At 38.4% G+C, this 288,358-nt stretch overlaps 1 protein-coding gene and 1 pseudogene across 1 annotated transcript; both read right to left on the bottom strand.

Annotated features, from left to right (window-relative positions):
- Nucleotides 1-82,738: 82,738 nt before the first annotated feature.
- On the bottom strand, nt 82,739-84,437 carry LOC149217952 (patatin-like protein 2; annotated as a pseudogene).
- A 60,551-nt stretch (nt 84,438-144,988) lies between these two features.
- On the bottom strand, nt 144,989-288,111 carry LOC149217951 (Inosine triphosphate pyrophosphatase family protein). The gene is made up of 8 exons (XM_089391454.1): nt 287,777-288,111; nt 230,225-230,289; nt 229,862-229,925; nt 229,718-229,727; nt 229,162-229,193; nt 228,929-229,041; nt 145,443-145,519; nt 144,989-145,321 (listed from the first exon to the last, which is right to left on the bottom strand). Exons 1-8 carry the CDS (start codon nt 287,922-287,924, stop codon nt 145,213-145,215), a joined length of 618 nt encoding a protein of 205 aa, XP_089247580.1. The 5' UTR covers nt 287,925-288,111; the 3' UTR covers nt 144,989-145,212.
- Nucleotides 288,112-288,358: the final 247 nt, after the last annotated feature.

Genomic DNA, 288,358 nt, shown 5'->3' with positions numbered 1-288,358 from the left:
AGGATTTCTCCTCCGCTCTGGTTGCAAAACTTGGATGGCAGCTCATTACTTCATCTAGTCTCTGGACTAAGGTGACTATCTCTAAATACATTACCCCATTATAGATTATGGACAAGATTAGAAGGCCCCAAAGACTCACTAAAGGGATATCGATCATACGGGAGGCCGTGATTAAAGCACTGGATCCCATCAGAGCTAGTCTTACCTGGAAAATTCAATTAGGTTTGGCAGTAAGGGTGGGCATTGACCCTTGGATTGGCTGTGGGAATATGCATAGGCTACCAAATGATCTCATAAATCATCTTCATGCAGCAAACATATCCCATCTGAACCATATTGCAGATGTTGACCATACTACCTTCCTCCAACAGGCTTGGAAATCGGCCCACAGGCTGAACATTCCACATCAATGGATTCAGTATTGGAACGACTATATTCAGGCTCTTACTGAAGCTCACATCCGAATAACCGAGGGAGAAGATGAGATTATCTGGGCTTTCTCCAAATCTGGGAGATATACTCTTAAGGAAGGATATCTTGTTCTGACCGAAGACCGTAGACCGCATGCACCCGAAGCTTGGTGGAAAAGTCTCTGGAAGCTCAAAGCCCCACCAAGAAGTAGGCTACTCATGTGGACCATTCTAAGAAACAAAATACCCACGGGAGACAACCTCCTCAAGCGATCACAACACGACCCATTTTGGTGTTGTCTCTACAAATGCTGCAATGAATCTGTCTCACATTTATTTTTGGAATGTTCTGTGGCAAAGAATCTCTGGAATACTATTTTACCTTCGGCTGCTCCTCACAATACTTGGGAGGGCGCATCTATCCTTGAGGCATGGATGAACTGGTGCACCTCTGCCTCCCCTACCAGGCTACATAATATCCCTCTTCTTGTCTGTTGGGCCCTTTGGATCGCCCGGAACAGACTCACCTTCTGGAATGACTCCCCTCACTGGCCCTCCATTTCTACCTGCGTGCTGGCTGATTACTCCCTCATCCCCGAAGATGCACCACCCCCTCGACCGCAACATTATACCTGAGACGATTGATTATCAGAGGCTGTGGGCTTACTTTGATGGCGCTGCATAGGGGAATGGGTGTGGCGGGGGCACCATCCTTAATATTAATGCACATCACTCTTACAGTATTATTATGGGATTCAATAAAGGAACTAATAACTATGCCAAATTATTTGCAGCAAAATTCCTCATTCAATTTGCATTGGAGAAAAACTGTAGAGATCTAAAGATATTTGGGGATTCAAAAGTTGTTTGTGATTGGCTAAATAAATCTTCTAGATGCAATGCTTATACTTTGAGTCATATTCTGGATGAGGCATTGAGATTGATTACATCATTTGACTCTTTTACATGCCATCATATTTACAGGGAGCGGAACACAGCTGCTAACAGGCTATCCAAAGAGGCTACGAACAGGGATCCGTACAATTGGTTGATCCGGGAATAGCGTGATGGTGCACATTACCAATTTTACCATCGGCCATTTATGGATATCGCTGTATAAATTTAATTTCTGCTGATCTCATAGGAAGAACAGACTTCATATATATGTCATCTGTAAATATTCATAGTTTCTTTTTTGACATTTTATCTACACTCACAAAGTGCCAGATTAATATATAGAACTCCTATTCAGTATATTTACAGCCATTGATACCTCCCTGTGTGGACACAAGGTATCAATGTTTTGATCACATATGTCCCTGAACATAATTTTGTTGAAGATAGGCAGTGCCTCTCTATTTGAATATGCTTAAATGCATTTACAAAATGTAATTTCCTTTTAATAGAAATTACGATTTTTCCTATGGGAAAAAAAAAAAGAATATGGGCGATAAAATTCTAAGTGACGAGGATCAAGTCTATTTTAATATTAGCCATTGATTAGGGACTTAATATCGACCATTGATTCATCAACAGGAAAAGTATAAGAGGCGGCTTGAGGGTCGTTTGGAGATACACTTGAGAGATCAAAGAGTTCGATTTTTCTGGGGCAATGTTTGCTGAGAAAATTGAACAAGTGATCTGTTGCAGCAGAGGGGCATTGATAGTTGAGGTCGGAGGATATTCTCTGGGACCTTGAATGCACAACATAGAGAGGTAGAGAGACGTCAGAGGAGGCAATGCAAACCCTATGAACTTGACGCTGGGCCAGGAAGGGCCCACACATTTCCAGCAAAAGGGAAGAGCCACCCTCCAACAAAGATCCGAATTCATCTTGGGGAGCAGTAGAATCAATTGGAAAGGTTGACGTCAGAGCTTCAAGAGACAAAGGAGGCAACATAGTGATGATGCAGTGTCCCATTGTGCTCCACGCAGCTACTGCGTAGGGGAAAAACAATTGTAGCCAAGGATGATCAGTGTACTTGCCGGAATGGAGAGATTTTTGTCGGGTGAAGTGAGGTAATCTCACTTAGGTTTATGCTAGTATATTTTTATCTCTGTAATTGGATAGTTGAGAGGGAATCCAGAGTGTATGATGAGCACCAGTATTGCAGCAAGGATGCTACAACTCCTGGGGCTACCAACTTTAATTCATCAACCTGTGGTTCGTACAAACTTGGAGGTGACCGTGTTGTATACAGAAATAGATGTAACGGTCTACTCTTGTTACTGTTCAACTGGGGTGATAGACCACCAACTGGAGAAGGGGAAATTATCCTAAATGAAAGAAAAGGATTGTTTCCTATTTTAAGGGATGAAATACTGAATTGGAAGATGCTTGTAAAGTGACATGAAGTCCTCTATCTACTCATTGACACATTTTTCTTGAAAAAGAAACCTATCTTAACCCTATTTATCACATGTGATGATTTAAATTAACAGCATGGAATCTGATCTAAGGAGTATTATAACCACTGCATGCATGTGCTAATTAAGAAATAAAAAGAACTATTTTTCCTTATCTTTTCATTTTATGAATGAAAATGCTAATCTTCACTTGTTCTTTTGCAGGGGAGACATGTATGGAGGAAGAGGGTTAGAATGTTCTTAATGGTATGGAGGTCAAGTAGAGGCCTAATCCCATCTTCAGTGATGATTTTTCTAAATTCAGGCTCAAAACATGTTGTTACAAGATTTCCTACAGGAAAACTACACGATGTCCTAGTTCTCCTACAGGATCCCCTGTTTTGCAACAGGAAACAGGCCAAAAGCTTAGGGCATGGTTTAGAAGGTGGAATGAAGTGTGGGAAAGGTAGATAATGGGAGAATAAGGCGTAGAGGAGGTGAACATTATCTAGGGCTCAATCAAGTGCTTCAAGATGGTTTGATTTTCTCAATGGAAATGACAATTTTTGCTTATAAAACAAGAATTCAGATTGAGGTTTTAGTGGATTTTGGCAACATGGGTGGATAAGGCTTGGATGAGGCAAATGAGATGAGGTCACCCTAAAATATAGAAGTTCCTGCAACAACATACATTCTTGTATGCATCTATGCACAAATTCATCTATACATGGGAAATATTTATTAAATGGAAGAAAACAGAGTTATTACCATCTAATGGCTAAGTTCATGAATGGAAGTGCTTTGAAACTAATGAAAAAATTAAGAGATCAAAAATTACAATTGCAACTCATCCTAAGAAACTTAAAGACAATGACCTACTCATCAAGAAACCCTAGATTATGCAGCAAAGCAAGAAATCTGTTTTTGGCTGTATGAAAGTGTCCCTCAAGTCAACAACTTCACTATACCAAATTTTTTGGAATGTCTTTTTTCACTATGGTACCACTGTTCTAACTATCCACAAATGGAAGAAAACTAATTAATCATACCAATACTTGCAAATTATCAACACCAAAATTAGTTCAACAGCGAACTATGAATGGAATCTAAGCATACAAATACAAAACGAGGAATCTCTATTGCTAGGGTTGGGCCCTAACCAAGAGCTTCAACCCTCTAATTCAACTTAGTGTTGGATCAAGGGAAAACTTCTCATTTGCATTAAATTGTCAAAAATACACAAGAGTGATCAGTCACAATGTCTCCACTCGAAAATTCCTCTTGCCTACAATAAAAAAAGGTCAAATCCTAATGAGTTTCTAGGCCTTCTTATTTATACAACTGAAGTTACCAACAACTTCCTTAAATTTAGGGAGGCTCGGCTCCCAAAATCAAGATCAACTAGTCTTCAAATATCACTGGCTTGGCTGCCAATGATCTTAATGGCTCGACTACTTGCAATTCTGAGATGATGAGATTTTATGGAGGAATCTTCGAGTGAGTGAGGAGTTAAGGAGGGAGATACCATCTCCTAAAATCCCTCTTGCTTGTCTCCTTCAAGTTCCTGCACTTTAATTAGCCAAAATTTTCTCCAAAACCTGCAATCAATGCACATTAGACCACTAGACATGACATCTCATCTTTACCCTTCTCATTAAGCAAAATATAACAAAACATGTAAAGAATTATGAGAAAATTTGATTTTAGTAAGTTGGAGGGTTGCATTAAGGTCTATATAATTTACCCATTGATGAGCCTCATCATCACCCCCCTACTGAAAGTGTTTCTCATCCTCTAAGCAACTCAATATATGTCCATGTCTTTCATTGCTTTGGTGGCCTCCCTAACATCCCAAGCCTCTGCTGTAGTCTTCTCCTCTTGTGGATAAAATACTACATGCTTCTCTATCTCCTCCCATTGCTTTCTTTCTTCCTTTTCCTTTCTCCCTTCTAACATACCGAAGAGCAATGGTGGACTAAGTTTCAAGCCAATCCAATTGACTTTGAGTCTTTGCAATGCTTTCTTATACATTGGGGTCCTTTCTAGTGCATCCCTCATTCTGTCAGGAGAATGATACTTCCTGATCTTTAGGATGTAAGGCAAGGTGTTTCATATCCTTTGGTAGGTTTGTTGGCTTTCATCCCATAGCAATGTCCAAGTGTCCTCAAAATGAGTGACTGCTTACTCTTGTGTAGCTAGGTATCTTGGTGCAAGCTAGGGATCATTGGAAATGAGGTTGTGGGTGCTAATGTCAACCATGGAATTGACTTGTTCTTCTCTGATAAAAAGGGGTTTTTTTCTTCTCTTGCCAATACCCTTTTTACTTTTGTAGCCCTGACCTCCTCATGATTCATCCATGATGCCAAGGACATCCGTTGTAAGTTCCCTAGCTTTGGATTAGGGTCCCACACATTCAAATATGTTAGGGCCAAGTTATGTAGGTAAAATTCAGATATCTTGGCTCTGTCCTCTAGGGTGCTTTGGTCACAGAGGTCAATGAACTACCTATAGTTTTGGAAAGGCATAGTTCCTCATTGTGCAAGGGTTTTTATCTGAAACTGCAGCCATTGTTCTTTGAGGTATAAGGCATATGATTTTGCTAGCATCCTACATTGGAGTGCCTCCATGGAGAGACTTTCCATAGTTTCCAATTGGCTCTCCTTCTCTTGTAGTTGCCTCCTTAGCCATGTGTTCTCAGCCTCTAGTTGATATTTCATCACTCTTTCCCTATCTCTTATTCTACTCAACTCTCTGCCCATTTCTAGCAACTTTTCTTCCATATGGCCTACATCCTCTACACTTTTTGATTTAGCAATTTTCATCCAACGATGTGTCCTTGCTCTCTCCTTTTCAAGTTGAAAGAATAAAGGGGTGGAAATTTTTTGTGACATTACTCTACCCCCCTCAATGAATCTGTAATAGGAGCTGAGGTTTGGTTGTGGGCTAGGTTCCTTTAGCTCCTGGGACTCTCCCTTTACTGTTTCTTGAGTATTTGCTGCCTCTTTTCCTTCCCTTTTCCCTTGCAGTCCTTCCTTATCTTGTTTTTGTGTTTCTTGTAGTTTTGACAAGGTTTCATGTAGGACTGTTTTTGCTTCCTGTAGGCCTGCTTGTGTTTCCTGTAGGAGACCTTTTCCTTTTTCAAAATGGGTCAAAGGTTATTTAACTTGTTTTGCTGAGGTTGACCTGGTGACATGCCTCCTAACATAGGTGATTTTTGACCTTGGGGAAGCTTGCTGTGATGTGCCTTATTCACCTCTCTTTCTTAGAGGGACTAACTTATCTTGTTATTTTAGTGAGTCCTCTATGATAATGGGAATCTTGGTAGGGGTTTGAGGTCTCCCTTGTTTTATCCTGGTGCTCTTCCTTGTTCTAAAGTATAGGGGAGTCTGCCTCTGCCTCTTTCCTTTTGATTTGATAGGTGTACTTAGAGAAGTTAAGGCAGCAATTGCCTCCTTCTTTGTGGGCTCTGGAGACACCCTTGGAGATTCCTCTTCTTCCTTGCTCTGTATTTTAGGACTTGGTTCATCCTTTTGTGCTTCTTCCCTGTTGTATTTTTCATCCTTTGTTTCATCTAGTTTTGCCTCCTCTTCTTCAGGCTCTTCTTCCTCTTCTTCATGTTCTTCTTCTTCAGGTTCATGTTCCTCTTCTTCATGTTCTTCTTCTTCTTCTTTATCACTAGAAGTAGGGTCTCTGTCATACTCAATGGCTTGAATTTCATCTTCTTCATTCATGTCTGCAAATGTTGACCACATAATAGGGATTCTCAAGTTTTTTAGGGCATCTTCTAGTATGAGTTTGATCAATCCATGATGTGCCAGCTGTTGATGCTTTCCTTCTTGTACTTTGATGCTCATGTCTATCATTGATTGTAACAAAAAGTAAGGCACACTAAGTCTTCTATGAGGAGGTAACTCTTCTCCAAATCTCAGCTCATGGAGGAGTCTAAATTGGTACCCATAGACTATACTGAGTCTACCCTCACAAGAAATATACTTGATGATGTGATAGATTACTTCATTCCAAGGATATGAAATGCTTTCCCTTCTAATCCCATTTTTATCTTCAATTGGTTCTTCTCCTTCCAATAAAAAGCTCTTCTTGGAAAGAGTGCTGCTAGTTTTGTCCTCTTTTCTCCATTGCAACCCTAGAGGAAGTGTAGTGATCCTGCTAATGCTCTCAGGGGTAATTGTTACTGACAAACCCCTCACTACAATAGTGGCACTAGCTCTAGCTAGAGGTATGAGTGACATTGCAAATTCCCTAGCTATATCATCATCATATCCCCTAAGTAGCTTGAAGAATCCCAGCCATTGAGGCCTTGTAAAGATTTCTACCACAGGAGGATGTTGGTATATTCTAGTTGTTCTGGTGGGATCCCTTTTGTTGAAACCCCTGTCATCTCTTCTCTCTGTTAATCTATTTGTATGAGGTTTGTGTGGCTATAGCTTAAGAGCTTCTCTAGGTGATGAGGGTTTAGAGTTTACTCTACACAATCTTCCACAAAATTCTGTCTATCTCTATGCACACTATAAATACTTAAAAGAAATGACAATTTCTTTCCTTTTCCTCTTTACAAATGAAAGCACAGAGGATATGGAACCTACCTTTCTCTACAATGCTTTGGTGATGAGAATTCTTGAATTGCTGGCCCTAGGAACCCACTTACAACATTTTTGACAATCCTCCCTGTTTCCTATAGTTTTCCTGTATTTCCTGTAGGTGCTCATTATTTCCTATAGTTTCTCTGTGTTTCTTGTAGGTGCTCACTGTAGGTAGGCCGAGACTAACTTTTCCTTTCGATGGCTCCTCGAGGTTATCTCAACTCTCAAACTCTCAAAATGAACAATACTTTGCATGAAAGTCAGGGAATATTTCTATTTATGGTTGATTTCGTTGATTGATGTGCTGGTTGGCTGAGTACGTATTTCTCCTTTTGGACCATTGGTCCCACTACTAGTTAACATGCCACCCTTCCTCGTAATCATCACCCACTTCTGTTCATCATAACTTGACCACCTTTATGATTTATTCCCCTTGATGTGACCTTGCCACGTGTCCAGTTGACTAACACTTTACTTTTTGTTATCAGACTGAAGGTGGCCAAGTTAACTGGCCACCTTCGCTTATAAAATCAACTTTCTACATATTCCTATAGTTTTAATCATATTCATACTATTGGAAATAATACTGAGAGGGGGGGGGGGGGTGAATCAGTATTAGCAAATCAATAACTTTTTCATTTCCATAATCAAATTCATATACGCTACTTCAGTGAACCTGCGTGTATATGCATCTTGGTCAAGGTGAACCTGTGTATACCTCTCTTTCTTCATTCTTTGTAGTCTGATCTGTAATTCTTTGTTGTTAACTTGTTGTAGTATGATCTTTCATTTGAATGAGTTGCCATCAAGGACAACACCTGTATCATAATGCCAACAATATCCCCCTTTGGACTTGATGACAACAACAACACCAAGTCACTCTCCCCCTTTGACATCAAGGGCAAAGGGTGGACCAAGATATCCTCCCCCATTGATATACATTATGCTGTCCATGCTCCCCCTGAGTACATGCTGAATTATTTGATTGAGCTCCCCCTTTGTACATGCTGAGATGCACTATATCATCCATGCTCCCCCTGAGCATATGCAGAGTCTGCAAAAATATTTTCTAAAAGAATAACATGACTCTATAACTCAACTAAGTGAGTATGACTTTCCTATCACAAATGACTCATACATACATCCATCTCCCAACCAAGTGGGGATATACCGAATTTGACTCATCCTCCCAACCAAGTGGGGATATACCAATTTATACATGACTGAAATGTAGCAATTATTACATCATCCTTCCCATGCAAAGTGGGGATACAAATTACATCATATGACCAAAAAGGATTACAATAGACAAAGACAAATTATTACATCGTGGGTCTTTATATGCCCTTTACATCAAATGATATGCATGAAATTTATAACAAAGACCAAATATCTAAACAATACCATGATAGTCATCAACAACTCTCATATGATCTGCACCATCAACAGCATCAGGATCAACAACCTGTATATTTCCATCATCAAAGGAGTCACCTGAATCAAAACAACTATGTGGATCTGTACCAAGATCTTCTAAGATAATGCCAACAATGCATTATTAGAAGCATATGCTCCCCCTGAACCTGTGCCAACTTATGAGTACCAACACATACCATCATCAAACAGAGCAGATAAGTGACTGAACCATATCAGACTCCTTTTCCTGAGTCTGTCCTGTTGCTTTTTCCTCAGAACACCATATATGCGACTGTGCAACTTCTAACTCGCGTATATACACGACTTCTCTTCATAATAGCTGCGTATGAAAATTGGAATACTAAAGTTTTACACTTTCAGCTTCCCCTAGGTCTGTTATGTCTGCAAACTGAGCTATGCCACATCTTTCTGACAATAATTCCGTCTTCTTCAATACCTTGGATTGTGATGATGTATGATCTTTTTGGTTTGGTGTCCGAAATTTTCTCCTGCATTCCTTTACTTTATGTCCAAACTTGTTACACGCATAACATCTTACATGTTTCATATTCCTTTTATTGCAATCAATAGCTTTGTGACCAAACATATTGCAAGCAAAACAATATCCCTTAAAGTACCTGGAACGTGATGATCTTTCTGTGTGATGGTCTTGAACCATTCTACTTCTGCATCTGGCTGCAACATGTCCAAAATTATGACATATAAAACATTCAACATCATTCATCGAAGGAAATAACCGACTATCACTTCCACAGTTAGGAGTAAAAGATTTTCTTTGAAGAATTTCTTTCCTTGGTTGTTGATGGGGTTGACTTTTTATTTCCTTGTTGAGCATCTCAGATTTTTCATTGGAGTTTCTTACCTTACCTTGTGAGCTAGATTCACCTTCATGAAAACCAAGACCAGTCTTTATAATGGGCGAACGCTGAACTTTGAGGATTTCATCTAACATTTCTGATCCTTTAGCAAATCTAAGATTTAGAGTCTTTGTCTTTTCAAGTTCTTTTCTTAGACTTACTACTTCACATTCTAACACTTCATTGTGTTTGTCCTTTTCAGTGAGTTGATGTGTCACTGTATTTATGACTATATCTTTTTTTGCCAAACTGATTTTAAGTTGACTAATTTATTTAAGGAAATCTTCCTTTTCTAAGGCATTATTTTGATATGCCATGAGTAGTTTAATTTCTTGATCATCTTCATCACTATTGGACAAGCCATCACTATCATCATGAGTATAATAACTTCTATTACCTTCTTCAGACATCTTTCCTTTGTTATGAGGGAATCTAGTAGCGTAATGACCCAGAATTTGATGTGGACCCAACTTGAAGAGATTGCCCCCAATCCAAGTGAATGGGGCGCTTTTCCTTATAATTCTTCTCTTCTCCTTGGAGGAAATATTTGGAGGGAACTGTGCAACTACCAAGTAGTTGGATATGTCAGCAAACCACAGAGAGAGAACTAAAATGGCAAATAAATTCTCATCTGACAGTTGGTCATCAACCATTCCTTCCTCACCTGCAGGCAAAGTCAATCTGGACAAAAAATCTGCAACCACATTTTCTCTGCCGGGCTTATCAATAATAGTTAGATCAAATTGTTGTAACAAAAGTAAACATCTAATAATTCGAGCATTTACATCAGGTTTGTTCATCAAATATTTAATGGCGACATGGTCAATATGTACAAATGTCTGGTAACTGGTAATGTAATGTATAAATCTATTCAATGAATGGACAACAACTAGGAGCTCTTTTTTGGTCACTTTGTAGTTTAACTCAGATTTGGACATATTTTTGCTGATGAAGTAAATGGAATAAGGTACCTTGTCATTTATCTGGCCCAGATCTACTCTTATAGATTTGTAAGAGGCATTAGCATGTATGTGAAAAGGAAGAGCCCAATTTGGGCTTCAGAGAATAGGTGCAGTAGTCAACTTGTCCTTTAGGGTTTATAAGGCCTCTTGGAAACTTTCTGACCATAAAAATTTAGAGTCCTTGGCCAATAGACCCAACTTCATCAAGTAGCTATCGATCCTCTCATACCAAGCTCGGGGTGCTTGCTTAAGTTTATAGAGAGCTTTCTTCAACCTGCATATGTGAGATTCCCGATTATGAATCTCAAACCCCTCGGGTAGTTCCACATAGACTTCCTCTTTAATTAAACCATGCAAGAACATGGTCTTGACATCCATCTGATGTAGGTTCCATCCTTGCAAAGCAACAAGGGCTATGATCGAGTGGATGGTGGTGTATCGGGCAACAGGGGCAAATATATCGTCATAATCTACACCTTCCTTTTGAGAGAAGCCTTGAGCAACAAAGTGAGCCTTATACTTTTCAACACTCCCATCAGCTCCATGCTTTATTTTGTAAAGCCACTTCAAGCTGACAACTGTTTTATCCTAGGGTCTGGGGATCACATCCCAAACATCATTTTTTATAATGGAATCATATTCCTCATTCATAGAATCCTTACATACTTGATGCTTCATGGCTTCTTCAAACGATGAAGGCTCATTTTGAATGATGGTGCTCATAATGGTCAAGTATCCTTGATACTTGGTTGGCTTCTTACTTTCACGGAAAGTCCCTCTGGGGGAAATATGCCCTTCAACATCATCAAATGTTCCCCTAAGGCATGAGGGCCTCTTCCTAGAAGAGGAAGGCTCTTGTGGAGGGGGATCAATGGGATCCATAGGTTCTTCCACATTAGGCATCATCTCATCTTCCTTCTCATCCGACTTCCTGGTGTCAGCTTCTTTAGTTTTCCTTAGAATAGGAATATTGTCAACCTTGCTAAGAGCCATATCTTTGTCAAAGGTGACATCATGACTAATCTCGACTTCCCTTTGACCAACCACATAGATTCTATAGCCCTTATAATTTTCGCTATAGTGCATGAAGATTCCCTTCTTTCTAGATGCACCCAATTTTCTCCTTTTCTCTTTCGGCACATGAAAATATATGGGACTTCCAAAAATTCTAAAATGGGAGAAATCAGGTTTCTTACCAGTGAACATATCTTCGGGAGTCTTGCAATCCAATGATTGATGAGGACTTCGATTTTGAACATATACAGAAATATTCGCAGCTTCGGCCCATAGAAACTTCAGAAGCCTTTGATCATGGAGCATGGCACAAACAACTTCCATAATCGTACGATTCTTCCTTTCTGCCACACCATTTTGCTCAAGAGTGTATGGTGTTGTGGTCTCCCTCTTAATGCCAGCCTCTTTGCAAAAGTTGTGGAACTCATTGGATTCATACTCGGTCCCATTATCAGTCCTTAAGATCCTGATCCTCTTCTCGGTTTGATTCTCGATCAAGACTTTGAAGTGACGGAACTAGGATAACACTTCATCCTTCTTTTTCAAGGAGTATATCTAGGTCTTGTGAGAATAGTCATATGTAAAAGTGGGATAATATAAATGTCCTCCCAAAGAGTTCATAGGCATCATACCAAATATGTCGGAGTGAACCAACTGCAAAATGTCAGAGGTCTTTCTATGGCTTGAGGGGAATGGTCCCCTTTTGAGCTTTCCTTCGGAAAATCCCAAACATACACCTTCATGCTCTATTTTTAACTCGGGCATCCCTGTCACCATTTATCTCACATCGGGTAGATCCTTCTAATGAAGGTGGTAAAACCTCTAGTGCCATAATTCAGACTGAAGAGATGTGTTGCAAGACATGACTCCCAACAGACTTCCTACAAATTGATATAAAGAGTCAACTCGAAAAAAAAGAGTGAAAGCATCTTTAAAATTATTTTTCCACACACATACCTTGCCATCGATGAAGGCCACCTTGTAGCGTTTGTCTTCCATTACCGAAATGGACACCAGGTTCTTCTTGAGATCAGGTACATATAGGACTTCTTGCAAATGAATTGCGTTACCCTGATTTAATTGAAGAGTAACATTCCCTACACCCTTTATGGGATAGGTGGAATTGTCTCCAAGAATAATCTCCAAGTTTGTCTCCTTCTCTATCAGCTTAGAGAGAGCTTCCTTGTAACTAGTGAAGTGCCTTGAGGCACCACTATCAATAAGCCAATTTCCCAACGAGTCTTGAGGAGAGGTAGTAGAGAGGGTCGATATCATATAATATTCATCTTTCTTATTGTTAACAAAATTTTATTCATACCTGGAGTTCCTTTCTTTCTTGGAGGGTTGACCACTTCCTTGATTTCCGACATTCCTCTTTCCTTTGCCATTGAACCTACCATTCCTTTGATTGTGGTTGGAGTTGCCTTGGGAGTGATTTTGATCATCGTCATGAGATGTGTCCTTCCTATTTGGACACTGCCTCACAAGTGGCCAAATTTATTACAAGCGAAGCATCTTCCCTTTCTTCCACCCTTCGATCTGGCCTTTCCTTTGAATTTAGACCCATAATTATTTCTCCTTTTAGCTTGAGAGGAGAAAGAAATGGGGTTGCCTTTGCTTGAAGGCATTTCTTTCTCCACCATCCTTGTCTCTTCTTGAATACATCTTGACATCAATTCCTCAAATCCCGGAATTCGATCGTTGTTGATAAGAGTGGTTCTAAATACATACTATTCAGATGGGAGCCCTCCAAGAGTAGTGATAGTTAGTTCCCTGTCAGCAATGACTTCTCCAATTGGTAGGAGGTCATTTTTGATCTCAGTGATCCTTAATAATTAGGATTGAATATCCTTGTCTTTTCCCTTCTTAATATCCTTCAGCTTATTTTTTAGGAACAAAACTTGATTTTCATCACTAACTTTAAACAAGCTTACCAGTCTATCGTAGATCTCCTTGGAGGTGTTCAGCTCGGAAACGTAGGCCACTAGATGCTTGTCAATAGAATCTCAGATGATCTTCTTTGCTTTGAGTTCACCCTTAGTGTACTTTTTCCTTGTAGTAGCCGATGTATTTTGATGGAGGATTCGTAATTCAGCCTCTCACATAATACAACACTTCCTACTCTTCCAATGTTAGATCAAGAGACATCTTCCATCCGTGATAGTCAGAATTCTCACGGAGCTTGTCATCGACGGGGAAGTGTGATGAAGAACCAATGAAGCCTTTTGACTTTTTCCAACTATCTTCAGTGATTTCTCTTGCTCTTGCTTGGGCTTTGTCTTCACCTCAGCTCCAATACCTTGTTGAACTATGGTATGTTCTATGCTTAGAGAAATTTACTTCAATTTTTCTTATTAACCCAATGTCAATTCTCAGTATAGAAATCACATTAACATATAAGTAAAATTCTGATAGAACATAAATACAATTGACAGAAGACAAGCCAAGACAAGAGAAACAATATGTGGCGGCTAGCCAGGGACAAACCCCAATGCGAGGAAACACTTTGATCAATTTCTTCTATATTCTTCAATAATTCTGCAGAGAGAGAGAGAGATAGTACAATATCACAAATCAGTGATTTACAACAGCAGCGACATAATTCAAATAAGCAAGGTCAAATCTGGTCAAACAACTCACTAATGACCTTAAGACATCCTAGGAGAACTCAACCTCCAATAACAAGTATATGCAGCCCAAAACAACCCTTGGTAAACAATCAAACAACAGTCAATGAAAGTCACAACCTGCAGTCAGCCCTAACCAGTCAACGCTGGTCAACGTATCACCCAAAACAGAATTCTGCAGTCAAGATATGGTCAACGCACTACCCAACAGCTCGGTAAATGGTCAACAGTCCTGTAGCTCGGTCAACATTTTCCCTGAAACAAAAATATGTCCTCTTCTTTGCAAGTGTGAGAGATCAGCTGCTCCTACGCTTGCCCAATCATATTAGGAGAGAGAAGATGATGAGATGAGTGATGATGAAATGAGACACAATGTATCCTTCTTTTATATGCAATGTTGAGGTTTAGCTGGGGGTGTGCCACACAATTTAACTTGCTGGCCATTTGACAAATTGTCAAGAAATACAAATAAATTCATATCTCCATGAATACATGTTAGAATTGTATGATCGTTAGATCGATCCTACACCTCTCGACGAGAGGAATCCAAGAAAAATATTATCTACCATAAATAAGATGACCCACATGTAGTTTGGCCCTAGTATCCAATTTTAACAGTTGTGTTAATGTAACTGTGGAATTTTTGTTTTAATGCAAAGACTATACGCTAGAGTTCTTTCACTTGTGCATTGATTCCTAATTTGAGTTAAATTATTTTATAAAGGAACATGTTGGTTGGCCTGGGCCCACCATCCATCTTGCTACCCTTCCAATTGTAGACATGATTGTGGCTTGGTGAGCTTAGATTGTGATGTGTGTGTAGTCTATTGATACTTTTTTCCAATACTAGATTGTGGTTTTATTTCTTAATAGATGTTTGTATGCATCAAGGATTTCATGAAACATTGGTTTGTTATGGATCTTGATTTATAAACGTGTATACATGGTCTAGACATGCAGATCCAAACTCTATGCATTGATATAGTGGCCAATGTTTCCTAGTTTCACTATGTTTCTTTTATATGAGAATGATCATGACATGAATGAATTTATACACATTTGATGATATATATCTACTCTATCAACACTGTGATTCTATAATATATTGACTCTTTATTGATTTGAAAATGATATCAATTGCCTTATTGATATATGATCTGATCTCTTTTTGAACTAGATTTACATATTTCTAATACATAAGCTTAGTCCATAAGTACATAATGTTGTGTCCCTTGAGTATCCATTTGACATATATCTGTGTAACTTGAAGCTATTATTAGAGTCCGTGGATTATAGTTGATCATTCTCATTTACACTAATAATACTCTGGCATCTTGTAAAAAACAATATGCAATGGTTACATTCTTTCTAGCCTTTGGTTAAGTAATGCTTGGTTCATATGTATATTCAATTATTTGGAACAAATGTAATTTTACCCAATATAATCTGATATAATTGATCAAAATGATCACATAAAACTCAGTCTTTGCATCCTTGAGGGACCAAGATTGAATGTTTCATTTATCTATTCCAATTATGCTTTGCATATTTCCACAATTAGTGTAGATTAGGTAGCCTAGCATGATTGTTTGTATCTAATCATTTAACGCCTCATTGTCTTTCATTTCCATATTTCCCAATGAGGCCCTCAACCCTTTTGTCCCCTAGACAAGTGAGAAAAGTACTAGACTTGCTAGCCTAGAGGGAGATAGATTTAGGAAGATTTACTTATGTTGCTTTAAGGTGTGTGGATTTCACAGATCCATGATTTCCTTTTGTCCTCTGAAAAATTGAGTAGACCATTAGGATTGCTAGCCCAAAAGGAGTCGGGGCAAGGAAACTCATGTTTCTTCTTTCCTTAGGAGTGTGCAAACCACATAGGTCTTTGACTTATTTTGTCCTCTGGACAATTGAACAGTACATTAGGTTAGTCAACCCGAAAGGAGCTATAATCCAAAGACCACAATGGATAATTAGTTAGGGTTTCTTTCTTGTTGTGGGTAATGCTTTTAAGGTTTGTATTAACAATAATAGAGCTTGAAAGTGATGGTTGATATATAGATATTTGATTGCATGTCCTATAGTTCTTGTTCTGGCATAGACTGTGTTGTGCCTCAAAATTTACAAACCCTTGGATTTACATATTAAATGTTGAATATTAATTCATCAAATACTACACTCAACATTTTTTCATCGTTGTTGGGGAGGAGTGAAGGGATAAGAACTTCGAAACTTGAATATTATATTGTTCAAAGCTTCCAAGTGTATAACAAATCTCTCCTTGAATTTGTTTCCTTTTTTCATATTTTGTTTATTTCTTTCAAAATCTTTTATTTACAGGGTTTTGTAAGAACCCACAAACTCTAATCCAGGTGCTAACAGGACCAACTACCTAGCAAGAAAAGAATTCTAGGCAACTTGATAGAATATGCTACTCCAAAAACATTCTCAAATTCTAGTAGTAACTAGAGTCTCTGCTTCTCAAGAAGAGAAAATCTTAGTAGAAATCAAAAGAAGATCTATATATTTTGAATAAATAAAAGAACAAAAGATCCAGGAGTCTTCTTTATAAGGAGATCCAAAATCTTGGCTTGATCACCTCTGTGAATTCACAAAGAAGACTAAATAATCATGGATTAAATTTGATGAGGAGCCATTAGAAGCAGAGATTGAAGAGTTCTCAACAAGTCCATGACTAGATATAGCATGCACTCTAGAGAGAAATAAGGAAGAATTGGATATTTGCATGGCATAACAAAGGAGGATATGCCAACTATTACTAATAAATAATAAGGCCAAGAATACATGGATTTCATTGAAGCTTGATTCCAAACAATCGTCGACACAAATCATGCCTTCATCATTCAACAACTCCTAGCATTGTATCAGTTGAAGCATTTGGTTCTTCTTGCTCTAGTATTTCTTAAAGTATATTTTTTGAGCCTGAAAATGAGTAGAATTGTCATGATGTGATGCACATGATTACATTGGAAATATTCCCACACTTAACGAGAGCTTTTTCTCTCTCTCAAGTAGGGTAAGATAAATACATTTTGACAAATGTTGTATAATCCAACAACATTAGTTTGGTAATAAGAAGGGACTAGCTCTATACATAATCAACATATTGTTGGTGGCATTAGATCCTTTGCATTCTTTCAGAAAGTAGGAACATGCTTAATTGGAATGAGTGGAGATGGTAAGAAGGAAGGTAATATTCCTATCTTTGACCCTTTCTTTTTCCTTTAATTTTAGGTTGCAAATAATTTTTTTAGCTTACTTTGTTCCTTCTTATGCTCATTAAACTATGAGAAGGACTTCTACCAAGTATATGTTTATCCCTTTATTCAATATTGGTAGATTATTTACGGAAAAGGAACCCTCCTAGAGTCTACTTTAAGTTCTCCAGACTCTCTAAAATTGAAAACAACGACGAGCATCAACCATCTTGGGCTTGAGAAAAATCCATAGGATAATGTTTGAGTATTCTTTAAGTTTTTTAGACCCATTAAAACTGAAAACACTGGTGAGCATTAACTGACCTGGGCTCGACAAAAATCCACAAGGAAATGGTTTATTTAATAATGTGGGAACATTTTTTCTCAAACCTCTAGTGGTATTTCCGTGGAAGCCATTTCATAAACCCTCATTTTTTTCATGAACTTGGTAAATATGATCCATGGATAGATTGCGTGAAGGATGAATTCTTGATCTTTTGCAATTCCAAGTCCTTTTGTGGCTTTACATGCACTAAAAACCATTATTTATTTAGTTCTTTGCCATGTTTGCACAAGAACACGCAAATACTTAAGCATGGGGGGAGTGGTTATTGGGACAAATCCATCTCATTTTCAGTTTGTTCTTCTATTCAATTTTGTTCAACTCCCTTCAATAGATCAACTCCAAGATTTTAGGAGTGTATCTTTTTCTAGCTTTTAAAGGAACATGACATTCTAGGATTAACTTTTTCTCCAACATTGCAAGTGCAAAAATTACAATACCTGCACTGATACTCATTTCCAATTCCTACATTTTCACAAAAACACACAAATATCAACATGTGACTCCTTATAGTAAGTATGAGGTATGTACATTCTAAAAACATTTTTGGCTATTAAGGTCACAAGAATAAGTAAGGGTGTGTAATTTTCTAATCTGTTATGTGCTTTTTCATGTCACCTCACACTTCATTTACCTCATTAAACTAATACTATGTTTATTGGTACTATAATACCTTTCATTCATATACCCCTATCCATTATCAATTCACATTTAGGTGTCATGTTTTCATCATTAGCCTACAACAGAAGTTTGCAATGATGAATTGAAGTGATTTTTGCTATTAATTCTAATGACATGGGTCATCCTATTAAAACAAATGGTGAGATATCATTTTAGTGTGACCTATTGTAATCATCAATATGCATTGTCATTTGTTCTAATTATGTTTTTCATTCAAATGAATTCACTATTTGTATTTATGAGTTGAAACTACTTAGGAAATTAGCTCTTGTATACAACTACCCTGTTTATAATTATATTACTTTGTTGTACTTCCAATTCATATTCCTTCGCATTATCCTATTTTGTTGCTTCTTCCTTTGCACTCCCAATTCCTTGTTCCTTTACATTTTCACAATGGGGGTAGATAGGCATGAGCCCTCCTATTTTCAAGTCTTGGAGAATATTCCTAAATATCAGGATTGCAAAGAAAAAATAGAGAAAGCAGGGTGGACCCTGTTCTTCACGAAATTTCACGGGTATAATTATTATGTAGCCATGCAATTCACTATGAGCTTCAATGGAAAAATGTCACGAGTTGGGAATGAAGCTAAAAGTTTCATAAAAGATAGTTTCTAAGGCTATGGTCTTGCCAAGAATTGGAGAATGTTATTTCAAGGGATAGTGGGTGCATCAAAACCTTTGTAATCAATTCTTGAAATCAGAGCATAAGGATCCATATTGGACAAAAGGAATTCATGTGAGCTAGGTGAAGAAAAATTGGTTGAGTTTTTGGTGGTTTTACAGAAGTAGCTTACATGTGAAGGCATGTATGGATTAACCTTCTTGTAGCATACGTGTATGCTGCTTCTCTTTGATGAAAATCAACCTATGAATTGCCCCTACTTTCTATGGATGAGTCTTGTAAAGATAATTATAAATGTCAAGTCAAATGCTAAGAATCTAGAGACTATTTTGTTCCACCATGGGATTATTAGATTGTTTGGAGAATAAAGACTCAGGTAAAATAATCAGACTTGAGAATATTTTCTTTCTTGTGGAGGGTTTGAGATAAATCCTTCTATAGCTAAAGATTATTTAAAGAAAAGGTCAGTTAAGTGAAAGAGATCCATTGCTTGGGTCTAGAAAGGAGATGAAGGGAAACCCTCAGGGAATGATGAAACAAAATAAGAGATATTTATGTAGTTAGAAAATATTCGAAGCAAAGGAAAAATGAAGGTTATGGGAATACAATGTGTGGATTAAGGCACAATTGCTCGCGCTCAAGGGATAATGTTGAAACAAAATGCGGGTCGTATAATTAGCTTTGGGAAGAAAGAGTCAACTAAGCAAGAAACCTCTTCTATAGGAGTAGTTCCTAGGGTTAAAAGAAATAGGAGAACATGATCTGCTAGAAAAACCAACACTAAAAAGAAAAGAGAGGTTCAGCTGGAGATGGAGTTGGATGCACCAACAAGTCTTTTTGGACCAGTTGCTGAGGTGGAACCTAAAGGCAAGGAAAAAGTCATGTATGGGGGAGAATTTGTGATGTCTTTGGAGGAAACAAAGCAAGGAATTTATGAACCTGGGAAACCAATTCTCTTAGGTTACCTTATATAGATTCGAAGGATGATGGCTTAAAGAGAAATAATCAGGATGAAGATATTTTTTCACTGATATTTGGATAGTTCGTCTCAAAAGAAGGTAAAGGGTGGAGAAATAGAGTCTGAAATATTAGATAAGAAAGAAAACCAAGAGATTTCAGAAATCGAGCTAGACTTTGATTTAATAATGGCATTAGTTGATAGATTACTAAGAGAAAAGAAGAAAATAAGAGATTTAGTGACCCATTTCATTTTTTTTTTCTCAAACATGCCAAAAGGTGTTTGAAGAAAATGGAAAAAGTAGAGAAACAAAACAAAAACCTAAAAGCCAAGCTATTGTAGCAAGAAGACAAGAAACAAGAGATAACCTCCTCAATTTTTGACCTTTTAGCTCAGGAAATCTAGGAGGATGGGGAAGCTAGAGAGGAAACTAAACATCTCGAGGATGATGATGTTGACATTATACTAGTCAAGAAGACTAGAGGGAAGAAAACAAAAGGGAAAACTCCTATGAAGCCCTTTTAGTCTAGACAAACAAGGAGTTTGACTTCAAAATTGGCAAGAATAAACGTAGATATAGAAAGTGAGCATGAAGACCTTAAACCCCATAAGAGGGAGCGTACTAAATCTATATGTGGAGAAGTGGTGAAGACTGGGGCATATCAAAAGAAGAAGGGAGGAGGTTTGAAGGATTATGTGCAGGTTGTAAAAAAAACCTGAGAGATAGGAGATCCATAAACAATTTTGAGTAGAGATTACATGAGGACATGCAATGGTTTCAGCATGGGGGAATGTTGGGGTCAGATTTTGTTGTCTTTTTCATACTATAATTACCCCTTTTTTATCACCATTTGCACTAGTTCTTACCAATATTTATCCTATTTACTTGTGATTTTGCATTAAGGGTCTACTTTGTGCACAAAGAGGTAGAATTACTATTCCAAGCTTTTTTTTGATGATTTTTAATAGTTTTAAATGGTTTTGGATGTATTATGTTGATTACTTACTTGTAGGTGGTGTTATCACTCCTCTGGATCTCCAAGGCTGAGGAAGAGTCCAGTTGAGGTAACCACAAACCAACCTTTTGAATTGGTATCTAGCCCTACCAAGCTGGAGAGGGCTCTCTCCACAAAATCACAGCCAAGAGGGCTGAATGAATTAGGGTTTTAGGCTAGTTATGATGTGCAGAAGGATTTGATTATTTGAAATTGGGTTGTTGGATGAGGATTAAGTCAAAGAGACTAAGTGAGGGCCAAATAAGGGTATGATTGCAGACATCTGATGGAGCAAGGTAGGTAGACACTCAAACACTTTAAGCTTCTTGAGTGAGATGGATCAGACTACTGAGGTGCTAGAAAGAGCAAGATGAGCATGTATTCTCTCTAAACTGAAGAAAATGGACAAATTATGAAGATTTCCCCAAAACAGAGCATGTAAGATGTATTTTGCTCATCAACTTGAAAATAAACATATCATAGAAGTGAAATGAAACATGAGAGTACAAAACATTAAAACATATGCAAAATAAGAAGAAACTATGTCAAAATTCCATACCACAGGTATTCCATCAAAATAGCTGCAACTCATTCATTAAATTTTTGCCAAATACTGATTACACTAGTGTCTCTGATCAATACAACAAAATTCAATTGAGTCCAACCTTTGAAAAGTAAAAAGTACAATATATAGGCCTAAAAAAAACTCCTCCCAACCTCAAGGGTCGAATCCATGAGAGGAGGAGCATTTCCACCAAAATCTGAACTGATAGCTAGAGTGTAGGGTGGTCAAACTCAATCATCCCTCACTTTTTGGAAACTGATTCATTACAACACAAAAATAGTTTTCACCTAATGTATTTACCCTAGGTAACTTTAAAAATACATTATTACATTTACATCCATCAATTACATTGGTAAAAACATGATGTTTCAAGGTGAAACTGTCAAAACTAAGAAAATTTACAAACTGATGAAACTTAGAAAATTTGTGTCAAAAGCGCAACACCACTATCCTAAGCGCAACTCCAACTTCAACTCCACTTTTGAGGGGGTTCTCGGTGTCCAAATTGATCCCAGGATAGTGCATTGGAAATCCTCTCCTGTTTAGTTTCCATATCTACCTTTAGTTTCCAAAACGGTCAAGTTTTTACCCTCCAAAACTTGATTCTCCCAATACTGGTAAAAAACGTAGTGCCAACCTCCAAAACAGGGAAGAAACATTATTTTTTGGGTGTTTTTTTGAACCTTTGACTCCTCAGTTGACCCAAAAGAGCTTAGAAAAGTAGTTTTCTTGACTGTATTTGGCCTTTTAAATAAAATTGTGGTAGCCATTTTTCATTTGGAAGCCTATAGGAAAAGTGCAACGCCTAGGGCGCTGCACTTTTGGCAGTGTGACTGGTGCAAAAACTGCCAAAAATGCAAAAAACTCCAAAATTTTCAAAATTTCTCAAAATTCTTCAAAATTTGATCTATGTAAGGCTGATGAGGTATGTTATGCAATGAGTGATGCCTCAGCAAGGATTTCAAGCTTGTACTCCTTCTTTTGCTTGGCTAGGGTTTCAAGTCTTGTTTTGACCTTTTGGAGATTGGTGAAGCCATGAGTTCATTTGTGTTAGTGGGCTCCAACCTTAGGATTCTACCTCCTTTGTGTGGCCTACTATATTCTGTTTCCTCTTCTACTTGTCTATCCTCCTCTTCCACATAGTCTCTGTCTTCCTCCATGGTGTTTGGTTAAGAAACCCTAGGGATAATGTAGGTGGGAATGGGAAGTGGAGATAGGTCTAGGGATATAAAAATTTGAGGAGATGAGATGAGGGATTATGGAGACGTGGGAGGTGATAGGAGGTGAAAATTTCAAGGGATTTTGGAATGATAATTAAATTACAGGTTTATGGTAGAGTCTACCTAGGAATTTTGGAAACCTAGGTCTTAGGGTTTTATGGGAAAAGGGTTTAGTGTAGGTGTAGGGATGGGTTTAATAGTGATGTAGGAAGGTGTTGTAGGGTCTATAGGCAGAAAATTTGGGATAGGTATGGATTTAGGGTTTTAGTACTTTCCCAAGTGCCAATTTTTCTTAGGAACCAAAACACTAAAAAAAATGTTGTTTAGGAGTGCAAAGAGGTGGAAAATTTGTGCGACTTACTTGGTAGAAGAACAAACAAGAATTTTTTGAATTTTTGAGAGAATTTTGAGGCTTTTTGGTGCTCTGGGGGCTCAATGGGAAAAAGTGCAATGCCTTTCTAAGAAGCGCAGCACTTGTGTTAGAAAAGGTAGCGACCACTGCTCTAAGCGCAGCGCCAAGAAATTTTTTTCCTTTAAACCTGCAAAATTGACTTTTTGAACCAAGGGAGTGTGAGCTCGACCTTTGAGAGTGAAAATGAATTTGTTTTTGATGTCTTGGTGGCCTTTATACTTCATGAAATTGATGATTTGGGCCTTGGGACCCACTTTATTCCTTTTGTCATTCACCTTACTCTTGGAAACTATACCTTTACACTTGACTTTTTCTTTGACAAATTGATCACTTGATATACATTGAGAACACTTTGACCTTTGACATTTTGGTCCTTTGGCATTTTGGAACTCTGAATTAGCAGCTTGGAAATCATGTGCTTATTACATTTGAAAGACATAAAATTACATAGTGAAAAATAAAAAATATTACATTTAAAATCAAAATTACATGCTGAAACAAGATTTTTTGTTTACAAATCATCCTCAAATAGTGAAGAGATGTTATTTGATCACTATGAGACTTGTTGACATTGTGCAATGGGAATGGTGTTTTATTGGACCTTGAAAACCCTAGAACCTAATGGTAACCTTGACTGAAACAGAATTGATGGTGTCATGACAGATATGATGACATGATGACTTTGACCTCATGACTGATGTACATTCAACAAGGTATGACAATGTGCCAGCAAGTAATGAAATTTGAGGGAGAGTGATGTTTTTTTTACTAAGGCTACCATCGGTGAGTAAATTTTTGAATGATGACCTAGTGGAATGACAAATTTTTTGAGTGGGACCCTAATATGATATGAAAAGAGGATTTTTTTATCACTGATGACACGATGAAAATAATGACACTAACATTGGCCTTATTGGGGATGGAAGCTCTAAAAGAAGTGTCAAGAACACCGTAGACCAGCATGCCTATCCATTAGGCTATATGGCCAAAAGCTCAATAACTAATGAGCATGACTAAATGCTACGAAATCAACTAGAAATAGATACTGAAAAAGATGCTCATAATGTTGATATTATTCATCACACCTTATCTATTCTAACTGATCCTTAACCTGCTAACTCAAAATGAAGACAAAAAAGGAGATGACCATTCACTGAGATTCTGCTCACATCCTCTGTAAGCATACATAATGATGTACATATAGGCAACTCACAATGAAAACTGAAACCAAGACTTATGCTGACAAATAAAACAACATTCACCTTCTTTGATGCTTGCAAAAGACTGCCCAAGGGGTCTCAAAAATCATGAAGCGTTCCCTCTTGTGGATCAACAAAAGGAAGGAAGATGCTTTCAAATATAATGGCTGATTGTTCTTCTTAATTTGGGTGATCCTTCTTAAATGGAAATGAAACAATGTTGTATTCCATACCATCTAGATCAGAGACAAGATTTGTATGTTCTTGGAGATCTTCAATTGAGGTAGCCAAATCAGCATCAACACAAATATCTACAAGTGGCTTTTCACGTATATCAGAAAAATAATTGTATAGGCTTTGAAAAAATTCTATATCTTGATCATTTGAAGGATACTGAACATGTTCATCAAACTCAATACAACAAACATGTTGTACACTTTTTTTGACCTCAATGGATAAATCATGACTCTCTAGAGTTTCGATACAAGCAAAATCAAAGTTCTGATCTACACATATTTCTTCCTGAATCAAAAACTCAGAAGAGGAAAGGAATGAAGGGCAGCTGGAAAGAACATCTTTATATATATCTTGATCGCTTGAAGATTGGCAATATTGTTGCAAATTATCATCAACTTCGAAAAATGGAATATGAATGTCATCTCTTGAAGAATTGTGCTCAAGTTAGCTGTCATCCAGGGTAGAATCCATGATCTTCTCATGGTGGCGAAAAAGGTTTTCATTCAAAGCATCCAAGAGATCATCATCCATAAACTCTTCATTGCCATAAGCACTTTCCATCTCTTGAATAAAATTCTCAAAGTGATCACAACAATCCTCAATCAAAAACAAAGAAGGATAGGCTTCTCTATACTTATCAAAAAATATTGATTGAAAATCTTTGAGAGAATAAATACAAGCGGGAGGCAAGCTTTCATAACAAAACCATGCTCTTTCTTCTAATGTGACCATGAACATCTTCATTAAACAATCTTCATGAAAATTAATCCTCAGCTTATGCACATGCATATGAAATCTTATTAAATGAAGTGTAGCATCATCGCATTTCCCATCTTTGAATTTTGGCAAGTATGTTTGCCAATCTACCTGAGGCATATGATTTGGAACATGATCTCGATGCATAGGAGCATGCCTTCTGGACTGAGAACTCATTTCGATTTCTAGATCCTGCTACCAGTGGAGTCTTCGGATCAAGTGGGAGTTGCCAGGTGAATGGTTCAACATTCATATGTGTCTGATCACTATTCACCATCAGCGCTCAGATATGATCTTTGTCGTTCTTTCCTAGGGAAGATACAATCTCTCGTTTCCCCGACAACGACGCTAGTATGTTATCACTCCTCTGGATCTCCAAGGCTGAGGAAGAGTCTAGCTGATGTAACCACAAACCAACCTTTTGACTTGGTATCTAGCCCTACCAAGCCGGAGAGGGCTCTCCCCACAAAATCACAGCCAAGAGGGCTGGATGAATTAGGGTTTTAGGCTAGTTATGATGTGCAAAAGGGTTTGATTGTTTGAAATTGTGTTGTTGGATGAGGATTAGGTCAAAGAGACTAGGTGAGGGCCAAATAAGGGTATGATTTCATACATCTGATGGAGTAAGGTAGGTAGACACTCAAACACTTTGAAGTTCCCGAGTGAGATGGATCAGACTGCTGAGGTGCTAGAAAGAGCAAGACGAGCATGTATTCTTTCTAAACTAAAGAAAATGGACAAATTATGAAGATTTCCCCAAAACAGAGCATGTAAGATGTATTTTTCTCATCAACTTGAAAATCAACATATCATAGAAGTGAAATGAAACACGAGTCCAAAACATTCAAACATATGGAACATAAGAAGAAACCATGTCAAAATGCCATACGACAGGTATTCCATCAAAATAGTTGCAACTCATTCATTAACTTTCTGCCAAATACTGATTACACTAGTCTTTTATCAATACAACAACATCCAATTGAGTCCAACCTTTGAAAAGACTGAAAAATACAATATATAGGCCTAAAAAAAAGGTCGAATCCATGAGAGGAGGAGCAGTTCCACCAAAATTTCAACTGATAGCTAGAGTGTGGGGTGGTCAAACTGACTCATCCCTCACTTTTTGGAAACTGATTCATTACATCACAAAAACAGTTTTCACCTAATGTATTTACCTTAGGTAACTTTAAAACAACATTATTACATTTACATCCATCAATTACATTGGTAAAAACATGATTTGTCAAGGTGAAACTGTTAAAACTGAGAAAATTTACAAAATGATGAAACTAATTTGTGTCAAAAGCGCAACGCCACTATCCTAAGTGCAATGCCAACTTCATATCCACTTTTTAGGGGTTTCTCAGTGTCCCAATTGAGTCCAGGATAGCTCATTGGAAAGTATGTCCTGTCTAGTTTCTAGATATACCTTTAGTTTCCAAAATGGTCAAGTTTTTACCCTCCAAAAGTTGATTCTCCCAAGACTGGTCAAAAGCGCAGCATCCAAAATAGGGCAAAAACATGATTGTTTTGGTGTTTTTTGATCCTTTAACTGCCCAGTTGACCCAAAAAAGCTGAGAAAAGTGGTTTTCCTGATTGTATTTGGCCTTCTGAATCCAATGGTGTTGGCCATTTTTCATTTGGAAGACTCTAGGAAAAGCACATCGCCTAGGGCATTGCGCTTTTGGCATTGTGACTGGTGCAAAAACTGCCAAAAATGCAAAAACTCCAAAATTTTCAAAATTGCCCAAAATTCTTCAAAATTTGATCTGTAGAAGGTTGATGAGGTATGTTAGGAAATTAGTGATGCCTCAACAAGGATTTTAAGCTTGTCTCCCTTCTTTTTCGTGGCTAGGGTTTCAAGTCTTGTTTTGACCTTTTGGAGATTGGTGAAGCCATGAGTTCATTTGAGTTAGTGGGATCAAGCCTTAGGATTCTACCTCCTTTGTGTGGCCTCCCCTTTTTCTGTCCTCTTCTACTTGTCTATCCTCCTCTTCTTGTGTATCTTCCTCTTCCACATAGTCTTTGTCTTCCTCCATAGTGTTTGGTTAAGAAACCCTAGGGATAAGGTAGGTGGGAATGGGAAGTGGAAATAGGTCTAGGGAATAGGGATAGGGCTATAAAAATTTGAGGAGATGAGGGGAGGGATTATGGAACCGTGGGAGGTGATAGGAGGTGAAAATGTCAAGGGAGTTGGAAATGATAATTAAATTATAGGTTTATGGTAGAGGTTGCCTAGGAATTTTGGAAACCTAGGTCTTAGGGTTTTATGGGAAAAGGGTTTAGGGACTAGGAAATGATAGTGTAGGGGTAGGGATGGGTTTAATAGTGATGTAGGAAGGTGTTGTAGGGTCTATGGGCAAAAAATTTGGGATAGGGATGGATTTAGGGTTTTATCACTTGCCCAAGTGCCAATTTTGCTTAGGAACCAAAACACTAAAAAAAATGTTGTTTAGGAGTGTAAAGAGGTGCAAAATTTGCGTGACTTACTTGGTAGAAGAGAAAACAATAATTTGTTGAAGTTTTGAGAGAAATTGGAGGCGTTTTGGTGCTCTGGGGGCTCACTGGGCAAAAGTGCAGCGCCTGTGTTAGAAAAGGTAGTGACCACTGCTCTAAGCACAACGCTAAGAAATTTTTCACCTTTAAACCTACAAAATCGAATTTTTGAACCAAGGGAGTGTGAGATCGACCTTTGAGAGTGAAAATGAATTTTTTTTTGATGTCTTGGTGGCCTTTATACTTCATGAAATTGATGATTTGGTCCTTGGGACCCACTTTCTTCCTTTTGTCATTCACCTAAATCTTGGGAATTATAACTTTACACTTGACTTTTTCTTTGACAAATTGATCACTTGATATACATTGAGAACACTTTGACCTTTGAATTTTTGGTCCTTTGACATTTTGGAACTCTGAATTAGTAGCTTGGAAATCATGTGCTTATTACATTTGAAAGACGTAAAATTACATAGTGAAAAATAAAAATTATTACATTTAAAATCATAATTACATGCTGAAACAAGATTTTCTATTTACAAATCATCCTCAAATAGTGACGAGATGTTATTTTATCACTATGAGACTTTCTGACATTATGCAATGGAAATGGTGTTTTATTGGACCTTGAAAACCGTGGGACCTAATGGTAACCTTGACTGACCAGAATTGATGGTGTCATGACTGATATTGACATGATGACTTTGACCTCATGACTGATGTACAATCAGCAAGGTATGAGAATGTGCCAGCAGGTAATGAAATCTAAGGGAGAGTGATGTTTTTTTTACTAAGGCTACCATCGCTGAGTAAATTTTTGAATGATGATCTAGTGGAATGACAAAAATTTCTGAGTGGGACCCTAATATGATATGAAAAGAGGATTTTTTATCACTGATGGCAAGATGCCAGTACTGACACTAACAGATGGCAATCTGAATTGGAGAAGATAGGTAACAATACTGGTACCAACCGGTCTGGTACCTACATCAGCAACCACATGCATCTGGTACCAACATCTACATGCATCCATTATTAACAGATTGTAGGAGCTCGAAATAGTTTGGAGAAATTCCACCCAGATGAGGAGTGTTTAAAATAATTTTTAATGGGTTCCTAAGTCTAAACTTAGGAAAATAAAAATATTAATGGGTATTAATAAGAATATAGGTGAGAAACTTCTAAGTGACGAGGATCAAGTCTGTTTTAATATTTGCCATTGATTAGGGACTTAATCTCAGCCGTTGATTCATCAACAGGAAAATTATAAGAGGAGGCTTGAGGGTCAGTTGGAGATACACATGAGAGATCAAAGAGTTCGATTTTTTTGGGGCAATTTTGCTGAGAAAATTGAACAAGTGATCTATTGCAGTAGAGGGGCATGGATAGTTGAGGTCAGAGGATCTTCTCCAGGACCTCGAATACACAACAGAGAGAGGTAGAGAGACGTCAGAGGAGGCAATGCAAACCCTATGAGCCTGACATTGGGCCAGGAAGGGCCCATGCATTTCCAGCAAAAGGGAAGAGCTACCCTCCAACAGAGATCTGAATTCAGCCTGGGGAGCAGCAAAATCAATTGGAAAGGCTAATGTCATAGCTTCAAGAGACAGAGGAGGCAACACAGTGATGAGGCAGTGTCCCATTGTGCTCCACGCAACTACTGCATGGGGGCACGCAGTTGTAGCCGGGGATGATCAGTCTAGTTGCCAGAACGGAGAGATTTTTTCCAGGTGAAGTGAGGTAATCTCACTTAGGTTTATGCCAGTATATTTGTATCTCTGTAACTGGATAGGTGAAAGGGCATCCAGAGTGTATGATGAGCATTAGTATTGTAGCAAGGATGCTGCAACTCCTAGGGATACCAACTTTACTTCATCAACCTGGGGTTTGTACAAACTTGGAGGTGACAGTGTTGTATACACAAATAGATGTAATGGTCTACTCTTGTCACTGTTCAACTGGGGCGATAGACCACCAACTGGAGAAAGGGAAAATATCCTAAATGAAAGAAAATGAATGTTTCCTATTTGAAGGTATGAAAGACTGAATTGGAATATGCTTGTAAAGTGACATGAAATCCTCTATCTCCTCATTGGCACATTTTTCTTGCAAAAGAAACCTATCTTAACCCTATTTATCACATGTGATCATTTAAATTAACTGAGCATGGAATCTGATCTATGGAGTATTATAACTGCTACATGCATGTGCTAATTAAGAAATAAAAAGAACTCTTTTTCCTTATCTTTTCATTTTATGAATGAAAATGCTAATCTTCACTTGTTCTTTCGCGGGGGAGACATGTATGGAGGAAGAGGGTTAGAATGGTATTAATGGTATGGAGGTCAAGTAGAGGCCTAATCCCATCTTCAGTGATGATTTTTCTAAATTTAGGCTCAAAACATTCTGTTACAAGATTTCCTATAGGAAAACTACAAGATGTCTTGGTTCTCCTACATGATCCCCTGTTTTACTACAGGAAACATGTCGAAAGCTTAGGACGTGGTTTAGAAGGTGGAATGAAGTGTGGGAAAGGTAGATAATGGGAGAATAAGGCATGGAGATAGATAATGGGAGAATAAGTCCTGGAGGGGGTGAACATTATCTAAGTCTCAATCAAGTGCTTTAATATGGTTTGATTTTCTTAATGGAAATGACAATTTTTGCTTTTAAAACAAGAATTCGGATTGAGGTTTTACTGGATTTTGGAAACATGGGTGGATAAGGCTTGGATGAGGCAAATGAGATGAGGTATCCTTGAAATGTAGAAGTTCATAAAACAACGTACATTCTTGTATGCATCTATGCACAAATTCATCTATACATTGGAAAGATTTATTAAATGGAAGAAAACAGAGTTATTACCATCTAATGGCTAAGTTCATGAATGGAAGTGCTTTGAAACTAATGCAATAATTAAGAGATCAAAAATTACAAATGCAACTCATCCTAAGAAACTTAAAGACAATGACCTACTCATCAAGAAACCCTATATTATGCAGCAAAGCAAGAAATCTGTTTTTGGGCTGTATGAAAGTGTCCCTCAAGTCATGATCCCAAAAGAGAGAGATGAGGTGAAAACTACTATCACCAGCTTTTCTGGAATGTCTTCTGTCACTATGGTACCACTGTTCTAACTATCCACAAATGGAAGCAAACTAATTAATCATTGTTACACTAAAAAATGTCACCATGACTATTTGCAGTTAGTATGGCTCCATCCACTGTCATACTATCCTCCTTGGCAAGTCTCATGCCTCTGCTCTTCATGTCAAACTTCAAGAAAGAGAGAAAAGTCATTTAAAGTCAATTATCTCTGGTACGCAGTTTCTCTTAGCCTTACCTGCGTGTACGCAACCCAAGTTCATAATACCTGCGTACTTGTACGCTCTGTATGTAAAGGGGTGGGTGCGTACCCCTGTAAAGGTCAAAAGGCGCGAGTTTCATCTTAAAAAAGTTACTTGTGGTCATTTCTAGAGTCTTCTAGAAACTTGTTTGACGTGTATGAAGCGCCTCCAGATGGTTCATATATCCCTACCAAAGAGGAACTTATCCCATCCAAAGAGGGGAGCTATCCCATCCCTGTAAAGGAGAACTCTTCTGGACCCTGGGAGGGACCTGTACAACACCAAGGCTCAGGTTGTAATGGTTCCTTTTGTTACCTTTTAATACAAATAAGTCCATTCTTCTCAACAATTTGTTATTTATGAGTTGTTTCATATACTCCTTGGTCTATATGTTAAATATGTTTTATTTTATGTGATATTCAGGTGCTATTTAATCGTTTGATTGTTAGTGAATGCAGGTTTCGAAGAGAAGGAGGAGCTCATCCGGATCAACGAAGCTGGACTACTACAACAGCGTTGGGTTACAGGTAGGATCTAAACACTTGATTTCTCATATTGTAAATGCATATTTAGAGAAGGATTGCTCTTCTTTGTCTTGTTTGTCACTAGAAAGTCTTAGGCTTCTAGGGAGGTCGGTTGTGTCCGCACTAACGACTCTTTCCGCATGACAAAATGGCGACTCCGCTAGGGAATCCATGAATGTGTTTGAGTTCTTTTTGATTTGATATTTTGGTCTGAGAAAAATCGCTTGTTTTCTGATTTTTGGCTGTCTAACTGTGTGTTTGGGTGGGTTAGCTTAGAGTCAAATTAGATTTTTATTTTTCTTAGCTTTTCCAGCAGTACGCAGCCTCTGAGTTAGGCACAGTGCGTACTTGTACGCACTGCGTCTTTGTGCACAGGGCGTACCCGCGCCTGTGTCAACAGATCACCTGCGTACCCCTGTCAACTTTGAGAAAATTTCATTTTTTCTCTTTTTGCTCTTTAGATTTTGTTTTAAATTTGTTTTTACTGCCCAGATCCATTGGTTTACTGTCAGAGATCTTCACCTGAACTTGTCCCGTTAGTGTCGAGGGTTTTGGTGGAATTCATAGGGATTTTGCCTTAGGGTTTGATTTTTAACTGGTCCTGTAGTGACTTTGGCGTTAGAGATTGTCAAACTTTGGATCTCCTTGGTTTTGTTCAGTCCTCTTAGGAGTCGGGCCTGTCATAGAAGTCACCCTTGTGAGAGACCTACCTTTGTGTCTTCTCTTTGCGAATCTCGAAAAGTTTGTTGGTTAAAGCTTTGAATTTCATCCTTGAGAAAAAAGAACAAAAAGATTTCGATTTTGTTTTTTGATTAGTTTATGATTCTGCATGAACTGATCCTTAGTTGCATTTTGACTGAGTAAAACATCCGGGAATTATCCTTGTAGGCTTTTGTCCTCATTATTTTTTGCTTTTAGGTAAATTTCCTTTTAATTTGCTTTTGAGTGAATTTGATTTGATTGTCTTAGATTTGTTAAATTTGATTTGATAAATAGTTTTACATGCTTTATTAATATAGAAAAAACACAAAAAATTCTTTTGGAAAAAGTTTGCTTTGGTAACATTTGTAGTCTTTTGGAAGAGAAAGGAAATTTCGTGAAGTAATTAGTGGTCATGAGTTGTATGTTTTGAAAAGATAAAGAGATTGTTTCTTTGATTGTCTTTGCCAAGAAAGTTGTTTCTATAAAATTTGCATTTTCCAACTCTCTTAGCTAGGAGATTCATTGAAAAAGAAAAGTAGTGTAAATCATCTTAGGTGCATCTTTGTAGTGGTTGCGAGTCGAGTCTACACACCACCAGTTTCATCTCCACTACCTTTTGTCTTTAAGAAAAACCATAAAATTAACGCTTAAAGTAAAATCAACTTAGTAATTTTTATTTACTAGGGCTCTGAAACACCAATATAGATCAGGCTAGTGTCTTGGAGTAGGAGAGTAATTAACTCTCCAAGACAACAAAACCAAACAAGTAGCTTATCTTGTGATAGAATAAATCCAATTGTTTCATTTGTACTCTGGGAAAGCTCCTCTTAAAGGAGAAGCACGAGCTCGTGTCCGAACCAGTGAGGGGATCAATCCTCCCTCGTTGGGAACGACGCCAGACACGCACGTATTACAAACGGTAAACCTCGGATTAACCATTGTCGAGGAGCCAGGGGTCACTTGTCGGTAAACCTTGGATTATTGTCAAGGAGCCGGCAAGGGGATTGAGCTTGATACTCTGCCCTTGCGTGCTGTCGGAGTGTAGACTGTTCCCCCAGGTGCATTTGTTGCTGTTGGTAACCTTAGTGACCATTATCTTTAGGATTCTACCGAGGTGACGGTGGAGGGAAGATCCCACTGTACCTGGAGCAGACGTCGGCTAGACTCACTTGGATTTTCCGGGGGGTTCACTTCACTCGAGACGGTTAAAGTGGAGGAACTTGTGCCGGTCTATTCATTAAGCAGGTTGTCGGGGTAACTGTTCCACCCGCCACTTCTGTACTGAATCCGGCGATGTTGGGTTTCATCTCCAACTAGCGTTTTTGGTCCGGAAGGCTACTGTTTGTGCTTGGTTTGACGCCCTAGATTCTTTAGGCGTGTGATTCAAATTTGTTTGGTTCTTTAGAGACTTTAGGCAGTTTGCTTTGAGATTTTACTTTGTTTGCGTGTGCAGTAGTTAAAAGTCTTTAACTGTGGCTGAATTACCGAGACAGTCCCCTGGATCTCGGGGCAAGTCTCCTGAAGTTGTCACCGTGGCCGATTTGTTGAGGAGGTCTCGTAGACTTCGAGGCCAACCTCCCGAAGAGGTTCCGAGTCATTACGAAGGTTTAAAGGTCCTTGTAACTCCTAGTGGCAGTAAAGTAGGTTCACCTGAAGAAGGAGAATCGTCATTGGTAGTCCATTCAGATTACCAAGGTCTAGAAACAGGTTACAATCCTGAAGCAGTTGCAGTTTCCGAGCTTGCTGGTAGTTTTTCATCTACTAGTGACATAGGCGAAGAACCTGAAGTATCTGAACCTGTTACTCCAACTTCTAGTGCACCTGATTCACCTAGGGTAGAAAGAGTCATCACCGAAAATCTTCCTGCTGGTTTGATAGCTATTGAAGAACTTGCTCCAGAGGAAGAATTAGGCGTATCTATCCTTGAAGATCAACCTACTATTGATCTCAGAGAGCGTGAATCTATCTTTTACAGTCCTCCTAGAAGTACTACTTGGTACCTTTCGTTAACCAATTATTTAGACAACTCAGGGATAGGTTTTTCTCCACCTCGAACTCCTTTTCCACCCGAGGTATTTATACTCCTGTAAATATGTCTGGTCAGTCGTCCGTGTTCACTCAATCTCCTGAATCTTTCTTGTACGGTGGTCCTTCTGTTCCTTCTGGGTATCAGTCCCTTTCTGGTACTTTTGCGGGAGCATCTCCTCAACCCATTGAACATGGGTTATTAACTGGAAACAATGGTAATAAGCCGTTGGGCGTAGGAGACATTTACATGATGTCAGGTTCAGTTCCCGGTTCTCCACCTCAAGGTGGCCAATTACCGCCTGGGGGGCAGCCTCAATTAACGCCTGGGGGGCAACCTCAAGGTACGCAAATTGTGTCTGGGGGGCAACCTCAAGGACAGTATGTACCCATAGTACAATACATTCCTCAAGGTCAACCCCAGCCTCAATATGTACCCCAAGGTCAACCTCAGTATCAGTATTTACCTCAAGGGTATCAACTTCAAGGTCAAGGTCAACCCCAGTATCAGTATTTACCCCAAGGTTATCAACCTCAAGGTCAATACTCGAGTCAAGGTTATCAACCACCTCAAGGTCAAGCTTATGTTCAAAGTATGGGAAATGTACCTGTCAATTATCAATCTTACCCTCAACCTGGTTACGGATCTCAGTATCCTCAACCTGTTACGGGTCAATACCCCGGGATGATAGTGTGGGATCCATCACAAGGTCAACAGGTGTTGCAGCCAAGTATACAGTTGTTACCTCAAACTGGACAACCCGTAGTTTCTGGTTCACCCCAGCAACCGCAACCTGCCCAGTCAAATATTCAAACTTCTGTAACTTCGGTAGTTACTCAGCCGCCAATTGCACCTAGTACTCCATCTCAAACGACTGCTGCAACTACCGCAACATCTACCGCACTTACTTCTGGAGTATCGACAGCTCCGGTTTCTACTGTCTCTGCAACCACTCCTCAGACATCTTTACCATTGTCCGGATCTACGATTCAAAGCACGGTTCAGATGCCTGTAGGGCAGCCTGGTTTAAGTACTGTTGTAACAAGTCAACCACAATTCCCTTATCAACAGTACCAGGGACAGTACCAATTCGGTCCTGCTGTCCAACAACCGGTTTACCAGTATCAACCGTATCCTGGGTACACTTATCAGCAACCTCAACAACCCCAGTACGGTCCGGTTAATCCTGGTTTTCCAGGAGGATATAATATCCCGAATGCGATTCCTATTCCTAGTTATCCTGGATATCCTCCTCCTGGAACTGGCATTGTGACCCAGAGTTTTAGAGATCCTAACCGGCAGTTACCGTTTATCGCAACTTTGGATTTACCCGACTTGACACGCCTAACGAACGATCCAATCAATTATCTTCCGTTTTGGCCGCCAATGCCTAATAAGTTGCCCAGTGATATACCCAAGTTCGAAGGTAAGTCTGGAGAGGATCCGTCAAATCACGTGATGACTTACCACCTCTGGTGTGCCTCAAATTCCATCTCGGATGATTCGATCCGCTTACGTCTTTTCCAGCGTACGCTCATTGGTCTCGCGGCCAAGTGGTACATTGAGTTACCACGGTCCTCTTTTTATAATTTCAGCCAGTTAGCTACCTCATTCCTAACTCATTTTCAGTTGCCGGTCAGATACGATAATGGTACTGAGCTATTAACTTCATTAAAACAATCGACGTCCACTTATATTTCCGATCATATCCATGAATGGAGACGTCGAAGGCGTTTAGTGAAAGTTTTTATCCCGGACCAAATCTTAGCTGAATGGTTTGTTAAATCATTATTACCGAAGATTACTGAAGACGTAGCTAAGGCCGGAGTAGTTACTGAGGAGCAAGTCATTGCTCAAGCCCAGTACCTTGACTTAGTTTACACTCAGTCGGGTACGTTGCACGAGAAGATCCCAGATCTTCCTAAGTCGAATCAAATCGCTGCTGCTCCTTCGGGGTCTCATGCTGCTGATGGCATGATTGGTACGGTGAATACTAAAAGTAAGAAGAAATCCTCAAAGAATTCTTCTCCAATAATAACCTTACCAGACTCCCCGACAGGAGAGTCTTCTCCTGAAATTACCGCCGACGTTCACGCTGTAGAGTCATCTACGGCTAAATCAAAAAACGGTGGTAAGAAGAAAGGCAAGAAGAAGGATAAAGCAGATAAGGCTCCAAAGGAGAAAAAAGAGAAGTCAGAATCTAATGACGAAAAGCGCAAACCTCGCTATCCTTGTTTGATTTGTGAAGAAGATCATTTCACAAGAGATTGCCCTCATCGGGCAGAGGTTGTGAAAATCGTTAAAGGTTCCCCAACTCCTGTTGTTTTGAAAGATCCATTTCCAAAGCAGGAGAGTAAAATGATAGGTTCTTCCTCGAGTGCCAGTGAAGAACCCATATTGATGATGTCTCATGTACGGATTGCGACTCGATCGCAAGATTACGGTAGTAAGAGTCCTGTTGATGGCAAAGAAGCAGAATCTTCTCATTCTAATCCATCAACCTCAGCTCCCGGTTCCGATCCACTACAGATCGAGAAACCTAACCCGGACTTGGTAATCAAACCGCCCGCCAAGGGTATACTTCGAAAGTCTGCTTTCAATCCACATGCGAGAGCAGCTCAGAATTATAACATTGTTGAGGATTTAGCTGTTTCACCCTCAGCAATGTCGGCTTTGGAAGTGCTGCAATCATGTCCAGCACAACGAAAATTACTCTTGTCGGCTATAGGAGCTGTTGATATTCAGGACCCGAACCTGATAATCTTTGATCTAGAAAATAGTACACCGCGTCTCCCTCATCAGATGGCTTTCCAGATCCCAGTGATAGTAAAAAACAGGCCTATTCATCGGACTGTAATTGATGAAGGAGCTTCTACGTGTATTATGTCGATTCAGTGTTGGAGATCGCTTGGTTCTCCTTCACTGAACCAATCCCCGACGATTCTTAAGGCCTTTGATGGCCGTGGGTTCCATCCGTTTGGCATTCTACCGGATTTGCCTATAGGGGTTGAAGGAAAAACCGTTAGTTTGGATGTGGAGGTGGTTGATGCCCCTCTAGACTACAACCTTCTTTTGGGTCGCAGTTGGTCTTACGCTATGACAGCGGTCGTGTCATCGGTCTTCAGAGTTATAAAGTTTCCACACAATGGTAAGATTGTGACGATAGACCAGCTAGCTTACTTTTCATCCGACCCAGCCTCTTCAGAGAGTATCCAGCATGTCGGTAAAACGACTATCCCTTACAAGGATGTTGGTGTAGGATTAGTTAAAGATTCCGGTTTACTGGGAACTTTTCCTTTCCCTCCAATCAACGCAGACCCTTCATTTGCTTTCATTCATATGATTACTTCAGACACTATTATTTACGATGATCCTTGGATTGTCCCATCTGAATCTGAGATAGACTCATTCGGTGATGCCATGCCTTTGAGTCCATATGAAATTGCTTATGAAGCCGTGCAGTCTTTTACCGACTCGCGTTCAACCCAAATCGACCAAATGAATGTGGTCCGTGAGGAATCACTTTTCACATCAACCTCAGAACGGATAACGATTCCTGAAGTTGTGTCATCTGACGAACAGCTTCGCGAAGTCCTAAGTGTAGACGATCTACCATGGGAAGATCTTCATCATAGATCTTCGTTTTTACCTGAGGTTGATGACTTTGAAAATGATTTTTCATCAATTTTTACAGCTGAATATGTCAAGGACGCTCAGAATCCCATGAAACATCCTGATTCAGAGTTGAATTTGGGAAACATTTCCCAAACTATTGCCATTGACATTTCAGTCAAAACTGGAATTATTGAGAACATTCATATAGGTGCCTCGTGTACAGATGACAAAATTCAAACATACAAGGTCCTATTTCAAGAATTCCGCGACGTGTTTGCCTGGTCCTATGAGGAAATGCCAGGAATTGATCCCTCCATTGTTGTTCATGAGATTAAGACCTACCCGGACGCTAAACCCGTTCGGCAACGTCTGCGTCAGATACACCCTAGGAAAGCAGCTGCGATTAAAGCAGAAGTCGAAAAGCTGTTGAAAGCAGGTTTCATTTATCCGATCCCGTTAACGGATTGGGTATCGAATATTGTTCCAGTTAACAAAAAACAAGGAACAATAAGAATATGCATCGACTATAGGGATATAAATCGTGCTTGTCCAAAAGACAACTATCCCACACCCTATATCGATCAAATAATTGATGATTGTGCCGGCAGTGAAATATTTTCCTTTATGGACGGTTTTTCCGGTTACAACCAAATCAATATTCTACCTGCCGATCAACCAAAAACGGCTTTCATTTGTCCCTGGGGGACATTTGCTTACTGCAAATTACCTTTTGGACTTAAGAATGCCGGAGCCACTTTCCAACGGGCAATGTCTTACGCGTTTCACGACATCAAACACATTGTGCAACCGTATCTCGATGATTTGCCTGCTCATTCTTTACATCGAGCTGACCACCTTGTCCACTTACGTGCTATTTTTATGAGGTGTCGGCATTATCGAATTCGGTTGAACCCACACAAATGTGTCTTCTGCATAGAAGTGGGACGATTGCTAGGATTTGTCGTTTCAAAAGCCGGTATCCACGTCGATCCCTCGAAGGTCGAAGCTATCATCAAATTGCCTCCTCCTTCGAGTTTGCGCCAACTCCAAAGTTTGCAGGGGAAAGCAAACTTTTTACGTCGATTCATTCCTAACTACGCCGAGGTTACAAAGGGTTTCACCCGGTTGTTGAAACAAAATGCTCAATTCTCTTGGGATGAGATAGCTCAAAAATCTTTTGATGCGCTTAAGCACGCGTTGACCATGCACCGTTGCTGCATCCTCCCAACTACAACCAGGACTACTTTTTGTATCTCGCCGCCTCCCACTCCACCATTGGAATGGTCTTAGTTCAGGAAGACGAATTCGGAACGGAACATGTGATATATTACCTCAGTCGGACGTTGAATCCAACCGAGCTAAAGTACTCGCATGTGGAAAAGTTGGCACTGGCAGCCGTTCAAGCTGTCCAGCGATTTCGTCACTACATTCTTCTCTGTAAAACTACAGTGATTTCGGATTGCAACCCTATGATCTATATTCTCACTAAACAATTGCTAGGGGGCAAGTACTCCAAATGGATTGTTATCCTGCAGGAGTTCGAGAAGTCCAAGTCTAAGAAATCCTTAGTCTTTGCAGAGTTAATGTGTGATTTCCCGCGTGCTGACACAGAAACAGTGGCAGAGGAGCCCATTGCGGACGAATCTTTGTTTCTTATCAGCACTTTAGATCCGTGGTATGGGGATATAATTGTCTATCTCCAGACCCAATCCTTTCGGCCCGAAATCTCAAAGTCGGAGCGTCGGAAAATTCGATTCCAGTCTCAACAATACAAAATCATTGGAGATACTCTTTATCGTCGTGGGGCAGATTTGATTTTTCGACGTTGCTTAACTCATGAGGAAGCTGAGAGGGTTTTGAATGACTGTCACTCTGGAGCGTGTGGCGGTCATATGTCTGGGTATGCCACAGCCCAAAAGATATTGCGCGCTGGCTATTTTTGGTCGTCCTTGTTTAAAGACTGTATTATTGCGGTCCGAAAATGCCACAACTGTCAGGTGTTTGATCGAAAGATGCGCGTGCCACCTGCTCCTCTCCACCCTATAATTGCTGTTGGTCCTTTCGCCAAATGGGGTATCGACTTTATTACTTGTAACCCTCACTCGGCCGGGGGGCATGCGTATATCATCCTTGCGGTTGATTATTTTACTAAGTGGGCTGAGGCGATGCCTACATTCGAGGCAGACGGCAAGACAACAGCAATTTTCGTATTCAATCACATTATTGCTAGGTTTGGTGTCCCACAAGCGATAATCACTAACCATGGGGGCCATTTTCGAAACATTATGATGACAGAACTTACAGGCTAGCTTGGTTTACGTCATGATAGTTCTACTCCTTATTATCCCCAAGCGAATGGTCTGGTTGAGTCTATCAACAAAGTTCTAGTTATCATGATCCGACGGATCATTGGTATTCATCGGTCGAATTGGCACAACATGTTATTTTCAGCACTTTGGGCATACCGAACCTCAGTGAAAACATCAACAGGGTTCACTCCTTTCCAACTAGTTTATGGTTTGGAAGCCGTGCTACCCATTGAATGCGAAATCCCGTCACTGCAAATGGCCATCGAATTACTTCTAGCTACTTCCGAAGAGGAGAAGCATCTGTTATACTTAGCTAAATTAGATGAGACTCGACGTGAAGCTGCTTTAGCAATCGAGACTCACGCGAAACGAATGAAAGCTCAGTATGATCGGAATGTGACCCCTCGAAATTTTTCGGAAGGAGACCTAGTGTTGTTATATGATCAAGCTAATGATAAGTTAGGTGCTGGAAAATTCGTTCCTATGTGGCATGGGCCCTACATTGTCAAGCGCAAGCTAGCAAAAGGGGCCTATGAGCTGGTAGACTTTGACGGGGACTCTTTGGGTAAACCCAGAAATGGACTTTACCTAAAGAGGTATTATGCTTAAATGTCGGGTATGGAGATTTTAGTTAGGTTAGTTTTTTCTTTCTAGCTGGTATGTGTGCTTAGTTTAGACTGTGTGTTTGGTTTAGACAAGTGTGCTTAGTTTAGAGAGTGTGTTTTTCGTCGTTATTCTGGCTTATCTTGGTTTTACTCTTGATATTGCAGATGTCGACGCCTCTCCAAACGTACATTGGATTTGCTGATGGTGCTTGTCGTAGTACACGGAATATCTCTTCCGCAGCTTGGGTTATCTATTCGCCCTCTGACGAGTTAGTTTCTATGCATGGGGTGAGCCTCGGTCAAACAACAAACAACATTGCAGAATATAGTGCAGTGATTGAATTATTATCTGAATCTATTTCATTTGGGATTCGGAGTTTGATAGTGAGGTTAGATTCTGAACTCGTTGTATTACAGCTTAATAGAGTCTATGCCATTAGAAATCCAGTGTTATTAAGATTGTTTTTGAGGGTGCATCTCTTGGAATGTGAATTTGATTACATTGAATATCAGCATATTCCAAGGTCTTTAAACACATTAGCAGATGCAATGGCGTCTCGAATGTTAAATAGACATTTGTAACAATCATAAATGTAAATTTATAAACATTTCATCACACATGTTTAACAAAATAAGCCGATAATAATGATATATATAGATAGGAGTGTGTCAAAAAATATACATCGTCTTCGATCATAGGTTGAAAGACACCTTATGATCGGCAAAAATGATAAATACAAAAACCAAAATGTCACATGTGTCTACAAATGACCATCCAATCACTGGTGGTGCTCTCTATACGACACCACTGCACGGGCTACTCTACACAAAAACCTCCTAAAAGGTCCTGGGACTACGACTACGTAACGCTAAAGTCTGATAGGAATATCGTCTATAGTAGTCTATGGTATACCCGCCGTCAGATGCTCTAGATCCTGCTCCAACTCAGCTAGTGTCTCTGCAGCCGCGTCCTGTGGGGCCGGTGCCGGTGCAGCTGGATGTCTCCTCTCAAAAGCCCGGAGATTGGCCGGACACCGTGGGCCTACATCTGCATTTTGAAAATTTTTGCTGTCAGTTTTGAGACGATGTATAAAAAACAAAACAAAAATAGATAATTTAAAAAACTTGTGAAAAATGAAGTACCTCTGTCGTCCCATTGTTCTCCCTGTGGAAGAACCATGTCCGGATCATTGCGAAAATCCATTCCGGCATAAGGAAAATCCTGAATCGCAAAGACCTGGCTCTCCAACCAGTGAAAGTAACCCGCAGGAAATCGGACAACTCCCGCTCCCTCATCAGGATGCCGGGCCATTACCGAAACCCACCGCGTCAACTTAGGCTCCCGAGGAGGCCCAACTGGAACAGTAAGATGCTGAGGGATCAGCATTGGAACTCTCTCTAGGGCAAAGCTCACAACTAAAGGCCCATATCCAAAGGTCTTCAATTGTCCGTTCTTTGCCCTAGTCAGTTGGCCTTTCATATTGGCCAGCACAGCATCGCACCAGTTGAAAATGGTGCCTCGGAAGCAATCTATAGCCATCCGCATTTGGGAACCAGTGGCTATGTGCAAAGCGGCAGCACCGCAAAGTCTGGTAACTGTAAAGGCAATTACCATAAGTTCAGGTCGGGATATGTATTTGATTTCTATCCCCTTCTCCTGGTTTTGATTGTTGCACCACTCTAGCCGGAGACTAGCAAGGGATTGGCCACCCGGCCTAGTCCCGAATAGAGACAGTTGCTCGCCCCTATTAGGCAAGCCAGTGAGAAAATATATGTCGGAGGGCTCTATCTCGAGCTGGTGTTCTCCGATATAGAAACATTGATCCTGAATGTTCCACCTTTCAACCAGCCACTCTAAGAATGGCACTTGGGCCCTCATGCCAGGTATGGCCCAGTACTTGTAGAGATCGCATGCCTTTAAAGCATCAATGGAAGGTTGATGACCTATTGCGGCCAAATCGACATCTTCGTGTTCTCTTTCGCGCCAATCTAGCATGGTGGATAATCTACACACCAAAAAACATTGATTAGAATTCATTAAATCAAATTTTGATGGTTAGGTTTTGAGTTTGGGTTTTGAAAATCCGCTTTGCGCGGAGTACGCACCCCGCGTTCAGAAAACAGAGCGTGGGTACGCAGCTGTTCTGAAGGTGGGCTGCGTACTCCGACCATTTTCCCATATACGAAAATGTTGGGGTACGCAGGTCACCCATAGGGCACCTGCGTACCCCGAAAAGCGGACCCTAAAACCCCAAACCCTCCAAAAAATCAAACTAAAACTTAAAATGGAATTCTAAACGGATGAAATTGAAGAGGAGGATGTTGTGAAATACCTGAAAGAGACGACGCTCGATTCCGATGGTTGGATTCTCCGCAAAGTCCATGGGAAGTTTCTTGTCAAAAGCCCTTTTCTCACCCTCAACAGTAAAATGGTAAAAATGACATGGTAAAAAGTCTTTTTATAGGTTTTTTGGATAAATGAATGCTAAGTTTGTTTATTTTTCACCATGAAAAGATATTTTTCAATGTATTTTTTGCCCATCTTAAACAGGTATGAGTAATGTGTTGTTTTTGTGCAGGACAAAAGGACTTTAGGGTAAAATCATCATTTTTCATGAACCAAGACATCAGAGTCATCTTTTAAGCCCTTTTCTGACTCCTAAAACATGAAAAGATTGCCGAGCGTTTCTTTTACACTCGTTAAAATGGAATTAAAAGACGGTCCTCTTATAGCCCTTTTCTGACCGTAAAAACAAGAAAAGATTGCCGGATTTTTGTCGTTTCAAATTCGATACTAGAAATAAAACGACATGCCTCTGATTGCTTTTTACTTTTCAGGTCAAAGGCATTAATCATGAAAGTACTCCTTGGTCACAAGATCAAGCGGTTCTCTCAGGTATTATTTTATACTTTTTCGGGCTTGGGAGACACAAATTTACGAAAAAGTTCACCTTGGAGTCTTCTTTAGTTTTTTCAGACTCTCTAAAATTGAAAAACGCCGAGTTTCTCCTATACTAGACTCGTTAAAATTTCACAGTAAAGGACCTGTTCGATTACAAACAGGAACGGACCACTCCTTCTTAGGGTCCGAATCTAAACTAAGTTGGACTCATCCGAAGGATGAGCTTATAATCAAGCATATGTTATCCTCCTCAAGCTTGTAAAAAATAAAGAGGTACTTGCCAGAAATGGTGGGGGAAAAGAGAGAAGAATGAACCTATTTGTTATCCTTTGTTACAGAAGAATCTTACCACCGCTCTTGAACACGACACTTTTCATTCACCTGGGTTGGGAAATCCTTTGCCTTAAAGCTGATAAAACCACTTTGAAAGTCTTCAACCATTTCTGGGTATTAACTTTGGGTCAATCGTCGCCAAGCCATCTGTAGTGTCGTTATGTGTTCAAGAGGTCTCTGCAAATAAACCATTCATATGCAAAATACTTGTCATCCATTTGACCATCCCTGAGTCAGTCCTTACAGCAACATTTCTTCAATTTGAGCAATGATTTTGTGTTGTGGGCTTGCCTGCAACGGGTCGCTTTCTATCGACATCAGCACATTATCTAGAAAGATGACTTAGAAATCGTCAGTACCTTGAAGTCTGCATGCATCAATGGCAGGGTTCTCGCCTTTGACGAGAGTTTACATCATTGACTTTCGATCAAAGGATTCCGTGACGTGTTCGACATCAACCCATTCATTCACATTTCATGGATTGTACTGGGTACTTTGAGAACCATTGACATCACTGGTGGTCTCTCTCACACTTGTTAACAGTTTACATCATCGACTGGTAATCAAGTGGTTTCTACCATGTTCGACATCAACTCATTTATTCGCATGGATAGAATCGTACCAATTCAGGAAGTAGAGATGAAGACCCTGGATCTAGTTTCCACCATCCAGGCTGTGAGGAGTTTTGTATTCATTATATAGTAGACTAACCATAAACAGATGGCTGCGTCCATACTGTGTCTACAAAAGTCTATGATTGTGATGTACTGCAAAATCATTCTTGTATCAGAACAGTAGTTAGATTGTTAGTTAAAATTTTCAATCTGAGTATGGGAATGTCTACCTCAGCGATGATATCATCTTATATATGTATTTTGTGTTGAATATTTGTAGGTTCTGACCGGGCTCTCCGCAAGATACTCCTTGAAATGATAAAGTACTTCACCCTTCCTAGATCATATAAAACCCTAATCTACTACAGGCTTCACACTTTAGGGGGCAATCTGTTACACTAAAAAATGTCACCATGACTATTTGCAGTTAGTATGGCTCCATCCACTGTCATACTATCCTCCTTGGCAAGTCTCATGCCTCTGCTCTTCATGTCAAACTTCAAGAAAGAGAGAAAAGTCATTTAAAGTCAATTATCTCTGGTACGCAGTTTCTCTTAGCCTTACCTACGTGTACGCGACCCAAGTTCATAATACTTGCGTACTTGTACGCTCTGTATGTAAAGGGGTGGGTGCGTACCCCTGTAAAGGTCAAAAGGCACGAGTTTCATCTTAAAAAAGTTACTTGTGGTCATTTCTAGAGTCTTCTAGAAACTTGTTTGACGTGTATGAAGCGCCTCCAGATGGTTCATGTATCCCTACCAAAGAGGAACTTATCCCATCAAGAGGGGAGCTATCCCATCCAAAGAGGGGCTTATCCCATTGATGGTGGACCTGAATAACTTCCTCTAGAGCACTATAAATACAGGCATTGGGCCAAAGGGAGAGGAGGTTGAAAGCTGAACATTCCTAAGGGTAGATGCTGCTGGAATTAGGACTTCCTTGTAGAAGCTTGTGAGGAGAGATTACCATCTTTGCTTGTTTCATTTGGAAGTGGGTGAGCTGATCAGAGTAAAGGAGAACTCTTCTGGACCCTGGGAGGGACCTGCACAACACCAAGGCTCAGGTTGTAATGGTTCCTTTTGTTACCTTTTAATACAAATAAGTCCATTCTTCTCAACAATTTGTTATTTGTGAGTTGTTTCATATACTCCTTGGTCTATATGTTAAATATGTTTTATTTTATGTGATATTCAGGTGCTATTTAATCGTTTGATTGTTAGTGAATGCAGGTTTCGAAGAGAAGGAGGAGCTCATCCGGATCAACGAAGCTGGACTACTACAACAGCGTTGGGTAACAGGTAGGATCTAAACACTTGATTTCTCATATTGTAAATGCATATTTAGAGAAGGATTGCTCTTCTTTGTCTTGTTTGTCACTAGAAAGTCTTAGGCTTCTAGGGAGGTCGGTTGTGTCCGCACTAACGACTCTTTCTGCATGACAATCATACCAATACTTGCAAATTATCAACACCAAAATTAGTTCAACATCTAACTATGAATGGAATCTAAGCATACATATACAAAAAGAGAAACCTCTGCTGCTAGGGTTGGGCCCTAACCCAAGATATTCAGCCCTATGAGTCAAATCAGTGTTGGATCAAGGGAACACTTCTCATTTTCATTAAAATATAAAAAATACACAAGAGTGATTAGTCACGATGTCTCTACTCAAAAATGCCTCTTGGTTACAATAAAACAAAAGTAGAATCTTAATGAGGCTCTAGGCCTTCTTATTTATACAAATGAAGTTACCAATAGCTTCCTTAAATTTAGGGAGGCTCGACTCCCAAACTCGAGATCAATTGGTCTTCAACTATCACTGGCTTGGCTGCCAATGATCTTAATGGCTCGTCTACTTACAACTCCGAGCTGATGATTTGATGGAGGAATCTTCGAGTGAGTGAGGAGTTAAGGAGGGAGATCCCATCTCCCAAAATCCCTCTTTCTTGTCTCCTTCGAGTTCCTGCACTTTAATTAGCCAAAATTATCTCCAAAACCTGCAACCAATGCACATTAGACCACAAGACATGACATCTCATCTTTACCCTTCTCATTAAGAAAAATATAACAAAACATGTAAAGAATTATGAGAAAAGTTGATTTTAGTAAGTTGAAGGGTTGCATTAAGGTCTATATAATTTATCCATTGATGAGCCTCATCATCACCCCCTTACTGAAAGTGTTTCTCATCCTCTAAGCAACTCAATATATGTCTATGTCTTTCATTGCTTTGGTGGCCTCCCTGACATCCCAGGCCTCTACTATAGTCTTCTCCTCTTGTGGATAAAATATTGCATGCTTCTCTATCTCCTCCCACTTCTTTCTTTCTTCTTTTTCCTTTCTCCCTTCTAACATACCGAAGAGAAATGGTGGGCTAAGTTTCAAGCCAATCCAATTGACTTTGAGTCTTTGCAATTATTTCTTATACATTGGGGGTCCTTTCTGGTGCATCCCTCATTATGTCAGGAGAATGATAGTCCCTGATCTTTAGGATGCAGGGCAATGTGTTCCATCTCCTTTGGTAGGCTTGTTGGCTTCATCCCCTAAAAATCCCCAAGTGTCCTCAAAATGAGTAATTGCTTGCTCTTGTGTAGCTAGGTATCTTGTGTAGATAGGTATCTTGTGGGTGCTAATGATAGCCATGGAATTGACTTATTCTTCTTTGATGAAAAGGGGCTTTTTTTCTTCTCTTGCCAATACCCGTTTTACTTCTGTAGCCCTAGCCTCCTCATGATTCATCCATGATGCCAAGGACATCAATTGTAAGTCCCCTAGCTTTGGATTAGGGTCCCACACATTCAAATATGTTAGGGCCAAGTTATGTAGGCAAAATTCAGATATCTTGGCTCTATCCTCTAGGGTGCTTTGGTCATAGAGGTAAATGAACTGCCTATAGTTTTGGAAAGGCATAGTTCCTCATTGTGCAAGGGTTTGTATTTGAAACTGCAGTCATTGTTCTTTGAGGTATAAGGCATATGATTTTGCTGACATCCTGCATTGGAGTGCCCCCATGGAGAGACTTGCCATAGTTTCCAATTGGCTCTCCTTCTCTTGTAGAGTCCTCGTTAGCCATGCGTTCTCATCCTCTAGTTGATATTTCATCACTCTTTCCCTATCTCTTATTCTACTCAACTCTCTGCCCATTTCTAGCAACTTTTCTTCCATATGGCTTACATCCTCTACACTTTTTGATTTAGCAATTTTCATCCAATGATGTGTCCTTGCTCTCTCCTTTCCAAGCTCAAAGAATAGAGGGGTGGAAAATTTTTGTGGTATTACTCTGCCCCCCTTAATGAATCTGTAATACGAGCCAAGGTTTGGTTGTGGGCTAGGTTCCTTCAGCTCCTGGGACTCTCCCTTTACCATTTCTTGAGTATTTTATTCTTATTTTCCTTCCCTTTTTCCTTGTAGTCATTCCTTATCTTGATTTTGTGTTTCTTGTAGTTTTGACAAGGTTTCTTGTAGGACTATTTTTGCTTCATGTAGGCCTGTCTATGTTTCCTGTAGGAGACCTTTCCCTTTTTGAAAAGGGCTCAAAGGTTCTTTAACTTGTTTTACTGAAGTTGACCTGGTGACATGCCTCCTAACATAGGTGATTGTTGACCTTGGGGAAGCTTGCTGTGATGTGCCTTATTCACCTCTCTTTCCTAGAGGGACTAACTTATCTTGTTCTTTTAGTGAGTCCTCTATGATAATGGGAATCTTGGTAGGGGTTTGAGGTCTCCCTTATTTTATGTTGGTGCTTTTTCTTGTTCTGAAGTATATGTGAGTCTACCTTTGCCTCTTTCCTTTTGATTTGATAGGTGCACTTAGAGCAATTAAGGTAGTAGTTGCCTCCTTCTCTATGGGCTCTGGGTACACCCTTGGAGATTCCTCTTCTTCCTTGCTCTATTTTTTAGGACTTGGTTCATCCTTTTGTGCTTCTTCCCTATTGTATTTTTCATCCTTTGTTTCATCTAGTTCTGCCTCCTCTTGTTTAGGCTCTTCTTCCTCTTCTTCATGTTCTTCTTCTTCAAGTTCATGTTCCTCTTCTTCATGTTCTTCTTCTTCTTCTTCTTTATCACTATAAGTATGGTCTGTGTCATAATTAATGGCTTGAATTTCATCTTCTTCATTCATGTATGCAAATGCTGACCACATAATAGGGATTCTCAAGTTGTTTAGGGCATCTTCTAGTACGAGTTTGATCAATCCATGATGTGCCAGTTGTTTATGTTTTCCTTCTTGTACTTTGATGCTCATTTCTATCATTGATTGTAACAAAAAGTAAGGCACACTAAGTCTTCTATGAGGAGGTAACTCTTCTCCAAATCTCATCTCATGGAGGAGTCTAGTTTGGTACCTGTAGACTATACTGAGTCTACCCTCACAAGAAATATACTTAATGATGTGATAGCTTACTTCATTCCAAGGATATGAAATGCTTTCCCTTCTAATCCCATTTTTATCTTCAATTAGTTCTTCTCCTTCCAAGAAAAAGATCTTCTTGGAAAGAGTGCTTCTAGTTTTCTCCACTTTTCTCCATTCAAACCCTAGAGGAAGCGTAGTGATCCTGCTAATGCTCTCAGGGGTAATTGTTACTGACAAACCCCTCACTACAATAGTGGCACTGGCTCTAGCTAGAGGTATGAGTGACATTGCAAATTCCCTAGCTATATCATCATCATATCCCCTAAGTAGCTCGAAGAATCCCAGCCATTGATGCCTTGTAAATATTTCTACCACAGGAGGATGTTGGTGTATTCTGGTTGTTTTGGTGGGCTCCCTTTTGTTGAAACCCCCTGTCATCTCTTCTCTCTGTCAATCTGTTTGTATGAGGTTTGGGTGGCTATAGCTTAAGAGCTTCTCTAGGTGATGAGGGTTTAGAGTTTACTCTACACAATCTTCCACATAATTATATCTATCTCTATGCACACTATAAATACTTAAAAGAAATGAAAATTTCTTTCCTTTTCCTCTTTACAAATGAAAGAACAGAGAATATGGAACCTACCTTTCTCTGCAATGCTTTGGTGATGAGAATTCTTGAATTGCTGGTCCTAGGCACCCACTTACAACATTTTTGACAATCCTCCCTATTTCCTATAGTTTTCCTGTATTTCCTATAGGTGCTCATTGTTTCCTATAGTTTCTCTGTGTTTCCTATAGGTGCTCACTGTAGGTAGGTCGAGGCTAACTTTTCCTTTCGATGGCTCCTCGAGGTTATCTCATCTCTCAAACTATCGAAATAAATAATGCTTTGCATGAAAGTCACAAAATATTTCTATTTATGGTTGATTTCATTGATTGATGTGCTGGCTGGCCGAGTAAGTATTTCTCCTTTTAGACCATTGGTCCCACTACTAGTTAACATGCTACCCTTCCTTGTAATCATCACCCAGTTTTGTTCATCATAACTTGACCACCTTTCTGATTTATTCCCCTTGATGTGACCTTGCCACGTGTCCAGTTGACTAACACTTTACTTTTTTTTATCGGACTGAAGGTGGCCAAGTTAACTGGCCACCTTCGCTTATAAAATCAACTTTCTACATATTCCTATAGTTTTAATCATATTCGTACTTATGAGGGAGTATGGATGAGGTGACATACTTGTGGCTTCCTTTGCCTTGCTAATGCATGTTGGAGGGTGGTTGTATTGTGTTGCTCATGAATCAAGTACATCTTCTTGATTTATTTTTTTGTTGATGGGTTGTCTTCTTGTTGATGCACAGGTGTTGGCTTCCTCTATTGTTGCTGAGCTTTGGAGAAGTTCCATTGTGCCTGCAATTTTTCTTCTCCTTTTTCAATCATGGTGCTGAAGGTTAGGCCTGGAGCCTGCTGCTACTTCAAAATAGGCTTCTACAGGGTTTCCTGTAGTACTACTACAGGAAATCCTGTAGCTGCCCTTTTTTTGAATTTTTGTGTCCTTTCTCTGCTTGGAGGGTGAATAGGTATTGGAATGAGTGGAAGGTGTGACCATGGAGTGGTAGATGAGGTGAGCTGCTGGTGGCATGCCCCTTTGATATTCTTTCCTCTTTTTTCTTTTTTTTTGAAAGACAACCAGGTTGCCTCAAATGAGGTTTTCATCCTGGTTGCCTGCCCTAGGTACCTCAAAAGAGGTTTTCACCTAGAGTTTTTTTTTTTTTTTTTTTTTTAAACACTCTTGGGCTACCTCAAAGAGGTTTTCAACCTAAGAGTGGGCCTCAAGTGGCTCATTGAGATTTTCACTTGGGTCTCTTTATTTATGTTTTATTTTTTATTTTTTCAAAACTTCAACAAACCTCAAGAACTTAGTGAGGTGGAAGCCAAGACTCCTTCAATCACCATTACTGCCTTGCTGATGCTACTAATGAACTCCTTCTTTGACAAAGGCTTTTTGTAGACTTTCAACCTTTACCCATTGACAAGAAAAGAGATACCTTCTTCATCGATGGTTCTTATCTGAACAATGCCATTATCGTGGCACTTTTCTTTCACGTATGGTCCCAACCATCTATTCATCAACTTTCCCTTGAAATATTTGTACCAGGAGTCATAAAATATGGCCCAATCGCCTTCTTGAAACAATTTGTCTTCGATATTTTTGTCATGCAGGATTTTCTTTTGTACTTGAGTCACCTCTATGTGCAAGAGGGCCTGCATCCAGAATTCATCTAACCCATTTAGCTGAAGCAACCTCACTTGTTGTGCCCTTGTAACATCTAGATCCAATTGTGCCGCCATCCTTAAAGTGTTGTACTTAAATTCAATGGAATGCAGAGCCTTATTCCCATAGACCAAATCATAAGGGGTGAAGCCAATGGTGGTCTTCCAAGTTGTATTGTAGACCCAAGTGGCCTCCACTATTCTATCTTCCCAATCCTTCCTTCTGCTGCTAACCACTTTGGTCAGAATGATTTTCAATGCTTTGTTGGTGACTTCTACTTGTCCATTAGCCTGAGGGTGGTAAGGAGTGGACTTTTTGTGCTTGATCTTATGCTATCTCAATAGATTCTCAATCATGTGTGAGGTGAATTGACTGCCCTGACTAGTGACCAACTCTCTAGGGTATTTAAACTTGTAAAACACATTCTCCCTCAAGAACTCAACCACTTTTTCCTCTGTGGCTACCTTGATAGCTTTGGTTTCATCCCACTTTGTTAAGTATTCGATGCACACAATGATGTACTTTTTCTATCTGGATGGAGGATCAATGGGCCCAATGAAATCCATTCCCCACTTGTCAAATGGCTCGAAAGTCACTTGAGGTTGCAAAGGCATTTCATCCTTGGGAGTAGGTTTCCCCATCCTTTGGCACCAATCACACTAGATGGTATACCTTCTTGCATCCTGGTGGAGAGTGGGCTAGTAATAGCTAGCTTGTAGTACCTTGAATGTTGTCCTTTTGGCTACAAAGTGACCTCCACAAGGCCCATCATGATAGGCCAGAAGGATGTCAAAAACTTCCTCCTCCCTGACACATCTTCTCAGAATTTGATCTGGACCCAACTTGAAGAGATTGCCCCCAATCCAAGTGAATGGGGCGCTTTTCCTTATAATTCTTCTCTTCTCCTTGGAGGACATATTTGGAGGGAACTGTGCAACTACTAAGTAGTTGGATATGTCAGAAAACCATAGAGAGAGAACTGAAATGGCGAATAAATTCTCATCTAGCAGCTGGTCATCAACCATTCCTTCCTCACCTGCAAGAAAATTCAATATGGACAAAAAAATCTACAGCTACATTTTCTTTGCTAGGCTTACCAATAATAGTTAGATCAAATTGTTGTAACAAAAGTAACCATCTAATAATTCAAGCATTCACATCAAGTTTGTTCATCAAATATTTAATGGCGACATGGTCAATATGTAGAAATGTCTGGTAACCAGTAATGTAATGTCTAAATTTATTCAATGAATGGACAACAACTAAGAGATCTTTTTCAGTAACTGTGTAGTTTAACTCAGATTTGGATATATTTTTGCTGATGAAGTAAATGGCATAAGGTACCTTGTCATCTATCTAGCCCAGAGCTGCTCCTATAGCTTTGTAAGAGGCATAAGCATGTATGTGAAAAGGAAGAGCCCAATTCGGGCCTTGGAGAATAGGTGCAGTAGTCAACTTGTCCTTTAGGGTTTATAGGGCCTCTTGGCAGCTTTTTGACCATAAAAATTTAGAGTCCTTGGCCAATAGACCCAACAAGTGTGAGGATACCTTGCTAAAGTCTTTTATGAATCTCCTATAGCATCCAGCCAAGCCTAAGAAACTTCTGACATCCCGCTGCTTCTGAGGAGTAGGGACCCTCTTTATGATAACTATCTTATTTGGGTCTACTTGCAGTCCTTCCTGGATGTTTGAAACACTTCTCCTTGATTAACTTGTTGTATATGGGGACATCTTTGATAGCTTGGCGAAGCAGGATTTTGACACAAAAAAATTTCAACTCACCCAGAAGTTCAATCTCTTCTAGGGTGTGCTAGACAGGATGGGTTAATCTCTCAGGAAAAGGAGGTGGATTTGCTTGAGGGACACTTTCCTCTTTTTCCTCTTCACGCTCCTCAGGTGGATATGGAGAAGTACTCTTCCAGACCTGAGGTTAATTTCATGAATTTCCACAGCATAGGCAGGGTTGGATGTTTCTCCATTGTAGACTTGTTGTGCCTGTCTATTGTTCAGGTTCGGATTTGGTTGGGCAGGCATCTAAGGTTGTTTAGGTGGATCAGTGTGTAGGAGTTGTGGTTGAGATGGAGGTGGAGGCAATAGAGTTGGAGCTTGGTTGTATGGGGGCCTCCACCCTTGGGATGGTGCATTCCACTACAGCTGTGGAGGAGCATATGGCTGAAATGGTTGGTTGGTTGATTGGGAATGGTATTGAGGTGCAAAAGACCAGGGATAAGGTATGGACCATGAAGGATGAGTAGGAGGAAGCCAAGGGGGAATGGGTGTATTCTAATTAGGGTTGTAATATGAATAGGATGCCCCTTTCATGCCTTGCTGGTATGGTCGAGGTCCTTGAGGCCTCCTTTGATTGATGTAGCACATTTTTTCATTCACCCCTTCGGTTCCCTAATACACAAATTTTATCTAGGTAGGGAAGGGCACTTGTATGTGGAGTGGTTTTCCTCACATATCGAGCACATTTGTATAAGATTCAATGGACATTCGTTCCTAGGGTGCCTCTTGGTGCATCTAGGGTAGAAGATAACTAAGGCCCTCTTTTCTTCTTCCTGCTTCCTCTTTATCTGCATGGTGTCCATTTACATAGCAAGGGTATGCAACATTTCACTCTTAAATTCTTCTAACATGTTCCCAATTTCACTTTTTATGGATGTGTTGGAAGAGGACGAACTAGCCACAACTTGACTACCCATACCCTTCTTTCTAACTACCCTAGAATGATTCCTGAAAACTGTCTTGATATCATCATAGGGTAGCTAGTATATGTCCCCTCCTGACAACAAGTTTAGGGTTTCTAGGAGATCTTCCCTAATCCCCCTTAAGAAGGACTAGCTTAAGCGATTCAAGATCAAGGGTGCACGTTGCCCTTTTTTAGCTGAGTTGGAATCTTTCCTCATAATCTTCTAAAGATTCATCATGTCCCAAAGTCATTCTAAAAATTTCATCTTTGGTATCTTTGGACCTACAGTAGTCCCTATACTTATTGTTGAAGGCTTGTTGCATCTGAGCCCAAGTGGTGATATTGTTCCCAGGTAAACCCATGAACCAACGCAAGGTTGCATCTTTGAGAGTGGATGTGAACAATTTCAACTTCTAATCATCAAAGGTGTAATAATAAGTCCTGCATATGACAACAAACTCGAACAAAAAAGTATCTGGGTCTTTTGAGGTCAGGCCATGCAAATGAGGAAGATCATAGGGGCTTATTTTTTTCATCCTAGCATCCCCATTAGTTTCTTTGATGGGAAAATCACCCTCAACTCTTTTCTCAGCTCCTTCTTTGTCTCCAATCCCATTTCTATTTTCAGCCATGGTGTAAGTTGGTGGAATGGTCTCTTCTTCTTCCTCGATTAGCTCTTCAAAAATCTCTGGTTGTTTTCCTAATGGGTTCTCTAGCTCACAACCCCTGAAGAAGAGGGAAGGTTGGCTGTTTAATGTGGTGGGGGTATTTGGAAAAAATTTCCCAAAGTTGTCTCTACTCCTACGAGAAATGAAAGGAGTTTTGTTTTTTCTAGGGTTTTTTTTCTTTCTTTTGAAATTCTTGTAGAATGGAAAGAAAACAAAACCAAATTGCAACTACTTGCTGAATGGAACTATTTGCATAATGGAAAGAAAGTAAAACCAAATTGAAACTACTTGTTGAATGGAACTTTTTGCAGAATGGAAAGAAAACAAAACCAAATTGCAATTACTTGTTGAATGGAACTAATTTCAGAATTGGTAGGGGAGACAGGTATGGAGGAAGAGGGTTAGAATGGTGTTATCACTCAGGTTTTTCCCAAAAGTTGTAACAAAGGGAATACTGCCGAGGTAACCACAGACCAATCTTTTAGATACATAATCTATCCAATCTGTATCCAAAGAGGGCTCTCTCTTTATAATTTAGCTTTGTTTTTAAAGGTGTTAGGCTAGTTATGAAGTTCAAGGGTTTTGTTTTGAGTTTGGGTGGTGAGATTCGACAGAATAGTGAGGTAAAACAGAATAGTTCAGTCCATTGGGCATGATGGAGTCAAAGAGGATGGTTTCTAGATTTGGTTTCTTAACAGAGGATGGCTTCACAGAGCAAGGTAGTCAAACAGGGAACAAAATAAAGAGTTGAAAACAGATGGAATGGGCTCAAATGGGTGAAGGGCAGTTAAGAATCCTTCAACATATTGAAAGAGGGAATATGGATGATTATTGATAAGGAGCAGTTAAGAATTCCTAAGCAAATAATCAATATGAAAGAATTAGGAAACAAGAGCAATTAAGAGTTCATTGTTTATTCTAATTCTGAAGAAAACATAGAGAATAATAAAGACTGAAAACAGAGTGCAGTCAATCAAATTATGAAATTAACCTTTTTCTTTATCATTCAGATTATGGAACACAGATGATATAGTAAACCAGAAAACTGTAAAACACAAGATATAGGGGACTTATTGATCCATAGGTTGATTCAAGAATTCTGTGACAAGTCCTCTGCTTCAATTCTTCATCCAGTATGGCCAGACAATAAATGTTTCCAAACAGCTCTTTATTCTAAAAATTCAGTGTTACAACAGAATCTAGGAAATCTACACACCATAGACTACCCCAATGCTCCAATGGAGGGGGTATATATACAACAAAATATGTACAACCTATATCTCATAACAGCTGTGAGATAATATCTTGGTTTAACCTAAAATAGTTTACAAGTAAAATAGAAACAGCTAATTGAAGTAGTGTTGGAGATAGGCCTTTAGGGTTCGGCTTGCAGCTGTCTTCTGTAGTAGCTCTGCGTCGACTGCCTGTCTTAACTGCTACATTTAATTCTGATCTGATAGTCTTTAACTCTTATCTCCTGCCTTTAATTCTGATCTGCTTTGCCTTTAATTCTGATCTGATACACTTTAATGCTTGAACTAATACTCTTTGACTTGTTTTGGTGCTCTTCAATGCTGAACTGACTCCTGCCCACCGTTGTCTGGCAAAATAGAACTGCTAACGTGTCTTCTCACCGCCTTTCCTTTGGCCATTCATGTTTCTGAAGGTCCACTGGCTAGGGTAACAAAATATCCCTGTATATCTCTATTTCTTTCTTCTGTGAGCTCAGAAGTCCCTCGGTTTGCTTTCAACTGTGTTTGAAGAGGAAGAAGCTATAAAATGGCGGGTTGGTTGAGGCCGTGAGCTCATCGATGGAGCTTTTTCCAGTCGGGGCTAGTCTGAAACTAATACATTTGATTTCAGTCAATTTTATACCTGGAGCGCGCGGGGCACTGCATGCAGAAAAACAAAGAAAAACTGACTCTTTCCCTTTTTATTCGACGAAAAGAAGTTTTGGCAGGAATTTTTTATAAGTAGGACAGATGACGTAAGCAGGGGTACGGGACAAATGATGTGGCAGATGATGTCAGCAATGGGCGGAGGACGTCAACAGATGACATCAGCGGGGAGGGTGGTAAGCGGTTTTGCCCACACCGCTTTTGGGTCTGGACGGTTTCGGGCCGGAGGCGAGCGATCAAGTTGGATGAGTGATGCGTGTCCTTGGTACGAGGGAAATACCGCCGGTTCCCCGCGACTTAAACATCGGAGATTAGGGGTGTTGCGAAATGGATGCGGACCGTTGGATGCATGGGCGGAGATCTGACGATGGACGCGCTATGGAGATGGAGGAGAGTTTAATGTATGCGGGCCCGGTGTATTTAAACTGTTTTTAATGGTATTGGGGTTGTTTTGATTGGTTCGGGACTGGTTATTAATTAACCCGGGCGGCTAATTAATCCCTTTATGCACGCGGGGAGGTTATTAATAAATTCCAAATAAATCTATTAATCCCTTGCTTTATACAGTGATCATGGTTATAGTTTAACCAGGGCAGGGATATTTAATATTGTGGGGTTTTTCAATATATTTACATAGTACGGGGAAGGGTATTAATTTACATGGGATTTTTATATAATACATGTTAATTGTTAATATGACTCATGAAATGATAACAAGTGCTAAGTTTTAAAAACAATTGGCTTTTGTAGTTAAACTTAGGCTTAGGATGACAAAAGGGGTTTTGGGGTGATATTATGCATTTTCCCAAGTAAAGTAGGGATTTACTTAAGGCAATGAGTTTATGAAATGGGATGAGTGATTTGTGAGTGATATCAAGCAGATCTTAATATTTGAGGGGGGGAATTAGTAAGTGATTAGGGAAAAGTATGAAGGGGAGTTAGTTATGAAATCTGCCTCGCTTGAGCTGTCTCAAAAATATTTGCCTTGCACTTGTGATGGGAGTGAAAGTTAACACAATGAAAGACAAGATCCATCACAAGTATCATTCTGCAACATCAATCTACCTACCCTGCCTACTTTTCCTAGCATTTTTTCCTTCTTTCTTTGGTTGCACTTAGACTGGCAAACCCTTTTCAACTTTTTTCTTTTCTTTGCATGGTAACCCTACCTAAGTCTACACTTATTACATCCAAGGGCTCATATTTAACTGTTGAGCTCCTTTGCTTCTCTACCTATCTACTTATCTGCCAAGATTAAACAGTTTGGCTAGATTTTTATTCTCTATCTCTAAAACATGAAATTCAAACATGAACTGGCCAGGATTAAGTTGTTTGGCCATTCTTCAATTGTGGCATAAAATTCAACAAGCTGCACACAATGCTTTATTTACAGAAAATGAAAAAGTAGTGGCATTTTGGACTTGCACACTTTCCTGGTCTATTTTTGTTTGGGGTTCATTTCTTTCACTTTTTTGACCATTTTATTCTTTTTGCCCTTCGATTTTTCTTTTAGGGTATACCCTCTTTACATTTTTTTATTTTTTTATTTTTTTGATAATATGGAAAACCTTTGCAACAAGGAAAAGGATGAACATATTACAGAGCTCAACAAGTCAATCATGAAATATGACACCTATTGGTATAGGAGTATAACAGTGGCTCCACTTGGGGATGGATTTCCCTGGTGGAAAGTCAAGAACAGCAGGTCAGATGGCCTTCTGCTTAACTTGGACTGTGTTTTGAAATCTTCCTTTGCTAGTTGCTTTATTTGTATATATGACAGCACACTTGTGAAGCTTAGGGCCTTCTCTTCGGGCTTCAACTGCAGCAAGTTACTATCCAATTCAAATTGTGACACTATTAAGGATATAGTATGTACATTGAGTCAAAATTCATCAAAAGACTGGATCAAAGTAATGTTTCAGTATTCGACCATTTACTGGTCCATCTTCCGTTTCTGTACCATCCAGGCTCTTCAGTAAGCAAGTATTGTTCCCTTGCAATGCATGGATGATAAATGGCCCTTTCCACAGGAAGTCAAACTTCCCATGTTTTCCTTTGTCTTCTCTCCTGGAATCCCACTTTAGAACTTTGTCTCCAATGTAGAAGTCTTCTGCTTTGGTCCTTTTATCAAATATTTTCTTGAGTTTTTTTTGTAACACTTGAGAACTTTGGTGCACTTCTTCTATGGTCTGCTGCAAATGGATGATCTGATTTATTCTCCTTTGAATGTCATTTGGTTCCACCTAAGCTTCTTGCAGTAACTTCATCACAGGAACTCCTAAAGATGAAGGAAACACAACCTCCATGCCATAAACTAACTCATAAGGGCTGGTTCCAATAGATCTCTTTGTAGTAAGTCTGTCTGCCCATAGTGTATGTGTAAGCTTCTTGTGCCAGTTTTTCTTGTTCTCTTCCAACAATTTCTTAATAATATTGATCAAGCTTTTATTGGAGGATTCAGCGAGACCATTACCTTGAGGGTAATAGGCTGTGGAATGGCCTAAAGTGATATGGTATTTGCTACAGAAATTTATCATTTTCTTGGACTTAAAAGCAACATCATTATCGGTTATGATCTTTTCGGGACGGCCAAACCTAGACAGCATGTTAGTTTCTAAGAATCCTATAATCATTGTATCATTGGCTTGTCTAGAAGGAATGGCTTCTATCCATTTGGTGAAATATTCTGTGGCGGTAAGAATCCATTTATGCTGACCAGAAGAGGGAGGATGGATTTCTCCAATGAAATCCAAACCCCATTGTTGAAAGGGTCTTTCAGTTGAAATTGGTCTCAAGGGTAGGGGTAACAGTTTCCTTTTGCCTTCAAAAATTTGGCATTTGTGGCAAGCAGTGACAAACTTCTTTACATCAGCGAACAAGGTTGGCCAGTAAAATCCAGCCCTTAGGATTTTGTCTGCAGTTTATTTCCAATAAAGGTGTCCACCGCAATCCCCTGCATGAAATTCTTTGAGAAATTTGTCAACTTCTTCTTTTATTAAAGAATTCAATAAAATACATTCATGATTTTCCAAAAAAGAGCATTATCTAAAATACATAATTTTGAAGCTTTCATCTTTAAAAACCTTTTCTTTGTTCTGGATAACCCTGGAGGAGCCTGCAGGTTTAATAATACATGAATTATATCAGCATACCAAGGTGATTCTACGAAGGCCTGGCTGATTTGTGGAGTTGCCATCTCCTGTTCATTATCTAGTTCATTAATATCCAGGGCTTGAAATTTTGTTTCAGTCATGAGTTTAGCTAATCCCTGTCCTTTTATAAGCTTTGTAGGTTTTATTTCAATGTCATACTCCAATATTTTAGCTATCCATTTACCTCGTTTGCCTTCAATTTCATCCTGAGTTAGGATATTGACAACAGCATTTGGTACGTAAGCTACTACATGGGAGTACAGTATATAGACTCTAAAGTCTTGAATGGCTTTCACAAGTGCAAGAGCCTATTTTTCCATGATTTTGTAATTCAAAGGTGCATCTCTAAGTGCTTTACTGAAAAAGGCTATGGGTTTTTCACATCCTGGATCATCTTTTTGCAGTAAAACGGCTACTATAGTGTGTTCTGATGCAAATGAGAAAATTATGAAGTCTCTATCGAACTTTGGACTTGTGAGTACTGGTGTTCTGGTCAAAGCCATTTTAATTTCTTCAAATGCTTGTTTGGCTTCTGTTGTCCATTTAACCTTTGAATCCTTTTTTAACATATTGTTCAGCAATCTGATTAATTCAACCAAATTAGATATGAATCTTCTCAAAAAGTTAATCTTCCCTAGGAAAGCTTGGAGTTCTTTGACATTTCTGGGGTGAAGTATTTGCAAAATAGCTTCTATCCTAGCAGGATCAATTCTGATGCCATCTTTGGAGATGATATGGCCTAACAGTTTGCCTTCTTCTAGACCAAACAAAGATTTTTTAGGATTTAATGAAATACCATACTTTCTGCATTTTAGGAACACTTGTCTCAAATGATCTAAATGTTGTTGATCTGATCTAGAAAACACAGTGAGGTCATCTAGATATACAACCAGAAAATCATGAATCTCTTTTGCAAAAGCTATGTCCATTGCTCGTTGAAAGGTTGCCCCTACATTCTTAAGTCCGAATGGCATTTTAACATATTTAAATGTACCCCATGGTGTTGTAAATGCAGTCTTTTCTTGGTCATCAGGATGAACCAGAATCTGATTAAAACCTAAAAACCCATCCAAAAGTGAAATCCTAGAAGTACCTACTACCCTTTGTAAAATGTGATCCATCTTAGGTAAAGGGTAATTGTCTTTCAAAGAAACCTTGTTTACATTTCTTAAGTCAACACATAATCTGATTTCTCCTGTTTTCTTCCTGGTAGGCACTAAATTAGACACCCACTCTGAAAATCTGATTGGAGCAATTATCCCTGCATCATGCATTCGTTTGATTTCTTTTTCAATTAAAGGAAGCAGTACAGGGTTGATTCTTCTGAGCTTTTGTTTGAATGGTTTTTGATTTTCCTTGAGGGGTATTGTATGCTGAATTACAGAGGTGTCATAAGATTTCAGGTCTTCATAGCTCCAGGCAAAAACATCCTGGAATTCTTTGATCAGTTCAACATACTTAAGTTTTTGATCAGGGGGCAAAGATTTGGACAATTTTACCATTTTTGGATTCTCTTCAGTTCCTATGTTGTAGTCTTCAATGTCTGCTTTTGGAGGTTCCATCTGAGGTTTCTTTGGAATATCGTTAAAATCAAAGAGATCTTCCAAAGGAGTTAATCCTTTGGGCAAATGATTGTCTTTCAGATTGATAATTTTAGATTCTCCTTCAATAATCTCATCAACATCTGTTTCTTTAAGATCTTGTATTTCTTCTTTGGTGAATTTCATTGGATGAAGCATTTGAGTTGTATTTTCTGCTGAAATGTCTGTTTCAATCTGATTTGTTGGATCAAATTCACTAACCGTATCTCCATCTTCGTTAGTGCTAGAAAATTCCTCTTCTAGGGTTAAAAAACTATTGATTTTATTATCACTGTCAAACACTTGCTAGTTCTTTACATTATTAGGAATTGTTGGCATGTGCCTTATTTCAGCTGTGAATTGATGATTTGGTTCAGATGGTAATTTACAGGTGCTGGCAAACATTGCTAGGCTATGAGCTTGCAAGTTCTGTTTTCTTGGGATTTTGGCAAGCTGAGTTTCCAGAAATGTGTTGAGGATCTCTATAGTTGTTCCTCTGTATTCTTTCAATCTGGGATCATTTGTCAAGAACTTCCCTTTTATCTGTTGAATGATTAAATCAGAATCTCCTAGGACTGACACTCTAGTCGCTCCCAATTTCTTAACCAGTTTAAGACCTAACAACAGAGCTTCATATTCAGCCATATTATTAGTGCATCTAAAGTTTAACCTGTAGGCATGGCCTTCAGCATGATTGTTTTCAAGGTTGTGCACCCAGACTCCTGCTCCTGCTCCTAATTTGTTCACAGAACCATCAAATTCTAAGTACCACAGGATTTCATGTTTATAATTAGTATCTGGAGTTTCAGGGATCCGTTTAATAGGGAGATCTGTTTTTTCAGTTTCTTCTGGTTTATCTGTTAAACCTTTCATTTCATGCGGGGGACCAATTTCAGCATTGTAAAGGATAAAAGAATCCATATCTGAATGTACTGAGTAGATAGGGAAATTCTGAGGTTTCTCTTGACTACTTACTACATACTTCATTAAGGTTTCTTTGTATAGTCTCTTAGGTTGGCCAAACACTGAAATAGTAGCGTAAGACATGTCTAACTGTAGAGATCCTTGAAGCTTTGCACCCCAAGATCTAGACAATAACATACCATACTTTGGTGGAATATCAACTACTACTATGTCCATTAAGATGGTTTTTGCAGGATATTGGACTAGTGACACACATAAGTCTTTGATTAAACCCAAACATTTGACCTGACTTGAATCAAAAGAGAAAAGGTCTTTATATGACTTGGTGATGTCAAGGTCAAGTTTCTCCATTACAGATTTAGGCATTAAGTTATGGGAAGCACCAGAATCAAACATGGCATTATGAAGTGTTTTATCATGTGTGTTTAAACCCACATAGAAAGGAGGAACCTCTCCCTCTACTGTTTTTCCATTTACTCCAAGGCCAAATATCAGTTCAGACTGGTCATCAAAAACGTTTACTGAATCTTCGCTCACAAACATTTTGAGTGATCTGCTGATTTGACTTCTGTAGACATCATGTTTAGCTAAATCTGATAATGGGACAACTATCTTTAGTTTGCCTATTTCTGTTTCAAGATTGAAAGGTTTTTCGGTCTGAGTTTTTGTATTTTAGACAGCTGAATTTTCTGCGTTTTTCTCCTCTTCAGGACTGGGATTACAGGCTACAATTGTTTCCAAACCAAGTTCTAGAGACTCTTCTTCTTTACCTTTGGCAGGAGTAGTAGTGGAAGGTTGTCTGTTGGGAATTTGATTGTCTGCTATATCTTCAACAATTGGATTATCTAGGTTGGGACCTATTTTAGAAAGAATATGTACAGGGGGGTACTGATCTTACCTTTGTTATGCTGCTTGGTATCTCTCTGTTTACTGGTTTCAGGGACATTTATTCTTCTTCTCCTCAGATTGTATTGTTTGTGGACTTCATAAATGGTTGTATCATATCCCTCCCTAAGGTCAAATGATTCACCTGACTGAGTTTGGAATTGTTTCACAATGTGAGCTTCCTGATCCTCTTGGGTCAAGAAAACTTGTTGTTCATTATTGAGTCCCATCAAATTAATTTGAGTGTCTTCTGTTGGTTCATTAGAAGTTGAGGCTTCAGCATAATTTTCTTGAAATGGGGGCCTAATATTTTGGTCAGGCCCTGTCTTTCCAATGTTAGGATTTTGGTTCTTCCTGAAATTTGGATTTCTCCCAGTATTGCTTGGTTGACCATCCCAAGGGGATTTTCTCTCAATTGTTTCTACTCTGTCTGCAAATCTATCCATTCCTTTAACAATGGCATCTAATTTCTGTTCAAAGGCAAAAGGTTCTTCTTTGAAAGGTGTCCTTCTTTCAGCTCTGGCTCTAGATCGTTTAGATATCAGATTGGTCTCAACACTGACAGCTATACTTTGCATCTCTTCTAAGTTTCAAGGAGCTCTTTCCCTAAGTTGGTATGCCATATCATAATCAAACGCATCAGGGAATTTGATCAAGGCCAAATCTGGAGGAGGTCTAAGATTCTTAGGAATAGCATTGTAAACATTATTGAATCTGGTACAGTAATCTTGAACAGTTTCTTGTGTGCCTCTTCTTAAGTTTTCATATTCTGATAAAATGTGGAGAGGATCTTTCTTCTTTTGCCACCTATTCAAGAAGGTCTGATAAAGAGCTTGTGGGTCATTGATACTATTTGCGGGTAGGGCTCTAAACCAGGTTCTAACATCACTAGTTAAAATTTGTACAAATACTTTCATTCTAACATCATCATCATCAATCTCATAACTTTCAAAATAGTCAATCATTTTCTTGGTATGTTGTTGAGTTGTGTAAGTGCTGGTACCGTCAAAAGAAGGGGTTTTACTTTGATAGTCTTGAGGCATAGCCCCTAGATTGGCAGGTAAGTTTAGGGGAGTATATCGGTTTGCCATGGTGGCAGAAATAGATGTGATTACTAGAGGAGTAGGGATAACAATGGGAATGTGTGTTGTAGATGGAGGAGTGGAAAGGGTAGTTTGAGATGCTGATGGTGAACTTAGAGAAGCTATAATAATCACAGAAAGGTTTGGTGTTCTTTGAGAGGTAAGCTCAGATTGAATGGAGTTCTGCAAATGTTTGTCAAGGTGTGAACTAGCATAATTTCTTTGGCTCTCTTGACTTCTAAGAATCCTAGGAATCAGATTAGGGTTTTCAAACACAGGTGGGGGATTAGGATCAGGATTTGATCTGGTGTAACGAGTCTTTTTTGAAGCCAGTTTATAGCTGTGTTTTTGGTTTTTTCTTGAAATAGATTTAACAATACAACTGTTAACAGTCTCTTCTAGAAGATTTTTTAGATGTAAGAGTTTTGAACTTTCCTAAAGACTTTTTTTAAAAGAGGGACTGATCAGGTATTTGAAACCACATATTCAAAACATAAACTAGGCTGGAGATAGACTGAAGCAGCATTCATTTACTTCTGCAATTACAAAGCAAAAGCAGTTTCAAAGGCTACCTGGCTAACTTCAGGCTCCGTCTATAGCTTATGAAATAAACAATAGTAAGAAACAATTGTTCGAGGTCTCCAACGGAGTCGCCAATGATGTTATCACTCAGGTTTTTCCCAAAAGTTGTAAGAAAGGGAATACTACCAAGGTAACCACAGACCAATCTTTTAGACACAGAATCTAGCCAATCTGTATCCAGAGAGGGCTCTCTCTTTATGATTTAGCTTTGTTTTTAAAGGTGTTAAGCTAGTTATGAAGTTCAAGGGTTTTGTTTTGAGTTTGGGTGGTGAGATTCGATAGAACAGTGAGGTAAAACAAAATATTTCAGTCCATTGGGCATAATGGAGTCAAAGAGGATGGTTTCTGGATTTGGTTTCTTAATAGATAATGGCTTCATAGAGCAAGGTAGTCAAACAGGGAACAAAATAAAGAGTTGAAAACAGATGGAATGGGCTCAAATGGGTGAAGGGCAGTTAAGAATCCTTCAACATATTGAAAGAGGGAATATGGATGATTATTGATAAGGAGCAGTTAAGAATTCCTAAGCAAATAATCAATATGAAAGAATCGGGAAACAGGAGCAATTAAGAGTTCACTGTTTATTCTAATTCTGAAGAAAACACAGAGAATAATAAAGACTGAAAACAGAGTGCAGTCAAGCAAATTCTGAAATTAACCTTTTTCTTTATCATTCAGATTATGAAACACAGATGATATAGTAAACCAGAAAACTGTAAAACACAAGATATAGGGGACTTATTGATCCATAGGTTGATTCAAGAATTCTGTGACAAGTCCTCTGCTTCAATTCTTCATCCAGTATGCCCAGACAATAGATGTTTCCAAACAGCTCTTTATTCCAAAAATTCAGTGTTACAACAGAGTCTAGGAAATCTACACACCATAGACTACCCCAATACTCCAATGGAGGGGGTATATATGCAACAAAATATGTACAACCTATATCTCATAACAGCTGTGAGATAATATCTTGGTTTAACCTAAAATAGTTTACAAGTAAAATAGAAACAGCTAACTGAAGTAGTGCTGGAGGCAGGCCTTTAGGATTCGGCTTGCAGCTGTCTTCTGTAGTAGCTCTGCGCCAACTGCCTGTCTTAAATGCTACATTTAATTTTGATCTTATAGTCTTTAACTGTTATCTCCTGCCTTTAATTCTGATCTTCTTTGCCTTTAATTCTGATCTGATACACTTTAATGCTTGAACTGATACTCTTTGACTTGTTTTGATGCTCTTCAATGTTGAACTGACCCCTGCCCACCGCTGTCTGGCAAAATAAAACTACTAACGTGTCTTCTCACCGCCTTTCCTTTGGCCATTCATGTTTCTAAAGGTCCACTGGCTAGGGTAACAAAATATCCCTGTATATCTCTGTTTCTTTCTTCTGTGAGCTTGGAAGTCCCTCGGTTTGCTTTCAACTGTGTTTGAAGAGGAAGAAGCTATAAAATGGCGGGTTGGTTGAGGCCGCGAGCTCATCGATGGAGCTTTTTCTGGTCGGGGCTGGTCTGAAACTAATCATTTGATTTCGGTCAATTTTATACCTGGAGCGCGCGGGGCGCTGCATGTAGAAGAACAAAGAAAAAATGACTCTTTCCCTTTTTATTCGACGAAAAGAAGTTTTGGCGGGAATTTTTTATAAGTAGGATAGATGACGTAAGCAGGGGTACGGGACAAATGACGTGACGGGTGATGTCAGCACCGGGCGGAGGATGTCAGTAGATGACGTCAGCGGGGAGGGTGGTAAGCGATTTTGCCCGCACCGCTTTTGGGGCTAGGTGGTTTCGGGCCGGAGGTGAGCGATCAAGTTGGATGAGTGACGCGTGTCCTTGGCACGGGGGCGATACCGTCGGTTCCCCGCAACTTAAACATCGACGATTAGGAGTGTTGCGAAATGGATGCAGACCGTTGGATGCATTGGCGGAGATCTGACGGCGGACGCGCTATGGAGATGGCGGAGAGTTTAATGTATGCGGGCCCGGTATATTTAAACTGTTTTTAATGGTATTGGGGCTGTTTTGATTGGTGCGAGACTGGTTATTAATTAACCCGGGCAGCTAATTAATCCCTTTATGCGTGCGGGGAGGTTATTAATAAATTCCAAATAAACCTATTAATCCCTTGCTTTATACAGTGACTATGGTTATAGTTTAACCGAGGCGGGGATATTTAATATTGCGGGGTTTTTCAATATATTTACATAGTACGGGGAAGGGTATTAATTTACATGGGATTTTTATATAATACATGTTAATTGTTAATATGACTCATGAAATGATAACAAGCGCTAAGTTTTAAAAACAATTGGCTTTTGTAGTTAAACTTAGGCTTAGGATGACAAAAGGGGTTTTGGGGTGATATTATGCATTTTCCCAAGTAAAGTAGGGATTTACTTAAGGAAATGAGTTTATGAAATGGGATGAGTGATTTGTGAGTGATATTAAGCAGATCTTAATATTTGAGGGGGGAAATTAGTAATTGATTAGGGAAAAGTATGAAGGGGAGTTAGTTATGAAATCTGCCTCGCTTGAGTTGTCTCAAAAATATCTACTTTGCACTTGTGATGGGAGTGAAAGTTAACACAATGAAAGATAGGATCCATCACAAGTATCATTCTGCAACATCAATCTACCTACCCTGCCTACTTTGCCTAGCATTTTTTCCTTCTTTCTTTGGGTGCACTTAGACTGGCAAACCCTTTTCAACTTTTTTCTTTTCTTTGCATGGTAACCCTACCTAAGTCTGCATTTATTACATCCAAGGGCTCAGATTTAACTGTTGAGCTCATTTGCTTCTCTACCTATCTACTTATCTGCCAAGATTAAACAGTTTGGCCAAATTTTTATTCTCTATCTCTAAAACATGAAATTCAAACATGAACTGGCCAAGATTAAGCTGTTTGGCCATTCATCAATTGTGGCATAAAATTCAACAAGTTGCACACAATGCTTTATTTACAGAAAATGTAAAAGTAGTGGCATTTTGGACTTGCACACTTTCCTGGTCTATTTTTGTTTGGAGTTCATTTCTTTCACTTTTTTGACCATTTTATTCTTTTTACCCTTTGATTTTTCTTTTAGAGTATACCCTCTTTACATTTTTTAAATTTTTTGATTTTTTTGATAATATGGAAAACCTTTGCAACAAGGAAAAGGATGAACATATTATAGAGCTCAACAAGTCAATCATGAAATATGACACCTATTGGTATAGGAGTATAACAAATGGTATTAATGGTATGGAGTTCAAGTAGAGGACTAATCCCAACTTCAATGATGTTTTTGCTAAATCGGGCTCAAAACAAGCTGTTACAGGATTTCCTACAGGAAAACTATAAGATGTCCTAGTTCTCCTACAGGATCCCCTGTTTTACTACAGGAAACAGGCCGAAAGATTAGGAAGTGGTTTAGAAGGTGGAATGAAGTGTGGGAAAGGTAGATAATGGGAGAATAAGGCCTGGAGGGGGTGAACACTATCCAGGGCTCAATCAAGTGCTTCAAGATGGTTGGATTTGCTCAATGGAAATGGAAATTTTTGCTTATAAAACAAGAATTTGGATTGAGGTTTTAGTGGATTTTGGAAACATGGGTGGATAAGGCTTGGATGAGGCAAATGAGATGAGGTCTCCCTGCAATGTAGAAGCTCTTGCAACAACATACATTCTTGTCTGCATCTATGCACAAATTCATCTATACATGGGAAATATTTATTAAATGGAAGAAAACAGAGTTATTACCATCTAATGGCTAAGTTCATGAATGGAAGTGCTTTGAAACCAATGCAAAACTTAAGAGATCAAAAATGAAAATTGCAACTCATCCTAAGAAACTTAAAGACAATGACCTACTCATCAAGAAACCCTAGATTATGCAGCAAAGCAAGAAATCTATTTTTGGGCTGTATTAATGTGTCCCTCAAGTCATGATCCCAAAAGAGAGAGATGAGGTGAAAACTACTATCACCAGCTTTTCTGGAATGTCTTCTGTCACTATTGTACCACTGTTCTAACTATCCACAAATGGAAGCAAACTAATTAATCATACCAATACTTGCAAATTATCAACACCAAATTTAGTTCAACATCTAACTATAAATGGAATCTAAGCATACATATACAAAAAGAGGAACCTCTGCTGCTAGGGTTGGGACCTAACCCAAGAGATTCAGCCCTATGAGTCAACTCAGTGTTGGATCAAGGGAACGCTTCTCATTTTCATTAAAATATAAAAAATACACAAGAGTGATTAGTCACAATGTCTCCACTCAAAAATGCCTCTTGGCTACAATAAAACAAAAGTAGAATCTTAATGAGGCTCTAGGCCTTCTTATTTATACAAATGAAGTTACCAACAACTTCCTTAAATTTAGGGAGGCTCGACTCCCAAACTTGAGATCAACTGGTCTTCAAGTATCACTGGCTTGGCTGCCAATGATCTTAATGGCTTGGCTACTTGCAACTCCGAGCTGATGATTTGATGGAGGAATATTCGAGTGAGTGAGGAGTTAAGGAGGGAGATCCCATCTCCTAAAATGCCTCTTGCTTGTCTCCTTCGATTTCCTGCACTGTAATTAGTCAAAATTTGCTCCAAAACCCGCAATCAATGCACATTAGACCACAAGACATGACACCTCATCTTTACCTTTCTCATTAAGAAAAATATAACAAAACATGTAAAGAATTATGAGAAAAGTTGATTTTAGTAAGCTAGAGGGTTGCATTAAGTTCTATATAATTTACCCATTGATGATCCTCATCAGTGTATTCAGAGCTATTGCTTAATAATAAAACCCTCATAGTTGCTACATTGGTTTTCCTGCATTGGGTTTTTTCGGGGATGTTTGTCCAAAAATAACGGTGTCCCTTATGTATTTGTCCCATTTTATTTTAGTTCATGATTTATATGTATGTGTAGTCTGCAATAGTGTTTTCATCATTGTTTAAATAATTAAATAACTTGTTGAATGTAAAGAACAAGTAGGTGATGATAAACCAGTGATTGCAGTAGGATTTCTGATGTGTAGATTCAGAAATTTAATTTTCACATGGTATCAAAGCATTGCAGATCATAGGAGACTGAAGTGTTGAAAAGTGTGCAACAAGAAATGCTAAATTTAGAACGTGCTAAAAATAGACCTGCTAAAAATAGCCTGTCTAAAAATAGTAGTTTGGCCAGTGACGTCATTGGCCACATTGGGTGAGAGGTGAAACTACTAAAAATAGAAAGTTCTAAAAATAGCATTTCTGGGTCCCTTCCTATTTATAGCAATCCCTAGTCTATCTATAGGAAGTAAAATTAATTTTGGTCTTAACAGCAGTTGGAAATATTAATTAATTAATTCAGTTGAGTTAATTAGTTAAGGAAATTCGAATTTGAAGTCTTTGTGAGCATGCACATGAGTTTTTCCACTGATTGAGAAACTTATCCTTAATTTCCTCCACTGATTGAGGGAATAAGTATGAGTTCTATAATAATAGAATCAATTGACTTAGTTCTAACTAGTCAAGTCCAGTTAGATTATTTTAACAAGTTGTTAAAATAATAAAATATAGTTTGTTAATGCTTGCATGCATGTGACAACTATTATTTTAGATAACTGAGAATTCACTCATGGATAACTGTTGTATGTCAGTTCTGTTAGAGACCCAGTTGAGATCAGATGTGGGATAGTGTACTATCAGATGCTTGGATATTTCTAGTAAGTATTCCTTGCATGGAGAAGGATCTATTATAGAAGATTGGAGGACTTGTGGCCTATATATTGAGGCCTAGGTAGTCCATGATTTTCATCTTCTAATTGAAGATCATCAAAGTACAAAGAGAGCAGGATAGTTATTGAGCTGATTCTTTTTGTATGTTGAAGAGGATTTCCACTTGATTGATAATACAGTGTTGGGGTTTTATGCTAGTGCTTTCCCCAGTGATATATTCTGTGTTATGTGTGATTGATTTCTCTTGATCAGTTATGCATGTTTCTACTTGATGTTGCTCATGAATTCGATTATGCTTCCGCTTAATGTTTTGTAGAAGTAGAAAAAGTATTATGCTTTAGGACATTGCATATATCGATTTGTTCTACAAGTGAAATTTCTACATGATATCAGAGCTATCTAATTTGTAGAAAAAATTCTACATGGTATCAGAGCTAGCTGATTTGTAGAAAAATTCTAAAAAAATTCTACATGGTATCAGAGCAAAGGTGATCAAGCAAGAACAGTATACTGAGAGGAGATTTCAAAGTTTTGAGTTTTGGGCCGAGAGTTTGTAGAGCAGATCTGAAAATTTCTGTACAAAATTTTCATAAATAAATAGTATATTTGGATTCCTTGCGGAAAAATACCCAAAATCAAAAAAAAAAAAAAAAATCGGCTAAATCGGAGTTCAGATGAGGGAGATATCGCTGATTTAAAATCAGCTCCTTTTCTAGAAAATTTTGTGATGACAAGAAAGTGGAAATAGATTGGTGTGCTAGCCAAGAACCTGTATGCACTTGAGGTACAAGATGCGTGCAAAGCCTTGAGCAGCAAGGCAACTGATGGAGACTTGGTGGTTGAGAGAGAGGGTATATTACCTCTCAACATGCAGAGCCAGAAGAAGTCTCAGATGATTGTGGAGGAGCCACGATTGGTGCAACAACTTCAGGAGGTTGTGGAGCAGCCACAATAAGGGAAGCTGAGTGGAGATCGAGTAGAGACATCTACTGATGCAGAGACCTCCAGTAGGGGGAAACTTTGAGCCAGGTGGGCTGAGGGATCACATGCAACCATACCTCCAGGTAGGAGGTGGGGCGATATAGAGTGATCGTCCCAAGGAGGAGGGGCAGGATCCTTGAGGTACCCAACCTCTTGGATAAGACCTTGTTATAGGAGCCCCGATATGGAGTAGCAAGAACTAATTGATTGGGTAGAGACAGATGCGAATGGAGCGGTAAAGAGAGCGACAGTGCAGGGAATCCCAGGACAACGCATAGCTAGCAAGCTACAACAATGCGAGAGGCACAAGTGTTTTGCATAGTGCTAGGTGGCACAAAGAGGTGTGCAATGGTGCGAGATGCATGGAGATGTTGTAGTAGTGCAGATGTCAGAGAGGGAGCACTTGTTAGCAGCAGGTAGAGCTTCAGCATCAGAGTATGTTCCTAGCCCAACAGAGTGGTCAGTTGGGAGTGTTTTTGTTCCAAGTATTGTTGGAGCAAGTGGACCGGGTAGATGTGTTGCATGCAGAACATTCCAGAGTTACAGGATCGAGTTCGAGAGGAAGCCTTTCTTGTTGAGAGGGAGAGTTGAAAAGTGTGCAACAAGAAATGCTAAATTTAGAATGTGCTAAAAATAGACCTGCTAAAAATAGCATGTCTAAAATAGCCTGTCTAAAAATAGCAGTTTAGCCAGTGACGTCATTGGCCACATTGGGTGAGAGGTGAAACTACTAAAAATAGAAAGTTCTAAAAATAGCATTTCTGGGTCCCTTCCTATTTATAGCAATCCCTAGTCTATTTATAGGAAGTAAAATTAATTTTGGTCTTAACAGCAATTGGAAATATTAATTAATTAATTCAGTTGAGTTAATTAGTTAAGGAAATTCGAATTTGAAGTCTTTGTGAGCATGCACATGAGTTTTCCCACTGATTGAGGGAATAAGTATGAGTTCTATAATGAGAGAATCAGTTGACTTAGTTCTAACTAGTCAAGTCCAGTTAGATTATTTTAACAAGTTGTTAAAATAATAAAATATAGTTTGTTAATGCTTGCATGCATGTGACAACTATTATTTTAGATAACTGAGAATTCACTCATGGATAACTGTTGCATGTCAGTTCTGTCAGAGACCCAGTTGAGATCAGATGTGGGATAGTGTACTATCAGATGCTTGGATATTTCTAGTAAGTATTCCTTGCATGGAGAAGGATCTATTATAGGAGATTGGAGGACTTGTGGCCTATATATTGAGGCCTAGGTAGTCCATGATTTTCATCTTCTGATTGAAGATCATCAGAGTACAGAGAGAGCAGGATAGCTATTGAGTTGATTCTTTTTGTATGTTGAAGAGGATTTCCACTTGATTGATAATACAGTGTTGGGATTTTATGCTGGTGCTTTCGCCAGTTATATATTCTGTGTTATGTGAGATTGATTTCTCTTGATCAGTTATGCATGTTTCTACTTGATGTTGCTCATGAATTCGATTATGCTTATGCTTAATGTTTTGTAGAAGTAGAACAAGTATTATGCTTTAGGACATTGAATATATCAGTTTGTTCTACAGGTGAAATTTCTACATGAAGACACCAGCCGAGAGATCTAGAGAATTTGTTTCAAAGAAGAAACTGTCCTGAGTGACACCGTTGTTTCAGAGGCAGAGGAGCAGCTGCAGGAGTGACGCAGAGGCTCACGTAGTGCCTACATCAACATTTCGAGCCTACAAAGGGTGATGCAAAGCCGGAGAGGATCCCACACAGTGGCTGCGTCAGCTCTTTGGGCCAACGCTGAGCCTAAAAGTTTCAAATCATCTAATTGTTGGGGCTATAGGAGCATAGAAGATTCGATTTGAGGAGCTGGTGGGACACTGTTTTTGTTGGTGTTGAATAGTGTCTATGGAGATAGAGCCAAGGTAGAGGTAGTCACTACCTTGACAAATTTCTAGTGAAAGAAATCTAGATCTAGGTTGCAGCAAAAAAGGAGGATTGGAAAGGAGTGATTCGACATTTGTTTGGAGGATTTCCGTGAAGGAAATCAGGATTCAGAGGGAGTCCAGAGGAGCTTGTTCCTTAGAGGGTTTCTTGCACCAAAGAAATCCAGATTCAAGTCTTGCTAGATTGACAGTAGGAGAGGGAGAAGAGAACTAGTCCTATTTTGGCATAGAGATGGCAATGAATGGGTTGAGGGATCAGGATAGATTGGATGGAGCATCCAATTTTATCATCTGGAAGGAAAGGATCTTGGAAATCCTAGACAAACATCGGATCAAGGATTATGCCTTGAAGGTAGTTGTTGTGTCGTTCGACGCTGATCCGATGAAGAAGTACGAGAAGGCCCAGGCTAAGGCCAAGTGCATGATCCTAGATGGGGTCAAAGATCATGTAGTACCACACATTGCTGAGAAGGACACAACAAGGGAGATGTGGGAGGCGCTAACCACCTTGTATCAGGGCTCTTCCGTCCAACGGAAGATGCTATTAGAAAATTAACTGAGACAGTACCAGATGTAGAGGGGAGAAGAGATCGATCCCTACCTTCTCAAGTTGCAAGGGATTCATGACTAGTTGACTTTCGTGGGGTCTACACTAGATCCGAGTTCATGGTCAGGACTCACCTAAATGCAATCACTGAGGACTGGGATGCTTTTGTCCAAAGTATCTTGGGCAGAGAGACTCTCCCCAATTGGGAGGAGATGTGGGTAGATCTTCGAGAAGAAGAGCTTAGGAGGTTGACCAAGACAGGGAATAGCAGCAAAGGAGCTCGGGTCAAGAAGGAGGAGGAGGAGGATGCAACTCTCGCATCATCGGGACAACAAGGGCAACATAAGAGAAAGAAGAAGGACATAACCAAGGTCAAATGCTTCAATTGTGGGGAAGTGGGACATTATGCCACTCAGTGCCCCCGAAAGAAGGGAAAGGGGGAGGCTTCTGACTCAAAGGTTGCTCCAGCAAAAGCTAACAAGGAAGGAAAAGATGATGATTGTGCCATGAGTGCTCATGCACCTCTGGAGAAGAGGTGGGGCAACATGGAGTTGTAGTCGAGAGGACTATATGAGGTGAAGGATCCTTGAGGTGACCAAAATCTTAGATCACATACGACTATGGGAGCCCTTAACGACAATAGCATAATGACAGGTGTCAGTTGGAACAAGGTGTGATGGAGCGAGAGTGGCATTGCTAGAGTGACAAAATCTGAGGCAGCGCAGTGGATGTTGTAGCAGTGCAAGAGGCACAAAGCAGGTTGCAGTAACACAGTAGTAGTAGAGGGTCAACATAGATCAATAGCAGATGCAGCTTCAACATCACGAGGCATCTAAACTGACCAACATGTCAGTTTTTGGGTGAAGTTTTAGTTGCTTACTTCTCAACAACTGAGTTGCAGTGCAACAGTTAGTAGTGGCAATGCTACGGGCAACATGATGCAACATATTGAGAGGGAGTTGTAGTATAGATGTAGCAGTGGTAGTGGTAGAGTCATAGGAAACAGTATAGGAAGCAGCAATGCAATGGATGAAGGGCAGCAGGCCAAGAATCAATAGCATAGAGGACCGATGCCATGGATCAGTGTGATACTTCTGTTGAGAAGTATTGCTAGAGCACATTCCTCGCTAAGAGGGAGTGTTGATTTTGGGTAGCATCAGATGTGCTCTGGCTCCGAAATTTTGTGGAGGGGCTAGAATACATGACATCTCAAGAACCCATAAATTGTTTGGAGAAATTCCACCCGAATGAGGAGTTATTAGAATGATTAATATTTTTAATGGGTTCCTAAGTCTAAACTTAGGAAAATAAAAATATTAATGGGTATTAATAATAATATGGGTGAGAAACTTCTAAGTGACGAGGATCAAGTCTATTTTAATCTTAGCCCTTGATTAGGGACTTAATCTCGGCCGTTGATTCATCAACAAGAAAAGTATAAGAGGAGGCTTGAGAGTCGGTTGGAGATACACTTGAGAGATCAAAGAGTTCGATTTTTCTGGGGTGAGGTTTGTTGAGAAAATTGAAGTGATCTGTTGCAACAGAGGGGCAGGGATAGTTGAGATCAGAGGATCTTCTCCGGACGTTGAATACACAATAGAGAGAGGAATATAGATGCCAATGGAGGCAGCGCAGAACCTGTGAGGTTGACGCTGGGCCAGGAAGGGCCCACACATTTCCAGAAAAAGGCAAGAGCCACCCTCCAGCAGAAATCTGAATTCAGCCTAGGGAGCAGTAGAATCAACCGGAAAGGCTGATGTTAGAGATTCAGGAGGTAGAGGAGGCAGCGCAGTGCTAATGCAGTATCCCAATGTACTCCACGTAGGCCCACGCAGCTACTGCGTAGGGGCAACGCAGTTGTAGCTGGGGACAATCAGTCTAGTTACCGGAACGGAGAGATTTTTGCCGAGTGAAGTGAGATAATCTCACTTAGGTTTATGCCAATATATTTTTATCTCTGTAACTGGATAGCTGAGAGGGAATCCAGAGTGTATTTAGAACTACAGCTTAATAATAAAACCCTCAAAGCTACTGCACCATTTGTCCCGCATTAGGGTTTTCCGGAGACGTTTGTCCAAAAATAACGGTGTCCCTTGTGTATTTGTATCATTTTATTTCAGTTCATGATCTGTATGTATGTGTAGTCTGCAATAGTGTTTTTGTCGTTGTTTAAATAATTAAATAACTTGTTGAATGTAAAGAACAAGTAGGAGATGATAAACCAGTGATTGCAATAGGATTTCTTATGTGTAGATTCATAAATTTTCACAGGGTTTTGGTTTTATTTTACAATAAATATTTGTATGCATTAGGGATTTCATGAAACATTGGTTTGTCATGGATCTTGATTCTTAAATTTGTGTATGTTTGGTCTAGACACATAGATCCAACCTCTATGCATTGATATAATTGCTAGTGTTTACTAGTTTCCATACATTTCTTTTATATGAGAATGATCATGATCTGAATGAATCTATACACATTATGTAATATTGATCTAATTTCTCAGCACTGTTATTTTTTAATATTTTGACTCTGTATTGATTTGAAAATGATATTGATTGCCTTGTTGATATATGATTTGATCTATTTTTGAGCTATATTTACATATTTCTAATACAAAGGTTTAGTACATAAGTACATAACGTTGTGCCATTTGAGTATCCATTCAACATATATCTATGTAACTTTAGATATCGAAGTCTATGGAAATAGTTGATGATTTTCATTTACAATAATAATACTATGATATCTTGTAAAGAAGAATATGCATTGGTTACATTTTTTCTAGCCTTTGGTTAAGTAATGATTGGTTCATATGTATATTTAATGATTTAGAATAGAGGTGATTTTACATTAATATAATCTAATATAATTTATCAAAGTGATCACATAAAAGTTAGTCTTTTCATGCTCGAGGAACTAGGATTGAATGCTTTATTTAACTATTCCAATTATGCTTTGAATCTTTATGCAATTAGTGTAGATTGGGTAGTCTAGCATGATTGTTTGCATCTAGTTATTTAAAGCCTTTTTTCCTTGTGTTTCCATAGTTCCCAATGAGGTCCTCAACCCTTTTGTCCCTTGGACAATTGAGGAAGGTACTAGACCTACCAATCCAGAGGGAGCCATGGTTAGGAAGCTTTGTTTATGTTGCTTTAAGGTGTGTAGATTACAAGGATCCTTGATTTCCTTTTTTCCTTTGGAGAACTGATTAGATCATTAGGCATGCCAGCCCAGATGGAGACAAGACAAGGAAAATCTTGTCTCTTCTTTCCTCAGTAGCGTGCAAACCACATAGGTCTTAAGTTGGGAAATGATACCACCAGATAAAATTAAGGATTCTCACAGGATGGCCACTTTGTCTCAAGTCTATTTATCCCCCAATTCCAAGGTGTCACTATTGAGTTCACTTGAACCAGGATAACAACTATAGAACCCCGATATATTCCCCATATAATACAAGGAGAAGACCTTATTTGTTGCATTTTCCCTTGGAATCCTCTCCATTAATGCTCTTTAATGTGCGCATAATAGTCCAACTACTATACCTTATCTCTAATATGTTTCTCTTTTATTAGCCATATGCATGAATCCTAGCACAACCTGAACTAGAAATTGCTCCCCTAATGATTCTTCTTTAGCTTAGGAAGGAGTCACTCCTCCTTCCATGTAGCCACATGCTTATGAATTCATGATTCACTACTCAACATATACCCATGTCCATGCAAGAATCAACCTAACCACTTCTTCCCCCTCTCTTAGCCACACACATATGTGCTCAACCTCCAAAAACTAACATGCTACTTCTTTGTTAACGTGCTACATCACACAAGAGAAGGAAATTAGGTAAAAAGGGAATAGAAGAAAATTGTATCTAGTGTTGCTAGAGAGGGTGATGATGTTAATCACCCCCAACATAATTTTGAGAAAACTAATAATGTTGTTTATAACTTATAAATAAAAAGATATACTACTAAAGAGAACCCAAAAGATTTACAAAAGGAGATAGATGTTGAGGTTATGGAAGTTAATGATATCAATGAAATAGCTGAAATGCCAATATAGATTCAAAAGAAACTACTTGAAATCCAATATAGTATAGAAAAAATAGCTTTGGAAGACATATTTGTTTTTTAAGAATGAATTAGTCACATTGAATCACGAATGATATAATAAAAATTCTAAAAATTTACAAATTGAAAAAGTAAATTTGAAAAAAAAAAACAAATTATTAATAAAATAATTTTTGAAATTACCATTAAAAAAATTTAACCTTCCAAGCTTTTTGAATTTCATCAAGCGACTAACACACTTGCTTATTCAATTTTAGAATAAGAATTAGAAAATGTGACGATGAAAAAGAGAATAAAGCAATTAGAAATGGCTTTGTTATCCAAAGTTTCATTTGTTGAACCATTAACCACTATTAAAACAATTCATATTTCTAAAGATGCAGCATAAAGTTGTTCAAAAATCAAAGCGACATCAAGCTTATTGACGGGAATTTGACAATTGCAGCTAACAATTTTAATAAAAATGATTGTTGTAATCCCAAAAGTCTGGGAAGTGGTTACTAGTTTATTTAATTTATTTAGAAGGATTAACAATTTCATTGAATATTTGCAAAATGATTGGGAAACTGATGAGATTTTTTATAAACAAGCTTTAATTACCTTTGTCATCCCAGAATAGAATGAAGTAGTTGAAGGCCTGTTGGTTAGAAAGGAGTCACACACTTCAAGAAATTATCTCACCTGATAATACCGAGACAAAAGGAGGGACTTGTTTTATAAATTAATTGATGTGACTAAAGAGTTGGATACCGAGACAAAAGGAGTGACTTGTTCTATAAATTAATTGATGTGACTAAGGAGTTGGAGGGCTCTAATTTGATTATGGATGTGATTTATTATCTCAATAAAAAACGCAAGATAAGTACTAAAGGTCACATGAGGTAATGACTTCAACAACCTTGTGGATGTTACCAAGGACTATATTGAATATGGTTATTTCATTTTGTAAATAAAAATGAAGACTAGTATTGAATATGGTTATTTCATTTTGTAAATAAAAATAAGACTAGTCAACAATACTACATCAAACAAGCCATGAATTAAAGGAAATTAAAGATGAATTATTTGAAATTTGAGTGAAGCATAAGGTTACAATTGTATCATTATGTGACTATATGCGCGTTAGAAAACATAACGATTTCAAGATAATTCGTCAATAGTTTCGACATTTAGGTCTTCAATTAGCATCCATTATTTAAGAGAGGCAACCTTCAACAAGAATAAGGTCTTTTTCTAGCATTGTAAGTAAAGTTTTCATTTTGGTCTTTTCTTCTCTTCATTATTTATTGTTAGTTAGTAATCAATCAAACTTCTCATTTAGAGTCTTTTGAGTGTTAAGGTCAAGTATTGTTAGTTGTTTCTTTTCTCTTCCAAGTCTCTTTTTCTTATTTATATGGTCTATGGGAGCGCCATCCCAATACTTAAATGGATGAATGCATTTTATTTTCTTAGCTATTATGAAATTTAAACATATTTATAATTTTTAAAGGTTCCATAGAGAAGTAGAAAGAGTTCATAGCAAGTGTGATCTTTTGACTTTGAGTTTTAAGCTTAAGATTGCAAGTGTGTAACTCCTTTCATCCCTATGAGTTCAAATGCAATTTTCCTTTAATGTTTTCTGCAAATGTGGTCCATTTTTTTTTCATTTGTACAAATGTGTGATACTTTACTTTCTGTTATGCCAAAAAATGATGTCTGACGAATATCTAACTTTTATTCATGCTTACATGAATGTTGTATAATATCATTGTTAATATTCATTTCATATAATGCCTAGTCTTGTCTTAAGCATTATCAATTTTCATTTTTGTCTCTATTTTATTTATCTAAAATAGGAATACCACTTCTATAAAAAGGAAGGGGAAGCTGTCCCTCAAATTTTACCTTTGACACTTTGACCAATCCCAACGATCAACGCCTTGTCATATATCTCATCCCCCATGATAACCATAAATGAAGGTTTGAATATGATCCCATGCTTCTTCGCCACTAGCCTCAACTCCTTGTGTAATAGCCAATAGAACTCTTAATCAACAAGCATGACAACAACCTAGGATTTTTCAAGTATGGAGGAATCATTTGATTTTTTAGCTGGAAGTCGATGCAATTCAGCACAACCCTCAGCTTGGGGATGGTGAAATGGGCCTTGTAGGTAGTTGGCAAGTTTAGCACTAACAGCATGGTTTGTCAGTTAAACATTCAAACCTGTAGATCAATATACATACACTAAGCTAAATGAATATGGAAACACTTATCATGGTTTCAAGGCTAATGGCGTGCTTAAGGTGCCTACATCTTTTGTATGTAGATCCCACTTATACTGTTGGGTGCCATGGATGACCAATTTGTGCATTAGGTGAACCATAAATACTTGATAGATGAACTAAAGTGACATTAGGGTCATGTAATTTGTAGGACACCTCAGTAGATTGTTGATGTACTTACCCTCCACTTGTTCCATGGTTCCGTACAAAATCCAAAAAAATGTGACGCTTTAGGCCCCGTGCTCTAGTAGTTTGCTCTCTTATATATTGTTTAAAAGTTGTGGTGCCAACATTACCATTCATTTCTTGTAGCCTCCCTAATTTGATCCAAGAGATTCAACAAACAAATATATGTATTTCGAGGATTCCACTCTTATAGGAATAATTTAGGTAAGTTATTCAATTGTGAATGGTGAAGACTACAAATTTGTATCCATTTTCAATATTTTAAAACCATTATTGGAATTTTAAATACATTTCTCTTAGAACAAGGTTGTAAGCATACATTATCAATTGCTTTCAGAGCATGGCTATAGTCATTCGTGATCCATGAATGGATCTTCCTTTTATATTTTAAGTGATAAAGTCATGTCATTAAAATGGAAATAATGAAATTCTAATAAACAAAATTGTGTTGAGATCCCACATTCATTTTGTGTTGAACATCTATAAAATATTGAGAACTAACCTTAAACTTTTTGGTCAAGCATAACCACATGAAAAATAGCACATGAAACCCACTAGCATCTCATTATATTATGTCTTAATGCATTCCCCTAGTGCATCATATGTATGATTTGATGTGATGAAATTGTATTGCCATTAGATGTTGTAAAAAAACATCAAACCTCACTCCATGATTACTTTTTTTTTCTTATACATGAGGCATGAGATTTTACAAATGGTCATTTAACCATTTTCAACCGTTCATCTTGGATGAATTTTGATATTTTTCATCTATACATAGCTCCAATTTTGGTGATAGAGAAGTGAGTGAAGAGCACGAGCAAGAGGGATTTGTGAAGCCAATATTTTTTTAAAAGAAAAAATGTTGGAATATCTATTAAGAGAAGCCAATCTAGGTCCACGTGGTTGTGGGTGTTTTGTGAATGTACATTCATCTTATCATTTCCTATGTTATTGCTAGAAGTAGAGTAGTATACTAAAACAAGTATGGAACCATCTAGGTTATGCCCATCTCATATGGTTCACAACTACCATAACATCTGTAAGATAGCAGAGTCTGTATATGGTATTAAAAAATAAGAACCATGTGGTGGCATGTTACTACATTTTTTGTATACATGAATTATGTGCAGGTAGATTCCTATGTCAATTTGCAAGCTATTAAAATAGCAAAGATTCATGACATAATAAATATTTTAATCATAAAACCTTAGTCTAATTAATAAATGATTTAATTTATTTTCTATTATTTTTGTTCCCAACATAGCGAAGGATTTTTAAAATCAAAGTACCTAGAAAATTTCAAAAAGGTGATTTTATTTATGCATTCAAAACTTCACTAAAACAAATAAGAACTAAGATTCAAAACTTAGGCTAGATAAAGTGCAAAGACTCTCAAGCAAATCAAGGTTCTTCCATATTTAAGGGATGTTGAAGATGAGGCTATGTCAACACATTGTCTAAATGTTTTAGATGAAAAAATTAATAATAATAAAGTTTAGTAATATTAATGAATAAGATGGAAATGAAATTATATATATATCTTGAAAGTATGAATTTGAATTTTTAATTAATTTTATATACACTAAAACAATAAATTGGTCCACAAATAAGAAAAAATGCCTAATATAAGTGTTAAATTTTTCCAAATTAATAAAAATGTAATTAATGAAAGATGCACAAATCTTCAATTTCCAAATTACATGTCCAAGATAACTTAGGTATCAAAGTAAAGGATATATCAATATCATCTCAGAGCAAATTACAACTTAACCTTAACCGTGAGGAAAAAGGAAACTTCTATAAATTTCAAGAATCAAAGTGGTTGCCATTAGCTCGTGACTTTCATTCATGTGAAAGTATTTTGGAAAAGCTGCCAAATAAATACATTCTGTCAAACCAATTCATATGACTTGTTGCTCTGATAACGCTTTATTTAGTGATTTATTCAAATTGACATATTTTTAATAATAATTACAATGTCTTAGTCAATGCATCCCTGTTAGCCTTCTAGTTTTGTCCTGGCATTTTATCATAGTAGTATGTCTCGATATTTACACTTGCAACAAACTTGTTCAAATTATCGCTCCCTATTGCTTTCAGGCCATTTAGATTCTCCTATGCGGATAAATCCAATGAATTTCTATCATCTCCTAAGTGGGGTTCTTGATCACAATGACACATTGTGTTATATATCTTGAATATGGATTTGTTCTAACAAAATCCATCGGTGAATTATATATGGAAGGTGCAAGAAAAGGACTTGGATTCTTAGTATGTATGCATGTTAATGGCTCTAAACAAGAACAATTCCTGAATGTCCACCATATTTGCACTTGATTGCATTAAGATATCAATTAAAGGCACTTTACTATCCTTAGTTAACCATCCAAATAATCCCCATTTTGAAGTGCCTGTGGCCTTGTAACTAGCTATTTTTTGTCCTATTCCAAGAGAAAGAACCAGAAGCTTGCTTAACTCATTCTCTTTCAAATTTAAATAAATACTTGGTTTCCACAGTGGTGGATTCGAATTGCAAGGGATGACTTCTATCAACACATGGTTTACTGCAAGTAACGTTTGCAAGATTATTCTAAATGACAATAAGTTAATTGCACAATGTCTCAGACAAAATTGTTATGCAGTGACTTTCAAAATTGAAATTTAAACAATAGTTACCAATTTTGAGATGGTGATGGAAAAATATATCGGCACGACTTACTGGATCATTAGTTGCAACTTTGTTATCTATTAAATTGAAGTTTCTAGGATTTCCCAGAGAGTCTTGCATTTTGAAGGAATAAGCAGGAAGATATGTTGGAGCTACCGAGGTCCCAATACAAGCATCAGATAAAAATGCATCTTTCAACTCATTTCTCCTAGACTATAAAGAGATTTGGAATATTATATTTGTTAAACTGGAATTGGAGTTAATTTCAAGATTAGAATGCTCAGATCTGATAAATATTACCTTAGAAGATGAGAAGATTATTTGTTGTTGTAAATCTATATAATATATAGGAATTACAATGTTTGTTAGAGTCCCACTTAACCTTCTATCCCTACATACTCTTTTTATGGTGTTGCATAGGAAATCCCTAGAATATTTGGGCCCCGCCAAAGCCCTATATTGTTCCCATAACCATCCAAAAAAATCGCCTATCAATAATTCATTTAAATTGATTCAACTTTCTGCTAGCATATTGAACATAGAGGTTGTAACATTAAAACCCTAAAAATATTGCAAATACTAACTTCTTCGGTGATGGAAAAATGGAAGTACAATTGTCCATATAAAAACTTTTGATATCTTTTGCAGTAAACATTGGACGTTTTTTTTATTTGGAAGAGTTAACCTAGCAACAATTAATCCTCCAGTGCCCGTCCTCATGATCAACTATTCTAATGTCTATATCATCAATTTCATGTCATGAAAATCACCATAAAATTATATTTAGCATAGTTGATAAATATCCTAAAAATAAAAGCTCAACACAAACTTTTAGAACTAGAATTGTTGAGAATCAACTTGAGTATAATATTACCTAAAGCTCTCTTTCTCCAGGAATTGAATGATAGTCACTGGGATGATCCCATTAACCCCTCCGTCGATGATTAAAAGTGTTTTCATTATTTCAATTAAGTACAAACACTCAATGAAGAAAGAATGATAGTAGTGCAACGGAAGAACGTCATAGACTGACGCCATGGTTGCAGATACACACAGTGGAAATAAGAAAACCAAATTTAACTGAGTATTCTTCTCTTCGGAATAACTGAAACATGCAACCTACGAGGCAAATGAAAACATAAAATGACATATTATGAAATTCTTATCAAGCTTGTGTTATTATAATAATAATGGACTAAAATGAAATTATTTGTAAATGACATCCCCGAACATTTAATTTGATATATTTTTTTGAAATAAAGATTATTGCTTTCTTAACCTTGAATTAGATTGTGCATAATGGTTCTAATCTGTGATCCTTTTCATTTCCCTTTATCTTTAGTTTTTATATATGTGAATTGAATGAATAAATTTTCTTTGTTGTATAATTTTTATGGAGAATGTTCAAGATTTTTTATCTTATATGAAAATAAAAATGATTATAAAAATGAATTATATATATAGAAATACACATATTGTCAATATTTGTCATGTTACATGCGGAAATTGAACTTCAGTGGGAGAATTCCATTCCTTCCTCTCAATCACCTGAGATGATCCCAATTGACTATGACTATATAATTCACATGGAAAATGCTTTTATATTTCATACCAGTATACATGTTTTGGCCCTCTAAGGACCATTCATTCTCAACAACAAGGCTCGAACTCATTACATCAAAGTTTATAATATCACTTGTAAAAATTGAATATAGATGAGAAGGATCCCAACCATTCCTACCAATAACTCAAGATAAACCAAATTAACATGTTTCCTTAAATTTATTATTTATTTTTATTAATAATTATAGTTGATTTTTTATATTTGAAATTGTTATTTAATATAGAAATGATAATAATATTTTTAATAAATATCAGATTTAATTTAAAATATTTTTATTTATAAGATACTCTCTTTTGATTTTAAAAATGCCATTGGAAAGATATTAAAATTAAAAAATAATATTCATGAATAATAAATTTAATTAAAAATAATATTTTAAAAAGATAATTTCATTTAAATCTAAATAGTTTTATGTTGGATTTACCTTAGGTAATCCTCAGGTTGATATCATAAGTAGCTTTGTAGTGTGTTTTTGGAAATCTATTTTATCCTCTCTTTTTTTCAGAGAAATATATATGTTTTGGTTTTCGAGGGACTATTTAGACAACAAGACTTCAAACCATTACAAGAAATACTCATTATAAACTTAAAATTTCACATGCAAGAATTGAATCGAGATGGAGATCACACTATTTCTCCCAACCACTTGAACTAAACTCAATTGAATACACAAGCACACATTGTTGAATATAATATAAAATTTTATTAAAATATTAATAATTAAATTTCTATTGAAGATGATGATTAATATCCAATGGGATCGAAATTAATTTATCAAAACTTTAAAAGGTAAGAGATTATTTGGAATTTTAAAGTTTTATTTTTGTACTCAGGAGAACATTAAGAAAAGCAATTCAAGATCACCTTAATTTTGTTAATTTAAGATGTTAGGAATGTTGGTACTATGACAAATATTTTGAAATTGAGATCTAATCTAGGTATATCTTTCAGAGTTTAAGAGAAAGTGTTTTTCTTCTTCAACCCTCTTAGTGTCACCTTTGTCACAAAGGTGATAAACTCTTTCATTCCATGGTGTTTTACTTCAAATATTATGCTAATCAGGAATGCCTTAGCTAGTGACGAAGGCTCGCTACTAATCAAAAGGAAAATAAAAGGGGCTTGGAAAAGCATTGAAATTTGTGTTTATCGTTTCTTTCCAATAGTCCCAAGGGCACTCAAAATGCAGATTAGAGTGAAACATTATGCAAAATTTACCAAAACTAAAAACTAAAAGGATACATTTTGGTGGTGGAAGACCAATTTATTATGAATACTGTGCACTACTATTCAATTTGGTTACCATATATCACATGTAGGCCAAAGTATTCCTTATGCAGGCTATGTGTGGTGGTGTAGGGCATTATGCATGGCTCATGAACACTGAAGGAAATTGGTATGACCTTCAAAATTAAATAGGGATATTCTATATGAACTCTTCAAGTTTTCTCCATGCAAATATGTCGGTAGTAGCAGGAGGTTATAACAATGGCAGACAAGATGTTAAAAACTTGAGACAAATAAAAATTGAGTGTCCTTGTGATGTCCATGGTGCCATTGATTTGTGTGATTATTGAAAGAAAGATTATTGGCAGGGAGAGTTTTGTAGAGGTGTTTCTATGGTGCAACAAGAATTTTAGTTTCTTTAGAATATCTCATTCTTTGCTTTTGTACGTATAAATTAGTTATGTCTAATTGAGAGTTTGTATCGCTAATCTTAGCACAATGCATCTATCATGTTGGAGTGATGTTTAAGACTAGAGATGTGTTGCTTGCCATTTTACCTACATTGCATGTTATATGTCAATATTGTAACATATCAAAATCTAACCTCAAATTTATTTATATATCTTTTAACATATTATCATAATGCCATTGTCGTAACATATCAAAATTTAATGTAACATTTTATTTATATACCTTGTAACATGGTATTAAAGGACCAGAATAAATCACCTTTACCATTCAATATCCAAAATGCAAAGCTCTTTGAAAAGGGAACATTTGTTTACTTCAAAACTAAAAAAAAATGCATGGTTTTCAAACACTACTCTCTAAAATTCTTTCTTTTTGAACATTTTGCATGAATAAAAAAAACTCTTTTACACAACACAATATTTTCTCTTTTGTGGTTTGTCACACAAAAAATTGCTTTCCATGCAATAAATCATGTTAGGACAAAATATTTTCTATGTGAAAGATCTTGTCCATGTGACACATCACATTCTCCAAGCTTTTATGTCCATGACCAACTTTTCATTTTGCATCATGCAAAGGATCTTATCCACACAATATAGTGCATATTGATCAATATTTGAGGAAGGGTGTAACACAGTGCATGTCACACCCAAGGAGAAGGTATGTGATACAAATAATTCAATGGGGAGAGAGGATATTGTAATGCTATACATCACCCCCATCTTTTTATTGCTTTATTTTTTATTTTTATTTATTTTTTATTTATTTTTTTTTTCATTTTCATTTTCATTTTTTTCATTTTCATTTTCATTTTCATTTTCATTTTCTTTTCGTTTTCGTTTTTATTTTTATTTTTATTTTTTTTTTTTTTTTTTTTTTTTCAGAAATTTTTTCTCTACAATAAATCTGTATTTTTATACCATAAAAAAAATGTATTTTTATTATTATAAGATTTTATTTAGTGTTTTTTTTGAGAGTGAGGGGAGGTTTAAAAGCTAAAATTTATTTATTTATTTATTTATTTTGTTTTTACTTTTAAATGTCTTTTGCAATTCTTTTAAAAGAAAATAGTTTCTATCTTTCTCTCTAAATTGTTTTTTTTCCACTTAAAAATTATTTACAGTTTATTCTCTCAATTTAATTATTTCTTAATATAAATTATTAAAAAATAATAACCAATTTTAAAAAATCAAGCAATACCACATTTATATTTAGAGTTGATTTTGTGTTTTTTACTTTATTTTCAAGAGTACTAGATATTAAGGCCATAATTTCAATTAATTTGTAATTTTAACCAAAAAAATAAAAGTGGTGCTACTAGAAGCACCGCTTTTTCGATTTGGGAGTCAAATAAGTTGTAATTTTAACCACCCCATAAAATAAGGGTGCTATGGTAGCATCACTTTTTGACTCAAGGGTAAAAGTAGCCACTAAATGCAACCTTTGAAAAAGCAAGAACTCGGTAATGTTCGAGTTAAGTTGGTAGCTTTGTTGTAACTCCTATTCTTGAGGAGGATTTCTCTAATATCATTTAGCATCAAGTTACTTTGAGGAATATAGGTGAAATACCATTGTCACCCCACAAGATCAAGTCGATCCAAATGTTATCTCAAATCCCTTCAAGTCTTGCCTTGCTTTCATAAAATTAGTGAGCTTTCAAAAACTATAACAGCACTGAAAACCTTTGTGATGAGATTTTTCAATCTTCTCAACTACACATTTAGCAGTACACTTTGCACTATGATAATATTCCTCCCAACGAAAATGGATTGTTGATTTTTGAGCTTCTTGACATATTACTAAACATGAACACCTTCTCTTTTGATTATAGACAACAAAGCATTTGAGAGAAAGTGGTTACTGGTGAAAATTCAACCATGTAAGTTTCACGTTATGTCATCATGGATACAATACAGTTTGAAAATGTTCTTCATGTTCTAGTTGTTAGGCCAATTATTCGTTATATTTATTGCATTAAATAAACCAATAAAAAGTGATTTTTTTGTTCGATTGATTGGTTGAAATGGACATAAATGATGGTTCCATAGTGGCTTCCTTGAGATATTTTGATATATCTGATCATATGTACCAGTTGGAGAAGACTCCTTCCTCAAAGAGAGAAGGGTTTATGATTATTGTAGCTAATGTTGATTACACTAGGAAGTTATGCCATTAGTGCCTCGATCACATCAATTATGGATCTTTGCAAAATATAAGTTTGCTACATATGGTTGATAATATTCCACACAGTACCAACCAATGATCTTTGTGAGGGGTATAGAATGGGGAAACATCATCGATTGTCCTTTCCTAAGGACAAAACAAGGCAAGATTTCTAGCATCTTGCATTAATTTATTGTAATATTTATCTCTTTATGACTACATCTTATACTAGGGGAGCTAAGTACTTCCTCACCTTTATTGATTATTTTTCACATTTTTTTTGGTACACACCATTAAATCTAAGATTAGGTTTTTGGAAATTCCTAGTAATTCAAATCACTTGTTTAAAATCAAAACAACAAGAAGATAAATTGTCTCAACATTTATGGTGGAGATGTATACATAAGCAATGCTTTCCAAACATTTCTCATATCTTAAGGCATCTCTTGGTAGAACATTGTTCCTTACACTGCACAACAAATGGAGCAAAAAAACAAAATAATAGGCCTATCATGGAGATGACTCATTGCATGCTTATGTCCAAGTATATGAAGCCTTCAACATGGGGAGAGGTAGTGGCTTGAATATCCCATGCCATCAATAGAATACCTTCTTGTGATGTCACATTTATGACTCCTAATGATAAAACATATGGAAACAAACAATCTATTTCACATTATTTGTATCCAATGCATAAACCATGCTCCAAATGAAAAGAGAAACACATTAATATCTCTAGACACTTGCTATGTTCTAGTTTGTTACATTGAAACATTTTAAGGACCACCATGATGACTCATAAGGTGGTTAAATACGAAGAGGTTATTTTAAGCAAAGTTCCTACTCATAATCCACCAAGATCTATCAAATCATTACTTCTTTCAAAAAATTCTTCAAATGGATCTAAATATGCTTTCTTTGATCAACATGTAGGTTCTCATCTAGGTGATTCCTACCATGTTTTAATGGAACCTTCTCTTTCACAATATAATGTTGGTCCTCTCTCTTCTTCTATAAGTTCTCTCTCAAATACACCTCGTACAATGTATGGGAAGAGTCCTATTGATATGGATTGGATCATTATATTGTTTTTCATCAATCTCGATGCTTTCAGAGTGGAAAAAGTGGAGGAATCAGCTCACGGGACCATTTTTACTGGTGGGACCTAGTTTGGAAATCTATGGTCTAAAACCTTTTGAGAGCATTAGAGAAATTTTGAGGTCTAAAATGGGCCTCAAAACAAAAATGTACAACCAAAATCAAATTTATAAGAACCAATAGGATTCAAATTCATGATATCAACGATGGGGTATGATTCACCATTTTTAGAGTAAAAAAAAAATAATAATAATAATAATAAAACTACTTTTCCAACTTGTATTTTCAACTTATCTCCCTATGGTTTTACAATTTCGAGCGGAATAATTCATCGATGTAGAATTTAATTCTTCATCCAAGGAGTACCCATATTTCATACTTTTGATGGACCCTCCTATCTGAAAAATGAGAAATACATGAAAAACATGATTGCAAATCATGTTTTCTCATCTATTCCTCATTTTTCTTGTAGCATGGTCTATCAAATTATGAAACATGGATACTAATTTGATGAGGAATTAAATTTTGCATCTAATGAGCGCTCTCGCTCGAAATTTGAGTAAAATTGTAGGGAGATAAGTTGAAAATACGAGCTGAAAAAGTAGTTTTTTCTTTTTGCCTCTAAAATTTGATGGTGTAATAAAATCTTATTTTATTATTTCCACTATTATTTATAATATTCCCTAGGAGGCCCATTTTAGACCTCAAAATTTCTCTAATGATTTTGAGGCATCAAACAACATTTTTTGGGGGTAAAACTTTGTTGCTTTAGCACAACACCTTTTTTCATATTCTACACAAAGGGACCTTTACAACGGTGCAATAATCGCATCAGTTAGAGTCAGTATGAAAAGGTTATGCCATTAAGAAGTTGGCCTTCCTATTATCACCACCATAATTCAAGAGGATGTCACATCAACCCCCATTATTCATGGAAAAGCAGCTAACCACATGATTATGATGAAGAAGACTCTAGAAGATTCCATATTGTAACTTTGGTTAAGAGTTGAGGTAGTCAAACCTAACCACTAGTAGGCTATTAGGTTGTGTTATATCTGAGCCACTGGGAGGAAAAGTGATTCCATTCTTTCGAGTGCATTTGTTCCACATATGAGCAAAAATAACCGAGAGGGATAGAAGATAGGCCACATAGAAAGGATTTGTGCACTGTAGTAGCCCATGGGCCACAGGCCATACTTCTTTGTAGTTGCAACCATTTTTTATTCAGAGAAAGAGAGAAAATTTGCCTCATCTTCTAGTTGTGTTTTCTCTCAAAAGGGTTTCCTAGGTCATATATTGTGTCAAATCGTGGTTTGTGAATTTTTATTTCATTATTCTCTATTTTCTGCATAATTTTAATTTGCATGCACAAACAACCAACAGTAATCTACAGATCAAAAAATCTAAAGAGAAATAAAACCCTAATAGTGTAGATTTCTAATTTTTAAATATAGGTGTATCGGATGTATTGTGACCAACTATTCAGTGGAATATCCACAATAGTTTGTAGATCATATTAGTGTCATAGAAGGAGTCTTTGAGTAGATTGTGGATATTTACAGGGGATCCAAATCGGTTAGGACAAAATTTATAAAACCCTAATCATGGTCGACAAATATGTGAATGACCCTTGTGATATTGCATAGGAGAGTTTTTTGTGATTAGAAGCACAAGTTGTAGATATAAGTCGTAATATGAATCTCCTCATGTCGGCCTTGAGAAATAATCTCAGGCTATTTGGAGAATATGGGGGTTATAATGTAGAGGAAAAATTAGAGGGGAGATCAGACGATCGAGAATAAACATAGAACTAGCCGAAGAAAGGACCCAAAAAATATCAACCAAGTTTAAGTGCCATGAACCATTCACAATCCCTATTCAAAATGGAAGCAAATGTCAATAGCAAGTTGTACCAAGGTGAGATCGACACTCTAAAGCTAAATTGTTGGTTGTAGCAACTAAAAGTTTATTTTAGTGTCCATCATGTTGAGGAAGAACATAAGATTTCATTTGCGCAACTAAAATTAGAGGGCCATGTCGTCACTTGGTGGGAAAGCCACACATAGACCCTAAGGTTGGAGGGATATCCTCCAGTGACTAAGTGGGAGGATTTCAAAACCCTCGTAAAATCACAATTTTACCCTATTAGGTATGTAGAGCACCAGTGGATCCGATGACACTACTTCAAGAAAAAACAAGGGTAGAGTGTATAAGAGCACACCACAGAGTTCAAAAAGATGGCCATAATGTTGGGTATCTTCCCAAAGAGCCCATGTGTACTCTTTAAGTATGTTATGTAAAGTAATATGTATTAATGTTTAGTATGTCATGTAAAGGCACCAAGGCTATATTTAAGCCAGTGCCCTCCAACCATTGTAATCATCATTGAGTTTTCTAATAAAATATGTATGTTTAATAATTGTCAATTACAATATTCAGTTGTGATCACCCCATCTGGTATCAGAGCCACGTTACGTCCTCCATTAATGTTGTTGATCACTCCATTTGTTGCAAGAGCCAACATTTGAGTCACTTCCTCCTACCACTTTTCATGACCTGTTCTGCTCCTCGCACCATCCACGATTGTTCTAACATCTCATGCTTTTGTTGTCTCCAAATACCACCCAACCGAGCTCCGTCTTCCTCCATCCACTGCTGACTGTGCTTGTGCTTTCATCGAGCTCCATTGTCCTCCATCCACTGCTAACTATGCTTGTGCTTTCGTCGAGCTCCATTGTCCTCCATCATAATGCATTCACAATCCCTGCTTCTCCCAGCCATAACCTTTCTTTGCCTGTCCGTTTTGTCTCCCCTGTTACTACGTGTACCAACCAGCCATCATCTAAACCCATAGACGTCGCAATAAACAAAGAGCTCCTACCTTTATTCAATTTTATCCATCGCATCGTATAGCATTCGTACTCCAATTGGTTAAATTCATATATATATGAGAATATATGTGAGTGTGTGTGTGTGTTTTGATTAACTAATCATATAATTCTTAAATATATAATCATATTATATAATTAGAATTATATAAATTAATTAATAAATATATAAAAGTATAAATTAAAAAAAAAGTAGGTTCAAGAAAAGGAATTAAGTTAATTTGGATCACTATACACCACCACACACTCGATCAATTTCATCAATGACGATGAGCATATTTAGTAAAAAAATGATAGAACTTGAGAATACGATCAAAGGAAATGTCGAGGACATTAAGAAGCTCCAGGATACAACAAAAAGTATGAAGAACCAACTCCAGCAAGATTATGATGACCTTCGAAGGGACCACACAACCCTTTCAAATAAGGTTGATCAGAATCACACTCAAGAAATGGGGTTGTTGACCCTGATCTGTCAAAGATTGAATATTCTAGTTGATCTACAACATCAGAATATTGAAGCAACTCAACAACTAGATTCTTCATATACATCAAACCCATCAGACTCACCTCGTATCCCTGAATCTCCACATACATCTTCCATTCTCAATCCAAAAAATAGTAACATGAATTTTCAAAATATGCAGATCTCGACCCAATTTCCCTTCTTCGCTCCATCAGTTGCCACATATCAACGCAGAGGAAAACTCAAACTGTCCAAATTTGACGATAACCAGAAACACGTTGTAGCATGGTGGAATAAGGCAGAAGAATATTTCAATATTTATAGTATTGACAATAACAATGAAAGAATCAAGCATGCATCAATGCAAATGGAAGGCGAAGCATATAATTGGAATATATGGTGGAATAAATCATCACATGCTATCAATTGGAGGAAATTCAGAGATGCCTTCTTTAAAAGGTTCCAAGGTGTCAAAGAAGAAGAGTTCTTCACAACACTCACTAGGCTACAACAAAAAGGAGATGTGGACGAATATACTAGAGAATGAAAAAATTTAGCTACACTAGTACCTGCAATATCATAAAAATGTCTTATTCAATCATACATCACTGGACTTAAAATGTATCTCCATAATGACCTTAGGCTTCACGACATCACATCTCTAGAAGAAGCAAGGAAGAAACAAAACTCACAGAAAAGAAGTTTGAAAGAACATAGCTACCAAAAATTGAAAGTTTATTTGAGATGAAGGTTTCCCCATACTTCTAACATTGAGAATACAAGTTAGGTTCCACCATCACTACGTGAAGGAGGAAAAACTAATATAGAAATGCAAATGATGAAAGAAGTTAAATGAAAGAGTTGTGGCAAAAAATGGGAGTCTAGACACAAGTGTGTTAAAGGAAAGGATACCTAGAACTTGTATAAATGTGAAGCAACCAATGACTTTGATAGTGAAGAATCAAACATAGAAGAATTTGAGTATTCTAAGCATTTTTTAACAAAATCAGATAACATAAATATTCCGCAAGTATCATTATCATCCATGATAGGAATATATCAGTGCCAAACATTAAAGTTAAGAGGACACATCAAAAAAAAAATATAATGGTTCTAATAGATACATGAATCACTCACCATTTTTTGGACTCAAATATTGCGAAAAGGCTCAACATATTCACATATCCAATGCCTAATATGAAAGTGATGGTAGCAAAAGGAAATAAGATTGAAAAAGTACGAAAATTACAAAAGGTCAAATTGCATATTCAGTACTACAATCTAGGATCCCAACTTTACACAGTACCGTAGGAGGTTTGGATCTGGTCCTAGGTATCCAATAGTTGCAAATTGTAGGCACTTACTCTTCCAACCATCAAAAGCAATTCATAAAGTTTATATGGGAAGGGCATAAATATAAGCTATATGTTTGTCAACCACCTCAGAATAAAATTGTATCATACTCCTAGATGATGAATTTGATTTGAAAGGGAGAACCAACTTACATAGTGCAATGTCATCAAATGGAAATGTTGGCTTCAAAATTGATTATCGAAGAACCACCTGAAGTTCAGCAATTAATTCAAAAGCACAAGAAGGTGTTACAAAATCTTCCACTATAGATGTCACCCGAGAGAGAAATTGTAGACATAATTAAAGTCAAATCAGGACTAAATCATGTTAACATCAATCCATATTGATATCCACATAATCAAAAAACTAAAATCGAATATTAGTCCATGATATTTTAAAGTGTGGTATCATCACAAAAAGTATAAGTCCTTACATTGCTCCGATGGTTCTAGTCCCAAAAAAGGATGGGTCATTTATATTATGCATAGATTATAGAGGATTGACCAAGATAATAATTAAAAGCGAGTTCCATATTCCCTTTATAGATGAAATGCTAGATGAACATCATGGATCCAAGTGCTTTTCAAAATTGGACTTGTGATCCGGATACTGCCAAATCAGAATAAGATCTGAAGACATAATGAAGATTTCCTTTTAAGTTCATGAAGGCCATTACGAGTTTAAGGTAATTCCTTTTGGGCTAACCAATGCTCCAGCAATCTTCCAGGCTACCATGAATGAGGTATTCCTACCATATCTAAGGAAGTTAGTGCTAGTTTTATTTAACGATATTCTAGTCTATAGTCAAACATAGAAGGAACATTTACAACATCTGGAACAAGTCACTCAATATCTTAGAAGAACATCAGTTTTACGTGAAGATGTCTAAATTCACTTTTGGGAAATAATAAGTTGAGTACCTTGGACATATAATATCCAAGGAAGGAGTAAAAGTAGATCCTAATAAGATCAAGGCTATAAAAGAATGGCCCAAGCCAACTAACATCACCAAGTTAAGAGGATTCTTAGGGTTGACTAGATACTATCGAAGGCTTATTCAAAACTATGCTCATGTAATTGCACTTTTAACAAACCTTCCAAAGAAAAACACATTTCAATTGGATCATAAGGCATAAAAGTGTTTTGAAGCCTTAAATGAAATTATGTCCAATCCACCTCTATTAGCAAATCCAGACTTTTCAAAGCCCCTTGTAATTGAATGTGACACTTTAGGTTTTGGAATATGAGCATTGCTAATGCAGAGTGTCCATCCAATAGAATTTAAAAACAGGAAGTTCAATAAAAGGGAATTTCTTAAGTCTACATACAACAAGGAAATGCTCGCCATTATGCATGCGATAGCCAAGTAGAGACAATATCTTTTGGGAAGTATTTTTTTAATATGAGCGTACCATAATAGTCTTCAACACCTCCTCCAACAAAATACACTTTCTAAAAAATAGAAAAAATGGATCAAAAAAATTGTTTCCTTTGACGTGGAAATATTACATAAGAAAGGGAAAGAAAACATAGTAATAGATGCTCTATCTAGAAAAGATGAAGAGTCATCATTACTTGCAATCTAGATTGTAGTCCAAGAATGGCTTAACGAAATTCAAAGTGAGTATGAAAAATATCCAGAAACATGTACTATAATCAATAATCCAACTTAGAATTCAAAATTTGAATGGAAAAACGATATTCTTTGGTATAAAGGAAGAATTTACCTAAGCCCAAAATCCAAATTTAAATCCAAAGTTCTTAAGGAGTCTCATGATTCACTATCAACAAGACATGTAGGTTTCTTTAAAACCTACTATAACGCATGCCAATAATTTTTCTGGAAAGGAATGAATAATGATATTCAAAAATATGTAGTAAAGCGTGATCAATACCAGAGAAATAAAAATGAGAACATTATGACCCCCACACTGCTCCATCCATTAAATATTCCAAACCAAAAGTAGGAAGAAATATCAATGGACTTTATCGAAGGGTTGTCTTTGTCAAATGGAAAATAAAAAATCCTCATAGTAGTCAACAGACTCACTAAGTATGCACAATTCATAGAATGAAGAAATCATAGTCAACAAAAAAAAATTGCTGAGATATTTTGCAAGAATGTCCACAAACTACATGGGTTTCCCCAGGTCATTGTTAGCGATAGAGACGGGGAATTTCTCGAAATATTTTTTCAAACATATCGGAACATACCTCAACATGAGTTTAGTATACAATCCTCAAACAAACGGTCAGATAGAAGTTGTCAATAAATCTTTAGAAGCTTACCTTCATTTTTACATAACAAAAAAACAAAATAAGTGGGCTCAATGGTTACAACTCGTCGAATGGTGGTACAATTCCACACTTTAGAAAAAATGACCCCATTTAAAGCTTTGTACAATTATGAGTCTCCTAAATGGAAGGAATTTTCCATTATCAAGACAAAGTTTCCAACAGTTAAACATTAGTTAGAAGAAACCCAAAAGTCTTCCAAGCACTAAAGGAAAATCTAAATATTGCAAGAAATTGTATCAAAAAAAGGTTGATCGAAACAAAACAGAGAGAGAATTTGAGGTTGGAGAATGGGTATTTGTTAAACTTCATCCCTACAAGTAATTGTCCTTAAAACAGAAGGGGAAAAAAATTGTCACCAAAGTTCTATGGATCATTCCAGATGAACGAAAAGATGACGAAGGAAAGATCATTTTAGAACTAGAAGAAATCATCACCACTAAGGAAAATAATTTGCGATCACGAGCAATCAAATAATACCTGATTAAGTGGAAGAACATACTAGAAGAAGAAGCCTCTTAGGAGGCCGAATATTTTTCTCAACAACACCCTTCATTACCTAAGCTTTGAGGACAAAACATTTTTTCGAGAGGAAGGAAATGTTATGCATAAAATTAATATGTATTAATGTTTAAATTAGGAAGGAGCATGATCAAAAGATCTTGCCCCCTCATGTAAATGAAACAAGGTTGTATTTAAGCCAGGTCCCTCCTATCACTGTAATCATCAGTGAGTTTTATAATAAAATATATATGTTTAATAAATGTCAATTACAATATTCAATTGTGATCGCCCCAAAGCATATGGGTGGTCTATAGAGCCATCTGTGAAAGAAAGTGATGTTTTTCAACCCTAGATCGATGGATGAGGCTTGTGTATAGGAATAGTACTTGGAGAACATAGGCCTTGACAAAGGGAAATCAAGTGGATCCGAGCAGAAGGAGCAACAAGACAATTTTGAGAGGAAGAAGAAATGGAAAGGGGGGAAGGATAAAAAATGGTAGCAACAACACACTAGTGCAAGGATCCCAATAACCACTACAACATTTATGACCATACAAAGCAGAAGTGCTGGAAGTTTCATCCAAAGCTTAACCTGAAGAACAAAAGGAAAGAAAATAAGAAGACGAACCTCATGGCCACCGATTTGAGTAACCAAGTTGATACACCTCATATGTGGATGAGAACATTGTTTGTATGTCAGTGCAGAAGGAGGTGAATTTGAGTAGCCTTCAATAATAGGAAGAGAAATAAATGACCAAACTCTTCCATATAAAGATACAGGTTAAGAAGACAAAGATTGATACTCTGTTTGACTCAAGATCACAGGTGAATCTCATTGCAGCAGAGCTGGTCAACAAATTGGGATTGGAATTTTGTGATCATCTAAGCCCATCTCCATTGGGATGGGTAAATAAGGATGCAGAGTTAAAGGTAACAAAATAGTGTAAAATAGATTTTCTATTAGTGTTTATTTTATTGATGAATTAGAACTAGATGTTGTTCCCCTTGATGTACGTGGAGTGGTGTTTGGAAGTCCCTGCATGTACATGCGAGATGCAATATTAATGTAGAGAGCCAACCAATACTAGTTCGTCAAGGATGGAAAATTGTTTAGCATCAAGGTGCATAAATGCAAGTAAATAATTTCACTAGTAAGTGCTAACCAAGCCAAGAAATTGATCAGTTTCAACAAGAAGTATATTTTATTATTTTTAAGATAAAATGAGTCTACATAAGAGTCTGCAAGAGGAAAGGAATCCTTGGAAGGGTGTACTAAGAAATAGAAAAGAAAAAAAAACAATTTGAAGAGTTACTACATGTATATAGGGATGTGTTCTAGGAGACTAAAGGTTTACCACCCAAGAGGGAAGTGGACCATGAGATCTAGCTATTTCCAGATGCCCCATTGCCAAATATTGGGTTGCACGCACAATTTTTAATAGAAGCAATTCAGATGAAGAAACAATTGTAGTTGCTACTAGAACAAGGTGCCACTACAACTGTGAAGGTTCACTCCTATTCATTGAGGATATTTTGAATTTACAAGTCGAAGAATATAATTTGTCAAGCCTACATGAGTTGGCCTACATGAACACCCCTAATAGATGTGACCCTTCACAATAGGGTCAAAACACCATAAATTGGCATAACACCTCCTCACTTCATCATCCAACTCGATGAAGCACAGATAAAGAGATTCAGATCTGAGATCAAAACAAGAAAGATGAGGTAGACAAAGAGTTAGTTTCTTGGAGTTTCTTTGGATTTTTTTGTTTCTTTTTAAAGAATTTGTTTCTGAGTTTTTAGCCTCCACTCAAGGACAAACTTTGTTCTGGTTGGAAAACACCTCAACACAAACCTATACCTTGGAGCATTTATCTTTGTATAATTTCGAGCTTCATTCTAGCTATCTTCTAAGGAATTTTCAGCTTGGTTATGGATATACCCTTGTGATTTTCTTGGTATTTTGGAACATATATTTTCCACAAACTTTGGAAAAAACCACTTTGTAATATGCCTTATTCAAGGTTAGACCTCAATATTTTTAAAGTAATAGACCTCTACTTTCAATGCAAGTGTAGACCTTGTTTTGCTGGGTAAAAACTTGTCCATCTACAGAGATTACCTCGACCTTATTGCAAAAGTAAAGGAACATACATCTTTGGCCCTCTGTGGCTCAATCCTATAACAATCAGAACCAAACTTTGTGGCTTAGCCTTGAGGTATTCTCTGTGATTTTTCTTTGTGGAGCAGACCAATTTTTTTTGGCTATTCTTTGTGAGTAGGTCAAAATTCTCTATGGAAGATGCCAAGATTGACTATCACCAAGTATGTAATCAAAGTTGTGGAAAGAATTCAAAATTATTTGTCATCAAGTCTAGTAAAGCTACCTAAGACTGATGTTGGTGGTCAAGTGAGGAATTATTTTTTAACATGTTCTTGAGCGGACCTACTCAGCCTTGTTGTGAAGAATTTAGAGCAGTTGTTGATCCTTGTGCAAGAAGACTTGTTGAAGCAGTCGAGAGAGTACTTAATTTGATCCTTTGGATTTGTTCTTGAATGTCTTGTTGAAGACTTGAAAACAACGTTGGAGTAAACATACTATGAATATTTGTGGCCCTAATTGAAGCTACCTTTTGAATATTTATTTCTACTCGAAAGCATTAGTGGAGTCAATCCTAGAAGTAACTTGAAGCAATACTGAAGGTTGTTTTGGAACTGCTATAAAGTCCATTTTGAAGCAATATTGAAGGCATTGTTGGAGTTGATATTGTAGCAACCATTAAAGAAACTTGAAGATTCCTTGTGCAGACATAAAGAAACTTTGACACACCTTCAATGAATTGTTGAAGTTGACCTTGTAATGAACTAGGCCTTGAAGTATCTTGGAGGCCATTTGAAGCATTTTCTAAAGCATATCTTGGATCTATTTGTAAGGAGTTGTTAGCGCAGTAGAATTGTTGAAGAAATATTTCAAGACTTGTTCAAGAAACTTTTGGAAGTCTTGAGGAAGCATTGAAGACACCTTGAAGAACTGAAGTGAGTTGAAAGGATTGGAGTCCTTACACAGTGTTGGAGCCTTGTGAAAAATCAGGTTTGATCATGGACTTGAGGATTGGAGTCCTCAAGTAGACCAAGTTGGAGCTTGGATTTATAGTGAGGATTGCAATCCTCACCCAAGGTTCGAGCCTTGGAAATGTTTAAGATTTTATTATACAAGTTGGATCCTGGTTGTTTGTGAGAGGATTAGAGTCCTCATCATCTTTATTAATAAAATTTACTTATTTTTGTACATCTTGTGTTCTAATTTTAATTGGCATAATATAACAATTGTAAAGAAATATTGATTCATCCCCCTCTCATTATTTCCAACAATTCGTATCACAGAAAGTACCTTCAATCAAAACCTAACAGTGGGAAGGTATATCCAATAAACACAAATAAAAAATTCAAGAAGGAAAGGCTCCAAATCTTTTGAATATATGTCCTCCTCAGTCACAAAATCAAAAGTAAATCAGGTTGGTAAAGCTCCCTCGTTCGATGCAACAAACTATGTGGCATGGAGAAATAGAATGGATTTTTTTATGGCTCTTGGTTGTGAAGTATGGGAATCAATTGTTACTGGAGACATAACTACAGATGAGTCAAAGGAATACAATACAAAATCAATGAGTAACATTCTAAGTAGAATGCCAAGTCCTATAAAAGTCAAAATGGAGAAATGCTCATCAACGAAAGAGATTTAGGAGAACCTTCAAGATCTTCATTCAAAAGGAGTTTTACACATGAATTTAGATATAAAATATGGTGGCTAAGAGCACAAAGATAATCAAGAACCAGAGAAGACAACTGATAAAAAAAAAAAATTAAGACACCAAGAGCAAGGATAACCTATAAGATGAAGAAGACTCCCAAGTAAAAAATGAAGAAAACCTCAAAGGAGATCTTGTATTTGTCCTTGAAGAAATATCTAAACTCAAAGAATAAAATAGAGAACTAAAGAACCATATACAAGAAGTTGAATATAAGAACCAAAATATTACAAAGGAATAATTTTCCTCATAAAATACAAGTTAATGAAGCCGAAAAAGAAGGAAAAATCATGGAAACCCAACTAAAAGAAAATGATGAAGAGATTAACAAACTTGAAGCATATATCATCTCCCACAAAGTCCAAGTAAGAGAAGCAAAGAGAATGGCAGAAGTAATGGAGATTCAACTGAGAAAGAAAGAGGAAGATTGTGAGAAGTTAAAAGGGAGATTGTTTATCTAAGGAAATAGGTTGATCAGTTGACTCAAGGACTTGAAGTGTTCTCAAGTCTTGGATGGAATCCTAATTTGTCAAAGATCACCACTTGACAAATCTAGTCTTGGATATGTAGGTGAGCCTTCTAGAAAAAGTGATGCAAACCCTAAAGAACCAAAGAACAAGAATGTGGAGAAGCTTGAAAGTTGTGCTAATACCCCCTAGTTCTAGTAGAAGCAAGGAGAGGAGTCAAAATAACATTGGAAGAACCTTTGCTCCAAGAAGATATGTTGATGCTATCAAAAATGCAATTTGAAATGAATATCATCAAAGAACCTCAAGGCATAAAAAATTTATAAGTGAGGTAAGACAATATTCATCTTCCAGGTATCAAACTATATTTTTTGGTCATTGTTACTCTTGTACAAATTTTGGGCACATGGAAAAATATTGTAGAGCATATACATCTATCAGTTCCCCATAAGTAAAGTTGTAGGAAGATACTCTAATGTGTTCATCAACAGAAATTATGCTCCCTCATTCAAGTCCATAACTGAATGCTTCAAATGCCATAATGTTGGGCATATATCTTGATATTGTAGCTTGAATTGGGTTCCTAGAAAATCCAAAGAGTTACCAACCAAGCATGGAGAAAGAGTCACAAAATTTTGGAGAAGGAAACATGTTGAACCATAAAAGGAACATTTTGATTGTGCCTTGAATGTTCAAGCCATTAATGCTTGTTGTTGAACAAATATTACAAGTCAAGATACTAGATCCTAATTGTAATATTACTGAATTCATTCACAAGGAAATTGATGCACCAATTGAACTTGTTGTTTGTAATATTATCACATTGCTCCAAGATATAAGGGCTTTAACCTATGAAGAAAAGCTTACAAAACTAGGAAATCAGTTGGGTTCCTTACTAGTTCATCCCTCAACAAGCAAGATGCTTCTATTTGCAATATTATTGAACTGCCTTGATCCTGCTTTGACAATAGATATGTTGCAGGTTGCAAAGAGACTTTTTTTTACCAATGAAACCACATGAAGAAAGGTGAGCCTTTGCAGCAAAGATGGATTTCATGTCTTTCTATGGTGGCTACATTTATCATTTGGTAATGTTTGCAACATTTGATTAGTGGAGGAAAGAAAAAAAAAAGGGACAACAAGAGGCATTTTGTGCAAAGAATTGTGTTTTTCATGGAACCATGGTTATGTTGGATGGTATGCAGTTGTGGAATGAGCTTACTCAAAAGGGATTAGTCTCAAAATATTTTCATTCAAGTAGCTTGAATGCCCAACATTAAGGTATTTTTGCATATGGTATGAAAATATGCGTAGACAGGGGTCACTAATCCACACTTATTGTCCAACACCAACCACTGATCACTGGTAACATCATCTGTAAATATGACTGGAACCCTAAAGATTCATTACAATAAATTTTCCTATTCAACAGTGAGAGCAGAGGAGAAAGTTGATATCATGTATCGAAACATCAAGCATGCACTTCCAGCGAACAAGAAAAGAAACTATTATTTTTTGCAATTTCGTTTTCACGATCATATTATGGAAGACACAAAAACAAGGATATCCAACTCTCTGTCGAGGTGATGGATGTGGTTCGAACCTTAGAATGTGAATATTATCAAACAACAATAGTTCATGGTTCTCATTTACATGCCCCACAATCATTTTAGAATATTCTCACATTAGCCCATACACACCATCATATTATACCATGTCAGCAACATTAATGATAATTACCTTCCTTATACCTAAAGATTCCTAGACTTATGATAAACCATCAGATCATGCTCCAACAATGGTTTACTACTTGCAAAAGTATGCTCATCCAGTCTCTGAGCCAACAAAGGAGAAACAAGACATGGCAGCAACTAGATGCATTAATGATCCAACCAGTATGACTAGCTATATGAAAACAAGCCTTGTATGTATGTCACACCTATATAAATTTCTCAGTGAGGATCTTATTGCACAAGGAAGGAAACTTGCAGTAGCTTCTTCTTGTTTAAGAATTTTTTTAAGTATAGAGGAACTTATGGGAGCTCTTGTATATCATGCAAGTCAGCAAAGTCTCTAACCAAAAAATTTATATGCAAGTTTATTTGAGTGTATTGAGCAGGAGAGATCTTGTCAAATATTCTCATGCATACTCAAGAAATATTTAGACTTATTTCTTGGACACTCAAAAGTATATTGCCTCAAAACAAGTTGTTGGTTATTCACATCTACCTTGGAATTTGTTCAAAAGTGGAATGATACAGAGGCACATAAGAATGTGACAAGGAGTTTCGCCCTAGTGCAAGATCATCCAATGTTTATTTGGAAGCATTTGGTGATAATGAAAACACTTTTATATTGATGTCAAAGAGGGAGACTATGAGCACAGGGGGAGTAGCACATAAGGAGATTGTTGTTGTCATCAATAACATTGGAGGAGATTATTTGGAAATTAATTGCTATTAATGTCAAAGGGGCCTCCATTGATCATGTCATATGATCATAGAGGGCCTCAAGCCATTTCCAACAAGCATTTAATTGCTCCCAAACTCCTATTCATTGATGAGATTTTGACTTTACAAGTCAAAGAATCTAATTTGTTAAGCCTATATGAACACCCCCAAGAGATGTGACCCTTCACAATAGGTTCAACCCACTATAAATTGGCATAACACCTCCTTACTTCATCATCCAACTCGGTGAAGCATAGAGAAAGAGATTTGAATCTAAGATAAAAACAAGAAAGTTGGGGTAGATGAGGAGTTAGTTTCTTTGGAGTTTTTTGTTTATTTTTTAAGACATTTTTCTGAGTTTTCGACCTCCACTCAAGGATAGACTTTGGTATGGTTGGAAAACACCTCAATGCAGACCTGTACCTTGGATCAGTTACCTCTATAGAAGTTTTGGCTTCATTTGGGTTATCTTCTGAGGAATTTCAAGCTTGGTTCTAGATGTGCCTCTGTGATTTTTGTGGCATTTTGGAACATAACTTTTCCATAGACTTTGGAACATACCACTTTGTAAAATACCTTATTTCATATTAGACGTCGATCTTTTTGAAGTAACAAACATCTACTTTTATCACAAGCGTATACATTATTTTTCTAGGTAAAAATGTGTCCCTCTACAGAGATTACCTTGATCTTATTGCAAAAGTAAAGGATTATACATCTTTGGACCTTTATGGCTCAGTCTTGTAACAATCATAACCGGAATTTGTGCCACACATTCAAAGGAAAGTAATGAAGATTTGAGGTATATTCTCTGTGATTTTTCTTTGTGGAGTAGACCGAAAATTTTGTGTCTATACTTTGTGAGTAAGCTGAAATTTTGTGTGGAAGAGGCCAAGATTAACTGTGACCAAGTATGTAATCAAAGTTGTGGAAAGAATCCAAAATTATTTTTCATCAAGTCTAGTAAATGTACCTAATATTGATGTTGGTGTTCAAGTGAGGAATTATTTTATAGCAGGTTCTTGAGGAAACCTACTTAGCCTTGTTGTGAAGACTTTGGAGCAGCTGTTGATCATTGTGCAAGTAGAATTTTTGAAGTAGTTAATAGAGGACTTAAGCTGATCCTTTGGGGTTGTTCTTGAATGTCATGTTGAAGACTTGAATAAAATGTTCAAGTAAACATATTGTGAATATTTGTGGCCCTAATTGAAGCTACCCTTTGGATATTTATTTCTGGTACTTGAAAGTATTATTGGAGTCAATATTAGAAGCAACTTGAAGCAATACTGAAGGTTGTTTTGGAACTACTATAAATACCATTTTGAAGCAATATTGAAGGTATTTTTGGAGTTGATATTGTAGCATCCATTGAAGGCACTTGAAGATTCCTCGTGCAGACATGAAAAACCTTGGAGATGCCTTCAATGAATTGTTGAAGTTGACCTTGTAATGAACTAGACCCTGAAGTATATTGGAGGACATTAGAAGCATTTGCTAAAGCAGATTTTGGAGCTATTTGTAAGGAATGTTGGAGCAATAACATTGTTGAATAAATCCTTCAATTCTTGTTGAAGAAGCTTTTGGAAGTTTTATGGAAGCATTCAAGCCACCTTGAAGAACTAAAGTGAGTTGAAAGGATTGGATTCCTTACACAGGTTTGGAGCCTTATGAAAATACAGGTTGGAGCCTAGACTTGAGGATTGGTGTCCTAGAGTAGACCAAGTTGGATTTTGGATTTGTAGTGAGGTTTGGAGTCCTCAACCAAGGTTGGAGCCTTGGAAAAGTTGAATAATTTATTGTACAGGTTGGAGCCTGGTTGTTTGTAAGAGGATTGGAGTCCTCATCATTTTTATTAATAAAATTATTTTATTGTTGTACATCTTGTGTTATGATTTTAATTAGCATAATATAGCAATTGTAAAGAAATGTTTATTCACCCACTCTCTTAGTATTTAAAACGCATCATGAAATGGTTGGTTCCTTCTAATGTTTCTTAGATTAGGAGTTTCGTTGGGGCAACACAATACTTGAGGAAGTTCATAGCCTCATTTTGAGTGATAGCAATGCCACTCCATGCCATAACAGCATGTGGCAATACTTTCCAGTGGGAAAAGGGCCAGTGAGGACATTTGACGAGCTAAAGAAGAAGATTAGTCAAGCACCAATTTTGGAATTACCAAGCTTGTAGCAGCCATTCGAAGTGGAGATAGATGCAAGTGGGCATGCTATGGGAGCAGTCTTGATGCAAGTAGGAATGCATGTATGCTATCATTATAAAGTATTTAATGGGGTAGCTATTAACTACCCTACATACGATAAGGAGTTCTATGCCACGGTGCAAGTTGTGAAAAAGTGGAAGCACTATCTGAGGGGAAAGGAGACAATGATCCACACAGATCACCAACCAATATAGTACTTGTAATCCTAGAGTGATCTACAAGAGACCAAGCATTACAAGTGAATGGGATTTCTACAAAAGAATCATTTAGTGATTAAGTACAAGAAGGGAAACACAAAGAAGTTTGCCAACATGATTTTAAGGCCACCGATGTCAAAGATCACAACTTTGGGAACTTTGATGCACATGGAGTCATTCACTCATGATGCATACATAGAGGCATATTCAAGGGATGAGGAATTCAAGGAGGTGTTTCAGTAGTGGCAAAGTCAGAGACATGTGCACAATGGTGATAACACCAATGACTATCATATTTAGGATGGGTTACTCTACATATTGGATAAGTTGTATTCATAAAGGTGAGAAATTGCAGTTGATTAGAGAGGCTCACACCTCCAAGGTTGTTGAGCACTTTGGTGTAGGCAAGACAGTGGCCAACTTGCATAGGTATGTTTGTACTCATTCGTCCTTGGGAAATAATTTCCATGGAATTTGTGGGAGGTTTATTAACAACCAGAAAGGGACATGAATACATTTTCATGGTAGTTGAAAGGTTCAAAAATATGTGTGCTTTGATGCCCTATAAAAATATAATCAATGTGAAAGAAGAAACAAACTTGTTCTTTGGATAGGTTTGGGTGCACTTTGGGATACCAAGGAGCATTGTTTCAGACATTGAAATGAGAATTCTTAGTGCATTTTGGACTACATTGTGGGAAAATATGGACACCAAGTTGAATAGGTATACAACATTCCATTCACAGACAGATGGGCAGAAAGAAGTAGTCAACAGGATTTTGGTGTTGTTTTTGAGGGGTTATAATCATAAGATCTAAAGATTTGGGATTAAAATCTAGTATATATACAACACTCTTATAACACAGAAGTACACACTTCTACTGGTAAGTCCCCATTTGGAAATTTTTCTGGATATTTGTCGCCTTCACTTTTGGATATTACATATGGGCAGCAAGGAGGATTAAGGGAGGATCTTACAGGGGATGTCTTGAGGGTAGAAAACTTTGTAGAGAATATCATAAATATCTTGTTGTCACTGCAACAATGACCCTCCAAATTTTTTTCCTAACTCAATTTTGGAGCTTACATAAAATGTCGTTCCAAGTTACCTAGTGTCGTCACGTTGTTTTCTTAGATATCCTTATGTTTTCTCTAAGTGTCATGTCTTCCTAAGTCAATTTTTTCTAAGCATTGTCACATTACCTTTAGAAGCGATTGTGTTATCTTTCCCAAAGATAGGTGAAGTCATAGATTTTCTTGGCTTAGTAACTAGCTTTATTTGCCATGTAAAAGAACACAAAATCAAAGAAAGCACTTTCTTTAGCAAAAGCACACTCCAAGATGACGAAGAGTTGCCTCCTATTGAGTGCACTCCTTTGGGATGAACAATTGCGCCCTAGTGGAGTGAACTCCATCATGATCAGCCACTGTGCCCTCACTTGAGCACAGTCCTTCGACATGAAGACTTACGTCCTCTTCGATTCATACATGCACCTTCTTGTTGCATGTGGGTGCACTCCTAGAAAATAGGAGCCCACTTCACTTCTCTTAACTAACTTATCCATCTGTTGAAAAGTGGCAAGAATGCATGAAATGGATTTGCATGTAATCTCTTTATAAACAATCTTGCTAATCATTGTTTCTCACAATCACTCTCATTTGGGTTGAGCACACTTCTTTGGATCAAGGAACTCTTTGTCGATATTCATTCCAAGTAAGTTTTTCATGTTAATTATATTGCTTTCCTTTGATGTTTTTGTTGTCAATCTTTCTTTCCTTCTTGGTGTTTCACTTCTTTTCGGTTTCTTTGTTGTCGTTTTAGTTCATTCTTGCTTCTACAAGTGTCAAATTATTGTCGGAGTTTGTGACGCTTCATATTCCTTAACCCTTCATATTCTAATCATGGTTGCAACAAAATCTATAAAAACTTGTATATATTTCCTCTCAGCATTTCTATCATTCTATCTAGTTGCTCAAATTGTCCTTAAGCCATTCCAACACAGAGTGCACTTCTAGAAGCAAAGGCCACTATCAAATAAAATTGCACCCAAAAAGATAAGTTTTCCTTAAGAGAGCACTCCTTCAGCACAAATAACTATGACCTCCTTGAGCGCATGAGCGCACCCTGAACACATGATTATTTTCACCTTTGTCTCTTCAACATGCACCCTTGCACCCTCCTTTTCCTCTCGAGCGCATGATCACACCTTCAAGGCCTAAATCTTGACCCCTTCGTCCCTTCAGAGTGTGCCCTTGCGCCCTCTTAGCCGCGTTGACCGCATGAGCACACTTCAAACTCACGAATGATCTATTATTGTGCTTCAACAGTGCGCCATGTGCCCTTGATGATCTCTCTCCCTTGCTTGAGCGAATGAGCGCATGTTGAATCCTCAAGTGATCCTTAAATTTCCCTTCATGCTACAATAATGCACCCTCCTTATTTTCATGAAAATTTCTTGCATGTACAAGTAAAAATGTCATATCATTGATAGGATTATACTCTTAGCTACATTTGATGGCTTTTTGGATATGATTTGCTAAGTTATTTCTTGTAATATATAGAATATTTCATGAAGCTAATATTTATCGCTATGAGTGTACTTCCACATACAGGTGTTCAAGCTACTAGTCTCATTACTCTTTCATCATATATTGGAATGATGGCTCCTGCTACATCTCGAGTGACCCCAAAAGAAGATTCAGATGTAAGCATTGAAGATGCAGTATAAGTTACAAATCCTACCATTCTTAATCTCATAGATACATAGTGCTTTATAGACAAATCTATTGAGGTCACATGGAAATACATCAAAGACACATTCATGCAGAAATAGTTCTCTAAAAATTTAGAAGATTTGGAAGTATACATCAACATCAAGTGGTCCAAGATACACAATATTGCATGTAGGTTCCCAATCATTCCTTGTGTAGAGGTCATGGAATGGCTTTTATCACACATGGATGATTCGGATCTAGTGCTTCATAGTGAAAGTGGTGGACAACTTGCCACCTATTATGGAGAAGACATACAAACTTATTACAAGATGCTTAGACCCATATAGTATGCCAATTATATTTTCTACACTAGATGGGTTGATCTCAACACAAATGGCATCATCAAATCTTGGTGTCGAGATCCTGCTAAGTTCTGACACCGTCCATCTGCAATTTACCCAACCACAATTCTCAGGGATGTGTATCACTACCTTATTTCCATGTGTTGTAGGTTGCATGAGCGATAGAATGCTGAAGTATTTGAAGAGAATTGGATATATATGCCCAACAAGGTAGTTACCCGCAACAAAATATTCAATTGGGCAGATATACTTTCTTTTGAGTTGCAGCATCATGTTGGGCATGCTAAAGCATCTCTAAGGTCAAGCCAGGCACCAGAGTTCTATATGTATGCATTTCTGTTGGATGGGATTTGTGCATGGTATGAATTATAAGGAATGTATTGGGATTGGACCCCACAAGATAAGTTCCCAGTTTACTTCCATTACAGGGTGTTGTTAGATTTGAGTTTCAGAGGGGCATATGAAAGATTGGTAGAGCATTTATTCGTAGTCATATTTTAGATGATCTATGAGATCGATCCTCCTTACATGATTGAACATATGAAGGAGTCATTACATGATATCGAAGATTGGATTGTTGTGCCAAAAGGCACATATATCAGATTATTTGGATGCCATATTTCTCCTCATATCATGTCGTGATATTTGACTAACAAGTTGGTCCTGCAAGAAGTAGCTTATCAGTTAGATAAAGGGTTGTTAGGAGTTCTTCATAGAAGGAAGAAACCCAGTTAGGCCCATTTTCCCTTTGAGGATCAAATTGTATGCGCTGAAGAGCCATAAGGTGGAAAATGCAAAAATACAAGAGTTGGACTGCTTGCACTTTGCAGTCAAGGAATTTTATGGATATGATCCTAGGAGAGTGTGCAAGCAGCATTGTGATAGGATTGGTTTTGCTTGGGGATATTCATCAATGACTACTACATAATATGAGAAGGTGAAGAACTAGTACAATGCAGTAAGAAGAACTGTTATGAAACCAGCTCACAAAAAGATAGAAAAGAGAGATCCACGCCTTAGAATTCAGCCTCTTCAAGGGGGCAACCTCCTTTACATTACATAAATGAACAATTCTTGGATGATACAAATGAAAAAACCTCCTTTCTATATATAGGAGTCTAAGGAGTCACAATATAATCCAGCCGACCTAACAATAATAATATAAAGCCACAAAAATAACAATAGAGGGATTCTATGGGGCACAGAAATAACAATATGGGGGTAATAGGGGCACAACAATATAAATAAGGGGTATAACTACAATAGTAATGGGGTAATCACTAGTATTATAGGGACCCAACATGCCCCTCTCCTTCAAAAAAGTGTTGTCCTCAACGCTTGAGTAGTTCTGGATACTTCTGCATAAAATTCTCATCCTCCCATGTGGAATCTTCAGCGGATAAGTTCTTCCACTTGATAAGATACTCTGAAATTGATCGATTTCGTAGCTGTCGAGTTCTTGTTTCTGTGACTGCTTCCGGTTCCAATATAATTTTTCCTTCCTCGTCAAGTTCTGGCAATATTGTTTGAACTGGGAGCTTGTCGCCTATAACCTTCTTTAAACATGAAACATGGAAAACTGGGTGCAATCGAGAAGCTGCAGGAAGCTCCAATTTGTATGCCATAGTACCAATCTTTTGCAACACCTTGTACGGACCATAATACTTTGGTGATAATTTATTATCCTTCTTAGCTTGCTTTAGGGACATTTGCTTATATGGTTGTAGCCGTAGGAATACCCAATCACCTACATCAAAACTTCTTTCACTGCGATGTTGATCTGCCTGTTGTTTCATTCTATTTTGTGCCAACACGAGGTTATCCTTTAAGAGTTGGAGGACTTGTTGTTGATGTTCGATGTGATGTTCCACTGCCTGAACCTTAGAATTTTCTCTTAAATATGATGTGATGGATGGTGGTTGATACCCATAAAGTGCCATAAATGGGGTCATTTTTGTTGCTGTATGGAAGGAAGTGTTATACCACCATTCAGCCAGAGGCAACCATTTGACCCATTGTGTCTGTTTATCAGATACAAAGCAACGAAGATATCCTTCCAAACATTTGTTTACTATCTCAGTTTGCCCATCAGATTGAGGATGATAAGATGAGCTATGAGCTAACTGAGTACCAAGACAAGAAAATAATTCTGTCCAAAAATTTCCAGTGAAAATGGGATCTCTGTCACTTACAATAATCTTTGGGTTTCCATGTAGCTTTTGAACTGTTTCCATAAATGCAGTAGAAACTGTACTGGCTTTAAATGGATGTGATAATGCACAAAAGTGTGCATACTTGGTAAGTCTGTCAACTACCACCATGATGACACTCTTTCCCTCAGACTTGGGTAAACCTGTGATAAAATCCATTGAAACCTCCTCCCAACGTTGGCTTGGAATGGATAAAGGTTGTAATAGACCTGGTGTCTTAATTGTTTCAACTTTATTTTGTTGGCAAACCAAACATTCCGCCACAAACTTTTGAATATCTGATTTAAGGCCATCCCAAAAAAATTCCTTCTTAACCCTGTGGTAAGTTTTTAAAAATCCTGAGTGCCCTCCTAAGGGAGAAGTGTGCAATTCCATAAGAATCTTTTGTTTTAGCTGGGAATTCTTACAGAGGTATAAGCGATCTTTGTACCATAACGAATCATTTTGCCAGCTAAATGTATCAGAAGTACTGGAATCTTGTTGTAGCTTTCGAATAAGTGCCCACACTTCTTCGTCATTCTTCCATTCCTCCCTTGCTTCGTTTATCCAATCTGGTTGGATAATAGAAATGGCACACAACAATGCTTCCACATCCTCATCCTTTCTTGAGAGTGCATCTGCCACCACATTTTGCTTCCCTTTTTTGTAGATGATTTCAAAGTCATAACCCAACATCTTTGTGACCCACTTTTGTTGCTCTTCAGAGGATAATCTTTGTTCTAAAAAGTATTTAAGGCTATCATGATCCGTTTTTACCTTGAAGTGTCTTCCCATTAGGTAGGGTCGCCATTTCTTAAGTGCATGGAGTATTGCCAACATTTCCTTCTCATAAATAGCTTTGCTTAAAAACTTTCCCTTGATTGGACGACTTTCAAAAGCAATGGGTCTTTCATCTTGCATTAGAACAGCACCAATTCCATTTCCTGAAGCATCACATTCCACAATAAAGGTTTTTGTGAAGTCCGGTGTAGCTAAGACCGGTGCTTGGCACATTGCCTCTTTAAGATGTTCAAAGGCCTTTGTTGCTTCCGGAGTCCATGAAAATGAATCTTTCTTCAATAATGTTGTTAGAGGTGCTGCTATTCTCCCATAATTCTTAACAAACTTGCGATAATACCCTGTCAACCCAAGAAATCCTCGCAGATGCTTTATGGATGTGGGGATTTTCCATTCCTTAATGGCTTTAATTTTGCTAGGGTCTACCTTAACTCCTTCATGAGATACAATATGACCCAAATATTCCACCTCCTGGACTCCAAAGAAACATTTGGATCTTTTTGCATATAATTGTTTCTCCTCCAATAGTTGTAGCACCCTGTCAACATGTTCAACATGATCCTTCCAAGACTTGCTGTAGATTAGTATATCATCAAAAAATACTAACACAAATTTTCTAAGGAATGGTTTGAAAATTGAATTCATCAAACCTTGAAATGTTGAAGGTGCATTGGTAAGGCCAAAAGGCATGACCAAAAATTCATAATGACCCTCATGAGTTCTAAATGTTGTTTTCGGAATGTCTTCAATCTTCATTCTGATTTGATGATATCCCGAACGAAGATCCAACTTGGTGAAGTAAATTGATCCATGCAATTCATCCAGTAATTCATCAATGACAGGAATGGGGAACTTATCTTTAATAGTGAGCTTGTTGAGCTCCCTATAATCTGGACACATGCGCCATGATCCATCCTTCTTGTGCACCAATACTACTGGAGCTGAGAAAGAACTTTGACTCGGTTGAATTATACCAGCCTCTAGCATTTCTGCAACCATACGTTCAATTTCACTTTTTTGGACATAGGGATATCTGTACGGCCTGATGTTTGGAGGAACACTTCCTGGAATCAGATGAATAGCATGATCATGATCACGCATAGGTGGGAGACCTTTGGGAGTCTCAAATACCTTGGAATGATTGTCCAGGACTTTTTGGAGATCTGGAGAAATAGATGATTCCAATGTGGAAACATCTAGCGAACATAATTGTGCAATTACACCTCTTTGCTCCTTTTTTAGAAGCTTTGTCATGCCATTAGAGCTGATTATCTTTCCTGGTTTCCCTGCAATACCCCTTAATTCAACTTCCTTTCCTTCCACAGAAAATTTCATGAAAAGTTCTTGAAAATTAAAAGCTATTGTACCCAAGGATTGTAGCCATTGGACTCCTAGTACAACATCAGCACCTCCCATTGGAATGGAAAGCATTGGGCTAGTCAATACATATTCTCCCATGGATAGCTTGATATTATGGCACTTTCCAGAGCAATTTATTGTTCCTCCATTTGCAATCATCACTTGACACTCTGGTGCTGGATATAGGAAGCAATTCAATTCTTTTGCTACCCTACAATGAATAAAATTGTGGGTGCTTCCTGAATCAATCAACACTATTACCTTTTTCTTCTTGATTTGTCCTTCTATCTTGATGGTTTGAGGAGTGGTAATTCCCACCAATGCATTACAAGATATGGTCGGATTTATTTGTTCTTCATCTAGGCTTTGTTCCTGGAGTATATCCTCTTCTTTTGACCTTTCTTGCTCCTTTTCTTCTTCCTCTTCACAATCTATGTAGAATAATTTCTTCTCAGCACACTTATGACCTTTTGTGTATTTGCTATCACAATTGTAACAAAGCCCTTTTGCTCTTTTTTCTTCCAATTGTTGTGGTGTCAACCTTGTAGGTTGTGGAAGACTATGGGCAACAACACTTCCGTCTTTATAGTTGTGAATGGTATGCTTCCTAGTTGCCATAATTTTGCTTTCCATTTTTCTTGCTAACCTGAATGCCTTCTCTAATGAATCAGGTTCCCAAAGGCGAACATCATGTTGGATATTATCCTTTAAAGACCCTATGAACACATCAATCCTATGCTCCTCTGGAATATCTTTTACCCTTATGTTCAATTTTTGGAACTCCTCAATGTGCTCCATTACTGAACCCTTTTGTTTGAGACTTATCAATTGGCTAAAAAAAGTGTTGCTTTTTGTATCTTCATAATGTGCTATCAATTCTTCCGTAAAAATTGCCCAAGTGATAAATTTTTTACGAGAGCAAAGCCATTGATACCATACAAACTGATTTGGTTCCAAATATACAATTGCCATACGTACCTTTTGTGTGTTTTGCACATTATTGAGATCGAAGAATTGCTCCATCTGTAATATCCATGTGGCAGGATCCTTGCCATCAAACTTCCTCATATCGATTTTTGGAATATGGTGGGTCTTCGATCCAACATTAGCGTCTATGGAATCATGATTAACATTTCTTTTGTTCACATCATGAGTTTCCTTTACAACCTTTTCACCATTAGTAAGTATTTCTTGTAGAAAATTTGTCAAATCTGTCTTCAAATCTGCCATGTCTGTCTTCAAATCTGCCATGTCTCTCTTCAAATCTATCTTCGAATCATCCATCTTAGCTTCCATGCCCTTTATCTTAGATTCCACGCCACTTATCTTAGCTTCTGTTAGCTTTTGTAAGCGTGACATTTGTTGCACTTGTTCTTGTAATTTTGATATATCATGTAGCATTTCTTCTTCTTCTTCATGAGTCATGCTAGAGCTTTCAGGTTCCTTACTAGGTGTTTGTGTTTTCTTTCCTCAGGGCATCAGTTACCGATAATAATGCTTTACTATGCCCTTTGAATTCCGTTAAACCAAGCTTACACAAAAATTTAAAAAAAAACTACACACCTTTTTTCACTTTATAGAAGCCTGATATTGAATCTGATGTATCTCTGTAATTTCGGATCATCCAGTTCTAAAATTGCTACCTGTAGTAGCCTTCTACGTCCTCTTTCCAATGCCACAAGTTTGAGCCAAATTGGATTCTCCAAGGAAGAGTTATGTGAAATCTCCCATAGTGACTTTCTTTTAGACTGGTTCAGTAGAGCGAACTTGTACGACGTGCCACGAGTCACTGTTTCAACCTTTGAATCTGAAACACACACACAAGAAACTATAGTCCGTCCTCTTTCTGTACCTTTTTACGAAATTTCAATCCGATCCTCAGAGAGAGAGTTATGACGATTTTCCCTAGGTCACCTGTTTTGAATGTAATTCAGGATTCTGCAAAAAGGCCAACTTCCTCAGATCATATCTCCGAAAATATCGCGCGAAAAGCTCTGAAATTCGGATCCAAGCTTCAGCGCTAATTCTTCTCAAATGGGTTTTTTTTGCGACTTCTGAAACATCACAAAAAAAAAAGTTGTAGCGAAAATTCCACGATGACCTGTTTGGAGCAGCGAAACCCTAGAATCCAAAGCTCTGATACCAAATGTTATGAAACCAGCTCACAAAAAGATAGAAAAGAGAGATCCACGCCTTAGAATTCAGCCTCTTTGAAGGGGCAACCTCCTTTACATTACATAAATGAACGATTCTTGGATGATACAAATGACAAAACCTCCTTTCTATATATAGGAGTCTAAGGAGTCACAATATAATCCAGCCGACCTAACAATAATAATATAAAGCCACAAAAATAACAATAGAGGGATTCTATGGGGCACAGAAATAACAATATGGGGGTAATAGGGGCACAACAATATAAATAAGGGGTATAACTACAATAGTAATGGGGTAATCAATAGTATTATAAGGACCCAACAAGAACACACCCAGGAATTGAAACTAGTTCCCCCCAAATCCCACTAGCTAAAGATATACAGGTGCAGGAGGCACCAAAAACAACACCTCAAGTAAATATTGTAGCTCCCAAGAAAAGGATCAAGCATGATCCAACGACAGAAAGTATCAGAAAATGGAAAGTTGATCCATTGAATAAGGGAGCTATTGAAACTAAATAAGAAAGGAGAGAATTAGAGGCAAATATGCAATAGGAAGAAGAGGAGAAGAGGAAACAAGATGAATTTCTTAGAAAGCAACAGGAAGAAGAGGAAAGAAGGAGAGTATAAGAAGAGAAGCAAAGGCAGTCACAAGAGGAGGAAGTAGCACAAAGGCTGGAGGAAGAAAAATTGACTCAGGAAATAGAGGAATAATTGGAGGAAGATGATACCATCCAACCCATAGATGATGAACCAAGTTCTCTAGCAGAACCTCCTCTTACGGGTGGTCATCTCCCATTTGGTGAAATGGGAATCACACCTCCACCTAAATACATAGCCATAGATGTGTATAATGTCACATCTAGAGACTCCACCATCATAATTAAATATGTCTTGGAGAACAGTTGACTAACACTATTGTTTCCTATAGTTGACTGCACAATGGCTTAGAGTCTCTAGCAGAGAAGCATGAGATGCCTTCAGTGGGATCACTTACAGAGGTAAGAGGTAGGGAAATCATCTTTCAGGAAGTGAGGAAGTACATTGAACGAATCAGGCAGACATCAACACAAGAAGGCTTGGATATCACTAAAGACATTATTCTACAATATGACATCGCACCAACAAAATCTCACATGAAGTTGTCATGGCTATGGAATGGTGTAAAATCAAGATCCAAATATATATTGATAGAAGCATTGGAGGTGAAGATTCGGTTTACAGTGGACTTGCCAGTTCGGACCAAAGTCATTGTCACGAAGTTCAGGGCATGGCATACATACATTACCAATGAGCTCCATGAAGAAGAAATTGACTTATCTTTTTGAAAACATATTTGTCCTATTAGAAGTTTTGTCTCATGTAGCCACCATCTTATATGTATTTTGTATTTTGTAAAATGTGTTATGTAATAAAGTCCAAGAGACACATGTGGAATGTAAGGGGACATGTATAGAATATGAAAGGTTGTATGGAATCCCATAGGTCATAAAAGTTGAAGAGTCATGAGGAAACTCAAAAGTCATTGCCATTTGTTAATATAGCTCTTCATAACTCAAGTAAAGGGCTTGGATTTTGAGATTCTTGCCTTGGATTCTCTTGTATTACATAGGAGATATATCATTCTTTGGAGAATCAAGTTGTGGCTTCATGTTCCACTATTGGATCTAGTGTTCCACCTATGTAACAATGTACCTGGAATATTTCATTTATAATCAGAAGTTACTTGAGACGACACTTATTCATGCATATATCATGGATGTAGTACGACTATTTTTGTTATGTTTGCAGTATATGTTGCCATAATTACATACTAAGACTATTGAACTATTTTGTTGCTTAGATATGAATATTGTTGAATGAGTGTTGTTCTGTTTTCATGATTGTTGTTTATCTTGTGAACTAATTTGCAAGTAAATCAACAGGCCTTTCTCTTTGCTACTAGTGTGTCCCTTAAGATAGTACTATTACTTGCCTAACTGGAGGCTCGTTTCCCCTTACTAGTCGTGGAAGTTTCCCGTGCATTATACATTTGGTGTCACACAAAGCTTACATACTTGCTTCCCCAAGTAGGTGTTTGTGATCTCTTGTGTATTTGTTGTAACCAAGGCGTATATTTAAAACCTTTGCAATTGTTTCCAAACCATGTAGTTGGATGGGACTCCTACACCAAATGGTGTGAGGTCTAATTAGGACCTCACATCAGGTATATCCCCTACATATTGGCAGTATCCAGCATCGTTAACATTTTGGTGCTAGAAGGAGGGCCAAATGGAAATTTGAGCCTGTGAAGTCTGTTTGAATATCTTACCTTTAATGGCTTCATCCTGAATCACAATCCCAAGATGTATTTCTGAGGCCTTAGATATTTCAATCCCCATGAAATTTTTACACAACTTGTCACATTTAAAATTAGATGTCAAGGGTACAACAATCGTCCTTGATTACATAATTGAGTTTGTTCAATTTTCCTTTTTAGGTGGAGTTTATTCTGAAGATATTCTCGCAAGGTTGTTTACCCTTACATTGGATGGTCATTCTAAGTAATGGTTTTATTCTCTACCCACTGCTTCTATCTCATCTTTTAAGAAATTGGTTAATGAGATTTGTCATGTTTTCGACAAGTATGAATATCAATATGTTCTTAATGAAATCAATCAGCTTAGAATGGAATCGAATGAATCTCTTGAATAGTTTGTTGATCGGTTCCTTCATCTTTGCTATGAATTTTCAAACGGGAATGTAGACTGGAAATTCTTGGATGAAAAGTTTTATTTCTTAGTTAGGATTTCAAGAAAATATTTTGAATTAGATTCATCATGTACCCTCATTATAAAGGAATTTCAACATCATGAAGAAGAATTCGATGTCCCTTTTATTCCTTTTCCCCCTCCTTTTGATGTTCCGTATGTTGGACTTGAACTAATCAGTAAGAAGGAAGATCAATTTTCCAATGAGGAATCAATTTTTCTTTCACATATTTCCCTAGATGATGATTTGCCTAAACCTATTAATCAATCATATTTGAATCTTGATAGTCCCCTTGTCAATCTTGCACCCATTAATCAAGTTGAATCCTTGAACAACCATGATCCCGATCATTTCATTTTCTATTAATTGTATGGTGATGATTGTTCAAGTTTCATGGATGAATCTTTGTTCCCATAGGAACATTCATATTTGCAAAAGTTTCAAATGGATTCTATTGCAATTATTGAAAACTCTCTCTCAAGTATAACTTTGGTTGATCAAGAAGATGACATGCTTATTATTGATGATTTTTGTCGTAATCTCGAAAAATCTACCTCATGAGCCTTCGTTGCTTTATGAATCTTGTGATTTGAATGATCACTTTTGTTTAGACAAGCAGCTGATCGTGCTTTCATAGTCAAAATTTCAACATTTTTAGAGTTTAAAGTCAAGTCGAGTGAATAAGACACGTTAGCCTACACTAATGGTTATGTCAGGTTCTTGTCACCCCAACAATATTTGTGATTTTGGTCAGTTTAAGATTTTCTCGCAGAATCTTATCATTAATGTCATCTCATGGGATGTGGATTCTCTCTTGAGGGATTCTCGCTTTTACATGTTCAACTCTTAAACCCTCAAGGTGGAAAATTTAATCATACTTTTGAGTTTCGATTGCTGCATCCCTCTTTATGCAAATCTCTGATCAGTGATGTGGAAACAAAGAGTGATCTTAATGATTGTCAAATCCTTCGATCTGACATCTCTATTGCATCATCCATCAAAAATTCCAACTCGCACGACAACGTAGATTGTGGTCAACTTGTTAATTTTACCCATAATATGGACTTATCTTTGATTAGTATTTCTTGTCAAAATTTTCCTAAAGGTTGTTTCCATGATCCTATTGTAGATTCCCTTGAAGATTCTTATCGATTAGGACCCATGTCTCATGGCATGTTCTTTCATGCGTTCAATCGAGTCTTGTATGGTCATGAGCTTGGTAAATGTTGTTGTTGTGGGGTTTTTCATCCGATAGAGTAATTAATTGTGTCACACTGTTGTGCTTGCACCTTTTAATTTTACTTGTCAGTGCAGATGTTTTGGTTGTTTATATTTTTCACTGCGTTGTATATTACATTGGTTTTACATGCACATGTCTTTCGATTCAAAATTCGGGAGCAACTTATATGGCTGCATTGGAAGTTCCATTTCACTTAACCCGACCTTGTACTTGTTAGCTTAGGGTAGGATAGGTTGCATTTAGTTAGATGCATTGCATTTTTGTTTTGTGTTTTCATTATCCACCCTTTGTTTTCTTGGTTTTGGTAGTCTTTGCATAAAGTTGGTTTGAGCTTCAAGACGATGTGGCTAATATTTTGTGAAAGGAAAGTTGTGGTAACATGCAACCCTTGGCTTATCTGTTACCCTCTTATGTGATTTGGTTTACATCTTTAAAGTCAATGATTTTTGGATGGAAAATACGATCCTTGAGTTGGGAAACCATAAGCGGAACCATGATGGCCAGGATCGCTCGGTTTTGTTTGTTTATAGTGTTTTCTCACCTATCTATTTGAGTAGAGAAAGATAAGGGGGGAACATTTAGCGGGATAACTATCAGAGGTTTATAAACCTATATCTGAAGGAGAAACATCTTCTACTATAAATAATTCGGGATCCCTATTCCACCCCCATTTAAAAAATAATAAGTGCCTAAGCATAATCCTTTAAATAAATAAATAAGGCCTGAAAGAAGAGAAAGGATTCCTGCGCAAGGAGGTGAAGCAAGCAACTTTATCGGGGTACTTTCTAGGCTCGCTAGAAGAAAAGCAACGCTTGTGTTCCTGTAGTGACTCCGTCAGGGTATTATCCAAGCCTACTAGTAGCAAAGAAACACCAGAGATGTAAATTCATACTCTGATTAGTTTTGACCTGTGGTTCTATATTACCCTTTTTCTCATCAAAATGATCTGGCTTGCTTTATGTTGTGTTATGCCGATTAATGGAATAGGGAATACTACATATTTAACCAGGTGGAATGGGGAGTTGAGGTGACTCACTGATTGAATCAATACTTCTTATAAAATTGAGACTTCATGCATAAATGGAACCAAAATATAGAAACTCAGGTTCTCCTAGTGTGTCTCCAAGTGTTGTCGTTGCGACAACGACCCTCAAATTTTTTTTCCTAACTCAACTTTGGAGCCTATGTAAATTGTCATTCCAATCTACCTTGTGTCATCACGTTGTTTTCTTGGCTATATTTATGTTTTCTCTAAGTTCCACATCCTCCTAAGTCAATGTTTTCTAGGCATCATCACCTTACCTTTAGAATAACTTGTGTTATCTTGCCCAAAGATAGGCAAAGTCATATCTTTTATTGGCATAGTAACTAGCTTTATTTTCCATGCAAAAGTACACAAAAGAAAAGAAAGCGCTTTCTTTAGCAAAATCTCACTCCAAGATGACAAATAGTTACCTTCTGTTGAGTGCACTCCTTCAGGTTGAACAACTACGCCCTAGTGGAGCACACTCCTTCATGCTTAGTTAATGCCCCCTCACTTGAGTGCACTCCTTCGACATGAATACTTGCATCCTCTTCGACTCATGCATGTGTTTTCTTATTGCATGTGGGCGCACTCCTAGAAAATAGGAGCCCACTTCCCTTCTATTAACTAACTTATCCATCTGTCGAAAAGTGGTGAGCATGCATGGAATGGATTTTCATGTAATCTCTTTATAATAAATCTTGCTAATCATTCTTTCTCATAATCACTCTCATTTGGGTTGAGCGCACTTCTTTGGATCAAGGAACTCTTTGTCGATCTTCATTCCAAGTAAGTTTTTCATGTCAATTTTATTACTTTCCTTTGATGTTTTTGTTGTCGATATTTATTTCCTTGCTGGCATTTCACTTCTTTTCAGTTTCTTTACTAGCGTTTCAGTTCATTCTTGCTTCTACAAGTGTCAAATTGTTGTCACGGGCTGTGACTCTTCATATTCATTAACCATTCATATTCTAGTCATGGTTATGACAGAATCTATAAAAACTTGTAGATCTTTCCTCTCAACATTTCTATCATTCTATCTTTTGTTGGACTTTTCCTTAAGCCATTCCAAGATAGAGCGCACTTCTAGAAGAAAAGGCCCGACTGTCAAAGAAAATTGTGCCCAAAAAGACAAGTTTTACTCAAGAGTGCACTCCTTCGACACAAAGAATTACGCCCTACTTGAGCGCATGAGAACCCCCTAAACACATGAGTGTTTTCACCTTCATTTATTTAGCATGTTCCCTTGCGCCCTCCTTGTCCTCTTGAGCACGTGAGTGCACCTCGAAGTTCTGAATCCTGGTCCTTTTGTCCCTTCAAAGTGCGCCCTTATACCCTCTTAGCCTCCTTTAGCGCATGAGTTCACCTTGAACTCACGAATGATCTCTCTTCGTGCTTCGACAGTGTGCCTTATTCCCTTGATGATCTCTCTCCCTTGCTTGAGAACATGCGTGCACCTTAAAGCCCCAAGTGATCCTTGAATTTCCTTTCGTGCTCGGAAAATGTGCCTTCCTTGTTTTCATGCATATTTCTTTCCTGTACAAGTAACCATGTCCCAGTGTTGATAGGCTTATACTCTCAGCTACATTTGATGGATTTTTGGATATGATCTGCTAAGTTATTTCTTGTAATAGATAGAAAATTTTGTGAAGCTAATCTTTGTCGTTGTGAGTGTGGTTCCACGTACAAGTGTTCAAGCTACTAGTCTCATTACTCTTTCATCATCTATTAGAATGATGCCTCCTATTGCATGTCAAGTGGCCTCAAAATAAGCCTCAGAAGCAAGCATTAAAGAAGCAGTAGAAGTTACAAAGCCTACCATTCCTATTCTCACATATACATAGTGATTTATAGACAAATCTACTGAGGTCACGTGGAAAGACATCAAAGACACATTCATGTAGAAATAGTTCTCTGAAAATTTGGAAGATTTGGAAGTATACATCAACATCAAGTGGTCCAGGATACACATGATTGCATGCAGGTTCACAATCATTCCTTGTGTAGAGGTAATTGAATGAATTCTATCACAGGTGAATGATTCAAATTTGGTGCTTCATAGTGGAAGTGGTGGACAACTTGCCACCTATTATGGAGAAGAAATGAATACTTATTACAAGATTCTTAGACCCACAGAGTATCCCAATAACAGTTTCTACACTATATGGATTGATATCGACACAAGTGACATCATCAAATCCTTATGTCAAGAGCCTACTAAGTTCTGACACCACCCATATATAGTTTACCCGACCAGGATTCTCAAGGATGTATATCACTACCTTATTTCCATGTTTTGTACGTTGCATGGGAAAAATAACGCTAAAGTATTAGAAGAGAACTAGATATATAGGCTCAACATGGTAGATACCTGCGGAAAAATCTTCAATTAGGCATATATACTTTCTTTTAAGTTACAACGTCATGTTGGGCAAGCTAAAGCATCTCTAAGGCCAAACCAGGCACCAGAGTTCTATATTTATGCATTTCTATTGGATGGGATCTATGCACGATATGAATTCCCAGGAATGTATTGGAATTGGACCCCACAGGAAAAGTTCCCAGTTTACTTCCATTGCATGGTGTTGTCATATTTGAGTTTCAAAGGGGCATACGAAATATTGGCAGAGCATTTCTTTGTGGTAATATTTCAGATGATCTATGAGATCGATCCTCCTTGCATGACTGAACAGATGAATGATCCATTACATGATATTGTGGATTGGTTTGCTGTTTCAGAAGGTACATATATCAAATGCTTTGGATGTCATATTTCTCCTCATATCATGTCACAATATGTGACTAATAAGGTGGTCCTGCAAGAAGTATCTTATCAGTTGGATAAAGGGTTGTCAGGGGTTCTTCATGGAAGGAAGAATGCCCCTTGGCCCACTTTCCCCTTGAGGATCAGATTGTATGAGCTAAAGAGACACAAGGCGAAAAATGCATAAATACAAGAGTTTGACCGCTTGCACTTTACAGTCAAGGACTTTCACATATATGATCCCATGAGAGTGTGCAAGATGCATTGTGACAAGATTAGTTTTGCTTGGGGATATTCATTAATGACTACTACATAAGATGAGAAGGTGAAGAACTGGTACAATGCAGTAAGAAGAACACACCCAGGAATTGAAGCTAGTTCCCCCCAAGTCCCACTAGCTCAAGATATATAGGTGAAGGAGGCACCTTAAACAACTACTCACGTAAATATTGTAGGTCCCAGGGAAAGTATCAAACATGAACCAACAAAAAAAGTAGCATAAAATGGAAATTTGATCCATTGAATAATGGATCTATTCAATTTGAATAGAAAAGGAGAGAATTAGAGGAAAAGATGCAACAGGAAGAAGAGAAGAAGAGGAAACAAGATGAATTGCTCAGAAAGAAACAGTAAGAATAGGAGGAAAAAAGGAGAGTAGAAGAAGAGCAGCTAAGGCGGTCACAGGGGGAGGAAGCAACACAAAGGTTGGAGGAAGAACAATTGACTCGGGAAATAGAGGAATAATTGGAAAAAGATGATACCATCCAACCCATATATGATGAACCAGGTTCTCCGACAGAACCTCCTCTTATAGGTGGCAATCTCCCATTTTGTGAAATGGGAATCAGACCTCCACTTGAAGACAAATTCATGGATGTGTGTAATGTCACATTTGATTAGCTGAAGAAAAGGATCATGCAACAAAGGTGAAGATACTTCCCAAATGATCCTCATAATCTAGTCTATGTATCCATAGAAAAGGTGATAATTACTAACACTAGAAGGAATCCACAACGAATCATGGCATCTAATGTTGCTTTTGCTACAACATCACAAGATAACTCAAAGCATTTATTGAATGTGAATGCATGATTGAGGAAATATTTAGATGCAGTAAAGCAACAAGCAGAACATCTTGCTGCGGAAAACCAACGATTATCTTCCCACAACTTTAATACAATAGAATGGCAGTCATCCATACAAGAGGAATTGGGGCCAATGGAGGATACCATGGCACAATTTTATGATGAAATGATGCTTCTATAGGAAGTAGTGGTGCCCCCTATTGGTATACAGAAGAAAGCATAAGAAGTTCTAAAATTCCAAAAGGTGGAAAACAGAGTTGTTGATCAACTCCAGGAATGGGTTGCCAAATATTCAGATGTTCTGCAACAGTTGGTTAGAAAAGACAAGATTTTTGTTGAAATAGATAGAGTACAACTGAGACTCCATCATCAGAATTATATCCTTCTTGGAGAACAGTCAATTAACACTATTGTTGGCTATAGTCGATTTCACAACGACTTAGAGTCTCTATCAAAAAAGCATGAGATGCCTTCAATGGGATCACTTGGAAAGGTAAGAGGAAAGGAAATCATCATTCAGTAAATGAGGTAGTACATTGAGAAAATCAAGTAGACATCAGCACAATAAGGCTTGGAGATCACTAAATACATCATTTCTACAATATGCCATCACACCAACTAAATCTCACATGAAGTTTCCATGGCTATGGAATAGTGTACAATCAAGCTCCAAATCTATATTGATAGAAGCACTGGAGGTGAAAATGTAGTTTGTAGCAGAATTGTCGATTCAGATCAAAGTCATTGTCACAGAGTTCAGGGCATGGCATACATAAATTACCAATGAGCTCCATGAAGAAGCAACTAACTTGTCTTTTTGAAAATGTCTTTGTCCTATTAGAAGTTTTGTATTGTGTAGCCATTTTCTTATATGTGTTGTCTTTTTTAATACGTGTTGTGCAATAAAGTCCAAGAGACACATGTGGAATGTAAAGGTAATGTATAGAATGTGAAAGGTTGTATGGAAGCCCATAGGTCACAAAAGTTGAAATTCATGAGGAAACTCAAAATTCATTATCATTTGTTATAAATAGTTCCTCATAACTCAAGTAAAGGGATTGGATTCTAAGATTCTTTCCTTGGCTTCTCTTGTATCACATAGGAGATAGATCATTCTTTGGAGAAGCAATTTGTGGCTTCATGTTCCACTACTAGATTTAGTGTTCCACCTATGTAAAAGTGTACTTGGAATATTTCATTTATAATCAGAATCTACTTGAGCCAGCACTTCTTCGTACGTGTATTGTGGATGTAGTAAGACTATTCTTGTTATGTTTGTAGTATATGGTGGCATATTACGTACTAAGACTTATGAACTATTTTGTTTCTTAGATATGGATATTGTTGAATGAGTTTTGTTATGTTTTCATGATTGTTTTTTTATCTTGTGAACTAATTTGCAGGTAAATCAACAAGCCTTTCTCTTCACTCCCGTGTCTCCCTTAGTATAGTACTATTAATTCCCTAACTTGAGGCTTGTCTCCCCTTACCATCCATGGAAGTTTCTTATGCATTCTACATTTGGTGTCACACAAAGATTACATTTGATACCACAAATAGGTGTTTGTGATATCTTGTGTATGTGTTGTAACCAAGGCGTATCTCTAAAACCTTTGTAATGGTGGTCGGACCATATAGATGGATGGGACTCCTACACCAAACGGTGTGAGGTCTAATTAGGACCTCACATTGGGGACATCCCCTACATGTTGGAAGCATCTAGCACCATCAATAGATCCATTTACAAGTACAAGAGACACTTCAAAAGTCACATGAAAAATATAAGGCCATGCATGATCAGCACACAACAGAGAAATCATTTAAGGTGGGAGATAGGGTATGGCTACACTTGAACAAGGAGAGGCAACAAGGTCTTGGTAAGAGAATCAAGGCTCTATGGTGTAATCCCTTCAAGATACTAGAAAAGGTGGGTAATAATTCCTACTAACTCGGTCTACCACCATATATGCACATTTACTCAGTTGTGAATGTAGAGAAATTGAAACTCCATGAACCTTCCATGCTAGATCAGGAAGAGGAACAATTCCTACCTTCACTAGAGGATTGTGCACCAGATGCTCATGCAAAGTTGACAGAACATACAATTTTACAGAAGAGGTCCAGAACTATAAGGGATATGACCTTTAGTAGATTGGGTTGAAAGGACAACTTCCAGGGAAAGCTAAATGGTACACTCGAGAGAAAGTGGAGGAAAAATTTCTTCGCCTCATTCAATAGACTATTTTGGGGACCAAAAGTCTCACAAAATGGGGAGGTGTGATTTGTAATGGATCATTATATTGTTTTTCATCCAACTTGATGCTTTTAGAGTGGAAAAAGTTTAGGAATCAACTCATAGGACCATTTTTACCAACAGGACCCAATTTGGAAAATTAGGGTCTGAAACCTTCCGGGAGCATTTTGAGGCATCAAATAACGTTTTTTAGAGGTAAATATTTTTCGATTTAGTGTTGCAACTTTATTTCATATTATACACACAAAGACCTTTCAAATGTCACAAGAATCTCGTCAATTGAAGTCTATGTGTAAAATTTATGCCACTCAGAAGTTGGCCTTCCTATTTTCATCACCATAATTCGAGAGGATGCCACGTTAGCCCCCATTATTCCTAAAAAAGGGGCTAGACATGTGATTATGATGAATAAGACTCTAGAAGAGTCCATATTGTAAGTTTGGTTAAGAACTGTTGACGTAGTCGAACCTAACCACTAGTAGGCTATCACGTTGTGTTATAACTAGGCCAATAGGGGGAAAAGGGGTTATATTATTTTGAGTGCATTTGTTCCATAGATGAGAAAATATATCCGAAGGATAGGACATAGAGCACACAGAGGTTATTTTTTTACTATAGAATCCCACAGGACATAGGCCATACTTCTTTGTACTCATAACCATTTTCTATTCAGAGAAAGAGAGCAGAGCAACCTCACCTTCCAGCTAGGTTTTCTCCCGAAAGGGTTTCCCAGGTCATATCCTGTGTCAAATCATGTTTTGTGAGTTTTTATTTCATTGTTCTCTATTTTTTGCATAATTTTAATTGGCATGCATACACAATTAACAATGAGCTACATATCCAGAAATATAAAGAGAAATAGAACTCTAATAGTGTAGATTTCAAATTTTGAAATATAGTTGTATCAGATCTATTGTGATGAATTGTCCAATGGAATATCCACGACAGTTTATAGATCACCTATGATTGATGAGGGCCCTATTAATGAAATATCACATCTTCCTTTTTCAATTGTTTTTTCACTTATTCAATATATTGTCATTAATGGCTCATATAATTCTCATGTTGTAAATGACAATAATCTTGCCAATGGCTCATCCAATCCTCATGTTTCATATGGAAATGCTCTTGCTAGTGGCTGATCAAATCCTCATGTTGCAAAGGACTTCTCGCCTATTTTATATACTCTTTAAAATTCAACTCTATTGCTCGGTAATGAATATGGAGACAATTTACAATATTCACCCACACCAATTACTCTCCATTTAGATAGATCAAGTCCTATAACTAAGAGACCTATTGACTCTTGTTAATGTAATAAAGTTTCTCATTGGTCCATCTATGTGCTATCAACGGAAATTTCCTCCACCTCAGGGACCTCTTGCTCAAATTGTTAATTTTTGAAGAAGAATTTGATGCTACATAGTTTCTTGCTGGCCCATTTGAACACTATCAAGAGGAATCTTCTCCACCACAAGCCATTACTTACTTTTAGTTTCCAAATGTCGTCACTGAACTATATAGTTTCCCATATAATCTCTTTAAATCTCAGCTTCAATAGTAATTTGATGATATTAATAGATTTATGAAGTGATGTGGAGTTCAAGAGCGTGAATGGCCCTCCCTCAACATTAAAAGTGCAAGAAAATTCAATAATCTTGTATTGCAATAGCTTCTCTTTGTGGCATGTTGTTCAACTTGGGGGATGTTGGAATCAATTTGTGCAAGTTGTACATATGGCCATGGTGCATTCATATGTATCATTATGTAATTGTAATCATGGTTAAGGCCATATTTTATTTCATTTATTGTATTCTATATTTGTGGTTAAGGTTAACCTAGTAAAAATTGACATGTATAGATTGAATAACACTCTTAGGATGTGTTCCCTTGTTATGTGGGCCCATAACCCATTTTGGGAGGAGGCCTCACTTTAGTGGTGTGTAAATACATAGCTCAAGATGTCATTTGCGTCATATCTTCTTGTGATCTTTGATCCATTATATAAAATGTGATAACACTAAGGACACTTCTATTTAGTATTTTCCTCATGATTAACATTTCCTATTGGGTGCACTTGTGCATTTATATTTTACAACTCACTTGTGCTTGGATTTGCATTGTATATAGTGCACTTGTGAGGATGCCCTTTTAGAATTTTAGTGAGATTTAGTTCAACGATTTTCATGTTGACTCTGGCAAATCTCAACATAAAGATCTCTAAGTGTTTTTGAAGAAGTTCTTGAGAAGGAAGATTGGTACAGAACTATGCAGATATGGATTGATTTTATTCAAAAAAATCAAACTTTAGATCTCACAAATATACCTTAATATAAGAAGGCGATAGAGTGCAAATGGGTTTACAATATTATGTATAAATCAAATAGCACACTCGATGAATACAAGGAAAGATTGGTAGCTAACGATTATATGCAAAAAGATGTTATTGGTTACAAATAAGCCTTCACATTAATAGACAAGATGAACAACAAATGAATTGTGTTAGCTCTTGCAATTCATTGTGGATGAACAATGCACCAAATGGATGTGAAAATCACTTTCTTTTGTAGGTGAATCAATAAAGTTTACATGAGAAGCCATCAATTTTTGTGTAACCTAGAAAGAAACATCTTGTACACAAATTGCAAAAGGCACTATATGCCTTGAAGAAAGTGCTTCAATTACTTAGAGGAGCTTCTCCTAATGAATAAGTAGTTAATGTGAAACTCATCATTATTGTCTCTTTGGGAGCTATGTTCTAGACTCATGTTTGGTGTACATTAAATTTATTTTGGATTCTTATGTTATTTTATGCACTACATTCATGTCAGTTTCCATGAGTGTGAATATTTCAAAAAAATTGTGTTTGACAAGAAAAACTCTACCCCATACAAGTACGTGAATGACAATCAAAGTGGTGGGTTATTTCCAATAATACTTTATTTGAGGCTTTGATATTCATAGGAAGTAATAACCTACTTGAAAAGGGATATGTTGCAAACTTTTGAAATGAAAAACCTTTAGGAGTGACACCAGTACCTTGTCATGATGGAAGTTTGATGAATATACGAGAGCATCTCTATCTCAAATTAAATATCCCAGTAACTTTCTCAAGAAATTTAGAATGCAATATGGTAAAACTATAGACACTTGAATGGATCATGGGATGACATTGACCACACATGATGTAAGATACTTACAAACAAATGGTGGGGAGTTCAATATATCTAACTATAACTTGGTAAGATGTCAATTATCTTGTTGGCATAATGTCAAATATTTGGCAAGGCCATAAATTAGGCAATGAAAGATTGCTTAAAAAATATTTTGATACATAAAAGGAAAACCAAGTTGGCCCTATGGAATTATGGTGATTGCATACAAATATCTCAATAGGGTTAGAGGTGCATATAACATAAAACTCACATCTTTCTATGAGTTCCATGTTGGATTAAGTGTTGATTAGTTAGGGCAATGAGAAACATCAAATTGTTGTTTTGCCTTCAACATGGAGAGTATGACAATGTGTTGAATGTTGCATGTGGAGGATTTTGGCTTAGAACTATCGATGATATTGGAGTTATGTAGGAAAATATGACAACTCTATTATGTGATAACTAAAGAGTAATTTAGTAAGCAAGAAATGCAATACTTCATCCAAGAAGCGAGCACATAAATAGTCAAGTTCATTACTTGAGGCAATTGTGCATTTTCCTAAAGCCATAACAACTTCACCATGACGAGGAAATATGAGTTCAAAAATTTTAGAAACCTTTTAGGTATGAAACAAAATGCTCTTCCATTAAGAAATGTAATGGAAATCCATTTGGCACAAGATATGGTATTGCAAAAGCTAAAAGTAGAAATATGCAATTGTAGAAGTGACATGAGTAGACAATAAAATGTGTAACCCCATTGCAACTATGTTATCTCTGACATAAGAAAAATTTCTATTGCACGAAGATTTTGCACAAGCTCAATCTTGTGCAACTGTTCATATGGCATAAATTATTGATTTGGGAAAGACCATTAGGAAAAGTTTGACTTCGTGAAAAACGGCCATTAAAATCAAGATTATCACTAGGTAATTAAGCGCATACCAAATTTCATGGAGAGTGCAAGGAATAATTGGTCAAACATGACCACGTTGCTTATAAATATAACGAACCTTATAGAGTTCAAGGCTAGTAAGCTATTGAGTAGGAAAATGATGCCTTTTAGCAATTGACAACCAAAAAAGGTATGGCTTAGGCCTCGTGAATTGAAAAAAATGGGTGTGGTATGGACTTCATGAATTGAAACAAAAAAGGGTGTGGATTGAACTTCATGAATTGAAACATCTAAGTAGAAATAGGAATGGGAATCCAACCTTATGGATGGTGTTAGAATTATAGCAAGAAAAGGCTTCATTTGACTTGTGCCTTAGTCAAATGGAGAAATTCGAGTTTCCACATCAGCAAGATGACTTGAGTTGCGGTTCGCTAGAGTGACTTCGCCTTGTCTCCTATTTAAATCAATAAATTAGAGTTTGTAGGCTAGAAGTAGAGTTGTGCATGGGTTGATTGTTAAAATATAGAAATCTAGTGGAGTTATTGTTAGTTAAACTCAATTATCTGAGCTCTAGTCTTTAGTAGAGTCAGTAGGAATTCAGTTGAGTAGTTATAATAGTTGTTAACTCACTGATCTCTCATTTAAATGATCAATTTACTAAAAATAGACCCAGTCATGCATGGAATTTGAATTGCCTAGTTGAGTGGAGGGAAGAGGCATAATATTATATGTTGTTGAATACTAGTTGAGTGCACAGTGTTTTTGCATTGAGAAGGTGGTCATTTCCTTTAGGATTTGCGCAAGGAAATAGGGAATTCTCCTTTTTTTAGGGGCTAATTTCCTCAAGGATTGCACAAGGAAATAGGAGGATTGTTGAGGCCTATTTTGGCTAAGTGTTGGTCAGAGAAGGTTAGTGAGCAGGAGATCAAAACTTCAATGCAGGGTGTGCTTCAAGATTGAAGCAAGCCATTGTAATTGATCCATATTCTCATCTGAATTAATGCAAAGCAACAGAGGGGTTTTTCCAGTTCGGTTCCCCTGTAAAATCATTATGTTCCTTTTGTTTTGATCGTTGCATGTTATTGCATGGGTTTCTATCATGTGTTTTATTTCCACAGAATAGTAGAAGAAATTTGTCTCTTGGTTTTAGTTTGATTTCAATAGAAGTAGAAAATTTCTTGCAATTTCTACATGGTATTAGAGTTCTAGAATACCACATAGAAACCTTGTTCTAGAAATTCTCTCAAAGAAATTTCGATTTGCAATTTTTTCGGTGCAGTTTTTTTCAGTGCAGGAAAAATGGCTTTCAATGGATTGAGGCTTGTCAAGTATGCATTGGAGGGAACCTCCAATTTTTGTGCTTGGAAAGACATGATATAAGTTGTCCTGGATGACAATGGAGTATGGGAATATACACAAACTGATATTCCAAAACCAACAACATCATATGTACAAGCACTTGCTCAGTGGAAGAAAGACACAACAAGAGCCATGAGCATTATTCTGGAGGGTGTCATAGATCATGTGGTTTTGAACTTGCATGGAAATTAAACTCCTTTTTCAATGTGGAAAACTCTCACAGATCTGTTCCAAAGTAGTGATGCTAGGAAATTGGAATTGCGAGATAAACTCAGGAGCATTCAAATGCAGAAAAATGAAATCATTCCTTAGTACCTATCCATATTCACTCAGTTTCGAGATGAACTTGGAGGAGTAGGATAAAATGTGCCATCATCTGAACTTGTGAGTTTATCACTCCTTGGCCTTCTGAAATCTTGGCACAACTATCACGATTCAGTTAATGGAAGAAACAATCTACCAGATTGGGACAAATTTTGGTTTGATTTGGTGCAGGAGGATATCTAAAGAAACACTATAGATGGTGTCACATCCATTGCAGATGAGGAAGAATATTTTTCTCTAGTTGGAAAAGGAAAGAAGGCCAAAGGCATGAAGGCCCAACGCGAGGCAGAGTCCATCCAGAACCATGGCAAAAAGAAAGACCCCAGTAAAATTAAATGCTTTCACTGCCATGAGTATGGACACTATGCAACCAAGTGTTTGCACTAGAAAATTCACTAGGGAGCCTACAACAGGAGATGCTCTTGCATCACAATTCGAGTTGGATTTCACCCTCATTTCTTGCATGGCAAGCAAAGTAAGAGGGAGTGAGTGGTACCTAGATTTTGGTGCCTTGCATCATATGACGAGAAGTAAGGAGTTCTTCAACATCCTAGAGGATAATTACTTACAATTACATATAGAGCTTGGAGATGATGGAAGGTATTGTACCAAAGGGATTATAACTATCACCTTTAAGAGGGAGTCAGACTCTCATTTTCACCTAAAGGATGTAATGTGTGTGCCTAGTCTGAAGAAGAATCTAGTTTCTATAGTTGTACTTGAAGACTGTGGATATGATGTGTTTTTCAGTAAAGGGAAAGCTTATTTGAAGCATGTTGCTACTGGACAAGTAAAAAAAATCGGTGTTAAAATTAAAAATATCTACAAGCTAGAGGTAGATTTCTCCATGAATGCAACTATACCTCTAGGAATGAGGTGGGATGATGTAGAGCCTTAGTCCCATAGATGAAAAGATTTGGGAAAGATCCATAGGAGAGAAGCAACAATTGCAGTATACTCTTCTCATGGATCATTACCCTTGCTACAGGGGCCCACAATATTCAGTAGCAGAAGGGTCAGTGTTAGTTGATGTAGTCAGATCTTGGGCGACAACTGCAAGTTAGTAGCAGCTAGAGACTCAGGAGACAGTTGCAGCTCAGAGACAATTGATTCAGTATTTTGGATGCTTCTCAGTTGCATTTGTTGCAGTAGCAACAACAATAGTGAGAGGGAGTTGTGTTACAGTACATTCCTACAGAGTAGGATTGGGGTTGTGCATAACCCTTTTCTTGCCAAGAGGGAGTCTTAGAATTGTGGCAAGAAAATGCCTCATTTAACTTGTGCCTTAGTCAAATGGAGAAATTCGATTTTCCACATCAATAGGATGACTTGAGTTTCATTTAGCTAGAGTGACATGGCCTTGTCTCCTAGTTAAATTAGTAAATTAGAGTTTGTAGGCTAGAAGTAGAGTTTTGCATGGGTTGATTGCTAAAATCTAGCAATCTAGGGGGGTTATTGTTAGTTAAACTTAGTTAACTTAGCTCTAGTCTTTAGTAGAGTCAGTAGGAGTTCAGTTGAGTAGTTATAACAATTGTTAACTCATTGATCTCTCAGTTAACTGATCAATATACTAAAAATATACCCAGTGATGCATGGAAATCGAATCGCCTAGTTGAGTGGAGGGAAGAGGCATAACTTTATATATTGTTGTATACTAGTTGAGTGTACAATGTTTTTACATTGAGTGGGTGGTCAATTCCTTCAGGATTTGCACAACAAAATAGGAGGATTGTCGAGGCCTATTTTGGCTAAGTGTTGGTCAGAGTAGGTCAGTGAGTAGGAGATCAGAATTTTAGTGTAGGGTGTGCTTCAGGATTGAAGCAAGACATGGTAATTGATCCATATTCCCATATGAATTAATGCAAATTAGAGGAGGGGTTTTTCCCAGTTGGTTTTCCCTATAATCATTGTGTTCCTTGTGTTTTGATAGTTGCATGTTATTGCATGTGTTTCTATCATGCATTTTCCTTTCCGCAGAATAGTAGAAGAAATTTTTGTCCCTTGATTTCAGTTTGATTTCATTAGCAATAGAAAATTTCTTGCAATTTCTACAGATGGGGGCCTCGTCTCATACTTCCATTGGTGTTCTTATCATTTGTCGGACCATGTCCTTCTCTTTATTAGGTTATATCCTTCATGGTATCTAGGTGGCCACATCCCTCATATTTCTCTTGCTTAGATGAGAATATATCTCATGTACCTTGTCCTACTATTGTGCTTCATCCATAACAATTGGGCCAATCAAAGTTTCCAAGCAATAGATAGTATGCTTCATATTACCGAACCAAAACTATTTACTAATTCTATATTGCCCATGATATATTCATTAGGTAGGGAAATATTGGTCAACCATAGTGTTGTAAACTCCATTGTGAGCTATAGAACATAAGTTGGCCTACAAACCAAGCAAGTATGAAGTTAGCCATTGGAGTTGTGGAGTTATTATTTTTTACCTTAAGAGATGTACAACATTATCATGATCCCTTGAGGCCGATTTTATTGTATAAATAATGTTTTAGTAGATTGCAATAATTTAGTTAACAATGTTGATTTTTTGTAATCTTTTTTATGGTTCATGCTTTAATGTTTATATTTCTAAACATATATTCTATTAACATAAAATTATTTATAAAGACATTAGAACACAAGTTTTGAGCTCTTTGTGGCACAATTTTGTAGAACAATTATTTTCATTGTTTTAAGAAACTTGTGCACTATCAAAATGGTTGATTTTGTCATATAATGTGGACCTTATTAAAGCATAGTGCAAGAGTGCTTTGAAGCTTGGCCTAGAGATATGATGTGCAACAATGCTAATTTTAATACATGTGTTGATTATGGTTTTTAGACTTATGTGGTTAGAATTGGCAAAGTATAATATCAAATTATCCACAATGTTTGATGTTGAGAGTTGATGTTTCAATCCAAAGTGGAGCCATCATTAGGCTCTTTGTCTTGATGATGGATTGTTAGTTTTTGAAGGGAGCTTGGAGTAGCATCATCTATGTTTTATAGTCTCTAATGATACTAATAAGTTAAGGAACACACGATCTCCAAAACCCAGAAAATATTTCATCAGATATGCTTGTGAAACATCTTAATTAAGTTAATTTTCCATAACTAAAAGGTTTCCTAAGTCTAACTTAGGAAAAGTGGTAAATTAAAGGTAATTAATTAAGGATGTTCAATATTGCTCTAGATACTTCTATTGATGAAGTCTAATTGATCTAAGTTGTCGATGGAGATTAAATCATGGTCGTTGAAGACTCAACGAGAGATTATAAGAGTAGGACGAAGGGGCTTGGAAAAACCACATCAAATGAGAGTGTGTATCAAGGGATCAAGGTAGTGTGAATTTCATAGTGTCCAGTATTTAGCAAGGGAAGAGGCTAAGCCAACAGAGCATCAGCGAAAGGGTTTCAACAAAAATTGGAGAGAGATTTTCAGGGGAGATTTCCACAGATTTCCTGAGTCTGAGGGAATGTTGATTTCTTCTGCAGGAAGGTCGTACTAGTGGGCGTGACTTCTCCAATGCATATATATGGGCAACAAAGCACTTTTCCAATTTCCAGGAATCAATTCCGAAGGGCAGAAAGAGTTGTCTAGAGTGAGTGCAGGAACACCAAAGGAGTGCAGGATCAACAGAACCTCAGTTTCCAGCTAGTGCATATTTCCCGCAACATCGTTTTTATGCACATTTAATAGAGGAGGATGCGTTTGATTTTGCAAGGGAAACAAAGGGTTTCTAGGTCGATCTACCATTTGGAGTGGTGGAAAAAAAATGGAGCTTTGCTAGTGTTTGCAAAGCAAATCATTGTACTCTCTAATTTGATGAAGATAATAAAATGTAAACCCTCATTTATTGCACCGGTTTTTTCTTCGGGTTTTTTCCGATGACGTTAGTTCAAAACATTGGTGTCATTTAATGTATGTGCATCTATTTCTCAGTGACTTATTTTTTTCCGCAACATTTATTTTAATTATAAAGATTGCATTAGTGAGCTATTTGTTATTTGTCTTAATTAAATAACAGAAGACAAATAAACTGCATCAGTTAGAAGAATAGTTCCAATTTATTGCAATCATGGAAATTGCACATGGTATTAGAGTGAGTTGATCAAATCTAAGGCTTAGAGGCGAAAGGAAGCAAATCGTGTAGTCTCAAAGGGAAATCTGAAGCCTCGACGTCTAGATCTACACAGCGTGCAAATAGCAAGGGAGCAGAAACTCGATTTCCAAATCCAGGAGGAGGAAAAATTTTATTTTGCTTCAAATCTATGGCAGAAGGAAATGGTATTATCGGGAAGTATTTCTAGTGAGAATATCAGTCAGTTTGCAGAGTAGATATGGGCACAGAAATTTGCAACAAGGTTTTGCAGTGCAGATCTGTGCAGGGAAGGAAGAGAAACACACATAGAGGAGAGAATTTATGAATGTTTTCTCAGTGGGTTTCCAGTTTCCAGTTTTCGGGAGGAGATCCATGATTTCCAGCAGCAGTAGACCGAGTTAGACTTACCAGTCCATCTAGTGAAAGTTTCAGGGTTACCAATGCAAGCTACCCAGAAGGAATAACATGCAGTGCAAGTTCTGGAAGGACATTGGAGGCAAGTGCAAGAACAAATCTACCAGTACAGGATCAGATCTGTGCATTCCAAGTGGAGTGTGAGTAATAAAGTTGGCCAGATTTAGTAGTTAGAAAGAGAAATAAAGTTCCAGTTTATTGACCACTAGCATATTTGAGTTTCGCAGAGATGGCCATAGCAGGGATCAGGGATCAGGACAGACTTGATGGAGCCTCTAACTTTGGTGTATGGAAGGTTAGGATGACATTCATGTTGGATGAGTATGGACTGAAGGAGTATGCGGAGAACACCATTGTCGTACCAACAAATCCACAACAACAGGTGACCTACAAGAAGGAGATGGCCAAAGCCAAAAGGATGATCCTAGATGGGGTTCGAGATCACATTGTCTTGCATGTTACATCATTGAATATTGCAAAGGAAATGTGGGATGTCGTCATAACGTTGTACGAGAATCCATCAGAGAATGGGAAGATGATTATCAAGGAGAAGTTGAGGATGACAAAGATGCAAAAGGGAGAAAGTTTTACATCCTATCTCACTAGAATTCATATAGTCATAGATGAACTCGTGGCAGTGGGGGAGAAACCACAAGACAATGAGCTAGTGTGAACAACTCTTAACGTTTCACCAAGAAGTGGCGTACATTCGTCCAAGTCATTTATTGCCGAGATAGCTACCTAGATGGGATCGTCTATGGAGTGACTTCACTCATGCGGAGCTGAGGCTCAGTCTTGCAGAAGTTACTATCAACAATAACAACAAGGGACCAAAGGAGGAGGATGAGGAGAACGTAGCCCTTGCAAGTAAGGGAAAGGTGAAGAAGGGTCCTAGTCAGGGACAAGGCTCGATGAGAGGAGAAAAGAAAAAGAAAGACATGTCGAAGGCCAAGTGCTTCGGGTGTGGTGAATTCGGTCTCTACGTCTTCTAGTGTACTCAAAGGAAGAAGGACAAGAAGGCGGAGCAAACAGCAGCTTCAAGCAAAGATTGATGAGTTAACCTCTAGATTGGAGGAGTTTTCACTGATAGCAACAATACTTCCAAGTGGAGAAGGATCTTGATACTTTAGTTTGTCAAGATGGGCAGGGTCCAGTGCAGATGCAACAAGGAGATTAGTCAGATCAATTTCATCTATTGCAACAGCACCATCACCTTTGCTATGGGGGCCCATAGTATCATAGAAGTAGGTTCAGTGTCAACGGGTTGCACTCAAATGACAGTAGCAGAGCTAGTTGCATTCATTACTCAAGAGACAGTTTCAGAGCTAGTTGCAGTGACACAGGCAGTGTAAATTGCCGAGTTGCAGGGAGCAGGTGCAGTTCTAGTGAGAGAAATTAGGATTCAAAGGGAGTCTAGCTTCAGAGGGAGCTTCCCTATGGAAGCTTAGTGCTTCAGGATTTGAGTAGATCAATACATAGTCGCAGTGATAGTAGCAATGCAGATGCAACAATGTAAGGTCGAGGTTTGGTTCAGCTACAAGTTAGTGGCAGATGAATTAGGGTATGTGTAGTAGCTTAGTGGACAGTGAGAGCTAGTTGTATCACAAATTTCAAACAATAGAAGTTTGGTCAGTCTAGCTACAGGATGAAGAGGAGTATGATAGAGATAACACCTTCCTCGCTAAGAGGGGGTGTTAGTTTTTTAATGGAGTTTGGAGTAGCATCATACAGATGTTCTAGTCTCTAATTATGTTAAGCGGCTAAGGAACATGAGATCTCCAAAACCCAAAAAATATTTCGCGAGATATGCTTGTGAAACACCTTAATTAAGTTAATTTTCCATAATTAAAATATTTCCTAAGTCGAACTTAGGAAAAGTGGTAAATTAAAGGTAATGAATTAAGGATGTTCGAGATTGCTCTAGATACTTCTATTGATGAAGTCTAATTGATCTAAGTCATCGATGGAGATTAAGTCACGGTCGTTGAAGACTCCACAAGAGACTATAAGAGCAAGACGAAGGGGCTTGGAAAAAACACATCAAGTGAGAGCATGCATCAAGGGATCAAGGCAGTGTGAATTTCACAATGCACAATATTTAGCGAGGGAAGTGTTTGAGCCAGCAAAGCATTAGTGAAAGGGTTTCAGTAGAAATTGCAGAGAGAATTCCAGGGGATATCTCCATATATTTCTTGAGGCAGAGGGAAGGTCGATTTCTTCTACAGGAAGGTCATACCAATGGGTGTGAGTTCTCCAGTGTGCAGATCCTTGGTAGCAGATCGCTTTTTTAATTGCCAGGAATCAATTCTGGAGGGCAGAGCGAGTTTTCTAGTACGAGTGCAAGACCACCAAAGGAGTGCAACATCAACAAAACCTCAGTTTCCAGCTAGTGTGTATTTCCCACAGCAACGTTTTTTGTGCGCATTTATTGGAGGAAACCGAGTTTGATTTTGTAAGGGAAACAAAGGTTTCCAAGTTGATCTACCATGTGGAGTGGTGGAGAAAATTTTCGAGAGCTTTGCCAGTGTTTGGAAAGCAAATCATTATACTCTCTAATTTGCTAAAGATAATAAAATATAAACCCTCATCTGCTGCACTTGTTTTCCCTTTGGGGATTTTCCGGGACATTAGTCCAAAACATTGGTGTCATTTTATGTGTGCATCTATTTCTCAGTTCCTGATTTATTTCCGCAGTGTTTATTTTAATTGTGAAGATTACAGTGGTGAGCTATTTTTTATTTGTCGTTAATTAAATAACATAAGAAAAATAAATTGCATCAGTTAGAAGAATATTTTCCAATTTATTACAATCATGGAAATTTCACATGGATCCACCTACAAATCTGAAATGTTGGCTCGCAACATCAAACATTGTGGATAATTTGTCTTATACTTTGCCAAGTGTGTTGTTATTTTAAGGTTCTGTATACCTTTCCTAGGGGGGTACTGTTAAAGAAGGTTATGACATGAGTACTCAAGGACCTAGTACATTACTAGTCCTTTTCCCTTTGAAATCTATATAGTTTTGTGTATTACTATAGAAATTGTTTTGCCCCGCAAGTCAATAGTACAACTCAACTTAGAGGTCTCCATTGAATGGAATATTGTCCACTTTCTTCTTAATCTACACTATATCACAATTATAGTAGAATTTATTGAATTTTGTTGATCATCAACACATTAAGTGGGTCAACTTATACACTCATTGCTATATTCTTAAAACTAAATCGAGAGGTTTAATACCTCCTCCACACATCTATAAATATGTGAAGTATTTTCTTGTTGATGAATTTGTTTTTAAAATCCTTTACTTCCACTCGAGTGTTCATTACATTGAGCCATTGATTTATCAATGGATTTCCTCTCATCCCTCTCTAACCTTGTATCTCAAGATTTCTATGTAGCTCTCCCTTGTGGAATATTGGTTTATCTTGTCCAAACCATTAGTCTACTTGTGAATCACATTCTATGTACTTAATGTTCACTCTTATACACTACATGTTTCACAATGTTCACCAATAACAAACATGGATTCTATTCTTGTTTTCCCAACTCTAGGAAGACTGGTGTTTATGTCCTAAGTGTGGGTTAAAATGACACACAATCTTAACATCCAATGAAGAAAAAACAAATAAGATACAGAATTTTCACTTTTATAGGAAACAAGAAAAATCAGAATACAACAATATGTGTGCGCATTGTTAGAGCTTATGTTCTCTCAACCATCAACTCTTGAATTCTTTCTCATAGGCCTACCAGATTTATGGAACATGAAGTCAATGCTATTTCAACCATCTTCTAACTTCTAGCTCATAGAATCATCTCTATATTTGAGTTTTGACCCTATTTCTTGCAATATAACTATCTTCTTACACAAGGGAGCATTTTAATTACGTAGTAATGACCATTGTCAAGTTAACAATACTGCAAGATGATTTTTTGGCAAAGAACCGTGTTTGCAACTTTAAATTGTCTAACGTTTCAAGTGGACACACCACTCATCATCAAAGACATAAAAGCTTTGAGATGATCATAATGGGTGTTGCGAGGAGAATAAATAGAATGGGGAGGAAACTAGTTGTTATGAAAAAAATTGAACTAATTATTAAAAATTATTGAAGTGAGTCAAATTTCTTGAAAAAAAAGAAACAAACTAAAAATAAATGAAGAAATCTGTTTGGAGTTATAGGAAAAGAAAATATATAATATATAATGGCGCAAAGTAAAAAGTCCTAAAATTAAGATTTTAAAGAGACTTATATAATATTAAATTTTAAATTTTAAATTTAATTTAAATAGAAGAATTTAAAAACAATAATGAATTTAAAAATATTTAAATAACAATTTCGAATTTAAAAAAGCTATGAGATGATGTGAACAAGTGCCATAAGGAGAATAAATTGAATAGGGAAATAAAAATTTAATTAATTAATTAATTAAAAAATAAAAATATTATTAAAAATGAGTCAAAATTCTTGAAAAGGGGAAATGAAAATCAAAAGAAGTGGAACAAGGAATCAATCAAGAGTTCTAAAAATAAAATAAAAATAAAAATATTAAATATAGTTTAATGCAATGTAAAGGGTTCAAAAATTAAGATTTTAAATAAACTTGAAAATTTAAAAACTTAGTATTAATATTAATTTTGAAAAATCTACACATTAATTTTTTTTAATTTAATTTAAAAATATATATATATTAGAGAATAATAGTGAAATGAAATATTTAAAAAGAGGATCGGAATTCAATGATTTAATTTTTTTTAAATTGACAATTAAAATTAGATTGTAGAATTTAAATAAAACTCTAAATTGATCATTAAAATTAGAATGCAAATGCTTATTTTATTTTTTATTTTTTTTAAACAATAATGAAAAAAGGGGGGAAAGGATAATGATAATAAATACAAAAGTTAAAAGGAAATCGAAGAAATTAACAATTGAAATTAAAGAAAAAGATAACTAGGTTCGAACAAAGAGGGGTCAAACAAGAAGGTGACAAACCAAAGAGAAGAATTATTGGGATAGGTGATGGATAATAGGCTTCCAAGACTAGTTGAGTCTATAACCATCTTCCCCACTGAAATTGTTAGGATGTTTCTTGATTTTGAGAGCTTCTCGAATGATTTGAGGATTATGATAAGGAACATATGCTAAGATCTTAGCTTGATCAAAACAAATAAGATGGTGAGTTTTGACTGAGTGCTCAACAATCGTTGACTTAGAGATGCAATTATGGGCAATATCTGTTAAGTGGTCTTTGAGGCGAGCTTGGAAGGATCGACCAATTTGACTAATGTAGGATTTACCACAAGAATGAGCAATATTTGTTATGTCGTCTTCAAGGCAAGCTTCAAAGGATCAACCAATTTGACCAATGTAGGATTTACCACAGGAACAAGGAACTTGGTAAACACCAGCGTATTTGATTTATCTTTTACAAACCAGAATAAGTGTTTAAGGTTTTTGTAGGATTCAAAAAAAACTTTTATATTTTTCTTAGATAAAATCTTAGCAATTTGTTTATAGATCCTTTAATATAAGTAAAGTAATGACAACATTAGGGGGAGACAGTACCAAGTCTTTACGTTTATAGTTTTTGGCATTATGAAAAACTTTATTTATTTGAGAGGACATGTATCTGTAGGCTTTGAAGGCTTGCGCAAGGTGGAATTTTTCTTTATTAAGGAACAAAAGATCATAAATTCTAAGGGCTCTAGAAATAAGGATCTTAAGGACACCAATTTTTTTGCAAGGGTGATGATGAGAAAGGGCGTGAATATATCTATTAGTATGGGTCTTCTTCCTATAAACCTAGTGTGTTAGCAAACCATTGGGGAGACAAGTTACGAGGACATCAAGAAAGGGAAGGGATTTATTCGATTCTATTTCCACGGTGAATTGAATATGGGAAGAAATGCTATTAAGACAGGCATGGAATTCATGAAGCAAACAAAGGCCATGAGGCTGGATGACAAAAGTGTCATTTACAAAGTGAAACCACCACTTTGGCTTTAGATGCCAAGAGTTTAAGGCCAAGGTTTCAAAGTGTTCCAATAGATATTAACCACAACCGGTGATAAGGAGGATCCTATGGTAGTGCCTTTAGTTTGTTCATATATAATTCATTTGAATCAAAAGAGAAGAGAGACATAATTTTATAAGGTTTAGGGTTTCAAAATCTACAAGCTTAGACAAAATTAAGATGGCCTCAGGATCATGAATCTTTGTGAACAAGGACACTATAAAACTAACCATTATGTCATTCTCATACATATGAATCTTCTTTGTTTTGAAAACGAAATCAGAGGAATCTTTAATGAAAGAGGGAGTAGATCAACAAAAGACTGGAGCTTTTTGGCTAGGAAGCGGCCAAGGGCATGAGTAGGGGTCCCTATGGCACTAACAATGCGTGGCTGGAGTGTCCACTCGAAACATTGGGCAAACTAAATTCACAAACACAATTCTTTTCCAAAAATTCATCTTACAATATGAATAACTGTGAAAATCTACATAATATTATAAAAATTAACAATATATCAACATCAATTTACACTCATTGGTAAACTCACAAGGGTTGATTCAAATAAGGACAACTTAATATTGCCAAACTGAGTTGTGAGCGCGATAGGTGGTTGAACCACAATCGTCAAACTCCTATGACTAGTCTACGTAGGATAGATCACCATATCAATAGGGATAAAAGGAAAATGCTCACAATTAGTGTTGCTTTTCCCAAGTTCTTGTGGTTTTTACTCACTATATTAACCTTAATCTTCGTTTTGCTTATTACGCTCATATTTCAACATCACAAAGAAAAATGAGCTGCTTCTAGATTGGAACCTTTTTTTTATCATTGATTTTGTAATTTAGTACTTATGCTTCTTCAAGTATTTCATAGAAGACAATAAACAAAATGGGTAAAAGCACTAGTCTTTCTTTTGTTATTATTCTCCAACAAAATAGTTTAGGATACCCAAAATAAGGATAATCACTTTTGCAGCAAAGAACAAGGTAGAAAGCGTGTTTATCAAAAGGAACCAACATAAATGGCATTGACATTAATCGTGATTATCTCCGCTTTTGCTAACTCATGGATCATAAAACTTGCTTTCTGCCCATCGTTATTATTCTCAATATTCATCTTTATTACAAGGGTTTACTGATCCATGGCATTGCCTACAACAGGGAATCTCACATAGATATATGTATGTTTGAATATGATTTCATATACCAAAGAATGCTTTTATGCAAGGAATTCCTAAAGAGTACAATCCCGGAAACAACGAGTTTGTATTTTAAAAATGAATATTTCAACAGGAGCTATGGTTTTCCTGTAATTGAAAAGCAATTTAAAAATTCAAAATTGTTTGTCATATGCATCGGATAGAAAGGGGGGAGAAAACGAGACGAAAAATAAGATTTCATTGAAATTCCAGCTTTTATAAGAAGTCACGAGATTTATTTCTACTAAGATGCATATCGATGTTGACAACACATTTTTCTTTGCAATCATACAACAAAATAGATAACATTCAAGATAAAATTCAAAGAAACAGAACAGATATGCTTTTAGTTAACCGGCTCTCAAAATGTGTGAAGAGGATTTCGTATTATTATATTTATTCCATTCAATCAAAACCAGATTTGTAATTAGTAGCGAAGTGAGCTTTCACTTTGTCCAAAGCTTTTCCACGATGTGAAATCCTATTCTTCTCTTCCTTTGGCATCTCAGCATATCTGCACAACATACAATATATTTTTGAATTACATGTCCATATTTCATGTATAACAATATTCTAAGGGCCAGAATTTTATAAAGGACCAATATATCAAACAAACATAGTTTACTAGGCCTTACGTCTGTGTGTAGCCATCAGGTTGAAATATAGGATCCCACCCAAAAGTAGGCGGACCCCTAGGGGGAACTATTTTTCCCTGTCATGTTTTAAGTTGACCATTAGCAAAATGGAGAACATACAGTACAATCTAACATTTCTATAATACTCATGATTTAAGCTAAACTGTATCCTTTCTATCATATTTTCTAAACATTGATATTACTTGTCTTTAGTATTTTTTTACATTATAACAAATCTTATAACTATAGCTGGCTGGGGATGATATTTTATGCAACAAACCCATACATACTACTAATATCTCATCATCAAAAATGAAAATAGTATACATCATCTCACTAATTAAGTGAACCTGTAACAACTCCTTCCAAGTGGCTTTTCTGGGAAACCACCATAAAAGCAGCACTTGAAAATATTTGTACAGCCTATAATGGAATCCTATATACAAGCTGACATCAAGGTTTTTGAAGAAAAAGTATAATCATCAATGAAAATCGTCACCAGGTAAGTACAGATCTGATTAGTGTGTAGAAAGTTAAAAATCAAAGAACATGCACTATAAATTTCATCATGTTATTAGAAAAGTGAAATTTGTGGATGTGCAAGACAACAACACTTTGTTTGCATATGATATGGGCTAAGATATTCTTGAAGGCGAAACTAAGGTAAAATGACCTCTTTAGACACGAAAACAATGTTAATATAATAGTGTTCATCAGTAAATCAACCTTCGGTAAGGGATTTCATATGTTTGTTTGATGAAAAGAATAAACACACACACCACATTTACAATTTCAAATTAAAATGTTTACCCACACTTGTATGTTTACTTCAAACACAATGCATTATCAATAGTGGAATGCTTAACAATATACAAAAATACCACAGTTAACTGTAAAAAATGTGATTCACAACTCATTTCCAAGTTCTTGTTTCAGTAAATGGAATGGGTAAATGGCAAAAACATGGTACATTAGTGAAAAGCCTAATGTAAGGCCTTTGGCTAAGAGGGCACACAGCACCATTGCCTGATCAGCAGAAGACCTTTGGCAGGAAGAATGTTGGGGTTACAATAACAAACAAGACTTGGCCTGATTGAATAAAGGCACACTCAGACGAAATGAAGTTGGATGGTCACATCTTTATATAGGGAGCAGGTAGAAGTACCTTGGTGCACGATCTGGACATGTAACACAAGGAAACTCTCTTCCCTCACTTACAGAAGATGTTAGCTCAGCAAAATGAGTTTGTGTAAGGCAATGCGAGATGACATGTTGGTTGCATGAGTTTGCACAAGGCAAACATTAGCCTGGATGGCACAAGGCACGAACAAAGCCAACTTGGACAACGGTGAGTTGGGGTGAAGACAACCCAATGGATAAGCAATTCAATGGACATGTAATGTCTTGGGTGCATCTACGTGATGAGTTGGTGAGTCAGCTCGATTTTTTACCAAGTTGTGCCACACCCCATGAGTTGGAATGGACGCGACCATATGGCGATATGAACGGTCAGCTCAGCTAGAACACCAAATGACGCAATGGTTCGTGGGAATTGACAAACATCTATATATAGTGAGAGGTTGGACAAGCCAAACACATAACACAATAAGAGAACACAAAGTCGAAGAAGAAAGAAGGCAAACAAGAACAAGTGCACAAGAAGAGTCGCACAAGTGAACAAGTAGCCAAGTGAATGGACAACGTTTGACCAAGGGAGAAAGTATTTGGTTATGGAGAAAGTCCGGCAAATAGGTCTGGTTGTAGCAAAGAGCTCAAACAAAGAGTCCCTATAAGGCAGAGACAAAGGCCAGTCATGAAGCAACTTAGTCGGCTATTGTGTTTTGCATTGTATGAGCTATGTCTCACTTGTAAACTCCATTGTAACATAATATCTTTATTGTAAAAATGTACGGGTGTTAGGCAAAGTTTGTGCCACCTAACATACATTTGGTGTCGTTCCGTTGTGTGTAGTATGTGCATGTGATTGTTTAAGTTGAATACATAACAATTAATTATTGTAAGTTAAGGTGTTGAATTCGTAAGTGTTCATGAGTGTTGAGTGTGAGTGTGATGCACAGGTGAGCACGACTGTGAATGTGCCCACCCATTGGGACAATATTAAGCTTGGCATGATCGACTTAGGGTTGAGTATGGGTGTGCCCTATGTGAGTCGTAGTCCAAACGGAGTATGTTTTGGTTTTTTTAGACCACTAAAACAAAATGTTGTGGTGTTGCACACACTTAAGTGTTGGGCAACTCGGGTGCACCAAGTAGATTAAGATCCAGTGTACACTGTAGACTATGGGCACATGACAAGCAATATCAAAGGAAAATTTGGATAACTAGAAAATTTTGAACATGATAAAAGGTCGTGTGAAAGGTTTCCAGGACAAGTGAAGGACAATTGTAGACTTGTGCACAACAAGTTGGCACAAGTGCAACGCCAAGGCCTTGGCACAATAGGTAACCAAGGCATAACATAACAACAAAAAGAATACGAAGTTGAAGAATGAAGGCGTAAAATAGAAAAAAGTGCACAGGAAGACTCGCACAAGTGAACAAGCAGCCAAGCGAACAAAAAGAGTGTGACCAAGGGAGATAGGATTTGGTTGTGATGACGATTATGTGAACATTTGGTTGTATTGAGGAATTTAAACAAAGAGCTCGTGCAAGGTAGAGACAAGGGAAAGTCACAAAGCAACTTAGATAGGTATTCTGTTTTGTATTGTACAAGCTACAACTCACTTGTAAACTCCATTGTAACATAACATCTTGTATTGTAAAAATGTATGGATGTTGGTCATAGTTTGTGTCGCCCAACATATATTTGGTGTCATTCCATTGTGTACGCTTTACATATGTGATTGTTTAAGATTAATGCATAACAATTGATGATTACATATGAGAAGTTTAAGTGTTGAATTGCTAAGTGTTGAAGGTGAATGTGATGCATGCTTGTTCTAAGTTTTTCATAGTTTGGCCCCTTAAAACTATGATTGGCTTAGGGCAGAGTATGGGTGCACCCTTAGTGAGGCATACTTTGGAGAGAGTATGGTTGAGTTTTGTTAGGTCACTGAAACAAAACATTGCGGTGTCACACGACTGTAGGTATCAGGGAACTTGGGTGCACTAAGTTGATGAAGACCCTCGACAAACTATGGGTGCATGACACCCAACTTATAGAGATGAATGGCAGAACTCCCAAAAGCAAATTGGTTGTTATAAATAGATTTTAATACAGTAGATAGAACAAAAGATAAATAAAGCATGCTTCTTGTAAGACTAAGCTCTAGAAAGAAGGAAGCTTGTGCTAGCTTAAGAGCCAAAGTTGGCCTCTATGACTCAAATAAATTCAAGAGGAACAACTCATTGAGTTGTGGTTCACGCGGTTAATTTTTTTGGGACATTTCTAGTCAGTGCATGCAAGTGGCACCTTTCTCGCCATGAGAATTTAATATTACAATGAGGCTAACACATCTCACAATTCATGGAAGCTATCCTTCAACTAAATAGTTGTGACTGGAATTTATCTATTTCTCCAAAGTCACCCAAACTTTTCACTTGGCCCCATAACAATAAATCACTAGCTTGCATAGGCAAGGTGGTCCACAAGGGGATGGTTTCAACTTTGGTAGGGAGTATAGAAAAACCAATAGTTTAATAACCAACCCAACCCCCATTTGTACATAAAGTAGTGATTGGTAAACCTTGTGAAATGCTAACATATTCTTAAGAAGAAACAAAAAAAACTATTGCAAAGACACAATACATGAGCTTTACCTTGGAAACCTTAATTGGAAAACCTAGCAAATGCAGAGTTGCATCTCTTTCTCATAGATGGGTATTCCATAGCACCATTCCACCCTAATTCATTAAGAAGTATTAGAATACAGTGGGTATAAACTAGGGGCTAAAAACAACCTAAAACCCATCAAAGACCTTGGGCCCCACCAACCCATGGATAATTTATCTATATGCAAAGAATACAACACATATTTTCCAATCTCCCACTTGTTGAATACTTTACAGAGGGGTAGGCAAGCATGCATAACATAAATTGCTTAGGGAAACTATGCCCGTTGATTCCCTAAAATAATAAAACTTCCCTCTTCACCATACTTCCCCTCTCTGAATCTGATAACTCCACTCGGCCCAAGTTGCAACCACCACCATACTCATTAATGCAAGTTTGACTTCAAGAAGGCGATGCAACATGAGAAAGTTAGAGGCATATCTTCTCTCCGCAACTTTGAGTAACTCCAATTTGGAGTATTCCCAATGTATTACTTGTGACTGGTGATGATTAGTGATGAACTTTATAATCTCCCTTGCTTACCCTATGACCTCCTTAATTCATTTTGTCTTAGCCTCAATATATTTTAAAATCATATTCATATTGTGTACAATGCAAGGAGTCCAAAATATATGATTGTATCTGCTTCAACAATCAAGCTTGCAACTTTGCAGAAAGGTGCATTATCTGTGAAAATTCACACCACATTTTCTAGCCCCACCACTTGTTCAATAGCATAAATTAAAATTTATGCAATTCTTCTTTCAAATAATGCAACATGTGCTCAAGAACCGAGTGATGGCCATGGCCCATAATGAGTGAGCTAGAGCTCATGCTAAGCTTTTGACCACGTGCTAATTTGTATGTCCCTCGCCATCCTTTGCATTTTGATATTATTTCTTTAATTTTGTTGTGGCCATGATATGCTCTTTCTATTTCTTTTAGCTGCATCAACCTCCTAGAGCAAAATTCCCAGGCCATACCCTAGTATGTGAACATATGGGTGCCAATCCCAAAGAACCAATGGTCAGTTGAACCCAAAGAATGGAGGTGAGATATGGGCTTGTAATATAAGATGAAAAGTGTTAAGTATGACATAGGGATAGATGGAACTACGCTATGTCAATCAGGGCTCCCAAGTAGTGCCCCTCCTATACCCATTGGGCCATTAAGGGAGGTCCCATTGGACTAGGATCGAATATTAACCCCCCATTTAAGGTGAGAGAACAAGATCACGATCAAATCCCATCCTTCTTCTAGATCGTTGAAAAGTGGGGCAGCTATGGGACGAATTTCCATAGGAACCCAATTAACCCCAAGGAAAGCCCATCTTGCCCCAAAGAAAATTTATATTGGTTAAGAGGGAAAATATTGTTACTGATGTGTTTGGGGGCACTCCTCTTATTATCTAATGTGACACAAGTCATTAAGGCATATGGTCAATATATTTAATATTGTTAAAAGCAAAATTTGAATTAATGTTTCCCTCCAAATTAAGATTAAGTCCGTCTCTCAAAGGAAGGGTCTCATTGGCACCAAAGGCACCTCATCGATTTATATAGATAAAACCTTTTAGTTCATGGTTTGAATGCACATACAACAACCTCGCACTATCTCCGAGGCACGAGTATATCTTGTATGGTTCGTTGACTAATCTTTGAGGTTCTCTGGCTCGCACTCTGTAATGACTCGTAAGGTTCGTTGACTTACTTATGAGCATCTCTGTGATTTGCATACATATATGTGGCTCGTTATTCTATTTAGCTCATGGCTCGCATATCACCGTGGCTTACATATATATATATATATATATATATATATATATATATATAATGGATCGTTTATCACTATCGCCTGCATATATATATAGTGGCACACATTTGCTAATTACAGTGGCTCGCAGAAATGCTCTGTGGCTGGCATTTCTAATCATAGTGGCATTGCACCTCTATATGTTGTTTGTATACTCTACATAGTGGCATTGCTTAACACAGTGGCATGAATTATATTGGCAAACGCTCGACTCTGTGGTGGCTCGCACTTATACACAGAAGCTCGCACCTGTGGTAGCTCGCATTTTATACACAGTGGTTGTTGAAGAATCTATGGCCAACGTAGTATTAATGTGATTCTTCTTGACTTGATAACTATTTGTGAGGTGTTTTAACTTTTATTCTTAACATAGTCTTCATTTGTTATTATTAGAGTGTGTCTTCATTAGTTCATCAAATAGCTAACAAAACAAAGAGACAAGAACACAAGATGTTTGGCTTTCTGCCAGGGCCAAAACCTCTCCCTCTTGGAGAGGAAAACCCACACGCAATTCTTCTTATAGAGATTCCATTTGACAAATACCAAGACCTTGACCCTTGACCTACTAGGCCACTCCAAGATCAAGACAACAATCCTCTTCTTGCTGTTGAGATCATCATCATCACTACTGCTTCATGGAGGTCATCATTACTACACCTTCACTGAGATATTCATTCTAACAACGAGATCATGAATGCTGCTCCATTGTTACATCTTCACTGAGATATTCATTGTTCTTTTACTGAGATCATATCTTCACTTGAATCATCACTAGTAACATGAATACTTGTTACTATGTCTTCATAAAACAGAGACTGAGATTATAACTTCGTCCAGATTGTATGTTGTGTCAAAGCGTATTACTGTGAGATCTATTCATCATGAATATACCAAGACTGAGTATGCTTCTGTGAGATCATCGAGATTCTTCTCATCGTAGTTAAGCCGAGACTCGATTATGCCGAGACAGAGATTATGTCAAGACAGTAGTCATAATTATGCGTTCAGAAAGAATGTCGAGACAGGGTATGCCGAGAGTATATTACCTCGATCTTCTTTATTGCAAATACGCTGAGACAGTAGCTGTGACTAGATAGCATGTCGAGAGTGCACTGCGAGATTACTTAGATCAGAGACTGTGTTTAGTATGCCGAGTGTGAGTGTGTTCTCTGCCTGCACCGAGAGCCTCATTATATTACCCATCCGAAGGACAAAGACCTTCTGAGATTGCGAGGTCTTAGGATTGTCCTCACTCACTGTGATTACCATCGAAAACTTCAGAGATGTCCGAGATTCTGTTCTGTACCCATGAAGAATCACAGAGAAAAATCTGAGATATCTTCCTTATCTTTTGCGGATACCCCAGTTGGGTATATATAGTGGTTTGCCCTCCATATTCAGCCGACCTGAGCCAGTGAAGAGTTGTGTCTTCAATGCAAGCCAACATGACATCCTTTAATTCGATTTTGTAGGCCGACATAACTGCTTTCTTCATCGTTTTGCTTGCTGCCTTCATCAAGAGGATTGTGCTTGTCTTGGAGGGTTGATCTAGACACTACGTTGACTCACATACATTACATATATGCTCAAGAAGAGCTCTTTACACATGTCTTTGACCCTTTGACTTTCCTAGACCTATAAAATGAACAAGGAACTCATTCTTATAATTTACAAAGATCAAAATTACATTTGTAAATATCGAACCTAGTTACACTTTCTTCAACAGTGGTTTGTTTTATTATCTATGGATCACCTTTCTATTATATGACTCATGTTGAATCTCTTGGATTGCGTTTTCTGTTGTATGGCTTGTATGGTATATCTATGGATCGATTTATGTGGTTTGTATCATTACTATGGCTCTCATTTTGTTATACTTTGTGGCTCGCCTTGCAACTGTGGCACACATTGTTCTCCATGACTCACATATGATTTCTATGGCTTACACTTTATCTATGACTCACTTATGATCTCTGTAAGAGGTCCATATCATTTGGCTCACATTCTATACCTCTTTGTGGCTAGCATTAAAGCATTGATTGATAGTAATACATAACAGTGAGTCAGTAATCTTGACAGGCAGTTACCTTTAATATGGATGTAACCTTGACATAACAGTGACGGTAACCTTGTTTCATAACAGTGACCTCAGTATATGACAGTGCCTTTGATATGTTTGACAGTGATATAGATGCATGGGGAAATGACCTTAAATGATGACGAGATTCTTGATAACAGTGATCTCTAATATGGCAGTGACCTTGTTGCCTAACAGTGACATTGATGTATGACAGTAGCAGTGACCTTATATGGCAGTATGGCAATGACTTTGTTGTATGGTAGTAATCTTGATATAGCAGTAACCTATTAATAATAACAGTAACATAAAGACAATATGACAGAGGCAGTATATGGACATTGATGTATGGCAGCTCATATGATAGTGATATGTGTAGGTTTGTGATAATGAAACATGTTATAGAGTATTGTCTTTTAGATTAATCACATTTTTAGGATTGGGTCGACGTTTTGAACCAACTAATGTGGTTCATCCTTGGGACAAGGTGGAAAAAATCATACAATCTTCATGAATAAATAGTTAGGATGCATCATTGTCCAGGGTTAAACCTAGCCGTTGGAGATTAGGTAACTCGAAATCCTAAAAAGGAATTATTTAATATTTTTTAATTCTATATTAGTTACAAAATTCTATTTAATATTATAAATATAGTTATAAAATTGGTTTTAGGAGCACCAATAATAATAATATAGTTAAGAAAATTAATAAGGGGAATAAGAATAAGCTTTAATAAAAATAGTTGTTAGGATATAATATTAAATCATAATAAAGTTTTAAAGGGGGGGAAGAGAATAAGTTATAAGAATTAATAAAATAGTTATATAATTAAAACGAAAAGGGTACAAAGAGGTCAAGTGCAAGTTTCAAAATATTCCATAAGGGAGATTGAAATTATTTACTATTATAAATTTTAGTTATAAATTAATATTAAGAATACTCCATAAATTAATAAGAGGGTTAAGAGTAAGTTATAAAAACCGTTGTTAGGAGTTTATAAATAATATCAAATACTCATATAAACTATGAAGAGTAAGGAAAGGATCCCAAAAAAAATTATATGTTAAGGAAATCAAAGGGAGCACATAATTCATTAAAAGAGGAGGTCAAAAAATGACTTAAAACCAAAGAAAAACGGGGGGGGGGGGATAACATAAGTTAGAAATATATAAAGTACTAAGAAGCTAGAGAAATAAAAGTCTCAGATCTAACATGTTAGAGTATTCTTGATGATAGTGTGTCTACAGATGTCAGTGATATCAATATTTGTTCTAATGGCAATGATGACTTAGCTGTGTGGCCCATGCTTATGATATGACAGGGTGAATGTGCCTCTATGACAGTGACAGTTGTGACAATGACTCTATGACAGACGTGAAGCGATATATATGACAGTGATTCTTGTTGCTATCTTGTGAGGATCTGGGATGTGATCCTAGGTTGGCCCTAGGCGGCCTATTATGATTGATGTGTCTCATACTTATTGTACATTGTATCTCAGCTGAACATTTGACGAATATCTAAATAGAAGAAGAATCTAATCGGGTTTTTCCCTGGTCTTTGACCTAAATCCTGGTGTCTCTATTGTGCATGTTTTTCTTCTACTGTTCCATTTCTTTGTGATGTTATTGTTCTCTCTACATAATTGTTAATGATGAAATGATGTTATGGGGTAAATGTAATGTGAAAATGTTGAAAAAGTTTAAAATTGCAATTATCTATAGTAGAGAACAATCTAGCCCTATAAATTTTTACACAAACCACCCCATAATCCATATCAAATGCCCAAAAACAAACAAACATAGGCACCAGATTGCAAAATGATCAAAGTACCTTTTGAGTGGAAGCCTACCTTCGACCATGTACTCATGCCGAATGGGTGAGACGCATATGGTTGATGCAAGTGGTGGAGATAAAGCATATCATCAGCTAGTGGTGGCTATTAGGGGCTGGTAGCTGCATGGTTGGCCAGCTAGCTGTCAAGAATAAAAGACAACTTTTCTCCTAAGGGGTTACCCATTTTGGTGGGTAACAAACACTACTACGGATCAAGGTAGGTAGCGTAATCATATTACCTCCATACTTTAACAATCTTTGCAACTCCCCTCACATTTCCATCTCACCCACATACATTTTGCATTCCACGACCTATGAATAGCTTGTCAAATGTCACCATATAAGATCTGAATTATGAAAAGAAAAAATCATGCAAACCTCAATCAAATCAAGCCAAAGTAATAGGGTGAGAGGTAAAGAGAAAAGAAAAAAGAAAGAAAGGAATGTGCACTACCTCAATAAAAGGCTCGCCCCTAAAGTCCTAGAGATGAATGGTCATCTAAAGAAAAAATGACTAAAAAATTAATGAAAATAACAAAAAGGGGAAAAAGGTGTTGAAGTAGCAAAATGTCGAATAAAAAAACTCCCTCACAGGTTGCAATAAATTAAATGAAGCTTCCTAGCCAAAAAAGAGTTGGTTGAACCAAATACATACCTAGTACATCATGACTTCATGTTAGAAAATCAGAAACGCAGAAAGATTTTATTATGTTGATGATTACTTGTGATATTTTTATGTACTTATTAATTTTCTTATGTTCTTTTTTTATCTTTGTTTCATCAAGCAATCATCAAAACAAAACACGAAGATCAAAGACACCAGATGTAGGCACTCAGCCAGGGATAAAACCCCTCTATAGGGGAAAACCCAGTCAAACTCTTCCACTAGCAAATTCAAGTTGAGATAGACCAAGACCCTAGACCAAAAGACCTTCCTCCTCCACCAAGTCAGCCCTTCCTTCCAATAGATGATCTCTCCCAAAGTCACCAAGTGTTTGCTTCTCAAATGCAGCTACAACCCAGAATTTCGACTCCCAACTTCAAAACTTTGACCTCCAGCTTCAGAATTTCGGCCCACCTTCAAGACTGCAGTTTCAGCGCTTCCAGTAGCTTCACACATGTGAGAGAAAGAGAGAAAATTTTGACTCCTTATGCTTGAAAAAATCCTTCTTCGCTAGCCCTTTCCTCCTTGTTCCTTGAATTTCACACTTTTTCTTGTCCCAGAAATTGCAGATCAAACTTGTTGAGTGAGTGCTCCAAATGAGGTCAAGTTGCTGCCTTTATATAGGAGATTTTGCCCCTCAATTAGGCCAACTTGGTGGAGGAGGTCTAGAAGACCTAATTTACATCAAGATAAATTTGTTTCTTGATTGACAATGCCCAAGAAGGGTCTCTTACATTATGACATGGACAAAGACGCTTGAATCTTGACATAAACCCTAGAAGCCTACAATAGACGCTTTGACCTATAAACCATTGACCCAAGAATGAAACCCAATTTCTTTAATAATAAAATTCCTTTTTCTTTCTTTTGACAAATACATTACATCATGACTCAAATACAATTATCAATATTGACACTAGTTACATTCTTCAACACTTTGAAGGTTATTTCATAGGTTTCACTAAATTCTCTTTTATAAATTATATCATCTTTACCTATCTTTAACCAAGAAACTTAGGGAATACCTTGTCTACCCAAAAATCACATGTAAGGGGGATAAGGTTGTACCACCATGGTTTGCTTAGGCAAATTGGTAAGACTAACTTATGTTATTTTTGCTAACTTGGATTATCTATGTTTTGGTGTCATATATCTTGTTTGGAGTTTGATTCATCATGATAGGTTAGGGCATTACAGATTGGAGTTCATGCCTTGTACCTCAAGATCTGTGCACACTGCCTTGGGATCCATGATAGGATGGATGCCACATCATCATAGGGTGTCCACATCAGCAAATCACATACTTGCCAATATATGGAGCATGCATGAACCACTTGGAGGAATATTCTCACACGTGTGAGCGGTTAGAGCACAATTTTTTAGAGTGACCAACTCAAGGGGTAAACTTTTGATGGAATGACTAGAATTTTTCTATGACCATGGAATTTCTCAAATGGGGTCATAATAAAAAAATCTAGTAAAAATTGACCAAGTTACACTATTGCAAGAATTGGCACACGAAAACTATAACGCATTTTGACCACAAGACTGGAGCGCTCCATTAGTTTGACCAGATCAAAGAGGAAGTTAGGCTTGTTAAAATGTCACTTGTAACAAGCACATGGTATTGCGAAGCACATTGCATTGAATGATGGTTTTGAAGCACCTCTTCTCTTATAAAAGAGGTTGCTCTAACTCATTGTTTACTAGTTGGAGAAATAAATAAGACTTTTATACTAATTGTCTAGTCACTAGTGTGTTCATTTTCATTCTATTTGCAAATGTTTCATTTGTTTTAAAGGAAATTAACTTTATTCCTAAACTTCTCAAGCGATCAAAGTCACAGCGAGAGGGGAAAGTGTCAAGGAGGTATAACTTGTTTATTTTTTGTCATTTTCTCATGTTTGTTAAGCAAATTTATGAAATATTTTGAGGGAAATATCATAACATTGTCTTATAATTTCATTATTTGTTTAAGATACTCTTTAATTTAACTGGTTGAATTCGAGATTTAGATCTAACCTCCTAGTGGAGATAGAGTTTTCGTGACTTCAAATTGTTGCTCTTCTTCTGACCTTAGGTGGAAGACGACTTCATCACAGTCTTTGTAGGAATCATTTCAAGCAAAGGAAACGGGACTCCAATGCCCAATGGTGGAGGTACTTTCAAATTTCTCCAAACAAGTTTAGTTCTTCTTTTCCACTCAGATTCTATAGCAAGTCAAAGGTTTCCAAGTCCAAATTTTTTTTATCTAACTTGTTCCACTCAGGTTAGGAATCTCAAATTGCAGAATCACATTTTAACTTGGGTTATTAGTAGGGCGATCTAAGGTGTTAGATCTCAAATTCTGAAGATCAATCCAAGTTTAGGTGCTTTAATTTTCTTTATGGTTTCAGAATTTTTTTACCTATAGGCACTTAAACAAATTCAATACTAAATAACAAAATCTCAAGGGAATCCAATAAATCTATGGTGGTGCTCAATCCATAGTAATAAATTTGAATAAGAATAATGATGATACCTCATTTTAATGATTATCTATATGGTGGAACAATTTATGCAATTTCTTCTCTCAAATTATGTGTGGGAATTTTTCAAGTATGTTTGAGTTTTGTGAAATTTACAGCTGGTGTAAATAATTATCTAAGTACTATTCAGGTTATTGCATGATTCTATTTCCCTCAGTTTCGATTACAAATCTGGATGTTATACCCAAATATGATGACTTCTTTAGCACATGTTACAACAGCACTGCAATAATTATATCATGAGATTCAAATGAGAATCTATGTACAGCACTGCAATAATTATATCATGAGATTCAAATGAAAATCTATGTACAGCACTGATATGCCTAATTTGAGAACTCAAATGCTGAAATATTTCTCACATCATTACTATATGAAGGCTTGGTCTTGTGACAACACATTGGGGTATTAATTGTGCAAATATCAAACATAGTTATTGCATATTGAACCATAAAATGAACTTAAATTTCTTTGCGTTGAACTTAAAACACTATATTTCTTTTCTGCAGTAATCTCACACATCATTTATGGAATAAATTTGCACTTATAACTCTATTCTGTAATGTCCCTTTCTGACCCTTAGAAGCAAAAGGAGGTTGAGTCATAGCCAATCTAAATCCCATGGGCTATTGGCAGGGAAAATAAACAGGTTGCCATAATAAGATAAATAAGAATTAAATAAAAGGGGTAAAAAGTCACGTTCGGGAAATTAAGTGACCCATGGTATTTACCCATGGTTTTCGGAGGAAGAAATGATTATTAAAAGGGTGAGGGAGATTGAGGGAGGATACAAGAAGAAATTGTCGAGGGAAATTGACAGGGAACTCCAGAACCTGTTGAGTAAAGGGGAAAGCCTAATAATTTCCAGTTTTGGTGTTGAAACACCCTAACTGAAGACTGTCGGTTTCAGTGTTGAAAGACACAACCTAGCCGATCTAACATTTTCCATAGATGAATCATTGATTTGCAGGTTGAAGATTGATTCAGGAGGCCAAGTTCCTTATTCTACTATGCTTATCAGGTGATTGAACTTGCAGGACTGACCTCACAAAATTTGTCGAGATCGAAGTTGTAGAACCACAATGGTTGAGTTTGACAATTTTCAATATATCAACTAAGGTCAAGTGGCCTTTTCAGTAGCAGATCGCGCCCAAAATTGTCATATTGTTTGGATCATAATTCATTGACGTAACAGAGGACTGAGCTAGCTATTTGCCTGGGCTGAGATCATCAATTCTACATGGTCAAATTGGGCCAACGCAGTTTTTCAAGACCGAATTCCTTACACACAGGGGCCAAACCCAATCTGGTGCAGCAGTCAATCGAAGAGAAAAATCTGAATCAAAGGGGACACGTTATCTAGCAAGGGCCAAATCACTTAATTTGTCAAAGTTGAATTCGCTATGCATAAGTGGCGGCCGAATTCATTATGATTGGAGGCCGAGTCATTTTCCAATTGTGTTGTTGGTCAGCTTGAGTCGCTCATTGCGCCGAATTTAGTACGTTGGCAAAGGGTCGAAAGCAAGTCACCTGCTGATGGGAGCGCTGGACCAATTGACAGTTGAATTTGCGAGTCACCTATTGATGGGAAGCCGGATTAGTTGGAAATTGAATTCATTACAATTGGTAAGGGGCTGAAGGCATTAAATTACTAGAGGCCAAGTCATGTGTTGACGAGAGACAATTGTGTTGTTGGGCCTAATTGAACGGTTCTTTTGGATCGAAATTGTATCAGCAGAGGAGACTGGAGTTATTAGCATCAAGCTGAGATTCCTGTAGGAGACCAAATCCCCAATCCTTGTGGTCGGTTTGCTGATCAAGGGCCGAATTACTTAGGGGCTGCTTTTCTCTCCAAACAAGAGTCGAGCTATATTCAGGGCAAACAGATCACCAAGTTCCATCTCAGTTGTTTATGTAAAAATTCCTCAAAGAGTTGGAGCAATTTCCAATCCCAGGTTTACATTTTTATTTGATTATTGATGAATTTTGTTGTGTAAATTTTGAGCAAATTTTTTGGTGATTTTTAAGAAAAAGTTAATGCCCTAATTTCTTAGTCAAAACCCTAAATTCTTAGCAATTAATGATAAGGGATATTACAGTGGTACTAGAGCTCGTGTTCCTGCCAGCCTGAAAGGGTTAACAGTGGATGATTCCAGGAGATCAGGGGTACATAATGTACAACAACAAGAAGGAGGTGTGAGAAGAAGAAAAAGACCAGATGCGGGATGGTGAAGATCAACCCTAGGAGAGCTTCAAATACATCTTGAATGATTTAGCCAGAGGGAAATAGGAGTTACTCCGAGAATTACATCGAGGACAGCATGAAGTGGCCCAGATGGTGAACGGAGGGCAACAAGAGGTGGCTCAATCTCTAAAGGAAGTCACCCAGTCCATCGCTAGTCTCCGCAAAAATGGTCCAATAACGAAACAAAGGGATCACACAAAAGCTACAGCCTATTGGGAGGGGAAGATAATCACCATGCTAAAGCTAGTAACTCTACCAATCCAGTACCCCCACCGGGAAAGCCTATCTTCGTCAAGACCTCTCATGCCCAAGTCTGTGGAGGAGCCTATAGAGAACCAGTAGAAGAAGGACGAAAGTTTCCTAGAATATATAAAGGAGTATGAGGCAATGGGAGCAGAGATCTAAAATGTTATGTCGCTCCAAGACTATTGTGCTATCACGCATAGAAGCAAGTTGAGGGGCCAGAACAAATGGTGGAAAGAAAGCGAGATTTCAAAGAAGGTTAGGAAAACAAACATTCCAGCTTTCAATGGATCTACAGGAGGGTTAGTGAGAGCATGGGTGCCGAAGTTGGATACCTATTTATAGAAGCAAGTTGAAGGGCCAGAACAAATGGTGGAAAGATAGCGAGATTTCAAAGAAGGTTAGAAAACAAACATTCCAGCTTTCAATGGATCTACCGGAGGGTTAGTGAGAGCATCGGTGCCGAAGTTGGATACCTATTTATAGAAGCAAGTTGAGGGGCCAGAACAAATGGTGGAAAGATAGAGAGATTTCAAAGAAGGTTAGGAAAACAAACATTCTAGCTTTCAATGGATCTACCGGAGGGTTAGTGAGAGCATGAGTGCCGAAGTTGGATACCTATTTCCAAGTTCCAACTAAACCCCATGAGGGAATCCGAGGCCATACAATATGCCACTCTACATCTGGATGGTGAGGCACATGAGTGGTGGTACCACAAGCTGGTCACATTGGGTCATGCCCATATCACCTCCTACTTGGAGTTTACAAAAAGACTAATCCAGAGGTTTGTTAAGAGGGACCTAGAGCTACATTATAGGGACCTTGCGCAGTGTTTGTTGAAAAATGTAACTAGGTTCAGTCTTCAATATGACATGTAATTGTGATTTTATGTAAAAGATGTAAAGAAAAAAAATAAATTTATTGTAATGCTTGCATCATGGGTTTCATGAGCAAGAGATTTTACTTTTAGTTAAAGCTCCCATTGTGAGCTCTTAGGGATTTTTTCATCTAGTCATAAAAGTCTAAAGAGTCATTGTCATGTATTGAAGGCATGTTACACTTTGTAAAAGGTCAAATTTGTTTTGTAAGTCACCCTCCAAGACCTTGTCACTAGACCTCACTCAAGTCAGCCTAGAATGAAAGGGTTATTCTAGAAAGATGAAGTCGGCCTACTCCAGGGATCATGTCGGCCTAATGGACATGGACAAACAACTATATATAGTAGTGCTCGGCCTCATTTAGAGGACATCAATTCAGTGACGGAAGTCTCTATCAAGAAGTGCGCAAATCATCTTAGGAGAAGCCTTAAAATCAGCGAGGGAAGAAGGAAGGATAGCGAAGGAAAGTGTCTTCCTTGTGGACAGTTTTTAGGCCAATTTAGCCTCACACGTGCGAAAGTTGCAGATCCGAAGTTGGCAAGGAACGATCAAAGATTGCAGCCACCTAAAAGTGATCTTGTTTGGGTGGAAAACTTCGCTCAAGGAAGCCGAGTAAGAAAGAGAAAAGAGTCTCCCTCTTGAGGAGACTATTTAAGAAGCAAAACTGATCCAGGGTTTCTATTGTCAAGAAAGGAGTTGAAGACCTACAAGGAGAGGCTGAAATTTTGAAGGAAGTCGAGAAGAGGGAGAAGAGGAGCAGCATTGAAGAGGAGGCTTGTGAATTGGTCTTGAAGGGGATCTAGTATAAAGGGTCTTTGTCATGGTCTTGGTATTCATCAATTGAAGGTTCTATAAGAAGAATTTATTTGGGTTTTCCTCTCAAAGAGTGAGAGGTTTTGGCCCTGGCTGACAGCCTATATACTGTGTCTCTTGTCTTTGTATTGTTCATGAGATGGTAATTGTCTTGATGAAAAGAACACAATAATAACATAAGAAGAGAAGATCATAATCAAGAAGTAAAAAGACACTCACAAGCAATTATCATAATAGAGAAATCACCTATCTATTGATGCCCTAGATTTCTCAACATGGTATCAGAGCTAAGGTGATAAAGTTGAGGAGGGGCATCTAATCAAGGAGACACACAAGGATTGAGTTTCAAGAAAGGGATCAAAGCGAGTCGAAGAATACCAAAGCAAAAGTTCAAGATCTACATCATACCGAAACCCTAGATCGAAGAAATCTACTTCAGCAAGAGTCTTGGAATCATCATCAAGGAGGAAGCAGAAAGAAAGACCAAAACCCTAGAAGCATTTCTGAGATCATCACTCATCCATCATCTAAGGAGTGGAAGCTTTTTCAAAGACTAAGGAAGGCTAGATCGAAGAACATTGTCATCATCTTCAAAAGGGTTTGTGAAGCAAAGCAAAGATTTAAACTTATCAAAGTGATCTCTCTCTCAAATAGATCAAGGATTACTCTTGTAGTAAGAATCTATCAAGGAGTAGTCTTCTACTATCTATATCATCAAGTTAAAGGAGGAAGCAAGTGGAGAAAGCAACATCTACACAAGTAAGTATATTTATGACTTCATCTGAATCTATCAAGGAGTAGTCTTCTACTATCTATATCATCAAGTTAAAGGAGGAAGAAAGTGGAGAAAGCAACATCTGCACAAGTGGAGTCGCCACCCAAACAAAAAACAGACCGAAGAGATGCTACTCATATGGCGAAAAATAAAGCAATAAAAGATCCAAATGATAACCCAAAAGGTTGAATTTGCCAGCTCAAAATGAGAGATGAGAAAGATGATAAGGTGAATGTCGATGAAACTCCAGGAACAGAAAAACTCTATCCCCGGCAACGGCGCCAAAAAATGTTGTCGCGCGAATTGACACGACAACGCTCAGACCGGGGGCTGTCACTCTGATCCCCGATCCCTCCGTTTAAGCCTGTCTCCCGCGGCTAAGGGGGGTAGTCCCTGTGAGATGATGAGGCCAACTGTCGACTAGTTGGTTGGGAGACACGAGATACGATGTAAAAAAGCACTCGATGGACTTGATTAATTTAGCAGACCAGTGCCTTAAGAGATTACGGATAAGACGATTACTTGTTAAATGATATAAAAACATGGACCATGAACAGCGATCATCTATCATCAGCTAAATCACAATGCTCTTAGAATGACAAAAATGATATCCAGCAATTGAAAATTTAAAAAAGATGAATGCTTTAAACCACCAGATATCAACTTCGCATCTCGACTTGAAAATTCAGATCTCAGCGTGAAAGATAATAATCCCCGAAAAATAACTGGATCTGACATAGAAAAAAAATTTACAAAATTTTTCGAAAATTTTTTTTTTTTTTTTTTATTTTTTAAAACAAAATTTAAAAAAATGAAATCTAAAAATTAGTCTAAAACTAAACTATTTTAAAAAAATAAAACTAAATCTAAATAAATCTTTTTATTTTTTACTTTTCATAAAAACAAAAACTAAATTAAAAGCCAAATAAGATAAAACCTAAACTAAAAAAATTAAATTAAAATCTAAGTTACATCTACGTTAATTCAAATTAAAAAAAAAACTAAAATTAAAACTTTAAAACAAAACTATAAAAATTTTAAATCTAAATCTAAAATCTAAAGAAAATAAACCAAAATCTAAAATCGTAACTATGCTAAACTAAATTAAAAAAAATAAATTAAAATCTAAATTACAATCTCCAAACACGAACTAACTCTAAACTATGGTCACGGATGCATATATATATATATATATATATATATATATATATATATATATATTTTATTTTTTATTAAAAACAAAACTTTAACAAAAAAAATAACCTACGTCAAACAAATAAAAAGGGTCGAATAAAGATAAATCGTAAAAAAAAAAGGGGCTGAGCTCTGAGTTTTCTGGCAGGTTTAGACAAAAGGCGTAACCCTATGCTTATGCTGAAAAATGATTCGAAATACGCAGACATACGAAGACGGAGGTTGACAGTGCATCATTTTTTGACGCTTACCTGATCTGTTGATACGCAGATTACCTGGTTTACAGTGTATTTTACTTCGATGCCGCTGGTGATGTGCCTCTAATCCAATAAATAACCATGATATTTTTCCCCAAGACAATTTTGTTTTCTTTGAATCCCCTTCTGTAGTCATACTTCATTTACCCATCAGTGGAGGCAAGTACAAATTCACCATAATTTCTGAACGCTGGGCAATTTCATTTTTTGACTGAGATAAGATCTAGCATTTGCCGAATCAAGGAAGCCGGTTTGCAGGAGCTTTCCCCTGATGCCTATACGTAGAAATGCTTCGTTGTTTTTCCAAATGGTCATGCTGCGGTGGCGTGTATGAACATGTTTGCAGATATCTCTTCAACCGTCCCTAAAAAGCGTTGTTCCCCACATTGCACTTGCTCTCTGTGCGTGGATTTAATAACCAAAGCCTGAAAACCTTGCTCTTCACCGTCCAGCAAGAAGTCTTACAGTCCGATAGCAGACTTCGACGGCAGTTTGCAGGTTGAAGGCTTTACACAGCAAATTTCAAACAGTTAAACGCACAGAATGCACCACGTTGAAGGGTATCCTTGTCTAGATTGAGGGAGGTGTCTTGGCATGCTCCTAGCGCTTGATGAGAGAAACTTCAACAAATATTTCGCTGCCTGTCACAGATAAACACTAATAACTTATATTGGACTGCCCAGATTTGGCCAAATTGGACGGACAGCGTATGTCAAAGATACTTTTCCTTTCTCTGATGCCTGCCAAAAATGAAGAAATCACCCAAAAGGATATGTACATAAAACCAAAGTCGAAACCCTAATGAAAAATTTGAAAAATTTGAAACCCTAGATCCAGAAAAATTCGAAACCCTAAGACAGCTTAATGTACAGATTTGGCCCCTTAACAGCCAGATTCATCAATAAACACAGAAAAATTTTAAAGATCAGAAAACTCAGATTTTCACTGTGAAGCACTTCAGAAAATTTCTCATGCAAATTTAAAAAAAAAAATAAACCGAATGATAGACCTAGGATCAAATCCAACTGGGCTCAACACAAAATGCTTGCGGGAGTTCGCTGGTTCAGCCGAGAACTTCCCCGAACGCCCACAGCTCAAAACAATTGTCAATAAAGAGGGCAAAATGCTGCTAGATCTCAGGAAGTAATGGAGATACCTGCCATTACTTCAGAAACCCTAACAGCACCCAAACCCCAGCAAGTGAACAAGATACCTGTGCTCACAATACTCTAAAAAAAGCTATTATTAACGGCTGAAAATAACATATGCAGAAAATGAAACAATCTCACAGCATTTTAAGAGAGTAACACCAGCAAGATATGGACCCCAAAGTCTTCCTTTATTAACCAGAAACAGATTTACAAGAGAGCTTCTTCAGTATCTGACTCACAGATCGAATCCGTCTGAAATGACCACCTAAGACCCTATATAAAGGAAATGATCCCAACGGCTAGTTCGAATGATCCATGTAGAAATAATCTCGACCGTTGATGAGGATCAAGACATCTCTTGATCTCATCCGTCGATTTATTCACTTAAAATATTATTATTTAAATTTTTAAATTTTTTATTATTTTTTATTTATTTCATTTTTTAAATTTTTAAAATTTTTAAATTTTTATTATTTTTTTTATTAAATTTTAAAATTTTTTATTATTTATTATTTTATTAAATTTTTAAATTTCTCAATTTTTATTTATTTTATTATTTTATTTCATTTTTTAAGTGGATCATCGAACTAAGCCTTTGGAAACATCACCTAGGACCTAGGACTCAGGACCCACGAGGGGATTTAAAACATTTTCAACCCTCAAGACACATTTCATGATGACCTTTTACAATTTACATCTCAAGGGGACAAACCCACTTAACACAGACCCTCATCAATCACCCAGTTCTGCGACACAACTATAATCTAGCAGATTAACACACTAGGATTCTCCTAAAGTTCTAATGACAAAATGCATCCCGGCTTTGGGGTCAGGTTTGAAGGAAAACTCTGCCGATCCATGGATCGGTGAGACGAAAAACCTTCCGGGACATAGATTATCATAGAAAGTTAGGTCCACCTAGGCAATTTTACATACATGACTCTGATCTGCTTAGATTATTTACAATTAATACATGCAGACTGGGTTTACAATTAGGTTGATCAAGCTGCTGATGACTGCTGGATGGCACGGACACGCTGATCAGGTGTTGCCCCTTTCTTGCAAAGAAAAAGGGGGTGTACTGCATGGGTAGTTGACCAGCAGAGGTCAACATTTGGCTCTACTTGGGGACACTTTGCTGCTTGCAGGAATGTGAGAATCCAGAATCTGCAACCATACAACACAAAAATAAGTAGCGTCCATCCAAAAATCATCATATGACATTAAGCACAGGAAAGATAAAAGCTCTTCATTTATTGACTATCTAAAGCAGAAACAAAAATGCGGAAAAAACAAGGATTAGGGTTAGAAATACGATACAAAGGATGCCCCATGGCATCAGATGTGTTCAATATAGTGCATACTGAGCATTTGCCTGCTTTCAGGCAAATCTGTGGGCTGCTTGTCGGATGTGCCATGTCCAATTTTGCATATGGTAGGACTTTTTCTTATCCGAAAGTCAAGCTGCTCACGGCCGTCTGATGTATCAAATCTTCATCTTATCTTCTTTCTCTTGCGCTTTTTCTTTCTCGCTGGTTGAATTACTGATGACCTGGTACTTTCTGTTTCAAAGCTATCAGATGAAGTATGTAAGATATGCGTGCTATGTCTTTCTTCATCTTGCATCTGATCTTTATCATTCTTAAGTCTGTCTGGATCACCCTCAATCAACCATCTTTCAATCGAATCAACAACCTCCCAATAATAAGATGAATCTTGTTGCAGCAAATGAGAAGACTCCTGATCTGTTGATGTTTGTTGGTTTCTCTTATCCTCTGCCAGTTGCTGAAACCTTTGAACTTGTATTTTAATGGCATCCATCTGACTAGAGTGTTCAACCTTTGTAGCACTGATTTGTCTGGCATGGTGTTCTTGCATGTCTTTTATTACTTTAACATTCTTTTCCTTTATGTCCATCAAGCAATGCTGCATAAAATTTATTTCTTCTTTATGATTCGCTTGCATGTCAGCCACTTGATTATTATGATTGAACGTCATGATAGTCATTTCCTCATCCATAGTTAATAACTTGTTTTGCATAGAGTCAATTTCCTTATCATGATCAGCTTTCATGGTCACCATATTTTCCTCTAAGACTGACAACCTGCTTTGCATGATTCTAATTTCTGTTTCATAATTAGTTTTTATGGCCTCAATTTCTTTAGCATGGTGACTTTGCGTGACCTCAATCTCCCTGTTACGTTTTTCCAGATGGGTGCATAAAGTTTTCACATCATTGACATAATTAGTTTGATTGATTTCCATATTTCTCACCAGCATCATTAGGTCTCGTATAATTTGCTTTTGCTCTTCTTTTTCATTGTCATTTGTCCCTGATTTTTCACTATCATGAACTTGATCTGCAATATTTCCAGTGGATGACACATTCTGACATGATGAATCGTCTTGGGATCTTTCAGCTGGACCTCTTATCAAATTACTTTCATTCTGTTGCACAATTTTAGAGGCAGAAGGCAAGCTGTTTGGATAACCATATCTATTTTTAAAAGCATCGACAATGTCTTCTAAAGAAGTGAAAGATTCCTTTGGAAAATTGTTAAACCAATTCAAAGCATCATCTTTTAAAGAAAGGACAAATAGACGCATTTTGATATCTTCATGATTAAACTGAGGGGATCTACAGTATATGGTCATGATGCGAGTAAACAAGACTATATGCCTTCTAACAGCGATTGGATCACCATCCGAGAAAATAGGTAACTTAGGAATGGCATCTTCCGGAAAATCATGGAGACGTTCAGTAAAACGACATGGCTTAAATGAATAATCCATGATGAATGATAAGGGATTAAAAGGATGATAGAACTAGATACCTGCTCAAGAAAATCAAGAGATGAAAACAGTGGAGTCGCCACTTGAACAATGAATCTGATTCTAGGATCCAAAAGGTAACCACAAGCAAATATGAGGAAAGCTTCTTGTCTGGGAAAAATGAGAAAGTGGAGTCGCCACCCAAACAAAAAACAGACCGAAGAGATGCTACTCATATGGCGAAAACTAAAGCAATAAAAGATCCAAATGATAACCCAAAAGGTTGAATTTGCCAGCTCAAAATGAGAGATGAGAAAGATGATAAGGTGAATGTTGATGAAACTCCAGGAACAGAAAAACTCTATCCCCGGCAACGGCGCCAAAAAATGTTGTCGCGCGAATTGACACGACAACGCTCAGACCGGGGGCTGTCACTCTGATCCCCGATCCCTCCGTTTAAGCCTGTCTCCCGCGGCTAAGGGGGGTAGTCCCTGTGAGATGATGAGGCCAACTGTCGACTAGTTGGTTGGGAGACACGAGATACGATGTAAAAAAGCACTCGATGGACTTGATTAATTTAGCAGACCAGTGCCTTAAGAGATTACGGATAAGACGATTACTTGTTAAATGATATAAAAACATGGACCATGAACAGCGATCATCTAGAATCAGCTAAATCACAATGCTCTTAGAATGACAAAAATGATATCCAGCGATTGAAAATTTAAAAAAGATGAATGCTTTAAACCACCAGATATCAACTTCGCATCTCGACTTGAAAATTCAGATCTCAGCGTGAAAGATAATAATTCCCGAAAAATAACTGGATCTGACAAAGAAAAAAAATTTACAAAATTTTTCGAAAATTTTTTTTTTATTTTTTTTTATTTTAAAACAAAATTTAAAAAAATGAAATCTAAAAATTAGTCTAAAACTAAACTATTTTAAAAAAATAAAACTAAATCTAAATAAATCTTTTTATTTTTTACTTTTCATAAAAACAAAAACTAAATTAAAAGCCAAATAAGATAAAACCTAAACTAAAAAAATTAAATTAAAATCTAAGTTACATCTACGTTAATTCAAATTAAAAACTAAAATTAAAACTTTAAAACAAAACTATAAAAATTTTAAATCTAAATCTAAAATCTAAAGAAAATAAACCAAAATCTAAAATCGTAACTATGCTAAACTAAATTAAAAAAAATAAATTAAAATCTAAATTACAATCTCCAAACACGAACTAACTCTAAACTATGGTCACGGATGCATATATATATATATATATATATATATATATATATATATATATATATATTTTTTATTTTTTATTAAAAACAAAACTTTAACAAAAAAAATAACCTACGTCAAACAAATAAAAAGGGTCAAATAAAGATAAATCGTAAAAAAAAAAAGGGCTGAGCTCTGAGTTTTCTGGCAGGTTTAGACAAAAGGCGTAACCCTATGCTTATGCTGAAAAATGATTCGAAATACGCAGACATACGAAGACGGAGGTTGACAGTGCATCGTTTTTTGACGCTTACCTGATCTGTTGATACGCAGATTACCTGGTTTACAGTGTATTTTACTTCGATGTCGCTGGTGATGTGCCTCTAATCAAATAAATAACCATGATATTTTTCCCCAAGACAATTTTGTTTTCTTTGAATCCCCTTCTGTAGTCATACTTCATTTACCCATCAGTGGAGGCAAGTACAAATTCACCATAATTTCTGAACGCTGGGCAATTTCGTTTTTTGACTGAGATAAGATCTAGCATTTGCCGAATCAAAGAAGCCGGTTTGCAGGAGCTTTCCCCTGATGCCTATACGTAGAAATGCTTCGTTGTTTTTCCAAATGGTCATGCTGCGGTGGCGTGTATGAACATGTTTGCAGATATCTCTTCAACCGTCCCTAAAAAGCGTTGTTCCCCACATTGCACTTGCTCTCTGTGCGTGGATTTAATAACCAAAGCCTGAAAACCTTGCTCTTCACCGTCCAGCAAGAAGTCTTACAGTCCGATAGCAGACTTCGACGGCAGTTTGCAGGTTGAAGGCTTTACACAGCAAATTTTAAACAGTTTAAACGCACAGAATGCACCACGTTGAAGGGTATCCTCGTCTGGATTGAGGGAGGTGTCTTGGCACGCTCCTGGCGCTTGATGAGAGAAACTTCAACAAATATTTCGCTGCCTGTCACAGATAAACACTAATAACTTATATTGGACTGCCCAGATTTGGCCAAATTGGACGGACAGCGTATGTCAAAGATACTTTTCCTTTCTCTGATGCCTGCCAAAAATGAAGAAATCACCCAAAAGGATATGTACATAAAACCAAAGTCGAAACCCTAATGAAAATTTGAAAAATTTGAAACGCTAGATCCAGAAAAATTCGAAACCCTAAGACAGCTTAATGTACAGATTTGGCCCCTTAACAGCCAGATTCATCAATAAACACAGAAAAATTTTAAAGATCAGAAAACTCAGATTTTCACTGTGAAGCACTTCAGAAAATTTCTCATGCAAATTTAAAAAAAAAAATAAACCGAATGATAGACCCAGGATCAAATCCAACTGGGCTCAACACAAAATGCTTGCGGGAGTTCGCTGGTTCAACCGAGAACTTCCCCGAACGCCCACAGCTCAAAACAATTGTCAATAAAGAGGGCAAAATGCTGCTAGATCTCAGGAAGTAATGGAGATACCTGCCATTACTTCAGAAACCCTAACAGCACCCAAACCCCAGCAAGTGAACAAGATACCTGTGCTCACAATACTCTAAAAAAAGCTATTATTAACGGCTGAAAATAACATATGCAGAAAATGAAACAATCTCACAGCATTTTAAGAGAGTAACACCAGCAAGATATGGACCCCAAAGTCTTCCTTTATTAACCAGAAACAGATTTACAAGAGAGCTTCTTCAGTATCTGACTCACAGATCGAATCCGTCTGAAATGACCACCTAAGACCCTATATAAAGGAAATGATCCCAACGGCTAGTTCGAATGATCCATGTAGAAATAATCTCGACCGTTGATGAGGATCAAGACATCTCTTGATCTCATCCGTCGATTTATTCACTTAAAATATTATTATTTAAATTTTTAAATTTTTTATTATTTTTTATTTATTTCATTTTTAAAATTTTTAAAATTTTTAAATTTTTATTATTTTTTTTATTAAATTTTAAAATTTTTTATTATTTATTATTTTATTAAATTTTTAAATTTCTCAATTTTTATTTATTTTATTATTTTATTTCATTTTTTAAGTGGATCATCGAACTAAGCCTTTGGAAACATCACCTAGGACCTAGGACTCAGGACCCACGAGGGGATTTAAAACATTTTCAACCCTCAAGACACATTTCATGATGACCTTTTACAATTTACATCTCAAGGGGACAAACCCACTTAACACAGACCCTCATCAATCACCCAGTTCTGCGACACAACTATAATCTAGCAGATTAACACACTAAGATTCTCCTAAAGTTCTAATGACAAAATGCATCCCGGCTTTGGGGTCAGGTTTGAAGGAAAACTCTGCCGATCCATGGATCGGTGAGACGAAAAACCTTCCGGGACATAGATTATCATAGAAAGTTAGGTCCACCTAGGCAATTTTACATACATGACTCTGATCTGCTTAGATTATTTACAATTAATACATGCAGACTGGGTTTACAATTAGGTTGATCAAGCTGCTGATGACTGCTGGATGGCACGGACACGCTGATCAGGTGCTGCCCCTTTCTTGCAAAGAAAAAGGGGGTGTACTGCATGGGTAGTTGACCAGCAGAGGTCAACATCTAGCTCTACTTGGGGACACTTTGCTGCTTGCAGGAATGTGAGAATCCAGAATCTGCAACCATACAACACAAAAATAAGTAGCGTCCATCCAAAAATCATCATATGACATTAAGCACAGGAAAGATAAAAGCTCTTCATTTATTGACTATCTAAAGCAGAAACAAAAATGCGGAAAAAACAAGGATTAGGGTTAGAAATACGATACAAAGGATGCCCCATGGCATCAGATGTGTTCAATATAGTGCATACTGAGCATTTGCCTACTTTCAGGCAAATCTGTGGGCTGCTTGTCGGATGTGCCATGTCCAATTTTGCATATGGTAGGACTTTTTCTTATCCGAAAGTCAAGCTGCTCACGGCCGTCTGATGTATCAAATCTTCGTCTTATCTTCTTTCTCTTGCGCTTTTTCTTTCTCGCTGGTTGAATTACTGATGACCTGGTACTTTCTGTTTCAAAGCTATCAGATGAAGTATGTAAGATATGCGTGCTATGTCTTTCTTCATCTTGCATCTGATCTTTATCATTCTTAAGTCTGTCTGGATCACCCTCAATCAACCATCTTTCAATCGAATCAACAACCTCCCAATAATAAGATGAATCTTGTTGCAGCAAATGAGAAGACTCCTGATCTGTTGATGTTTGCTGGTTTCTCTTATCCTCTGCCAGTTGCTGAAACCTTTGAACTTGTATTTTAATGGCATCCATCTGACTAGAGTGTTCAACCTTTGTAGCACTGATTTGTCTGGCATGGTGTTCTTGCATGTCTTTTATTACTTTAACATTCTTTTCCTTTATGTCCATCAAGCAATGCTGCATAAAATTTATTTCTTCTTTATGATTCGCTTGCATGTCAGCCACTTGATTATTATGATTGAACGTCATGATAGTCATTTCCTCATCCATAGTTAATAACTTGTTTTGCATAGAGTCAATTTCCTTATCATGATCAGCTTTCATGGTCACCATATTTTCCTCTAAGACTGACAACCTGCTTTGCATGATTCTAATTTCTGTTTCATAATTAGTTTTTATGGCCTCAATTTCTTTAGCATGGTGACTTTGCGTGACCTCAATCTCCCTGTTACGTTTTTCCAGATGGGTGCATAAAGTTTTCACATCATTGACATAATTAGTTTGATTGATTTCCATATTTCTCACCAGCATCATTAGGTCTCGTATAATTTGCTTTTGCTCTTCTTTTTCATTGTCATTTGTCCCTGATTTTTCACTATCATGAACTTGATCTGCAATATTTCCAGTGGATGACACATTCTGACATGATGAATCGTCTTGGGATCTTTCAGCTGGACCTCTTATCAAATTACTTTCATTCTGTTGCACAATTTTAGAGGCAGAAGGCAAGCTGTTTGGATAACCATATCTATTTTTAAAAGCATCGACAATGTCTTCTAAAGAAGTGAAAGATTCCTTTGGAAAATTGTTAAACCAATTCAAAGCATCATCTTTTAAAGAAAGGACAAATAGACGCATTTTGATATCTTCATGATTAAACTGAGGGGATCTACAGTATATGGTCATGATGCGAGTAAACAAGACTATATGCCTTCTAACAGCGATTGGATCACCATCCGAGAAAATAGGTAACTTAGGAATGGCATCTTCCGGAAAATCATGGAGACGTTCAGTAAAACGACATGGCTTAAATGAATAATCCATGATGAATGATAAGGGATTAAAAGGATGATAGAACTAGATACCTGCTCAAGAAAATCAAGAGATGAAAACAGTGGAGTCGCCACTTGAACAATGAATCTGATTCTAGGATCCAAAAGGTAACCACAAGCAAATATGAGGAAAGCTTCTTGTCTGGGAAAAATGAGAAAGTGGAGTCGCCACCCAAACAAGAAACAGACCGAAGAGATGCTACTGATATGGCGAAAAATAAAGCAATAAAAGATCCAAATGATAACCCAAAAGGTTGAATTTGCCAGCTCAAAATGAGAGATGAGAAAGATGATAAGGTGAATGTCGATGAAACTCCAGGAACAGAAAAACTCTATCCCCGGCAACGGCGCCAAAAAATGTTGTCGCGCGAATTGACACGACAACGCTCAGACCGGGGGCTGTCACTCTGATCCCCGATCCCTCCGTTTAAGCCTGTCTCCCGCGGCTAAGGGGGGTAGTCCCTGTGAGATGATGAGGCCAACTGTCGACCAGTTGGTTGGGAGACACGAGATACGATGTAAAAAAGCACTCGATGGACTTGATTAATTTAGCAGACCAGTGCCTTAAGAGATTACGGATAAGACGATTACTTGTTAAATGATATAAAAACATGGACCATGAACAGCGATCATCTATCATCAGCTAAATCACAATGCTCTTAGAATGACAAAAATGATATCCAGCAATTGAAAATTTAAAAAAGATGAATGCTTTAAACCACCAGATATCAACTTCGCATCTCGACTTGAAAATTCAGATCTCAGCGTGAAAGATAATAATTCCCGAAAAATAACTGGATCTGACAAAGAAAAAAAATTTACAAAATTTTTCGAAAATTTTTTTTTTTATTTTTTTTTATTTTAAAACAAAATTTAAAAAAATGAAATCTAAAAATTAGTCTAAAACTAAACTATTTTAAAAAAATAAAACTAAATCTAAATAAATCTTTTTATTTTTTACTTTTCATAAAAACAAAAACTAAATTAAAAGCCAAATAAGATAAAACCTAAACTAAAAAAATTAAATTAAAATCTAAGTTACATCTACGTTAATTCAAATTAAAAAAAAAACTAAAATTAAAACTTTAAAACAAAACTATAAAAATTTTAAATCTAAATCTAAAATCTAAAGAAAATAAACCAAAATCTAAAATCGTAACTATGCTAAACTAAATTAAAAAAAATAAATTAAAATCTAAATTACAATCTCCAAACACGAACTAACTCTAAACTATGGTCACGGATGCATATATATATATATATATATATATATATATATTTTATTTTTTATTAAAAACAAAACTTTAACAAAAAAAATAACCTACGTCAAACAAATGAAAAGGGTCGAATAAAGATAAATCGTAAAAAAAAAAAGGGCTGAGCTCTGAGTTTTCTCGCAGGTTTAGACAAAAGGCGTAACCCTATGCTTATGCTGAAAAATGATTCGAAATACGCAGACATACGAAGACGGAGGTTGACAGTCCATCGTTTTTTGACGCTTACCTGATCTGTTGATACGCAGATTACCTGGTTTACAGTGTATTTTACTTCGATGCCGCTGGTGATGTGCCTCTAATCCAATAAATAACCACGATATTTTTCCCCAAGACAATTTTGTTTTCTTTGAATCCCCTTCTGTAGTCATACTTCATTTACCCATCAGTGGAGGCAAGTACAAATTCACCATAATTTCTGAACGCTGGGCAATTTCGTTTTTTGACTGAGATAAGATCTAGCATTTGCCGAATCAAGGAAGCCGGTTTGCAGGAGCTTTCCCCTGATGCCTATACGTAGAAATGCTTCGTTGTTTTTCCAAATGGTCATGCTGCGGTGGCGTGTATGAACATGTTTGCAGATATCTCTTCAACCGTCCCTAAAAAGCGTTGTTCCCCACATTGCACTTGCTCTCTGTGCGTGGATTTAATAACCAAAGCCTGAAAACCTTGCTCTTCACCGTCCAGCAAGAAGTCTTACAGTCCGATAGCAGCTTCGACGGCAGTTTGCAGGTTGAAGGCTTTACACAGCAAATTTCAAACAGTTAAACGCACAAAATGCACCACGTTGAAGGGTATCCTTGTCTGGATTGAGGGAGGTGTCTTGGCACGCTCCTAGCGCTTGACGAGAGAAACTTCAACAAATATTTCGCTGCCTGTCACAGATAAACACTAATAACTTATATTGGACTGCCCAGATTTGGCCAAATTGGACGGACAGCGTATGTCAAAGATACTTTTCCTTTCTCTGATGCCTGCCAAAAATGAAGAAATCACCCAAAAGGATATGTACATAAAACCAAAGTCGAAACCCTAATGAAAAATTTGAAAAATTTGAAACCCTAGATCCAGAAAAATTCGAAACCCTAAGACAGCTTAATGTACAGATTTGGCCCCTTAACAGCCAGATTCATCAATAAACACAGAAAAATTTTAAAGATCAGAAAACTCAGATTTTCACTGTGAAGCACTTCAGAAAATTTCTCATGCAAATTTAAAAAAAAAAATAAACTGAATGATAGACCCAGGATCAAATCCAACTGGGCTCAACACAAAATGCTTGCGGGAGTTCGTTGGTTCAGCCGAGAACTTCCCCGAACGCCCACAGCTCAAAACAATTGTCAATAAAGAGGGCAAAATGCTGCTAGATCTCAGGAAGTAATGGAGATACCTGCCATTACTTCAGAAACCCTAACAGCACCCAAACCCCAGCAAGTGAACAAGATACCTGTGCTCACAATACTCTACAAAAAGCTATTATTAACGGCTGAAAATAACATATGCAGAAAATGAAACAATCTCACAGCATTTTAAGAGAGTAACACCAGCAAGATATGGACCCCAAAGTCTTCCTTTATTAACCAGAAACAGATTTACAAGAGAGCTTCTTCATTATCTGACTCACAGATCGAATCCGTCTGAAATGACCACCTAAGACCCTATATAAAGGAAATGATCCCAACGGCTAGTTCGAATGATCCATGTAGAAATAATCTCGACCGTTGATGAGGATCAAGACATCTCTTGATCTCATCCGTCGATTTATTCACTTAAAATATTATTATTTAAATTTTTAAATTTTTTATTATTTTTTATTTATTTCATTTTTTAAATTTTTAAAATTTTTAAATTTTTATTATTTTTTTTATTAAATTTTAAAATTTTTTATTATTTATTATTTTATTAAATTTCTCAATTTCTCAATTTTTATTTATTTTATTATTTTATTTCATTTTTTAAGTGGATCATCGAACTAAGCCTTTGGAAACATCACCTAGGACCTAGGACTCAGGACCCACGAGGGGATTTAAAACATTTTCAAACCTCAAGACACATTTCATGATGACCTTTTACAATTTACATCTCAAGGGGACAAACCCACTTAACACAGACCCTCATCAATCACCCAGTTCTGCGACACAACTATAATCTAGCAGATTAACACACTAGGATTCTCCTAAAGTTCTAATGACAAAATGCATCCCGGCTTTGGGGTCAGGTTTGAAGGAAAACTCTGCCGATCCATGGATCGGTGAGACGAAAAACCTTCCGGGACATAGATTATCATAGAAAGTTAGGTCCACCTAGGCAATTTTACATACATGACTCTGATCTGCTTAGATTATTTACAATTAATACATGCAGACTGGGTTTACAATTAGGTTGATCAAGCTGCTGATGACTGCTGGATGGCACGGACACGCTGATCAGGTGCTGCCCCTTTCTTGCAAAGAAAAAGGGGGTGTACTGCATGGGTAGTTGACCAGCAGAGGTCAACAGTGTCAACATGTATGCAGGATGTTGATGCCTACAGGAAGATGTCATGATGAAAGACCGCCACAAAGGGAATTGTGATTTAAGTGTTCATTTCTTATCTTTGAACAAGTATCTGGATGGGCGTATGCAGATCTGCCAAAGGAAGAACTGTGGATGTCTTCCCTAAGAACCATGAAGAAGGATGTAAGATCCTTCCGAAGAAGTTAATATGAAGAAGGCAGAATGACATGAAGCAAGGCCAAATGTAGACTGATGGATCGCTTTCTGATGAAAGGAATGATGACATGACTGACTCATGGATGAAAGTGATGGATGGTCTGTGCCCTAGGAAGAAGTCCCAAAAGATGAAGACTTTGTGACAAAGAAGAAATTCATGACATTGAAGGAAGGAGTTCTTCAAGCGGCTGGTTGTCTTTTCATCTCCACCTGAAGAGCTGTTGTAGGTTCCTAATTAAGAGGGAGCCTGGAAACAAGTTTCTCACTTGGAAGAAACTAGGAAATTTCTAAGCCAAGAAGGAGCTTAGGTACATTCCTTCTGTAGGAATGAGTACATTCCTTTAGTGGAATAGATATGTCCTCCCTAATTAAGAAGGAGAGATAGACACATCATTCTTGTCTTCACTTGGGAAGACGGAATGGAGAATTGGTTAATCATTTGGCATCTGATGCTCTTTGAGGATGAGATAGGGCATCCAAGATAGGAGTAGTCGTAGAGGACCGATATTCTTTGAGGACTGGGAATCCAAGATAAGAATAGTCCTCATGGAACACACCCTGAGAACCCGGGTGGGGTGTGTTTTGGGAGAGACAATGATGAGAGTGTTTATAAATCATTGGTCTCACCAGCATTGAGCTCAGATCTTGTGGAGAGAGTTGTTAGTAAAGGCCTTGTTATGTGACAATGTTGGTTGATATGATGCTATACAGATGGGTTACCACGCTGATTCTTCTTATGAGAAATTCTTCAGATTGAGAATGACCAACTACCATTATGAATACCTCCCTGTTTAAGAGGGAGTGTTGAAAAGTGTAACTAGGTTTGGTCTTCATAATGACATGTAATTGTGATTTTATGTAAAAGATGTAAAAAAGAAAAATAAAATTATTGCAATGCTTGCATCATGGGTAAGAGATTTTATTTTTAGTTAAGGCTCTCATTGTGAGCTCTTAGGGATTTTGTCATCTAGTCATAAAAGTCTAAAGAGTCATTGTCATGTATTGAAGGCATGTTACACTTTGTAAAAGGTCAAATTTGTTTTGTAAGCTACCCTCCAAGACCTTGTCACTAGCCTTCACTCAAGTCGGCCTATAATGAAAGGATTATTCTAGAAAGATGAAATCGGCCTACTCCAGAGATCATGTCAGCCTGATGGACATGGACAAACAACTATATATAGTAGTGCTCAGCCTCATTTGGAGGACATTAATTCAGTGAAGGAAGTCTCTATCAAGAAGTGTGCAAATCATCTTAGGAGAAGCCTTAAAGTCAGTGAGGGAAGAAGGAAGGATAGCGAAGGAAAGAGTCTTCATTTTGCACTATGTTTGGGCCAATTTACCATCACACGTGCGAAAGTTGCAGGTCTGAAGTTGGCAAGGAAGGATCGAAGATTGCAGTCACCTAAAAGTGATCTTGTTTGGGTGGAAAACTTTGCTCAAGGAAGCCGAGTAAGAAAGAGAAAAGAATCTCCCTCTTGAGAAGACTATTCAAGAAGCAAAATTGATCTAGGGTTTCTGTTGTCAAGAAAGGAGTTGTAGACCTACAAGGAAAGGCCGAAATTCTAAAGGAAGCCGAGAAGAAGAAGAAAAGGAGCAGCCTTGAAGAGGAGGCTTGTGACTTGGTCTTGAAAGGGATCTAGTGTCAAGGGTCTTTGTCATGGTCTTGATATTCGTCAGTTGAAGGTTCTATAAGAAGAATTTGTTTTCCTCTCAAAGAGAGAGAGGTTTTGGCCCTGGCTGACAGCCTATATACGGTGTCTCTTATCTTTGTATCGTTCATGAGATGGTAATTATTTTCATGAAAAGAACACAATAATAACATAAGATGAGAAGATCATAATCAAGAAGTAAAAAGACGCTAATCATAATAGAGAAATTACCTATCTATTGATGCCCTAGATTTCTCAATAGTGTTAACCACTCAAATTTCACTTGAACATTTTGAAAAGGGTTCATGTTCAAAGTAAACTTCCAAGCATTCCAGGACCATCATATCAAGTTAGAATTCCAGAATTTCAGAGACTTCATCTTCTTCTTATCATCATTCTATTGTTTAGGTTCCACAGCCCTACAAGGATATTGTAAAAATGATTCTAGTATGATGAAAAAAGCAGTCAAGTAAAAGGCCTAGGTAGCTTAGGACCTTCCTAACAAGTGAGTTCACTCTCGGGAGTTTTTTTCCTAAGCCCATTATTTGTGTTTTTCAACACTTATAATCAGTTGAGTTTTTCTCCCAGATATAACCCAAAGCTGGAGTGCAGCTTGATGGTAGTCTTAGGTGAGACCTGTTGAAAGATGTAACTAGGTTCGGTCTTCATAAATGCATTTGAGTCACAATGAAATGTATTTATCAAAAGAATGAAAAAAATATTATTATTATTATTATTATGACTTATTAAAGCATGGGTTTCATGCTCCGATCATCATGTTATAGGTCAAAGTCCCCATTAAGGACTTCTAGGATTTATTATGAGTCATTAGAGTCATTTTCTATTTAAAGAGACCCTTCTTGGGCTTTTGAATCATGTAAAAAGAATTAATATTGAGTCAAATAGACTATTTGTCCCCTCCACACCAAGTCGGCCTCAATCTGGGTAATTCAACCTCACCAAAAGCCTATATATACAAGCAATTCGAATTCATTTGGAGCATTCTCTCTCACACACACAAGTTTGATATCCAGAAGAAAGAGCTGGAAAAGTGCGAAGTAAGAAAGGAAGGAAAAAGGAGTGTGAAGTTGGAGAAAGAAGAAGAAAAAGAGAAAATCGAAATTTTGGGCTATCTATCTCTCTCTCGTATGGATTCCTCTAGGAGATCGAAGTCTCTTGATAAGTCGAAGTTGTTGTTGTTGTTGTTGTTGCTGCTAGTTGTTGGGTTGAAGCTGCTGCTACAAGTTGTTGTTGCTAGGTCGAAGTTGCTATTGAAGGGTTATCATCTGCAAGAAGGAAGAAATGGCTGACTTGGTGTGGAGGAAGTCTGGGTCTAGGTCAAGAGTCTTGGATTATCTCAAGAAGTTATTAAGGAAGAGTTGTTGACTGGGTTTTCCCCTAGATAGAAGTTTTGCCCTCGTTGTTTGCCTATATCTGTTGTCTGTGATCCTTGGGCTATTGTTTTGGTAATTGCTTGATGATCTAAAAGATAAAAGAAGAACATAAAGATAAAAGAATCACAAGTAATTATCTATATAAGAAAATATTTCTGCCTTTCTGATTTTCTGATTTTCTAACATGGTATCAGAGCTAAGGTGAAAAAGGAAAAAGGCAGTTTGAGAACCTATTGAAAGGAGTCTAAGAAACCTCAAAAGGATGAGCAAGTGATCATATAAGGAGATCTTATAAGGAAAGAAGCTTACTACCTTCAAGGACAATGTCTAACACAATAAAGGGAGAGAACAAATTAGAAGGAGCATCAAATTACAGGTCATGGAAGAAGAGAATTGATCTCATTCTTGAAAAGAACAAAGTCTTGGATTTGGTCAAAGGAAAAGTGAAGAAACCTACCGAAGGATCTAGTGATGTAGATAAAGTGAAGTATAGAGAGTTATAAATATTGGCTATGACACTGATGGTAGAAGGTATAAAGGACAATCTTGTCCCATACATTTCCAACATAGACCATGCTCAAGAAATGTATGAAGCCTTATCAAAATTGTTCACTATCAAGAACATCGGTCAAGTAGCAAGTCTTAAGAATGAATTAAGGACCACAAAAATGACAAAAGATGACACTATGGCTTCCTTCTTTGTAAGGATAGCTAGAATTAGAGATGACCTTCTAGCCATAGATGAGATTGTACCGGAAAAAGAGCTAGTGATTACTGCATTATTGGGATTTCCACCTACATGGAGTGCTTTTGCTTTAGGACTCAACAGCTAGAAAGAAACTCCATCATTTGAACAATTATGGAATGCCTGCAACCAAGAAGAGATGAGAATCTCTTTAGTAACCAACAATGAAGAAGAGAAAGTTTCAAATGCATACTTCGCTTATCACAAGAAAGGAAACTTCAAGAAGTCAAAAGGGTCGAGAAGGAAGGTAGACATGTCCAAAATAGAATGCTACCAATGTCATAAAATGGGTCACTATAAAAGTGACTATCCTGACAATCCGAAGAATAAGAAAAGGAACAGGGACCAAGCTAATGTTGCTGAAGAAGGATCTCCAAAGAAGAATAAAGTCGAAGAACTAGATATAAGGGACTTACACTACTAAGTCCTTTGCTCTGAGCTTTAGTTGTTTCATTTTTTATTTCTAGTATTTTTAGGTTTAACATATTTTGGAAAAACAGTTTTTTTATAAGGTTATAGGTATCCCTCGAGCTTGGAGGGAGCCCTCACCAACTTCCAAAGATAAGTATCTTATTCCTTGTATTACCTTTTCATTTTTAGTTTTCCTTACTTATCTAAGTTTGTTTGCATTAAATACTAATCACATTTCTATTCATATTTTCCTTGTTTAGGAAAAACTTGCTGAATACTCAAGGAAGAAGGCCTCACAAAGACAAAGCATTGGAGTTACAAGGTTTGTTAAGAAACAAAAGGTATGCCTTAGACTATAAGTTTTTGCTCTCTTCATGATATTCATTCTTGATAAACTATTCTACATTACTAACATTATTGTGTCTAGCTCTCTCGAATCATAAAGATTCTTGATTGGGTGATTCATCATTAGATAAATCTACCCTCCTCGTATCTTTGATTATTCTTGTGGAACCCTAAAAAGGTTCTTTGTAAAAACCCTAACTTAAGGGTATGTCGATGATAATGTGTGAAACCCTAGCCTACTTAGGGTTATTGGTAAAATGATATTCTTGATGTTTGAAGTTTTTAATGATGTCATGTTTGGGGTTTTGGTATGGTTATGAAAACCCTAACTTGTTAGGGTTGAATGGTGATGTTTAAAATCCCAAACCTTTGAAGTATTGATAAATTAGGGTTTGTTGTGTTATGTATTGAAACCCTAGATCATTAGGGTTTGGTAGGGTGTATAAGCAAGACCCTTATAATGTCCTAGGAATGAAATCCTAGGTATATGTGTGTTTGTCCGATCAAAAACCCTAGTCTGATCAAGTTTGTTATATGTCTAACTTTAACATATTGATATTTGTGTCATTGGGTTTGACTAACACATGTTATGATATGCTTGTGCATGATGATGGAATCCTAGATATATGTGTTGACCTAATTGTTGATGGTCATATGTCCTAGGGTTTCGAATTAAGCCCTAGTCAAAGGTCGATTCTCTAGGATGATAGTTTTTGTGAATTCTAAGATTTTGTAACTAAACCTTCGTAGAACAAATCTTTAATATATGATGACAATGTGATAATATGAGATTGTTGAAAGATTGTTGAAATCTGAAATTGAGTTGTGATTGGTTTTTGATTGTTGAAGCTTAATGGCTCATGTATGAAATCTAGGATCTTGCACTAAATCCTAGTGAAAGTCTAACATATGAGTGCTAAAGTTGTTAAATAAATTTATTTGAAATGCTTCTAGGGTTTTCAATATATTGTAGTAGGGTATGTCATGCCTCTGGAAGAAATATTGAAGCCCTAGATATAATGAAGGTTGTTCTTGATTAATGTACTCAAGTCTTGATGATGAAATCTAGAGTTTATGACAAAACCATGGTATATAGTTGAAGACTTGAAGTATAAATGTATGTGTTTCTTGTTGTTTATAAACCTAATAAGTTTAGGTATTTGATGTCTAATGTCCAATGCTTCCATTATTGTATGATTCTGATATAGTTAACTTCATGCTTCTATATAGATTTGGTTGTACCTGCTATCTAAGTTGTGCAGGTACATAATCTTCAAGATAGTGAAGATGTTCATAAGTAAAGTTGATATGATAAGCATGATGAAGAAAGTTATATGAATGATGATGGTCATGATAACTCTGATAAGAAGGATGGAAGCCATGAAAGATTCTCCAATGTCATAAGAAGAAGTTGATCTCCCTAAGTTAAGAGGGAGCCTGGATAAAAGAAATCTCCCTAGTTAAGAGGGAGGGCATATTATAGTCATGATGGACACCTTGAAAGAAGAAAATTGGAGAATGCATTTTGAGGGGCTACTGAGATAAGGAAAGCAAGATTTGATTGTAGAATATGTTGCTACATGTGAAGTAGGAAAGGAAGATGTATAATTGAGGAATCTTCTGTCAAAATTTGTTTGAAAGTCCTACTGTGATAAATTGAGAAGCAACATCAATTGTTTGAAAGACCCCGAAGGTTTGTGTTTACTTATGTACATTTGAAAGTTTGTTACTGATTGGGGTTGTGTTTGTACAGGTAAATCTCTCAAGAGGTTTGATAGCATGCTAGTTACACAAGAGATATTTGTTACTAATCTGTTTGATCGGGGAGGATTTGCTACCGATTGGAATAATCAGGAGTGTTGAGGCTTTGTGTGTAAGACACATTGCCTGGGAGGACATCTGGCCGACACTTTGTGTTGATGTCTGGATCCTGAAGTAGGGAGGGTGGCATTGGTCATAGAGCTTTGACCTCGGATACGCACCTGGATCCCTGGGTTGATGGTTAGCAAGTAAGCCTGATGGTACCTAGAGAGGCTGAAAGCTTTAGTCCATCTTAGTCCCACCCGGATAGATTTCCCTGGTCAGGAATCTAGTCCGTGGCACCATGAGTGCCTAAACTCTTCATAGTTCATATGTTTTGAGATCTTCCTTGTACTTGTTATTATGAATACCTCCCTAGTTAAGAGGGAGTGTTGAAAAATGTAACTAGGTTCGGTCTTCATAAATGTATTTGAGTCACAATGAAATGTATTTATCAAAAGAATGAAGAAGATATTATTATTATTATTATTATGACTAATTAAAGCATGGGTTTCATGCTTGGGTCATCATGTTTTAGGTCAAAGCCCCCATTGAGGACTTCTAGGATTTATTCTGAGTCGATAGAGTCATTGTCCATTTAAAGAGACCCTTCGTAGGTTTTGAATCATGTAAAAAGAATTAATATTGAGTCAAATAGACTATTTGTCCCATCAACACCAAGTCAGCCTCAAGGAGATCAAGCCAGCCTCAATCTGGGTAATTCGCCTCACCAAAAGCCTATATATACAAGCAGTTCGAATTCATTTGGAGCATTCTCTCTCACACACACAAGTTCGATATCCAGAAGAAAGAGCTAGAAAAGTGCGACGTAAGAAAAGAAGGCAAAAGGAGTGCAAAGTTGGAGAAAGAAGAAAAAGAGAAAATCAAAACTTTGGGTTGTATATCTCTCTCTCGTATGGATTCCTCTAGGAGATCGAAGTCTCTTTCGATAAGTCGAAGTTGTTGTTGCTGTTGCTGCTAGTCGCTAGGTAGAAGTTGCTGCTACAAGTTGTCATTGCTAGGTCGAAGTTGCTATTGAAGGGTTATCATCTACAAGAAGGAAGAAAGGGCTAACTTGGTGTGGAGGAAGTATGGGTCTAGGTCAAGAGTCTTGGATTATCTCAAGAAGTTATTAAGGAAGAGTTGTAGACTGGGTTTTCGCCTAGATAGGGGTTTTGCCCTAGTTGTCCGCCTATATCTGGTGTCTGTGATCTTTGTGCTATTATTTTGGTAATTGTTTGATGAACTAAAAGATAAAAGAAGAACATAAAGATAAAAGAATCACAAGTAATTATCTATATAAGAAAATATTTATGCCCTTCTGATTTTCTAACAAGTCCTAGTGTCTAGAGTCAATGTATATTACCATATTAGATCATCTCTAAAGTTTCACGGAATTTGCTTAAGTCTAAGGGTCAATCTTTAATTGTCAAAAATTTCCTGCTAGATGGAAAATTTATATGTAAATTTTGATGTAAATGTAGTAAGTGTTATCTATAGAAGTTGTAGGGGGTATGAGTACTCATTAATAAACCTCTACACCTCAACTTTCTCTTTAGACACATTTTGAGGGTCAAAAACTGGCAAATAATTAGCCAAAAAAGAAAAATACAAGAAAATAAAAATTCTCTCCGAGTGGAAAAATGATAATAAAAAAAATGAAATGGGATTTCCCAAGAAGTGAAGTCAAGTCAAAAAAGTGATGTAATCTCCACAAATCAAGCAAGAAAATCACCAAGAAAAAATTTGATGGTCCCAGGAAGAAGCTAATGTCCCAGCAAAATGAATATTTGAGGAGATGGTCCAAAGTTGGTTGATTAGAATGAGAGTTTTTCGAAAAAAAGATGGAAAATAATTTTTAAGTGGTTGAAACCACTACATCATTGAATTATCACTCAACCCAGCCACTTCTCCAGTGCAAACGGCTAGCCTTCCTCAAGATTTGTGCAAGCTCCATCAAGGGTTATGATTTTTCTCCATGGATCTAGCCATTTTCTCCTTGGACCAAGACGTTTTCACTTGGAAAGGGATCCTCTCTCATATTTTTCTATAAATTGAGTCGTTGAGCTCCTAATTGATCATTGTAAAATCAAGCTACAAGCTAGCGAAGCTCTATTGCATTTTTGTACTGAATATTTTTCTGATCTATTAAAGAAAGACTATAGGGGTATATGCTTTGTGGTGTTATTCTTCTAGCCTCTATGGTAATATTTTTCAAATTTATTTGCTCTTAATGCTCTAACATGATTTGATCTTTAATTTGTTAGTTTCATATGCCTTTGGGATTAATTTATGCAAGTTATCTTGTGTAATTTTCTGGATTAGAGAACCACTCTAGATCTAGAAGCACTAGTGGGTTTTCGGTTGAACCCCTAGTCTTTTTTTTCATTGTGCATCTAATCCCTTGTGGATCTAACAAAATCTTTTGAAGTGTGTAGAGATCTATAATTTTCTGAATCAAATCTTGAGCGTTTGGGGAAGTTTTTGGTTGAACCAACCAAACCAACTCTCAAGGGATAGAAGTGGAAGAACCCACAACGATTTCTCTCAAAGGCTTATTAAAAGATTTATTTGAAAAGGGAGTTTCCTTGCCATAGCTTGCACATATCATTAAATCTTCAGATCTATTTATTTATGCGCTTTATTTGTCAGATCTAGCTTTAGATAGCTTATTACTTGCTTGCCCAAGAGTGGAGGTGTCCTCATACTCCTTTGTGGATCTAACAAAATCTTTTGAAGTGTGTAGAGATCTATAATTTTCTGAATTAAATCTTGAGCGTTTGGGGAAGTTTTTGGTTGAACCAACCAACTCTCAAGGGATAGAAGTGGAAGAACCCACAACGATTTCTCTCAAAGGCTTATTAAACGATTTATTTGAAAAGGGAGTTTCCTTGCCATAGCTTGCACATATCATTAAATCTTCATATCTATTTATTTATGCGCTCTATTTGTCAGATCTAGCTTTAGAGAGCTTATTACTTGCTTGCCCAAGAGTGGAGGTGTCCTCATACTCCCTTGTGGATCTAACAAAATATTTTGAAGTGTGTAGAGATCTATAATTTTCTGAATCAGATCTTGAGCATTTGGGAAAGTTTTTGTGTAACGACCTATCTATAAAAGTAATATTAAATAAATTTTAGTAAATAAATTATATTAATCAATTAATAAAATAATAAAAATAAACTAATGATAAAGTATTTTAATATAAGTCTAACCCTTTATATTAAAATCAGACAAAAGGAAAGTTAATCAAAAATTAATATACCCTTTAAAAAAAAATGTATATGACACGACATGGGAAGGGTGTCACGAGGAAATGAAGCGGTGGGTGCTGGAGGAAGGATGGCCACCGCCAAGAAACAGTTTATAAACCAGAAAGAAGAGTTTGGGAAGGGGGATCGGAAAGAAGAAGGAAGAACGAAGGGGATACTGAAGAAGTAAACTTGAGTTACCAACGGAAGGAGAGCTGGTTGTTCTGAGGTTTCTGGGCACGGGGGAACAGTCTGCTTCAACTGAGAAGCTTATTGGACTGAGTAAGCGAGGTTCTGCTCAGTTTGGCTGGGTGGTTTCGGTCTTTTGGTAACCGAAGCAGGAGCAGTTTGAGGCATCATCAACCGTAGGATTACAGGTAAGTACTCTCATTGGTTCTGTCAGTTAAATTTATAAAACTCAGGAATTTTTATCATAAGCTCATGATGTTTAATTTTAGAAGCCTTTACTGTTTCTGCAATGGTTGTAATATTCTGTTATTTCATATTCTGTTCACAGGGAATAGTTGTTTAAATTATTTACAGTTCTTATATTTGGTAATCTTAATATTAGTCTTTACATTTTGGTTGAACCAACCAACTCTCAAGGGATAGAAGTGGAAGAACCCACAACGATTTCTCTCAAAGGCTTATTAAACAATTTATTTGAAAAGGGAGTTTCCTTACCATAGCTTGCACATATCATTAAATCTTCAGATCTATTTATTTATGCGCTTTATTTGTCAGATCTAGCTTTAGAGAGCTTATTACTTGCTTGCGCAAGAGCGGAGGTGTCCTCATACTCTTTGGGTTAGCATTTGTATCTTTTATGTGGATGCTTGAAGTTCAAGGAGATAAATATTTTGGAAGCCAAAACCTACCCTAGTTCGTGGATCAAGACATCACCTTCATCTTTTTCTCTCTTGCACTGTTCCTCTTGGAGACTAGACGGTTAGGGTTTGGGGATTTATTTTGAAGGAATTATCATTTGGAGCCTTGAGAAATCACCAATCTATATTTTTGAGGCCCCTTTTTTGTTGAAAAATGTGTAACTAGGTTCGGTCTTCATAAGTATGAAATGTATTTTTGATTCTTGTAAATTATAAAATGAAAGAAAATTATTATTATTATTTTTGGAGCATGGGTTTCATGCTCAAGGTCTTTTATTTTATAGGTCAAGCACCCATTGAGTGCTTCTAGGGTTTGTCCTAGGTCAAGAAGTCAAAAGAGTCATTGTCATAAGTTGAAGACCCCACTGGGCACATTGTAACTTGTAAAGAAAATTATTTTTGTCTTTAAAAGTGTCGGAATACCCTCCAAGACCAAGTCGGCCTAAAGGAAGAGCCACGTCCACCCTTGAAGAAGCCTATATATAGAAGAGGACTCGTCCTCCTTGAAACACACTCACTCATCACTCATTCTAGCGAAGGAAGAAGGAAGAGGCAGCGAAGGAGAAGAAGGACGAAGAAGTTTTATGTTTGGGCTATCTTTCTCTCACACATGCTAGAGAGGACTAGGGTTTCTGCAGCTAACCTAGGGCATCCTTCTACAAGTTTGATCTTGGAGAAAAGGAGGCAAAGAGGTCAAGTGAAGGTCACCAAGGGTCTCTCTCAAGCTCTAGAAGTCAAGGAAAGGCAAGAAAATCAAAGAAGGGCTCTAGAAGAAGATCGAAGTTCCCACATGTGGCAATAGCAGTTGTTGGAGGCTGGAATTTTAGATCAGCAGTAGGAGGGCAAAAATCTTGCAGCAGAAGGTCGAAGAAGGTGCTACTGGAAGAGATTTGACGGGGTTTGACTATATCGAAGTTGGCACATCATTCAAAGAGGTTGGTCTTGGTCTTGGAGGGTATTGGTCTCAGTATTAAGTTCATGGAATTCGTCAATTGAAGAATCTATAAGGAAGAGAAGAGATTTAAGGGTTTTCCTCTCAAGAGGAGAGGTTTTTCCCTGGCTTGCAGCCTATATACTGTGTCATTGTTCTTTTGTTTTTGGTAGTTGTTTGATGCTTCACACATATAATAATAAGGAACAAAGTTAATAAGTAAAAAGGAACCACAAGTAGTTATCAAGTAAAGAGAATTAATCATAATCATTGCCCTATTGAATTCTCAACATGGTATCAGAGCTAAGGTTGGCTAAGGGCATCATGAAGATCTCCAATACATTGAAGAAGTTCATCAAGAAGTGTTCAAAGGTAGCAAGCTATCTCAAGAAAAACATCAAGGAAGCATGGAGTCTCTTATTCTCTACAAAGAAGGAAGTAATCGAAGAAAAAGATGAAGGTCTCTTCTCGGCACTCACTAGCACATTCCAAGACGAGAGCATTTGGGTAATTAATAGTGGTGCATCTAGGCTCACAAGCAATTATCATAGTTAGAAGAATCATTAATGCCATCTTGCCTTAGATTCTTTAACACTAGTCTCCTCTCGAATAACCCACCAAAACACAGAAATAGTTTGGCCTAGTTCTGATCCCCAAAATTGACCCCAATTGCCACATGCACCACAACTAATTGTGTATTTCGACCCTCCTGGAAATGGTATTGTTCTGACCCTCCAAAATGGTGCAAAATGCTAGTGAATTTCTCCTCCAGGAGACTCCCAAATTCTCAGCTCAAACCAACTCCAAATGGCCACCCCCTCAGCTCCCACATGCAGCCCAGAAATGCCTCCTGCACAGGTCCACGCAGTCCTTGGAATGGTCACACTGCTACAACAAAAGCTCCACAAAATTTGGTTGGTCTATTGCCCTGAATCTTCAGCAATATGAGGCCCAATGCTTCCCCGGAAGTCTCAACAAGTTTGTTGCTCCCTCACTGGCTTCCCCAAGAAATTTGTGTTCCTCTCCTACGCCCAGTTTGCTGAAGAAAGCCCCCACGAATTCTGTCTCACAAGGATATCAATTTCCCTCCTTGGGCTGGCACTCAAAGTCCACTGAAGCAAGGGGTGAGAAACTCGCTTGAGAATCTCGTGTGCTGAACAACACATGTAGACTTGGCTCAACAGCTCAAGCATGCTTGGTAAGTGAGTTTGTCAAAGTGTCAAAAAGTGCAAAATGATGTGCAAAGCTCTATTTATCCTTGGCTGCCTCTTCCTCATGTGGGACCCATACATCGAATTCCTTCATCCCCAAAGAGCTTGAATTGCCTTGGTGGTGCATTTTTCCCTCTTGGGTGGCCCCCACAATCCACTAAGTGTTTGATTTGCCTTTTTCCCTTATGTGAGTGCCTTCCTTAACCAAAAATTGGAAATGGGGTCCTTCATTCCACTTCTCTTAAGTTAGAAACCAAAATTATCAAAATTGAGCAAAAATTATATTCTCACTTAGCAATAATTGCTAAGCAAGAATATCACAGTCCTCCCCTCCCAATTGTTGCTTGTCCCCAAGCAACTGCAGTGTCAGATGTTGTAAGATGTGCTCACCCTCCCATGTGGCATCCTCCTCTGGCAAATTCTTCCACCAAACCAAATATTCTCTGATAATCCTGCTCCTCAGCCTTCTCTCCCTTGTCTCCAGAATGGCTTCTGGCTCAAGTACCAAGTGTCCCTCATCATCCAATGGGGGTAGCTCAGTGGTTGTTGTCACATGTTGTCCCAATACCTTCTTGAGGCATGAGACATGAAAAACATTATGAACCCTGCACCTAGGTGGGAGCTCCCCAATCTGCTTAACCACCTTGTAGGGCCCATAAAAACATGGTTGTAGCTTCTTTGCCCCCTCTTGCTTCAACGTGGACTGTCTATAGGGCTAAAGACGCAAGAACACCAAGTCTCCCACCTCAAAGTGCCTCTCAACCCTGTGTTTGTCTGCATACATCTTCTGCTGGTTTTGGGCGGTCTGGAGGTTGTCTTTGAGAGCCTTAAGAATGTCTTGGCTCTCTTGAATCAAAAGACAAAAGCATCATACCCATACAAAGCACGAAAAGGGGCCATACCAATGGACATGTGATAGGTCGTGTTGTAGCAGTACTCCCCCAAGTGCAACAATCTCATCCAAGCCCGTTGTTGTCTTGTCACGTAATTCCTCAAATACCATTCCAGCCACTTGTTGATTATCTCAGTTTGCCCATCCGTCTGAGGGTGGTAGCTGGTACTGGGAGTGAACTCAGTGCCCACCAATTTGAAGAGCTCTTGCCAAAAAGCCCCCATAAAATGGTTGTCCCTGTCGCTGACAATGGTCTTGGGAAGACCATGCGAACGAAAAATCTCCCTGAAAAATAGCTCCGCAACTTGCAAAGCAGAGTACCTCGAGGGGATAGCGAAGAAATGGGCATAGTTCGTCAACTTGTCCACCACCACGTAGATGCAGTCACGACCCTATACCACGGAGAGCCCTGTGATGAAGTCCATTGAGATGCTCTCTCGTTTCCCCTCCGAAATGGGGAACAACTGTAGTAGCCCAACAAGATGAGTCAGCTCTCCCTTGTTCCTCTGGCAAACCTCACACTCCTGCACGTACCTCAACACATCCCCTTGAGGCCTTTCCACGTGAAGCACAATCTGACTATCTTGTAAGTCTTCAGGAATCCCTAGTGTCTTGATAGTGGTGAACCCTGTGCTGCATGGAGAATCCTCTCCCTCAACTGCGAGTCGAGTACTAAGAATATGCGACCCTTGTAATAAATGACATCAACCATCACCCTATAACGCTCATCTACATGGGTACCCTCCAGGATCTCACACGCCCGCTGATCCTTGGAGTACTCTACCAACAGTTGTGCCTTCCAATCCTGACAGATGCTCATGAGTGAAAGTGTTGTTGGCCTCCTGGATAGGGCATTTACCACCCCATTGTGCTTGCCTTTGACATACTCTATGTCAAAATCGTAAGCCTGGATCTTGCTAACCCACTTTTGTTGCCTATCATTGAGGCCCTTCTGCCCCAGAAAGTGGCGAAGACTATTGTGATCAGTCTTCACTCTGGTCCTGTTGCCCACCAAGTATTGTCGGAATTTCGCCAAGGCATGCATAATGGCCAACATCTCCTTGCCATAGATCAAGTATAGCATCTCGTGACTAAGGAGCTTCTGACTCTCGAAAGCTATCAGGTGGCCCCCTTGTGACAAAACAGCTCCAATGCCTTCACCTGATGCATCGCACTCCAAGGTGAAAGGTTGTGTAAAATTAGGTAGTGCCAACACCGGACAACTGCTCATCACCTCCTTGAGGTGCTCAAACGCTGCCTGTGCCCTGTCTATCCATGCAAATGCCCCCTTCTTGGTCAAGTCTGTGAGAGGGGACGCTAGTTGTGAGAAGCCCTTAACGAACTTCCTGTAATATGTGCAGATGCCCACAAATCCCCTCAACTTCGTCACATTCCGGGGGGCTGGCCAATCCCGAATGGCCCTGATCTTCTCTTCATGCACCCGCACTCCATCTTCTCCAATAATATGCCCCAAGTAGAGCATCTCTATCAACCCAAACTCGCACTTAGACAGCTTCGCATAGAACTGTTGCCCCTCCAAAATACTAAGCACCTCCTCTAGGTGTTGCAGGTGTTCCTCCCATGTCCTGTTGTAGATCAAGATATCATCGAAGAATACCAACACAAATTTGCACAACTGCTTGCGGAACACATGGTTCATGTAAGACTGGAAGGTAGCAGGAGCGTTGGTCAGCCCAAAGGGCATAACTAAGAACTCGAAGTGGCCATAGTGACATATGAATGTTGTCTTGGGGATATCCTAATCCCTCACCCGAATCTGGTGGTACCCCGAACATAGATCTATCTTAGAGAAGTACATGGCTCCTTTAAGCTCATCCATCAGCTCATCTATCTGGGGAATGGGGTACCAGTACTTCAAGGTCTTCTTATTGAATGCCTTGTAATCAATGCACATCCTCAATGTACCATCCTTCTTCTTCACCAGGACAACTGATGAAGCGAAGGGGCTAGAACTAGGCCTGATGTGCCCCAATGCCAACAAATCCAGAATGGCTTGCTCAATCTCATCCCGATAGGCCTTGGGATGTTTGTAAGGCGTTGTGATGACTGCCTGTACCCCCGACTCCAGCTCAATGGTGTGCTCAAACCCACTGTCTGGTGGTCATCCTAGTGGAATGTCACCAAACATTGTCGGGTACCTATCCAAGATGGCCTGAATATTTGGGTGGGGTGGCTTGGGCTAGCCCCCAGCCTCCAAAATCCTCAACTCCACTGCCCACTCAATGTCCCCATGCCTCAAGTCGGCCTCCATCCGGTGTGTCGAGACTGTCTACAGTGGGTATGAGTGCATGCCCCTCAAGACAACCAACTTCCCATCTGGCCCCATGAACTCCATCTCCAACTTCCGCCAATTAGTAGTCACTCGCCCAAGAGAGTAGAGCCACTGGACACCCATCACCACATTGGTGTCTAGTACATCCATCATGAAAAAGTGCTCGTCAAGGAGTAATTCCCCATGGTTAATGTCAAAGAGGGGACATATCTGGTGCACTGCATGGTCCTATCCTCCGGCACATGGACCAAAAACCCCTCAAACTCCTCTGTAACAATGCCCCTCCTCTGTACCATCTGTGCATCAATTGTTAAAATTTGGGTGCCAGAGGACAAGTGGTTCCCTAAGGCTTTGATCTTTGGCCTAGGGAAAAGTGTCCAAATTTATTTTTTACTTTTCTCCTAAAGTGACTTTATAAGTGGTAAAGTCGATTTAATTTAAAAGTGACTTTATAAGTGGTAAAGTTACATTCTAATTTAAAAGTGACTTTATAAGTGGTAAAGTTACATTCTAATTTAAAGATGACTTTATTAAAGTCAATGAAGAATTAGAAAGTGAAAAAGTGACTATGGAAATAAAAGGTTAAGTGGGTCTTTATTTAAGTGGGTGAGTTAAAAAATAGAAAATGAGAATTAAATGCACATTTATTCTCATCCCTAGATCTAAATGAATCTCAGCCATTAGATCTTAGGGTAACCCAAAAGGTCATTTAGAGAATAAAAGGAGAAGAGAAGAGGAAAAGATCAATTCATTCTTTCATGAGCATTTGAGAGAAAGAGAAGAGAGAGCAAGGAGAAAATTTATGAGCAGTGAGGAAGTGAAGGAGAGCAGCAAGAAGACATTTAAACAAATCTGGGCAGCAGCGTTTATTAGCACGCATCCCAAGGCAAAACCATACATCAAGCGAAAGGCACATAAATCGAGGAAGAGGGCCAGCAGAAAGGGCGCGAATTTAGAGGCATATTTGCACACAAATTTCGAGGCAGTTGTACAGTTGAAATCTGTATGGTCCATACAGTTCGTACAGCAAGTTCTGGGCACATTTTTCGAGGCTAGCCGTACAACATTTAATGTTGTTTTATCATTGGAAAAATTCTGTTTTGGTTGTTTGCTGATTGGCACGATTTTCAAGGCAAAGTGCAAGCACAGAAATCGAGATAAGTTGTAATTTGTGGTTCCTAGGATTTTTACTGTGTATTTTAATTTCTTTGTAAACGCATTTTCAGGAATAAAGAAGAGCTCTCAAATTGGTTTTCCCCAAGAGTTGTAGGGGGTTTTTCCAAGGTCACATTGACCAAAAATCACTGTGTTATTTTCTGTGTGTGGCTGTCATAATTTCGTTGTGTTTTATTTCTGCAATTTCAGCAGTTGTGAAATCTCTAAATTTGTGTTTTTAAAAAATATTGTCATTTCCAGATTTTAGAATTTTTATCATGCTTGGATTTAAAACTAAATGCATGGAGTGATAAGGAAAACTGATAACCAGAGTGGGGATTGAAATTTCTTCAAATTTCTTTATGGTATCAAAGCTTGGTTGGCTAAAAAGTGCAGTTTGGGACAGCAAAGTGAAAATTACAGCAAATTAATTTTTACACAGAAAACAGAAACATTTACCATAGATTTGAAAATTTCAGTTTGGTAGAACAGTGAAACATGTCTTTGGGTCTGAGTTGAAGACAGGTTGGATGGGCAGAACAACTACAGTGCATGGAAGGAGAGAATCCAGAGCATCTTTAAGGAAGCAGAAGTTTGGGGCATTATGGTTTTTACCACACAGAACCTAGTAGTAGTCCCTGTTGACCCCGTACATTTGGCAGAGTTTAACAAAAAGAATGCTAAGGAAAAAAGATTGATTCTGGAAGGAATCAAAGACCATGTCATTCCTCATGTGAGAGGAAAGACTTATGCATATGAGATGTGGACAGCCTTGACCAATCTTTACCAGAGCTCAAATGAAAACAGAAAAATGGTCCTAAAGGAGACACTGAAGGCCATTAAAATGGCTAAGACTGACAGTGCTACAGCATACCTCACCAAGATCACTTCAGTGAGAGATGAGTTGGCAGTCGTGGGTGAGATCATTGCACCCACTGAATTGGTGAGGATTGCCTTGAATGGTCTTCCCAGGACTTGGGATAATTTTGTGGATGGCATTGTTGCATGGGAAAACCTTCCCGATTGGGAGAGGTTGTGGGATGATTGCATTCAGAATGAGATCGGAAAGAACCATCTTTGGGCAGCCAAACAGGTGGAGGAGGATGACAATGTGGCATTGTTAGCAAGAGGCAAGAAGGGCAGAGCAAAGAAGCAAGCTTCCAACAGTGGAGGCAAAGGCAAAGGTAAAGGCAAGCTGGAGAAAAAGGAGAAGGACTATTCCAAAGTCAAATGTTGGAATTTTTAAAAGTTGGGACACTATGTTGTTGCGTGTCTGGAGAAAAAGAACAAGGGAAAGACAAACCCATGGCAGCTTTTGCAGAGATAGAGAGCTTTGATCGGGAGTTTGAGTACATAGCTTGTGAGGCCACTAATGCAAGATCACTTGCCATACAAGTTCAGAGGGAGTGTGCATTCCCCACTACTAGCAGAGCATCTTCTAGCATTTGGAATGTTGACAGGGATGCTTCCCGCCACATGACAGGAGTCAGAGAGTACTCAGAGCTTTCAGAGGATGATATTGATATGGAGGTAGTACTTGGTGATGGTAGCATTGTTAGAGCAGTCGGTGTGGGGACATTGACATTTGATAGGGGACCCAAGCCTCCCTTGAAAGTGTCAGATGTTCTATATGTGCCTGGAATGAAGAAGTTGTGGGTAGCCCCATTGTCCACCAAAATTGAGACACGATGCCCCTGCACTGTGCCTCGGATCCTCAAGGTCAAAAATTTGGGAACCCCACGCAATGAAGCAAGCACTCCCCCAGTTGGTGCGAAAGGTGCTCCCCCAAGTGGTGGTGGTGGAGGTGGTCCCCTTGTTGCATGTGTCTCGTTGTCACCCCCATCTACCTCCAGCTCTACGTCATCCTCCTAGTCACTATCAGAGAAGACCTCAATGTAATGGGCCTTGCCTGCAGTGCATTTGTGGCATGGTGCCCAAGGCTCCTGGCAAAGGAAGCATAGTTTCCTCCTCCAGAGATCTCTCCTAGTCTCCTCATCCAACTGTCCACGCCCTTGGTTAGCTCTCGGTGGTGGGGCCCTAGTGTCATGGCCCCTAGGAGGAAAAGGAGCTCATGGTGGAATTGGTGCCCTAGTCTTGGGAATTGCGTCCTGCAAATCCTGGGTACAAGTCACGACCTCCTACAGTGTGGCTGGTCTGCGAGATCTCACCAACCCACGTAAGGGCTCAAGCAACCCCTCTACAAAAGTGTAAACTCTCCTAGCCTCGGACAGGTCTGGCACCATCACAGATACCCTCAAAAACTCTGATATGTAATGCTCGGGGTTGTCAATTTGTTTGAGTTGTGTGAGCTCTCTAAAGTGGGCCTTTGGGTCCCTCCTATCAAAATGCTCCACTACCCTCTGTGTGAAATCCTCGTAAGAAGTTACGCTTGCATGTCCAAGCGTAGTCAGCCCATGAAACCACTAGTCATGGGCTTCACCCTCCAAGCGTAAAGTAGCCATCTTGATGGCCTCTACCTCTATCATTCGGCTGAGCTGGAAATATGTATCCAGCTTCTCCACCCAATGTTGGAAATAATACTGAGAGGGGGGGTGAATCAGTATTAGTCAAATCAATAACTTTTTCTTTTCATACTCTGATTTATATACGCTACTTCAATGAAGGTAACTCGCGTGTACACGCAACTGTATTTAAGGCAACTAGTGTATATCCAACAAACTTATGATTTAGTTAATTCATCATATGTTGATCTTTAATCAGTGCATCAGTACTTCATTAACCATATAAACAATAACCATGTGCAGTAATAACAGAACAAACCATCACACATGAACACCAAGATTTAAGGTGGAAACCCAATGTGGGTGAAAACCACCTGTTGTTGTCATCTTTGTCTTCTTTTAATAATAAGAAAATCTGTTTACAATCTTGTACTGGTGCAGACTTATACTGGTACGCAGGCTTCTACCTGCAGAAGGTTACAACCTTCTCTCGTTCTCCAGCTTCTACTGGAAGGGAGCTACAACCCCCTAGCTCTTGTACTAGCCAATATGTTTACTAGTACGTAGGTGTCAGCCTACAGAAAACTCCACTCTTCCACCAGGGACCACGTTTCATGAATTTTCAGAGTGGATGCTCCTGGCACATATCAAAACATATGAAGACCTTGACTCATCAATAACCCATCAAAAATTTAGAAACTCAAACTTCATCAACCAACATGCAGTTAATCTGAAACAATCAGATCATTGTCATCAGAACACTGTGCTGAACCCAAAAACCTGCATCAACATTCAGAACCAACTGAAACCTCAAAAAATTCATGTGTCAGATTGTATACGCTACTTTAATGAAGAAAACTTGCGTGTATACGCTACTTCCTTCAGCGCAACTTGCGTATACCTCTAAAGATTCTAACTCATAAAATCTTTGAATCACAAACTGTACCAACCAGTAGTGTACTAAACATCTACTGTCAACTTACAAAACTTTACACAGGCAGGCAACAGAAAACACTTCTTCTCACTTATACAATCAATCAAATATCAACCTCCTTATGCATTCAGATCTATGAAGACTTCATTAACAGACAACAGTAATAAATCAGCAACACTGATCTGATAGATCAGTCATCTCTGAACATCAAGCCTTTCTTTTGTATACGCTACTTGAAAGGACAGAACCTGCGTGTATATGCTGTTTGGCCGAGACGAACCTGCGTACAGATCTGAAAATATTGACTCAGAGCTTTGCTACAATTCCAGACTTCAAACAAACCCAGATCATGATAAATAACGAATAAAACAGGCGCAAAACATCAGATCTAGCTTCAACCAATATCAGATCATTCAAGAATAAGTCATTTTAGGTCTCATGATCCTGTTCCAATATTGAACTCAATGTGCCCATAAATATTTCAGATCTAGTCCCAAACATAACCCTGCAACATAAAATATACTTCAGATAGAAGTATTCCTTAGAATCTTATTCACTTGCACACTTGCCTTATGATCCTCTCTTCTTTATATAGTTTTTGGCCTTTCTCAATACCATGGACCGAATCCACTTAGGATCAATAACTTGGACCAAATACCTCAGACCAATACCTTGGAACAAAACCTTGATTTTCCATCCCATACGTGCTTTTCCTTCTGTGAAAGTGCGTGTATATGTATACGCTTCTTTTGTTCTGTTAACCTGCGTGTATACGCTGCTTGGACTAAGTGAACCTGCGTGTATCTCTTAAACTGCTCTTACATCATTTTCTTCCTTCAACTTCTTTATTCTGATCAGTAGACCTTAGTTCCATCTTCCTAATCCTCTGTACCACTGCCCTATTGCCTCTGAATATTCCTGTTAGCCTCTTATCAAAACTGAGTTGACCTGTAGAGTTGCCATCAAGGACAATACTAGTATCATAATGCCAACACCCAACCCCTGGTCGTGCACTTGGAAGACCCATCAAATGTGGGAAGGTACATCCTCCCTATAGTGCATTGTAGCTCCGTGTTTTGCATGTTGGAACCCTCTGTGCCCCTGCCCTTCTCGTTCTGTTTAAGCTGGCAGAAATCCCTGAAGGAGAGTGCAACTCGAAAATCATCCCCCATGGACTACCACTCCCGAAAATAGTCTCCCATGGGCATCTCGTCCTGTCCACCCTGCTCTCCTGGTCCTGAGGGCAAAAATGTGGGCAAGTAATCCTGGTTGGCCCACTGAAAGCATGTGGGTGAGTCATGGGTGAATGGTGGTCGTACTGGTGGGAAGCCCTCGAAGTTTCCCCAAATAGAAATTCCCGATGCAAGCTCTTGTCCTGATTTTGTTGCTTGAGTTCATCTAGCATCTCTTTTTGCCCTTTGGCCAAGTCATTTAGGGCCTTCAAGAGGTTATCAAACGTTGCCTTCTCTTTGCTCCTTGGCTCACCCATATTTACCTCCTCCACTGCCTACTTTGGTGTCTTCATGTCAGGGGTGATTTCCAACTCTCTTTCCCTACTCTGGTATCTCTGCCTCTGGTAAGTCACGTTCTACTTGTCCTCTAAGGTCATAGAGATAACCCTGCGGCGGAGCCAAGATCAGAGCTCTGATACCACTGTAATATTCCTACTTAGGAAATACATTGATAAAAAAGGAAAAATTGTACATGCACACATAAAATTCAAACGCATGAGTAAACACCCAGAATTTCTCCAAAAATTTCACCCAGCGAAGCCATTTTATTATAATGCAACAGAAGTACAATGGGGTATGGTGTGAGTGCACATAGGCTTGCGGAAAGCAAGCTAGACAAATCTCAGGTGGTAAGATGCAATGTCCGGGTGCTAGAATGTACTGCCTCTACTTTGCCCTACGTTGCCCTGGAAAAATTGCACTATCTGCTGAAATGAAGTTGTTGTTTGACCCACTTGTGGTGCTCAAAAAATTCCAGGAAATTAACCCCAAACTCCTCTCAAATAACCCACCAAAATCCAGAAAGGGTTTGGCCTAGTTCTTACCCTTGAAATTGACCCCAATTTCCACGTGCTCCACAACTGGCTGGGTATTTCGACCCTCCAAAATGGTGCAAAATGCTAGTGAGTTTCTCCTCCAAGTGACTCCCAAATTCTCAGCTCAAACCAACTCCAAATGGCCACCCCCTCAACTCCCACTTGCAGCCCAGAAATACCTCTTGAGCAAGACCACGCAATCCCTGGAATGGTCACACTACTACAGCAAAAGCTCCACAAAATTTGGTTGGTCTATCGCCCTAAATCTTCAGCAATATGAGGCCCAATGCTTCCCTAGAAGTCTCGACAAATTTGATGCTCCCTCACTAGCTTCCCCAAGAAATTCGTGTTCCACTCCTACGCCCAGTTTGCTGAAGAAAGCCCCCAGGAATTGTCTAATACAATGTTGGAACTAGCTCACAAGGATATTGATTTCCCTCCTTGGGCTAGCACTCGAAGTCCATCGAAACAAGGGTTGAGAAACTTGCTTGAGAATCTCATGTGTTGAACAGCACATGCAGATTTGGCTCAACAACCCAAGCGTGCAAGGTAAGTGAATTTGTCAAAGTGTCAAAAAGTGCAAAATGATGTATGCCCCCCTCTATTTATCCTTGGTTGCCTCTTCCTCATGTGGGAACCACCTTCATCACCAAAGAGCTCGAATTGCCTTGGTGGTGCGTTTTTCCCTCTTGGGTGGCCCCCACAATCCACTACGTGTTCGATTTTCCTTTTTCCCTTATTTGAGTGCCTTAACCAAAAATTGGAAGTGGGGTCCTCCATTCCACTTTTCTTATGTTGGAAACCAAAATTATCAAAATTGAGAAAAAATTATATTCTCGCTTAACAATAATTGCTAAGCAAGAATATCACATAATGCTCTTTCCAAGAACCTTCCAAAATGATGGTTCTTATAGGATCTTGATGATCCCTTTTTGCAAAATGACTACCTCTAACATGATGTTAGAAAATGCTTGGATGAACAATAATATGCAATATGGTTCCAATCTTCTCATTCTTTTTAAACTAGATGATCTTTCCCAAAGCAATTAATCAAGTAGATTCTAATTTCTCTACTATCATATGCTTCTATCTATGATGCCATGCTTTTACAAAAATCAAGACTTCTTCTAGAGAATGCAACAATGCATGCTACTCTACTTTCTACTTAATAAAAGAAAGACAAATTTCATAAAGAACTTGATGTAGATGGAGCTTCCTTCAATAGTAAAGATCCTTGGGATCTTCTCCTTTCGGCTTCTTCTCAGATTCTCCCTTTTCTTCAACTATATGGGCTTCACTTCTTTCCTTTCTTTTGTTATCTTTCTTGTTTGGACAATCCCTCTTAAAGTTTCCATACTCATTGCATCCAAAGCATTGAATCTTGGACATATTTGTCTTTCTTTTGGACTTTCCAAACTTCCCTTTCTTCAACTTCTTGGACCTTGCAATAAAGGCTTGAGACTTTTCATTTGATTCGATGTCATCCTTTTCCTTTATCCTGGATTCTTCCAAGATACATTGAGCCCATAACTCATCAAACAGTGTAGTATCCTTCTTAGAGTAGATACTAGTTGCAAAACTGCTCCAATCAGGTGGTAAAGCATTTAATACACAAATGGCCATTTCAAAGTCAGAAACAGTTTCCCCAAGCCCTTGCAATTGATCCCTTATTTGTGATATCTTCATGAGATAAGTGGCCATGTCTTCATCCTTTGACTTCCTTATTCTATATAGTTGATTTTTCAAGGAAATCTTTTGACCCGATGTACTTATAGAGTACAACTTTATCAACTTATCATACATAACCTTGGATGTCTTCAAATCAACAACAAAGGGAACAAGATGATATTTTATAGATTCAACAATGATTCTTTGTGCCCTTACTTCTCCCTTCTTGTATTTTGCTAACTCTTGAGTATTTTATTTGCCTAGTACAACTACTTCACCAAGGACATTTTTTATGAGTGCCTAGTCAATCCTCGTCTTCCATGCAAGGAAGTTTGTTGATCCAACGAGCTCGTTGCTTTCCTTGCAAAATGTAGCCATATGATCTGCAGATTGAGACATACAAAAAAAAATATGATACTTACTTGTCAACCAAAATTCCTTTTTCTTGATGGTGTCTCCAACTATCTTGATGCTTTCAAGACCTTCAAGGAGACTTCAGCGATGCACTGGAATGATGACTTCTAGGATGCCTTCAATAATGTCTTCAAATAGCTTCAAGGAGTAAATTTTTTTATGCTTCCTTTTCTTTAAGATTAGAGAGCTTTTGACAAGAGCTTATCCTTCCTTCCTTTAATGAGAGCTTGATCCTTCTTGAGATGATGAAATCCATGATGTAGTGACCTTCCTCCTAGGTCTTCTTCTTCTTTGTGTCCTTTTGCAAATGATTCCCCTTTACAAGTAATCCCTTCTTATGTCCACAAGATGATCTTCCAGCTGCCTTCTCTTTGTTCACCTTAGCTCTAATACCATGTTGGAGAATGCAGTAGGGTAGCTATTAATTCAATTTCTCCTTAACCTTAATAATTGCTTGTGAACTTTATTTATCTTCTTGCATTTCTTTATTAGATCTTTTCATCAAACAATTATTAAGAGCAAAAACAGTAAAGACAATGGACACAAGTATTAGGTTCCAAGCCAAGGCAAAACCCCTCCAAGGGGAAAACCCGATAAAAATCCCTTCTCTTCTTATAGAATTTGCTTCAAATGAGAAAACCAAGAACCAAACCTCAAGACCATGACCTCCTCCAAGCACCAAGTCAGCCCTTCAAGATAACCTTCTTCAAGCGAGTCAAAGATTGACCAAGTCAACAAAGGTCAACCTCCTTCCAAACTGCTATCCTTCAGAACTTCGGCCTTCTACTACATATCCGCAACTTCAACCTTTAGAACAACAACAACCCTAGCCTTTAATCACGTGTCAATCTTCCAAAAGATGCTTCTTTGAGTGAATCAAGGTCTTCCAAGTCAACTGAAGTCAAACCCTCTTCAAACTAGCTTTGATCACAAATTTCGGCCCTCACTTAGTTCTGCAACTTCAACCGACAATATTCGACTTCCTGCAATAGAACAGAAACCCTCCTCGTTCTTCTTGTCTTGCCTCTTTGTGCTTGAATGCGAGTTGTAGAAGTGTGTAACAAAGGAGGTCGAGTTCTTCTTAGATATAGCCTTCTTATGAGATCGAATTAGCCCTCTCTAGAACGACTTGTCCTTGACTAGGGATGACTTGTTCTTGGAGGTATATTCGTCTTTCAAAATAAATTCTTTTACATGATACATCTTGCCGAGATGGTTCTTATATACATGACATTGACTCTCTTGACTCATGACAATAAATCTTATGACAAGACAAACCCTAGAAGCATGAAGAACATGCTTTACCAAACGAAGCATGAAACCCATGCTTGATAATAATAATTTTCCTTTCTTATTTTGCTTGATACAAGGTTACTTGGGAGCGGGAGCGGAAACGAGAGCGGGAACGACATTTTCAGAAGCTCCCGGTTTGGGAGCGGATCTCGAAGCATTTTTTATATAATATATATATTTTTTATATTTTGATGCATATATGTCAACAAAAACATGTAGAATGATGAATTAGATATAAAAAACATAGATTGAACCATATAACAACAATCATCTAGAAGTTACAATCTTCATCAACCACATCCACAAGTTAGTAACATACAACATATTGAGTCTCATGAATCATGATTCATCAATCTTAAAGTTTCAACTTTCACGAAGCATCATATTCATAATTCATTACCAATGAGTTATAATTGCCAACCTCAAACTTCAAACTTAAATTGTCATATATTGTTTACAAAAGATATCATAATAAATATGAAAGAGTCAACAATTATAAAAACTACTAGAAACAAGAAAATACAAGTAAATCTATTATCTAGTGCTAATGCTTGGGCCTCTCGCCGCCGCGAGAAATGTCTAATTTTTGAGTCTTGTTGGAAAATCAAGATCTTTGTCATTAATATCACCCTCATTAACATAAGATAGAAAAAACATAGCATGTCAAGTCAAGATTTTGTTCGAGTGATGGTTACATTTTTAGTAGGGTCATGATAGAGGAGTTCGACAACCAATGTCACTAACATCAAGGTACATAGAGGGATTGGTGCTCTTCATTAAATACAAGTTCCATACCCTAATACATGACAAAATCCAATGGTAACATTGCAATCCCCCAATTTTGAAATCCTGAAAAACTGATAAGTCTACTAGATTTTGAATGAGATTTAAAATTCTGCTTTCTCCATATGAAATCCAATGAGGTCGGAACCACTCTCAAACATCCTGAGTCATTTCATGGTAATGTTAAAAATTTAAGTAAAAGGATGAAAATGAAGATTAAGGAGAATGTCACTTTTACTTTAAGAATTTAACATTACCATGAATCGTGTATCAATACTAGGGCCATAGGCTTGATAATTAGGTTGCCCCACTAAAAAATTATTTATTTCTTTGAAAAAAATTGCATTTGGAATGTTACTACAAAAAAAAAATTGCAAAAAAGGCTAGGAAGCGAAAATTTCGCTCCCGAATTCGCTCCCTTTGGGAGCGCGATTCAGGAGCAGGTTCGAGGGGGGGGAGTTGCTCCCCCGCAACCCTGGCTTGATACATAAGATATACATATTGACATGAGTACAATGACAATTATGACCGCAACTAGTTACATTTTCCAACATGCCTATTGCTAATTGTCCTTTAAATGTTATATCATAATTGAGCATATTTTCTTTAAGTACAAGTTCTACCTTCTTGCAAGTTCTATTCCATCTTGTCGCTCATATCTCAAAGTTGTTTATAATCTATTGTGCTATTGATTTAATAACTCTTGTCTTGCAACTTCCCATTCTTGTATCTTGAAAATCATATTTCATTGCAAGTATTGCAATTTCTTCTTGAGCGTATATTTCTTGCAAGTTATATTTAAAGGCACTAGTCTCTCACAATTTGTCTTGTGGGATATCTTGTTAAATTAAGTGAATCCATATTGATGATATCCATATGCTCGTAAACATTTGTACTTGCTAAATTAATCTCTAATCTCATTTCAAGATATATTGAATGGTGAATGCCTTGCTAACCATTTCCTAGAACTTGTTATCTCTAACAAGTTATCCTTTAGAATCTTCCTTAGGGACCACCCCCTTGACTTAGCTAGGAGAGAGTCTAAACAAAGAGAGTTGGTATCAGGTGACAACCCCTTCTTTGAGCGTTGCCACAAAGCACACACCTTGTGGGGTTGGGGATCCCACACTTCCGAGTGCGCAATTTCGTGGACAACATGCAGCTTAAGCAGACAGGGAGCCCAGACAATTTTATTTCAGAATTTTAGAGGTTAGCCATGATGGTTACTGTAATGATCCTAAATAGGAAATACAAGTGATAACAACAAATATTCTACGTAGCAAAATACAAAAACGAAATGTTTAGCAGACACCCATATAAAAACTATAAATGGAGAACTTCTGAGCCATTTTATTAATTTTTTGCAAGCCAAATACAATAGATGATGGAATGGTGCACCTGGGCTTGTCTCAATGGACAAGCAGGACCAAACCCAGGTAGGAAAAGGGCTGAGTTGAAGGTTGCCCAGCTGTTGCACCACTCTGCACTGCGCTGCCCAAAAAATTGCTGCTCTACTGAAGTTCGAATGGCTGGAATGGGTACTAAAACCACCCAGAAAATTATATCCTTTTAACCCCGAACTCCTTGGCCAAAACCCAGAAAAACCTAGAAGGGATTTTAGCTAGTTTTGACTTTGGTTTTTCGACCCCCTTGGAGCCTCACCCCAGCTATGGCTGCCAAATTCAACCTGCTGGAAACTAGCTGCAAATCCACTTGCAAACTCCTCCAAAATGTTGGGTTTACCCTTGCTATCCAACTCCTAACTCCCCGAATGAACTCTTGGCCCGACCCAGCTGCTCTCCAAGCACCACGAAATTTTGTTGTGTGGCCTCCGTGCCGTCTCTCAGCCTAGAAATGCGAATTGTTGGAATGTTGGCTCAGCGAGCTGAAAGCTCCATCGAAAATGCATGTCAACCGCTACTACCCCAACTCCCTCACCTCTTGGCAAGTTGTGTGATCCATGTTGTTCTCAAAGTCCCTCTACGTGATTCCTGGCTGCCCAGAAATACGCACTCCCTTCCTCTATGTTGTTGCTTATGTGTGTCACTGCCCCAGAACTCCTGAAAACTCCTGTAGAACAGCCTCCCGAGGGCAAGCACGGATGGTCCCCCGAAGTAGAGGTTGAATCTCCCGCATGAGAGACTCGTGGCTAAACAACCGGTAGACTTGCTAAATAGCAGAGTGAACAAATGTGTGTTTGTTTTCAAATGTCAAAGATGAAAACAAAATGAGAGTTGATCTCTCTTTATAACTCCTTTGGCCCCCTTAGCCTCGTGGGCCCCTCCATTCACCCATTCGATTTTCCCTCCAAGCATATCGATTGGCTAATTCGAACTCCTATGTGGGTGGCCCCCAAATTCCACTAGCATCTAAATAAAGTCGATTTGGCCCCTAAGTCCCTAAGTCAAAAGTGTGGGACCCTCTTCCTTAGTAAAAAATATGGAAATTGTGTAGCAGTACGCAGTTACTAATGTGTTTGAGAAGGGGCATGATAGTCCTCCCCTCCCAAATGTTGCTTGCCCTCAAGCAACCTCAAAGCTGGGTACTCCAAAATATGTTCACCCTCCCAAGTGGCATCCTCATCTGGCAAGTTCTTCCAATGCACCAAACATCGCTTGTCCTCAAGCAATGCCTGAACAAACACCCTCTCTGACTGTGGACCCCCACTATCACTGCAAACTTCACCAGGGTCCCAAATGTGCCATTGGATCATCCCTGATCGTTGTACTATCCTATAGTGAAGGAGTCCCTCGATACCAGGATCCCAAGCCAACCTGATTAACGTGAAGCCCCCCTTGCTCCACTCACTATCTTGCCAGATATGGGCATTAGAACCCCTGTGTCTATCACCAATAAGTAGAGCATCCTGACGATGTAAAACTCTGCCCAAATCCTCATGAAGTTGCTCTATCGAATAGTCCACCCCATGCACTCTGATTGTGGGCCCTTGAAGATACAACTCAATCCCTATGCGAATGAAGCCTCTCCTGCATGAGCTCCTCCTGAAATCCTCTTGCTGGCCATCTTGCCATGTTGATGAAGTCTCCCACGCCCTTAGTGAATCACTGAAACCCGATGGAGAATCTTGATGACCCTCCCCTATAGAAACCAGCTCACCCCTATGGGTATCTGAACTGCTAAGTACTATGATGCTAGGGTCCCATGCCCAACGCAGCAAGAAACTGTCCTGCTGACCCCGCGACACCCTGGTCATCACTAACTGTCTAACATGCTCGTACCAGAGCCTCCTCTCGCATAGGTCTCGACCACAATCTATGCGATGATCGAGGTTAGGCCCAACCTGCCAAAGCGACCCAATAGTGTCAGCGCCTATCCCTCCATGGTTGGCCCCAATCTTGAGCAACAATCTACCTCGCCCTATGGTGAGGGCTTCGGTGATTCCCCATGTGTCTGCCTGTGAATGAATCAATTCGCATGTTATCCTACCCATGCTCACTGAGGAGTGGAGTATCCCACCAATCCACTGGAAACCTAGATCCCATAAGCATACTAGAAGTCCACAACCCCCAATCTTCTCTGCATGTCGTTGTGATATGCTGCTAGTTGTCGGGACTCCTTCATGCCCCGTCTTTGACTCCTGTAGGTATCCAATTGTTGATTTGGGGTAGCATCGGATGTACTCTAGCCACGAAATTTGGTGGAGAGGTTGGGGCACATGAGATCTCTAATACCCAGAAAGGGTTTGGGCAGATTCTAAACAGATCAAGAAATATTAAAATAATTAATAGTTTTAATGGAGTCCCTAAGTCTAAACTTAGGGAAAATAAAATATTAATGTGTATTAATATGAATCTGTGTTAGAGTGGTCCAAAAGACATGGATCAAGTCAGATCTAATCTTAGCCGTTGATTAGGGACTTAATCTCGGCTGTTGAGATGTCAATAGGAAAAGTATAAGAGGAGGCTTGAGGGTCACTTGGAGTACACACCAGAGTGATCAGTCATTCTATTCTCTAGAGCGGGGTTTGCTAAGAGAGATAGAATCAGTGATCGGGAAAGCAGTTGAGGGGCATTGAGTATAGAGAGACAGAGAGGCAGAGATAGTGTCGAGAGAGCAGTAGAGCAGCCAGAGAGAGAGACGCAGGAGCAGCTAGTGCTCACGCAGGGCCACACAGAGGCAGCTAAGTGTTGCGCAGAGCACCAGAGAGGCCAGCGTAGCTGACGCAGGGCCAGCGCTGAGCTAGGAGAGGTTGACGCTATCCAAATTGGGCAGACGCTGGGGTTTCTGGGGCAGATTGGTGCTGAGTAGCTGCTGGAAGGATTATCCGAGGTTTTAGCTAGTAGATTTGTCAGAAACTGAGAGGTATTACTGCCAAGGAAATTCTTTGTTGGGTAGGCTAGTTTCGGCACCCAGATTGTACTCTGATATTGCTTAATAAGAAAACCCTCAAATAGTTGCACCGATTTTCCCACATTGGGTTTTTCCAGGGACATTAGTCCAAAAATAATGGTGTCATATGGTGTGTTTGTTTTTGTTTCTTTTAGTTGTTGATCTGTAATATGTTGAGCATGCACTGGTGTTTATTTTCAGTATTTACATTGTAAATAACTTGTTAAGGAAAAATAACAAGTAGGTAGGAATAAATCAGATAAAGTGCATGAAGGGTTTCTAACTAAGTAAACTTAGAAACTTCAACATGGTATCAGAGCGTGATTGCAGATCACAGGAGGACTAAAAGACATCAGCCAAGCGGAGCAATAGCAGCAGAAAACAGTTGTCCCGAGGTGACAAAAGTTGTTTCTAGCAACGCAAAAGCCAAGGAGTGTGATGCAGAGCCAGCCAAGGCCACGCAGAGGAAGTCGGGAGTTGCGCAGAGCCTTAGAGAGGCCAGCGTTGCTGACGCAGAGGGTCAGAGGGCTGACGCAGGGCATCCCAGGGCTAACGCAGACCCATCTAGGGTGACGCAGGGCCAGCGTGAGGTAGAGAGGGGCTGACGCAGTACACAGAGGCAGTTGCTAGGGTCTACAAGGCTGCAGGAATATTGCAAAGTGCAACTAGTGAGGTACTGTAGTCAAAACAGTACCTAACAGAGCAGGGTCGGAGGAGTTGTTACCGAGGGTTTCTAGTCGAGGAACCCGGATCAGCAGTGCAGCTGCACAAGTCAATCAGAGTAGGGGACATCTCGACAAGCGACAGAAGGATTTCTAGGAGGGAAATCAGGACTCAAAGGGAGTCCAGAAGAGAACTTCCAGACGGGAAGTAGAGACTCAGAGGAGTCAAACAGAGAACTTCCTGGAGGGAAGTAGAGGAGCATCATGGCACTACGCGGGGTAAGAGACCAGGATAGACTGGACAGAGCATCGAACTTCGTAGTCTGGAAGGCCAGAATCTTATATGTGTTTGACAGGAATCGTGTCAAGAACTTTGCCTTGAAGGTAATAGTTGTCCCAGTCGACCCCAATGATAATGACAGGTACAACGAGGCGATGGCGAGGGCCAAGTGCATTATCTTTGACGGGGTCAAGGATCATGTGGTACCACATATAGCCGAGAAGGAAACGACATTTGAGATGTGGGAGGCTCTCAAGAAGATGTACCAGCATACTTATGTGCAGAGAAGAATGCTACTCGAGAATCAGATGAGGTCATATCAGATGAAAAAGGGACAATCGATTGACACCTTCCTCGGAGGACTGAATGAGATCCAAGATCAGTTGACTGCTATAGGGGCGACATCGAATCAGGAGCTAATGGTGAGGACAACCCTGAATGCTGTCTCAGAAGACTGGGAAGTGTTTGTCTAGAGTATACTGGGCAGAGGGACACTTCCACCATGGGACGAGATGTGGGCAGCTCTTCGCCAAGAAGAGATCAGACGGTAGTCGAAGACAAGTAGCAGCAGCAAGGGGATCAAAGTCAAGCAGGAGGAGGAAGATGTGGCCCTAGCATCTAAGGGAAAGCAGGAAAAGCGGAAGAAGAAAGATCTCTCCAAGATCAAGTGCTTCCACTGTGGGGAGCTGGGTCATTATGCGACCCAGTGTCCAAGGAAGAAGAGTAAGGGAGAGTCTTTCGAGACTAAGGCAGCGCCAGCATGGGCAGAGAAGGAAGTTTTGACAAACGATGACTGTGCCATGAGTGCACATGCACCACTTGAGCGGAAGTGGGGAGACATCGAGCTGTAGTCAGATGGACTACAGGCGATGAGGGGCAGGATCCTTGAGGTACCCAGCCTCTTGGATTAGACCTTGCTACAGGAGCCCCGATGAGGAGTAGCAGGACTGGCTGAGCGGGTAGAGACGGATGCGGATGGAGCGGTAGAGAGAGCTACAGTGCAGGAGTCCCGAGACAGTGCAAGGCTAGCAGGCTACAACAGTGCAAGAGGCAGGGGAGTGTTGCGTCAGTGCAGGACGGCACAAAGAGGTGTGCAACGATGCGAGATGCAGGGAGTTGTTGCAGCAGTGCAGAGGTCAAAGAGGGAGCACTTGTCAGCGGTAGAGGGAGCTTCAGCATCAGTGGGTGTTTCTAGCCCAACAGGGAGGTCAGTTGGGAGATCAGTTACTTACTTCTCAGTAACTAAGTTGCAGTGCAGCAGTGGGCAGCACAATGCAGCATAATGAGGGGAGGTGCAGTGCAGATGCAATGCTGGGAGAAAGGACCAGCAGCAGCACGGATGCAGAGGGAGCTGTCGTACAGATGTAGCAGTGACAGTGGCAGAACCATGGGCAGCAGTACAGGATACAGCAGTGCAGAGGATGTTGGGCAGGAAGGCCTAGCATCAGCACAGATATTGATGCCAGATGATCAGAGTAATACTCAGTGAGGAGTATTGCTAGAGCACAGTCCTCGCTAAGAGGGAGTGTTGATTTTGGATGTACTCTAGCCACGAAATTTGGTGGAGAGGTTGGGGCACATGAGATCTCCAATACCCAGAAAAGGTTTGGACAGATTCTAAATAGATCAGGAGATATTAAAATAATTAATATTTTTAATGGAGTCCCTAAGTCTAAACTTAGGGAAAATAAAATATTAATGTGTATTAATATGAATCTGTGTTAGAGTAGTCCATAAGACATGGATCAAACTAGATCTAATCTTAGTCGTTGATTAGGGACTTAATCTTGGCCGTTGAGATGTTAACAGGAAAAGTATAAGAGGAGGCTTGAGAGTCACTTGGAGTACACACCAGAGAGTGATCAGTCATTCTATTCTCTAGAGCGGGGTTTGCTAAGAGAGATAGAATCAGTGATCAGGAGAGCAGCTGAGGGGCATTGAGTACAAAGAGACAGAGAGGCAGAGATAAGTTTCGGGAGAGCAGCAGAGCAGCTAGAGAGAGAGACGTAGGAGCAGCCAGTGCTCACGCATGGCCACGCAAAGGCAGCTAAGTGCTGCGCAGAGCACCAGAGAGGCCAGCGTAGCTAAAGCAGGGCCTCCTGGGGCTGACGTGGGCCAAGATAGGCTGACACAGGGCCAGCGCTGGGCTAGGAGAGGCTGACGTTGTCCAGATCGGGCAGACACTAGGGTTTCTGGGGTAGATTGGTCCTGAGTAGCTGCTGGAAGGATTATCCGGGGTTTCAACCAGTAGATTTGTCAGAAACTGAGAGGTATTACTGCCAAGGAAATTTTCTGTTGGGTAGGCCAGTTTTGGCACCCAGGTTATACTCTGATATTGCTTAATAAGAAAACCCTTAGATAGTTGCACCGATTTTCCCACATTGGGTTTTTCTGAGGACATTAGTCCAAAAATAATGCTGTCATATGGTGTGTTTGTTCTTGTTTCTTTTAGTTGCTGATTTGTAATATGTTGAGCATGCACTGGTGTTTATTTTTAGTATTTACATTGTAAATAACTTGTTAAGGAAAAATAACAAGTAGGTAGGAATAAATCAGATAAAGTGCATGAAGGGTTTCTAACTAAGTAAACTTAGAAACTTCAACACCAATAGGTAGGCACCGAGCATCAAGAACTCGTGTTGCAAATAACCAACTGCTTCGCACCTACCAAATCACACAGCAAGATCTACTATCACAACTCTTGATGATGTGCCCTGGTCCTGCTAGAAGCCTAGGCATCATCCTACCAACAAGGGCTACCATCCCTCGCACCTCATGCTCACCTAATGTCTCAAGTTGTCGAGTTGGAAAAGCACCATACAACTCCCTCTTAGTCACCTCCCCAAGTGTGAGCCTAGGGGTGGAACATATGCTACCTCGACAATCAACCATGTTATCCCTAAGCCTATATCTGTCAACGTGTGCACCTACCAAGTGTCTCAACTGAAGAGTCTCCTCCTAGCCCATGACACGCGGTGTCTCATCCAACTGCCTAGGGTGAGCCTCCCATGCCCTGCTGCCTGAATGGAGAGTGTCAAGGGGCAACAACCAAACACTGTGTGACTGTAAGCAACACCGAAGGAGGATGGGTGGGTATGTCCTGAAGGGTATGATCAACAGTCTGCCAGAATGCTCAAGAGTAATCCTACGGATGTCCCTATCTTTGCCTTGGATCTACTAACAACTCCCTTGAGGTCCTATCTTCGCTAAACATGGTGTCACCAGATGCTCAACCATGTCCTCATCGATCCTAGGTGAGATGCATCCAATGGTACACCTATTGCCCCTGTCCATAAGTCTCCTTGGAGGTAACGCTCCAAGCGCCCACTGCACTGCATCATCTGCCACTGCATACCACCCAGTATCACCGCACTCATCGACATGCCACTGTATACCGCAACCTGTCTCTGTACACCATGGAATACCCCCGGCTACAGCCATACCATCCTGTATCGTCCTGTGTCCTGCCTGTGTCACTACACCTGTCACTCCTTGCACGTCCTCAATGTGATGCGAGTCACTCCTCCTACCCCACAGTGTCAACCGGCATGCTGTGGTATACCACCATGTATCTCCATGCTCCTCTGCAGGCCACTGCTCCTCGTTGCATAGCCCTACACACCACTGGGTGCTATGGCCTAGAATTGGGTTTGTATGCATCAAGCCACATCCCTCTATATAAAACTGGACACTACGACCTGACTTTGTGCAGTCTTGTGTACCACTACCTACTATCATACCACCCTGTAACATATGGTATCCAACGTGTGCCAAAGTGTCTACCACTCTGATAGTGACCCCACCATGGCACGCTTCATGTCCCCTCGTCCATCCTAGTAGACCTGAGCACCCTAACTCCACTCCTGCTAGGGGGGATATCGTTGTTGTGCCGATCCTCTGTGACCCCTGAATCCTAAACCTCAATGGGAGAGCATCGTCTCCATACAATATCCGGTCTGGTGGCATACCCATGCCACCTCCTCCAACCAACTCCTGCCAGAGAATGTTAATCATCTTGTGCCCCCATGTGCAACCAACATTCCAAAACAACCAATGGAGTCTGCTCACAAACCACCTGGCCACTAGCATCAACTAGAACTCCCCTAAGGAATGCATGTGCTCAGGCACGGGGTTGACTACCTCATCAATGCCATAGCCATCCTGCATGTTTGATATCAAATAGGAATCCCTGACTAGATCCCAATGCCAACTTGAGCCTCCAGCACCCTCAATGTCTGAGAGCTCCCACTGAGCTTTACTCCGGACTACGACCATCTCCATGAGTCTAGCCCACTCCACTAGGTACCAACTCACAATCTCTCGCCATCCAACCCCAAGAGAGGGATCAAATGCACAAACTCTAGCACATAGAACAAGCCCTCCATCCTGCAAGTGTTGCACCCTGCGCAACTCATGTCACCTCAACTCACCATCCTGGTCAACACATAAAATTTGTCGGGGAGTCTCTGCATCTCTCTTCATGGTGCAAAGGTAGTCTAGAAATGCCCCATCTATCTAAGCCCAGAGAGAGCTATTATCTGGAAGTACTGCAACTTTGTTGACGGTCTGTGCATCTAACAGCTCTAAGTCAGTGGTGGGCCCCAAAGAAGACTACTCGTCCTCCGCCAACATGGGCTCAACATGAGTCACGAACTGCCCCTCCATGACTAGCTCACGCCCCTCTATGTGCTCTCCATGTTGTTGTATATGGTTGTCATCCCGCAACTCTATCGTAGATCTGGGTGCCTCTGTACCTATCGGCTCCTCAACAAGGGTGGTGATGTCTCTCAGCACCTCATCATCCTGTCGTGCATTGTTATCACCTGAAAACTCAGTCACGACACCGGATATCTCAACAATGGATGTCACCTTCTCAACGGTGGAAATGTCTGTGTCTCCTAGCACCTCATCAATGGATGGTCCTATGTGTGTGTGCTCTACTTTCTCCCCCGAGGTGTCAATTGATGCAATCAAAGAATGGTGACTCTTGTGCCACACTGGGTATACCAATGTGATCCTCACACTCCCGCATGTCCTCTGCCTCATGTTCAATCTCCTCCTCAGGCCCCTGAAGTCTAAGACCACGTCTCCACTAGCAAAATCGTCTCCTTGACTCATCCTCTAACTGTCTCTGGCCTGCCTGCTCCTTTTCAGGAGATCTGGTGCCCTGATTCTGTCAGCTTTCCCCACATAGTGTAGATGGTTGTACTCCCACGGCTTGTGCACCTCTAGTGTCTATGTTGTAAGGACAAGGATGGATCTGGTCTGACACCTTCCTCAACTAAGCCAACCTCTCATCGCTCCAGCGGATTCCACCCCAGAATTCCTGCATACTAAATCTCCCTTGAGCCATGGGTAGTGTATGGTGTAACTCGTCACTGTGCATACATGCCCAAATTTCCCATGATCTTATTGGTTACCCACAGCTGGGCCAAGATCATGCTCTGATACCACTGTAATGATCCTAAATAGGAAATACAAGTGATAACAACAAATATTCTACGTAGCAAAATACAAAAACGAAATGTTCAGCAGACACCCATATAAAAACTATAAATGGAGAACTTCTGAGCCATTTTATTAATTTTTTGCAAGCCAAATACAATAGATGATGGAATGGTGGACCTGGGCTTGTCTCAATGGACAAGCAGGACGAAACCCAGGTGGGAAAAGGGTTGAGTTGAAGGCTGCCCAACTGTTGCAACACTATGCACTACGTTGCCTAGAAAACCACTGCTCTACTGAAGTTCGAATCGTTGGAATGGGTACTAAAACCGCCCAAAAAATTATATCCTTTTAACCCCGAACTCCTTGGCCAAAACCCAGAAAAACCATGAAGGGATTTTCGCTGGTTTTGAATTAGGTTTTTCGACCCCCTTGGAGCCTCACCCCAGCTATGACTGCCAAATTCGACCTGCTGGAAACTAGCAGCAAATCCACCTGCAAACTCCTCCAAAATGTTGGGTTTACCCTTGCTATCCAACTCCTAACTCCCCGAATGAACTCTTGGCCCGACTGAGCTACTCTCCAAGCACCACGAAACTCTGTTGTGTGGCCTCTACGCTGTCTCTCAACCTAGAAATGCGAATTGTTGGAATGCTGGCTCAGCTGGCTGAAAGCTCCAACAAAAATGCCTGTCCAATGCTGCTACCCCAGCTCCCTCACCTCTTGCCAAGTTGTGTGATCCCTGCTGGTCTCAAAATCCCGCTGCGTGATTCCTGGCTACCAAAAATACACACTCGCTTCCTCTGCTTTGTTGTTGATGTGTGTCACTGCCCCGGAACTCCTGAAAACTCCTATAGCACAACCTCGCTAGGGCGGGCACGGATGGTCCCCCGAAGTAGAGGTTGAATCTCCCGCATGAGAGACTCGTGGCTAAACAACCAGTAGACTCGCTAAACAGCAGAGTGAACAAATATTTGTTTGTTTGCAAATGTCAAAGATGAAAACAAATGAGAGCTGATCTCTCTTTATAAATCCTTGGGCCCCCTTAGCCTCATGTGGGCCCCTCCATCCACCCATTCGATTTTCCCTCAAAGCATATCAATTGGCTAATTCGAACTCCTATGTGGGTGGACTCCACATTCCATTAACGTCTAAATAAAGTCAATTTGGCCACTAAGTCGCTAAGTCGAAAGTGTGGGGCCCTCTTCCTTAGTCAAAAATGTGCAAAATTGTGTAGCAGTACCCTGTTACTAATGTGTTTGAGAAGGGACATGATAGTTACAAATCTATCCCACGAACGGTTGGTGATGTTGTTTACGGAGAAGTTATTTGAACCATTGCATGGCTGGGTAAAGGATTTTAAGCCTAGCACCATACAGGAAATCATTTCCAGGATGAGGGATATGGAGGATATGGTGCCTAAAAGTAAAGCACCTCCCAAACCCCCACCTCTTCAACAGGCTAAAGATAAGATAACTCCTTGAGAGGAGACTGGAAGAAGCAAGTTGGATCCAAGAACTCGAGATGAGTTACAACGAAACAATCTTTGTTATAATTGCTAGGAGCCTTGTGAGCCAGCGCACAAATGCAAGGGAAAGGGCAAAGTGCACTACATTGAAGTGCACTCTGAAAGAGAGGGAGAAGAAACAGGACCAGTGCAAAATGACAGACATTCTAGTTCAGAAGAGGAGCAGCCACTGGCAAAAGCAAAAAGTGGCACCATAGCCACACTTTCAGGGGTTCCTAGCGACAACACTTTCAGAGTCAAAGGTACCACACAAGGGCATCAAGTCGATGTCCTGAACAGCGATGGGTCAACCCACAATTTTATTGACTCTGAATTAATAGCTAAAGAGGCATCCCAACAAGGGACTTTGGAGGCTTTAAAGTGGAGATGGTCGGCGATTTCATCATGGCATGCAATCAAAAAGTCTCAAAAGCATAATTGAAGATGGGAAAATACACTATGATTGATGATTTCTAAGTGGTAAAGTTGCCAAATTTCAATGTAGTATTGGGTGTCCAATGGCTTATCGCTACAGGGAAGCATTAAAAAACTATCAGACCATGGAGATGGGATTCAATATGAAAGGAGGTCAGCGGGTAGTCTTTAGAGGCATGACTCATGATCCCTCAAAGATTGCTACACTCAAACAAATGGCGGTCAGAACCAGGCAAGAGCATATGCTATCATCACAGGATACTCAGCATATTAGCCCCCAGTCCAATTCAAATGAAGGGGGAAATTCATAGCCAAAGCTAAGTGCGATGACTCAAACAGAGCTTAAACATGTTGAGAGGCCAATAGCAATAAATCAAGAGTGCCTAGGAAGGTGGTGTGAGACCAAACAAGAAGGGCATCCACAACTAAGAGGAGTAAATAGTAGAGCCAAACAAAAGCAATGGGACAAGGAGGATTAGATGATAAGGAATGAACCAGTAGAGGAAGGGTATTGGGAGACGAATAGGTCATCAAACCACCACGATCTCTGAATTCACTTATTCATCTTCATAAGGGCAGTTGGTTAACCAAGACAACAGTCACTCGTTATAAAACAACAGTAGCAGATCCACCAAAAATATAGCAAAATAGTGAAGCAGATGGGCCACCATGAAGAGTTATGCTCTTCAACCTCGCTAGGAGTTTTTATGGGAGCAGGGTTACAGGGGTTGCTTCATGGCATGATGACAGGTAGCAGCACTATTGAATTGGGCAACCTTGAGATGACACAACAAATTGTTGCAAAAGCTTTCAGTCGGTTTGTTTAGTATCCTAGTATTGGATGGAATTTGTTTCTATGCCAAGAACAGTTGGTGATGTTGTTCACGGAGGGGTTAGTTGAACCATTACGTGGTTGGGTCAAGGCTTTTAAGTCGAGAACCAGTGTTCCACAGGGACACGTCCCCCACGGTCGGGTGCACGCACCCTTCGTACCCCACACGCCCGGGACAGGGAGTCTACTAGGGGTACGTTTCCCCACTCACCCTTTTTGGGGAGTCTTAGGGAGACGCAAGGGGGTGCATTTCCCCAGTGTGGGGGTGAGACTCCCCAAAAGGGGTACATCTGGGCATCCCCCCTCAAAAGGGGTGCTTCTGGGCATCCCTTTTGAGGGGGGACGCGTCCCCCCTTAAATTTGTCTAATAACCCCCAATTTAAAAATAAAATTGAAAATGACATATTAAAAACACTTAGAAAATTAAAAAATTAAAAATAAAACAAAAATTAAATAAAAAAAACAAACAAACAAAAAAATCACTAAGTTAAAAATTAAATAAGTTAATAACGTAAACTTACCTTCATACCTTCATTTCATTTCATTTTGCTCTCGTCGACCTGAAAGAGTCATCGTCGCCGAGCCATCGACCTCTTGCAGCCATCGAGCCGTCGACCTCCTACCGTCGTCGAGCTGTGGACCTCCTGCCACCGTCGAGCCATCGACCTCTTGCCATCGTCGAGCCATCGACCTCCTGCTCTCCTGTTGTCAACCTCCCGCTCACCTGCGTTGCTTTACTGCTCCTACACGGTCAAGCTTCTCTCCTACAGACGACGTCCCTCTCTCCTACACAGTCGACTCAGCTTCTCTCCTACACAGTTGACTCAGCTTCTCTCCTACACGTTCAAGCTGTCGTTGAGGAGTGTTTTTAGCCTACTGTCGAGAAGTGTTTTTAGCTGTTGTCATCGAGTGTTTTTAGTTGTTGCTTGACCTCTTGTTCGACCTCCTACTCAACCTCCTACTCGACCTCTTGTTCGACTAGTGTTGACTCTTGCTGTAGCGCCAGTCTTGCTCCAAAATCTGCCAGGCTTGCTCCACCTTCTGTGTGTCCAGACTCAAGTGAGTTCTTCATTGTTTTTAAAATCAAATTTTATTTTTTTCTATGTTGTGGAATGTCAATTACATGTTGCACAGTAGTGTAATTTAAATTTTTTTTAATTCTAGAACTTGTGTAATGTTTCTTAAATTTTAATCATTTAATAAAAGTAGTTTTAGAAAATCATAAAATGAGATTTAGTAGTTTCGAAATAGGAAAATGTAGATTTTGCATTTTAAATTTACATTATCAAAAAATTTTTAAACCCTTCCTGCAGGGCACAAAAAATAAAAAAAAAATATAGCAAAATAAATTAAAACACAGCAAGCTGTAAGTGCAAAATGACTGATCACAACAGCATGAGCAGCCATAGTGCCACTGACAGTGATAGTGAATATGATTCTCAAATAGAAAGTCCACTTGGAACTGAAATCCCATTGACAATGAATGAAACCCATGGCAGTAGCGCAGCTAGTGTTTCTCCCAGTGCAACTATAACCCCATCAAAGTCATTGGCAGAATATGCAAATGGGACATTTAATCCAAGCAACCCTATTTTGTTATGTGTTACCAAAATCGTTGGCCCTTCAACCCAACCAAAACCAGGAAAACAAAAAGGTGGGACACACCATTGGAAATGCAATGCTTGTTGTCATTCTTGGGTTGGGAGTTATAGTCCGATCAAGATGCATATTTTGGGTCTAGGTGGCAAAGGGGTTCATATATGTACAAAATTAACCATACTGCAAAAATCAGAGCTCTTGAGGATGCAAAGAGCACCTTCTCAAGTAAAAATTCCATGGCCCAAGCTCATCAAAATATTGATGAAGTGACAAGCTCCAAAAGAAAATTAAAACAAATGAAAAATATGTCTCCAACATCTCCGTTTGGGACTAAGGGTTCCCGTTCTTGTGCAGTGGGACCAACTCTTGCTGGGATGTATGGTAACTTGAACCGTGATGATACAGATGATGCCATTGGCAAATTTCTTTTTTCCAATGGCAATCCTTTCCATGTTAGTGGTTCTCCTTACTATAAGGAGATGGTTAAGGCAATTGCAGCAACAGGACCCTCATATGTGGCCCCAGATGAACATAAGTTGAGGACAATGATATTAGAAAGGCAAGTGGCCAATATTAATGTGCAAAAGGAAAATCTGAGGCAGACATGGGTGAGGGAAGGTTGTTCTATTGTTATGGATGGGTGGACAAACATTGCCAAACGTCCACTTATCAACATCATAGTTACTTGCCGAGAGGGGCCTTTTTTTCTTAGAGCTATTGATTGTTCTGGAAAGCGCAAGGATGTAGCTTTCCAATTTGAGCTTCTTCGTGATGCTATAGAGGAGGTTGGCTCTACAAATGTTGTACAGGTTGTGACAAATGCAGCAACAGTGTGTAGATCAGCAGGATTAATGATTCAAAGTAAATACAGACATATTTTCTGGACCCCTTGTTGTGTGCATGCGCTCAATAATGCATTGAAAGACATTGGCAAAATTGAGTGTGTATCTAACTTGGTGACAGCTACAAGAAATGTGCAGATGCTTATTTGCAATCACCACACCTCTTTAGCCATGTACAGGTCTCATGCGAGAAAGGAATTCCTCAAGCCTACTGATACCAAATATGCTAGTTGTTTTCTTTTATTAGAGAGGATGTTGGAAGTGCAGTCAGCATTGCAGGCCATGGTTGTGACTCCAGATTGGAACAGATGGGCGGAATCCAAGACAGAGGAAGGGAATAAAATCAGGATTCAGATATTGGATAATGATTGGTGCAGAAATTGTGAGTTTGGCCAATGGTATCAAAATATTGTCTATAGTTGGTGACTCCATGATGATTATCCAAAAATGTGTAAAGCTCCTCGAGAATGCCAATCTCCTCGATGAAGAAACCTCCTCAACCATGGCAGGGATTATCTATTTTGTTAAAAAAAATTGATAAGGTATACTTGTTCCACGTGTTGCGTGCCAATAACCATATGGCAGATGGTCAGGCCAACGCAGGTGTGATGTTAGAACAAGGTAGCCTGTATATAAATCAAAACAATTCCTCATGTCACATCCCCCGAGCAGTGGCAACAGGTCGGCGATGTACAGCGGAGGTACGAGTCGTCAAAGAATTAAGTTGGTAGTTAAGATGGCTAGCTCCCTAAGGTCCCTTCACAGTGCTATGGAAGCAGGGTTGGTAGGTTGCGAGTTAAGGCACAGGTGTGGTGTCGTTGGAATGCAGATCATGTACGAGGACAGGTGGGCATTGAGGTTTCAGTTACTCACCGAGATATGTAATATAGCTATACCACCCGGGGAAGAAGGTACCATCACATTACGATCCTGGTTATTTATAGTGGTGGAAAATATGGAGGGAATTTGCATTGATAAGACTCTGAATCGTCTTGCATTTATGAAGGATAAGATCGGGAGGAATGTTGGGATTGAACAGGTTATTATATATTGTAGTTGGCTCCGGTCAGTTAATCAAAATATTGTTATTGTTCAAAGGCATATTGCTGCAAAGATGGCCTCCGCGCGTAATGGCAGTGGGGGAGGTTCAAGGTTTGGTAGCTCGGGGTCTGGTCATGGCAGTGGTGGAAGCATTGAGAACTTGGTGGAGAATTCCTGTAAACAAGTTATAAAGGATATCGTTAAGGAAATTAACGAAAATATGGTTGTTATCTATGCTCAATTATCTGGATTGGGTAAATATTTGGAATTATTGCAGAAGACTATGGAAGGCCTGTGTATAGATGTGTTGAGCGTTCAAAAGAAGGTCGACAACATCGAAATTAAGGTGGAAACTGCGACTGTCGGGGTCTTAAAGGAAGTTTTCGGGGTTGGGGAAGCTATGGTCATCAACGTTGTTGGTGCTGAGGTTGTCGCTGATGTGCGAGCCCTACATGAAGAAGAGGATGTCATGGAGGAATTGACCACTTTTGTGGATGAACCTGCAGGTGAAGAAGCCGAGACTGGTAGCAGCTGAAAGATTTTGTTTTAATCTTATATATATGCTATGTCGATGTATAGAATATAGTGGTGTTTTCTGGAGAGACTGCAGTTATAGTTATGCTATAAGACTATATGTAAATAATGTCAGTAGCAAGAAGGTCCCTATCCAATGTAAATTGATGAAAATTGCAGAAAGCACAATTTTGAATCTTGTACGAGACTTGGCCCTTTTCCAGTCTATATAATGAAAATGCTACTTGTTTCTTTAAAAAAAAATGATTGGTGGACAGATTGTGGTTATTTGGTGTCACTCATACGTCCTGTAGTTGAGGTCATTCGCTACACTGACACAAATTCTCCTACTCTTGGAGAAATCTATGAGACCTTTGATAGTATGTTGGATCAAGTAAGGGTGGCCATTCGTGAGAAAGATCCTTCCTTAGGGTTTATATTCGACCCATTATTCAGCGTAGGTGGGATCGAATGAATACACCTTTGCACATGGTAGCGTATGCACCCAAACCAAAATAGTATGTGGCAAGTATTGGTAGAATTCTTCCCATTGAAGATCCAGAGGTCAAAAAGGGATTTTGAGTTGCCATTACAAAGATGTATAGTTCAGAAGAAGGGAAAACAATTAGGAGACAATGGATGCAATTTGCAAGTCTCAATGGTCCCTTCAACAAGCCTAATGCAAGGGAAGATCGCAATAATTTAGGCCAGACTGACCCCATTGGTTGGTGGACCATGCATGGGGATAATGCTCCAAAGATCCAACAACTTGCTATTCACTTATTGTCTTAGATTGCTAGTTCCTCTGCAGCAGAGAGGAATTGGTCCACATATACCCCACACCGAAGTCTTAGTGGAACATTGCCTAGAACACCACAGGAGGCCATTTCCATGATGAGGGATATGGAGGATACAGTGCCTAAAAGTAAAGCACCTCCCAAACCCCTACCTCTTCAACAGGCTAAAGATAAGATAACTCCCCGAGAGGAGACCAGAAGAAGCAGGTTGGATCCAGGAACTTGAGATGAGTTACGACGAAACAATCTTTGTTATAGCTACAAGGAGCCTTGTGAACCAGGGCACAAATGTAAGGGAAAGGGGAAAGTGCACTATGTTGAAGTGCACTCTGAAAGTGAGGGAGAAGAAACAGGACCAGTGCAGAATGGCAGACATTCTAGTTCAGAAGAGGAGTAGCCACGAACAAAAGCGGAAAGCGACACCATAGCCACACTTTCAAGAGCTCCTAGCTACAGCACTTTCAGAGTCAAAGGTACAATACAAAGGCATCAGGACACTATCCTGGTCGATGATTGGGTCAACCCACAATTTTATTGACTCCGCATTAATAGCTAGAAGAGGCATCCCAACAAGGGACTTTGGAGGATTTAAAGTGGAGATGATCAGTGATTTCATCATGGCATGCAATCAGAAAATCCAAAAAGTCAAATTGAAGGTGGGAAACTACACTATGATTGACGATTTCTGCATGGTAAAGTTGTCAAATTTCAATGTAGTATTGGGTGTCCAATGGCTTATCACTATAGGGAAGCGTTGGAAAAACTATCAGACCATGGAGATGGGATTCAATATGAAAGGAGGTCGGAGGGTAATCTTGAGAGGCATGACTCATGATCCCCCAAAGATTGCTACACTCAAACAAATGGCAGGCAAAACTAGGCAAGAGAAAATGATGTCGTCACAAGATACTTAGCATATTAGCCCCCAGTCCAACTCAGATGGAGGAAATTTGTAGCCAAGGTCAAGTGTGATGACTCAAATAGAGTTTAACCGTGTTGAGAGATCAGTAGTAGTAAATCAAGAGTGCTCAGGAAGGTGGTGCGAGACCAAACAGGAAGGGCATCCACAACTAAGAGGAGTAACTAGTAGCGCCAAACAGCGACAGTGGGACAAGGAGGATTAGATGATAAGGAAGAACCAATGGAGTAAGGGTATTGTGAGACGAATAGATCAGCAAACCACCATGATCTTTGCAATACACTCGTTCATCTCCGTAAGGCCAGTTGGTTTCCTAAGACAACATAGTCACTCTTTTTAAAATAGCAATAGCAGATCCACCAAAAATATAGCAAAATAGTGAAGTAGATTGGCCATCATGAAGAGTTATGCTCTTCAACCTCGCCAAGAGTTTTTATGGGAGCGAGGTTATAGGGGTTGCTTCATGGCATGATGACACGTAGTAGCACTATTGGATTGGGCAATCTTGAGACAACCCAAAAAATTGTTGCCAAAGCTTTCAGCCAGCTTGTTTGGTATCCTAGTATTGGATGGAATTTGCTTGAGGACAAGCAAATTTTAGGAAGGGAGGATTGTACTATTCTCTTTTGACCCTTAGAAGCAAAAAGGAGGTTGAGTCATAGCCTATCTAGATCTCATGGGCTATTGGCAAGGAAAATAAAGGGGTCACCATAATAAGATAAATAATAATTAAACAAAAGGGGTAAAAAGTCACTTTCGGGAAATTAAGTGACCCATGGTATTACCCATGGTTTTCGAAGGAGGTTCGAAGGAGGAAATGATTATTAAAAGTGTGAAGCAGATTGAGGGAGGGCATAAGAAGAAACTATCGAGGACAATTGACAAGGAGCTCCAGGAGCATCCAAGCAAAGGGGAAACCATAATAATTTCCAGTTTCGGTGTTGAAAGGCACACCCTAACTGATGATTGTCGGTTTCGGTGTTGAAAGACACACCTTAGCCAATATCACATTTGCCAGAGCCAAATCATTGATTTGTAGGTTGAAGATTGATTTAGGAGGCCAAGTTTCTTATTATGTTGAGCTTATCAGATGGTTGAACTTACAAGGCCAAGCTCACTAAATTTGTTGAGATCAAGGTTGTAAAACCACAAAGGCCAAGTTTGACAATTTTCAGTATATTAGCTAAGGTCGAGCAACCATTTCAATAGCAGATTGGGCCCAAAATTGTCATATTGTTTGGATCGTAAATTGGTTGACGTAATAGAGGATCGAGCAAGCTATCTTCCTAGGCTGAGATCGTTGAGTCTAAAGGGTCGAATTAGGCCAATGCAGTTTTCCGAGACTGAATTCCTTGCATGTAGGGGCCAAACCCAATTTGGTGCAACGATCGATTGAAGAGGAAGATTTGAATCGAAGGGGCCACGTTATCTCGCAAGGGTCGAATCGCTTAATTTGTCAAAGTCGGATTAGTTGTGCATGAGCAGTGGCAGAATTCATTACGATTGCAGGCCAAGTCGTTTTCCAATTGTGTTGTTGGTCAAGTCAAGTGTCTCTTTGGGCTGAATTTAGTACGTTGGCAAAGGGTCGAATGCGAGTCACCTGTTGACAGGAGAGTCGGATCAACTGGCGGCTGAAATTGTGAGTCACTAGTTGACGAGAGAGTCGAATTAGTTGGCGGCTAAATTCATTATGACTGGCAAGGGGCCAAAGGCAACTATAGGAGGCCAAGTTGTGTGTTGACGAGAATCGATTGTGTTGTTGGGCCAAATCAAGCAGTTTGTTTGGACCAAATTGTATGAGCAGAGGAGGCCAGAGTTATTAGCATCAAGCTCAGATTTGTTATGAATAAAATATAGATATAAATAATAATAACACATCATAAATAATGATTAATTAGTAATTAGTTAATGGAGAGGTATGTCCCTAAAGGACATGATCGTTCATAATGTTGGAATTTCTAAGTCTGACTCATTAGAAACCCTTCATGCACTTTACTAATTTATTCCTACCTACTTGTTCTGTTAATTAACAAGTTATTTACCATGTAAATACTGGAAATAAATACAAGTACATGCTCAACACATTACAGATCATCAACTGAAGGAAACAAAAACAAGCACACAAGTGACACAGTTGTTTTTGGACTAATGTCCCTGGAAAAACCCAATGCGGGAAAACCGATGTAGCTATTTGAGAGTTTGATTTATTAAGCAGTTTCATAATACAATCTGGGTGCCAAATCCGGCTCACCTAACAGAGAAAAATCTCAGCAATAGTACCTCTCTACTCAGAAGCAGATATTCTCGTTGAAACCCCAAATAAACACTCCGAAAACTCCACAGCTCCAATCTGCCCCACGAAACCCTAGCATCAGCCTCTAGGGACTGCGTCAGCCTCTCTCTGGCCCAGCGTTAGCCCAGCGTCACTTTGGCTTGACCTGTGTCGGCCTCTAGAGGCACTGCGTCAGTCCTCTAGCCCTCTGCGACACCTACGCTGTCCCTCTGAGGCACTGCGCAGCTCCTGGCTGCCTCTGCGTGAGCCCTGGCTGCCTTTGCATGAGCCCTGGCTGGCTCTACGTGAACCCTTGGCTGGTGCTGTGTCCCTCCCTCCGGCTACTGCGTTGATCCTCCCAGTGCTATCTCTGCCTCTCTGCTTCTTTATTCACTGCCCCTCAGCTGCAACTCTGATCACTCTCTCAAATTTATCAGCAAACCCAGCCCCAGAAAGTCGAAATCTTGATCTCTTGGCGTGTTCTCCAAGTGACCCTCAACCCTCTTATATTTTTCTCGTTGACAAATCAACGGCCGAGATTAAGTCCCTAATCAATGGCTAAGATTAGATCTGGCTTGATCCATGACTTTTGACCCATTCTAACACAGTTTTATATTAATTCACATTAATATTTTATTTTCCCTAAGTTTAGACTTAGGGACTCCATTAAAAATATTAATTATTTTAATATCTCCCAAACTGTTTAGAATCTACCCAAACCCTTTCTGGGTATTGGATATCTCATGTGCCTTAGCCTCTCCACCAATTTTCGTGGCTAGAGCACATCCGATGCTACCCCAAATCAACACATAAAGGGACACCTGCCTAGGGTATATAAGCAAGCCCTCACTCTCATTTGTAATATCATTCTCATTCATACATTTTAATATATATTCTTGTATCTTCAATGGAGATCTACATATTCCAAGTCTTTTGGAGTGTTTAACTTGCTGCTATAATGAAACTTGTTCATTACATTGGTATCAGAGCATTCATCTGAGTATACGAACTTTGTTCGTTACATTGGTATCAGAGCATTCCTCTAAGTATACAAACTTTGTTCGTTACATTGGCATCAGAGCATTTCTCTGAGTATACGAACTTTGTTCATTACAATATTCCTGTAGGAGGCTAAATCCCCAATCCTTGTGGTTGGTTTGTTAATCAAGGGCCGAATTACTCAGGGCCGCTATGCTCTTTGAACAAGAGTCGAGCTACATTCAGGGCAAACAGATTGCCAAGTTTCATCTCAGTTGTTTATGTAAAAATTCCTCCAAGAATTCCAATTAATAAATTAAGTACCTGAGTTGTCGTAATTTCCATTCCTAGGTTTATATTTTAATTTGATCACTGGTGAATTTCATTATGTAAATTTTGAGCCAATTTTGTGGTGATTCTTAAGTAAAAATGAAGGCCCTAATTTTTTAGTCAAAACCCTAAATTCTTAGCAATTAATGATAAGGGATATTACAAACTCACATATGGAATGTTTCCAAATTTGGTTATTAAGTATATGTCTGAATTTCTTCCCTTGATATCTCATTGGGCTAATGTGATTAATACTCTTCACAAGTGCACTGATGCTCTTCAAAAGTGCACTGCTCCTCAATATGTCAAAATGATAATTTTCAAAGTTTTGGCATAAATACAATCATTAGTATTACAAGGATTTCATGATTCCCATATTGAACATCATTCTTGATAATAAAAAATTATCTACGCCCTCACTCCTACATCCCCCCAGGATCATGCAGGAAGACTCCTTGTTGGATCCAAAGGACTCCGATAGCAAGCCAGCAGCATTGTCGCCCCTTCGCCATCAGCTATCAGACTCGGGCATTCTTGACATCATCAACCTCCAGCCCTGGACTTATTCACTTAGCCTTCTACATGATCCAGTTATATACATGTTTATGAAGTAGTCCTATTATTGTATCCTTCTTTACTTCATTTTATCCTAGATTTAGTTTGGCATTTTCTAAGAGTTGTGTTTGCACTCCCACATTGTAGTCGTACTAGTTGTATCCTTCAGTCCCATTGACCTATTTATGATCATTCATTGGACATTAATAAAATTACCTTATCTAATGTTATCTCAAAAGGTATCTGGCAAGCATTGATAAAGCTAAGGTTTAAACTTGTGATATCCACTGGGTAAACAACTCACATTCTTGTGCTCTTGTACTAATGCTCATATTCAAGATATCAATTTGGGTTTTGGGCTTTCCCCTTGGAAAATTTTCTTGCTACCAAGATTTTAGGACTTGCACCTTTAAGTGAGTTAGTTGAGTGCACTAATCCTAGGATAAATTTCGTCCCTACATCAACAATCAAACTTACGATTAGTTTACAGATTCCCTACTTGGCTTTGGAATTTTCCAAGCCTAAAGAGTGGAGTGAATCACATAAGTAACAGGTAGTGATTCACTTGATAGGACCCATAGGCTTTCCCATGAGTGAGGTTAGGATTTTTCCTCTAGGGAGTGTCTAAGAGATTACACTACCCGTCAATTTAAGATAATGATAGCACAGCAATGCACCACCCATCCTACATGTACATTAGCAGCTGAAAATGACACAAATTGATCTCAATCATGCCAGGAAAATAACTATTTATGAATCAATGATGACTATGGAGTTGCTCATACATATCAAGAACACAGGCAATATACAATTATCAGAAAACTTCTCAAACTGCAAGGATACTACAATGAATCACTTCTAAAGGGGGAAATATATATATATATAAGAAATTCAGGACACTTGTGAGAATGGTAGTGGCACAAAGAAAATACAAAATATATTTCATGACAATGCCCATTAAAAAAGTAAAAAGTATTTACTTCTTTCTAGACTAGCTTGATGTACTTGAGTATTGGCTAAACACTAATCCAAATATACCTCAGTTCTTCCAACAAAAGTCAATGGTTCAGAATCTGGCCCAAGAGCTAGGGAAAAGATACACTGAGCATAAGCGGATTTGTCTTCATAAGCCACAAGCAAATTGTTCAGACCTGAAATGAATAACTTTCAGAAATTCCACATAACATGTGCACCACTAAAATCAAACATAAAACACAAGGAAAAGGAAAAACTATATAAAACCATGCCGTGATTGCGTGCCCAGAAATTACCTTCATGACCAATCTTCTCCAGAAACCACTTTCTGCATTCATCCACATACAGTTTTGTGTCAGTACATTCTGTAATGTGTACTTTCAGAACATCAAATATACTGGAATACATGGATATATATGAACAAAAATGATAAATGATACAGAAAATAAAGAAATCAAGCAAACAAATATACTGGAATACATGGATATATATGAACTCTTAGAAGTCATCTAAGCATAGTAAACCTAAGGGAACATTAACTGGCAACTGGAAGTTTACAAAATGACATCAAAATTACTCCCCTGGAAAACAGCACAAACAAAAGTTATAAGCCATTGCTCTTCTGGTAATTATCACAAACAAACTACAGCATCATGATTCAGAAATTTACATGGAGTAAGGTTTAAACTTTGGAGGATCAAAATGAATTATAATCAATAAGAGTTGCATCTAACAATAGTAAAAACTAATGATGATCACCCCTGCAATCAGAAATGATGGCACTACAAAAGCTCTAAGCCTCTAACAGCACTCTTGGGGTGGAAATTCTTGGATTTCGACTTGAGAACTTACATGTAAGGGCCTGTAAGACAAAATGACAACATTATCAGATTAAAAACGATATTGGTATGGCAGTGCAGTAACTTTAAGCTCTTGAACAAATCTAAATCCTGCCACTGTATTGCATAAACTATGGAATAAATGGTATGATCTTACCTGGAAGACCTTTCAGTGCATTGAAACAGAGGCAAGTATCTTCCACAAGGACTGGGCCGTTTATCTTTCAGAAAGTCAACCGGATATTGTCAAGCATATTAGTGAAATATGTACAAATTCAATGCAGTAAACAGTAAAGCACAGATCCATTATCTTCCATAAGGCAAATAATACATCCTAAGAATATCCTCATGAAACAAATACAGAATGACAGTATGGAAGTTGTTGAGTTGCAATGTAAAAGTGATATGTAAACTATACAACTGAAATGAAGTATCATTTTACTATTTTAGTCATATGGTAATATTCTCTCATTTTTATGAATGCATTAGATAATTGAGAATAAAAAGGGATAACGCAGACCTGTTGTGATGCAAGACGAGCCTTTTCCTTTGAAATGTCTCCGGGCTCTCCCTGTAATTCAGGCACTGTAAGCAAAGCTGTTAAGTTTCAGTACATAATAAACAGACCTGCAAACTAGAAACCCTAGAAAGTTGGAAAACTAATAAACTCTCAAAACTGCTTGTTTTGCTAGATCTGTAATAACATAAGCTCACTCAAATCTACTTACAGCCAATAACAGAAACTTGTAGCACAAAAATTGCATCTTCTCCTTTATAATCTATAAAAGAAAATTGTATGCACACTTACTCTGAAAAGAGAATGAATAACAATAGAGACCCTGGCTCCCTTTACAGAGGAGGATAGGATTGTGTACTAAAAATAACCTAACCCTAAGAGCCTAGGTTAGAGTGCCCAGCAAGCATGAATACATGCACGCACTGGCCTCCTAGAGAACTGGTTACTGCACTAGACTGGTGTACGCTACAAATGCACCTCACCCTTGTGCTCTCCTCAGGATCAGTGCCCTATCTCACTGAAACTAGAAATCCACCTACGTGTTTTTTTCATAAAACTGGAAAAGTAACTCATAAATAGAAAATCAGGTACCATTCTTATTTTGTAATGATAGTTACAGCTGGAAGAAATTCATGGATGGCACACACATGCTGCAGTATCTTCCTCTAACTGCTGTGCCTGCTGAAGGCTTGCTGCTGTTCACACTCAAGGCATCTCTTCTGCTACACACAAGAACTGAGCTGACAACTATTGGAGAGAATACTGCCCAAGTAACCAGTGTAATGTAATATTAGGTACCTAGGGAGGTATCTACAGGAACAATAAATGTAATATGGCCATAATCATGGAATACAGCCTACTAGGTAGTTGATGAGTAATAAATAGGCCCATGAGGTAGTTGGTGGGTAATAAATGTAATAACAAGTGGTAGTGGATATAGGCCCCTAGGAATACTCATGAGAGAGTATATATACACATTAGTTTCATTGCATTGGATATGTTGGAGATTGTATTGTAATTTGTAACAAACATTGCTTGCACAGTTATTCCTTCCAGAAGAAGTAATTAATGGTGTTACCCTACCTTAAGAGTGTTCTCAATATCTTGCCATTTAATCTCTTGCTAATGCATCTTTTAATTCTGAAACTCAAGGGCTTTAATTCATCTATTAAGGTTTACTGCAGGTCATATCAGAGCTCCTTCTTGAGCCAATGTGGGGAAACAAATTATCGATATATATACCAAAGGTATTGGGTCCCAGTTGTTGTGCCAAACAGGTTATACAAGTGGAGGACTTGGAAAGAGTCGCGAAGGTATTGTTGTTCAAATCAGTGTTATCAGAAGCAGACCAAACCAGTCTCAACCGGCTGGTCCAACCGGTTGGAGGGCAAAACTGGTTCGGACCAGCCTCCTGAACCGTTTTTGGCCAGTTCAGTACCGAACTGGCTGGTTCTGTAACAAACCGTCCAGTTTAGCACTGAACCAGCCATTTTCACCAAACCGGCCGTCAGTTCAGTAAAGCCACGTACAATGAAACACGTGGGGCCTGTTTTGCTTTTTTTCTTTAATTTTTTTTAATTTTTCTCTTAGCTGGCTATCGGCCCACAATAGGTGCCTAATATTCAAGCCTATGACCCTATTATTGCTATGCAATTCATGGTAATGTTAAATTCTTAAAGTAAAAGGATGAACTTAAATTTTTAACATTACCATGAAATGACTCAGGGTGTTTGAGAGTGGTTCCAAACTCATTGGATTTCATATGGAGAAAGTAGAATTTTAGATCCCACTCAAAATCTAGCAAACTTAACAGTTTTTCATGATTGGGGGAATCGCAACATTTCCATTGGATTTTGTCATGTACGAGGGTATGGAACTAGTATTTAATCAAGAGCACCAAGCCCTCTATGTACCTTGATGTTAGTGGCATTGGTTGTCAAACTCCTCTATCATGATCCTACTAAAAATGTACCCATCACTCAAACAAAATCTTGAATTGACATGCATTTTCTATCTTATTTTAATGCTTAGAGGGTGATATTGATGACGAAGACCCCAATATAGGCAAAGATTTTGATGATATGTAAGTATTTGTTGTAGCATGACATTTTTTGGATGTTGGAGGCCATCTAGGGCTTATTTTTTGATGTATCTTCGGTTCAAAGATGGATCGCACTCGGTGTTATTTTAGTTATGTGCATCTTTACATGCTATGTAAATGAGAACTTTAGCTTATTTGTGTATAAATGGTTTGGATTCATATGGATGCACATGAATATATATGCTTTTCTTTAAAATTTAGATATTTTATGTGTTTTTGGTTGACCAGTTTTTTGGTCCAGTTTTTTTACCGATTCTCGATCTGGAGGGTCTATCAGTTCGATGACCGATCTAGTTCTGATAATATTGATTCAAATTGAGCTTGATATGAGATCAATTAGATCAACACCTGGATATGGTGAGAATCCTTTTCCAAGTGTAGGTCACTCTACCATTGATTTGCAAGAAGGTTATCATGTACCCATTGTTTTGTTTGTTGTTGAAGGTCATTCTACTGACTTGCAAGGGGCACAACTTACATTGATAAATAATTTAGTTAAATGATTGTATACCTAAATTGGAGACCACTGACAATTTTGTTGATTTGCAGAGTGTTAAAATTGGCAACTAGGGCCAAATTCCACATTGGTCTACTTCTTTGAGGAAGATTATTGTGGCACTGAATTCCTCTTTTCGAGAGGACCAAAATCGACCTAAAGATCACCAAATTTGGATAAGAAAAGAATATTTTTTATTCAAAAGGAATTCTATAAGGCATGACTTGCGAGAAAAATTTAAAATTTGAAATTTGATTTTGCCTCCATGTGTCAAGGTTGGCTTCACTGCCTTAAGGACAAAACGTCATGTCTACTTGTATATATATGGGCATCCTCCAAACTCAAGACACATCCAATGGGCTATCACATCAAGATATATCCCTCTGAAATATGCGCAGGACTGAGGCAGCTAAACGAAGGCAGGAAGAAGGGTCTTTTGAGACAGTTTCTATTGCAGGTTATTTTTTTGAGCATGTTGAAGAATCTAGGGCAAAGTAGTGTAGTGTGATTCTTCGTTACTAGATAACAATTTGTGAAGTATTTTTACTTTTCCTTGTTAGCTTATTTTCTTCTTCTTCTTATTAGTGCATGTGTGTGTACTTCATCAAACTGCTACCAAAACATAAAAACAAGAACACAAGATGTTGGCTCTGTGTCAGGGCCAAAACCTCTCTTCTCTTGAGAGGAAAACCCTTGAGTGAATTTCTCTTATTGAAGCTTCTATTGATCAATGCCAAACCCTAGACCCTTGACTAGAATATCCTCCAAGCACAAGTCAAGCCCTCTCCTCCTTTCTGCACTTTGTTCCTCGGCACATAGGCTTCCTCCTTTCAGCACTTCGTTCCCCGGCACTTCGTCCTCCTCCTTTGATTTTTGTCTAGAGATATGTTAGAGTCAGTATTTGCATACTGCCACTAGTGATCAAAATTGTCAAACCAGGCAGTAACTCCATAAGGAAAAAATGATTCGTGTGTTCTATTCCATCAGGTAGGTCTTCATTATATACATGAGGGAGAGACTGTTCAGTTCGTCTCCCGATGACTGTTCATATTTCCTATTTATCTATTTACATAAATTCACCCAATCACAAGGATTAGGTGTCAACATTCCCCCCCTTAATCTGAAGGGATGTTGGTGAGTCCAAGCATCATTCTGAATCGTTCAAGCTTTTCTCTTCCAAGCGCTTTGGTGAAGATGTCTGCAATTTGCTCATTTGTGGAACAATGACGGAGATGGATTGTTTTGGCCTCAACATGATGTCGAATTAGATGATATTTAGTATTGATGTGCTTCGTTCGATCATGGAACTTTGGGTTCTTGGCCAACTTTATTGCAGAGGTATTGTCAATCATGAGTGGAGTTGATTGTACTTGTTTTACCTGCAAATCTTCAAGAATTTTCCTGAGCCACACAATTTCTTTTGTTGCTTCAGCTGCTGCCACGTATTCTGCTTCTGTTGTGGAATCTGTTGGAACTGATTGTTTGCGTGATCTCCAGGAGACAGCTCCTGATCCAAGACTCATAGCATATCCTGAAGTTGATACCCCAGTTTCTTTGTCTCCATCGAAGTCTGAATCAGAGTATCCAATCAAGCTGAAGTCGTCCACCTGTGTATACTTGATTCCAAAGTCTTGAGTTCCCTTCAAGTACCTTAGAACTCTTTTTGCAACAGACCAATGTCCCTCACAAGGCTTTTGCATAAACCTGGAGAGGATTCCAACAGCGAATGAAATGTCTGGTCTGGTAGTAATTAAGTAGTTGAGACTTCTTACAAGCTGTCTATACTTTGTTGCATCCTCAAATTCTTTTCCTTCAATAGATGTGAGCTTTAAGTTTTGTTCCATTGGAGTAGTAAGAGGATTGCACTCTGTCATGCCAAACCTGTTCAACAGATCTCCAATGTATTTCTTTTGAGAAAGAAATATGGACTTTGGATGTTGGGTTACTTCAATGCCAAGATAGTAATGAACATAGCCCAAATCAGTCATTTCAAAACTTTTCCCCAATTCCTTCTTTATGGATGCAATGTAGCTTTCATTGTTACCTGTCATCAAAGATCATCTACATATACCACAAGATATACAACTGTTTTGCAAACTTTCTTGACAAATAAAGTTGCATCATCAAGATCAAAATGTTTGAAATTGAGTTTCAGAAGATGCTCAGTTAGTTTTTCATACCAGGCTCACGGTGCTTGTTTGAGGCCATCCAAGGACTTCACAAGTTTGCATACTTTACGTTCATGTCCTTTCACAGCAAATCCTTCAGGCTGGGACATAAAAACATTCTCTTTTAGATCTCCATTCAAGAAAGCAGTTTTTACATCCATTTGATGGACTTTCCAACCGTTCTGAGCCGTTAATGCAAAGAGTGTCCAGATGGTAGCCCATTTCGCTGTGGGGGCAAAAGTCTCCTCATAATTGACCCCTTCCTTCTGTGCAAAACCTTTTGCCACAAGCCTAGCTTTGTGCTTGTCAAGTGAGCCATCAGCTTTATACTTGTTCTTGTAGACCCACTTGCAGCCAATTGGTTTGGTTCCTAATGGAGGATCAACCAGCGTCCAAGTGCCGTTTTTTATGAGGGCATCATACTCCTTTTGCATCGCTTCTTTCCACTCATCCTGAGAAGCAGCTTCTTTGAAGGAAGTTGGTTCAAAATCTATAGACAAGTTCAATTCACAATCATAAGAAACATCCATATCAACAGGTGAATTAGAGTCATCTACATCACCTCCATTTTGTCGGTTTGAATTTCTGGTTCCTGTCTTTCCAACTTCATCAGGATGAACACTTTCAAGTGTCTTTGTCAGCCACTTTGGGGGACCTTTCTCAGATGGTCCAGGCTGCTCCGTTGATTGAGTTGGGACTGAATCAAGATTGAGTCTCCCAATTCTATCAATTACATCACTTAAAGTATCATCTGTTGTTGGAGTTTCATGCGAGGGAGAGTGTTCTTCAGAAAAAGATTCCACATGTTGATCTAGTATAGGAATCCCCCCTTCAAGATGTGGAATCTGATTATCAAATTCTTGAAATGATTTTGCTTTTGCGAATCTATCCAAGCGATCAAGTTGCCGCTCAACAACATTGTCAGTTTTGGATGATTCAAGGAAAATTACATCTCTAGATACAACAAACTTCTTATTTACTTCATCATAGAGGTGGTATGCTTTGGAGGTGTTTGAATACCCCAGGAAGATACACTTACGACTTCTAGCACCAAGTTTGTTTCTATGTACCTTTGGTATCAAGGCATAACATGTGGAACCAAAGACCTTGAGATGTTTTACCGAAGGAACATGTCCATACCACATTTCATAAGGAGTCTTGTTTCTAATAGCATTAGATGGACATCTATTCTTTATATATGCAGCACATAGAACAGCATCAGCACAAAACATTATCTTTACATTTTTGAAGAAGAGCATGGATCGTACCATATTTAAGATTGTCCTATTCATTCTTTCAGCTACACCATTCTGTTGGGGATTATAAGGCACAGTTGTTTGATGTTTGATCCCATGTTGGCGAAGATAGTTTTCAAATTCATTTGATGTGTATTCTTTTCCATTATCAGTGCGAATAGACTGTGCATCATTTTCAATCCATTTATGAAAATTCTTGAATGTTTGAAAAGCATCAGATTTGTTCTTCAATAAATAAACCCAACACATTTTGGTGTAGTCATCAATAAATGTCATGATATATTTATTTCCATTTGCAGAAGGAACAGGCATTGGACCACATAAATCTGAATGGATGAGTTCAAGTTTTCTGTGTGCTCTTGAATGTTAATCATGAAAAGACTGTTTGCTATGCTTTCCTAGAATGCAAGCATCACATTGCTTAAGTTTCCTAGGAATTGTAGGCAAACCAGCAACACCATTTTTCTTCAACAAGCGGAGGCTGTCATAGTTCAAATGTCCAAATCTAGCATGCCATAATAAACTTGATGGAAGTGTACCTTCTTCATGATGAGAATTGTATGAGAAATGTTGTGCATGAGCAGAGGTTCCTTGCAGCTTGAGAAGCCTTTCTTCTTCTATTCCCCTCATGACAAGTGAGTGGTCAGATGCTTTTCTTACCTCAAGCTTGCCATCAAACATATGAATGGAGTGACCTTGCTGGCGGATGTGGACCAAGGACAACAAGTTTCTCTTCAGCTGTGGGAGATATAGAACATGATGCAGAAGAAAGTCTGGAAGACCAGGCAGTTTAAGCCTGATTGTGCCAAGCCCTGATGGCTTGATTTTTGATTGGTCTGCAAAGTATACTGCTCCATCAACATTGTCAGTGAAATCTTCAAAAAAATCTTTTCTATGAGTCATGTGGCAGGTTGCTCCTGAATCAAGCAACCAATCATTTTTCCAAGAAGCAAGTGAAGCATTAAATAAATCTTCATTTACTCCAATGTTACATTGTGCCACAACATAGTGAGCGGATTCAGGTGCTTTACCTTTGTCTGTATCATCAGTTTTACCTTTTTGTTGGTTTCTTTTCTGCTCAATTTTGTCCCATGGTAGCTTGCATGTAGAGGCATCATGTGATCCATTTCTTTTGCAGCGTATGCAGTGCAAATCTGCCTTTTCTCCTTGAGAATGTCTGCCCCCCTTGCCTCTGAAATATCTTCCTCTTCCTCTTCGACCACCTCTTCCTCTTGTAGAATCTTGAGCAGGATGCTTTTCTTTATGAGCAAGGCACATAGCCTCTTCAAAAGATTCAGGCGCTGTCTTCTTTCCAAAAGCTTTCTCTCTTTCAGCAAACTTTTTCACAAGAGAGTCAAAGGTTATATCTTTGAGATTTCCATTTGCTTGCAATGATTCAAGATAATTGGAGTAAGTAGGATAAAGTGCCTTGAGAAAAGCAATAAGAGGAATATCCAATTCAACCTTAGTGGATTTGATATCATGCATTATAGACTTTACTTCAGATGCAAGAGCAAGAGGATCATTATTTTGCAGTTCAAGAGTGAAGAGTTTAATCATGAGTTGAACAACTTCAAGTGCAGAATGTGAGTCATAGAGTTCTTTCAGCGTTTGTAAGGCTTCAAAGGCAGTTGAATATGATGAAATATGGTGACTCACCTCTTCATTTACAGATGCTACGATTAATGCATAAGCTTTGTTGTTCTTGTTTTCCCAAATGACGAGCTCTTTGTCTGAGGTACGCTGTGCTGGTTCATTGTCTCCGTCTCCGACACACACTCCTTTCCACAACTCATTGAAAATGAGGGTGTGTTTTATCATCCGGGACCATTCAGGATAGTTCTCCTTGCCAGTGAGAACTATTCCCACCATGGATATGATTGAATGCATTCTGTAAAAAAAAATATTTCTGCTGATAGAAAAATACTTCTGCTAGCAAGAAAAAAATCTGTGTACTGTAAAAAATACTTCTGCTGGCAAAGAGCAAAACTATATTTTATCCATATAGAATATCACCATTTGTATTTTCAACCTTATTTCATACAATATATCAAGCATCCATGCCCTTGACAAAAAGGAACTGCTCACTGCACCATTATCAATATATTGTATTCCTTAAACCCAGAATGACTAATAAAATAAGGAAAAAATCTTGAGCAAAATTGTTTCTTTCCAATATATTATCATGCTCAACGCCCTTTTTTTTTCTTTAGTGATACCAAGGCTAGTCAAACACCTTCACAGTCTCAACATTTAGCACACAAAGATAAACTATTACTCCTTTCAATGCATACGAACCAACACCATTCCAAGACTTAACCTTAATGCCTCTGCTCTGATACAATCATAAAAATATGAACCGATTTTTTTTTAGGAGCTCAACGCGCAGGAGCAGCAGAAAATACGGAGGCTTTCGGGCAATAACCCATCAAGCATCTCCCCTTTCACAACTAACCATGATTACATTAGTCCCTTATGCATTGGATTGACCTCAAATCAAACCATTACAGCAGACCCTCATTGAAAAACTATATGCGTATTAACAACATTGTAACTGTATTAACAGCAAAACTGTATTAATACCAACTGTATTAACCCGCAGATAATATGCGAAAAAAAAAATGTGAATGGGAACGGAGTTGGGCAGTATGGGCGGTGTAACCATGAACCATCACATAGTATTCAACGCATATGCCAAAAACAGCGTATAGCCAAAAAACACTCAACATATATATATACCAACATTCTTCAAAACAGGAGCAGCGTTCTCCACCGGAGCAGCGTTCTTCACAATCGTTGCTAATCTCATATGCACTTTTAAATCGCTAAAACATTTCCAGGTAGGAAAATTTCACTGCGATTTACTGCAACATCGATGACAGCCTCACGATGGCTCTTGGGGCCATGCAGCAAGAGAACCGTCCTTTGAAACCAGAACAAAATGCAGCAAGAGCTATTCCACCGAAACGTCTTCAAAAAATATTCCAGAAGTCATCCCTCTCTCAACGCTTTCTGAATTTAGGCAGTAAGAACAGTGAACAGACTATGAACACACTGCGCAGTAGACAGAGAGGACAGAGGGCATAGTAGACAGTGGACAAAGAGCAGTAGACAGTGGAGTTACAACTATTTTGGGAGCTGGCTCTGATACCATGTCAGACCAGGCAGTAACTCCATAAGGAAAAAATGATTCATGTGTTCTATTCCATCAGGTAGGTCTTCATTATATACATGAGGGAGAGACTGTTCAGTTCATGTCCCGATGACTGTTCATATTTCCTATTTATCTATTTACATAAATTCACCCAATCACAAGGATTAGGTGTCAACAAAAATCTCTCTTTTATATCATATTAGAGTCCCGTCTGAAATTTTTGTCATTCCACTAGGTCATCATGCAAAAATTTGGTCACTGAAGGTTGAATTAGGGTTTCCTTTACTCCTTTTAGAAATTTATCCCTTGCTGGCTCATTTCACCTTTTGCTAAAGTATACCATTAGGCATGACTTATCTTCATCATGACAGTCATTTTCATCATGGTCACAACCATTCAAAGTCTACATTAGGTCTTAGGGTTTCCAAGGTCCACTAAAACACCATCTCCTGCATAAAAGACCAGCAAGTGAAGGAGTAAGATTAAACAAGATTTCATCAGCAAAATAGTTGGTAATTTGAATATTCAAGCAAAAATGTAATTTTATGGTTTTAATATGTAATAATTCTCATGGTTCCAAGTGTTGTAAGTTCAAAGTTCCATCATCCAAAAGGAAGAGTTTCAAAGTCATTATGTTTCCAAATCCACCAAGAAGATCAAATCAGAAGATCAAGTTCAAAGGTAAATTGTAAAAGACAAGTCAAGTTTGAGAAAGAAAAAGTGGGTCCCAAGACTAATTTTGAAAATCTAAACAAGGTATAAAGGCCATCAAAGACCAAGGGAAGGCTCATTTGCACTCTTATCCATCGATATCTCACTCACCTACACTCCATCTACCTCCCTTGACCTTTTCCCATGCCCATTCCTCTCATTTCCCTCTCCTAGGGTTTTGAGGGCATTTTTCTTGGTTTCATGACCTCCATGGTTAAATCATCAACAAAACTTGTACCCTGATGCTCTTACACCTTCCCTTGTCCTTAATATACCTTCCTAAACACTTCCCATCACTCCTATCCCTCAACTCCAAATGACTTTTTTGATGAGTCAAATGATAACTAGACAAAAATATCTTTCCAATGAGCTATCATGCACTCAATTTGGAGTTGAGTAAGACCTCCAAAAGTTTCCGGCAAAAGAACACTTCATTTTTGCACCGAAGTCGCTGCGCGTTTACCAATCTTGGGAGATTGGCATTTTGACAAGGAAAATGACCTTCAAATTGAAAACTAAAAGTATATCTAGAAAGTAGACTCGAAGGGCTTTCCAACGAGCTATCTTGGAGCAAATTTGGACACCGAGAAGGCCTCCAAAAGCAGCCCTGAAGAGGTCACTGCACGTTTGACACTGTGAGGGCGCTCTTGACAGTGAAATGGTCAAACGCGCAGCACCTTGGACGCTGCGCTTTTGTTTGGAGCATCCAATGAGCAAATGGTCAGCATTTTTGGATTCATAATGATGAGGACATGCACCCTGTACTTTTGCTAAGAATTTGGAGCAAAATTGGTCAGCCAAAAGGGTCAAAAACTACCAAAAAATCACCTTTCTGCCTCTTTTCTAGCCTGGTCGCTGCACGTTTGAGCAGTCTTGGGAGATTGCAATTTTGGAGGGGTAAATGAAGCCCATTTTGAAAACCAAGGGCAGTTTTGGAAACTAGACAGGATAAGCTTTCCAATGAGCTATCCTGGGCTAGATTTGGACATCGGGAAGGTGGTCAAAAGTCATCTTGAAGAGGACGTTGTGCATTTGACCAGGGTCGCTGCGCGTTTGACAATTTTCCACAATTTTCATTGTTTCATTCCAGGTTGACTTTTATCTATGGGAAATTCAAGTTTTACCTATGTAATTGATCTAGATGATGTAATTATCATGTTTTTACTTTTACCTAGGGTAGATACATCAGTTAGATGGCCTATGTGGCATGTAATGAATCAGTTTGCTAGAGTGAGGGATGAGTCACTTTGACCACCCTACACTCCAGCTATCAGTTCAGCCTTTCTTGCAACTGCTCCTCCACTCATGGATTCGACCCCTGATGCCTAGGATGAGTTGGTTGTTGGCCTATATTATGTATTTTCTCAGTCATTTTACAGGTTGGACTCAGTGGGATGCTTATGCTTTGAGTAAACATCATTTTGTATCAGTTTTAGCAGGAGATTAATGAAAGATTGCAGCTATTTCTTTGGGATCCATGTGGTATGATGTTCAGTTCAGTTTTCTCTATTGTGATCATATGTTAAAATGTTTTTTGTACTTCATCAATCATTTCATTGCTTTTAAGTGGATGTTTTCAAGTTGATAGGCAGAATCCATAATATTTATGCTCTGTTTTGGGAAAATATTCACAGTTTATGTTTTCTTCAGTTTAGGAAGGATCCATGTTGCTCACATGCTCTTTCTAGCTTCTCACCTGTCTTGAATCACCTCACCCATCAAAACCCTAGAGTGCTGAACCTTGTGCCTACCTTGCCCCATCGAACACCCTGCAATTTTGACCTAATTTCCTTGCCCTAACTGTTTGGCTCCTCCTGATCCAGCAAAACCTTTCAAAATCAAAATCAAACCTTGTGCTACTATACCTAGCCTAATATCATTTCTTGATCCAGTCATCTCGACTGAGATCCTTATGGAGAGAGCCCTCTCCTGGCCTAGTAGGGCTAGCTACTTGGCTAAGCGTGGTTTGTGGTTACCCTGGCATTGCCTTCCTTCAGCCTGAGGTTCAATCCAGGTGATAACATAGTGGCGACCATACTGGGGAAGAGGTGACAGATCTTCTCCGGGAAAGATCATCAAAGTTCAGATCTGATTGCTGATGGTGAACAACGGTCAGATGCATGCGAAGGCTGAAATCATTCACCTGGCGACTCTAGTGTCGAAAAATCCCAAGGTTCAGAATTTTTATGGCAACTCCACTCTTCAAGAACCAGTAGCCTGAAGAATTTCTTGGTGAATTCATTGTTATCAAAATGGATTTGTTTGCTCGAAGGTATGCTCCCATGAGCCGAGATCACATTCCAGGTTTCCCAAATAAAATTCCTAAGGTAGATTGGCAAAGGAATTTGCCTATGTTTAAAGATGATGATAGGAATGATGCTGCTTTACATCTGGTTAGATTTCACATGCATACTCGCAAGTTGAAGGTTGATTTTCCTGAAGACTGCTTGATGAAGATATTCATGGCCACTCTGGAAGGTGAAGCCCGATCTTGGTATGAAAGTTTGTCACCTGCTTGTATTTACTGTTTAAAGGATTTTCATACCATGTTCTTTGAAAGGTATAAAGAATCTTGTCCATCCTTAATATTAGTTCAAAACTGTTGTAAACATGTTTATAGTTTTATTGAAAATCTTGAGAAAGTTTATGAAGATGATGACTTCATGGACGATGAGATCATGGAAGCCCTGTATGAAAATCCATTTTAGCAGCATAAAGAGAGCTTAGAGGATACTTATCAAGATACTCAGGAAAATTTGCAGCAGGTTCAAGATCTTAGTACAATTGAAAATGATGGAAGACAAGGTCTTATTTCAGATCTGCTCATAGCAGAAGACAATATGCAGGAAAATCAAGTTCCAATTTTAGATTGTGATAAAGTCAAGTTGGCTATTTTAGATCTAGATTCAGATCATGATGATGAAGAGTACCTTGTTTTGAATCCCATGAAGGAGAGCTCTGTTGTTGAGATCATCTTGAATGAAGAAAACAAAGTTATTGACCCAAGTGTTCTCATTTCATTAGAACAAAACCTTCACGAGGAGGTAATCCAATCCCTTTATGAAAAACAAGATGAGATCTTTGTTCAAGTAAGTGAAAAATCTTCTTTGGATAATTCAGTGGTAAATGATAGAAGTGTTAGTTTTGAGTTTCAAGAACTATCTGAAGTTTTCCCTCGTATGACTGATGAGTGCGATAAGAAACATGACAATCTGGTTGCCATGTCATATGAAGATATTCAACATCCTTGTCAAACTTTAGGAGGGAAAGAAGACAATTATTGTTTTAGCAAAAGAAAACAAAAAGTACTATCTCCTCTGTCTGAAGATGAGATAGATCAACTCCTGAAAGGTCATGTTACAGCCCAAGCTAATGCAAGTTTGCAGTGTTCACATAGTCAAGAAGGTGTTAGTGAAGCTTCTTCCACTTTTGAAAATGAGGACAGTCTTGAAATTAGATTTATAGATCAGCAAATAGATATTGTTTTCTTTCATGAAGATGATAGGGTTGTCATGTTTGATAATCTTGAAGAATGTTTTCTGTTTAAGAATGACTTAGACTATGAAATTGAGGAGTATGAGCCTGAGAGAGACAGTATGCCAGAAATCGAGTCAGAATTTCTCATGCTCGAGGAATTTACAGCCAACACTCAGATAGCAGAAGCTTATACTTCTCTATGCCTTCCTATCAATCAGCAACCAACTGTTCTTTCAGATCAAAATGAAGGGAGTACTTCTATTTTTGTTGCTGGATCTCAAGACAAGGTAATGCTTCAGGATTTTCAAGATCCCTTCGACAGCCTTTTGCAAGCATTGGAGAAGATGAATGTTGTCTGGTTTGTTAGCATAAGCCTTGGTTTTAGTTGTTATTGTGAGTTGCCTACATGTACATCGTTTTGCCTACTCAAGGAAAGTGAGAGCAGAATTTCAGTAAGTAGCCATCTGCTAGATTGGTTACATTGGAAGGCTCACTTCACATGATTGTACATATTTCTTTAGTAGGCAGGTGGTTGTCATCAGGATTTGAAGCCCTCAAATCTCGATGGTCTGTTGCCATTAATAAGCTTTGTAAGTACTTGTTTCAGTTAAGTAAGTTTTGAGTCAGTTTCAAGTCAGTTTTGAGTTTTTTGACCATATTGGCCCATATGGTAAGGCTACTTGGTCTACAGTGTTCTTGGCACCTCCAAGGAGCTACCATCCCCAAATAAGGCCAATGTTAGAGTCAGTATTTACATACTACCACCAGTGATCAAAATCTCTCTTTTATATCATATTAGAGTCCCGTCTGAAATTTTTGTCATTCCACTAGGTCATCATGCAAAAATTTGGTCACTGAAGGTTGAATTAGGGTTTCCTTTACTCCTTTTAGAAATTTACCCCTTGCTGGCTCATTTCACCTTTTGCTAAAGTATACCATTAGTCATGACTTGTCTTCATCATGACAGTCATTTTCATCATGGTCACAACCATTCAAAGTCTACATTAGGTCTTAGGGTTTCCAAGGTCCACTAAAACACCATCTCCTGCATAAAAGACCAACAAGTGAAGGAATAGGATTAAACAAGATTTCTTCAACAAAATAGTTGGTAATTTGAATATTCAAGCAAAAATGTAATTTTATGGTTTTAATATGTAATAATTCTCATGGTTCCAAGTGTTGTAAGTTCAAAGTTCCATCATCCAAAAGGAAGAGTTTCAAAGTCATTATGTTTCCAAATCCACCAAGAAGATCAAATCAGAAGATCAAGTTCAAAGGTAAATTGTAAAAGACAAGTCAAGTTTGAGAAAGAAAAAGTGGGTCCCAAGACTAATTTTGAAAATCTAAACAAGGTATAAAGGCCATCAAAGACCAAGGGAAGGCTCATTTGCACTCTTATCCATCGATATCTCACTCACCTACACTCCATCTACCTCCCTTGACCTTTTCCCATGCCCATTCCTCTCATTTCCCTCTCCTAGGGTTTTGAGGGCATTTTTCTTGGTTTCATGACCTCCATGGTTAAATCATCAACAAAACTTGTATCCTGATGCTCTTACACCTTCCCCTATCCTTAATATACCTTCCTAAACACTTCCCATCACTCCTATCCCTCAAAATCATCATTTTTCTACAAACCCTAGCCTATTGCTACGCTTTTGACACTTTTCTAGACTAGGCCTGTGTTTTGCCCTTTTGGACCCCTTCCCCTCACTCAATCCTTGAAATTCCAGTTTCCCCTACTTCCTAACATCCCTCCCTACCTCCCAAAATTTTCCTAAGAATTTAGAAGCCCCCTATCCCCTTTATTTCCCTTCATTCCTATAAATTTCCCAAATCCCCTGTTTTGCCTACACTAAACCCTAATTTCCTCTCCCACTGAGCTAGGGTTGGCTATGGAATCAGAGACATCTGAGTAGAGGAGGCATAAGGGAAGTCATTTCAACAAGTATGAGGCCATTCCAAACTCATAGACATCATGTCTCCATCATTTTTCAAGAAGTCATTCCAAGGGACAAATCATTTGCCACACATAGGGACAGTTTTTCTTCAAACTATGTTTCATACCCAACAAGTATGAGGCCATTCCAAACTCATAGACATCATGTCTCCATCATTTTTCAAGAAGTCATTCCAAGGGACAAATCATTTGCCACACATAGGGCCAGTTTTTCTTCAAACTATGTTTCAGACCAAACATGGATGAATTTGGAAAAAGTGAGAGGTTTTTGTCCATCATAGGCCAAGGATGAAAAACCTCCTTCACTTTTTACACAGGTGTCATGGTTTTAGAGAAATGTCAAAAATATAGTTGCTACAAGAGAGTTGCTGCACTTCTGGAGTGACTTTGGAAAAATCACTTTTTCTTCTATCTGGAGTGTCCAAATGACTTTCTTGATGAGTCAAATGATAACTAGACAAAAATATATTTCCAATGAGCTATCATGCACTCAATTTGGAGTTGAGTAAGACCTCCAAAAGTTTCCTGCAAAAGAACACTTCATTTTTGCACCCAGGTCGCTACGTGTTTACCAGTCTTGGGAGATTGGCATTTTGATAGGGAAAATGACCTTCAAATTGAAAACTAAAAGTATATCTGGAAAGTAGACTCGAAGGGCTTTCCAACGAGCTATATTGGAGCAAATTTGGACACCGAGAAGGCCTCCAAAAGCAGCCCTGAAGAGGTCGTTGTGCGTTTGACACTGTGAGGGCGCTCTTGACAGTGAAATGGTCAAACGCGCAGCACCTTGGACGCTGCGCTTTTGTTTGGAGCATCCAATGAGAAAATGGTCAGCATTTTTGGATTCATAATGATGAGGACATGCACCCTGTACTTTTGCTAAGAATTTGGAGCAAAACTGGTCAGCCAAAAGGGTCAAAAACTACCAAAAAATCACCTTTTTGCCTCTTTTCTGGCCTGGTCGCTGCGCATTTGAGCAGTCTTGGGAGATTGCAATTTTGGAGGGGTAAATGAAGCCCATTTTGAAAACCAAGGGCAGTTTTGGAAACTAGACAGGATAAGATTTCCAATGAGCTATCCTAGGCTAGATTTGGACATCGAGAAGGCGTTCAAAAGTCATCTTGAAGAGGATGTTACGCATTTGACCAGGGTCGCTGCGCGTTTGACAGTTTTCCACAATTTTCACTGTTTCATTCCAGGTTGACTTTTATCTATGGGAAATTCAAGTTTTACCTATGTAATTGATCTAGATGATGTAAATATCATGTTTTTGCTTTTACCTAGGGTACATACATCTGTTAGATGGCCTATGTGGCATGTAATGAATCAATTTGCTAGAGTGAGGGAGGAGTCAGTTTGACCACCCTACACTCCAGCTATCAGCTCAGCCTTCCTTGCCACTGCTCCTCCACTCATGGATTCAACCCCTGATGCCTAGGATGAGTTGGTTATTGGCCTATATTATGTATTTTCTCAGTAATTTTATAGGTTGGACTCAGTGGGATGCTTATGCTTTGAGTAGACATCATTTTGTATCAATTTTAGCAGGAGATTAATTAAAGATTGCAGCCATTTCTTTGGGATCCATGTGGTATGATGTTCAGTTCAGTTTTCTCTATTGTGATCATATGTTAAAATGTTTTTTGTACTTCATCAATGATTTCATTGCTTTTAAGTGGATGTTTTCAAGTTGATAGGCAGAATCCATAATATTTATGCTCTGTTTTGGGAAAATATTGACAGTTTATGTTTTCTTCAGTTTAGGAAGGATCCATGTTGCTCACATGCTCTTTCTAGCTTCTCACCTGTCTTGAATCACCTCACCCATCAAAATCCTAAAGTGTTGAACCTTGTGCCTACCTTGCCCCATCGAACACCTTGCAATTTTGACCTAATTTCCTTGCCCTCACTGTTTGGCTCCTCCTGATCCAGCAAAACCTTTCAAAATCAAAATCAAACCTTGTGCTACTATACCTAGCCTAATATCATTTCTTGATCTAGTCATCTCGGCTGAGATCCTTACGGAGAGAGCCCTCTCCTGGCCTAGTAGGGCTAGCTAGTTGGCTAAGCATGGTTTGTGGTTATCCTGGCATTGCCTTCCTTCAATCTGAGGTTCAATGCAGGTGATAACAAGATAGACCTTCCTTGAATGAGCCTTCTAGATGAGGTGCTCCTCTTCTATCCCTTGCTCAAGTAGACTTCTTAAGTGAGATCCTTCTTAATGTATGGGTGTATGACTAGACTGTTGTTCTGTTGCCCTAGTTTTCTTATGTGTGGAAGGTACCCTTAGTGAATTAGGGTCCTTCCACCTTCGCTAGAGAGATAGGCTCCTTTGCTAGGCTTGGGAGTCCTTGTAGACTTGCTTTCTCACCCAAATAATGATATGTCATGAACTGTTTACTAGTTGCAGACTTGTCCTATTCTTTTCCACACGTGTGACTATTTCTAGCCCTAGAAACAGTCCTCTTCTCCTCGGCCTTATTCCTTCTTCCTTCGTTTGTGAGGGTCTCTTCTTTGCTCTTAGAGGGAGGCCTTGTAGACCTTAATTTCTAGCCCAAATAGTGATAAGTATTGGACTGATGTACTGCTGCTGTTGTGACTGCAGAGAGGCCTCCTTCCTTCGCACGTGTGGTTGTGTTTTCCCTTAGAACAGCCCTCTAACCTTCAGTCTTGTCTTCTCCTTCTTCGCTGCACTAGAGGCTCCTTAAACTCGTCTTCTTTATCTCCTTTCTCGTCTTCCCTTAATCTTTGATTTCAGAGATGAGTTGCATTATCTTGGAGAGGTGTAATGACCCTTATATATAGGTGTTTGCTCCTTTTAGGCTGACTATATGACATGAGGCCGACTTGACTTTTATGCTTCAAATTTCTTCCTTTTAGGATGTCGTTGCTTGGAGGAGGCTTGTGACTTTGCTTGGAGGTATTCTCTTGACCATAATACATACACATACAAGGTGTAACATGCCCTTAAGGTCTTCAACCTTTTCTTTTGACTATTTGACTCACCTATAGCACTTTAACTAGTGCTAGACCTATTTCAATGAGTAAGAAACTCATTGACATATATTATAAAAATAATATTTCTTTTCTTGAATAAGTACAAGTATCAAAAGTACATTTATGAAGACCAAACCTAGTTACATTTCCTTCAACACTCCCTCTTAACTAGGGAGGTATTCATACAACATTACAAGGTGTTTGACTATTATCAATCTTTGAAGAATTCACATAAGAGAAATCAGATTTGCAATCCATCTGTTATAGCATCATATCCATCAACATTGTCATAGTGCAAGGCCTTGACTAACAACTCCATCTCTTCATGAGATCATGAGCTACAATGCTGGCGAGACCAATGATTTATAGACACCTTCATCATTGTCTCTCAAGGTACATACCCACCCGGGTGTTCACTGAGTATGACCTTCTAGGACTATTCTTATCTTGGGTTCCCAGCCCTCAAAGAATATCGATCCTCTTGCCTACTCTTGTCTTGGATGCCCTACACATCCTCAAAGAGTATCGGATGCCAGATGATTACCTAATCCTCCCATTCTTTCTTCCCAAGTGAAGACAAGAATGTTGTGTCTATCTTGTGCTTACATTTCCATTCATGGCCTCCATCTAGAATTACGGTTGTTAGTCCTGGTCTAGTACATGACCCATGAAATGGAAAAACATAATTGTCACTCCTTTGTAATCAGGGGTGATCCAAAATTCCCTCTTAATCAGGGACTTGTCAGAGCTCCTTCTTAACTAGGGATTGTTTCATTCATCACCAACTTCTTCTTCGTGGGTCCTTCAACTACTTGCTCTTCTTCCTTGCTTGATGTCATGAAGTCTTTGTTCAAACTTCTTCTAGGTAGGGCACCATCCATCGATCACTTTCCTTCCTGGTTTGTCATGTCATTGCTTCCTTCATGGAAAGTGGCTTTCATGTCATACATCAGTTTTTCTTGTAATCTTGGCTACTCCTTTGTCATCTTGTCCATGCTTCGAAATATTCTTCTCATGGATGCTTCATTGTACTTGCTTGTTTACATGTTTTGACCTAGCAGTCCATTGTGACTTCATCTTGATATTGCTTTAACATTGCTTTTTCTTTTGCTGGATGGCTTCTTCATCACGACATCTTTGTAAAGTAGAATTAGTTATCTGCATCTTTTATATCTCCAAGGCCTTCATAGGTGTCAAGGATCCTTCCTTTGTTAGATTTGTCCTGCCTTCTTTCAGGAGATATCTTCAAAGTATCTTGCCAGATAGTGATTCTCGGTGATCATGGTGTTCTTCATATGCTTGATCTCTTTCTTCATTTGCTTCTTCTTAGATAGATAGGTCAACCATCTTATGCTTCTTCTGAGAGCATTTCTTCATTGATTGCTTCCTAGACTAGTCAGCGTTTCTTCTTGTTTTGTAATCAGCAATCTTACACTCCTTATGTGAGCATATTCTTTTGTTTGACCTTCATTGCATTGTAGTACATGCCTTCGAGCATGTTCTTGGTGAAAGAGATTCTTTCATACTTGATCATGTTATAGAACTATTCCCATGACTCAATAATATACCAATGATAACATGACTTAAACTTTGATGCATACATACCTCATCTTGATTCTCCTTTTATCATCTTAGGTTCATTTGGTTGTCCTTGGTGTGGCCCTTCTTGCTTCATCTTAGCCTACCTGCATATCATCTTTTTATTGAATCCCATGAATGGGATTCCAAATGAAACGTCTGCTTTGGTTCATGAACCTTCTTTTGAAGATTCCATTATAGGATCTTAAAGACCCTTGCCTTGCAAATTTTTCTTTTCTTTTGATGATGGAGGTCTTCTAAGATTCTTAATCATGATCATTTTTTCTTTCATCGTGGATGAGGTCCTATACTAGGTATGCTCCTTCTATATGAATATCTTGAGCTATATCTACCATGCTCCTATATTCTAGAAGATATTTCTACTCATGCATTTTTATTCTTATTATAAATGCTACATCTTCATGAGTATCTAGAACTCTATGTACATCATGCTTCTAGATTCTAGAGGATGTTTCTAGCCATGCAATTTTATTCTATTCCTACATGCTCCTATACTACTCAAAACTTTGAAAGAAGACTTGAAGTAAAGAGTTTGACCTAGTCATAGTAGAGATCTGGAGGATCTTCCTTCTTTTGCTTCTTTCCTTCTTCTTTCACCTCTTGAGTTATGTGAGCTTCTTCCCTCTTTCTTTTGTTGTTGTTGTCCTTCTTAAGCTTAGGACAATTCCTTTTGTAGTGTCCATATTCTTGGCATCCAAAACATTGGATTTTGGACATGTCTTTGTTGTTTGTTCTTTGTGGACCAATTTTGCCAAAGTTTCCCTTTCTCTTGGCCATGTTAGCAAATGCTTGATCCTTTGATCCCACATCTTCTTTTGCTTTGAGTTTGGTTTCATTTGTCCTACATAGAGACCACATTTCACTGAGAGTGGTTGCTTCCTTCTTGGCATATATGCTTTATGTGAAGTTGCCCCAATCCTCAGGTAGAGCATTGAGTACTACAGTTGTCATCTCTCTGCCAGACATGACTTCCCTAAGCTCTTGAAGTTGATCTCTCATTTCAGAGATTTTCATGAAGTAGGGAGCTATTCCTTCCTTTGTTATCTTCATCTTGTACAATTCATTCCTCAGAGATATTACTTCTTCGGTTGTGGATACCGAGAATAACTCTACTAGCTTATCATAAATTTCTTTTGATGTCTCAAACTTGGAGACATAAGGAATGAGAGAGTCTTTGATTGATTCTATCAGAATCCTTTGAGCTCTTGTCTCATCCTTATTGTACTTGGCTAAGGCTTGAGTTTGTTCCTTAGCAGGGATAGTGATATTCCCTTTGACATGTTCTAGGAGTTCATTCTCCTTGAGAAGTAGATCAATCCTCTTCTTCCATGCAAGAAAGTTATTGGTACCTACCAATTTATTGCTTTCCTTGCAAAAAGACATTGATGTATATTCAGAAGGGGACATGTACTTACTTGATAGATTTTTGAGATGTAATGGATTTGCTTGATGACTTGGAGCTTGATGTAGGTCCTGCTTCAATCTGCTCTTCTTTGTAGGTGCCTTTATGTAAGGCTCTTTCTCTTGCTATGTAGACCTTCTTGATGACTGATGGATTGTAGACCTTCTTGTCCTTGAAGTGATTGAGACTTCTAGGCTTGATGCTTCAACCTTGTAGATGCTTCTCCTTGATGAGTGTTCTTGAGTTGCCCTTTCCTTGATGTGTCACCTTTGCTCTGATACCATGTTGAAGAATCTAGGGCAAAGTAGTGTAGCGTGATTCTTTGTTACTCAATAACAATTTGTGAAGTATTTTTATGTTTCCTTGTTAGCTTATTCTTCTTCTTCTTATTATTAGTGCATGTGTGTGTACTTCATCAAACTACTACCAAAACATAAAAACAAGAACACAAGATATTGGCTCTCTGCCAGGGCCAAAACCTCTCTTCTCTTGAGAGGAAAACCCTTAAGTGAATTTCTGTTATTGAAGCTTTTATTGATCAATGCCAAACCCTAGACCCTTGACTAGAATATCCTCCAAGCACAAGTCAAGTCCTCTCCTCCTTTCTGCACTATGTTCCCTGACACATAGGCTTCCTCCTTCCAGCACTTCGTCCTCCTCCTTTGATTCTTGTCTAGAGATAGACCTTCCTTGAGTGAACCTTCTAAATGAGGTGTTCCTTGTTGAAGAAAGTGTAACTAGGTTTGGTCTTCATAATGACATGATCTTTGTAAATGATGTAACAAAGAGAATAAAATTATTTTTTTGTATATCTTGCTACATGGGTTTCATGAGCAAGAAGTGTCATAAGTTCAAAGACTTCTTCTTGATGTCTTTAGGATTTTATTATTATGTCAAAGAGTCATGTCATAGAGAAGCTCTTTAAGAGCCTATGTAAAATGTATTTATGTCAAAGAAGCCCTCCAAGACCAAGAACAATCCTCCATTGGCATGCTCAAGAAGTCTGCAAGCAAATCGATACAAAACTCATCAAGTCGGCTTCAATATTGAATTAAATAAATAAATAGTAGTCATGTCGGCTTGGTCAAATGACATGTCGGTTCATGGATTCACGTCGGCTCAATATAGGTGGCTCAACACTATAAATACCCGTCTAGGGTCAGCGAAAATATAACAAGGAGTTCTCGCATTCCTCTGAAATTTCGCATGAAGGAGCAAATCCGCATTAGGGTTTGACTGCACCTCGGTTGGGTATTAGGTGCAGTCATGACCTCGGATGCATGGAGCAGGAATGACTTCGGACGAGGACGCAACGTTGATTTGAGTTCTGGGCTAGATACATTCTCGACACAAACATAATTTGTGTGATGACAATCTCGGCATTACAGTGAAATAGATCTCGGATGGATTGATCTCTCATAACAAAGAGCAGTCTTGATATATATATATATATATATATATATATCTCGGTGGTATCCCTATAGCAGCCTCGACATAATGAGCAGCAGTAGCTAGATCTGCACTCTCGGCATACTATCTCGGCATTACCATAAAATGAATCTCGGTGATGACAGTGATTCTCAACATATCCATGATCTAAAGGTGCAGATCTTGAATGGATGGAGCAGTAAATCTCAAATGGAAGAAGCAGAGAGGACTGCGAATGAGGACACAGTATTGGCATGAAGTCTGGGTTAATAGTCTCGGCATATTTATAAGTGTATTTGTGCTCTTACTACCTCGCATACCCTCAGCAGATCCCAGTGCAACGTTATACTTGGTTACAGTATCGGTGAAAACAAAGACGCAGTCCTAATCACAGTAGTCTCGATGCACATTATCCATTACTGTCTCGGCATCAATAAAAGGGTAAGGATCTAGAACATTATCACTGTCTCGATGGATGTATTTATATGATGATAAAAGACTCACTGTCTCAGCTTAAGGAGGATCACAGTGATCTCTCAGTGATGCTTACAGTCTCGACATATTCTCTTGGCATACAATCTTAAGGTACAGTGATGATCCTAGTGCTTATGCAAACATGATGAAGCAGTCATCATAATGATTGTCATAATGAAGCCCTCAGTGCATCAATGAAAGCATAGAATAAAGATCACAGTGAAGATGTCAATAAATCTCATTGATATGAGTAAGATGCAGCAGTGATGACTTCAATGGTACAGCAGTCATGATAATCTCAGCAGCGTTCGAGCAAGAGGATTGATGTCTTGGTCTTGGAGAGGCAAAGTGTGTCAAGGGTAGTGGTCTTGGTATTCGTCAGTTGGAATCTCTATAAGAAGAATTTTGCGTGGGTTTTCCTCTCCAAGAGGGAGAGGTTTTGGCCCTGGCAGAAAGGCAAATACCTTGTGTTCTTGTCTCTTTGCTTTGATAGCAGTTTGATGAAGCTAACATACACACACTAATAATGACAAGAAGATCAAGCTAAGATAAAAATGTAAAATCTCTTCACAAATTGTTATCACGTTAAGAAGAATCTCTGTAATTTTGAATGTCCTAGATTCTTCAACATTCCTCTTCTATCCCTTTCTCAAGTAGACTTCTTAAGTGAGATCCTTCTTAATGTATGGGTGTATGACTGTATTGTTGTTCTGCTGCCCTAGTTTTCTTATGTGTGGAAGGTACCCTTAGTGAATTAGGGTCCTTCCACCTTCGCTAGAGATATAGGCTCCTTCGCTAGGCTTGGGAGTTGTTGTAGACTTGATTTCTCACCCAAACAATGATATGTCATGGACTGTTTACCAGTTGCAGACTTGTCCTCTTCTTTTCCGCATGTGTGATTGTTTCTATCCCTAGAAACAATCCTCTTCTTTTCCACATGTGTCACTGTTTCTAGCCCTAGAAACAGTCCTCTTCTCCTCGGCCTTATTCCTTCTTCCTCCGTTTGTTAGGGTCTCTTCTTCGCTCTTAGAGAGAGGCCTTATAGACCTTAATTTCTAGCCCAAACAGTGATAAGTATTGGATTGATGTACTGCTGTTGTTATGACTGTAGAGAGGCCTCCTTCCTTCGCACGTGTGGTTGTGTTTGACCCTTAGAACAACCCTCTAACCTTCGATCTTGTCTTCTCCTTCTTCGTTGCACTAGAGGCTCCTTAAACTCGTCTTCTTTATCTCCTTTCTCGGCTTCCCTTACTCGTTGATTTCAGAGATGAGTTGCATTATCTTGGAGAGGTGTAATGACCCTTATATATAGGTGTTTGCTCCTTCTTTTAGGCCGACTTGAGGCCGACTAGATGACTTGAGGCCGACTTGACTTTTATGCTTCAGATTTCTTCCTTTTAGGATGTCGTTGCTTGGAGGAGGCTTGTGACTTTGCTTGGAGGTATTCTCTTGACCATAATACATACACATACAAGGTGTAACATGCCCTTAAGGTCTTCAACCTTTTCTTTTGACTATTTGACTCACCTATAGCACTTTAACTAGTGCTAGACCTATTTCAATGAGCAAGAAACTCATTGACATATATTATAAAAATAATATTTCTTTTCTTGAATAAGTACAAGTATCAAAAGTACATTTATGAAGACCGAACCTAGTTACATTTCCTTCAACAGAGGAGGCCGCATTTTTCAGAGGTAAGTAAGGCTGGTTCTGTGGACAGTTAGTAGTGTATTTGTCTTCTGTTCTGGGCTGCAGGGATTCTGTGTATTACAGAAGTGAGTGAGACCTTGTTTGGAGGGTCGAGGGGCCTAATGAAGGCCTACTATCCTAGCCGCAACCACACAGAGATCAGCGCAGGTGAATGGAGGGTGATTTCCCTTTGAAATCAGGCTCGGACCTCTTGTTGTAGCATGACCGCAGGTTGTAGGAAGCCTTGAAGAGGATCCCAAGGTTAAACACTATGTGGAGAAGGCTTGAATGGACAATTAAAAGGGGCAGCTTGTTTGGAAGGGAACCGCAGTTATTGGAGAAGTATTTAGGGATGCTTGTGTGCCCTAACCAGAGCTCATGTTGCACAGAACCCTAGGACAGAAAGGTAGGACCTAACCATACCTCAAGAAGGTACCATCTGATCTCTAAAACAATATGCCAGAATTACAGTGTTTAATTGGGCCATCTACTTGTTTAAGGCAACGAAATTGGATCTACAAAATTGGCAAGCCATGTTGACTTTAAGTTATTGTACTCTCTCTCTCTCTGTTGAACATTTGATATTAATAATAAGAAGATTTGATCAAGGGTTTTTCCCGTCTTGGGTTTTTTCCCTGGCTTGAGCCATTCCTATGTTCTCTTGTCTTGGCTTGTCATCTTCTCTTATGTTCAATGTTCTTTCTTCGGCTTCTCTGATTTCTAATGAAATAAGAATTGCTAATGATATAATGAAGTATCTAACCTAAGCAAGAACATGTTAACTCCAAAATTTAACACACAGACATCAGGCACCTCAAGTTGAGCAATAATCAAATCCTACATCATCTATTCAACAAGAACAAGAATATTTTCCATATCAACATCCTCACCATAGAGCAAGGATATTATCCACTTGTCAAAATTCTCATTATGGTGGTAGTGATGTTTACAAATCTTACAAATGAGGCATAAGAGGAATTTTGGACTGATGCTAACTACCAACCTAGGTCCATCTTAACTCTGGATCTATCAACCACCAAGAGGGATCAAATTTATCTCTTGAGGTGTGTTGACCACTGAAGTGGCACCTGAAAAAAATTTGAAAACTCCATGCCCGAAGATATGTTGGAGGCTTCATGTACCATGATTCAAAGTTCCAATATCATCGGAGTTTTTTAACTCTAATTTCTTCTTCTCATCTTTTTCTATGTTGTACTCAGATTCCACAAGCCCTGTGGGGATGATGTAAAGTGGTGCTAGTGTGATGAGTTGAGTCATGTAACAGGCATAGGTAACTTTGGACTTTATCATCAAGTGAATTTACTCTGGGAGGTTTTTTTTACTTGGTTAATTATCAAGTTCTTTTGAGAACTTAATAATTAATAGAGTTTTTTCTTCCAAGCATAACCCCAAAGTCGGAGTGCGACTTGATGGTGAGGCCTTGGGTAAGTCCTAGTGTCTAGAGTCATTGTATATTACCATACTAGATCACTCGTAAAATTTCGTGGAATTTGATTAGGTCTAAGGGTCAATTTTTTAATTTTTAAAATTTCAGAAATTTGAATAAAATCTTAATGTAAAATGTAGTAAGTGATGTCTAGAGAAGTTGTATGAGGTATGTGTGCTCAAAATTACACCTCTCACCCTCAACTTTCTATTATGACACACTTTGAGGGGTAAAAAATAAGTTTTAGACCCTCAAAACCCACTTTTTCTAAGATTTGTGGAAAACATGGCAATAAATTAGCCCTCCAATTATATAAATGGAGAAAAATATATATCCACACATGCTCAAATGATGTGGAAATGAGGTGGAAATTCATCTAAAAGTCAAAGTTTAGTTACCAAGGGATGTGGACTCCACATAAACCACAAATCAAGCAAATCAATTATTTTGTGGAGAAGACAACGAGTTCCAATGACAAGATCCACGATTTGAGGAAGTTAACTCAAGCTTCAAGGAGATATCATGAGTTGACTTGAGATTAGGTTAGAGTTCACTTGAGTGAGGTAGAGAGTGGTCCCCTACCACTCCACTTCACTCTCCCACATATCCCCTCAACTAATTCGGGCTCCCTCATCAAGGATTGTGTGGGCCTCTCTTGAGGAAATCGAGTTGCCACTTCGGAAATTCGAATTTGCATGAAAGAGCATTGGGATTGTCACCCATTTGTCTTGGGATTGTCACCATTTGCCTTGGGATTGGCTCCCAAGCATCTATTTAAGTGAGCAATGGGCTCTCACTATGATTCAATGAAACAAGTTATTGTGCTTGGGGAAGTTCTGCTCTTGTGAACACTTACATTCTATTGCAATAAAAGACTTTGGCGTTCACTTATGAGGTGGTGTTCTTCTTGAACATGGTAATATCTTGATCATGTCCTTCATCTTTCTACTTGTGTTATTGTGGTAATTATTTTCCACTATGCTCTTAGAGATTTGTTGATGTAGAGCTACCTTACATTGGCATTTGTTTTGAATATTTGCTCTAGATAGTGTTGAAGTTTCTAAGTTTATTTAGTTTAGAAACCCTTCATGCACTTTTTTCTGATTTATTCCTACCTACTTGTTAATTTTCTTTAACAAGTTATTTACAAAGTAAATACTGAAAATAAACACCAGTGCATGCTCAACATATTACAAATCAGCAACTAAAAGAAACAAGAGCAAACACACCACATGACACCATTATTTTTGGACCAATGTCCCTAGAAAAGCCCAATGCGGGAAAACCGGTGCAGCTCTCTCAGGGTTTTCTTATTAAGCAATATCAGAGTACAATCTGAGTGCCGAAACTAGCCTACCCAACAGAGAATTTCCTTAGCAGCTATACCTCAGTTTGAGAGAAATCTCCTGGCTGAAACCCCGGAAAATCCTTCCGGCAACTCCTCAGCACAAAACTGCTCTGCAACCCCAGCGTTTGCCCAATCTGGACTGCGTCAGCCCCTCTCTGTCTCACGCTGGCCCTGCGTCAGCCTTTCTTGGCCTGCGTCAACCCCAGGAGGCCCTGCGTCAGCTTTCTAGGCCTCTGCGTCAGACACACTGGGCTGTCTGGTACTCTACACAACACTTGTTTGCCTCTGCGTGGCCCTGCGTGAGCCCTTGCTGGCTCTGCGTCACTCTCCTTGGCTACTGCGCTGCTCTCTCGGCACAATCTCTGCCTTCTCTGTTTCTCTGTACTCAATGCCCCTCAGTTGCTCTCCCGATCACTGATTCTATCTCTCTTAGCAAATCCTGCTCTAGAGAATAGAATAACTTATCACTCTCGTGTATTCTCCAAGTGACCCTCAAGCCTCCTCTTATACTTTTCCTGTTGACATCTCAACGGCCGAGATTAAGTCCCTAATCAACGACTAAGAGTAGATCTGGCTTGATCTATGTCTTTTGGACCATTCTAACACAGATTCATATTAATACACATTAATATTTTATTTTCCCTAAGTTTAGACTTAGGGACTCCATTAAAAATATTAATTATTTTAATATCTCCTGATCGGTTTAGAATCTACCCAAACCCGTTCTGGGTATTGGAGATCTCATGTGCCCCAACCTCTCTACCAAATTTCATCATTGGAGCACATCCGATGCTACCCCAAATCAATAGATAGGGAATGTTTTAGTTGATTTTCCAATAAATTTTTAAGATTTCTTTATCAGAGATTTCTTTATCATTGTATTTATTTTAACCCATGTGGATCTAATGTGTATTTGAAGTTGTGTAGAAACATATTTTGGATCAAGCCTCAAGCATGAGGGGAAATTCTTGGAGGAATCATCCCACTTTTGAGCAAGTTCATTACAAAACCCACATTTGTTGTCTCCCAAGGCCTCATCTTATGACTTTGTGCTCACAGGGATCCTTAGCTTTAGCTTGTATTTCAAGTCAAAATTCATTTAGAATCATTTATCTCAAATTATTGTGCTAATATGGATTTTATTTTGCTATTGAAAAGCATGGTGAGGAATCTTGCTCTAATTCCTTCGTCTAATTTTGTAGAATATCTGTAAATATTATTTGCTAACATTTATCTTTATTTTCCACTAATCTTGAGGGTTAGTTTTGCAGAGAAAGGTCAAATTTTATTTGAGGATTGGCTCACCTTTTTGTTGACAGGATTGAAGAAGCAAAGGTTTGAAACTACTTACCAATTGTTTGCAGGACCTTAGCATTGTTTGGAAGACTGGTTTTTTGAAAAGGCCATCGACAAAAGAGGACAAGCCTCTCTTTTCTTGCACAAGCATTCATCTATCTTGGAAGATGATTTTCGAATGCAAAAAGGCTTTTAGCATTTTCAGATTTGAGAGCCCTCTTGTTGTACTTCTTTAGTTAATAATTTTGATTTTCAAGAAGGAGATCTAGTGCTCAAAAGCATCACATGTTGTAAAGATCCTCCTTGAAAGTTTTTCATCTTTGTAGCAAGATAATAAAAGATCTAGTTTTCTTGCAGGAGCTTGGGTTTCACCCATGGCATCCCTTCTCTCCATTTTGGGAGAGAAATATGTGTGTGGATTGACTTTGGCATTTTCTTAGTTTCCATTTTATTTGCATGCTTAATTGGAAATTTACACAACCTCATCATCACTTTTTTTTTTATTTAGATAAGTTTGCTACAATTTCACTTAAGCTTTTCATCCTCTATTTCATGTTTCTTTGAACTACAAGTTAACACTTTATTTTAAGCAATGCATTCTTCACATGCAAGCACTTTACATTTCGAGCAAGCTTTAATTTAGTTTATTAATTTCTCTCTATTTAGCTTGGGAAATTGTTTCATGATCACTTGAATACATGATTCATTTCTATGCTACATTGTTATCTTGAGTTTTGAAGCATTATATCATCATTGTCTACTTGAAAAATGTTTTATTTTCAAGCAACTTACTTACATCATTTTAATTCACTTGCAATCAATTGCACATGCAACACTTGTAAGCTAATTTCCATTTATTTCCCCAATTGAAGTTATATTTGCAATTTATGTTGAGCACTTTTTCCTTATTTTGAAGCATTGCAAACTAATATTTCTTTGGGAGTAATTGCATGCATTCCATTTAGGCATATTAGCATAGCTTGCATCTCTAATTCAATTTACCTCCAAGCATAAGCTTGGTTGATAGACATCATAGGGCAAAGATTTTCTTGGAAAATTCTTCCAACTGGTACAAGGAAAGATAAAGGTGTGTGACCCTGCAGTTATGAAGGTGCCTTGTCCCCTTGTAGGAACGAAGGCACAAATGGCTTGTAAGGTTGAGGGGAAGGGTATCGTTAACGACTACTAATGAGTCCTCAACCCCTGTTCCCTATAGTAACCCCAATTTTTACCCTTTGGCAAGAGTTAGAGAAGAAGATCTCTCATTTAGAATAGGCATTTAATCTAAAAACTACCAAGATAATTGCATCTAACCTTAGTTAAGTGCATATCATTTTAGCTCACTTTACTTTCAAAGTATGTTGCTTGCAATTTATATCATGTACTTGTTATGATGAACATCCATTGAAGTTATCATTTTATTGAAGTATTTCATTGAACAAGTGTAATTTTTTTGGGGGCAAGTAAAGCTTTGGTTCATTTCATTTTTGCAAGTCATTATTTAACATGCTTTTGAATCATGAATGATAGTATCATTGCTTAAAGCATTTCTTTAAGAGCAATTTTATATCTTGCAAATTGATATCATCTTTTTCTAACATTCATTTGTTTTGCAGGATTACTTGGTGTTTCATTTTAAAACATTTTATTTTTGAGCAAGTGTTTATTATTTTGAAGCAATCTTGAAGGCACTACTTTTACATGTTCATCTTTGAATTAGGTGTGGATGGTTATTGAAAATATCTTTCATTTCATATCTTGTATTGTTCATCATACTTGTTGAAGCTTGCTCATAATCTTAAGGTAAGGCAATTGACATTAGTATCTCCTAGAAATCTCAGATCTTTTTTTATCTAACTTTTCATTAGGGACCACCCCCCTTAAGCTTACCTAGGAGAGAGCTGGGAATAGGTGACAGCCCCATCTCTTCGTATTGCCACCAACCACACCTTCTGGGGTTAAGAGTTTTTATCACTAACTTAGGCGTGTGTGCAAGGCAACAACAACATTTATTTGCATCGTTGTCGGGGACAAGTCCTCTTGTACCTAGAGTACGACTAACTTTTGGTTTTTGCATTTTGGATTTTTAGAGTTAGATTCATGTTCAAGTGGCGACTCCACTTATATCATTTTCTACAAGGATTTCTGCTTGAAGCATTTTTCTAATAGACTTCTTTCTAATCTTGGACAGGAGCCTCTCTTTGGTATCCATTTGCTCTTTCAGGGTCAAGTGAGCATGACATCATGAATGATTTGTTCGCCCCTTGTGATTTTACTAACATTCCAGGCTATCTGAATTTTATTCTGAATGAAGCCATTGAGGCTATTGAAGAGTTGCCTAGTTTTCTAGGTAACAATGCCATTAGTACCAAGACTCAGCTTAGGAATTTCCACCTTTGTGTGAGCAAATGGTGCCATGATATTAACCATGAGGACGTTAAAATGAAACTTTTCATCTTTTCATTAAATGGCGATGCTTTGGATTGGTTCATAGACTTACCTGCTAACAGTTTTGATTCTCTAGAATCAATCATTGATGCCTTTGAAGAAAAATATGGAGACAAAAGAAAGATCAAAGTGAAAGCTCAAGCAAATGAGAATGATAAGGATCTCATCAAGGAGTTGACTCAAATGATTAAGGATATGCAACTCAACCAAGCTCAACTCATTAAGACCATGGAGGTAAATCATGCACAAGCAATAAAGGCCATGGAAGTTAATCATTCTAATCAGATGACCTCTATTCAAAATCATTTGATTACAATCGAAGCAAACCACGCTCAAGTAATTAAGAACATGGAACTCAATCAAACAAGATTAATAGTAGATCATGCAAAGGAAATGAGTACCATGGAGGTTAATCATTCTAGTCAAATGGCCACTCTTCAAAACAAGTTGCTCGCCATGGAAGAAAAACAAGTACAGTTAATCAACACCATGGAAACAAATCACGCCAAGGAGATAAGTGTTATGAAGGCTAATCAGGTCACTTTTCATAATAGGTTGGAGGAAATGGAAAGATTACAAGTACAAAAATTCTAGATTAGGTCAGATGACGAATGGGAAAAGAACAAAGAAACAGATCATAAGCCTCCCAATCCACTGAAGCAAGCTTCATCTTATTATGAGGAGGTCATTTATTCCATTGAAAAATGGTTAATTGAAGGTGACCTGGATAGCAAGGAAACTGAGGGGAATCAGGTTTATACTTATGAGATTGATCCATCACCCATGTCAGAGCAGATGCAAAATGGAGAAAGGCAGGTCACAAAAGTCTTGGATACTTCAAATTTTCCATCTGAGCATTTTCAAGATCGGGCAGAAAGGTCTACTTTGATTGCATCAACATCAACATCACAGTCTATTAAGAAGAAGAAAAAAACAGAAAGGATTTGGTAAATTTGATGGCCATATACAATACAGTGTTGGGATGGATCAAAGTCCTACAATATTTAGAATTGGACATGGCACATCAGAAAAGCAACCCATGAATCTGCTTGAAAGAAAGCAGGGTCTCAACATGAACTACATTGAGGACATTTGATTCCATGGGGCATCTTTGTATTGTATTTCTAGCCCTACTCCTTGTCATTTTTTATTAGAATAATTTTGTTTTATGCTTTTAGAATAAATTTCCATTTCATGTATTTATTTGATTTTATATGATGGTATTTTGCACGGACGCTACTGATATATGTCTTTTGTCTATGGATGAAAATTCTAGGTCCTTGCATGCTATCACTCCCTATCTAGCATGCATCCCTATGTGGAGCCAAATGTTGACCACTTAAGTGGCACCTGAACCAAAGAAAAAAAAAAAATTAGACTCCATGCCCAATGATATGTCAGAGGCTTCATGTACCATCAGAGTTCCTATATCATCAGAGTTTTTTAACTCGAATTTCTTCTTCTAATCTTTTTCTATGTTGTACTTAGATTCCACAAACCCTGCAGGAATGATATAAAGTGATGCTAGTGTGATGAGTTGAGTCATGTCACAGGCCTAGGTAACTAGGGACCTTGTCATCACGTGAGTTTACTCTGGGACGTTTTTTTTTACTTGGTTAATTATCAGGTTCTTTCGAGGACTTAAAAATTAATTGAGTTTTTTCCTCCAAGCATAACCCCATAGTCGGAATGCAACTTGATGGTGAGGCCTTGGGTCAGTCCTAATGTCTAGAGTCATTATATATTACCATAGTAAATCACTCGGAAAATTTTGTGGAATTTGATTAGGTCTAGAGGTCAATTTTTTAATTTTTTTAATTTCCCGCACAACGGAAATTTGAATAAAATCTGAATGTAAAATGTAGTAAGTGATGCCTAGAGAAGTTGTATGGGGTATGTGTGCTCAAAATTACACTCTTCACCCTCAACTTTCTACTATGACACACTGAGGGGTAAAAAATAAGTTCTAGACCCTCAAAACCCATTTTTCCTAAGTTTTGTGGAAAATGTGGCAATAAATTAGCCCACCAATTAAATAAATGGAGAAAAATAAATATCCACACATGCTCAAATGATGTGGAAAGGAGGTGGAAATTCATCTAAAGGTCAAAGTAGAGTTACCAAGTGATGTGGACTGCACATAAGCCACAAATCAAGCAAATCGAATTTTGGTGGAGAAGACAACGAGTTCTAGTGACAAGATCCACGATTTGAGGAAGTTAACTCAAGCTTCAAGGAGATATCATGAGTTGACTTCAGATTGGGTTAGAGTTCACTTGGGTGAGGTGGAGTGGTCTCCTACCACTCCATTTCACTCTCCCACATGTCTCCTCAGTTAATTCGAGCTCCCTCATCAAGGATTGCATGGGCCTCTCTGGAGGAAATCGAGTTGCCACATGGGAAATTTGAATTTGCATGAAAGAGCATTGGGATTGACACCCATTTGTTTTGGGATTGTCACCATTTGCCTTAGGATTGGCTCCCAAGCTTCTATTTAAGTGAGAAATGGGCTCTCACTATGATTCATTAAAATGAGCTATTGTGCTTGGGGAAGTTCTGCTCTTGTGTACACTTACATTCTATTGCAATAAAAGACTTTGGGGTTCACTTATGAGGTGTTGTTCTTCTTGAGCATGGTAATATCTTGATCATTGTGCTTCATCTTTCTACTTGTGTTATTGTGTTCATTATTTTCCACTATGCTTTTAGAGATTTGTTAATGTAGAGTTATCTTACATTGGCATTTGGTTTTGAAAAATTGCTCTAGATAGGGAATGTTTTAGTTGATTTTCCAATAAATCTCTAAGATTTCTTTATCATTGTATTTCTCTTAACCCATGTGGATCTAATGTGTATTTGAAGTTGTGTAGAAACATATTTTGGATCAAGCCTCAAGCGTGAGGGGAAATTCTTGGAGGAATCATCCCACTCTTGAGCAAGCTCATTGGAAAACCCACATTTGTTGTCTCCCAAGGCCTCATCTTACGATTTTGTGCTTGCAGGGATCCTTGGCCTTAGCTTGTATTTCAAGTCAAAATTCATTTAAAATCATTTATCTCAAATTCTTGTGCTAATATCGATTTTATTTTGCTATTGAAGAGCATGTTGAAGATTAGGCAAGGAGAGGAGTCTTGCTCTAATTCCTTGGTCTAATTTTGTAGAATATTTGTAGATATTATTTGCTAACATTTCTCTTATTTTCCACTAATCTTGAGGGTTAGCTTTGCAGAGAAAGGTCAAACTTTATTTGAGGATTGGCTCACCTTTTTGTTGACAGAATTGAAGAAACAAAGGCTTGAAACTACTTACCATTTGTTTGCAGGACCTTAGCATTGTTTGGAAGATTGATTTTTTGACAAGGTCGTGGACAAAAGAGAACTAGCCTCTCTTCTCTTGCACAGGTATTCATCTATCTTAGAGGCTGATGTTCAAATGCAAATTTTAGCATTTTCAAGTTTGAGAGCCCTCTTGTTGTACTTCTTTAATTATTAATTTTCATTTTCAAGGAGATCTAGTGCTCAAAAGAATCACATGTTGTAAAGACCCTCCTTGAAGGTTTCTCATCTTTGCAGCAAGTTAATAAACGATATAATTTTCTTGCGGGAGCTTGGGTTTCACCCATGGCATCCCTTCTCTCCACTTAGGGAGAGAAATATGTGGGTGGATTGACTTTGCATTTTCTTAGTTTTCATTTTATTTGCATGCTTAATTGGAAATTTACACAACCTCATCATCACATTGTTTTATTTAGATAAGTTTGCTACAATTTCACTTAAGATTTGCATCCTCTATTTCATGTTGCTTTGAGCTACAAGTTAACACTTTACTTTAAGCAATGCATTCTTCACATGCAAGCACTTTACATTTCTAGCAAGCTTTAATTTAGTTTATTAATTTCTCTTCATTTAGCTTGGCAAATTGTTTCATGATCACTTGAATACATGCTTCATTTCTATGCTACATTGTTATCTTGAGTATTGAAGCATTATATCATCATTGTCTACTTGAAACAAGTTTTATTTTCAAGCAACTTACTTGCATCATTTTAATTCACTTGCAATCAATTGCACATGCAACACTTGTAAGCTAATTTCCATTTATTTCTCCAGTTGAAGTTATATTTGCAATTTATGTTGAGCACTCTTTCCTTAATTTTGAAGCATTGCAAACTAATATTTCTTTGGGAGTAATTACATGCCTTCCATTTAGGCATATTAGCATAGCTTGCATCTCTAATTTAATTTACCTCCAAGCATAAGCTTGGTTGATAGACATCATAGGGCAAAGATTTTCTTGGAAAATTCTTCCAATTGGTACAAAGCAAGGTAAAGGTGTGTGACCCTATAGTTATGAAGGTGGCTTGTCCCCTTGTAGGAACGAAGGCACACATGGCTTGTAAGGCTGAGGGGAAGGGTATCGTTAACGACTACTAGTGAGTCCTCAACCCCTCTTCCTTACAATTACCCCAATTTTTACCCTTTGGAAAGAGTTTGAGAAGATGATCTCTCATTTAGAATAGGCATTTAGTCTAAAAACTACCAAGATAATTGCATCTAGCCTTAGTTAAGTGCATATCATTTTAACTCACTTCACTATTAAAGTATTTTGCTTGGAATTTATATCATGTACCTGCCATGATGAACATACATTGAAGTTATCGTTTTATTGAAGTATTTCATTGAGCAAGTGCAATGTCTTTTTTGGGGCAAGTAAAGCTTTGGTTCATTTCATTTTTGCAAGTCATTTGCTATTTAACATGCTTTTGAATCATGAATGATAGTATCATTGCTTAAAGCATTTCTTTAAAAGCAATTATATATCTTGCAAATTGATATCATATTTTTTCTAACATTCATTTGTTTTGCAGTATTACTCGGTGTTTCATTTTGAAACATTTTAGTTTTGAGCAAGTGCTTATTATATTGAAGCAATCTTGAAGGCACTTGTTTTACATGTTCATCTTTGAATTATGTGTTGATGGTTATTGAGAATATCTTTCATTTCATATCTTGTATTGTTCATCATACTTGTTGAAGCTTGCTCATAATCTTAAAGTAATCCAATTGACATTAGTATCTCCTAGAAATCTCATATCTTCTTTATCTAACTTTTCATTAGGGACCACCCCCCTTAGCTTACCTAGGAGGGAGCTTAAAAGGAGAGAGCTAGGAATAGGTGACAGCCCCATCTCTTAGTATTGCCACCAACCACACCTTGTTGGGTTAAGGGCTTACCTCACTAACTAAGATGTGTGTGCAAGGTGGCAACAATAGGTGTCACACGTGACACAATGGTAATCTCATCTTTATGGAAGATGTAGCCCAAGAGGAGAGCCAAGTTCCTCAAGGAGTATCCGCAACTAGGAGAAGATGGTTGAATGGTCTAATTTTTTATTTTGGGAGAAGGATTAAACCCTAGAAGAAGTAGGTGAGTTACTTACTATTGGACGTGGAGGATATGGTTCATTGTGCAAAAGAAGGGAGGCTCCCATGTACAATCCAGATTTTCCCACATGGTTCTAAGGGCCGAAGTTATGTTTGTGCTCTAGGAGGAAGCCGAAAGGCCTTAGATCTGTTGCAACCATTGTTTTGCTCAAGAACATGGGAGGCCAAAGCCATAGATGGAGACAGGAGGCCTCAGATCAGTCTCAGCGAGAGAAATAAGGTTGTTAGCCCTCTGTGCTATGAAAAGAAAGAAGGGTCACATGCAAATAAGGAGGCCACGTGCAAGAAATGAAGGACACATGTAGAATAGAAGGAGGTTGTGAGGCCTCGGGGTAATGGAGGGTAGAACCAAGGGGAAAAGGAGATCAACCAGACCCTTACGAAGATCACCCAAGAAAGAAAAAGAGGTCATAGGCTTAGAGGATTTCTGAGGTAAACCGCAAGCCTAAAAGAAAGAGGACCGAGAGGTTCAAAACCCTAGGAGCAAAGGTTGAGGAGCTTAGGATGGTGGCCTAGCATCCGTTCAAGCAAGACTAAACAATGTTGTTGGAGAGGCTAATGTTTAGTGATCTAGAAGGGTTGGAACATTGTGAGTAGTTGTGTTTATATGCAATGCATTTGATGGATCAAGCCATTGTGAGCAATTTGGTGTGAGAGAGGACAATGTGGACTAAAAGCATTGAAGGAGAAGGGCTTCTCCAGCAAGTAGGTTAGATTGTTTTTCCTTGTATTTTTGGGGCAGATTGTAGATCTGAAGGAGCAAATCACAAGCCCTAGTTTTGTATACTATGTACACTAGTACTAGTGATTGAGGGCCATGATCCCTAGTACATGAGCCCCATGATTCTTTTATTGATGTATTAATAAACTAATCGAGCTTTTGGCTCAAATCCCTGTGTAATTAATTAATTTTGTTGTTGAATATTTCTGTTGTGCAAAGTGCTCGTTAGTTGAGGGATCATTGTGTATCTGTGTGCGTGATTAGCCTCAGACTAGATCTAGCGCCTATAGAAAATTCAACATGGTATCAAAGCTACTTTGAAGGCAAGTGGATCAAAGTGTGCGCACGAAGTAGAGTGAGCCAGTGGAGGTTGTGTAGACTCAGAGGGAGTCTAGCTTCAGAGGGAGACTGCGAAGGATTGTCAACTACCCTATGGAAGTTCGAATCTTCAGGTTCTAACAAGATAGAGGAGTTTTCAGCCCATGCAAGGTCAGTCGAGGACAGGCATGGATCACACTGGAAAAGTCATGTTGCATGCAAGAACATTCATGCACCATGCAAGATAAATCTTGGCCAAGTACAAAGAAGTTGTGGCACATACGAGGATGGATATGGCTACGCAAGGAAAGTCATGACTCATGCAAGGACGGTCATGGGCATGCAAGGAAAGTCATGGAGCTGGAAGTGTGAAGGAAATACCTTCCTCACTAAGAGGGAGTGTTAGAATTTGGGTAGCTCAAAAGGTATTTTCGAGAGAGGACAACCCACCAAAAAGGAGTTTGTTGGGCGATTTACCCAAAAGTGGGGTTTTGGACCCAAAGTGTGGGTTTAGGACCAAAAGAGAAATAATTATTTATTCTAAGGGTCAAGAGGTTGAAACCCTAGATCTAGAGGTTTCCTGAGTGACCCGAGGAAAAGGATAATAAATAGAGGAGGCATAAGGTGAGGTCTCACACAATGTAATCGCATCTTTGTGGAAGATGTAGCCCAAGAGGAGAGTTGAGTTCCTCAAGGAGTATCTGCAGCTAGGAGAAGATGGTTGAATGGTCTAATTTTTTATTTTGGGAGAAGGATTTGACCCTTGAAGAAGTAGGTTGAGTTACCTAATGTTGGACATGGAGGATATGGTACACTGTGCAAAAGAAGGGGGGCTCCTATGTACAATCCAGATTTACCCACATGGTTCTAAGCAGCGAAGTTTTGTTTGTGCTCTAGGAGGAGGTTGAAAGGCCTCAAATCTGCTACAGCAATTGTTCTGCTCAAGAATATGGGAGGCCAAAGCTCTAGATGGAGGCAGGGGGCCTCGGATCAGTCTCAGAGAGAGAAATAGGGTTGTTAGCCCTCTGTGTTATGAACAGAAAGAAGGGTCGTGTAGAAAATCCACGAAATTTTGATCTACTAATATGAGCAATCTAAAATAAAATTTCTTCTCACATAAACACAAAATTTCTCTACTAGATGCAGTGGAATAGGAACAGAAATAAAAGCACAATCACACAATTCAAAAACACAGAATTGTCTAAGGAACCCAATTGGGAAAACCCTTTGCTTGTTAGAGAATTTTATTGATAGAGAAACTGAGCAATTGATCTCTTACAAAATAAAATTCTTTTAATTTGAAAGACACACTTGTATTTCCTGCTTGTTCTAAGCTTGAAACCTTTGCAAGACTTTTGATCTCTGTTGCCCTCTACCAACCTGTGCACAAGATTCTCTTGCACACTCTTCCTCTCACAAGCTCCACTCACAAACTTGTGCTCCCTATTGCTTGGTCTCACCAACACGTGCTCACCAAAACAATGATTAAACTTGTGCCTTCGTTCCTCCTTTTAAAGGCAATTTGAATGGTTAAAATTAGTGAGTTTTCTAATTAAGGAATGAATTGTGATTGATTGAGTTAGCATGAGTTAATTGCTCATGCCACTCGTCCTATTTCAAATCAACCACTTGAAACTCAATCACTTGTGTTTTTCCTCAATCAACTCACACTAGAAAATCAAAAACTCGACTTTCAATTTTAACACATCAATTAATTGCATCCTAACTCATCCTAATTTTTAGGGACTGATTCCTAAATTATAGGAACTCATCCTAATTTATAGGGAATCTCCTAATTTTTAGGAACTCGAGTCATGCACAAGAAGGAACTCGTTCTAGCTCCTATGATTAAGGCACAAATCAAGGAACCCTTTTCTTGCTAATATTTTCAACACTCCCTCTTAGTGAGGAAGGTGTTCCTAGAAGAACCTCGTCCACCCAAATCTGTCTCCAACATTGCCATCTTCTCCGTTGTTGTAACTGCTCCCTATGAACTAAAAGGCTTCCTTGCTTTCTTCTACGGAACCTGCATTGAAGGTTTGTTCTTTCCTACCATGCTCTGCGAGTCCACCACTTTAGTCATAAGTGCCATGTACCCTGTGTGCCTGGGAGACTCAACTCTTTTTTGATCTCCCTTAACCAAATCCTCTGGACACTTGGCTCGAACTTTCCTTATAATAGAAGTCTCTGACTAAGTGGTTGCCTCCACTCGCCCTGGACTATGGTCCTCATCATCATCATCCTACTCGTCAGCCCAACTGCCAACTAGCTTAGACTAAAACTGAGAATCGAGATACTGGCTGAGGCTCCATCTTAAGAGCTCTATCCTGCTCTCGCTCAACCACCACATCTCTACTCTGAGAACTCCCTGCCTTACTGCTCAAGGTTGCACTTGTCTCTACCTGCAACTTGTAGATATTTTTCACCCTCACACCTATCTGCTTCTTACATCCTGAAGCTAAGTGTTGGAGGTGCGGCTTACCTCCGTTGAAGATAATATTATATCTCTTGTCCTCAAGGGTAGCTATCGAAACAAGATTCTGGCTCAATCTTGGAATATAGAGAACACCTCTGAGATGAAGAGGATTACTTCACTCCCTCTGAACACTGACATTACCAACTCCTCTAACTGCATACTAACCATCATCTCCTAGCTCAATTTGAAGCTACATGTCCTTCTCCTTCAGGTGGCTGAAACTCTTCTTATTCCAGGTCATGTGGAAGGAAGCCCTAGAATCAATATACCATATTTGGTATCTGTTGAGCTTGCCATGCAAGCAATCAATGAGAAATCTTTCTCGAATTGGGCAGAATAGTCATCTACCTTTGTTGATGTAGCAACATGATCCTTCTCGGCCCCCTTCTTCTTACCAGGACACATAGAAGCATAGTGTCCAAACTCATGGCATTGAAAGCACTTCCCCTTGTTTATATCCTTCTTCTTGCCCTTCGCACTGGATTTGGCCTCTCCTTGGCCTTCTTGCCCTTGGCCTTGCTACTCGTGCCTGCCAGGGCACAGTTCTTCTCATCCTTTGTCATAATTGATCTCCCTTCTATGATTCCTCTTCGGATCTCTTCCTGTATGCAGTCAATCCAAAAGCTTTCCCAGTTTGGGAAGTTCTCTCTCCCATTAACAGCATCCAAGAACCCTTTCCACGACTTGTGAAGTCCAATTACGGCAAAACTCATAAGATCATGACCGGATACAACGACGCCCACTCCACCTAGTTCATCTTGTACCTAAGTGAACCTTGTCAAATATGGGACGATGGGCTCATCCTTGCTCATCCAGATACTCCTCAACTTCTCCTTAAGAGAAAGCTTCCTGGTATCACTGGTACTTTGATACAACTTCAGGATTGTATCGTACATCTCAAACGTTGTCTTCTTCTCATGGATATGAGGCACTATATGATCTTTGACCCCTTCTAGAATGATCCTCTTTGCCTTGATATCATTCTTATTATGTTGGGCCAATTGTTGGGCATCTTGTGGTGGTGGGATAGCCTGCTTCACGAATTCTCCCACACCATTATCTTCCAACACTATCATAATCCTCCCTTTCCAAGCTATGAAGTTCGATGCTCCCTCTAGACAGTGATCTGCTCTCAACCCTTGGTAAGCCATCTTGCTTCCCTTGAGAGCTCTCTAAAAAACTTGCCCACTAACAGTCTTGTAGTCCTTCACAAGAATTGTACTTAGAGCCTCTAAAACTGCCTCTCATAACAGACCTAATAGTCCTTCACAGGTCTGCACTTAGGGCTCCTTTTGACACCTGTTAGCAGCCCTCCTCACTGCTCTTAAGATGCCAAACACACACTATCCAACATGAACAATATCCACTTAGCAAAACATCAACATGAAACACCAATCAACATACCTCTAGTTGTTTTGCTCCTTCTCGGCCTGGGGTTTTCCTCTTGTGATTCTCGGCCTTGGTTAGGACTACCTGTTGTTGTTTTTCCACGACCTTGGTGTCTAGGATAAAATCTTAAATCACTGACGCTACCAAACCAAGAATCACAATGAAGCTACTTTGCACATTGGAATATAAACAACAGTAAATCTACTAGTGCACAAAATATAGACAACTTTTTACACAACTTTGTATAATAACCCAACTTCGTTATATTAATCCAATTGAATAATACAACAATCTAGGGCTCTGGTAGCAAGGATAATGACCCTCATAGTACATACATCCACTGATACAAAGATACAAAACTGGGGCTTGGTGTCAGTCCATCGACAACCAATCTACCCTCAGCAAGATACTCGCCCATCTAGATGTAGCACACTCTCTCCGCTCCTCTCGGTCATACATTGTACATGTCCGGTCCTTCAACACCCGATCTGCAACACTGCCTCTATCAACGATCCAAGTCCAACTGGCCACTGAACCTCAGTTATCCAATCTGCTCACTAGTTGTGCCTTAGTCCATCAAGGGCACAACACATTGAGAATCATGTTGAGTTGTTCACAACTTTGTTTGTGAACAGCTCACAATTGCCCATTGTTACTCCTCAACTACTTAGGGACTTCAACTCACTATTGTCTTCCTGGGCTGCTCCAATGAAAACTAACATAGGGCACGGAGGGCTGCCACCTATCACTACAAGATGCCCATCTCTCACAATGAACAAAGGCTAGGAGGACTGCCCATCTTCTACTGTAGATGTCCTTCTCGACACAAACAAGTCTAGGTCTACTCAAAACTACTCATAGCTTATTAGACCCTTGAGCTCAACAATTGCCAATCTAGCAACTACTTTTGTCCATCAAAGTGCTACACATTAGGCTCCAACTTGGACACTATCACGCTGCCCTTCAACAAAACATAAGTGCCCAATCCACTATCCACACTTGGTCCACTCTCACGCTACCCTCCAACAGACTGCGAGTGACCAATCCTTGTTGTAGCATCTACTCCTGGTTAGGGCATCCAACCACCTAAGAAACTCCTCCTCATGGCTACCAATAGACTCCTCAACCTATCCTCACCTAGGACACTCATCCAATCATCATCAATCCACCATCAATCAAGTAGGTATCTGCAACACACTGTTGCTGCCTCCTTCCCCTTAGGATCTGTGTAGCATCTGCCCCTGGTTAGGGCATCCATTCACCTATGAAGCCATTCTTGTTGGTTGCTAACACTTGTCCATACTAGGACAATGATCAACTCAACATGAAACCATCACCAACACACATACCTTGTCATCTCATGGGTTGATATCTTCTGCTGTAGGTTTGTACCTCTAGTTAGGGTTGCAACAACTTTGCTACAGCTCGTCTCCCTCACGTTCAGGCCTCTATCTCAGCCGTGGCTCTTCTCCAACCAAGTTTGCACACCTTACCTACTATTCTAGGCTATAAATCAACCACAAACATGCCTCTTTGCTTCCCTTTTCATACTTGCGGCCTACATGGGCACTTCAATACCCTTTCGACCCCCTGTCACAAGCAAGACAAGGCCTGCGCCCTAGTTGTAGGTGTCTCCAAACACTGCGGCCTGGTCAAGAGAGATAAAACACACACAAAATACCTCCAAACAATTGCCCAAGTCACCTTCAGGTATGCGGTTACCTCCCTGCTCTTCAACAGACCTGCCAAGTCAACAAAGGATCCACAAACAATCTCCAATCAAGCTCGGCTTCTTCTTCTAGAGCTGCGGCTTCCTCAGGGATGATTTTTGTCCACAAAAACACCTCAAAGAAAACCCCAAAACACTTCACAAGTCATCCTCTATCCTCGGCCCTGTTGCAAGGTAAACTAGGCTTCCAAACAGTCACAAAGAGGCTCAACTAGCCCTCTTCTCCTTTGCTGGAAACTGCCTCCAACCTGGGGCCCAAACAAAGATCTCCTTCTCCCTTATGCGAGCTCTTCTTGTCCTCCAAGATCTCACACAAGGCCTCCAACAAGTCCTCTACTTATACCTTTGTGTGGGGCTTCAATGAACAACCCTAAAAGGGCTGCCAACCTATCAAACAGCCTACTAACACTAGGCCGACTTGAACAAGCCCACATCCAACATTCAAAAATTAATATCTCTTCAACGACAACTCGGAATCGGATGATTCTCGATGCGTTGGATTCGTCTCGTCATCCACTATCATCCTCATCCATCATATGTCGCAATAGCCTCATAGATTCACACCCATATGCTTGGGTACAAATCCCACAAGCTTGGATTTCATGCCCACAATCCCCACTTGTGTGCCAACTCCTCCAAAACCCTCAAGCCAAAGGTTTGGACTTTGGAGTACCTCCCAAGCTACAAATCTCAACACCTATAGCTACTGGTACAGCCCAGTTCTTGGCCCAAATTTCCTCACAAACATTGCGGCTTCCTCTTCTAGGCAGGCTCCTTTACTCATTGATCTTTCTTCCCTCTTACAACCACCTGTAATGTCTTTCCAACCCTCAAAACTATCCCTACAGTACTCGGTCTGACATAGGCCACACACATAATAGATCAATCTTGTTTACATGAGAAAACCAACCTCCAACTCGACATAGAACTGCCCAAAACTGCTCCTTTTAGCCTCGACCCTGCTCCTCTTCTTGAATCTGCCCAAACAGTCACAAGAAACCAACTTAAACCAAGTCACCTTTTCTTCTTCATTGAGCTCCAAGAGTTTGCAGCCTATTTCAGATGTCTCCTTGATGTGTTTTGCACTTTGGATGTGTCATCTTTATTTTGATCATGCCTCTGATACCATGTAGAAAATCCACGAAATTCTGATATGCTAATATGAGCAATCTGAAATAAAATTTCTTCTCACATAAACACAGAATTTCTCTACTAGATGCAGCAAAATAGGAACAAAAATAAAAGCACAGTCACACAATTCAAAAACACAAAATTGTCTAGGGAACCCAACTGGGAAAACCCTCTGCTTGTTTGATAATTTTATTGATAGAGAAATTGAGCAATTGATCTCTTACAAAATACAATTGTTTCAATCTGAAAGACACACTTGTCTTTCCTGCTTGTTCTAAGCTTGAAACCTTTGCAAGATTGTTGATCTTTGTTGCCCTCTACCAACCTGTGCACAAGCTTCTCTTGCACACTCTTCCTCTCACAAGCTCCACGCACAAACTTGTGCTTCCTATTGCTTGGTCTCACCAACTCGTGCTCACCAAAACAATGATTAAACTTGTGCCTTCGTTCATCCTTTTAAAGGAAATTCAAATGGTTAAAATTAGTGAGTTTTCTAATTAAGGAATGATTTTGTGATTGATTTAGCATGAGTTAACTGTTCATGCAACTCATCCTATTTCAAGTCAACCACTTGAAACTCAATCACTTGTGTTTTCCGTCAATCAACTCACACTAGAAAATCAAGAACTCGACTTTCAATTTTAACACATCAATTAACTGCATCCTACCTCATCCTAATTTTTAGGGACTAATTCCTAAATTATAGGAACTCATCCTAATTTATAGGAAATCTCCTAATTTTTAGGAACATGAGTCATGCACAAGAAGGAACTCGTTCTAGCTCCTATGATCAAGGCAGAAATCAAGGAACCCTTTTCTCGCTAATATTTTCAACAGGCTGCACAAGCACATAAGGAGGCCACAGGCAAGAAATGAAGGGCACAAGAAGAATAGAAGAAGGTCATGAGGCCTCAGGCTGATGGAGGGCAAAACCGAGGGGCAAAGAAGGTCAGCCACGCCCTTAAGAAGGTCACCCAAGCGAGAAAAAGGAGTCGCGAGCTTAGAGGGTTGAGAGGTTCAAAACCCTAGGAGCAGAGACCGAGGAGCTTAGGATGGTGGCCTAGCGTCTTAGGTCTGTGTAGAGGCCAACAAGACACAAGTAGAGGGTTGTTATTCAAGAAGGTTGATTGCAGAAAGTTATTTGTTGAGATTTATTCATCAAGAAGGACTAAATAGTGTTGTTGAAGAGGCTAATGTGTAGTGATCTAGAAGGGTTGGAACACTATGAGTAGCTAGGCTGATATGCAATGCATTTGATGGATCAAGCCACTGTGAGCAACTGTGTGTAACATAGGATAATGTGGACTAAAAGAGATGAAGAAGAAGGGCTTCTCCAACAAGTAAGTCAAATTGTTTATCCTTGTATCTTTTGGGCGGATTGTGGATCTAAAGGAGCAAATCACAAGCACTGGTTTTGTATGCTATGTATACTAGTTGTACTAGTGATCGAGGGCCATGACCCCTGGTACGAGAGCCCCGTGATTCTTTTATTGATTTATTAATAAAATAATGGAGCTTTGGGCTCAAGCCTCAAATCTTTGTGTACTTAATTGATTTCACTACTGAATATTTCTATTGTGATTAGCCTCAGACCAAATCTAGGGCCTAAGGAAAATTCAACACAACACACTAGCAAATCACTGCACAAATGAAGCCTCCCAAACCCTGCTTTTCTTTAGCATTTTTTTACTCTCCAAATAATCCAGAGATGCAAGAGAACAACATATTTGGCATGTGAAGAAAATATTCTGCAAGGAACGTTTTCTTTAGATAGTCTTAAGTTGTGATACTATTGCGATTAGCCTCAAACCAAATCTAGGGCCTAAGGAAAATTCAACACAACACACTAGCAAATCACTGCACAAATGAACCCTCCCAAAACCTGCTTTTCTTTAGCCATTTTTTACTCTCCAGATAATCCAGAGATGCAAGAGAACAACATATTCGGCATGTGAAGAAAATATTCTGCAAGGAACGTTTTCTTTAGATAGTCTTAAGTTGTGATACCATGTCAGATTTGGCTGCAGAACCGCACTGCCTTTGGTCATGGAATGACCCAAGATCTAGAGTCTAAAAGAAAGAACACAAATCAAAGAAGTAAAATCAGATTGCTACAATAGGTATTGCTCTGGTCCCATTAACGCTTCTTAATAAGAAAAATAATAGATTACAATACATATACAATGAGATTGCTTTTATAGGTTAAGGAAACATCGACAAAAGCTTTGCATGCCATGAATCTCTCCATAAAGCAAAGAAAATCAAAAATACAAATACAATGAGCTTGCTTCTATAGATTAGGAAAACATCACCAAAAGTTGTGCATGCCATGAATCTCTTCATAAAGCTAGGTTAAGCAAGCCAAGCAAAGCTAAGTAAGCTTCACTGACTCAATAGTGAGCTAAAGTTAACATTAGCATACATAGTATGCACCAACATGATTCTACAACAACATGGCAACCATTAAACCTAGTGATATCTTCATAAAGCTAATAAAAGAGGAAGAAAGGATCACAAAGGAGCATAAATCATCTAGCAATGCTCTAATCTCAAAAGAAAGAAATTTTCAAAAAGGGGAGAATTCAAATACTTGGAAGCAAAATAGAAAGAAGATAGAAGCCCCCAAAGAAACCAAATGAAAAATGAACAAGAAAATGGAAAGGAACAATGTTGGAAGAAAAAATGGTCTCAAATTTGACGATTATTGCAAGGCTTGTGACTAGTGTGGAAATAGGGGGACTAATTGTCACAACAATTAGAATCAAAAGAAATATAATGGCTAGTAAAGTGGTCAATATTAAAGATGTAATGAATAGATATTGCTCTATTTGCAACTTCTAAAAGTACTTACAATATTTTTTCTAAATATAGATGGTTGATTGATTGCGGGTCCTATTACCACAAAATGTAGCAACCTAGTGCAAACCCTCACTAGGCAACCTAGGTCTTAGGGCAACAAAGAGATCTACCATCATTGTCACCTCATTTTCCTTTCTCCTATTGTTTTGTAGTCGGATGTTATCCCCAGAAGAGAGGCTTCCCTTGCAAGGCTTAGAGGATAGATGACCTAGGGTCCCCAAGGCAAATGATTCTCAAAGGATCTTACTAACGATATCACCTAAGTCACATGACACGAGGATAAGAGACACGAAGGACATGCAAACTACGAGTATCTGACACATGACACGGTGACCCCTCAAAACATGACATGGAGGACACATTATATATTATATATTAAAAAATATAACAAATTATTAAATTACACAAAATATGAAATATATAAAACTTTACATGACGATGATACAAATTCAATCATACAACCTAAGTCACATGGTTCGGGTTCGAATTTGGGTTCGGCAATGATTAGGCTCAGTTCGAGTTTGAATATTTTGATGGGGTTCGGATTGTTGGAAAATGGTAAGTGGCAACTATTAATCTTATTTTCCTTAACAAAGAGATCTGCTATTATATTTGCTTGTGAATCTTATTTATTTTCTTTATGTTCTTTAGTTAGAACTTTTCATCGAACAATATCAAGAACAGTAATAGCAATAATAGAGCACACAAATATTAGGCTCTCAGCCAGGGCAAAACACCTCCAAGGGGAAAACCCGGGATCTCTTCTCTTCTTATAATTTGCTTGAAGTGAGATACAAGGACCTAAACCCTAGACCAAGTCCTTCTTCTAGTACCAAGTCAGCCCTTCCTCAAGTCCTTCCTTGATTCTGCACCAACCATCTTCAATACTGCAACTTCGACCTACTAGCTTCAATACTGCAACTTCAACCTGCCAACTTCAATATTGCAACTTCGAGCTGCCAACTTCAATACTACTACTTCGACCTTCCAATTTCGACTTGGTAGCTTCTTTGGAAACCATAATCTAGCCTCCTCCTTGGACCTTCTTAGAGTAAGACATCTCTCCCAAGGTCAATGAGGTCAATATAGGGTTTTCTACTTCCAACTACAAGATTCTACACTTCATCCTACTGCAACTTGGACCTGCAAATTCGGCCTCCTTCTGCAACACCAAAAACCCTAGATCTTCGCACTATGAAAGAGATAGAGCCTAAAAACAAGAAACTTCGTCCTTCTTCCTTCTCCAAGAGCTTCGCTCTTCTTTTCTACTCCTCCCAGCTTCAGATCAAACTCTTTCTTAATAGATCGAACTTGTGTGTGTGAGAGTCTCCAAATGAGGTCAAACTGCTTCTTTATATAGCCTTCTCAAGGGGTCAAATTCCCTCCTTTAGGCTGACTTGATGATTCTAAGGCCAACTTGTACTTTTGGAGCTTCTAGGACTTTCTAGACTAAAAAATAATTATTTTTACAAATATATTTTTGCCCGGAAGGGTCTTATAAACATGATGTTGACTCCTTTGACTCGTGACAATAAATCCTAAGACCTAACAAACCCTAGAAGCACGAAGAACATGTTTTTACCTAGAAGATCATCAATAATGAGCATGAAACCCATGCTTTAATACTAATAGCTTTTTATTTTCTTTTCTTGCTTGTTACATAGGATACATATTGAAATGAGTACAACAATTATGAAGACCGAAACTAGTTACATTTCTCAACAAGGATAAGGTCTGTCATTAGGTTCGTCTATGTACATTTTCTATATATATATATATATATATATATATATATATATATATATTAACTTGAAAATGAAATATAGGATACAATTGTAAGAAATCAACATCAATAAAAATAAAAAATGCTATCACGAACATGGAAACTGCAAGGATAGATGACAAGCTTGAGTTTTGACATGAGGTTATGAGTTTCTATCTATGGACTTGGTCAATGGCTATGAGGTTCGCCAAACCTCAAAAACTTTTTAAGGTTCGCCATAATTCAAATCTCAAGGTTGAAGTTCGACGAACCTTGTGACATAGCACACAACTAATGCATACAACCAAAATAGTAATGAGTGCAATCCATCTCTGAACCAAAAATACATCAACAAAGAGGCCCTAAATGGCCTATAGAGTCCAAAAAAAAATCATGCTACAACAAATAACTAGTACTACATATCATCAAAATCATTGCCTATATCACCCTCATCGTCAATATCACCCTCTAAGCATTAAAATAAGATAGAAAAACCTTAACATGTCAAATCGAGATTTTGTTCGAGTGATGGGTACATTTTTACTAGGGTCATGACATAGGAGTTCAATAATCAATGCCACCAACATCGAGGTACATAGAGGTCTTGGTCCTATTCATTAAATGCTCGTTCCATACCCTCACACTTGACAGACTCCAATGGAAAAGTTGCAATCCCCCCAATCTTGAAATCTTGAAAACTATTAAGCATGTTGGATTTTGAGTGATATCTAAAATTCTACTTTCTCCATATGAAATCCAATGAGGTTGAAACCACTCTCAAACATCTTGAGTCAATTAATGGTAATGTTAAAATTTTAAGTAAAAGGATGAAAATGAAAGACAAAGGAGAATGACACTTTTACTATTAATTGCATAATATAAGAAGAGTCTAGACAAATCCACTTCACAACACTTGGAATCACTTATAACATTGCTTAATCGCCCTTAGCTGCACTCCAAACCTTTAAGAGCTCCAAACCTGTGACTAAATTGCGTGAGAATGAGGCAAAAAATCGATTTTATGTTGCTTTTTCACTGGACACATGTCCAAATTTTGAGACAAGTGTAGGGCTCGTGTCCGACACTAGTCAAACTTGTGTCCTACGAACAAGACATGAGTGAAAATCGTGTCAAACACATGTCACACATGTGTCCTGTCCAACACGTGACACAAGGGCAAGGAGGGGGTGGGGGACATGTCATGTTACTTAGGATATCACCTAGAATGATCTTCAATAAAGGAGGATCAAGGGTGATAAGAGCTTAATGGTTATGGAAGAAGGTATTGGCAAAGCCTTGGAGGCTAGGATAGGATTTACAAATGTTCAAGCACACTTTCAACCAACCCCAATAAACTAAGAAAAGGTTGTTACAAGTTAGGGTTTCAATGATAGGCATATTTACAACATGCAAAACCATATAACAGCCAAGAAATAGCCTACAAAGGATAATATCAAAAAGGCTTGAAGGCTATAGCCTATAAGGGAGGTAAGAAAGGGATAGATCGACAAGAAGTTTTTAATGGCTGAAAATATACAAAACAACAACCTAAATCTATAATGTCAACCCTAATTTTGATTGTGAGGCATGCAATAAAAGATAGACTTTACTTTTAAAAAAATCATGACTGCAATTCCTATCTAAAGGACAATAACATATAGGTATAAAAATGTTATTAAATGCAATATTTGACAAAACCCGAACCCTAGATACCATAAAAAGGAGAAAAGGGAGGAATTTAGTAGACTAGTGCCTTTATTCAATTAGGAAATGTAGTCAATTAGGTCGAGGTCAAGGTAGAAGGGCCCTAGATGAAGGGTGGAAGACAATTTGCTTCCCTTGAAAGCCCTAGCAACTTCTTTCATAGGAGATTTAAGGTCAAAGAATGCATGAAGACAAGTTCCTTAAATGGATTCTTGAATGAAACATTTTGCATAAATATGTAGAAACAAGAGTTCATGAAAGATATTGCACTAGCTAAAGCATAAGTCGAGAGCTCTAAAGTAAATCTATATGTGGATCATCATAGGACTGCAAGTTGGTTGGCTGACCAATGGGGAGAAAAAATTTCTCCTAGGGGTTACCCACTTTTAGCGAGTAACAATGCCACTCAACACATGACATAAGATGAAAATGTTTTTGGCTCTCTTGATAAAAAGAAATGTGATGGTGTGTTGCCAAGAAATGATGCTCCTATTGAAATGGAAGGTGTTGAATGTGTTGAGATCAATGTTGCAAATATCAAGGCAATATTTTGATATATCATGAAATTACCAAGGAGTCGATATACTACCTTATTGCAATATTTTATAACCTTAAATAAAATCAGGAGTTTTTAAAGTATCATGACATATCCCTAAAAAATCAAGAGCTAATGCAATATATTGTCAAGTTTATGTCAATAACCCTTTATTATCCTTTTTTAATATTTTTTACCTCGTTTTGAAAAATATAGGCAATGCACTCAAAGTATAGGAGTTTCTCATTGTCTTTTATCAGGATGAGGGGAAATCGAGTGTTTTGACCAGCATTAATGAAGCTCTTGTGGAGAGGGGATTGATACCTATATATAACTCCTATTTTCCCATGGCCAAACTTTAGTAGTAGAGGTCATATGCAGATAGGTGAACAAATAAAAGGGGAAATCAAGTGATGGAGAACACGATAAGAGATCACATGGCAAGAAAGCAAACGTTGTGGAAAAAGGCACTTGTATTTGTAGACTTCAATTACAAATAGCAATAATTGTTTGACCACGTGAAAGATTTCATTCACAAAAATGTAAGGTTTTGACACTTTATTCCCATTAATTTTGATTTGAATAATTCACGGGGAAAGGCAAAAGTATCTTCAAGAAAAACTCATAAATTCCAGGAAGAACCAAGGGTGCTTGGTAAATAATATGGAAGAGGCTTAGTTCCTGGCAAAGTCGAAAACTACCCTCCCTCTATTCAAGTACCCAATGTTGCGGGTGAGCGCCCCCCACCTCGATCCCGCTCCCAATCCGCGCTCCGAGCGGGAGCAGGTCGGGAGCGCGCTCCAGGTAAAAAATTTACGCTCCCTGCCAAATTCGGGAGCGGATCAAGGAGCGTCGCTCCAGGAGCGAATTTTAGCAAACGCTCCCGGGTTATAAAATTCGCTCCCGGAGCGACGCGAACGACAAGCGGAAGTGAATTCGGCGGGCCAAAAAAAAAAAAAAAAAAAAAAAAAATCGCTAGTAAAAAAATCGAAATTTTTTTTTATAAATTGGGGGAGGGAGGGGCAAAAGGGCTTCATTGTGACTGTGAGAGTTGAGTGAGAGGCTCATTTGAGAGAGGGAGATTGAGAGTGTGAGAGTGAGGACTAAGGAGCAAGGAGAGAGTGAGACTGAGAGAGAGCAAGGTGCCAAGGAGAGAGCAAGGAGCAAGGAGAGAGTGAGGAAAGAGCAAGGAGCAAGGAGCAAGGGGAGATTGGACGCATTTGAGGTAGGTTCGCCGCTCTACAATGTTGAATAGAATGTTTAGCATTTTTTTTTAATGTTTATTAAATTATTCCTAATTTCTAAATAAATAAATAAATTTTTCTCTATTTCGGTTTCCCATTCCATTTTATTAAATTTTGCAGATTCAAAACTACAAATTTCAAACATCATGGTTATATTTCTTGGCATTTTCTTCTTCTTGGTTCCTTTTCTGGTTATTATGGTGCTGGAGAGTAGAAAAAGGAGGGTTGAAAATGAAGAAGGGGGACAAAGTGGATTTGATGAAAACCTCGGTGAGGAGGAGCTGGAGGAGAGTGAACATGATTCAGCTCAAAAAACTAAACAAGACCAAACCCCATTGTGGAAATATGTTAACAGGCCTGAAGCAGGGAAAGGGGGTGGAACCACTAAATTTCATTGCCCCCATTGCAACAATAATTACACAGGTTCATACACCCGTGCCAGAAAACACCTCTGCGGGAAAATGCCATGGGATGGAGATAAACAAATAGGAATCAAAACTTGTACAGGTGTGTCAGCAGCAGATAGAGCCAAATACATTAGGGAAGAGGAGGAAGCCCAATACAAATCTAAAAAATCAAAGGGTTTCTTTGAACCAAGCTCACAGACACAATCACATGCACAAAGAACTCCTTCAGCATCCTCCCAAGGCAGTGGATATGGAGGCACAGGGTCACCAGGTTTAAGGCGTAGAACCATATCAGATTTCCTTGATGAAGGGTGTAGGAATGATGTGGATTCAAAAGTTTACAGGTTTCTCTATGCATGTGGGATACCATTCAATGTTCTTCGCTCACCTTATTGGCACGAAATGGTTTCTGCCATAAATGATGCCCCTAAAGGATACAAGAGCCCTGGGTATGACAAGGCAAGAACCGTTGGACTTGATCATGAAAAAGCAAAAATATCACATTCTTTGAATAGAATGACAAGTTCTTGGACTGACCATGGGTGTCCATTGTATCTGATGGATGGACAAATGTAAAAGGAAAGCCATTGCTAAGTGTTCTTGCTGTGTCTGTTAGTGGTGCCATCTTTCTTTCAGCGTATGATTACTCAGACAAGTTCAAGACCGACATCAACATTGCAGAAGCATTACTTGAAACAATTGACCGTATTGGGCCATACAATGTCATCCAAGTCATCACTGATAATGCTCCTAATTGTAAGGCAGCGAGAGCAATTATTGAGGATAAATACCCCAACATATTTTGGTTTGGGTGTTTGGTTCACACATTGAACCTTTTGATGCATGATATTGTTAAAAACAAAAACGAACATTACAAATGGATTGGTGATTTGTACAAGAAACGCAAACAAATGATAAAATTTATTACAAATCATAGCAATACCCATAGCCTTTTCCGCAGTCACTCAAGATTGGAGTTGTTGAAGATTGCGAGGACTAGATTTGGTAGCTATTACCTCACCTTCAGACGCCTTTTGAAGGTAAGAGAGTCATTGCCTAGCATGGTATCAAGTCCACACTGGCAGTTATTACAGGAAAGGGCTACAAATGCAGCTGACAGACAAGGTTTTGAACTGGTGGAGGAGGCCGCTCTTGATGGTATGTTTTGGGCACGTGTGAGGCAAGTATTGGATTTCACCAAGCCCATTTATCACATGATTTGGTTTGCAGATACAGATAAACCAGTGATTGGCGAGGTGTATGAGCAGATGGATACCATGTTGGGGCAAATAAAAGATATTGTTCATAACAATGATCCCAACTTGTACAAACTGATTCACGATTGTGTGTGTGTACGGTGGGATAAACTTAATCTTCCACTACATTGCTTGGCGTATATCCTTGCACCAAAATACTACTCTACATCTTGGTTGGGCCAACCTGCACCAGGGGGTGGGGTTAGGACCAAACCCCATATAGATGAAGAGGTATCTAAAGGATATTTGGAAGCATTAGAAAAGTTGATACCTGACAGGGAGGAATGTGCTAGTGTGCGCCTTGAAATAGGCAGATACTTCAGTAACACTGGTTTGTTTGGTACCTTCCATGCAATGGAAGACAGAGACAGATTTGATGCTCTCACATGGTGGGAATCATATGGCGGCCATGGACTTTTGCCAAAATTGGCAAAAAAGTTCTCTCACAGGTTGTAAATACTTCTTCTGCAAAGGGGTGTTGGAGCACCTACAGCTTCATACATAATGTGAAAAGAAACAGACTCAATGAAAACCGGGCAAAAAGCTTGGTTTATGTGCACTACAACTTGAGGTTGTTGAGTCATTACTGTGATCGGGCTTATGAGGATCCAACATATAAAATTTGAGACAACCACCCAGAGGATGACAATTTGGAGGATGGCACCATACATCTTGAAGAACTAGAAGAGGAACTTATAAGGGAGGAAGATGAAGCAGCAGCCATGCCACCTCCACCATCCAGTAGCAGTGCTCGAGTTCCGAGTCTTTTTCCTTTGCTGTCGCCACCTCCATCTACACCCTCACATGGAGGGCATGTGCCTTCTAGTTCTGGTCGTCGGTCTGTGCAGAAGACTCCTAGAAGACCACCACGACCTGCTCATACATTAGACTCTCGTGGCAAGGGCCACATGCAGTAGTAGATAATAGATTTACAGTTTACTTGTCTTTTCTAGTTTCTATTAGTTTTCATAACTGTTGAGCCTTGACTCTTGACTCCTTCATATCATAATGATATTTTTTGTAAACAATATATGACTGTGACAATGAAAGTTTGAAGTTGGCAATTATAACTCATTGGTAATGATTCTGAATTATGAATATGATGCTTCGTGAAAGTTGTTTCATTTCATTTCATAATTCATTTTACAACATTTCATTTCATAATTCATTTTACAACATTTCATTTCATGTTAACAGTTAGATATTATTTCTTGTAATGGTTAAACTTAGCTTACAAGTACAACTTTGGTGATCAATGATGATAAATGTTGTATATTGAATTTTCAATTTTGAAAGCTTGAAGTTGAAACTTTCAGATTGATGAATCATGATTCACGAGACTCAATATGTTGTAATATGTATGTCACTAACTTGTGGACGTGGTTGATGAAGATTATAACTTCTAGATGATTGATGTTATATGGTTCAATGATCAATCTATGTTTTTTTTATGTTTTTTATATCTAATTCATCATTCTACATGTTTTTGTTGACATATATGTATCAAAATATAAATATATATATATATATATATATATATATATATATATAAAAATCACTCCGGGATTCGCTCCCAAACCGGGAGCTTTTGAAAATGTCGCTCCCGCTCCCGTTTTTGCTCCCGCTCCCCGCTTTCGCTCCCGCTCCCAAGTAACACTGCAAGTACCTAACCTATAGGTTCTCCAGTCCAATCTAGAAATACGAAAACTTCATTCAATTCTTAACACTTTGTGACCAATTCCTTGAGTCCATGGAACTCGTCGAAATATCCTCTTCCACTTTTTTCCAATTTCCAAAAAAGTTTCTCAGATTGGAGATCCCCCCCAACCATCACATGCAGGGGTGGGACAAGACAATGTGCATTTCACAGGCACATTGTCTCACCCTACCCTTGACAAGATAAACATTGTATTATATTATCTTTTCAAGTTGGTGAGAAAGTTGATTTCAGACAAGCCCAATAGTTGCTTGTCCATAGGAAGTTGTCGTAAGTTATTGCCATCCAAGGTATTGTGGACCAATCACAGTTAAATATCATAATGATGTTGCTTATAGACTGTATGTAACTGCACATGTGAAAATACATCCTTCATTATTTAATGCTAGCCATTCTTGATATAATAGCGATTTGCCTAGTTCTGCTAGCATGCAAGTTGTAAGAGCTCCATGAATCCATAAGTATCTATTACTAGCATAGATTCATTTAATCCCGGATCTATTAGGCACAAGGGGAAACAGAAAAATTACAAATGCAAATCTCAATTTTTTTACACCCTTAAACACTATTTAATAAACATTGAGGTTTTCACCTGTCTTTTTTATATTCCTCTCGAAGTATAATAGAATCAAGGTTGAGATTTTATGCATGCTTATTTATAGTAGTTGTTTAAATATGATAGGATTAATCACATGTTAAAATGGGTTGAGAGTAATGGTAGAGAGCTTTGGATTCTCCCATGTTCAAACCCCGTGGAGGACATGAGTTGGCAATCCGGCCAAGAAAAAGCTGTACTCCCTCTTAATAGGGAATGGAGTTTATAACTTTTCTTGCTTTTGAAATTGGCTCTTTTTCTTCAATTAATTTTATCATTGTTTTTTTTTAGCTTTTTCTTTCAATTTATTTTATCATTGTTACAAACACTTGCGCAGATATACACAGGGACATCTCCCAACTTGGATCGTAATGCACCCAGCTTCTGTCGTTGCAATCATGAATGTAATAAGGGCGGGGATTTAAGGATTAGCTTGTTGAATGATATAATAATCCTCGGGGAGAAATGAAATCTAAGTAAAGTATTCTTGTCCAAGCTTGAGACCCTCTGGCTTGGTCTTTAATGGGGGGAGAGGCAATTCTTTTAATTTCTTACTCTGTTTACCTAGGGTCAGCTCAGCTGGGCAAAACGACCAATCAAGGCAGCTCGCCATATTTACAACCTATAGGGTATTCCGCGGATTACTCTTACCGACCTTATTTTATTATGCCATTATTGATGACTATTTAATTGAATAATTAATAGATGAACCGGAACTTACAGTCTAGCTTGACGGACTAAATGTATAGAATCACTGATAATTCTTCATGGATGAACCAATAAGATGAAAAGAACGAATGGAAATGGAACTTACAGTCTAGCTTGACGGACTGTAAAGGTATAGAATCGCCGACAATTCTTCTAACTTCGTCCAACTTCTTAGCATTTCCTGTCACGAAAGTTACTACCTTCAATGATGCCGCCATGTTTCCCCGCCCACAATTCAATTCATTATGATGCATGGTCAATTCATTAATGGAAGCTGTTTTGTGACTCCATTTTTTCTTTGCTCTTATATACCTTTCTATTGCTTTTTGTTGAGTATTCTTTGTGCCATTTATAAGGAATGATACTGATACCAAGTATAGAGTGGACCTAAACAGTAACAATGTTGTACAATCAGTGGAAGGTTATCAACTACTTGCCCTACTACAAGTTTAATCTAGGTAAACATTATATACTACGTGTGCTTGAGGGTTTGGGCAAATTCGAATAATGCGTCCCACGTGTTCGAATCATAACATGTTTCACGGAAATTTTATTAAGCAATAAGTACAGGAATTATAAATTATAATTTTGTAATGTAAAAATGAATTCAGCAGTTTAAATATATTTTTTTGCAAATTGTGTGGTGTTTTTAGTTTTATTCTTATCTATCAAGGTAGGACTTTATTGA

The sequence above is a fragment of the Pinus tabuliformis genome, chromosome 1_1 (assembly GCF_031772625.1).
Source record: "Pinus tabuliformis cultivar Carrire ecotype Pingquan chromosome 1_1, CPIR1, whole genome shotgun sequence".
Lineage (NCBI taxonomy): Eukaryota > Viridiplantae > Streptophyta > Pinopsida > Pinales > Pinaceae > Pinus > Pinus tabuliformis.
This window is presented reverse-complemented; position numbering and strand designations above follow the sequence as displayed.

Coding starts and splice junctions, on each gene's coding strand:
- LOC149217951 (XM_089391454.1), bottom strand. CDS start 287,924: ATGCATCATAATGAATTGAATTGTGGGCGGGGAAACATGGCGGCATCA. Junction 230,290..287,776: donor ACAGTCCGTCAAGCTAGACT/GTAAGTTCCATT, acceptor CTTTGCTTACAG/TGCCTGAATTACAGGGAGAG. Junction 145,322..145,442: donor CCTGATGGCTACACACAGAC/GTAAGGCCTAGT, acceptor TATGTTGTGCAG/ATATGCTGAGATGCCAAAGG.